A 288358-nucleotide genomic window follows, 5' to 3' on the forward strand; every position below is an offset into this window, starting at 1 on the left:
TTAAGGTGGGATACGTTTGATGAGATTTCACTTGAGAAATTAGTGTGAACGGCATAGGCTGGGGTCCGATGAGTTGCAACGCACATGGAGATGCACGTAGGTGCTGATTGGCAGTGACTTGGGAGTTGGAATGACTTTCCTGGTCTCGAAATGTGGTGGATCAAGTCTAATCTTCTATTCACCTCTAAGAACGATCGGAAACAACAATAAAAGTATTAATGTCCATATAAAAATGGTGACAAAGAATTAAAAAGCAAATTAATCTTGAAACATGGTTTCAACATGAGCAATCGGTTGTAAGTTAATTAATGCCGTTAACACCGGTTACAAGTTTCACCAAGGCTAAATTAGGCACATCTAGGTCTACAATTGGAAGAACGATACAAAAGACAGGTCTCTGCGTGTCAGTGCTTCCCATGCTAGAAATGAGCTAGACAGTTAAGGTGGGATATGTTTGATGAGAATTCACTTGAGAAATTAGTGTGAACGGCATAGGCTGGGGTCCGATGAGTTGCAACGCACATGGACATGCCCGTAGGTGCTGATTGGCGGTGACTTGGGAGTTGGAATGACTTTCCTTGTTTCGAAATGTGGTGGATCAAGTCTAATCTTCTATTCACCTCTAAGAATGATCGGAAACAACAATAAAAGTATTAATGTCCATATAAAAATGGTGACAAAGAATTAAAAAGCAAATTAATCTTGAAACATGGTTTCAACATGAGCAATCAGTTGTAAGTTAATTAATGCCGTTAACACCGGTTACAAGTTTCACCAAGGCTAAATTAGGCACATCTAGGTCTACAATTGGAAGAACGATACAAAAGACAGGTCTCTGCGTGTCAGTGCTTCCCATGCTAGAAATGAGCTAGACGGTTAAGGTGGGATACGTTTGATGAGATTTCACTTGAGAAATTAGTGTGAACGGCATAGGATGGGGTCCGATGAGTTGCAACGCACATGGAGATGCACGTAGGTGCTGATTGGCGGTGACTTGGGAGTTGGAATGACTTTCCTTGTTTCGAAATGTGGTGGATCAAGTCTAATCTTCTATTCACCTCTAAGAATGATCGGAAACAACAATAAAAGTATTAATGTCCATATAAAAATGGTGACAAAGAATTAAAAAGCAAATTAATCTTGAAACATGGTTTCAACATGAGCAATCAGTTGTAAGTTAATTAATGCCGTTAACACTGGTTACAAGTTTCACCAAGGCTAAATTAGGCACATCTAGGTCTACAATTGGAAGAACGATACAAAAGACAGGTCTCTGCGTGTCAGTGCTTCCCATGCTAGAAATGAGCTAGACGGTTAAGGTGGGATACGTTTGATGAGATTTCACTTGAGAAAGTAGTGTGAACGGCATAGGCTGGGGTCCGATGAGTTGCAACGCACATGGAGATGCACGTAGGTGCTGATTGGCGGTGACTTGGGAGTTGGAATGACTTTCCTTGTTTCGAAATGTGGTGGATCAAGTCTAATCTTCTATTCACCTCTAAGAATGATCGGAAACAACAATAAAAGTATTAATGTCCATATAAAAATGGTGACAAAGAATTAAAAAGCAAATTAATCTTGAAACATGGTTTCAACATGAGCAATCGGTTGTAAGTTAATTAATGCCGTTAACACCGGTTATAAGTTTCACCAAGGCTAAATTAGGCACATCTAGGTCTACAATTGGAAGAACGATACAAAAGACAGGTCTCTGCGTGTCAGTGCTTCCCATGCTAGAAATGAGCTAGACGGTTAAGGTGGGATACGTTTGATGAGATTTCACTTGAGAAATTAGTGTGAACGGCATAGGCTGGGGTCCGATGAGTTGCAACGCACATGGAGATGCACGTAGGTGCTGATTGGCAGTGACTTGGGAGTTGGAATGACTTTCCTGGTCTCGAAATGTGGTGGATCAAGTCTAATCTTCTATTCACCTCTAAGAACGATCGGAAACAACAATAAAAGTATTAATGTCCATATGAAAATGGTGACAAAGAATTAAAAAGCAAATTAATCTTGAAACATGGTTTCAACATGAGCAATCAGTTGTAAGTTAATTAATGTCGTTAACACCGGTTATAAGTTTCACCAAGGCTAAATAAGGCACATCTACGTCTACAATTGGAAGAACGATAGAAAAGACAGGTCTCTGCGTGTCAGTGCTTCCCATGCTAGAAATGAGCTAGACGGTTAAGGTGGGATACGTTTGATGAGATTTCACTTGAGAAATTAGTGTGAACGGCATAGGCTGGGGTCCGATGAGTTGCAACGCACATGGAGATGCACGTAGGTGCTGATTGGCAGTGACTTGGGAGTTGGAATGACTTTCCTGGTCTCGAAATGTGGTGGATCAAGTCTAATCTTCTATTCACCTCTAAGAACGATCGGAAACAACAATAAAAGTATTAATGTCCATATAAAAATGGTGACAAAGAATTAAAAAGCAAATTAATCTTGAAACATGGTTTCAACATGAGCAATCGGTTGTAAGTTAATTAATGCCGTTAACACCGGTTACAAGTTTCACCAAGGCTAAATTAGGCACATCTAGGTCTACAATTGGAAGAACGATACAAAAGACAGGTCTCTGCGTGTCAGTGCTTCCCATGCTAGAAATGAGCTAGACAGTTAAGGTGGGATATGTTTGATGAGAATTCACTTGAGAAATTAGTGTGAACGGCATAGGCTGGGGTCCGATGAGTTGCAACGCACATGGACATGCCCGTAGGTGCTGATTGGCGGTGACTTGGGAGTTGGAATGACTTTCCTTGTTTCGAAATGTGGTGGATCAAGTCTAATCTTCTATTCACCTCTAAGAATGATCGGAAACAACAATAAAAGTATTAATGTCCATATAAAAATGGTGACAAAGAATTAAAAAGCAAATTAATCTTGAAACATGGTTTCAACATGAGCAATCAGTTGTAAGTTAATTAATGCCGTTAACACCGGTTACAAGTTTCACCAAGGCTAAATTAGGCACATCTAGGTCTACAATTGGAAGAACGATACAAAAGACAGGTCTCTGCGTGTCAGTGCTTCCCATGCTAGAAATGAGCTAGACGGTTAAGGTGGGATACGTTTGATGAGATTTCACTTGAGAAATTAGTGTGAACGGCATAGGCTGGGGTCCGATGAGTTGCAACGCACATGGAGATGCACGTAGGTGCTGATTGGCAGTGACTTGGGAGTTGGAATGACTTTCCTGGTCTCGAAATGTGGTGGATCAAGTCTAATCTTCTATTCACCTCTAAGAACGATCGGAAACAACAATAAAAGTATTAATGTCCATATAAAAATGGTGACAAAGAATTAAAAAGCAAATTAATCTTGAAACATGGTTTCAACATGAGCAATCGGTTGTAAGTTAATTAATGCCGTTAACACCGGTTACAAGTTTCACCAAGGCTAAATTAGGCACATCTAGGTCTACAATTGGAAGAACGATACAAAAGACAGGTCTCTGCGTGTCAGTGCTTCCCATGCTAGAAATGAGCTAGACAGTTAAGGTGGGATATGTTTGATGAGAATTCACTTGAGAAATTAGTGTGAACGGCATAGGCTGGGGTCCGATGAGTTGCAACGCACATGGACATGCCCGTAGGTGCTGATTGGCGGTGACTTGGGAGTTGGAATGACTTTCCTTGTTTCGAAATGTGGTGGATCAAGTCTAATCTTCTATTCACCTCTAAGAATGATCGGAAACAACAATAAAAGTATTAATGTCCATATAAAAATGGTGACAAAGAATTAAAAAGCAAATTAATCTTGAAACATGGTTTCAACATGAGCAATCAGTTGTAAGTTAATTAATGCCGTTAACACCGGTTACAAGTTTCACCAAGGCTAAATTAGGCACATCTAGGTCTACAATTGGAAGAACGATACAAAAGACAGGTCTCTGCGTGTCAGTGCTTCCCATGCTAGAAATGAGCTAGACGGTTAAGGTGGGATACGTTTGATGAGATTTCACTTGAGAAATTAGTGTGAACGGCATAGGATGGGGTCCGATGAGTTGGAACGCACATGGAGATGCACGTAGGTGCTGATTGGCGGTGACTTGGGAGTTGGAATGACTTTCCTTGTTTCGAAATGTGGTGGATCAAGTCTAATCTTCTATTCACCTCTAAGAATGATCGGAAACAACAATAAAAGTATTAATGTCCATATAAAAATGGTGACAAAGAATTAAAAAGCAAATTAATCTTGAAACATGGTTTCAACATGAGCAATCAGTTGTAAGTTAATTAATGCCGTTAACACTGGTTACAAGTTTCACCAAGGCTAAATTAGGCACATCTAGGTCTACAATTGGAAGAACGATACAAAAGACAGGTCTCTGCGTGTCAGTGCTTCCCATGCTAGAAATGAGCTAGACGGTTAAGGTGGGATACGTTTGATGAGATTTCACTTGAGAAAGTAGTGTGAACGGCATAGGCTGGGGTCCGATGAGTTGCAACGCACATGGAGATGCACGTAGGTGCTGATTGGCGGTGACTTGGGAGTTGGAATGACTTTCCTTGTTTCGAAATGTGGTGGATCAAGTCTAATCTTCTATTCACCTCTAAGAATGATCGGAAACAACAATAAAAGTATTAATGTCCATATAAAAATGGTGACAAAGAATTAAAAAGCCAATTAATCTTGAAACATGGTTTCAACATGAGCAATCAGTTGTAAGTTAATTAATGCCGTTAACACCGGTTACAAGTCTCACCAAGGCGAAATTAGGCACATCTAGGTCTACAATTGGAAGAACGATACAAAAGACAGGTCTCTGCGTGTCAGTGCTTCCCATGCTAGAAATGAGCTAGACGGTTAATGTGGGATACGTTTGATGAGATTTCACTTGAGAAATTAGTGTGAACGGCATAGGCTGGGGTCCGATGAGTTGCAACGCACATGGAGATGCACGTAGGTGCTGATTGGCGGTGACTTGGGAGTTGGAATGACTTTCCGTGTTTGGAAATGTGGTGGATCGAGTCTAATCTTCTATTCACCTCTAAGAATGATCGGAAACAACAATAAAAGTATTAATGTCCATATAAAAATGGTGAGAAAGAATTAAAAAGGAAATTAATTTTGAAACATGGTTTAGAGATGACTAATCACTTGCACGTTGATTAATTGACCTTAACTCCAGTTACAAGCTTAACCAAGGCAAGATAAGGCGGGTACGGCACGTCTTGGGCTTGTGGGAAACGAATGGCATGCCATCTGTGGGTTACAATTGGAAGATTGAAGGAAAAGACGGGTTTGTTTGAGTCAATTCGTCCAATGCTAGACCTGCGTTTCGACGGTTAAGGGGGATGCAGTTGCTGAGATTTTCCTTAAGAAAATGGTGTAAACGGCATAGGGTAGAGTCCGATTAGTTGCAATGCATATGGAGGTGCACCTACGTGGCGATTGGCGGTGACTTGGGAGTTGGAATGACTTTCCTTGTTTCGAAATGTGGTGGATCAAGTCTAATCTTCTATTCACCTCTAAGAATGATCGGAAACAACAATAAAAGTATTAATGTCCATATAAAAATGGTGACAAAGAATTAAAAAGCAAATTATTCTTGAAACAAGGTTTCAACATGAGCAATCAGTTGTAAGTTAATTAATGCCGTTAACACCGGTTACAAGTTTCACTAAGGCTAAATAAGGCACATCTAGGTCTACAATTGGAAGAACGATACAAAAGACAAGTCTCTTCGTGTCAGTGCTTCCCATGCTAGAAATGAGCTAGACGGTTAAGGTGGGATACGTTTGATGAGATTTCACTTGAGAAATTAGGGTGAACGGCATAGGCTGGGGTCCGACGAGTTGCAACGCATATGGAGATGCACGTAGGTGCTGATTGGCGGTGACTTGGGAGTTGGAATGACTTTCCTTGTTTCGAAATGTGGTGGATCAAGTCTAATCTTCTATTCACCTCTAAGAATGATGGGAAACAACAATAAAAGTATTAATGTCCATATAAAAATGGTGACAAAGAATTAAAAAGCAAATTAATCTTGAAACATGGTTTCAACATGAGCAATCAGTTGTAAGTTAATTAATGCCGTTAACACCGGTTATAAGTTTCACCAAGGCTAAATAAGGCACATCTAGGTCTACAATTGGAAGAACGATACAAAAGACAGGTCTCTGCGTGTCAGTGCTTCCCATGCTAGAAATGAGCTAGACGGTTAAGGTGGGATACGTTTGATGAGATTTCACTTGAGAAATTAGTGTGAACGGCATAGGCTGGGGTCCGATGAGTTGCAACGCACATGGAGATGCACGTAGGTGCTGATTGGCAGTGACTTGGGAGTTGGAATGACTTTCCTGGTCTCGAAATGTGGTGGATCAAGTCTAATCTTCTATTCACCTCTAAGAACGATCGGAAACAACAATAAAAGTATTAATGTCCATATGAAAATGGTGACAAAGAATTAAAAAGCAAATTAATCTTGAAACATGGTTTCAACATGAGCAATCAGTTGTAAGTTAATTAATGCCGTTAACACCGGTTATAAGTTTCACCAAGGCTAAATAAGGCACATCTACGTCTACAATTGGAAGAACGATAGAAAAGACAGGTCTCTGCGTGTCAGTGCTTCCCATGCTAGAAATGAGCTAGACGGTTAAGGTGGGATACGTTTGATGAGATTTCACTTGAGAAATTAGTGTGAACGGCATAGGCTGGGGTCCGATGAGTTGCAACGCACATGGAGATGCACGTAGGTGCTGATTGGCAGTGACTTGGGAGTTGGAATGACTTTCCTGGTCTCGAAATGTGGTGGATCAAGTCTAATCTTCTATTCACCTCTAAGAACGATCGGAAACAACAATAAAAGTATTAATGTCCATATAAAAATGGTGACAAAGAATTAAAAAGCAAATTAATCTTGAAACATGGTTTCAACATGAGCAATCGGTTGTAAGTTAATTAATGCCGTTAACACCGGTTACAAGTTTCACCAAGGCTAAATTAGGCACATCTAGGTCTACAATTGGAAGAACGATACAAAAGACAGGTCTCTGCGTGTCAGTGCTTCCCATGCTAGAAATGAGCTAGACAGTTAAGGTGGGATATGTTTGATGAGAATTCACTTGAGAAATTAGTGTGAACGGCATAGGCTGGGGTCCGATGAGTTGCAACGCACATGGACATGCCCGTAGGTGCTGATTGGCGGTGACTTGGGAGTTGGAATGACTTTCCTTGTTTCGAAATGTGGTGGATCAAGTCTAATCTTCTATTCACCTCTAAGAATGATCGGAAACAACAATAAAAGTATTAATGTCCATATAAAAATGGTGACAAAGAATTAAAAAGCAAATTAATCTTGAAACATGGTTTCAACATGAGCAATCAGTTGTAAGTTAATTAATGCCGTTAACACCGGTTACAAGTTTCACCAAGGCTAAATTAGGCACATCTAGGTCTACAATTGGAAGAACGATACAAAAGACAGGTCTCTGCGTGTCAGTGCTTCCCATGCTAGAAATGAGCTAGACGGTTAAGGTGGGATACGTTTGATGAGATTTCACTTGAGAAATTAGTGTGAACGGCATAGGCTGGGGTCCGATGAGTTGCAACGCACATGGAGATGCACGTAGGTTCTGATTGGCAGTGACTTGGGAGTTGGAATGACTTTCCTGGTCTCGAAATGTGGTGGATCAAGTCTAATCTTCTATTCACCTCTAAGAACGATCGGAAACAACAATAAAAGTATTAATGTCCATATAAAAATGGTGACAAAGAATTAAAAAGCAAATTAATCTTGAAACATGGTTTCAACATGAGCAATCGGTTGTAAGTTAATTAATGCCGTTAACACCGGTTACAAGTTTCACCAAGGCTAAATTAGGCACATCTAGGTCTACAATTGGAAGAACGATACAAAAGACAGGTCTCTGCGTGTCAGTGCTTCCCATGCTAGAAATGAGCTAGACAGTTAAGGTGGGATATGTTTGATGAGAATTCACTTGAGAAATTAGTGTGAACGGCATAGGCTGGGGTCCGATGAGTTGCAACGCACATGGACATGCCCGTAGGTGCTGATTGGCGGTGACTTGGGAGTTGGAATGACTTTCCTTGTTTCGAAATGTGGTGGATCAAGTCTAATCTTCTATTCACCTCTAAGAATGATCGGAAACAACAATAAAAGTATTAATGTCCATATAAAAATGGTGACAAAGAATTAAAAAGCAAATTAATCTTGAAACATGGTTTCAACATGAGCAATCAGTTGTAAGTTAATTAATGCCGTTAACACCGGTTACAAGTTTCACCAAGGCTAAATTAGGCACATCTAGGTCTACAATTGGAAGAACGATACAAAAGACAGGTCTCTGCGTGTCAGTGCTTCCCATGCTAGAAATGAGCTAGACGGTTAAGGTGGGATACGTTTGATGAGATTTCACTTGAGAAATTAGTGTGAACGGCATAGGATGGGGTCCGATGAGTTGCAACGCACATGGAGATGCACGTAGGTGCTGATTGGCGGTGACTTGGGAGTTGGAATGACTTTCCTTGTTTCGAAATGTGGTGGATCAAGTCTAATCTTCTATTCACCTCTAAGAATGATCGGAAACAACAATAAAAGTATTAATGTCCATATAAAAATGGTGACAAAGAATTAAAAAGCAAATTAATCTTGAAACATGGTTTCAACATGAGCAATCAGTTGTAAGTTAATTAATGCCGTTAACACTGGTTACAAGTTTCACCAAGGCTAAATTAGGCACATCTAGGTCTACAATTGGAAGAACGATACAAAAGACAGGTCTCTGCGTGTCAGTGCTTCCCATGCTAGAAATGAGCTAGACGGTTAAGGTGGGATACGTTTGATGAGATTTCACTTGAGAAAGTAGTGTGAACGGCATAGGCTGGGGTCCGATGAGTTGCAACGCACATGGAGATGCACGTAGGTGCTGATTGGCGGTGACTTGGGAGTTGGAATGACTTTCCTTGTTTCGAAATGTGGTGGATCAAGTCTAATCTTCTATTCACCTCTAAGAATGATCGGAAACAACAATAAAAGTATTAATGTCCATATAAAAATGGTGACAAAGAATTAAAAAGCCAATTAATCTTGAAACATGGTTTCAACATGAGCAATCAGTTGTAAGTTAATTAATGCCGTTAACACCGGTTACAAGTCTCACCAAGGCGAAATTAGGCACATCTAGGTCTACAATTGGAAGAACGATACAAAAGACAGGTCTCTGCGTGTCAGTGCTTCCCATGCTAGAAATGAGCTAGACGGTTAAGGTGGCATACGTTTGATGAGATTTCACTTGAGAAATTAGTGTGAACGGCATAGGCTGGGGTCCGATGAGTTGCAACGCACATGGAGATGCACGTAGGTGCTGATTGGCGGTGACTTGGGAGTTGGAATGACTTTCCGTGTTTGGAAATGTGGTGGATCGAGTCTAATCTTCTATTCACCTCTAAGAATGATCGGAAACAACAATAAAAGTATTAATGTCCATATAAAAATGGTGAGAAAGAATTAAAAAGGAAATTAATTTTGAAACATGGTTTAGAGATGACTAATCACTTGCACGTTGATTAATTGACCTTAACTCCAGTTACAAGCTTAACCAAGGCAAGATAAGGCGGGTACGGCACGTCTTCGGCTTGTGGGAAACGAATGGCATGCCATCTGTGGGTTACAATTGGAAGATTGAAGGAAAAGACGGGTTTGTTTGAGTCAATTCGTCCAATGCTAGACCTGCGTTTCGACGGTTAAGGGGGATGCAGTTGCTGAGATTTTCCTTAAGAAAATGGTGTAAACGGCATAGGGTAGAGTCCGATTAGTTGCAATGCATATGGAGGTGCACCTACGTGGCGATTGGCGGTGACTTGGGAGTTGGAATGACTTTCCTTGTTTCGAAATGTGGTGGATCAAGTCTAATCTTCTATTCACCTCTAAGAATGATCGGAAACAACAATAAAAGTATTAATGTCCATATAAAAATGGTGACAAAGAATTAAAAAGCAAATTATTCTTGAAACAAGGTTTCAACATGAGCAATCAGTTGTAAGTTAATTAATGCCGTTAACACCGGTTACAAGTTTCACTAAGGCTAAATGAGGCACATCTAGGTCTACAATTGGAAGAACGATACAAAAGACACGTCTCTTCGTGTCAGTGCTTCCCATGCTAGAAATGAGCTAGACGGTTAAGGTGGGATACGTTTGATGAGATTTCACTTGAGAAATTAGGGTGAACGGCATAGGCTGGGGTCCGATGAGTTGCAACGCATATGGAGATGCACGTAGGTGCTGATTGGCGGTGACTTGGGAGTTCGAATGACTTTCCTTGTTTCGAAATGTGGTGGATCAAGTCTAATCTTCTATTCACCTCTAAGAATGAAGGGAAACAACAATAAAAGTATTAATGTCCATATAAAAATGGTGACAAAGAATTAAAAAGCAAATTAATCTTGAAACATGGTTTCAACATGAGCAATCAATTGTAAGTTAATTAATGCCGTTAACACCGGTTACAAGTTTCACCAAGGCTAAATAAGGCACATCTAGGTCTACAATTGGAAGAACGATACAAAAGACAGGTCTCTGCGTGTCAGTGCTTCCCATGCTAGAAATGAGCTAGACGGTTAAGGTGGGATACGTTTGATGAGATTTCACTTGAGAAATTAGTGTGAACGGCATAGGCTGGGGTCCGATGAGTTGCAACGCACATGGAGACGCACGTAGGTGCTGATTGGCGGTGACTTGGGAGTTGGAATGACTTTCCTCGTTTCGAAATGTGGTGGATCAAGTCTAATCTTCTATTCACCTCTAAGAAGGATCGGAAACAACAATAAAAGTATTAATGTCCATATAAAAATGGTGACAAAGAATTAAAAAGCAAATTAATCTTGAAACATGGTTTCAACATGAGCAATCAGTTGTAAGTTAATTAATGCCATTAACACCGGTTACAAGTTTCACCAAGGCTCAATTAGGCACATCTAGGTCTACACTTGGAAGAACGATACAAAAGACATGTCTCTGCGTGTCAGTGCTTCCCATGCTAGAAATGAGCTAGACGGTTAAGGTGGGATACATTTGATGAGATTTCACTTGAGAAATTAGTGTGAACGGCATAGGCTGGGGTCCGATGAGTTGCAACGCACATGGAGATGCACGTAGGTGCTGATTGGCAGTGACTTGGGAGTTGGAATGACTTTCCTGGTTTCGAAATGTGGTGGATCAAGTCTAATCTTCTATTCACCTCTAAGAATAATCGGAAACAACAATAAAAGTATTAATGTCCATATAAAAATGGTGACAAAGAATTAAAAACCAAATTAATCTTGAAACATGGTTTCAACATGAGCAATCAGGTGTAAGTTAATTAATGCCGTTAACACCGGTTACAAGTTTCACCAAGGCTAAATTGGGCACATCTAGGTCTACAATTGGAAGAACGATACAAAAGACAGGTCTCTGCGTGTCAGTGCTTCCCATGCTAGAAATGAGCTAGACGGTTATGGTGGGATACGTTTGATGAGATTTCACTTGAGAAATTAGTGTGAACGGCATAGGCTGGGGTCCGATGAGTTGCAACGCACATGGAGATGCACGTAGGTGCTGATTGGCGGTGACTTGGGAGTTGGAATGACTTTCCTTGTTTCGAAATGTGGTGGATCAAGTCTAATCTTCTATTCACCTCTAAGAATGATCGGAAACAACAATAAAAGTATTAATGTCCATATAAAAATGGTGACAAAGAATTAAAAAGCAAATTAATCTTGAAACATGGTTTCAACATGGGCAATCAGTTGTAAGTTAATTAAGGCCGTTAACACCGGTTACAAGTTTCACCAAGGCTAAATTAGGCACATCTAGGTCTACAATTGGAAGAACGATACAAAAGACAGGTCTCTGCGTGTCAGTGCTTCCCATGCTAGAAATGAGCTAGACGGTTAAGGTGGGATACGTTTGATGAGATTTCACTTGAGAAATTAGTGTGAACGGCATAGGCTGGGGTCCGATGAGTTGCAACGCACATGGAGATGCACGTAGGTGCTGATTGGCGGTGACTTGGGAGTTGGAATGACTTTCCTTGTTTCGAAATGTGGTGGATCAAGTCTAATCTTCTATTCACCTCTAAGAATGATCGGAAACAACAATAAAAGTATTAATGTCCATATAAAAATGGTGACAAAGAATTAAAAAGCAAATTAATCTTGAAAGATGGTTTCAACATGGGCAATCAGTTGTAAGTTAATTAATGCCGTTAACACCGGTTACAAGTTTCACCAAGGCTAAATTACGCACATCTAGGTCTAGAATTGGAAGAACGATAGAAAAGACAGGTCTCTGCGTGTCAGTGTTTCCCATGCTAGAAATGAGCTAGACGGTTAAGGTGGGATACGTTTGATGAGATTTCACTTGAGAAATTAGTGTGAACGGCATAGGCTGGGGTCCGATGAGTTGCAACGCACATGGAGATGCACGTAGGTGCTGATTGGCGGTGACTTGGGAGTTGGAATGACTTTCCTTGTTTCGAAATGTGGTGGATCAAGTCTAATCTTCTATTCACCTCTAAGAATGATGGGAAACAACAATAAAAGTATTAATGTCCATATAAAAATGGTGACAAAGAATTAAAAAGCAAATTAATCTTGAAACATGGTTTCAACATGAGCAATCAGTTGTAAGTTAATTAATGCCGTTAACACCGGTTACAAGTTTCACCCAGGCTAAATAAGGCACAACTAGGTCTACAATTGGAAGAACGATACAAAAGACAGGTCTCTGCGTGTCAGTGCTTCCCATGCTAGAAATGAGCTAGACGGTTAAGGTGGGATACGTTTGATGAGATTTCACTTGAGAAATTAGTGTGAACGGCGTAGGCTGGGGTCCGATGAGTTGCAACGCACATGCAGATGCACGTTCGTGCTGATTGGCGGTGACTTGGGAGTTGGAATGACTTTCCTTGTTTCGAAATGTGGTGGATCAAGTCTAATCTTCTATTCACCTCTAAGAATGATCGGAAACAACAATAAAAGTATTAATGTCCATATAAAAATGGTGACAAAGAATTACAAAGCAAATTAATCTTGAAACATGGTTTCAACATGAGCAATCAGTTGTAAGTTAATTAATGCCGTTAACACCGGTTACAAGTTTCACCAAGGCTAAATAAGGCACATCTAGGTCTACAATTGGAAGAACGATACAAAAGACAGGTCTCTGCGTGTCAGTGCTTCCCATGCTAGAAATGAGCTAGACGGTTAAGGTGGGATACGTTTGATGAGATTTCACTTGAGAAATTAGTGTGAACGGCATAGGCTGGGGTCCGATGAGTTGCAACGCACATGGAGATGCACGTAGGTGCTGATTGGCGGTGACTTGGGAGTTGGAACGACTTTCCTTGTTTCGAAATGTGGTGGATCAAGTCTAATCTTCTATTCACCTCTAAGAATGATGGGAAACAACAATAAAAGTATTAATGTCCATATAAAAATGGTGACAAAGAATTAAAAAGCAAATTAATCTTGAAACATGGTTTCAACATGAGCAATCAGTTGTAAGTTAATTAATGCCATTAACACTGGTTACAAGTTTCACCAAGGCTAAATAAGGCACATCTAGGTCTACAATTGGAAGAACGATACAAAAGACAGGTCTCTGCGTGTCAGTGCTTCCCATGCTAGAAATGAGCTAGACGGTTAAGGTGGGATACGTTTGATGAGATTTCACTTGAGAAATTAGTGTGAACGGCATAGGCTGGGGTCCGGTGAGTTGCAACGCACATGGAGATGCACGTAGGTGCTGATTGGCGGTGACTTGGGAGTTGGAATGACTTTCCTTGTTTCGAAATGTGGTGGATCAAGTCTAATCTTCTATTCACCTCTAAGAATGATCGGAAACAACAATAAAAGTATTAATGTCCATATAAAAATGGTGACAAAGAATTAAAAAGCAAATTAATCTTGAAACATGGTTTCAACATGAGCAATCAGTTGTAAGTTAATTAATGCCGTTAACACTGGTTACAAGTTTCACCAAGGCTAAATTAGGCACATCTAGGTCTACAATTGGAAGAACGATACAAAAGACAGGTCTCTGCGTGTCAGTGCTTCCCATGCTAGAAATGAGCTAGACGGTTAAGGTGGGATACGTTTGATGAGATTTCACTTGAGAAAGTAGTGTGAACGGCATAGGCTGGGGTCCGATGAGTTGCAACGCACATGGAGATGCACGTAGGTGCTGATTGGCGGTGACTTGGGAGTTGGAATGACTTTCCTTGTTTCGAAATGTGGTGGATCAAGTCTAATCTTCTATTCACCTCTAAGAATGATCGGAAACAACAATAAAAGTATTAATGTCCATATAAAAATGGTGACAAAGAATTAAAAAGCCAATTAATCTTGAAACATGGTTTCAACATGAGCAATCAGTTGTAAGTTAATTAATGCCGTTAACACCGGTTACAAGTCTCACCAAGGCGAAATTAGGCACATCTAGGTCTACAATTGGAAGAACGATACAAAAGACAAGTCTCTGCGTGTCAGTGCTTCCCATGCTAGAAATGAGCTAGACGGTTAAGGTGGGATACGTTTGATGAGATTTCACTTGAGAAATTAGTGTGAACGGCGTAGGCTGGGGTCCGATGAGTTGCAACGCACATGCAGATGCACGTTCGTGCTGATTGGCGGTGACTTGGGAGTTGGAATGACTTTCCTTGTTTCGAAATGTGGTGGATCAAGTCTAATCTTCTATTCACCTCTAAGAATGATCGGAAACAACAATAAAAGTATTAATGTCCATATAAAAATGGTGACAAAGAATTACAAAGCAAATTAATCTTGAAACATGGTTTCAACATGAGCAATCAGTTGTAAGTTAATTAATGCCGTTAACACCGGTTACAAGTTTCACCAAGGCTAAATAAGGCACATCTAGGTCTACAATTGGAAGAACGATACAAAAGACAGGTCTCTGCGTGTCAGTGCTTCCCATGCTAGAAATGAGCTAGACGGTTAAGGTGGGATACGTTTGATGAGATTTCACTTGAGAAATTAGTGTGAACGGCATAGGCTGGGGTCCGATGAGTTGCAACGCACATGGAGATGCACGTAGGTGCTGATTGGCGGTGACTTGGGAGTTGGAACGACTTTCCTTGTTTCGAAATGTGGTGGATCAAGTCTAATCTTCTATTCACCTCTAAGAATGATGGGAAACAACAATAAAAGTATTAATGTCCATATAAAAATGGTGACAAAGAATTAAAAAGCAAATTAATCTTGAAACATGGTTTCAACATGAGCAATCAGTTGTAAGTTAATTAATGCCATTAACACTGGTTACAAGTTTCACCAAGGCTAAATAAGGCACATCTAGGTCTACAATTGGAAGAACGATACAAAAGACAGGTCTCTGCGTGTCAGTGCTTCCCATGCTAGAAATGAGCTAGACGGTTAAGGTGGGATACGTTTGATGAGATTTCACTTGAGAAATTAGTGTGAACGGCATAGGCTGGGGTCCGGTGAGTTGCAACGCACATGGAGATGCACGTAGGTGCTGATTGGCGGTGACTTGGGAGTTGGAATGACTTTCCTTGTTTCGAAATGTGGTGGATCAAGTCTAATCTTCTATTCACCTCTAAGAATGATCGGAAACAACAATAAAAGTATTAATGTCCATATAAAAATGGTGACAAAGAATTAAAAAGCAAATTAATCTTGAAACATGGTTTCAACATGAGCAATCAGTTGTAAGTTAATTAATGCCGTTAACACTGGTTACAAGTTTCACCAAGGCTAAATTAGGCACATCTAGGTCTACAATTGGAAGAACGATACAAAAGACAGGTCTCTGCGTGTCAGTGCTTCCCATGCTAGAAATGAGCTAGACGGTTAAGGTGGGATACGTTTGATGAGATTTCACTTGAGAAAGTAGTGTGAACGGCATAGGCTGGGGTCCGATGAGTTGCAACGCACATGGAGATGCACGTAGGTGCTGATTGGCGGTGACTTGGGAGTTGGAATGACTTTCCTTGTTTCGAAATGTGGTGGATCAAGTCTAATCTTCTATTCACCTCTAAGAATGATCGGAAACAACAATAAAAGTATTAATGTCCATATAAAAATGGTGACAAAGAATTAAAAAGCCAATTAATCTTGAAACATGGTTTCAACATGAGCAATCAGTTGTAAGTTAATTAATGCCGTTAACACCGGTTACAAGTCTCACCAAGGCGAAATTAGGCACATCTAGGTCTACAATTGGAAGAACGATACAAAAGACAAGTCTCTGCGTGTCAGTGCTTCCCATGCTAGAAATGAGCTAGACGGTTAAGGTGGGATACGTTTGATGAGATTTCACTTGAGAAATTAGTGTGAACGGCATAGGCTGGGGTCCGATGAGTTGCAACGCACATGGAGATGCACGTAGGTGCTGATTGGCGGTGACTTGGGAGTTGGAATGACTTTCCGTGTTTGGAAATGTGGTGGATCGAGTCTAATCTTCTATTCACCTCTAAGAATGATCGGAAACAACAATAAAAGTATTAATGTCCATATAAAAATGGTGAGAAAGAATTAAAAAGGAAATTAATTTTGAAACATGGTTTAGAGATGACTAATCACTTGCACGTTGATTAATTGACCTTAACTCCAGTTACAAGCTTAACCAAGGCAAGATAAGGCGGGTACGGCACGTCTTGGGCTTGTGGGAAACGAATGGCATGCCATCTGTGGGTTACAATTGGAAGATTGAAGGAAAAGACGGGTTTGTTTGAGTCAATTCGTCCAATGCTAGACCTGCGTTTCGACGGTTAAGGGGGATGCAGTTGCTGAGATTTTCCTTAAGAAAATGGTGTAAACGGCATAGGGTAGAGTCCGATTAGTTGCAATGCATATGGAGGTGCACCTACGTGGCGATTGGCGGTGACTTGGGAGTTGGAATGACTTTCCTTGTTTCGAAATGTGGTGGATCAAGTCTAATCTTCTATTCACCTCTAAGAATGATCGCAAACAACAATAAAAGTATTAATGTCCATATAAAAATGGTGACAAAGAATTAAAAAGCAAATTATTCTTGAAACAAGGTTTCAACATGAGCAATCAGTTGTAAGTTAATTAATGCCGTTAACACCGGTTACAAGTTTCACTAAGGCTAAATGAGGCACATCTAGGTCTACAATTGGAAGAACGATACAAAAGACACGTCTCTTCGTGTGTGCTTCCCATGCTAGAAATGAGCTAGACGGTTAAGGTGGGATACGTTTGATGAGATTTCACTTGAGAAATTAGGGTGAACGGCATAGGCTGGGGTCCGATGAGTTGCAACGCATATGGAGATGCACGTAGGTGCTGATTGGCGGTGACTTGGGAGTTGGAATGACTTTCCTTGTTTCGAAATGTGGTGGATCAAGTCTAATCTTCTATTCACCTCTAAGAATGAAGGGAAACAACAATAAAAGTATTAATGTCCATATAAAAATGGTGACAAAGAATTAAAAAGCAAATTAATCTTGAAACATGGTTTCAACATGAGCAATCAGTTGTAAGTTAATTAATGCCGTTAACACCGGTTACAAGTTTCACCAAGGCTAAATAAGGCACATCTAGGTCTACAATTGGAAGAACGATACAAAAGACAGGTCTCTGCGTGTCAGTGCTTCCCATGCTAGAAATGAGCTAGACGGTTAAGGTGGGATACGTTTGATGAGATTTCACTTGAGAAATTAGTGTGAACGGCATAGGCTGGGGTCCGATGAGTTGCAACGCACATGGAGATGCACGTAGGTGCTGATTGGCGGTGACTTGGGAGTTGGAATGACTTTCCTTGTTTCGAAATGTGGTGGATCAAGTCTAATCTTCTATTCACCTCTAAGAAGGATCGGAAACAACAATAAAAGTATTAATGTCCATATAAAAATGGTGACAAAGAATTAAAAAGCAAATTAATCTTGAAACATGGTTTCAACATGAGCAATCAGTTGTAAGTTAATTAATGTCATTAACACCGGTTACAAGTTTCACCAAGGCTCAATTAGGCACATCTAGGTCTACACTTGGAAGAACGATACAAAAGACAGGTCTCTGCGTGTCAGTGCTTCCCATGCTAGAAATGAGCTAGACGGTTAAGGTGGGATACATTTGATGAGATTTCACTTGAGAAATTAGTGTGAACGGCATAGGCTGGGGTCTGATGAGTTGCAACGCACATGGAGATGCACGTAGGTGCTGATTGGCAGTGACTTGGGAGTTGGAATGACTTTCCTGGTTTCGAAATGTGGTGGATCAAGTCTAATCTTCTATTCACCTCTAAGAATAATCGGAAACAACAATAAAAGTATTAATGTCCATATAAAAATGGTGACAAAGAATTAAAAACCAAATTAATCTTGAAACATGGTTTCAACATGAGCAATCAGGTGTAAGTTAATTAATGCCGTTAACACCGGTTACAAGTTTCACCAAGGCTAAATTGGGCACATCTAGGTCTACAATTGGAAGAACGATACAAAAGACAGGTCTCTGCGTGTCAGTGCTTCCCATGCTAGAAATGAGCTAGACGGTTATGGTGGGATACGTTTGATGAGATTTCACTTGAGAAATTAGTGTGAACGGCATAGGCTGGGGTCCGATGAGTTGCAACGCACATGGAGATGCACGTAGGTGCTGATTGGCGGTGACTTGGGAGTTGGAATGACTTTCCTTGTTTCGAAATGTGGTGGATCAAGTCTAATCTTCTATTCACCTCTAAGAATGATCGGAAACAACAATAAAAGTATTAATGTCCATATAAAAATGGTGACAAAGAATTAAAAAGCAAATTAATCTTGAAACATGGTTTCAACAAGGGCAATCAGTTGTAAGTTAATTAATGCCGTTAACACCGGTTACAAGTTTCACCAAGGCTAAATTACGCACATCTAGGTCTAGAATTGGAAGAACGATACAAAAGACAGGTCTCTGCGTGTCAGTGCTTCCCATGCTAGAAATGAGCTAGACGGTTAAGGTGGGATACGTTTGATGAGATTTCACTTGAGAAATTAGTGTGAACGGCGTAGGCTGGGGTCCGATGAGTTGCAACGCACATGCAGATGCACGTTCGTGCTGATTGGCGGTGACTTGGGAGTTGGAATGACTTTCCTTGTTTCGAAATGTGGTGGATCAAGTCTAATCTTCTATTCACCTCTAAGAATGATCGGAAACAACAATAAAAGTATTAATGTCCATATAAAAATGGTGACAAAGAATTACAAAGCATATTAATCTTGAAACATGGTTTCAACATGAGCAATCAGTTGTAAGTTAATTAATGCCGTTAACACCGGTTACAAGTTTCACCAAGGCTAAATAAGGCACATCTAGGTCTACAATTGGAAGAACGATACAAAAGACAGGTCTCTGCGTGTCAGTGCTTCCCATGCTAGAAATGAGCTAGACGGTTAAGGTGGGATACGTTTGATGAGATTTCACTTGAGAAATTAGTGTGAACGGCATAGGCTGGGGTCCGATGAGTTGCAACGCACATGGAGATGCACGTAGGTGCTGATTGGCGGTGACTTGGGAGTTGGAACGACTTTCCTTGTTTCGAAATGTGGTGGATCAAGTCTAATCTTCTATTCACCTCTAAGAATGATGGGAAACAACAATAAAAGTATTAATGTCCATATAAAAATGGTGACAAAGAATTAAAAAGCAAATTAATCTTGAAACATGGTTTCAACATGAGCAATCAGTTGTAAGTTAATTAATGCCATTAACACTGGTTACAAGTTTCACCAAGGCTAAATAAGGCACATCTAGGTCTACAATTGGAAGAACGATACAAAAGACAGGTCTCTGCGTGTCAGTGCTTCCCATGCTAGAAATGAGCTAGACGGTTAAGGTGGGATACGTTTGATGAGAGTTCACTTGAGAAATTAGTGTGAACGGCATAGGCTGGGGTCCGGTGAGTTGCAACGCACATGGAGATGCACGTAGGTGCTGATTGGCGGTGACTTGGGAGTTGGAATGACTTTCCTTGTTTCGAAATGTGGTGGATCAAGTCTAATCTTCTATTCACCTCTAAGAATGATCGGAAACAACAATAAAAGTATTAATGTCCATATAAAAATGGTGACAAAGAATTAAAAAGCAAATTAATCTTGAAACATGGTTTCAACATGAGCAATCAGTTGTAAGTTAATTAATGCCGTTAACACTGGTTACAAGTTTCACCAAGGCTAAATTAGGCACATCTAGGTCTACAATTGGAAGAACGATACAAAAGACAGGTCTCTGCGTGTCAGTGCTTCCCATGCTAGAAATGAGCTAGACGGTTAAGGTGGGATACGTTTGATGAGATTTCACTTGAGAAAGTAGTGTGAACGGCATAGGCTGGGGTCCGATGAGTTGCAACGCACATGGAGATGCACGTAGGTGCTGATTGGCGGTGACTTGGGAGTTGGAATGACTTTCCTTGTTTCGAAATGTGGTGGATCAAGTCTAATCTTCTATTCACCTCTAAGAATGATCGGAAACAACAATAAAAGTATTAATGTCCATATAAAAATGGTGACAAAGAATTAAAAAGCCAATTAATCTTGAAACATGGTTTCAACATGAGCAATCAGTTGTAAGTTAATTAATGCCGTTAACACCGGTTACAAGTCTCACCAAGGCGAAATTAGGCACATCTAGGTCTACAATTGGAAGAACGATACAAAAGACAGGTCTCTGCGTGTCAGTGCTTCCCATGCTAGAAATGAGCTAGACGGTTAAGGTGGGATACGTTTGATGAGATTTCACTTGAGAAATTAGTGTGAACGGCATAGGCTGGGGTCCGATGAGTTGCAACGCACATGGAGATGCACGTAGGTGCTGATTGGCGGTGACTTGGGAGTTGGAATGACTTTCCGTGTTTGGAAATGTGGTGGATCGAGTCTAATCTTCTATTCACCTCTAAGAATGATCGGAAACAACAATAAAAGTATTAATGTCCATATAAAAATGGTGAGAAAGAATTAAAAAGGAAATTAATTTTGAAACATGGTTTAGAGATGACTAATCACTTGCACGTTGATTAATTGACCTTAACTCCAGTTACAAGCTTAACCAAGGCAAGATAAGGCGGGTACGGCACGTCTTGGGCTTGTGGGAAACGAATGGCATGCCATCTGTGGGTTACAATTGGAAGATTGAAGGAAAAGACGGGTTTGTTTGAGTCAATTCGTCCAATGCTAGACCTGCGTTTCGACGGTTAAGGGGGATGCAGTTGCTGAGATTTTCCTTAAGAAAATGGTGTAAACGGCATAGGGTAGAGTCCGATTAGTTGCAATGCATATGGAGGTGCACCTACGTGGCGATTGGCGGTGACTTGGGAGTTGGAATGACTTTCCTTGTTTCGAAATGTGGTGGATCAAGTCTAATCTTCTATTCACCTCTAAGAATGATCGGAAACAACAATAAAAGTATTAATGTCCATATAAAAATGGTGACAAAGAATTAAAAAGCAAATTATTCTTGAAACAAGGTTTCAACATGAGCAATCAGTTGTAAGTTAATTAATGCCGTTAACACCGGTTACAAGTTTCACTAAGGCTAAATGAGGCACATCTAGGTCTACAATTGGAAGAACGATACAAAAGACACGTCTCTTCGTGTCAGTGCTTCCCATGCTAGAAATGAGCTAGACGGTTAAGGTGGGATACGTTTGATGAGATTTCACTTGAGAAATTAGGGTGAACGGCATAGGCTGGGGTCCGATGAGTTGCAACGCATATGGAGATGCACGTAGGTGCTGATTGGCGGTGACTTGGGAGTTGGAATGACTTTCCTTGTTTCGAAATGTGGTGGATCAAGTCTAATCTTCTATTCACCTCTAAGAATGAAGGGAAACAACAATAAAAGTATTAATGTCCATATAAAAATGGTGACAAAGAATTAAAAAGCAAATTAATCTTGAAACATGGTTTCAACATGAGCAATCAGTTGTAAGTTAATTAATGCCGTTAACACCGGTTACAAGTTTCACCAAGGCTAAATAAGGCACATCTAGGTCTACAATTGGAAGAACGATACAAAAGACAGGTCTCTGCGTGTCAGTGCTTCCCATGCTAGAAATGAGCTAGACGGTTAAGGTGGGATACGTTTGATGAGATTTCACTTGAGAAATTAGTGTGAACGGCATAGGCTGGGGTCCGATGAGTTGCAACGCACATGGAGATGCACGTAGGTGCTGATTGGCAGTGACTTGGGAGTTGGAATGACTTTCCTGGTTTCGAAATGTGGTGGATCAAGTCTAATCTTCTATTCACCTCTAAGAATAATCGGAAACAACAATAAAAGTATTAATGTCCATATAAAAATGGTGACAAAGAATTAAAAACCAAATTAATCTTGAAACATGGTTTCAACATGAGCAATCAGGTGTAAGTTAATTAATGCCGTTAACACCGGTTACAAGTTTCACCAAGGCTAAATTGGGCACATCTAGGTCTACAATTGGAAGAACGATACAAAAGACAGGTCTCTGCGTGTCAGTGCTTCCCATGCTAGAAATGAGCTAGACGGTTATGGTGGGATACGTTTGATGAGATTTCACTTGAGAAATTAGTGTGAACGGCATAGGCTGGGGTCCGATGAGTTGCAACGCACATGGAGATGCACGTAGGTGCTGATTGGCGGTGACTTGGGAGTTGGAATGACTTTCCTTGTTTCGAAATGTGGTGGATCAAGTCTAATCTTCTATTCACCTCTAAGAATGATCGGAAACAACAATAAAAGTATTAATGTCCATATAAAAATGGTGACAAAGAATTAAAAAGCAAATTAATCTTGAAACATGGTTTCAACATGGGCAATCAGTTGTAAGTTAATTAAGGCCGTTAACACCGGTTACAAGTTTCACCAAGGCTAAATTAGGCACATCTAGGTCTACAATTGGAAGAACGATACAAAAGACAGGTCTCTGCGTGTCAGTGCTTCCCATGCTAGAAATGAGCTAGACGGTTAAGGTGGGATACGTTTGATGAGATTTCACTTGAGAAATTAGTGTGAACGGCATAGGCTGGGGTCCGATGAGTTGCAACGCACATGGAGATGCACGTAGGTGCTGATTGGCGGTGACTTGGGAGTTGGAATGACTTTCCTTGTTTCGAAATGTGGTGGATCAAGTCTAATCTTCTATTAACCTCTAAGAAGGATCGGAAACAACAATAAAAGTATTAATGTCCATATAAAAATGGTGACAAAGAATTAAAAAGCAAATTAATCTTGAAACATGGTTTCAACATGAGCAATCAGTTGTAAGTTAATTAATGCCGTTAACACCGGTTACAAGTTTCACCAAGGCTAAATAAGGCACATCTAGGTCTACAATTGGAAGAACGATACAAAAGACAGGTCTCTGCGTGTCAGTGCTTCCCATGCTAGAAATGAGCTAGACGGTTAAGGTGGGATACGTTTGATGAGATTTCACTTGAGAAATTAGTGTGAACGGCATAGGCTGGGGTCCGATGAGTTGCAACGCACATGGAGATGCACGTAGGTGCTGATTGGCAGTGACTTGGGAGTTGGAATGACTTTCCTGGTTTCGAAATGTGGTGGATCAAGTCTAATCTTCTATTCACCTCTAAGAATAATCGGAAACAACAATAAAAGTATTAATGTCCATATAAAAATGGTGACAAAGAATTAAAAACCAAATTAATCTTGAAACATGGTTTCAACATGAGCAATCAGGTGTAAGTTAATTAATGCCGTTAACACCGGTTACAAGTTTCACCAAGGCTAAATTGGGCACATCTAGGTCTACAATTGGAAGAACGATACAAAAGACAGGTCTCTGCGTGTCAGTGCTTCCCATGCTAGAAATGAGCTAGACGGTTATGGTGGGATACGTTTGATGAGATTTCACTTGAGAAATTAGTGTGAACGGCATAGGCTGGGGTCCGATGAGTTGCAACGCACATGGAGATGCACGTAGGTGCTGATTGGCGGTGACTTGGGAGTTGGAATGACTTTCCTTGTTTCGAAATGTGGTGGATCAAGTCTAATCTTCTATTCACCTCTAAGAATGATCGGAAACAACAATAAAAGTATTAATGTCCATATAAAAATGGTGACAAAGAATTAAAAAGCAAATTAATCTTGAAACATGGTTTCAACATGGGCAATCAGTTGTAAGTTAATTAAGGCCGTTAACACCGGTTACAAGTTTCACCAAGGCTAAATTAGGCACATCTAGGTCTACAATTGGAAGAACGATACAAAAGACAGGTCTCTGCGTGTCAGTGCTTCCCATGCTAGAAATGAGCTAGACGGTTAAGGTGGGATACGTTTGATGAGATTTCACTTGAGAAATTAGTGTGAACGGCATAGGCTGGGGTCCGATGAGTTGCAACGCACATGGAGATGCACGTAGGTGCTGATTGGCGGTGACTTGGGAGTTGGAATGACTTTCCTTGTTTCGAAATGTGGTGGATCAAGTCTAATCTTCTATTCACCTCTAAGAATGATCGGAAACAACAATAAAAGTATTAATGTCCATATAAAAATGGTGACAAAGAATTAAAAAGCAAATTAATCTTGAAACATGGTTTCAACATGAGCAATCAGTTGTAAGTTAATTAATGCCGTTAACACCGGTTACAAGTTTCACCAAGGCTAAATAAGGCACATCTAGGTCTACAATTGGAAGAACGATACAAAAGACAGGTCTCTGCGTGTCAATGCTTCCCATGCTAGAAATGAGCTAGACGGTTAAGGTGGGATACGTTTGATGAGATTTCACTTGAGAAATTAGTGTGAACGGCATAGGCTGGGGTCCGATGAGTTGCAACGCACATGGAGATGCACGTAGGTGCTGATTGGCGGTGACTTGGGAGTTGGAACGACTTTCCTTGTTTCAAAATGTGGTGGATCAAGTCTAATCTTCTATTCACCTCTAAGAATGATGGGAAACAACAATAAAAGTATTAATGTCCATATAAAAATGGTGACAAAGAATTAAAAAGCAAATTAATCTTGAAACATGGTTTCAACATGAGCAATCAGTTGTAAGTTAATTAATGCCATTAACACTGGTTACAAGTTTCACCAAGGCTAAATAAGGCACATCTAGGTCTACAATTGGAAGAACGATACAAAAGACAGGTCTCTGCGTGTCAGTGCTTCCCATGCTAGAAATGAGCTAGACGGTTAAGGTGGGATACGTTTGATGAGATTTCACTTGAGAAATTAGTGTGAACGGCATAGGCTGGGGTCCGGTGAGTTGCAACGCACATGGAGATGCACGTAGGTGCTGATTGGCGGTGACTTGGGAGTTGGAATGACTTTCCTTGTTTCGAAATGTGGTGGATCAAGTCTAATCTTCTATTCACCTCTAAGAATGATCGGAAACAACAATAAAAGTATTAATGTCCATATAAAAATGGTGACAAAGAATTAAAAAGCAAATTAATCTTGAAACATGGTTTCAACATGAGCAATCAGTTGTAAGTTAATTAATGCCGTTAACACTGGTTACAAGTTTCACCAAGGCTAAATTAGGCACATCTAGGTCTACAATTGGAAGAACGATACAAAAGACAGGTCTCTGCGTGTCAGTGCTTCCCATGCTAGAAATGAGCTAGACGGTTAAGGTGGGATACGTTTGATGAGATTTCACTTGAGAAAGTAGTGTGAACGGCATAGGCTGGGGTCCGATGAGTTGCAACGCACATGGAGATGCACGTAGGTGCTGATTGGCGGTGACTTGGGAGTTGGAATGACTTTCCTTGTTTCGAAATGTGGTGGATCAAGTCTAATCTTCTATTCACCTCTAAGAATGATCGGAAACAACAATAAAAGAATTAATGTCCATATAAAAATGGTGACAAAGAATTAAAAAGCCAATTAATCTTGAAACATGGTTTCAACATGAGCAATCAGTTGTAAGTTAATTAATGCCGTTAACACCGGTTACAAGTCTCACCAAGGCGAAATTAGGCACATCTAGGTCTACAATTGGAAGAACGATACAAAAGACAGGTCTCTGCGTGTCAGTGCTTCCCATGCTAGAAATGAGCTAGACGGTTAAGGTGGGATACGTTTGATGAGATTTCACTTGAGAAATTAGTGTGAACGGCATAGGCTGGGGTCCGATGAGTTGCAACGCACATGGAGATGCACGTAGGTGCTGATTGGCGGTGACTTGGGAGTTGGAATGACTTTCCGTGTTTGGAAATGTGGTGGATCGAGTCTAATCTTCTATTCACCTCTAAGAATGATCGGAAACAACAATAAAAGTATTAATGTCCATATAAAAATGGTGAGAAAGAATTAAAAAGGAAATTAATTTTGAAACATGGTTTAGAGATGACTAATCACTTGCACGTTGATTAATTGACCTTAACTCCAGTTACAAGCTTAACCAAGGCAAGATAAGGCGGGTACGGCACGTCTTGGGCTTGTGGGAAACGAATGGCATGCCATCTGTGGGTTACAATTGGAAGATTGAAGGAAAAGACGGGTTTGTTTGAGTCAATTCGTCCAATGCTAGACCTGCATTTCGACGGTTAAGGGGGATGCAGTTGCTGAGATTTTCCTTAAGAAAATGGTGTAAACGGCATAGGGTAGAGTCCGATTAGTTGCAATGCATATGGAGGTGCACCTACGTGGCGATTGGCGGTGACTTGGGAGTTGGAATGACTTTCCTTGTTTCGAAATGTGGTGGATCAAGTCTAATCTTCTATTCACCTCTAAGAATGATCGGAAACAACAATAAAAGTATTAATGTCCATATAAAAATGGTGACAAAGAATTAAAAAGCAAATTATTCTTGAAACAAGGTTTCAACATGAGCAATCAGTTGTAAGTTAATTAATGCCGTTAACACCGGTTACAAGTTTCACTAAGGCTAAATAAGGCACATCTAGGTCTACAATTGGAAGAACGATACAAAAGACAAGTCTCTTCGTGTCAGTGCTTCCCATGCTAGAAATGAGCTAGACGGTTAAGGTGGGATACGTTTGATGAGATTTCACTTGAGAAATTAGGGTGAACGGCATAGGCTGGGGTCCGATGAGTTGCAACGCATATGGAGATGCACGTAGGTGCTGATTGGCGGTGACTTGGGAGTTGGAATGACTTTCCTTGTTTCGAAATGTGGTGGATCAAGTCTAATCTTCTATTCACCTCTAAGAATGAAGGGAAACAACAATAAAAGTATTAATGTCCATATAAAAATGGTGACAAAGAATTAAAAAGCAAATTAATCTTGAAACATGGTTTCAACATGAGCAATCAGTTGTAAGTTAATTAATGCCATTAACACCGGTTACAAGTTTCACCAAGGCTCAATTAGGCACATCTAGGTCTACACTTGGAAGAACGATACAAAAGACAGGTCTCTGCGTGTCAGTGCTTCCCATGCTAGAAATGAGCTAGACGGTTAAGGTGGGATACATTTGATGAGATTTCACTTGAGAAATTAGTGTGAACGGCATAGGCTGGGGTCCGATGAGTTGCAACGCACATGGAGATGCACGTAGGTGCTGATTGGCAGTGACTTGGGAGTTGGAATGACTTTCCTGGTTTTGAAATGTGGTGGATCAAGTCTAATCTTCTATTCACCTCTAAGAATAATCGGAAACAACAATAAAAGTATTAATGTCCATATAAAAATGGTGACAAAGAATTAAAAACCAAATTAATCTTGAAACATGGTTTCAACATGAGCAATCAGGTGTAAGTTAATTAATGCCGTTAACACCGGTTACAAGTTTCACCAAGGCTAAATTAGGCACATCTAGGTCTACAATTGGAAGAACGATACAAAAGACAGGTCTCTGCGTGTCAGTGCTTCCCATGCTAGAAATGAGCTAGACGGTTATGGTGGGATACGTTTGATGAGATTTCACTTGAGAAATTAGTGTGAACGGCATAGGCTGGGGTCCGATGAGTTGCAACGCACATGGAGATGCACGTAGGTGCTGATTGGCGGTGACTTGGGAGTTGGAATGACTTTCCTTGTTTCGAAATGTGGTGGATCAAGTCTAATCTTCTATTCACCTCTAAGAATGATCGGAAACAACAATAAAAGTATTATTGTCCATATAAAAATGGTGACAAAGAATTAAAAAGCAAATTAATCTTGAAACATGGTTTCAACATGGGCAATCAGTTGTAAGTTAATTAAGGCTGTTAACACCGGTTACAAGTTTCACCAAAGCTAAATTAGGGACATCTAGGTCTACAATTGGAAGAACGATACAAAAGACAGGTCTCTGCGTGTCAGTGCTTCCCATGCTAGAAATGAGCTAGACGGTTAAGGTGGGATGCGTTTGATGAGATTTCACTTGAGAAATTAGTGTGAACGGCATAGGCTGGGGTCCGATGAGTTGCAACGCACATGGAGATGCACGTAGGTGCTGATTGGCGGTGACTTGGGAGTTGGAATGACTTTCCTTGTTTCGAAATGTGGTGGATCAAGTCTAATCTTCTATTCACCTCTAAGAATGATGGGAAACAACAATAAAAGTATTAATGTCCATATAAAAATGGTGACAAAGAATTAAAAAGCAAATTAATCTTGAAACATGGTTTCAACATGAGCAATCAGTTGTAAGTTAATTAATGCCGTTAACACCGGTTACAAGTTTCACCCAGGCTAAATAAGGCACAACTAGGTCTACAATTGGAAGAACGATACAAAAGACAGGTCTCTGCGTGTCAGTGCTTCCCATGCTAGAAATGAGCTAGACGGTTAAGGTGGGATACGTTTGATGAGATTTCACTTGAGAAATTAGTGTGAACGGCATAGGCTGGGGTCCGATGAGTTGCAACGCACATGGAGATGCACGTAGGTGCTGATTGGCGGTGACTTGGGAGTTGGAATGACTTTCCTTGTTTCGAAATGTGGTGGATCAAGTCTAATCTTCTATTCACCTCTAAGAATGATCGGAAACAACAATAAAAGTATTAATGTCCATATAAAAATGGTGACAAAGAATTAAAAAGCAAATTAATCTTGAAACATGGTTTCAACATGGGCAATCAGTTGTAAGTTAATTAATGCCGTTAACACCGGATACAAGTTTCACCAAGGCTAAATTAGGCACATCTAGGTCTAGAATTGGAAGAACGATAGAAAAGACAGGTCTCTGCGTGTCAGTGCTTCCCATGCTAGAAATGAGCTAGACGGTTAAGGTGGGATACGTTTGATGAGATTTCACTTGAGAAATTAGTGTGAACGGCATAGGCTGGGGTCCGATGAGTTGCAACGCACATGGAGATGCACGTAGGTGCTGATTGGCGGTGACTTGGGAGTTGGAATGACTTTCCTTGTTTCGAAATGTGGTGGATCAAGTCTAATCTTCTATTCACCTCTAAGAATGATGGGAAACAACAATAAAAGTATTAATGTCCATATAAAAATGGTGACAAAGAATTAAAAAGCAAATTAATCTTGAAACATGGTTTCAACATGAGCAATCAGTTGTAAGTTAATTAATGCCGTTAACACCGGTTACAAGTTTCACCCAGGCTAAATAAGGCACAACTAGGTCTACAATTGGAAGAACGATACAAAAGACAGGTCTCTGCGTGTCAGTGCTTCCCATGCTAGAAATGAGCTAGACGGTTAAGGTGGGATACGTTTGATGAGATTTCACTTGAGAAATTAGTGTGAACGGCGTAGGCTGGGGTCCGATGAGTTACAACGCACATGCAGATGCACGTTGGTGCTGATTGGTGGTGACTTGGGAGTTGGAATGACTTTCCTTGTTTCGAAATGTGGTGGATCAAGTCTAATCTTCTATTCACCTCTAAGAATGATCGGAAACAACAATAAAAGTATTAATGTCCATATAAAAATGGTGACAAAGAATTAAAAAGCAAATTAATCTTGAAACATGGTTTCAACGTGAGCAATCAGTTGTAAGTTATTTAATGCCGTTAACACCGGTTACAAGTTTCACCAAGGCTAAATAAGGCACATCTAGGTCTACAATTGGAAGAACGATACAAAAGACAGGTCTCTGCGTGTCAGTGCTTCCCATGCTAGAAATGAGATAGACGGTTAAGGTGGGATACGTTTGATGAGATTTCACTTGAGAAATTAGTGTGAACGGCATAGGCTGGGGTCCGATGAGTTGCAACGCACATGGAGATGCACGTAGGTGCTGATTGGCGGTGACTTGGGAGTTGGAACGACTTTCCTTGTTTCGAAATGTGGTGGATCAAGTCTAATCTTCTATTCACCTCTAAGAATGATGGGAAACAACAATAAAAGTATTAATGTCCATATAAAAATGGTGACAAAGAATTAAAAAGCAAATTAATCTTGAAACATGGTTTCAACATGAGCAATCAGCTGTAAGTTAATTAATGCCGTTAACACCGGTTACAAGTTTCACCAAGGCTAAATAAGGCACATCTAGGTCTACAATTGGAAGAACGATACAAAAGACAGGTCTCTGCGTGTCAGTGCTTCCCATGCTAGAAATGAGCTAGACGGTTAAGGTGGGATACGTTTGATGAGATTTCACTTGAGAAATTAGTGTGAACGGCATAGGCTGGGGTCCGGTGAGTTGCAACGCACATGGAGATGCACGTAGGTGCTGATTGGCGGTGACTTGGGAGTTGGAATGACTTTCCTTGTTTCGAAATGTGGTGGATCAAGTCTAATCTTCTATTCACCTCTAAGAATGATCGGAAACAACAATAAAAGTATTAATGTCCATATAAAAATGGTGACAAGGAATTAAAAAGTAAATTAATCTTGAAACATGGTTTCAACATGAGCAATCAGTTGTAAGTTAATTAATGCCGTTAACACCGGTTACAAGTTTCACCAAGGCTAAATAAGGCACATCTAGGTCTACAATTGGAAGAACGATACAAAAGACAGGTCTCTGCGTGTCAGTGCTTCCCATGCTAGAAATGAGCTAGACGGCTAAGGTGGGATACGTTCGATGAGATTTCACTTGAGAAATTAGTGTGAACGGCATAGGCTGGGGTCCGATGAGTTGCAACGCACATGGAGATGCACGTTGGTGCTGATTGGCGGTGACTTGGGAGTTGGAATGACTTTCCTTGTTTCGAAATGTGGTGGATCAAGTCTAATCTTCTATTCACCTCTAAGAATGATCGGAAACAACAATAAAAGTATTAATGTCCATATAAAAATGGTGACAAAGAATTAAAAAGCAAATTAATCTTGAAACATGGTTTCAACATGAGCAATCAGTTGTAAGTTAATTAATGCCGTTAACACCGGTTACAAGTTTCACCAAGGCTAAATAAGGCACATCTAGGTCTACAATTGGAAGAACGATACAAAAGACAGGTCTCTGCGTGTCAGTGCTTCCCATGCTAGAAATGAGCTAGACGGTTAAGGTGGGATACGTTTGATGAGATTTCACTTGAGAAATTAGTGTGAACGGCATAGGCTGGGGTCCGGTGAGTTGCAACGCACATGGAGATGCACGTTGGTGCTGATTGGCGGTGACTTGGGAGTTGGAATGACTTTCCTTGTTTCGAAATGTGGTGGATCAAGTCTAATCTTCTATTCACCTCTAAGAATGATCGGAAACAACAATAAAAGTATTAATGTCCATATAAAAATGGTGACAAGGAATTAAAAAGTAAATTAATCTTGAAACATGGTTTCAACATGAGCAATCAGTTGTAAGTTAATTAATGCCGTTAACACCGGTTACAAGTTTCACCAAGGCTAAATAAGGCACATCTAGGTCTACAATTGGAAGAACGATACAAAAGACAGGTCTCTGCGTGTCAGTGCTTCCCATGCTAGAAATGAGCTAGACGGTTAAGGTGGGATACGTTTGATGAGATTTCACTTGAGAAATTAGTGTGAACGGCATAGGCTGGGGTCCGGTGAGTTGCAACGCACATGGAGATGCACGTAGGTGCTGATTGGCGGTGACTTGGGAGTTGGAATGACTTTCCTTGTTTCGAAATGTGGTGGATCAAGTCTAATCTTCTATTCACCTCTAAGAATGATGGGAAACAACAATAAAAGTATTAATGTCCATATAAAAATGGTGACAAAGAATTAAAAAGCAAATTAATCTTGAAACATGGTTTCAACATGAGCAATCAGTTGTAAGTTAATTAATGCCGTTAACACCGGTTACAAGTTTCACCCAGGCTAAATAAGGCACAACTAGGTCTACAATTGGAAGAACGATACAAAAGACAGGTCTCTGCGTGTCAGTGCTTCCCATGCTAGAAATGAGCTAGACGGTTAAGGTGGGATACGTTTGATGAGATTTCACTTGAGAAATTAGTGTGAACGGCGTAGGCTGGGGTCCGATGAGTTGCAACGCACATGCAGATGCACGTTGGTGCTGATTGGCGGTGACTTGGGAGTTGGAATGACTTTCCTTGTTTCGAAATGTGGTGGATCAAGTCTAATCTTCTATTCACCTCTAAGAATGATCGGAAACAACAATAAAAGTATTAATGTCCATATAAAAATGGTGACAAAGAATTAAAAAGCAAATTAATCTTGAAACATGGTTTCAACATGAGCAATCAGTTGTAAGTTAATTAATGCCGTTAACACCGGTTACAAGTTTCACCAAGGCTAAATAAGGCACATCTAGGTCTACAATTGGAAGAACGATACAAAAGACAGGTCTCTGCGTGTCAGTGCTTCCCTTGCTAGAAATGAGCTAGACGGTTAAGGTGGGATACGTTCGATGAGATTTCACTTGAGAAATTAGTGTGAACGGCATAGGCTGGGGTCCGATGAGTTGCAACGCACATGGAGATGCACGTAGGTGCTGATTGGCGGTGACTTGGGAGTTGGAATGAGTTTCCTTGTTTCGAAATGTGGTGGATCAAGTCTAATCTTCTATTCACCTCTAAGAATGATCGGAAACAACAATAAAAGTATTAATGTCCATATAAAAATGGTGACAAAGAATTAAAACGCAAATTAATCTTGAAACATGGTTTCAACATGAGCAATCAGTTGTAAGTTAATTAATGCCGTTAACACCGGTTACAAGTTTCACCAAGGCTAAATAAGGCACATCTAGGTCTACAATTGGAAGAACGATACAAAAGACAGGTCTCTGCGTGTCAGTGCTTCCCATGCTAGAAATGAGCTAGACGGTTAAGGTGGGATACGTTTGATGAGATTTCACTTGAGAAATTAGTGTGAACGGCATAGGCTGGGGTCCGGTGAGTTGCAACGCACATGGAGATGCACGTAGTTGCTGATTGGCGGTGACTTGGGAGTTGGAATGACTTTCCTTGTTTCGAAATGTGGTGGATCAAGTCTAATCTTCTATTCACCTCTAAGAATGATCGGAAACAACAATAAAAGTATTAATGTCCATATAAAAATGGTGACAAGGAATTAAAAAGTAAATTAATCTTGAAACATGGTTTCAACATGAGCAATCAGTTGTAAGTTAATTAATGCCGTTAACACCGGTTACAAGTTTCACCAAGGCTAAATAAGGCACATCTAGGTCTACAATTGGAAGAACGATACAAAAGACAGGTCTCTGCGTGTCAGTGCTTCCCATGCTAGAAATAAGCTAGACGGTTAAGGTGGGATACGTTTGATGAGATTTCACTTGAGAAATTAGTGTGAACGGCATAGGCTGGGGTCCGATGAGTTGCAACGCACATGGAGATGCACGTAGGTGCTGATTGGCGGTGACTTGGGAGTTGGAATGAGTTTCCTTGTTTCGAAATGTGGTGGATCAAGTCTAATCTTCTATTCACCTCTAAGAATGATCGGAAACAACAATAAAAGTATTAATGTCCATATAAAAATGGTGACAAAGAATTAAAAAGCAAATTAATCTTGAAACATGGTTTCAACATGAGCAATCAGTTGTAAGTTAATTCATGCCATTAACACCGGTTACAAGTTTCACCAAGGCTAAATAAGGCACATCTAGGTCTACAATTGGAAGAACGATACAAAAGACAGGTCTCTGCGTGTCAGTGCTTCCCATGCTAGAAATCAGCTAGACGGTTAAGGTGGGATACGTTTGATGAGATTTCACTTGAGAAATTAGTGTGAACGGCATAGGCTAGAGTCCGATTAGTTGCAACGCACATGGAGATGCACGTAGGTGCTGATTGACGGTGGCTTGGGAGTTGGAATGACTTTCCTTGTTTCGAAATGTGGTGGATCAAGTCTAATCTTCTATTCACCTCTAAGAATGATCGGAAACAACAATAAAAGTATTAATGTCCATATAAAAATGGTGACAAAGAATTAAAAAGCAAATTAATCTTGAAACATGGTTTCAACATGAGCAATCAGTTGTAAGTTAATTAATGCCGTTAACACCGGTTACAAGTTTCACCAAGGCTAAATAAGGCACATCTAGGTCTACAATTGGAAGAACGATACAAAAGACAGGTCTCTGCGTGTCAGTGCTTCCCATGCTAGAAATGAGCTAGACGGTTAAGGTGGGATACGTTTGATGAGATTTCACTTGAGAAATTAGTGTGAACGGCATAGGCTGGGGTCCGGTGAGTTGCAACGCACATGGAGATGCACGTAGGTGCTGATTGGCGGTGACTTGGGAGTTGGAATGACTTTCCTTGTTTCGAAATGTGGTGGATCAAGTCTAATCTTCTATTCACCTCTAAGAATGATCGGAAACAACAATAAAAGTATTAATGTCCATATAAAAATGGTGACAAGGAATTAAAAAGTAAATTAATCTTGAAACATGGTTTCAACATGAGCAATCAGTTGTAAGTTAATTAATGCCGTTAACACCGGTTACAAGTTTCACCAAGGCTAAATAAGGCACATCTAGGTCTACAATTGGAAGAACGATACAAAAGACAGGTCTCTGCGTGTCAGTGCTTCCCATGCTAGAAATAAGCTAGACGGTTAAGGTGGGATACGTTTGATGAGATTTCACTTGAGAAATTAGTGTGAACGGCATAGGCTGGGGTCCGATGAGTTGCAACGCACATGGAGATGCACGTAGGTGCTGATTGGCGGTGACTTGGGAGTTGGAATGAGTTTCCTTGTTTCGAAATGTGGTGGATCAAGTCTAATCTTCTATTCACCTCTAAGAATGATCGGAAACAACAATAAAAGTATTATTGTCCATATAAAAATGGTGACAAAGAATTAAAAAGCAAATTAATCTTGAAACATGGTTTCAACATGAGCAATCAGTTGTAAGTTAATTAATGCCATTAACACCGGTTACAAGTTTCACCAAGGCTAAATAAGGCACATCTAGGTCTACAATTGGAAGAACGATACAAAAGACAGGTCTCTGCGTGTCAGTGCTTCCCATGCTAGAAATCAGCTAGACGGTTAAGGTGGGATACGTTTGATGAGATTTCACTTGAGAAATTAGTGTGAACGGCATAGGCTAGAGTCCGATTAGTTGCAACGCACATGGAGATGCACGTAGGTGCTGATTGACGGTGACTTGGGAGTTGGAATGACTTTCCTTGTTTCGAAATGTGGTGGATCAAGTCTAATCTTCTATTCACCTCTAAGAATGATCGGAAACAACAATAAAAGTATTAATGTCCATATAAAAATGGTGACAAAGAATTAAAAAGCAAATTAATCTTGAAACATGGTTTCAAGATGAGCAATCAGTTGTAAGTTAATTAATGCCGTTAACACCGGTTACAAGTTTCACCAAGGCTAAATAAGGCACATCTAGGTCTACAATTGGAAGAACGATACAAAAGACAGGTCTCTGCGTGTCAGTGCTTTCCATGCTAGAAATAAGCTAGACGGTTAAGGTGGGATACGTTTGATGAGATTTCACTTGAGAAATTAGTGTGAACGGCATAGGCTGGGGTCCGATGAGTTGCAACGCACATGGAGATGCACGTAGGTGCTGATTGGCGGTGACTTGGGAGTTGGAATGACTTTCCTTGTTTCGAAATGTGGTGGATCAAGTCTAATCTTCTATTCACCTCTAAGAATGATCGGAAACAACAATAAAAGTATTAATGTCCATATAAAAATGGTGACAAAGAATTAAAAAGCAAATTAATCTTGAAACATGGTTTCAACATGAGCAATCAGTTGTAAGTTAATTAATGCCGTTAACACCGGTTACAAGTTTCACCAAGGCTAAATAAGGCACATCTAGGTCTACAATTGGAAGAACGATACAAAAGACAGGTCTCTGCGTGTCAGTGCTTCCCATGCTAGAAATGAGCTAGACGGTTAAGGTGGGATACGTTTGATGAGATTTCACTTGAGAAATTAGTGTGAACGGCATAGGCTGGGGTCCGATGAGTTGCAACGCACATGGAGATGCACGTAGGTGCTGATTGGCGGTGACTTGGGAGTTGGAATGACTTTCCTTGTTTCGAAATGTGGTGGATCAAGTCTAATCTTCTATTCACCTCTAAGAATGATCGAAAACAACAATAAAAGTATTAATGTCCATATAAAAATAGTGACAAGGAATTAAAAAGTAAATTAATCTTGAAACATGGTTTCAACATGAGCAATCAGTTGTAAGTTAATTAATGCCGTTAACACCGGTTACAAGTTTCACCAAGGCTAAATAAGGCACATCTAGGTCTACAATTGGAAGAACGATACAAAAGACAGGTCTCTGCGTGTCAGTGCTTCCCATGCTAGAAATGAGCTAGACGGTTAAGGTGGGATACGTTTGATGAGATTTCACTTGAGAAATTAGTGTGAACGGCATAGGCTGGGGTCCGGTGAGTTGCAACGCACATGGAGATGCACGTAGGTGCTGATTGGCGGTGACTTGGGAGTTGGAACGACTTTCCTTGTTTCGAAATGTGGTGGATCAAGTCTAATCTTCTATTCACCTCTAAGAATGATCGGAAACAACAATAAAAGTATTAATGTCCATATAAAAATGGTGACGAGGAATTAAAAAGTAAATTAATCTTGAAACATGGTTTCAACATGAGCAATCAGTTGTAAGTTAATTAATGCCGTTAACACCGGTTACAAGTTTCACCAAGGCTAAATAAGGCACATCTAGGTCTACAATTGGAAGAACGATACAAAAGACAGGTCTCTGCGTGTCAGTGCTTCCCATGCTAGAAATGAGCTAGACGGTTAAGGTGGGATACGTTCGATGAGATTTCACTTGAGAAATTAGTGTGAACGGCATAGGCTGGGGTCCGATGAGTTGCAACGCACATGGAGATGCACGTAGGTGCTGATTGGCGGTGACTTGGGAGTTGGAATGAGTTTCCTTGTTTCGAAATGTGGTGGATCAAGTCTAATCTTCTATTCACCTCTAAGAATGATCGGAAACAACAATAAAAGTATTAATGTCCATATAAAAATGGTGACAAAGAATTAAAAAGCAAATTAATCTTGAAACATGGTTTCAACATGAGCAATCAGTTGTAAGTTAATTAATGCCGTTAACACCGGTTACAAGTTTCACCAAGGCTAAATAAGGCACATCTAGGTCTACAATTGGAAGAACGATACAAAAGACAGGTCTCTGCGTGTCAGTGCTTCCCATGCTAGAAATGAGCTAGACGGTTAAGGTGGGATACGTTTAATGAGATTTCACTTGAGAAATTAGTGTGAACGGCATAGGCTGGGGTCCGGTGAGTTGCAACGCACATGGAGATGCACGTAGGTGCTGATTGGCGGTGACTTGGGAGTTGGAATGACTTTCCTTGTTTCGAAATGTGGTGGATCAAGTCTAATCTTCTATTCACCTCTAAGAATGATGGGAAACAACAATAAAAGTATTAATGTCCATATAAAAATGGTGACAAAGAATTAAAAAGCAAATTAATCTTGAAACATGGTTTCAACATGAGCAATCAGTTGTAAGTTAATTAATGCCGTTAACACCGGTTACAAGTTTCACCCAGGCTAAATAAGGCACAACTAGGTCTACAATTGGAAGAACGATACAAAAGACAGGTCTCTGCGTGTCAGTGCTTCCCATGCTAGAGATGAGCTAGACGGTTAAGGTGGGATACGTTTGATGAGATTTCACTTGAGAAATTAGTGTGAACGGCGTAGGCTGGGGTCCGATGAGTTGCAACGCACATGTAGATGCACGTTGGTGCTGATTGGCGGTGACTTGGGAGTTGGAATGACTTTCCTTGTTTCGAAATGTGGTGGATCAAGTCTAATCTTCTATTCACCTCTAAGAATGATCGGAAACAACAATAAAAGTATGAATGTCCATATAAAAATGGTGACAAAGAATTAAAAAGCAAATTAATCTTGAAACATGGTTTCAACATGAGCAATCAGTTGTAAGTTAATTAATGCCGTTAACACCGGTTACAAGTTTCACCAAGGCTAAATAAGGCACATCTAGGTCTACAATTGGAAGAACGATACAAAAGACAGGTCTCTGCGTGTCAGTGCTTCCCATGCTAGAAATGAGCTAGACGGTTAAGGTGGGATACGTTTGATGAGATTTCACTTGAGAAATTAGTGTGAACGGCATAGGCTGGGGTCCGATGAGTTGCAACGCACATGGAGATGCACGTAGGTGCTGATTGGCGGTGACTTGGGAGTTGGAACGACTTTCCTTGTTTCGAAATGTGGTGGATCGAGTCTAATCTTCTATTCACCTCTAAGAATGATGGGAAACAACAATAAAAGTATTAATGTCCATATAAAAATGGTGACAAAGAATTAAAAAGCAAATTAATCTTGAAACATGGTTTCAACATGAGCAATCAGCTGTAAGTTAATTAATGCCGTTAACACCGGTTACAAGTTTCACCAAGGCTAAATAAGGCACATCTAGGTCTACAATTGGAAGAACGATACAAAAGACAGGTCTCTGCGTGTCAGTGCTTCCCATGCTAGAAATGAGCTAGACGGTTAAGGTGGGATACGTTTGATGAGATTTCACTTGAGAAATTAGTGTGAACGGCATAGGCTGGGGTCCGGTGAGTTGCAACGCACATGGAGATGCACGTAGGTGCTGATTGGCGATGACTTGGGAGTTGGAATGACTTTCCTTGTTTCGAAATGTGGTGGATCAAGTCTAATCTTCTATTCACCTCTAAGAATGATCGGAAACAACAATAAAAGTATTAATGTCCATATAAAAATGGTGACAAGGAATTAAAAAGTAAATTAATCTTGAAACATGATTTCAACATGAGCAATCAGTTGTAAGTTAATTAATGCCATTAACACCGGTTACAAGTTTCACCAAGGCTAAATAAGGCACATCTAGGTCTACAATTGGAAGAACGATACAAAAGACAGGTCTCTGCGTGTCAGTGCTTCCCATGCTAGAAATGAGCTAGACGGTTAAGGTGGGATACGTTCGATGAGATTTCACTTGAGAAATTAGTGTGAACGGCATAGGCTGGGGTCCGATGAGTTGCAACGCACATGGAGATGCACGTAGGTGCTGATTGGCGGTGACTTGGGAGTTGGAATGAGTTTCCTTGTTTCGAAATGTGGTGGATCAAGTCTAATCTTCTATTCACCTCTAAGAATGATCGGAAACAACAATAAAAGTATTAATGTCCATATAAAAATGGTGACAAAGAATTAAAAAGCCAATTAATCTTGAAACATGGTTTCAACATGAGCAATCAGTTGTAAGTTAATTAATGCCGTTAACACCGGTTACAAGTTTCACCAAGGCTAAATAAGGCACATCTAGGTCTACAATTGGAAGAACGATACAAAAGACAGGTCTCTGCGTGTCAGTGCTTCCCATGCTAGAAATCAGCTAGACGGTAAAGGTGGGATACGTTTGATGAGATTTCACTTGAGAAATTAGTGTGAACGGCATAGGCTAGAGTCCGATTAGTTGCAACGCACATGGAGATGCACGTAGGTGCTGATTGGCGGTGACTTGGGAGTTGGAATGACTTTCCTTGTTTCGAAATGTGGTGGATCAAGTCTAATCTTCTATTCACCTCTAAGAATGATCGGAAACAACAATAAAAGTATTAATGTCCATATAAAAATGGTGACAAAGAATTAAAAAGCAAATTAATCTTGAAACATGGTTTCAAGATGAGCAATCAGTTGTAAGTTAATTAATGCCGTTAACACCGGTTACAAGTTTCACCAAGGCTAAATAAGGCACATCTAGGTCTACAATTGGAAGAACGATACAAAAGACAGGTCTCTGCGTGTCAGTGCTTCCCATGCTAGAAATAAGCTAGACGGTTAAGGTGGGATACGTTTGATGAGATTTCACTTGAGAAATTAGTGTGAACGGCATAGGCTGGGGTCCGATGAGTTGCAACGCACATGGAGATGCACGTAGGTGCTGATTGGCGGTGACTTGGGAGTTGGAATGAGTTTCCTTGTTTCGAAATGTGGTGGATCAAGTCTAATCTTCTATTCACCTCTAAGAATGATCGGAAACAATAATAAAAGTATTAATGTCCATATAAAAATGGTGACAAGGAATTAAAAAGTAAATTAATCTTGAAACATGGTTTCAACATGAGCAATCAGTTGTAAGTTAATTAATGCCGTTAACACCGGTTACAAGTTTCACCAAGGCTAAATAAGGCACATCTAGGTCTACAATTGGAAGAACGATACAAAAGACAGGTCTCTGCGTGTCAGTGCTTCCCATGCTAGAAATGAGCTAGACGGTTAAGGTGGGATACGTTCGATGAGATTTCACTTGAGAAATTAGTGTGAACGGCGTAGGCTGGGGTCCGATGAGTTGCAACGCACATCCAGATGCTGGCGGTGACTTGGGAGTTGGAATGACTTTCCTTGTTTCGAAATGTGGTGGATCAAGTCTAATCTTCTATTCACCTCTAAGAATGATCGGAAACAACAATAAAAGTATGAATGTCCATATAAAAATGGTGACAAAGAATTAAAAAGCAAATTAATCTTGAAACATGGTTTCAACATGAGCAATCAGTTGTAAGTTAATTAATGCCGTTAACACCGGTTACAAGTTTCACCAAGGCTAAATAAGGCACATCTAGGTCTACAATTGGAAGAACGATACAAAAGACAGGTCTCTGCGTGTCAGTGCTTCCCATGCTAGAAATGAGCTAGACGGTTAAGGTGGGATACGTTTGATGAGATTTCACTTGAGAAATTAGTGTGAACGGCATAGGCTGGGGTCCGATGAGTTGCAACGCACATGGAGATGCACGTAGGTGCTGATTGGCGGTGACTTGGGAGTTGGAACGACTTTCCTTGTTTCGAAATGTGGTGGATCAAGTCTAATCTTCTATTCACCTCTAAGAATGATGGGAAACAACAATAAAAGTATTAATGTCCATATAAAAATGGTGACAAAGAATTAAAAAGCAAATTAATCTTGAAACATGGTTTCAACATGAGCAATCAGCTGTAAGTTAATTAATGCCGTTAACACCGGTTACAAGTTTCACCAAGGCTAAATAAGGCACATCTAGGTCTACAATTGGAAGAACGATACAAAAGACAGGTCTCTGCGTGTCAGTGCTTCCCATGCTAGAAATGAGCTAGACGGTTAAGGTGGGATACGTTTGATGAGATTTCACTTGAGAAATTAGTGTGAACGGCATAGGCTGGGGTCCGGTGAGTTGCAACGCACATGGAGATGCACGTAGGTGCTGATTGGCGGTGACTTGGGAGTTGGAATGACTTTCCTTGTTTCGAAATGTGGTGGATCAAGTCTAATCTTCTATTCACCTCTAAGAATGATCGGAAACAACAATAAAAGTATTAATGTCCATATAAAAATGGTGACAAGGAATTAAAAAGTAAATTAATCTTGAAACATGGTTTCAACATGAGCAATCAGTTGTAAGTTAATTAATGCCGTTAACACCGGTTACAAGTTTCACCAAGGCTAAATAAGGCACATCTAGGTCTACAATTGGAAGAACGATACAAAAGACAGGTCTCTGCGTGTCAGTGCTTCCCATGCTAGAAATGAGCTAGACGGTTAAGGTGGGATACGTTCGATGAGATTTCACTTGAGAAATTAGTGTGAACGGCATAGGCTGGGGTCCGATGAGTTGCAACGCACATGGAGATGCACGTAGGTGCTGATTGGCGGTGACTTGGGAGTTGGAATGAGTTTCCTTGTTTCGAAATGTGGTGGATCAAGTCTAATCTTCTATTCACCTCTAAGAATGATCGGAAACAACAATAAAAGTATTAATGTCCATATAAAAATGGTGACAAAGAATTAAAAAGCAAATTAATCCTGAAACATGGTTTCAACATGAGCAATCAGTTGTAAGTTAATTAATGCCGTTAACACCGGTTACAAGTTTCACCAAGTCTAAATAAGGCACATCTAGGTCTACAATTGGAAGAACGATACAAAAGACAGGTCTCTGCGTGTCAGTGCTTCCCATGCTAGAAATGAGCTAGACGGTTAAGGTGGGATACGTTTGATGAGATTTCACTTGAGAAATTAGTGTGAACGGCATAGGCTGGGGTCCGGTTAGTTGCAACGCACATGGAGATGCACGTAGGTGCTGATTGGCGGTGACTTGGGAGTTGGAACGACTTTCCTTGTTTCGAAATGTGGTGGATCAAGTCTAATCTTCTATTCACCTCTAAGAATGATGGGAAACAACAATAAAAGTATTAATGTCCATATAAAAATGGTGACAAAGAATTAAAAAGCAAATTAATCTTGAAACATGGTTTCAACATGAGCAATCAGCTGTAAGTTAATTAATGCCGTTAACACCGGTTACAAGTTTCACCAAGGCTAAATAAGGCACATCTAGGTCTACAATTGGAAGAACGATACAAAAGACAGGTCTCTGCGTGTCAGTGCTTCCCATGCTAGAAATGAGCTAGACGGTTAAGGTGGGATACGTTTGATGAGATTTCACTTGAGAAATTAGTGTGAACGGCATAGGCTGGGGTCCGGTGAGTTGCAACGCACATGGAGATGCACGTAGGTGCTGATTGGCGGTGACTTGGGAGTTGGAATGACTTTCCTTGTTTCGAAATGTGGTGGATCAAGTCTAATCTTCTATTCACCTCTAAGAATGATCGGAAACAACAATAAAAGTATTAATGTCCATATAAAAATGGTGACAAGGAATTAAAAAGTAAATTAATCTTGAAACATGGTTTCAACATGAGCAATCAGTTGTAAGTTAATTAATGCCGTTAACACTGGTTACAAGTTTCACCAAGGCTAAATAAGGCACATCTAGGTCTACAATTGGAAGAACGATACAAAAGACAGGTCTCTGCGTGTCAGTGCTTCCCATGCTAGAAATGAGCTAGACGGTTAAGGTGGGATACGTTCGATGAGATTTCACTTGAGAAATTAGTGTGAACGGCATAGGCTGGGGTCCGATGAGTTGCAACGCACATGGAGATGCACGTAGGTGCTGATTGGCGGTGACTTGGGAGTTGGAATGAGTTTCCTTGTTTCGAAATGTGGTGGATCAAGTCTAATCTTCTATTCACCTCTAAGAATGATCGGAAACAACAATAAAAGTATTAATGTCCATATAAAAATGGTGACAAAGAATTAAAAAGCAAATTAATCCTGAAACATGGTTTCAACATGAGCAATCAGTTGTAAGTTAATTAATGCCGTTAACACCGGTTACAAGTTTCACCAAGTCTAAATAAGGCACATCTAGGTCTACAATTGGAAGAACGATACAAAAGACAGGTCTCTGCGTGTCAGTGCTTCCCATGCTAGAAATGAGCTAGACGGTTAAGGTGGGATACGTTTGATGAGATTTCACTTGAGAAATTAGTGTGAACGGCATAGGCTGGGGTCCGGTTAGTTGCAACGCACATGGAGATGCACGTAGGTGCTGATTGGCGGTGACTTGGGAGTTGGAACGACTTTCCTTGTTTCGAAATGTGGTGGATCAAGTCTAATCTTCTATTCACCTCTAAGAATGATGGGAAACAACAATAAAAGTATTAATGTCCATATAAAAATGGTGACAAAGAATTAAAAAGCAAATTAATCTTGAAACATGGTTTCAACATGAGCAATCAGCTGTAAGTTAATTAATGCCGTTAACACCGGTTACAAGTTTCACCAAGGCTAAATAAGGCACATCTAGGTCTACAATTGGAAGAACGATACAAAAGACAGGTCTCTGCGTGTCAGTGCTTCCCATGCTAGAAATGAGCTAGACGGTTAAGGTGGGATACGTTTGATGAGATTTCACTTGAGAAATTAGTGTGAACGGCATAGGCTGGGGTCCGGTGAGTTGCAACGCACATGGAGATGCACGTAGGTGCTGATTGGCGGTGACTTGGGAGTTGGAATGACTTTCCTTGTTTCGAAATGTGGTGGATCAAGTCTAATCTTCTATTCACCTCTAAGAATGATCGGAAACAACAATAAAAGTATTAATGTCCATATAAAAATGGTGACAAGGAATTAAAAAGTAAATTAATCTTGAAACATGGTTTCAACATGAGCAATCAGTTGTAAGTTAATTAATGCCGTTAACACCGGTTACAAGTTTCACCAAGGCTAAATAAGGCACATCTAGGTCTACAATTGGAAGAACGATACAAAAGACAGGTCTCTGCGTGTCAGTGCTTCCCATGCTAGAAATGAGCTAGACGGTTAAGGTGGGATACGTTCGATGAGATTTCACTTGAGAAATTAGTGTGAACGGCATAGGCTGGGGTCCGATGAGTTGCAACGCACATGGAGATGCACGTAGGTGCTGATTGGCGGTGACTTGGGAGTTGGAATGAGTTTCCTTGTTTCGAAATGTGGTGGATCAAGTCTAATCTTCTATTCACCTCTAAGAATGATCGGAAACAACAATAAAAGTATTAATGTCCATATAAAAATGGTGACAAAGAATTAAAAAGCAAATTAATCCTGAAACATGGTTTCAACATGAGCAATCAGTTGTAAGTTAATTAATGCCGTTAACACCGGTTACAAGTTTCACCAAGTCTAAATAAGGCACATCTAGGTCTACAATTGGAAGAACGATACAAAAGACAGGTCTCTGCGTGTCAGTGCTTCCCATGCTAGAAATGAGCTAGACGGTTAAGGTGGGATACGTTTGATGAGATTTCACTTGAGAAATTAGTGTGAACGGCATAGGCTGGGGTCCGGTTAGTTGCAACGCACATGGAGATGCACGTAGGTGCTGATTGGCGGTGACTTGGGAGTTGGAATGACTTTCCTTGTTTCGAAATGTGGTGGATCAAGTCTAATCTTCTATTCACCTCTAAGAATGATCGGAAACAACAATAAAAGTATTAATGTCCATATAAAAATGGTGACAAGGAATTAAAAAGTAAATTAATCTTGAAACATGGTTTCAACATGAGCAATCAGTTGTAAGTTAATTAATGCCGTTAACACCGGTTACAAGTTTCACCAAGGCTAAATAAGGCACATCTAGGTCTACAATTGGAAGAACGATACAAAAGACAGGTCTCTGCGTGTCAGTGCTTCCCATGCTAGAAATCAGCTAGACGGTAAAGGTGGGATACGTTTGATGAGATTTCACTTGAGAAATTAGTGTGAACGGCATAGGCTAGAGTCCGATTAGTTGCAACGCACATGGAGATGCACGTAGGTGCTGATTGGCGGTGACTTGGGAGTTGGAATGACTTTCCTTGTTTCGAAATGTGGTGGATCAAGTCTAATCTTCTATTCACCTCTAAGAATGATCGGAAACAACAATAAAAGTATTAATGTCCATATAAAAATGGTGACAAAGAATTAAAAAGCAAATTAATCTTGAAACATGGTTTCAAGATGAGCAATCAGTTGTAAGTTAATTAATGCCGTTAACACCGGTTACAAGTTTCACCAAGGCTAAATAAGGCACATCTAGGTCTACAATTGGAAGAACGATACAAAAGACAGGTCTCTGCGTGTCAGTGCTTCCCATGCTAGAAATAAGCTAGACGGTTAAGGTGGGATACGTTTGATGAGATTTCACTTGAGAAATTAGTGTGAACGGCATAGGCTGGGGTCCGATGAGTTGCAACGCACATGGAGATGCACGTAGGTGCTGATTGGCGGTGACTTGGGAGTTGGAATGACTTTCCTTGTTTCGAAATGTGGTGGATCAAGTCTAATCTTCTATTCACCTCTAAGAATGATCGGAAACAATAATAAAAGTATTAATGTCCATATAAAAATGGTGACAAGGAATTAAAAGGAAATTAATCTTGAAACATGGTTTCAACATGAGCAATCAGTTGTAAGTTAATTAATGCCGTTAACACCGGTTACAAGTTTCACCAAGGCTAAATAAGGCACATCTAGGTCTACAATTGGAAGAACGATACAAAAGACAGGTCTCTGCGTGTCAGTGCTTCCCATGCTAGAAATGAGCTAGACGGTTAAGGTGGGATACGTTTGATGAGATTTCACTTGAGAAATTAGTGTGAACGGCATAGGCTGGGGTCCGATGAGTTGCAACGCACATGGAGATGCACGTAGGTGCTGATTGGCGGTGACTTGGGAGTTGGAATGACTTTCCTTGTTTCGAAATGTGGTGGATCAAGTCTAATCTTCTATTCACCTCTAAGAATGATCAGAAACAACAATAAGAGTATTAATGTCCATATAAAAATGGTGACAAGGAATTAAAAAGTAAATTAATCTTGAAACATGGTTTCAACATGAGCAATCAGTTGTAAGTTAATTAATGCCGTTAACACCGGTTACAAGTTTCACCAAGGCTAAATAAGGCACATCTAGGTCTACAATTGGAAGAACGATACAAAAGACAGGTCTCTGCGTGTCAGTGCTTCCCATGCTAGAAATGAGCTAGACGGTTAAGGTGGGATACGTTCGATGAGATTTCACTTGAGAAATTAGTGTGAACGGCATAGGCTGGGGTCCGATGAGTTGCAACGCACATGGAGATGCACGTAGGTGCTGATTGGCGGTGACTTGGGAGTTGGAATGAGTTTCCTTGTTTCGAAATGTGGTGGATCAAGTCTAATCTTCTATTCACCTCTAAGAATGATCGGAAACAACAATAAAAGTATTAATGTCCATATAAAAATGGTGACAAAGAATTAAAAAGCAAATTAATCTTGAAACATGGTTTCAACATGAGCAATCAGTTGTAAGTTAATTAATGCCGTTAACACCGGTTACAAGTTTCACCAAGGCTAAATAAGGCACATCTAGGTCTACAATTGGAAGAACGATACAAAAGACAGGTCTCTGCGTGTCAGTGCTTCCCATGCTAGAAATGAGCTAGACGGTTAAGGTGGGATACGTTTGATGAGATTTCACTTGAGAAATTAGTGTGAACGGCATAGGCTGGGGTCCGGTGAGTTGCAACGCACATGGAGATGCACGTAGGTGCTGATTGGCGGTGACTTGGGAGTTGGAATGACTTTCCTTGTTTCAAAATGTGGTGGATCAAGTCTAATCTTCTATTCACCTCTAAGAATGATCGGAAACAACAATAAAAGTATTAATGTCCATATAAAAATGGTGACAAGGAATTAAAAAGTAAATTAATCTTGAAACATGGTTTCAACATGAGCAATCAGTTGTAAGTTAATTAATGCCGTTAACACCGGTTACAAGTTTCACCAAGGCTAAATAAGGCACATCTAGGTCTACAATTGGAAGAACAATACAAAAGACAGGTCTCTGCGTGTCAGTGCTTCCCATGCTAGAAATGAGCTAGACGGTTAAGGTGGGATACGTTCGATGAGATTTCACTTGAGAAATTAGTGTGAACGGCATAGGCTGGGGTCCGATGAGTTGCAACGCACATGGAGATGCACGTAGGTGCTGATTGGCGGTGACTTGGGAGTTGGAATGAGTTTCCTTGTTTCGAAATGTGGTGGATCAAGTCTAATCTTCTATTCACCTCTAAGAATGATCGGAAACAACAATAAAAGTATTAGTGTCCATATAAAAATGGTGACAAAGAATTAAAAAGCAAATTAATCTTGAAACATGGTTTCAACATGAGCAATCAGTTGTAAGTTAATTAATGCCGTTAACACCGGTTACAAGTTTCACCAAGGCTAAATAAGGCACATCTAGGTCTACAATTGGAAGAACGATACAAAAGACAGGTCTCTGCGTGTCAGTGCTTCCCATGCTAGAAATGAGCTAGACGGTTAAGGTGGGATACGTTTGATGAGATTTCACTTGAGAAATTAGTGTGAACGGCATAGGCTGGGGTCCGGTGAGTTGCAACGCACATGGAGATGCACGTAGGTGCTGATTGGCGGTGACTTGGGAGTTGGAATGACTTTCCTTGTTTCAAAATGTGGTGGATCAAGTCTAATCTTCTATTCACCTCTAAGAATGATCGGAAACAACAATAAAAGTATTAATGTCCATATAAAAATGGTGACAAGGAATTAAAAAGTAAATTAATCTTGAAACATGGTTTCAACATGAGCAATCAGTTGTAAGTTAATTAATGCCGTTAACACCGGTTACAAGTTTCACCAAGGCTAAATAAGGCACATCTAGGTCAACAATTGGAAGAACGATACAAAAGACAGGTCTCTGCGTGTCAGTGCTTCCCATGCTAGAAATCAGCTAGACGGTTAAGGTGGGATACGTTTGATGAGATTTCACTTGAGAAATTAGTGTGAACGGCATAGGCTAGAGTCCGATTAGTTGCAACGCACATGGAGATGCACGTAGGTGCTGATTGACGGTGACTTGGGAGTTGGAATGACTTTCCTTGTTTCGAAATGTGGTGGATCAAGTCTAATCTTCTATTCACCTCTAAGAATGATCGGAAACAACAATAAAAGTATTAATGTCCTTATAAAAATGGTGACAAAGAATTAAAAAGCAAATTAATCTTGAAACATGGTTTCAAAATGAGCAATCAGTTGTAAGTTAATTAATGCCGTTAACACCGGTTACAAGTTTCACCAAGGCTAAATAAGGCACATCTAGGTCTACAATTGGAAGAACGATACAAAAGACAGGTCTCTGCGTGTCAGTGCTTCCCATGCTAGAAATAAGCTAGACGGTTAAGGTGGGATACGTTTGATGAGATTTCACTTGAGAAATTAGTGTGAACGGCATAGGTTGGGGTCCGATGAGTTGCAACGCACATGGAGATGCACGTAGGTGCTGATTGGCGGTGACTTGGGAGTTGGAATGACTTTCCTTGTTTCGAAATGTGGTGGATCAAGTCTAATCTTCTATTCACCTCTAAGAATGATCGGAAACAACAATAAAAGTATTAATGTCCATATAAAAATGGTGACAAAGAATTAAAAAGCAAATTAATCTTGAAACATGGTTTCAACATGAGCAATCAGTTGTAAGTTAATTAATGCCGTTAACACCGGTTACAAGTTTCACCAAGGCTAAATAAGGCACATCTAGGTCTACAATTGGAAGAACGATACAAAAGACAGGTCTCTGTGTGTCAGTGCTTCCCATGCTAGAAATGAGCTAGACGGTTAAGGTGGGATACGTTTGATGAGATTTCACTTGAGAAATTAGTGTGAACGGCATAGGCTGGGGTCCGGTGAGTTGCAACGCACATGGAGATGCACGTAGGTGCTGATTGGCGGTGACTTGGGAGTTGGAATGACTTTCCTTGTTTCGAAATGTGGTGGATCAAGTCTAATCTTCTATTCACCTCTAAGAATGATCGGAAACAACAATAAAAGTATTAATGTCCATATAAAAATGGTGACAAGGAATTAAAAAGTAAATTAATCTTGAAACATGGTTTCAACATGAGCAATCAGTTGTAAGTTAATTAATGCCGTTAACACCGGTTACAAGTTTCACCAAGGCTAAATAAGGCACATCTAGGTCTACAATTGGAAGAACGATACAAAAGACAGGTCTCTGCGTGTCAGTGCTTCCCATGCTAGAAATGAGCTAGACGGTTAAGGTGGGATACGTTCGATGAGATTTCACTTGAGAAATTAGTGTGAACGGCATAGGCTGGGGTCCGATGAGTTGCAACGCACATGGAGATGCACGTAGGTGCTGATTGGCGGTGACTTGGGAGTTGGAATGAGTTTCCTTGTTTCGAAATGTGGTGGATCAAGTCTAATCTTCTATTCACCTCTAAGAATGATCGGAAACAACAATAAAAGTATTAATGTCCATATAAAAATGGTGACAAAGAATTAAAAAGCAAATTAATCTTGAAACATGGTTTCAACATGAGCAATCAGTTGTAAGTTAATTAATGCCGTTAACACCGGTTACAAGTTTCACCAAGGCTAAATAAGGCACATCTAGGTCTACAATTGGAAGAACGATACAAAAGACAGGTCTCTGCGTGTCAGTGCTTCCCATGCTAGAAATGAGCTAGACGGTTAAGGTGGGATACGTTTGATGAGATTTCACTTGAGAAATTAGTGTGAACGGCATAGGCTGGGGTCCGGTGAGTTGCAACGCACATGGAGATGCACGTAGGTGCTGATTGGCGGTGACTTGGGAGTTGGAATGACTTTCCTTGTTTCGAAATGTGGTGGATCAAGTCTAATCTTCTATTCACCTCTAAGAATGATCGGAAACAATAATAAAAGTATTAATGTCCATATAAAAATGGTGACAAGGAATTAAAAAGTAAATTAATCTTGAAACATGGTTTCAACATGAGCAATCAGTTGTAAGTTAATTAATGCCGTTAACACCGGTTACAAGTTTCACCAAGGCTAAATAAGGCACATCTAGGTCTACAATTGGAAGAACGATACAAAAGACAGGTCTCTGCGTGTCAGTGCTTCCCATGCTAGAAATGAGCTAGACGGTTAAGGTGGGATACGTTTGATGAGATTTCACTTGAGAAATTAGTGTGAACGGCATAGGCTGGGGTCCGATGAGTTGCAACGCACATGGAGATGCACGTAGGTGCTGATTGGCGGTGACTTGGGAGTTGGAATGACTTTCCTTGTTTCGAAATGTGGTGGATCAAGTCTAATCTTCTATTCACCTCTAAGAATGATCGGAAACAACAATAAGAGTATTAATGTCCATATAAAAATGGTGACAAGGAATTAAAAAGTAAATTAATCTTGAAACATGGTTTCAACATGAGCAATCAGTTGTAAGTTAATTAATGCCGTTAACACCGGTTACAAGTTTCACCAAGGCTAAATAAGGCACATCTAGGTCTACAATTGGAAGAACGATACAAAAGACAGGTCTCTGCGTGTCAGTGCTTCCCATGCTAGAAATGAGCTAGACGGTTAAGGTGGGATACGTTCGATGAGATTTCACTTGAGAAATTAGTGTGAACGGCATAGGCTGGGGTCCGATGAGTTGCAACGCACATGGAGATGCACGTAGGTGCTGATTGGCGGTGACTTGGGAGTTGGAATGAGTTTCCTTGTTTCGAAATGTGGTGGATCAAGTCTAATCTTCTATTCACCTCTAAGAATGATCGGAAACAACAATAAAAGTATTAATGTCCATATAAAAATGGTGACAAAGAATTAAAAAGCAAATTAATCTTGAAACATGGTTTCAACATGAGCAATCAGTTGTAAGTTAATTAATGCCGTTAACACCGGTTACAAGTTTCACCAAGGCTAAATAAGGCACATCTAGGTCTACAATTGGAAGAACGATACAAAAGACAGGTCTCTGCGTGTCAGTGCTTCCCATGCTAGAAATGAGCTAGACGGTTAAGGTGGGATACGTTTGATGAGATTTCACTTGAGAAATTAGTGTGAACGGCATAGGCTGGGGTCCGGTGAGTTGGAACGCACATGGAGATGCACGTAGGTGCTGATTGGCGGATACTTGGGAGTTGGAATGACTTTCCTTGTTTCAAAATGTGGTGGATCAAGTCTAATCTTCTATTCACCTCTAAGAATGATCGGAAACAACAATAAAAGTATTAATGTCCATATAAAAATGGTGACAAGGAATTAAAAAGTAAATTAATCTTGAAACATGGTTTCAACATGAGCAATCAGTTGTAAGTTAATTAATGCCGTTAACACCGGTTACAAGTTTCACCAAGGCTAAATAAGGCACATCTAGGTCTACAATTGGAAGAACGATACAAAAGACAGGTCTCTGCGTGTCAGTGCTTCCCATGCTAGAAATCAGCTAGACGGTTAAGGTGGGATACGTTTGATGAGATTTCACTTGAGAAATTAGTGTGAACGGCATAGGCTGGGGTCCGATGAGTTGCAACGCACATGGAGATGCACGTAGGTGCTGATTGGCGGTGACTTGGGAGTTGGAATGACTTTCCTTGTTTCGAAATGTGGTGGATCAAGTCTAATCTTCTATTCACCTCTAAGAATGATCGGAAACAACAATAAGAGTATTAATGTCCATATAAAAATGGTGACAAGGAATTAAAAAGTAAATTAATCTTGAAACATGGTTTCAACATGAGCAATCAGTTGTAAGTTAATTAATGCCGTTAACACCGGTTACAAGTTTCACCAAGGCTAAATAAGGCACATCTAGGTCTACAATTGGAAGAACGATACAAAAGACAGGTCTCTGCGTGTCAGTGCTTCCCATGCTAGAAATGAGCTAGACGGTTAAGGTGGGATACGTTTGATGAGATTTCACTTGAGAAATTAGTGTGAACGGCATAGGCTGGGGTCCGATGAGTTGCAACGCACATGGAGATGCACGTAGGTGCTGATTGGCGGTGACTTGGGAGTTGGAATGACTTTCCTTGTTTCGAAATGTGGTGGATCAAGTCTAATCTTCTATTCACCTCTAAGAATGATCGGAAACAATAATAAAAGTATTAATGTCCATATAAAAATGGTGACAAGGAATTAAAAAGTAAATTAATCTTGAAACATGGTTTCAACATGAGCAATCAGTTGTAAGTTAATTAATGCCGTTAACACCGGTTACAAGTTTCACCAAGGCTAAATAAGGCACATCTAGGTCTACAATTGGAAGAACGATACAAAAGACAGGTCTCTGCGTGTCAGTGCTTCCCATGCTAGAAATGAGCTAGACGGTTAAGGTGGGATACGTTTGATGAGATTTCACTTGAGAAATTAGTGTGAACGGCATAGGCTGGGGTCCGATGAGTTGCAACGCACATGGAGATGCACGTAGGTGCTGATTGGCGGTGACTTGGGAGTTGGAATGACTTTCCTTGTTTCGAAATGTGGTGGATCAAGTCTAATCTTCTATTCACCTCTAAGAATGATCGGAAACAACAATAAGAGTATTAATGTCCATATAAAAATGGTGACAAGGAATTAAAAAGTAAATTAATCTTGAAACATGGTTTCAACATGAGCAATCAGTTGTAAGTTAATTAATGCCGTTAACACCGGTTACAAGTTTCACCAAGGCTAAATAAGGCACATCTAGGTCTACAATTGGAAGAACGATACAAAAGACAGGTCTCTGCGTGTCAGTGCTTCCCATGCTAGAAATGAGCTAGACGGTTAAGGTGGGATACGTTCGATGAGATTTCACTTGAGAAATTAGTGTGAACGGCATAGGCTGGGGTCCGATGAGTTGCAACGCACATGGAGATGCACGTAGGTGCTGATTGGCGGTGACTTGGGAGTTGGAATGACTTTCCTTGTTTCGAAATGTGGTGGATCAAGTCTAATCTTCTATTCACCTCTAAGAATGATCGGAAACAACAATAAGAGTATTAATGTCCATATAAAAATGGTGACAAGGAATTAAAAAGTAAATTAATCTTGAAACATGGTTTCAACATGAGCAATCAGTTGTAAGTTAATTAATGCCGTTAACACCGGTTACAAGTTTCACCAAGGCTAAATAAGGCACATCTAGGTCTACAATTGGAAGAACGATACAAAAGACAGGTCTCTGCGTGTCAGTGCTTCCCATGCTAGAAATGAGCTAGACGGTTAAGGTGGGATACGTTCGATGAGATTTCACTTGAGAAATTAGTGTGAACGGCATAGGCTGGGGTCCGATGAGTTGCAACGCACATGGAGATGCACGTAGGTGCTGATTGGCGGTGACTTGGGAGTTGGAATGAGTTTCCTTGTTTCGAAATGTGGTGGATCAAGTCTAATCTTCTATTCACCTCTAAGAATGATCGGAAACAACAATAAAAGTATTAATGTCCATATAAAAATGGTGACAAAGAATTAAAAAGCAAATTAATCTTGAAACATGGTTTCAACATGAGCAATCAGTTGTAAGTTAATTAATGCCGTTAACACCGGTTACAAGTTTCACCAAGGCTAAATAAGGCACATCTAGGTCTACAATTGGAAGAACGATACAAAAGACAGGTCTCTGCGTGTCAGTGCTTCCCATGCTAGAAATGAGCTAGACGGTTAAGGTGGGATACGTTTGATGAGATTTCACTTGAGAAATTAGTGTGAACGGCATAGGCTGGGGTCCGGTGAGTTGCAACGCACATGGAGATGCACGTAGGTGCTGATTGGCGGTGACTTGGGAGTTGGAATGACTTTCCTTGTTTCAAAATGTGGTGGATCAAGTCTAATCTTCTATTCACCTCTAAGAATGATCGGAAACAACAATAAAAGTATTAATGTCCATATAAAAATGGTGACAAGGAATTAAAAAGTAAATTAATCTTGAAACATGGTTTCAACATGAGCAATCAGTTGTAAGTTAATTAATGCCGTTAACACCGGTTACAAGTTTCACCAAGGCTAAATAAGGCACATCTAGGTCTACAATTGGAAGAACGATACAAAAGACAGGTCTCTGCGTGTCAGTGCTTCCCATGCTAGAAATCAGCTAGACGGTTAAGGTGGGATACGTTTGATGAGATTTCACTTGAGAAATTAGTGTGAACGGCATAGGCTAGAGTCCGATTAGTTGCAACGCACATGGAGATGCACGTAGGTGCTGATTGACGGTGACTTGGGAGTTGGAATGACTTTCCTTGTTTCGAAATGTGGTGGATCAAGTCTAATCTTCTATTCACCTCTAAGAATGATCGGAAACAACAATAAGAGTATTAATGTCCATATAAAAATGGTGACAAGGAATTAAAAAGTAAATTAATCTTGAAACATGGTTTCAACATGAGCAATCAGTTGTAAGTTAATTAATGCCGTTAACACCGGTTACAAGTTTCACCAAGGCTAAATAAGGCACATCTAGGTCTACAATTGGAAGAACGATACAAAAGACAGGTCTCTGCGTGTCAGTGCTTCCCATGCTAGAAATGAGCTAGACGGTTAAGGTGGGATACGTTTGATGAGATTTCACTTGAGAAATTAGTGTGAACGGCATAGGCTGGGGTCCGATGAGTTGCAACGCACATGGAGATGCACGTAGGTGCTGATTGGCGGTGACTTGGGAGTTGGAATGACTTTCCTTGTTTCGAAATGTGGTGGATCAAGTCTAATCTTCTATTCACCTCTAAGAATGATCGGAAACAATAATAAAAGTATTAATGTCCATATAAAAATGGTGACAAGGAATTAAAAAGTAAATTAATCTTGAAACATGGTTTCAACATGAGCAATCAGTTGTAAGTTAATTAATGCCGTTAACACCGGTTACAAGTTTCACCAAGGCTAAATAAGGCACATCTAGGTCTACAATTGGAAGAACGATACAAAAGACAGGTCTCTGCATGTCAGTGCTTCCCATGCTAGAAATGAGCTAGACGGTTAAGGTGGGATACGTTTGATGAGATTTCACTTGAGAAATTAGTGTGAACGGCATAGGCTGGGGTCCGGTGAGTTGCAACGCACATGGAGATGCACGTAGGTGCTGATTGGCGGTGACTTGGGAGTTGGAATGACTTTCCTTGTTTCGAAATGTGGTGGATCAAGTCTAATCTTCTATTCACCTCTAAGAATGATCGGAAACAACAATAAAAGTATTAATGTCCATATAAAAATGGTGACAAGGAATTAAAAAGTAAATTAATCTTGAAACATGGTTTCAACATGAGCAATCAGTTGTAAGTTAATTAATGCCGTTAACACCGGTTACAAGTTTCACCAAGGCTAAATAAGGCACATCTAGGTCTACAATTGGAAGAACGATACAAAAGACAGGTCTCTGCGTGTCAGTGCTTCCCATGCTAGAAATGAGCTAGACGGTTAAGGTGGGATACGTTCGATGAGATTTCACTTGAGAAATTAGTGTGAACGGCATAGGCTGGGGTCCGATGAGTTGCAACGCACATGGAGATGCACGTAGGTGCTGATTGGCGGTGACTTGGGAATTGGAATGAGTTTCCTTGTTTCGAAATGTGGTGGATCAAGTCTAATCTTCTATTCACCTCTAAGAATGATCGGAAACAACAATAAAAGTATTAATGTCCATATAAAAATGGTGACAAAGAATTAAAAAGCAAATTAATCTTCAAACATGGTTTCAACATGAGCAATCAGTTGTAAGTTAATTAATGCCGTTAACACCGGTTACAAGTTTCACCAAGGCTAAATAAGGCACATCTAGGTCTACAATTGGAAGAACGATACAAAAGACAGGTCTCTGCGTGTCAGTGCTTCCCATGCTAGAAATGAGCTAGACGGTTAAGGTGGGATACGTTTGATGAGATTTCACTTGAGAAATTAGTGTGAACGGCATAGGCTGGGGTCCGGTGAGTTGCAACGCACATGGAGATGCACGTAGGTGCTGATTGGCGGTGACTTGGGAGTTGGAATGACTTTCCTTGTTTCGAAATGTGGTGGATCAAGTCTAATCTTCTATTCACCTCTAAGAATGATCGGAAACAACAATAAAAGTATTAATGTCCATATAAAAATGGTGACAAGGAATTAAAAAGTAAATTAATCTTGAAACATGGTTTCAACATGAGCAATCAGTTGTAAGTTAATTAATGCCGTTAACACCGGTTACAAGTTTCACCAAGGCTAAATAAGGCACATCTAGGTCTACAATTGGAAGAACGATACAAAAGACAGGTCTCTGCGTGTCAGTGCTTCCCATGCTAGAAATGAGCTAGACGGTTAAGGTGGGATACGTTCGATGAGATTTCACTTGAGAAATTAGTGTGAACGGCATAGGCTGGGGTCCGATGAGTTGCAACGCACATGGAGATGCACGTAGGTGCTGATTGGCGGTGACTTGGGAGTTGGAATGAGTTTCCTTGTTTCGAAATGTGGTGGATCAAGTCTAATCTTCTATTCACCTCTAAGAATGATCGGAAACAACAATAAAAGTATTAATGTCCATATAAAAATGGTGACAAAGAATTAAAAAGCAAATTAATCTTGAAACATGGTTTCAACATGAGCAATCAGTTGTAAGTTAATTAATGCCGTTAACACCGGTTACAAGTTTCACCAAGGCTAAATAAGGGACATCTAGGTCTACAATTGGAAGAACGATACAAAAGACAGGTCTCTGCGTGTCAGTGCTTCCCATGCTAGAAATCAGCTAGACGGTTAAGGTGGGATACGTTTGATGAGATTTCACTTGAGAAATTAGTGTGAACGGCATAGGCTAGAGTCCGATTAGTTGCAACGCACATGGAGATGCACGTAGGTGCTGATTGGCGGTGACTTGGGAGTTGGAATGACTTTCCTTGTTTCAAAATGTGGTGGATCAAGTCTAATCTTCTATTCACCTCTAAGAATGATCGGAAACAACAATAAAAGTATTAATGTCCATATAAAAATGGTGACAAAGAATTAAAAAGCAAATTAATCTTGAAACATGGTTTCAACATGAGCAATCAGTTGTAAGTTAATTAATACCGTTAACACCGGTTACAAGTTTCACCAAGGCTAAATAAGGCACATCTAGGTCTACAATTGGAAGAACGATACAAAAGACAGGTCTTTGCGTGTCAGTGCTTCCCATGCTAGAAATGAGCTAGACGGTTAAGGTGGGATACGTTTGATGAGATTTCACTTGAGAAATTAGTGTGAACGGCATAGGCTGGGGTCCGGTGAGTTGCAACGCACATGGAGATGAACGTAGGTGCTGATTGGCGGTGACTTGGGAGTTGGAAGGACTTTCCTTGTTTCGAAATGTGGTGGATCAAGTCTAATCTTCTATTCACCTCTAAGAATGATCGGAAACAACAATAAAAGTATTAATGTCCATATAAAAATGGTGACAAAGAATTAAAAACCAAATTAATCTTGAAACATGGTTTCAACATGAGCAATCAGGTGTAAGTTAATTAATGCCGTTAACACCGGTTACAAGTTTCACCAAGGCTAAATTAGGCACATCTAGGTCTACAATTGGAAGAACGATACAAAAGACAGGTCTCTGCGTGTCAGTGCTTCCCATGCTAGAAATGAGCTAGACGGTTATGGTGGGATACGTTTGATGAGATTTCACTTGAGAAATTAGTCTGAACGGCATAGGCTGGGGTCCGATGAGTTGCAACGCACATGGAGATGCACGTAGGTGCTGATTGGCGGTGACTTGGGAGTTGGAATGACTTTCCTTGTTTCGAAATGTGGTGGATCAAGTCTAATCTTCTATTCACCTCTAAGAATGATCGGAAACAACAATAAAAGTATTAATGTCCATATAAAAATGGTGACAAAGAATTAAAAAGCAAATTAATCTTGAAACATGGTTTCAACATGGGCAATCAGTTGTAAGTTAATTAAGGCCGTTAACACCGGTTACAAGTTTCACCAAGGCTAAATTAGGCACATCTAGGTCTACAATTGGAAGAACGATACAAAAGACAGGTCTCTGCGTGTCAGTGCTTCCCATGCTAGAAATGAGCTAGACGGTTAAGGTGGGATACGTTTGATGAGATTTCACTTGAGAAATTAGTGTGAACGGCATAGGCTGGGGTCCGATGAGTTGCAACGCACATGGAGATGCACGTAGGTGCTGATTGGCGGTGACTTGGGAGTTGGAATGACTTTCCTTGTTTCGAAATGTGGTGGATCAAGTCTAATCTTCTATTCACCTCTAAGAATGATGGGAAACAACAATAAAAGTATTAATGTCCATATAAAAATGGTGACAAAGAATTAAAAAGCAAATTAATCTTGAAACATGGTTTCAACATGGGCAATCAGTTGTAAGTTAATTAATGCCGTTAACACCGGTTACAAGTTTCACCAAGGCTAAATAAGGCACATCTAGGTCTACAATTGGAAGAACGATACAAAAGACAGGTCTCTGCGTGTCAGTGCTTCCCATGCTAGAAATCAGCTAGACGGTTAAGGTGGGATACGTTTGATGAGATTTCACTTGAGAAATTAGTGTGAACGGCATAGGCTAGGGTCTGATGAGTTGCAACGCACATGGAGATGCACGTAGGTGCTGATTGGCGGTGACTTGGGAGTTGGAATGACTTTCCTTGTTTCGAAATGTGGTGGATCAAGTCTAATCTTCTATTCACCTCTAAGAATGATCGGAAACAACAATAAAAGTATTAATGTCCATATAAAAATGGTGACAAAGAATTAAAAAGCAAATTAATCTTGAAACATGGTTTCAACATGAGCAATCAGTTGTAAGTTAATTAATGCCGTTAACACCGGTTACAAGTTTCACCAAGGCTAAATAAGGCACATCTAGGTCTACAATTGGAAGAACGATACAAAAGACAGGTCTCTGCGTGTCAGTGCTACGCTTGCTAGAAATGAGCTAGACGGTTAAGGTGGGATACGTTTGATGAGATTTCACTTGAGAAATTAGTGTGAACGGCATAGGCTGGGGTCCGATGAGTTGCAACGCACATGGAGATGCACGTAGGTGCTGATTGGCGGTGACTTGGGAGTTGGAATGAGTTTCCTTGTTTCGAAATGTGGTGGATCAAGTCTAATCTTCTATTCACCTCTAAGAATGATGGGAAACAACAATAAAAGTATTAATGTCCATATAAAAATGGTGACAAAGAATTAAAAAGCAAATTAATCTTGAAACATGGTTTCAACATGAGCAATCAGTTGTAAGTTAATTAATGCCGTTAACACCGGTTACAAGTTTCACCAAGGCTAAATAAGGCACATCTAGGTCTACAATTGGAAGAACGATACAAAAGACAGGTCTCTGCGTGTCAGTGCTTCCCATGCTAGAAATGAGCTAGACGGTTAAGGTGGGATACGTTTGATGAGATTTCACTTGAGAAATTAGTGTGAACGGCATAGGCTGGGGTCTGATGAGTTGCAACGCACATGGAGATGCACGTAGGTGCTGATTGGCGGTGACTTGGGAGTTGGAATGACTTTCCTTGTTTCGAAATGTGGTGGATCAAGTCTAATCTTCTATTCACCTCTAAGAATGATGGGAAACAACAATAAAAGTATTAATGTCCATATAAAAATGGTGACAAAGAATTAAAAAGCAAATTAATCTTGAAACATGGTTTCAACATGAGCAATCAGTTGTAAGTTAATTAATGCCGTTAACACCGGTTACAAGTTTCACCAAGGCTAAATAAGGCACATCTAGGTCTACAATTGGAAGAACGATACAAAAGACAGGTCTCTGCGTGTCAGTGCTTCCCATGCTAGAAATGAGCTAGACGGTTAAGGTGGGATACGTTTGATGAGATTTCACTTGAGAAATTAGTGTGAACGGCATAGGCTGGGGTCCGGTGAGTTGCAACGCACATGGAGATGAACGTAGCTGCTGATTGGCGGTGACTTGGGAGTTGGAAGGACTTTCCTTGTTTCGAAATGTGGTGGATCAAGTCTAATCTTCTATTCACCTCTAAGAACGATCGGAAACAACAATAAAAGTATTAATGTCCATATAAAAATGGTGACAAAGAATTAAAAAGCAAATTAATCTTGAAACATGGTTTCAACATGAGCAATCAGTTGTAAGTTAATTAATACCGTTAACACCGGTTACAAGTTTCACCAAGGCTAGATAAGGCACATCTAGGTCTACAATTGGAAGAACGATACAAAAGACAGGTCTCTGCGTGTCAGTGCTTCCCATGCTAGAAATCAGCTAGACGGTTAAGGTGGGATACGTTTGATGAGATTTCACTTGAGAAATTAGTGTGAACGGCATAGGCTAGGGTCTGATGAGTTGCAACGCACATGGAGATGCACGTAGGTGCTGATTGGCGGTGACTTGGGAGTTGGAATGACTTTCCTTGTTTCGAAATGTGGTGGATCAAGTCTAATCTTCTATTCACCTCTAAGAATGATCGGAAACAACAATAAAAGTATTAATGTCCATATAAAAATTGTGACAAAGAATTAAAAAGCAAATTAATCTTGAAACATGGTTTCAACATGAGCAATCAGTTGTAAGTTAATTAATGCCGTTAACACCGGTTACAAGTTTCACCAAGGCTAAATAAGGCACATCTAGGTCTACAATTGGAAGAGCGATACAAAAGACAGGTCTCTGCGTGTCAGTGCTTCGCTTGCTAGAAATGAGCTAGACGGTTAAGGTAGGATACGTTTGATGAGATTTCACTTGAGAAATTAGTGTGAACGGCATAGGCTGGGGTCCGATGAGTTGCAACGCACATGGAGATGCACGTAGGTGCTGATTGGCGGTGACTTGGGAGTTGGAATGACTTTCCTTGTTTCGAAATGTGGTGGATCAAGTCTAATCTTCTATTCACCTCTAAGAATGATCGCAAACAACAATAAAAGTATTAATGTCCATATAAAAATGGTGACAAAGAATTAAAAACCAAATTAATCTTGAAACATGGTTTCAACATGGGCAATCAGTTGTAAGTTAATTAATGCCGTTAACACCGGTTACAAGTTTCACCAAGGCTAAATTAGGCACATCTAGGTCTACAATTGGAAGAACGATAGAAAAGACAGGTCTCTGCGTGTCAGTGCTTCCCATGCTAGAAATGAGCTAGACGGTTAAGGTGGGATACGTTTGATGAGATTTCACTTGAGAAATTAGTGTGAACGGCATAGGCTGGGGTCCGATGAGTTGCAACGCACATGGAGATGCACGTAGGTGCTGATTGGCGGTGACTTGGGAGTTGGAATGACTTTCCTTGTTTCGAAATGTGGTGGATCAAGTCTAATCTTCTATTCACCTCTAAGAATGATGGGAAACAACAATAAAAGTATTAATGTCCATATAAAAATGGTGACAAAGAATTAAAAAGCAAATTAATCTTGAAACATGGTTTCAACATGAGCAATCAGTTGTAAGTTAATTAATGCCGTTAACACCGGTTACAAGTTTCACCAAGGCTAAATAAGGCACATCTAGGTCTACAATTGGAAGAACGATACAAAAGACAGGTCTCTGCGTGTCAGTGCTTCCCATGCTAGAAATGAGCTAGACGGTTAAGGTGGGATACGTTTGATGAGATTTCACTTGAGAAATTAGTGTGAACGGCATAGGCTGGGGTCTGATGAGTTGCAACGCACATGGAGATGCACGTAGGTGCTGATTGGCGGTGACTTGGGAGTTGGAATGACTTTCCTTGTTTCGAAATGTGGTGGATCAAGTCTAATCTTCTATTCACCTCTAAGAATGATGGGAAACAACAATAAAAGTATTAATGTCCATATAAAAATGGTGACAAAGAATTAAAAAGCAAATTAATCTTGGAACATGGTTTCAACATGAGCAATCAGTTGTAAGTTAATTAATGCCGTTAACACCGGTTACAAGTTTCACCAAGGCTAAATAAGGCACATCTAGGTCTACAATTGGAAGAACGATACAAAAGACAGGTCTCTGCGTGTCAGTGCTTCCCATGCTAGAAATGAGCTAGACGGTTAAGGTGGGATACGTTTGATGAGATTTCACTTGAGAAATTAGTGTGAACGGCATAGGCTGGGGTCCGGTGAGTTGCAACGCACATGGAGATGAACGTAGGTGCTGATTGGCGGTGACTTGGGAGTTGGAAGGACTTTCCTTGTTTCGAAATGTGGTGGATCAAGTCTAATCTTCTATTCACCTCTAAGAACGATCGGAAACAACAATAAAAGTATTAATGTCCATATAAAAATGGTGACAAAGAATTAAAAAGCAAATTAATCTTGAAACATGGTTTCAACATGAGCAATCAGTTGTAAGTTAATTAATACCGTTAATACCGTTTACAAGTTTCACCAAGGCTAGATAAGGCACATCTAGGTCTACAATTGGAAGAACGATACAAAAGACAGGTCTCTGCGTGTCAGTGCTTCCCATGCTAGAAATCAGCTAGACGGTTAAGGTGGGATACGTTTGATGAGATTTCACTTGAGAAATTAGTGTGAACGGCATAGGCTAGGGTCTGATGAGTTGCAACGCACATGGAGATGCACGTAGGTGCTGATTGGCGGTGACTTGGGAGTTGGAATGACTTTCCTTGTTTCGAAATGTGGTGGATCAAGTCTAATCTTCTATTCACCTCTAAGAATGATCGGAAACAACAATAAAAGTATTAATGTCCATATAAAAATGGTGACAAAGAATTAAAAAGCAAATTAATCTTGAAACATGGTTTCAACATGAGCAATCAGTTGTAAGTTAATTAATGCCGTTAACACCGGTTACAAGTTTCACCAAGGCTAAATAAGGCACATCTAGGTCTACAATTGGAAGAGCGATACAAAAGACAGGTCTCTGCGTGTCAGTGCTTCGCTTGCTAGAAATGAGCTAGACGGTTAAGGTGGGATACGTTTGATGAGATTTCACTTGAGAAATTAGTGTGAACGGCATAGGCTGGGGTCCGATGAGTTGCAACGCACATGGAGATGCACGTAGGTGCTGATTGGCGGTGACTTGGGAGTTGGAATGACTTTCCTTGTTTCGAAATGTGGTGGATCAAGTCTAATCTTCTATTCACCTCTAAGAATGATCGCAAACAACAATAAAAGTATTAATGTCCATATAAAAATGGTGACAAAGAATTAAAAACCAAATTAATCTTGAAACATGGTTTCAACATGGGCAATCAGTTGTAAGTTAATTAATGCCGTTAACACCGGTTACAAGTTTCACCAAGGCTAAATTAGGCACATCTAGGTCTACAATTGGAAGAACGATAGAAAAGACAGGTCTCTGCTTGTCAGTGCTTCCCATGCTAGAAATGAGCTAGACGGTTAAGGTGGGATACGTTTGATGAGATTTCACTTGAGAAATTAGTGTGAACGGCATAGGCTGGGGTCCGATGAGTTGCAACGCACATGGAGATGCACGTAGGTGCTGATTGGCGGTGACTTGGGAGTTGGAATGACTTTCCTTGTTTCGAAATGTGGTGGATCAAGTCTAATCTTCTATTCACCTCTAAGAATGATGGGAAACAACAATAAAAGTATTAATGTCCATATAAAAATGGTGACAAAGAATTAAAAAGCAAATTAATCTTGAAACATGGTTTCAACATGAGCAATCAGTTGTAAGTTAATTAATGCCGTTAACACCGGTTACAAGTTTCACCAAGGCTAAATAAGGCACATCTAGGTCTACAATTGGAAGAACGATACAAAAGACAGGTCTCTGCGTGTCAGTGCTTCCCATGCAAGAAATGAGCTAGACGGTTAAGGTGGGATACGTTTGATGAGATTTCACTTGAGAAATTAGTGTGAACGGCATAGGCTGGGGTCTGATGAGTTGCAACGCACATGGAGATGCACGTAGGTGCTGATTGGCGGTGACTTGGGAGTTGGAATGACTTTCCTTGTTTCGAAATGTGGTGGATCAAGTCTAATCTTCTATTCACCTCTAAGAATGATGGGAAACAACAATAAAAGTATTAATGTCCATATAAAAATGGTGACAAAGAATTAAAAAGCAAATTAATCTTGGAACATGGTTTCAACATGAGCAATCAGTTGTAAGTTAATTAATGTCGTTAACACCGGTTACAAGTTTCACCAAGGCTAAATAAGGCACATCTAGGTCTACAATTGGAAGAACGATACAAAAGACAGGTCTCTGCGTGTCAGTGCTTCCCATGCTAGAAATGAGCTAGACGGTTAAGGTGGGATACGTTTGATGAGATTTCACTTGAGAAATTAGTGTGAACGGCATAGGCTGGGGTCCGGTGAGTTGCAACGCACATGGAGATGAACGTAGGTGCTGATTGGCGGTGACTTGGGAGTTGGAAGGACTTTCCTTGTTTCGAAATGTGGTGGATCAAGTCTAATCTTCTATTCACCTCTAAGAACGATCGGAAACAACAATAAAAGTATTAATGTCCATATAAAAATGGTGACAAAGAATTAAAAAGCAAATTAATCTTGAAACATGGTTTCAACATGTGCAATCAGTTGTAAGTTAATTAATACCGTTAACACCGTTTACAAGTTTCACCAAGGCTAGATAAGGCACATCTAGGTCTACAATTGGAAGAACGATACAAAAGACAGGTCTCTGCGTGTCAGTGCTTCCCATGCTAGAAATCAGCTAGACGGTTAAGGTGGCATACGTTTGATGAGATTTCACTTGAGAAATTAGTGTGAACGGCATAGGCTAGGGTCTGATGAGTTGCAACGCACATGGAGATGCACGTAGGTGCTGATTGGCGGTGACTTGGGAGTTGGAATGACTTTCCTTGTTTCGAAATGTGGTGGATCAAGTCTAATCTTCTATTCACCTCTAAGAATGATCGGAAACAACAATAAAAGTATTAATGTCCATATAAAAATGGTGACAAAGAATTAAAAAGCAAATTAATCTTGAAACATGGTTTCAACATGAGCAATCAGTTGTAAGTTAATTAATGCCGTTAACACCGGTTACAAGTTTCACCAAGGCTAAATAAGGCACATCTAGGTCTACAATTGGAAGAGCGATACAAAAGACAGGTCTCTGCGTGTCAGTGCTTCGCTTGCTAGAAATGAGCTAGACGGTTAAGGTGGGATACGTTTGATGAGATTTCACTTGAGAAATTAGTGTGAACGGCATAGGCTGGGGTCCGATGAGTTGCAACGCACATGGAGATGCACGTAGGTGCTGATTGGCGGTGACTTGGGAGTTGGAATGACTTTCCTTGTTTCGAAATGTGGTGGATCAAGTCTAATCTTCTATTCACCTCTAAGAATGATCGCAAACAACAATAAAAGTATTAATGTCCATATAAAAATGGTGACAAAGAATTAAAAACCAAATTAATCTTGAAACATGGTTTCAACATGGGCAATCAGTTGTAAGTTAATTAATGCCGTTAACACCGGTTACAAGTTTCACCAAGGCTAAATTAGGCACATCTAGGTCTACAATTGGAAGAACGATAGAAAAGACAGGTCTCTGCGTGTCAGTGCTTCCCATGCTAGAAATGAGCTAGACGGTTAAGGTGGGATACGTTTGATGAGATTTCACTTGAGAAATTAGTGTGAACGGCATAGGCTGGGGTCCGATGAGTTGCAACGCACATGGAGATGCACGTAGGTGCTGATTGGCGGTGACTTGGGAGTTGGAATGACTTTCCTTGTTTCGAAATGTGGTGGATCAAGTCTAATCTTCTATTCACCTCTAAGAATGATGGGAAACAACAATAAAAGTATTAATGTCCATATAAAAATGGTGACAAAGAATTAAAAAGCAAATTAATCTTGAAACATGGTTTCAACATGAGCAATCAGTTGTAAGTTAATTAATGCCGTTAACACCGGTTACAAGTTTCACCAAGGCTAAATAAAGCACATCTAGGTCTACAATTGGAAGAACGATACAAAAGACAGGTCTCTGCGAGTCAGTGCTTCCCATGCAAGAAATGAGCTAGACGGTTAAGGTGGGATACGTTTGATGAGATTTCACTTGAGAAATTAGTGTGAACGGCATAGGCTGGGGTCTGATGAGTTGCAACGCACATGGAGATGCACGTAGGTGCTGATTGGCGGTGACTTGGGAGTTGGAATGACTTTCCTTGTTTCGAAATGTGGTGGATCAAGTCTAATCTTCTATTCACCTCTAAGAATGATGGGAAACAACAATAAAAGTATTAATGTCCATATAAAAATGGTGACAAAGAATTAAAAAGCAAATTAATCTTGGAACATGGTTTCAACATGAGCAATCAGTTGTAAGTTAATTAATGCCGTTAACACCGGTTACAAGTTTCACCAAGGCTAAATAAGGCACATCTAGGTCTACAATTGGAAGAACGATACAAAAGACAGGTCTCTGCGTGTCAGTGCTTCCCATGCTAGAAATGAGCTAGACGGTTAAGGTGGGATACGTTTGATGAGATTTCACTTGAGAAATTAGTGTGAACGGCATAGGCTGGGGTCCGGTGAGTTGCAACGCACATGGAGATGAACGTAGGTGCTGATTGGCGGTGACTTGGGAGTTGGAAGGACTTTCCTTGTTTCGAAATGTGGTGGATCAAGTCTAATCTTCTATTCACCTCTAAGAACGATCGGAAACAACAATAAAAGTATTAATGTCCATATAAAAATGGTGACAAAGAATTAAAAAGCAAATTAATCTTGAAACATGGTTTCAACATGAGCAATCAGTTGTAAGTTAATTAATACCGTTAACACCGTTTACAAGTTTCACCAAGGCTAGATAAGGCACATCTAGGTCTACAATTGGAAGAACGATACAAAAGACAGGTCTCTGCGTGTCAGTGCTTCCCATGCTAGAAATCAGCTAGACGGTTAAGGTGGGATACGTTTGATGAGATTTCACTTGAGAAATTAGTGTGAACGGCATAGGCTAGGGTCTGATGAGTTGCAACGCACATGGAGATGCACGTAGGTGCTGATTGGCGGTGACTTGGGAGTTGGAATGACTTTCCTTGTTTCGAAATGTGGTGGATCAAGTCTAATCTTCTATTCACCTCTAAGAATGATCGGAAACAACAATAAAAGTATTAATGTCCATATAAAAATGGTGACAAAGAATTAAAAAGCAAATTAATCTTGAAACATGGTTTCAACATGAGCAATCAGTTGTAAGTTAATTAATGCCGTTAACACCGGTTACAAGTTTCACCAAGGCTAAATAAGGCACATCTAGGTCTACAATTGGAAGAGCGATACAAAAGACAGGTCTCTGCGTGTCAGTGCTTCGCTTGCTAGAAATGAGCTAGACGGTTAAGGTGGGATACGTTTGATGAGATTTCACTTGAGAAATTAGTGTGAACGGCATAGGCTGGGGTCCGATGAGTTGCAACGCACATGGAGATGCACGTAGGTGCTGATTGGCGGTGACTTGGGAGTTGGAATGACTTTCCTTGTTTCGAAATGTGGTGGATCAAGTCTAATCTTCTATTCACCTCTAAGAATGATCGCAAACAACAATAAAAGTATTAATGTCCATATAAAAATGGTGACAAAGAATTAAAAACCAAATTAATCTTGAAACATGGTTTCAACATGGGCAATCAGTTGTAAGTTAATTAATGCCGTTAACACCGGTTACAAGTTTCACCAAGGCTAAATTAGGCACATCTAGGTCTACAATTGGAAGAACGATAGAAAAGACAGGTCTCTGCGTGTCAGTGCTTCCCATGCTAGAAATGAGCTAGACGGTTAAGGTGGGATACGTTTGATGAGATTTCACTTGAGAAATTAGTGTGAACGGCATAGGCTGGGGTCCGATGAGTTGCAACGCACATGGAGATGCACGTAGGTGCTGATTGGCGGTGACTTGGGAGTTGGAATGACTTTCCTTGTTTCGAAATGTGGTGGATCAAGTCTAATCTTCTATTCACCTCTAAGAATGATGGGAAACAACAATAAAAGTATTAATGTCCATATAAAAATGGTGACAAAGAATTAAAAAGCAAATTAATCTTGAAACATGGTTTCAACATGAGCAATCAGTTGTAAGTTAATTAATGCCGTTAACACCGGTTACAAGTTTCACCAAGGCTAAATAAGGCACATCTAGGTCTACAATTGGAAGAACGATACAAAAGACAGGTCTCTGCGAGTCAGTGCTTCCCATGCAAGAAATGAGCTAGACGGTTAAGGTGGGATACGTTTGATGAGATTTCACTTGAGAAATTAGTGTGAACGGCATAGGCTGGGGTCTGATGAGTTGCAACGCACATGGAGATGCACGTAGGTGCTGATTGGCGGTGACTTGGGAGTTGGAATGACTTTCCTTGTTTCGAAATGTGGTGGATCAAGTCTAATCTTCTATTCACCTCTAAGAATGATGGGAAACAACAATAAAAGTATTAATGTCCATATAAAAATGGTGACAAAGAATTAAAAAGCAAATTAATCTTGGAACATGGTTTCAACATGAGCAATCAGTTGTAAGTTAATTAATGCCGTTAACACCGGTTACAAGTTTCACCAAGGCTAAATAAGGCACATCTAGGTCTACAATTGGAAGAACGATACAAAAGACAGGTCTCTGCGTGTCAGTGCTTCCCATGCTAGAAATGAGCTAGACGGTTAAGGTGGGATACGTTTGATGAGATTTCACTTGAGAAATTAGTGTGAACGGCATAGGCTGGGGTCCGGTGAGTTGCAACGCACATGGAGATGAACGTAGGTGCTGATTGGCGGTGACTTGGGAGTTGGAAGGACTTTCCTTGTTTCGAAATGTGGTGGATCAAGTCTAATCTTCTATTCACCTCTAAGAACGATCGGAAACAACAATAAAAGTATTAATGTCCATATAAAAATGGTGACAAAGAATTAAAAAGCAAATTAATCTTGAAACATGGTTTCAACATGAGCAATCAGTTGTAAGTTAATTAATACCGTTAACACCGTTTACAAGTTTCACCAAGGCTAGATAAGGCACATCTAGGTCTACAATTGGAAGAACGATACAAAAGACAGGTCTCTGCGTGTCAGTGCTTCCCATGCTAGAAATCAGCTAGACGGTTAAGGTGGGATACGTTTGATGAGATTTCACTTGAGAAATTAGTGTGAACGGCATAGGCTAGGGTCTGATGAGTTGCAACGCACATGGAGATGCACGTAGGTGCTGATTGGCGGTGACTTGGGAGTTGGAATGACTTTCCTTGTTTCGAAATGTGGTGGATCAAGTCTAATCTTCTATTCACCTCTAAGAATGATCGGAAACAACAATAAAAGTATTAATGTCCATATAAAAATGGTGACAAAGAATTAAAAAGCAAATTAATCTTGAAACATGGTTTCAACATGAGCAATCAGTTGTAAGTTAATTAATGCCGTTAACACCGGTTACAAGTTTCACCAAGGCTAAATAAGGCACATCTAGGTCTACAATTGGAAGAGCGATACAAAAGACAGGTCTCTGCGTGTCAGTGCTTCGCTTGCTAGAAATGAGCTAGACGGTTAAGGTGGGATACGTTTGATGAGATTTCACTTGAGAAATTAGTGTGAACGGCATAGGCTGGGGTCCGATGAGTTGCAACGCACATGGAGATGCACGTAGGTGCTGATTGGCGGTGACTTGGGAGTTGGAATGACTTTCCTTGTTTCGAAATGTGGTGGATCAAGTCTAATCTTCTATTCACCTCTAAGAATGATCGCAAACAACAATAAAAGTATTAATGTCCATATAAAAATGGTGACAAAGAATTAAAAACCAAATTAATCTTGAAACATGGTTTCAACATGGGCAATCAGTTGTAAGTTAATTAATGCCGTTAACACCGGTTACAAGTTTCACCAAGGCTAAATTAGGCACATCTAGGTCTACAATTGGAAGAACGATAGAAAAGACAGGTCTCTGCGTGTCAGTGCTTCCCATGCTAGAAATGAGCTAGACGGTTAAGGTGGGATACGTTTGATGAGATTTCACTTGAGAAATTAGTGTGAACGGCATAGGCTGGGGTCCGATGAGTTGCAACGCACATGGAGATGCACGTAGGTGCTGATTGGCGGTGACTTGGGAGTTGGAATGACTTTCCTTGTTTCGAAATGTGGTGGATCAAGTCTAATCTTCTATTCACCTCTAAGAATGATCGGAAACAACAATAAAAGTATTAATGTCCATATAAAAATGGTGACAAAGAATTAAAAAGCAAATTAATCTTGAAACATGGTTTCAACATGAGCAATCAGTTGTAAGTTAATTAATGCCGTTAACACCGGTTACAAGTTTCACCAAGGCTAAATAAGGCACATCTAGGTCTACAATTGGAAGAACGATACAAAAGACAGGTCTCTGCGTGTCAGTGCTTCGCTTGGTAGAAATGAGCTAGACGGTTAAGGTGGGATACGTTTGATGAGATTTCACTTGAGAAATTAGTGTGAACGGCATAGGCTGGGGTCCGGTGAGTTGCAACGCACATGGAGATGAACGTAGGTGCTGATTGGCGGTGACTTGGGAGTTGGAAGGACTTTCCTTGTTTCGAAATGTGGTGGATCAAGTCTAATCTTCTATTCACCTCTAAGAACGATCGGAAACAACAATAAAAGTATTAATGTCCATATAAAAATGGTGACAAAGAATTAAAAAGCAAATTAATCTTGAAACATGGTTTCAACATGAGCAATCAGTTGTAAGTTAATTAATGCCGTTAACACCGGTTACAAGTTTCACCAAGGCTAAATAAGGCACATCTAGGTCTACAATTGGAAGAACGATACAAAAGACAGGTCTCTGCGTGTCAGTGCTTCCCATGCTAGAAATGAGCTAGACGGTTAAGGTGGGATACGTTTGATGAGATTTCACTTGAGAAATTAGTGTGAACGGCATAGGCTGGGGTCCGATGAGTTGCAACGCACATGGAGATGAACGTAGGTGCTGATTGGCGGTGACTTGGGAGTTGGAATGACTTTCCTTGTTTCGAAATGTGGTGGATCAAGTCTAATCTTCTATTCACCTCTAAGAATGATGGGAAACAACAATAAAAGTATTAATGTCCATATAAAAATGGTGACAAAGAATTAAAAAGCAAATTAATCTTGAAACATGGTTTCAACATGAGCAATCAGTTGTAAGTTAATTAATGCCGTTAACACCGGTTACAAGTTTCACCAAGGCTAAATTAGGCACATCTAGGTCTACAATTGGAAGAACGATAGAAAAGTCAGGTCTCTGCGTGTCAGTGCTTCCCATGCTAGAAATGAGCTAGACGGTTAAGGTGGGATACGTTTGATGAGATTTCACTTGAGAAATTAGTGTGAACGGCATAGGCTGGGGTCCGATGAGTTGCAACGCACATGGAGATTCACGTAGGTGCTGATTGGCGGTGACTTGGGAGTTGGAATGACTTTCCTTGTTTCAAAATGTGGTGGATCAAGTCTAATCTTCTATTCACCTCTAAGAATGATTGGAAACAACAATAAAAGTATTAATGTCCATATAAAAATGGGGACAAAGAATTAAAAAGAAAATTAATCTTGAAACATGGTTTCAACATGAGCAATCAGTTGTAAGTTAATTAATGCCGTTAACACCGGTTCCAAGTTTCACCCAGGCTAAATAAGGCACACCTAGGTCTACAATTGGAAGAACGATACAAAAGACAGGTCTCTGCGTGTCAGTGCTTCCCATGCTAGAAATGAGCTAGACGGTTAAGGTGGGATACGTTTGATGAGATTTCACTTGAGAAATTAGTGTGAACGGCATAGGCTGGGGTCCGATGAGTTGCAACGCACATGGAGATGCACGTAGGTTCTGATTGGCGGTGACTTGGGAGTTGGAATGACTTTCCTTGTTTCAAAATGTGGTGGATCAAGTCTAATCTTCTATTCACCTCTAAGAATGATGGGAAACAACAATAAAAGTATTAATGTCCATATAAAAATGGTGACAAAGAATTAAAAAGCAAATTAATCTTGAAACATGGTTTCAACATGAGCAATCAGTTGTAAGTTAATTAATGCCGTTAACACCGGTTACAAGTTTCACCAAGGCTAAATAAGGCACATCTAGGTCTACAATTGGAAGAACGATACAAAAGACAGGTCTCTGCGTGTCAGTGCTTCCCATGCTAGAAATGAGCTAGACGGTTAAGGTGGGATACGTTTGATGAGATTTCACTTGAGAAATTAGTGTGAACGGCATAGGCTGGGGTCCGATGAGTTGCAACGCACATGGAGATGCACGTAGGTGCTGATTGGCGGTGACTTGGGAGTTGGAATGACTTTCCTTGTTTCGAAATGTGGTGGATCAAGTCTAATCTTCTATTCACCTCTAAGAATGATCGGAAACAACAATAAACGTATTAATGTCCATATAAAAATGGTGACAAAGAATTAAAAAGCAAATTAATCTTGAAACATGGTTTCAACATGAGCAATCAGTTGTAAGTTAATTAATGCCGTTAACACCAGTTACAAGTTTCACCAAGGCTAAATAAGGCAGATCTAGGTCCACAATTGGAAGAACGATACAAAAGACAGGTCTCTGCGTGTCAGTGCTTCCCATGCTAGAAATGAGCTAGACGGTTAAGGTGGGATACGTTTGATGAGATTTCACTTGAGAAATTAGTGTGAACGGCATAGGCTGGGGTTCGATGAGTTGCAACGCACATGGAGATGCACGTAGGTTCTGATTGGCGGTGACTTGGGAGTTGGAATGACTTTCCTTGTTTCAAAATGTGGTGGATCAAGTCTAATCTTCTATTCACCTCTAAGAATGATGGGAAACAACAATAAAAGTATTAATGTCCATATAAAAATGGTGACAAAGAATTAAAAAGCAAATTAATCTTGAAACATGGTTTCAACATGAGCAATCAGTTGTAAGTTAATTAATGCCGTTAACACCGGTTACAAGTTTCACCAAGGCTAAATAAGGCACATCTAGGTCTACAATTGGAAGAACGATACAAAAGACAGGTCTCTGCGTGTCAGTGCTTCCCATGCTAGAAATGAGCTAGACGGTTAAGGTGGGATACGTTTGATGAGATTTCACTTGAGAAATTAGTGTGAACGGCATAGGCTGGGGTCCGATGAGTTGCAACGCACATGGAGATGCACGTAGGTGCTGATTGGCGGTGACTTGGGAGTTGGAATGACTTTCCTTGTTTCGAAATGTGGTGGATCAAGTCTAATCTTCTATTCACCTCTAAGAATGATCGGAAACAACAATAAAAGTATTAATGTCCATATAAAAATGGTGACAAAGAATTAAAAAGCAAATTAATCTTGAAACATGGTTTCAACATGAGCAATCAGTTGTAAGTTAATTAATGCCGTTAACACCGGTTACAAGTTTCACCAAGGCTAAATTAGGCACATCTAGGTCTACAATTGGAAGAACGATAGAAAAGTCAGGTCTCTGCGTGTCAGTGCTTCCCATGCTAGAAATGAGCTAGACGGTTAAGGTGGGATACGTTTGATGAGATTTCACTTGAGAAATTAGTGTGAACGGCATAGGCTGGGGTCCGATGAGTTGCAACGCACATGGAGATGCACGTAGGTGCTGATTGGCGGTGACTTGGGAGTTGGAATGACTTTCCTTGTTTCGAAATGTGGTGGATCAAGTCTAATCTTCTATTCACCTCTAAGAATGATCGGAAACAACAATAAAAGTGTTAATGTCCATATAAAAATGGTGACAAAGAATTAAAAAGCAAATTAATCTTGAAACATGGTTTCAACATGAGCAATCAGTTGTAAGTTAATTAATGCCGTTAACACCGGTTACAAGTTTCACCAAGGCTAAATAAGGCACATCTAGGTCTACAATTGGAAGAACGATAAAAAAGACAGGTCTCTGCGTGTCAGTGCTTCGCTTGCTAGAAATGAGCTAGACGGTTAAGGTGGGATACGTTTGATGAGATTTCACTTGAGAAATTAGTGTGAACGGCATAGGCTGGGGTCCGGTGAGTTGCAACGCACATGGAGATGAACGTAGGTGCTGATTGGCGGTGACTTGGGAGTTGGAAGGACTTTCCTTGTTTCGAAATGTGGTGGATCAAGTCTAATCTTCTATTCACCTCTAAGAACGATCGGAAACAACAATAAAAGTATTAATGTCCATATAAAAATGGTGACAAAGAATTAAAAAGCAAATTAATCTTGAAACATGGTTTCAACTTGAGCAATCAGTTGTAAGTTAATTAATACCGTTAACACCGGTTACAAGTTTCACCAAGGCTAGATAAGGCACATCTAGGTCTACAATTGGAAGAACGATACAAAAGACAGGTCTCTGCGTGTCAGTGCTTCCCATGCTAGAAATGAGCTAGACGGTTAAGGTGGGATACGTTTGATGAGATTTCACTTGAGAAATTAGTGTGAACGGCATAGGCTGGGGTCCGATGAGTTGCAACGCACATGGAGATGCACGTAGGTGCTGGTTGGCGGTGACTTGGGAGTTGGAATGACTTTCCTTGTTTCGAAATGTGGTGGATCAAGTCTAATCTTCTATTCACCTCTAAGAATGATGGGAAACAACAATAAAAGTATTAATGTCCATATAAAAATGGTGACAAAGAATTAAAAAGCAAATTAATCTTGAAACATGGTGTCAACATGGGCAATCAGTTGTAAGTTAATTAATGCCGTTAACACCGGTTACAAGTTTCACCAAGGCTAAATTAGGCACATCTAGGTCTACAATTGGAAGAACGATAGAAAAGACAGGTCTCTGCGTGTCAGTGCTTCCCATGCTAGAAATGAGCTAGACGGTTAAGGTGGGATACGTTTGATGAGATTTCACTTGAGAAATTAGTGTGAACGGCATAGGCTGGGGTCCGATGAGTTGCAACGCACATGGAGATGCACGTAGGTGCTGGTTGGCGGTGACTTGGGAGTTGGAATGACTTTCCTTGTTTCGAAATGTGGTGGATCAAGTCTAATCCTCTATTCACCTCTAAGAATGATGGGAAACAACAATAAAAGTATTAATGTCCATATAAAAATGGTGACAAAGAATTAAAAAGCAAATTAATCTTGAAACATGGTTTCAACATGAGCAATCGGTTGTAAGTTAATTAATGCCGTTAACACCGGTTACAAGTTTCACCAAGGCTAAATAAGGCACATCTAGGTCTACAATTGGAAGAACGATACAAAAGACAGGTCTCTGCGTGTCAGTGCTTCCCTTGCTAGAAATGAGCTAGACGGTTAAGGTGGGATACGTTGGATGAGATTTCACTTGAGAAATTAGTGTGAACGGCATAGGCTGGGGTCCGATGAGTTGCAACGCACATGGAGATGCACGTAGGTGCTGATTGGCGGTGACTTGGGAGTTGGAATGACTTTCCTTGTTTCGAAATGTGGTGGATCAAGTCTAATCTTCTATTCACCTCTAAGAATGATCGGAAACAACAATAAAAGTATTAATGTCCATATAAAAATGGTGACAAAGAATTAAAAAGCAAATTAATCTTGAAACATGGTTTCAACATGAGCAATCAGTTGTAAGTTAATTAATGCCGTTAACACCGGTTACTAGTTTCACCAAGGCTAAATAAGGCACATCTAGGTCTACAATTGGAAGAACGATACAAAAGACAGGTCTCTGCGTGTCAGTGGTTCCCATGCTAGAAATGAGCTAGACGGTTAAGGTGGGATACGTTTGATGAGATTTCACTTGAGAAATTAGTGTGAACGGCAAAGGCTGGGGTCCGATGAGTTGCAACGCACATGGAGATGCACGTAGGTGCTGATTGGCGGTGACTTGGGAGTTGGAATGACTTTCCTTGTTTCGAAATGTGGTGGATCAAGTCTAATCTTCTATTCACCTCTAAGAATGATGGGAAACAACAATAAAAGTATTAATGTCCATATAAAAATGGTGACAAAGAATTAAAAAGCAAATTAATCTTGAAACATGGTTTCAACATGAGCAATCAGTTGTAAGTTAATTAATGCCGTTAAGACCGGTTACAAGTTTCACCAAGGCTAAATAAGGCACATCTAGGTCTACAATTGGATGAACGATACAAAAGACAGGTCTCTGCGTGTCAGTGCTTCCCATGCTAGAAATGAGCTAGACGGTTAAGGTGGGATACGTTTGATGAGATTTCACTTGAGAAATTAGTGTGAACGGCATAGGCTGGGGTCCGATGAGTTGCAACGCACATGGAGATGCACGTAGGTGCTGATTGGCGGTGACTTGGGAGTTGGAATGACTTTCCTTGTTTCGAAATGTGGTGGATCAAGTCTAATCTTCTATTCACCTCTAAGAATGATCGGAAACAACAATAAAAGTATTAATGTCCATATAAAAATGGTGACAAAGAATTAAAAAGCAAATTAATCTTGAAACATGGTTTCAACATGAGCAATCAGTTGTAAGTTAATTAATGCCGTTAACACCGGTTACAAGTTTCACCAAGGCTAAATAAGGCACATCTAGGTCTACAATTGGAAGAACGATACAAAAGACAGGTCTCTGCGTGTCAGTGCTTCGCTTGCTAGAAATGAGCTAGACGGTTAAGGTGGGATACGTTTGATGAGATTTCACTTGAGAAATTAGTGTGAACGGCATAGGCTGGGGTCCGGTGAGTTGCAACGCATATGGAGATGAACGTAGGTGCTGATTGGCGGTGACTTGGGAGTTGGAAGGACTTTCCTTGTTTCGAAATGTGGTGGATCAAGTCTAATCTTCTATTCACCTCTAAGAACGATCGGAAACAACAATAAAAGTATTAATGTCCATATAAAAATGGTGACAAAGAATTAAAAAGCAAATTAATCTTGAAACATGGTTTCAACATGAGCAATCAGTTCTAAGTTAATTAACACCATTAACACCGGTTACAAGTTTCACCAAGGCTAAATTAGGCACATCTAGGTCTACAATTGGAAGAACGATAGAAAAGACAGGTCTCTGCGTGTCAGTGCTTCCCATGCTAGAAATGAGCTAGACGGTTAAGGTGGGATACGTTTGATGAGATTTCACTTGAGAAATTAGTGTGAACGGCATAGGCTGGGGTCCGATGAGTTGCAACGCACATGGAGATGCACGTAGGTGCTGGTTGGCGGTGACTTGGGAGTTGGAATGACTTTCCTTGTTTCGAAATGTGGTGGATCAAGTCTAATCCTCTATTCACCTCTAAGAATGATGGGAAACAACAATAAAAGTATTAATGTCCATATAAAAATGGTGACAAAGAATTAAAAAGCAAATTAATCTTGAAACATGGTTTCAACATGAGCAATCGGTTGTAAGTTAATTAATGCCGTTAACACCGGTTACAAGTTTCACCAAGGCTAAATAAGGCACATCTAGGTCTACAATTGGAAGAACGATACAAAAGACAGGTCTCTGCGTGTCAGTGCTTCCCTTGCTAGAAATGAGCTAGACGGTTAAGGTGGGATACGTTGGATGAGATTTCACTTGAGAAATTAGTGTGAACGGCATAGGCTGGGGTCCGATGAGTTGCAACGCACATGGAGATGCACGTAGGTGCTGATTGGCGGTGACTTGGGAGTTGGAATGACTTTCCTTGTTTCGAAATGTGGTGGATCAAGTCTAATCTTCTATTCACCTCTAAGAATGATCGGAAACAACAATAAAAGTATTAATGTCCATATAAAAATGGTGACAAAGAATTAAAAAGCAAATTAATCTTGAAACATGGTTTCAACATGAGCAATCAGTTGTAAGTTAATTAATGCCGTTAAGACCGGTTACAAGTTTCACCAAGGCTAAATAAGGCACATCTAGGTCTACAATTGGATGAACGATACAAAAGACAGGTCTCTGCGTGTCAGTGCTTCCCATGCTAGAAATGAGCTAGACGGTTAAGGTGGGATACGTTTGATGAGATTTCACTTGAGAAATTAGTGTGAACGGCATAGGCTGGGGTCCGATGAGTTGCAACGCACATGGAGATGCACGTAGGTTCTGATTGGCGGTGACTTGGGAGTTGGAATGACTTTCCTTGTTTCGAAATGTGGTGGATCAAGTCTAATCTTCTATTCACCTCTAAGAATGATCGGAAACAACAATAAAAGTATTAATGTCCATATAAAAATGGTGACAAAGAATTAAAAAGCAAATTAATCTTGAAACATGGTTTCAACATGAGCAATCAGTTCTAAGTTAATTAACACCATTAACACCGGTTACAAGTTTCACCAAGGCTAAATAAGGCACATCTAGGTCTACAATTGGAAGAACGATACAAAAGACAGGTCTCTGCGTGTCAGTGCTTCCCATGGTAGAAATGAGCTAGACGGTTAAGGTGGGATACGTTTGATGAGATTTCACTTGAGAAATTAGTGTGAACGACATAGGCTGGGGTCCGATGAGTTGCAACGCACATGGAGATGCACGTAGGTGCTGATTGGCGGTGACTTGGGAGTTGGAATGACTTTCCTTGTTTCAAAATGTGGTGGATCAAGTCTAATCTTGTATTCACCTCTAAGAATGATGGGAAACAACAATAAAAGTATTAATGTCCATATAAAAATGGTGACAAAGAATTAAAAAGCAAATTAATCTTGAAACATGGTTTCAAAATGAGCAATCAGTTGTAAGATAATTAATGCCGTTAACACCGGTTACAAGTTTCACCAAGGCTAAATAAGGCACATCTAGGTCTACAATTGGAAGAACGATACAAAAGACAGGTCTCTGCGTGTCAGTGCTTCCCATGCTAGAAATGAGCTAGACGGTTAAGGTGGGATACGTTTGATGAGATTTCACTTGAGAAATTAGTGTGAACGGCATAGGCTGGGGTCCGATGAGTTGCAACGCACATGGAGATGCACGTAGGTGCTGGTTGGCGGTGACTTGGGAGTTGGAATGACTTTCCTTGTTTCGAAATGTGGTGGATCAAGTCTAATCCTCTATTCACCTCTAAGAATGATGGGAAACAACAATAAAAGTATTAATGTCCATATAAAAATGGTGACAAAGAATTAAAAAGCAAATTAATCTTGAAACATGGTTTCAACATGAGCAATCAGCTGTAAGTTAATTAATGCCGTTAACACCGGTTACAAGTTTCACCAAGGCTCAATTAGGCACATCTAGGTCTAAAATTGGAAGAACGATACAAAAGACAGGTCTCTGCGGGTCTGTGCTTGCCATGCTAGAAATGAGCTAGACGGTTAAGGTGGGATACGTTTGATGAGATTTCACTTGAGAAATTAGTGTGAACGGCATAGGCTGGGGTCCGATGAGTTGCAACGCACATGGAGATGCACGTAGGTTCTGATTGGCGGTGACTTGGGAGTTGGAACGACTTTCCTTGTTTCGAAATGTGGTGGATCAAGTCTAATGTTCTATTCACCTCTAAGAATGATCGGAAACAACAATAAAAGTATTAATGTCCATATAAAAATGGTGACAAAGAATTAAAAAGCAAATTAATCTTGAAACATGGTTTCAACATGGGCAATCAGTTGTAAGTTAATTAATGCCGTTAACACCGGTTACAAGTTTCACCAAGGCGAAATTAGGCACATCTAGGTCTACAGTTGGAAGAACGATAGAAAAGACAGGTCTCTGCTTGTCAGTGCTTCCCATGCTAGAAATGAGCTAGACGGTTAAGGTGGGATACGTTTGATGAGATTTCACTTGAGAAATTAGTGTGAACGGCATAGGCTGGGGTCCGATGAGTTGCAACGCACATGGAGATGCACGTAGGTGCTGATTGGCGGTGACCTGGGAGTTGGAATGACTTTCCTTGTTTCGAAATGTGGTGGATCAAGTCTAATCTTCTATTCACCTCTAAGAATGATGGGAAACAACAATAAAAGTATTAATGTCCATATAAAAATGGTGACAAAGAATTAAAAAGAAAATTAATCTTGAAACATGGTTTCAACATGAGCAATCAGTTGTAAGTTAATTAATGCCGTTAACACCGGTTACAAGTTTCACCCAGGCTAAATAAGGCACATCTAGGTCTACAATTGGAAGAACGATACAAAAGACAGGTCTCTGCGTGTCAGTGCTTCCCATGCTAGAAATGAGCTAGACGGTTAAGGTGGGATACGTTTGATGAGATTTCACTTGAGAAATTAGTGTGAACGGCATAGGCTGGGGTCCGATGAGTTGCAACGCACATGGAGATGCACGTAGGTGCTGATTGGCGGTGACTTGGGAGTTGGAATGACTTTCCTTGTTTCGAAATGTGGTGGATCAAGTCTAATCTTCTATTCACCTCTAAGAATGATCGGAAACAACAATAAAAGTATTAATGTCCATATAAAAACGGTGACAAAGAATTAAAAAGCAAATTAATCTTGAAACATGGTTTCAACATGAGCAATCAGTTGTAAGTTAATTAATGCCGTTAACACCGGTTACAAGTTTCACCAAGGCTCAATTAGGCACATCTAGGTCTAAAATTGGAAGAACGATACAAAAGACAGGTCTCTGCGGGTCTGTGCTTGCCATGCTAGAAATGAGCTAGAAGGTTAAGGTGGGATACGTTTGATGAGATTTCACTTGAGAAATTAGTGTGAACGGCATAGGCTGGGGTCCGATGAGTTGCAACGCACATGGAGATGCACGTAGGTTCTGATTGGCGGTGACTTGGGAGTTGGAACGACTTTCCTTGTTTCGAAATGTGGTGGATCAAGTCTAATCTTCTATTCACCTCTAAGAATGATCGGAAACAACAATAAAAGTATTAATGTCCATATAAAAATGGTGACAAAGAATTAAAAAGCAAATTAATCTTGAAACATGGTTTCAACATGGGCAATCAGTTGTAAGTTAATTAATGCCGTTAACACCGGTTACAAGTTTCACCAAGGCGAAATTAGGCACATCTAGGTCTACAATTGGAAGAACGATAGAAAAGACAGGTCTCTGCTTGTCAGTGCTTCCCATGCTAGAAATGAGCTAGACGGTTAAGGTGGGATACGTTTGATGAGATTTCACTTGAGAAATTAGTGTGAACGGCATAGGCTGGGGTCCGATGAGTTGCAACGCACATGGAGATTCACGTAGGTGCTGATTGGCGGTGACCTGGGAGTTGGAATGACTTTCCTTGTTTCGAAATGTGGTGGATCAAGTCTAATCTTCTATTCACCTCTAAGAATGATGGGAAACAACAATAAAAGTATTAATGTCCATATAAAAATGGTGACAAAGAATTAAAAAGAAAATTAATCTTGAAACATGGTTTCAACATGAGCAATCAGTTGTAAGTTAATTAATGCCGTTAACACCGGTTACAAGTTTCACCCAGGCTAAATAAGGCACATCTAGGTCTACAATTGGAAGAACGATACAAAAGACAGGTCTCTGCGTGTCAGTGCTTCCCATGCTAGAAATGAGCTAGACGGTTAAGGTGGGATACGTTTGATGAGATTTCACTTGAGAAATTAGTGTGAACGGCATAGGCTGGGGTCCGATGAGTTGCAACGCACATGGAGATGCACGTAGGTGCTGATTGGCGGTGACTTGGGAGTTGGAATGACTTTCCTTGTTTCGAAATGTGGTGGATCAAGTCTAATCTTCTATTCACCTCTAAGAATGATCGGAAACAACAATAAAAGTATTAATGTCCATATAAAAATGGTGACAAAGAATTAAAAAGCAAATTAATCTTGAAACATGGTTTCAACATGAGCAATCAGTTGTAAGTTAATTAATGCCGTTAACACCGGTTACAAGTTTCACCAAGGCTCAATTAGGCACATCTAGGTCTAAAATTGGAAGAACGATACAAAAGACAGGTCTCTGCGGGTCTGTGCTTGCCATGCTAGAAATGAGCTAGACGGTTAAGGTGGGATACGTTTGATGAGATTTCACTTGAGAAATTAGTGTGAACGGCCTAGGCTGGGGTCCGATGAGTTGCAACGCACATGGAGATGCACGTAGGTTCTGATTGGCGGTGACTTGGGAGTTGGAATGACTTTCCTTGTTTCGAAATGTGGTGGATCAAGTCTAATCTTCTATTCACCTCTAAGAATGATCGGAAACAACAATAAAAGTATTAATGTCCATATAAAAATGGTGACAAAGAATTAAAAAGCAAATTAATCTTGAAACATGGTTTCAACATGAGCAATCAGTTCTAAGTTAATTAACACCATTAACACCGGTTACAAGTTTCACCAAGGCTAAATAAGGCACATCTAGGTCTACAATTGGAAGAACGATACAAAAGACAGGTCTCTGCGTGTCAGTGCTTCCCATGCTAGAAATGAGCTAGACGGTTAAGGTGGGATACGTTTGATGAGATTTCACTTGAGAAATTAGTGTGAACGGCATAGGCTGGGGTCCGATGAGTTGCAACGCACATGGAGATGCACGTAGGTGCTGGTTGGCGGTGACTTGGGAGTTGGAATGACTTTCCTTGTTTCGAAATGTGGTGGATCAAGTCTAATCCTCTATTCACCTCTAAGAATGATGGGAAACAACAATAAAAGTATTAATGTCCATATAAAAATGGTGACAAAGAATTAAAAAGCAAATTAATCTTGAAACATGGTTTCAACATGAGCAATCGGTTGTAAGTTAATTAATGCCGTTAACACCGGTTACAAGTTTCACCAAGGCTAAATAAGGCACATCTAGGTCTACAATTGGAAGAACGATACAAAAGACAGGTCTCTGCGTGTCAGTGCTTCCCTTGCTAGAAATGAGCTAGACGGTTAAGGTGGGATACGTTGGATGAGATTTCACTTGAGAAATTAGTGTGAACGGCATAGGCTGGGGTCCGATGAGTTGCAACGCACATGGAGATGCACGTAGGTGCTGATTGGCGGTGACTTGGGAGTTGGAATGACTTTCCTTGTTTCGAAATGTGGTGGATCAAGTCTAATCTTCTATTCACCTCTAAGAATGATCGGAAACAACAATAAAAGTATTAATGTCCATATAAAAATGGTGACAAAGAATTAAAAAGCAAATTAATCTTGAAACATGGTTTCAACATGAGCAATCAGTTGTAAGTTAATTAATGCCGTTAAGACCGGTTACAAGTTTCACCAAGGCTAAATAAGGCACATCTAGGTCTACAATTGGATGAACGATACAAAAGACAGGTCTCTGCGTGTCAGTGCTTCCCATGGTAGAAATGAGCCAGACGGTTAAGGTGGGATACGTTTGATGAGATTTCACTTGAGAAATTAGTGTGAACGGCATAGGCTGGGGTCCGATGAGTTGCAACGCACATGGAGATGCACGTAGGTTCTGATTGGCGGTGACTTGGGAGTTGGAATGACTTTCCTTGTTTCGAAATGTGGTGGATCAAGTCTAATCTTCTATTCACCTCTAAGAATGATCGGAAACAACAATAAAAGTATTAATGTCCATATAAAAATGGTGACAAAGAATTAAAAAGCAAATTAATCTTGAAACATGGTTTCAACATGAGCAATCAGTTCTAAGTTAATTAACACCATTAACACCGGTTACAAGTTTCACCAAGGCTAAATAAGGCACATCTAGGTCTACAATTGGAAGAACGATACAAAAGACAGGTCTCTGCGTGTCAGTGCTTCCCATGGTAGAAATGAGCTAGACGGTTAAGGTGGGATACGTTTGATGAGATTTCACTTGAGAAATTAGTGTGAACGGCATAGGCTGGGGTCCGATGAGTTGCAACGCACATGGAGATGCACGTAGGTGCTGATTGGCGGTGACTTGGGAGTTGGAATGACTTTCCTTGTTTCAAAATGTGGTGGATCAAGTCTAATCTTGTATTCACCTCTAAGAATGATGGGAAACAACAATAAAAGTATTAATGTCCATATAAAAATGGTGACAAAGAATTAAAAAGCAAATTAATCTTGAAACATGGTTTCAAAATGAGCAATCAGTTGTAAGATAATTAATGCCGTTAACACCGGTTACAAGTTTCACCAAGGCTAAATAAGGCACATCTAGGTCTACAATTGGAAGAACGATACAAAAGACAGGTCTCTGCGTGTCAGTGGTTCCCATGCTAGAAATGAGCTAGACGGTTAAGGTGGGATACGTTTGATGAGATTTCACTTGAGAAATTAGTGTGAACGGCATAGGCTGGGGTCCGATGAGTTCCAACGCACATGGAGATGCACGTTGGTTCTGATTGGCGGTGACTTGGGAGTTGGAATGACTTTCCTTGTTTCGAAATGTGGTGGATCAAGTCTAATCTTCTATTCACCTCTAAGAATGATGGGAAACAACAATAAAAGTATTAATGTCCATATAAAAATGGTGACAAAGAATTAAAAAGCAAATTAATCTTGAAACATGGTTTCAACATGAGCAATCAGCTGTAAGTTAATTAATGCCGTTAACACCGGTTACAAGTTTCACCAAGGCTCAATTAGGCACATCTAGGTCTAAAATTGGAAGAACGATACAAAAGACAGGTCTCTGCGGGTCTGTGCTTGCCATGCTAGAAATGAGCTAGACGGTTAAGGTGGGATACGTTTGATGAGATTTCACTTGAGAAATTAGTGTGAACGGCATAGGCTGGGGTCCGATGAGTTGCAACGCACATGGAGATGCACGTAGGTTCTGATTGGCGGTGACTTGGGAGTTGGAACGACTTTCCTTGTTTCGAAATGTGGTGGATCAAGTCTAATCTTCTATTCACCTCTAAGAATGATCGGAAACAACAATAAAAGTATTAATGTCCATATAAAAATGGTGACAAAGAATTAAAAAGCAAATTAATCTTGAAACATGGTTTCAACATGGGCAATCAGTTGTAAGTTAATTAATGCCGTTAACACCGGTTACAAGTTTCACCAAGGCGAAATTAGGCACATCTAGGTCTACAGTTGGAAGAACGATAGAAAAGACAGGTCTCTGCTTGTCAGTGCTTCCCATGCTAGAAATGAGCTAGACGGTTAAGGTGGGATACGTTTGATGAGATTTCACTTGAGAAATTAGTGTGAACGGCATAGGCTGGGGTCCGATGAGTTGCAACGCACATGGAGATGCACGTAGGTGCTGATTGGCGGTGACCTGGGAGTTGGAATGACTTTCCTTGTTTCGAAATGTGGTGGATCAAGTCTAATCTTCTATTCACCTCTAAGAATGATGGGAAACAACAATAAAAGTATTAATGTCCATATAAAAATGGTGACAAAGAATTAAAAAGAAAATTAATCTTGAAACATGGTTTCAACATGAGCAATCAGTTGTAAGTTAATTAATGCCGTTAACACCGGTTACAAGTTTCACCCAGGCTAAATAAGGCACATCTAGGTCTACAATTGGAAGAACGATACAAAAGACAGGTCTCTGCGTGTCAGTGCTTCCCATGCTAGAAATGAGCTAGACGGTTAAGGTGGGATACGTTTGATGAGATTTCACTTGAGAAATTAGTGTGAACGGCATAGGCTGGGGTCCGATGAGTTGCAACGCACATGGAGATGCACGTAGGTGCTGATTGGCGGTGACTTGGGAGTTGGAATGACTTTCCTTGTTTCGAAATGTGGTGGATCAAGTCTAATCTTCTATTCACCTCTAAGAATGATCGGAAACAACAATAAAAGTATTAATGTCCATATAAAAACGGTGACAAAGAATTAAAAAGCAAATTAATCTTGAAACATGGTTTCAACATGAGCAATCAGTTGTAAGTTAATTAATGCCGTTAACACCGGTTACAAGTTTCACCAAGGCTCAATTAGGCACATCTAGGTCTAAAATTGGAAGAACGATACAAAAGACAGGTCTCTGCGGGTCTGTGCTTGCCATGCTAGAAATGAGCTAGACGGTTAAGGTGGGATACGTTTGATGAGATTTCACTTGAGAAATTAGTGTGAACGGCATAGGCTGGGGTCCGATGAGTTGCAACGCACATGGAGATGCACGTAGGTTCTGATTGGCGGTGACTTGGGAGTTGGAACGACTTTCCTTGTTTCGAAATGAGGTGGATCAAGTCTAATCTTCTATTCACCTCTAAGAATGATCGGAAACAACAATAAAAGTATTAATGTCCATATAAAAATGGTGACAAAGAATTAAAAAGCAAATTAATCTTGAAACATGGTTTCAACATGGGCAATCAGTTGTAAGTTAATTAATGCCGTTAACACCGGTTACAAGTTTCACCAAGGCGAAATTAGGCACATCTAGGTCTACAATTGGAAGAACGATAGAAAAGACAGGTCTCTGCTTGTCAGTGCTTCCCATGCTAGAAATGAGCTAGACGGTTAAGGTGGGATACGTTTGATGAGATTTCACTTGAGAAATTAGTGTGAACGGCATAGGCTGGGGTCCGATGAGTTGCAACGCACATGGAGATGCACGTAGGTGCTGATTGGCGGTGACCTGGGAGTTGGAATGACTTTCCTTGTTTCGAAATGTGGTGGATCAAGTCTAATCTTCTATTCACCTCTAAGAATGATGGGAAACAACAATAAAAGTATTAATGTCCATATAAAAATGGTGACAAAGAATTAAAAAGAAAATTAATCTTGAAACATGGTTTCAACATGAGCAATCAGTTGTAAGTTAATTAATGCCGTTAACACCGGTTACAAGTTTCACCCAGGCTAAATAAGGCACATCTAGGTCTACAATTGGAAGAACGATACAAAAGACAGGTCTCTGCGTGTCAGTGCTTCCCATGCTAGAAATGAGCTAGACGGTTAAGGTGGGATACGTTTGATGAGATTTCACTGGAGAAATTAGTGTGAACGGCATAGGCTGGGGTCCGATGAGTTGCAACGCACATGGAGATGCACGTAGGTGCTGATTGGCGGTGACTTGGGAGTTGGAATGACTTTCCTTGTTTCGAAATGTGGTGGATCAAGTCTAATCTTCTATTCACCTCTAAGAATGATCGGAAACAACAATAAAAGTATTAATGTCCATATAAAAATGGTGACAAAGAATTAAAAAGCAAATTAATCTTGAAACATGGTTTCAACATGAGCAATCAGTTGTAAGTTAATTAATGCCGTTAACACCGGTTACAAGTTTCACCAAGGCTCAATTAGGCACATCTAGGTCTAAAATTGGAAGAACGATACAAAAGACAGGTCTCTGCGGGTCTGTGCTTGCCATGCTAGAAATGAGCTAGACGGTTAAGGTGGGATACGTTTGATGAGATTTCACTTGAGAAATTAGTGTGAACGGCATAGGCTGGGGTCCGATGAGTTGCAACGCACATGGAGATGCACGTAGGTTCTGATTGGCGGTGACTTGGGAGTTGGAATGACTTTCCTTGTTTCGAAATGTGGTGGATCAAGTCTAATCTTCTATTCACCTCTAAGAATGATCGGAAACAACAATAAAAGTATTAATGTCCATATAAAAATGGTGACAAAGAATTAAAAAGCAAATTAATCTTGAAACATGGTTTCAACATGAGCAATCAGTTCTAAGTTAATTAACACCATTAACACCGGTTACAAGTTTCACCAAGGCTAAATAAGGCACATCTAGGTCTACAATTGGAAGAACGATACAAAAGACAGGTCTCTGCGTGTCAGTGCTTCCCATGGTAGAAATGAGCTAGACGGTTAAGGTGGGATACGTTTGATGAGATTTCACTTGAGAAATTAGTGTGAACGGCATAGGCTGGGGTCCGATGAGTTGCAACGCACATGGAGATGCACGTAGGTGCTGATTGGCGGTGACTTGGGAGTTGGAATGACTTTCCTTGTTTCAAAATGTGGTGGATCAAGTCTAATCTTGTATTCACCTCTAAGAATGATGGGAAACAACAATAAAAGTATTAATGTCCATATAAAAATGGTGACAAAGAATTAAAAAGCAAATTAATCTTGAAACATGGTTTCAAAATGAGCAATCAGTTGTAAGATAATTAATGCCGTTAACACCGGTTACAAGTTTCACCAAGGCTAAATAAGGCACATCTAGGTCTACAATTGGAAGAACGATACAAAAGACAGGTCTCTGCGTGTCAGTGCTTCCCATGCTAGAAATGAGCTAGACGGTTAAGGTGGGATACGTTTGATGAGATTTCACTGGAGAAATTAGTGTGAACGGCATAGGCTGGGGTCCGATGAGTTGCAACGCACATGGAGATGCACGTAGGTTCTGATTGGCGGTGACTTGGGAGTTGGAATGACTTTCCTTGTTTCGAAATGTGGTGGATCAAGTCTAATCTTCTATTCACCTCTAAGAATGATCGGAAACAACAATAAAAGTATTAATGTCCATATAAAAATGGTGACAAAGAATTAAAAAGCAAATTAATCTTGAAACATGGTTTCAACATGAGCAATCAGCTGTAAGTTAATTAATGCCGTTAACACCGGTTACAAGTTTCACCAAGGCGAAATTAGGCACATCTAGGTCTACAATTGGAAGAACGATAGAAAAGACAGGTCTCTGCTTGTCAGCGCTTCCCATGCTAGAAATGAGCTAGACGGTTAAGGTGGGATACGTTTGATGAGATTTCACTTGAGAAATTAGTGTGAACGGTATAGGCTGGGGTCCGATGAGTTGCAACGCACATGGAGATGCACGTAGGTGCTGATTGGCGGTGACCTGGGAGTTGGAATGACTTTCCTTGTTTCGAAATGTGGTGGATCAAGTCTAATCTTCTATTCACCTCTAAGAATGATGGGAAACAACAATAAAAGTATTAATGTCCATATAAAAATGGTGACAAAGAATTAAAAAGAAAATTAATCTTGAAACATGGTTTCAACATGAGCAATCAGTTGTAAGTTAATTAATGCCGTTAACACCGGTTACAAGTTTCACCCAGGCTAAATAAGGCACATCTAGGTCTACAATTGGAAGAACGATACAAAAGACAGGTCTCTGCGTGTCAGTGCTTCCCATGCTAGAAATGAGCTAGACGGTTAAGGTGGGATACGTTTGATGAGATTTCACTTGAGAAATTAGTGTGAACGGCATAGGCAGGGGTCCGATGAGTTGCAACGCACATGGAGATGCACGTAGGTGCTGATTGGCGGTGACTTGGGAGTTGGAATAACTTTCCTTGTTTCGAAATGTGGTGGATCAAGTCTAATCTTCTATTCACCTCTAAGAATGATCGGAAACAACAATAAAAGTATTAATGTCCATATAAAAATGGTGACAAAGAATTAAAAAGCAAATTAATCTTGAAACATGGTTTCAACATGAGCAATCAGTTGTAAGTTAATTAATGCCGTTAACACCGGTTACAAGTTTCACCAAGGCTAAATAAGGCACATCTAGGTCTACAATTGGAAGAACGATACAAAAGACAGGTCTCTGCGTGTCAGTGCTTCCCATGCTAGAAATGAGCTAGACGGTTAAGGTGGGATACGTTTGATGAGATTTCACTTGAGAAATTAGTGTGAACGGCATAGGCTGGGGTCCGATGAGTTGCAACGCACATGGAGATGCACGTAGGTGCTGATTGGCGGTGACTTGGGAGTTGGAATGACTTTCCTTGTTTCGAAATGTGGTGGATCAAGTCTAATCTTCTATTCACCTCTAAGAATGATGGGAAACAACAATAAAAGTATTAATGTCCATATAAAAATGGTGACAAAGAATTAAAAAGCAAATTAATCTTGAAACATGGTTTCAACATGAGCAATCAGTTGTAAGTTAATTAATGCCGTTAACACCGGTTACAAGTTTCACCCAGGCTAAATAAGGCACATCTAGGTCTACAATTGGAAGAACGATACAAAAGACAGGTCTCTGCGTGTCAGTGCTTCCCATGCTAGAAATGAGCTAGACGGTTAAGGTGGGATACGTTTGATGAGATTTCACTTGAGAAATTAGTGTGAACGGCATAGGCTGGGGTCCGATGAGTTGCAACGCACATGGAGATGCACGTAGGTGCTGATTGGCGGTGACTTGGGAGTTGGAATGACTTTCCTTGTTTCGAAATGTGGTGGATCAAGTCTAATCTTCTATTCACCTCTAAGAATGATCGGAAACAACAATAAAAGTATTAATGTCCATATAAAAATGGTGACAAAGAATTAAAAAGCAAATTGATCTTGAAACATGGTTTCAACTTGAGCAATCAGGTGTAAGTTAATTAATGCCGTTAACACCAGTTACAAGTTTCACCAAGGGTAAATAAGGCACATCTAGGTCTACAATTGGAAGAACGATACAAAAGACAGGTCTCTGCGTGTCAGTGCTTCCCATGCTAGAAATGAGCTAGACGGTTAAGGTGGGATACGTTTGATGAGATTTCCCTTGAGAAATTAGTGTGAACGGCATAGGCTGGGGTCCGATGAGTTGCAACGCACATGGAGATGCACGTAGGTGCTGATTGGCGGTGACTTGGGAGTTGGAATGACTTTCCTTGTTTCGAAATGTGGTGGATCAAGTCTAATTTTCTATTCACCTCTAAGAATGATGGGAAACAACAATAAAAGTATTAATGTCCATATAAAAATGGTGACAAAGAATTAAAAAGCAAATTAATCTTGAAACATGGTTTCAAAATGAGCAATCAGTTGTAAGTTAATTAATGCCGTTAACACCGGTGACAAGTTTCACCAAGGCTAAATAAGGCACATCTAGGTCTACAATTGGAAGAACGATACAAAAGACAGGTCTCTGCGTGTCAGTGCTTCCCATGCTAGAAATGAGCTAGACGGTTAAGGTGGGATACGTTTGATGAGATTTCACTTGAGAAATTAGTGTGAACGGCATAGGCTGGGGTCCGATGAGTTGCAACGCACATGGAGATGCACGTAGGTGCTGATTGGCGGTGACCTGGGAGTTGGAATGACTTTCCTTGTTTCGAAATGTGGTGGATCAAGTCTAATCTTCTATTCACCTCTAAGAATGATGGGAAACAACAATAAAAGTATTAATGTCCATATAAAAATGGTGACAAAGAATTAAAAAGAAAATTAATCTTGAAACATGGTTTCAACATGAGCAATCAGTTGTAAGTTAATTAATGCCGTTAACACCGGTTACAAGTTTCACCCAGGCTAAATAAGGCACATCTAGGTCTACAATTGGAAGAACGATACAAAAGACAGGTCTCTGCGTGTCAGTGCTTCCCATGCTAGAAATGAGCTAGACGGTTAAGGTGGGATACGTTTGATGAGATTTCACTTGAGAAATTAGTGTGAACGGCATAGGCTGGGGTCCGATGAGTTGCAACGCACATGGAGATGCACGTAGGTGCTGATTGGCGGTGACTTGGGAGTTGGAATGACTTTCCTTGTTTCGAAATGTGGTGGATCAAGTCTAATCTTCTATTCACCTCTAAGAATGATGGGAAACTACAATAAAAGTATTAATGTCCATATAAAAATGGTGACAAAGAATTAAAAAGCAAATTAATCTTGAAACATGGTTTCAACATGAGCAATCAGTTGTAAGTTAATTAATGCCGTTAACACCGGTTACAAGTTTCACCAAGGCTAAATAAGGCACATCTAGGTCTACAATTGGAAGAACGATACAAAAGACAGGTCTCTGCGTGTCAGTGCTTCCCATGCTAGAAATGAGCTAGACGGTTAAGGTGGGATACGTTTGATGAGATTTCACTTGAGAAATTAGTGTGAACGGCATAGGCTGGGGTCCGGTGAGTTGCAACGCACATGGAGATGAACGTAGGTGCTGATTGGCGGTGACTTGGGAGTTGGAATGACTTTCCTTGTTTCGAAATGTGGTGGATCAAGTCTAATCTTCTATTCACCTCTAAGAACAATCGGAAACAACAATAAAAGTATTAATGTCCATACAAAAATGGTGACAAAGAATTAAAAAGCAAATTAATCTTGAAACATGGTTTCAACATGAGCAATCAGTTGTAAGTTAATTAATGCCGTTAACACCGGTTACAAGTTTCCCCAAGGCTAAATAAGGCACATCTAGGTCTACAATTGGAAGAACGATACAAAAGACAGGTCTCTGCGTGTCAGTGCTTCCCATGCTAGAAATGAGCTAGACGGTTAAGGTGGGATACGTTTGATGAGATTTCATTTGAGAAATTAGTGTGAACGGCATAGGCTGGGGTCCGGTGAGTTGCAACGCACATGCAGATGAACGTAGGTGCTGATTGGCGGTGACTTGGGAGTTGGAATGACTTTCCTTGTTTCGAAATGTGGTGGATCAAGTCTAATCTTCTATTCACCTCTAAGAACGATCGGAAACAACAATAAAAGTATTAATGTCCATATAAAAATGGTGACAAAGAATTAAAAAGAAAATTAATCTTGAAACATGGTTTCAACATGAGTAATCAGTTGTAAGTTAATTAATGCCGTTAACACCGGTTACAAGTTTCACCAAGGCTCAATTAGGCACATCTAGGTCTAAAATTGGAAGAACGATACAAAAGACAGGTCTCTGCGGGTCTGTGCTTGCCATGCTAGAAATGAGCTAGACGGTTAAGGTGGGATACGTTTGATGAGATTTCACTTGAGAAATTAGTGTGAACGGCATAGGCTGGGGTCCGATGAGTTGCAACGCACATGGAGATGCACGTAGGTTCTGATTGGCGGTGACTTGGGAGTTGGAATGACTTTCCTTGTTTCGAAATGTGGTGGATCTAGTATAATCTTCTATTCACCTCTAAGAATGATCGGAAACAACAATAAAAGTATTAATGTCCATATAAAAATGGTGACAAAGAATTAAAAAGCAAATTAATCTTGAAACATGGTTTCAACATGAGCAATCAGTTGTAAGTTAATTAATGCCGTTAACACCGGTTACAAGTTTCACCAAGGCTAAATAAGGCACATCTAGGTCTACAATTGGAAGAACGATACAAAAGACAGGTCTCTGCGTGTCAGTGCGTCCCATGCTAGAAATGAGCTAGACGGTTAAGGTGGGATACGTTTGATGAGATTTCACTTGAGAAATTAGTGTGAAAGGCATAGGCTGGGGTCCGGTGAGTTGCAACGCACATGGAGATGCACGTAGGTGCTGATTGGCGGTGACTTGGGAGTTGGAATGACTTTCCTTGTTTCGAAATGTGGTGGATCAAGTCTAATCTTCTATTCACCTCTAAGAATGATGGGAAACTACAATAAAAGTATTAATGTCCATATAAAAATGGTGACAAAGAATTAAAAAGCAAATTAATGTTGAAACATGGTTTCAACATGAGCAATCAGTTGTAAGTTAATTAATGCCGTTAACACCGGTTACAAGTTTCACCAAGGCCAAATAAGGCACATCTAGGTCTACAATTGGAAGAACGATACAAAAGACAGGTCTCTGCGTGTCAGTGCTTCCCATGCTAGAAATGAGATAGACGGTTAAGGTGGGATACGTTTGATGAGATTTCACTTGAGAAATTAGTGTGAACGGCATAGGCTGGGGTCCGGTGAGTTGCAACGCACATGGAGATGAACGTAGGTGCTGATTGGCGGTGACTTGGGAGTTGGAATGACTTTCCTGGTTTCGAAATGTGGTGGATCAAGTCTAATCTTCTATTCACCTCTAAGAACGATCAGAAACAACAATAAAAGTATTAATGTCCATATAAAAATGGTGACAAAGAATTAAAAAGCAAATTAATCTTGAAACATGGTTTCAACATGAGCAATCAGTTGTAAGTTAATTAATGCCGTTAACACCGGTTACAAGTTTCACCAAGGCTAAATAAGGCACATCTAGGTCTACAATTGGAAGAACGATACAAAAGACAGGTCTCTGCGTGTCAGTGCTTCCCATGCTAGAAATGAGCTAGACGGTTAAGGTGGGATACGTTTGATGAGATTTCACTTGAGAAATTAGTGTGAACGGCATAGGCTGGGGTCCGGTGAGTTGCAACGCACATGGAGATGAACGTAGGTGCTGATTGGCGGTGACTTGGGAGTTGGAATGACTTTCCTTGTTTCGAAATGTGGTGGATCAAGTCTAATCTTCTATTCACCTCTAAGAACAATCGGAAACAACAATAAAAGTATTAATGTCCATATAAAAATGGTGACAAAGAATTAAAAAGCAAATTAATCTTGAAACATGGTTTCAACATGAGCAATCAGTTGTAAGTTAATTAATGCCGTTAACACCGGTTACAAGTTTCACCAAGGCTAAATAAGGCACATCTAGGTCTACAATTGGAAGAACGATACAAAAGACAGGTCTCTGCGTGTCAGTGCTTCCCATGCTAGAAATGAGCTAGACGGTTAAGGTGGGATACGTTTGATGAGATTGCATTTGAGAAATTAGTGTGAACGGCATAGGCTGGGGTCCGGTGAGTTGCAACGCACATGGAGATGAACGTAGGTGCTGATTGGCGGTGACTTGGGAGTTGGAATGACTTTCCTTGTTTCGAAATGTGGTGGATCAAGTCTAATCTTCTATTCACCTCTAAGAACGATCGGAAACAACAATAAAAGTATTAATGTCCATATAAAAATGGTGACAAAGAATTAAAAAGCAAATTAATCTTGAAACATGGTTTCAACATGAGCAATCAGTTGTAAGTTAATTAATGCCGTTAACACCGGTTACAAGTTTCAGCAAGGCTCAATTAGGCACATCTAGGTCTAAAATTGGAAGAACGATACAAAAGACAGGTCTCTGCGGGTCTGTGCTTGCCATGCTAGAAATGAGCTAGACGGTTAAGGTGGGATACGTTTGATGAGATTTCACTTGAGAAATTAGTGTGAACGGCATAGGCTGGGGTCCGATGAGTTGCAACGCACATGGAGATGCACGTAGGTTCTGATTGGCGGTGCCTTGGGAGTTGGAATGACTTTCCTTGTTTCGAAATGTGGTGGATCAAGTATAATCTTCTATTCACCTCTAAGAATGATCGGAAACAACAATAAAAGTATTAATGTCCATATAAAAATGGTGACAAAGAATTAAAAAGCAAATTAATCTTGAAACATGGTTTCAACATGAGCAATCAGTTGTAAGTTAATTAATGCCGTTAACACCGGTTACAAGTTTCACCAAGGCTAAATAAGGCACATCTAGGTCTACAATTGGAAGAACGATACAAAAGACAGGTCTCTGCGTGTCAGTGCTTCCCATGCTAGAAATGAGCTAGACGGTTAAGGTGGGATACGTTTGATGAGATTTCACTTGAGAAATTAGTGTGAACGGCATAGGCTGGGGTCCGGTGAGTTGCAACGCACATGGAGATGAACGTAGGTGCTGATTGGCGGTGACTTGGGAGTTGGAATGACTTTCCTTGTTTCGAAATGTGGTGGATCAAGTCTAATCTTCTATTCACCTGTAAGAACAATCGGAAACAACAATAAAAGTATTAATGTCCATATAAAAATGGTGACAAAGAATTAAAAAGCAAATTAATCTTGAAACATGGTTTCAACATGAGCAATCAGTTGTAAGTTAATTAATGCCGTTAACACCGGTTACAAGTGTCACCAAGGCTAAATAAGGCACATCTAGGTCTACAATTGGAAGAACGATACAAAAGACAGGTCTCTGCGTGTCAGTGCTTCCCATGCTAGAAATGAGCTAGACGGTTAAGGTGGGATACGTTTGATGAGATTTCACTTGAGAAATTAGTGTGAACGGCATAGGCTGGGGTCCGGTGAGTTGCAACGCACATGGAGATGAACGTAGGTGCTGATTGGCGGTGACTTGGGAGTTGGAATGACTTTCCTTGTTTCGAAATGTGGTGGATCAAGTCTAATCTTCTATTCACCGCTAAGAACGATCGGAAACAACAATAAAAGTATTAATGTCCATATAAAAATGGTGACAAAGAATTAAAAAGCAAATTAATCTTGAAACATGGTTTCAACATGAGCAATCAGTTGTAAGTTAATTAATGCCGTTAACACCGGTTACAAGTTTCACCAAGGCTAAATAAGGCACATCTAGGTCTACAATTGGAAGAACGATACAAAAGACAGGTCTCTGCGTGTCAGTGCTTCCCATGCTAGAAATGAGCTAGACGGTTAAGGTGGGATACGTTTGATGAGATTTCACTTGAGAAATTAGTGTGAACGGCATAGGCTGGGGTTCGGTGAGTTGCAACGCACATGGAGATGAACGTAGGTGCTGATTGGCGGTGACTTGGGAGTTGGAATGACTTTCCTTGTTTCGAAATGTGGTGGATCAAGTCTAATCTTCTATTCACCTCTAAGAACGATCGGAAACAACAATAAAAGTATTAATGTCCATATAAAAATGGTGACAAAGAATTAAAAAGCAAATTAATCTTGAAACATGGTTTCAACATGAGCAATCAGTTGTAAGTTAATTAATGCCGTTAACACCGGTTACAAGTTTCACCAAGGCTAAATAAGGCACATCTAGGTCTACAATTGGAAGAACGATACAAAAGACAGGTCTCTGCGTGTCAGTGCTTCCCATGCTAGAAATGAGCTAGACGGTTAAGGTGGGATACGTTTGATGAGATTTCACTTGAGAAATTAGTGTGAACGGCATAGGCTGGGGTCCGGTGAGTTGCAACGCACATGGAGATGAACGTAGGTGCTGATTGGCGGTGACTTGGGAGTTGGAATGACTTTCCTTGTTTCGAAATGTGGTGGATCAAGTCTAATCTTCTATTCACCGCTAAGAACGATCGGAAACAACAATAAAAGTATTAATGTCCATATAAAAATGGTGACAAAGAATTAAAAAGCAAATTAATCTTGAAACATGGTTTCAACATGAGCAATCAGTTGTAAGTTAATTAATGCCGTTAACACCGGTTACAAGTTTCACCAAGGCTAAATAAGGCACATCTAGGTCTACAATTGGAAGAACGATACAAAAGACAGGTCTCTGCGTGTCAGTGCTTCCCATGCTAGAAATGAGCTAGACGGTTAAGGTGGGATACGTTTGATGAGATTTCACTTGAGAAATTAGTGTGAACGGCATAGGCTGGGGTCCGGTGAGTTGCAACGCACATGGAGATGAACGTAGGTGCTGATTGGCGGTGACTTGGGAGTTGGAATGACTTTCCTTGTTTCGAAATGTGGTGGATCAAGTCTAATCTTCTATTCACCTCTAAGAACGATCGGAAACAACAATAAAAGTATTAATGTCCATATAAAAATGGTGACAAAGAATTAAAAAGCAAATTAATCTTGAAACATGGTTTCAACATGAGCAATCAGTTGTAAGTTAATTAATGCCGTTAACACCGGTTACAAGTTTCACCAAGGCTAAATAAGGCACATCTAGGTCTACAATTGGAAGAACGATACAAAAGACAGGTCTCTGCGTGTCAGTGCTTCCCATGCTAGAAATGAGCTAGACGGTTAAGGTGGGATACGTTTGATGAGATTTCACTTGAGAAATTAGTGTGAACGGCATAGGCTGGGGTCCGGTGAGTTGCAACGCACATGGAGATGAACGTAGGTGCTGATTGGCGGTGACTTGGGAGTTGGAATGACTTTCCTTGTTTCGAAATGTGGTGGATCAAGTCTAATCTTCTATTCACCTCTAAGAACAATCGGAAACAACAATAAAAGTATTAATGTCCATATAAAAATGGTGACAAAGAATTAAAAAGCAAATTAATCTTGAAACATGGTTTCAACATGAGCAATCAGTTGTAAGTTAATTAATGCCGTTAACACCGGTTACAAGTTTCACCAAGGCTAAATAAGGCACATCTAGGTCTACAATTGGAAGAACGATACAAAAGACAGGTCTCTGCGTGTCAGTGCTTCCCATGCTAGAAATGAGCTAGACGGTTAAGGTGGGATACGTTTCATGAGATTTCACTTGAGAAATTAGTGTGAACGGCATAGGCTGGGGTCCGGTGAGTTGCAACGCACATGGAGATGAACGTAGGTGCTGATTGGCGGTGACTTGGGAGTTGGAATGACTTTCCTTGTTTCGAAATGTGGTGGATCAAGTCTAATCTTCTATTCACCTCTAAGAACGATCGGAAACAACAATAAAAGTATTAATGTCCATATAAAAATGGTGACAAAGAATTAAAAAGCAAATTAATCTTGAAACATGGTTTCAACATGAGCAATCAGTTGTAAGTTAATTAATGCCGTTAACACCGGTTACAAGTTTCACCAAGGCTAAATAAGGCACATCTAGGTCTACAATTGGAAGAACGATACAAAAGACAGGTCTCTGCGTGTCAGTGCTTCCCATGCTAGAAATGAGCTAGACGGTTAAGGTGGGATACGTTTGATGAGATTTCACTTGAGAAATTAGTGTGAACGGCATAGGCTGGGGTTCGGTGAGTTGCAACGCACATGGAGATGAACGTAGGTGCTGATTGGCGGTGACTTGGGAGTTGGAATGACTTTCCTTGTTTCGAAATGTGGTGGATCAAGTCTAATCTTCTATTCACCTCTAAGAACAATCGGAAACAACAATAAAAGTATTAATGTCCATATAAAAATGGTGACAAAGAATTAAAAAGCAAATTAATCTTGAAACATGGTTTCAACATGAGCAATCAGTTGTAAGTTAATTAATGCCGTTAACACCGGTTACAAGTTTCACCCAGGCTAAATAAGGCACATCTAGGTCTACAATTGGAAGAACGATACAAAAGACAGGTCTCTGCGTGTCAGTGCTTCCCATGCTAGAAATGAGCTAGACGGTTAAGGTGGGATACGTTTGATGAGATTTCACTTGAGAAATTAGTGTGAACGGCATAGGCTGGGGTCCGGTGAGTTGCAACGCATATGGAGATGAACGTAGGTGCTGATTGGCGGTGACTTGGGAGTTGGAATGACTTTCCTTGTTTCGAAATGTGGTGGATCAAGTGTAATCTTCTATTCACCTCTAAGAACGATCGGAAACAACAATAAAATTATTAATGTCCATATAAAAATGGTGACAAAGAATTAAAAAGCAAATTAATCTTGAAACATGGTTTCAACATGAGCAATCAGTTGTAAGTTAATTAATGCCGTTAACACCGGTTACAAGTTTCACCAACGCTCAATTAGGCACATCTAGGTCTAAAATTGGAAGAACGATACAAAAGACAGGTCTCTGCGGGTCTGTGCTTGCCATGCTAGAAATGAGCTAGACGGTTAAGGTGGGATACGTTTGATGAGATTTCACTTGAGAAATTAGTGTGAACGGCATAGGCTGGGGTCCGATGAGTTGCAACGCACATGGAGATGCACGTAGGTTCTGATTGGCGGTGACTTGGGAGTTGGAATGACTTTCCTTGTTTCGAAATGTGGTGGATCAAGTATAATCTTCTATTCACCTCTAAGAATGATCGGAAACAACAATAAAAGTATTAATGTCCATATAAAAATGGTGACAAAGAATTAAAAAGCAAATTAATCTTGAAACATGGTTTCAACATGAGCAATCAGTTGTAAGTTAATTAATGCCGTTAACACCGGTTACAAGTTTCACCAAGGCTCAATTAGGCACATCTAGGTCTAAAATTGGAAGAACGATACAAAAGACAGGTCTCTGCGGGTCTGTGCTTGCCATGCTAGAAATGAGCTAGACGGTTAAGGTGGGATACATTTGATGAGATTTCACTTGAGAAATTAGTGTGAACGGCATAGGCTGGGGTCCGATGAGTTGCAACGCACATGGAGATGCACGTAGGTTCTGATTGGCGGTGACTTGGGTGTTGGAATGACTTTCCTTGTTTCGAAATGTGGTGGATCAAGTATAATCTTCTATTCACCTCTAAGAATGATCGGAAACAACAATAAAAGTATTAATGTCCATATAAAAATGGTGACAAAGAATTAAAAAGCAAATTAATCTTGAAACATGGTTTCGACATGAGCAATCAGTTATAAGTTAATTAATGCCGTTAACACCGGTTACAAGTTTCACCAAGGCTAAATAAGGCACATCTAGGTCTACAATTGGAAGAACGATACAAAAGACAGGTCTCTGCGTGTCAGTGCTTCCCATGCTAGAAATGAGCTAGACGGTTAAGGTGGGATACGTTTGATGAGATTTCACTTGAGAAATTAGTGTGAACGGCATAGGCTGGGGTCCGGTGAGTTGCAACGCACATGGAGATGAACGTAGGTGCTGATTGGCGGTGACTTGGGAGTTGGAATGACTTTCCTTGTTTCGAAATGTGGTGGATCAAGTCTAATCTTCTATTCACCTGTAAGAACAATCGGAAACAACAATAAAAGTATTAATGGCCATATAAAAATGGTGACAAAGAATTAAAAAGCAAATTAATCTTGAAACATGGTTTCAACATGAGCAATCAGTTGTAAGTTAATTAATGCCGTTAACACCGGTTACAAGTTTCACCAAGGCTAAATAAGGCACATCTAGGTCTACAATTGGAAGAACGATACAAAAGACAGGTCTCTGCGTGTCAGTGCTTCCCATGCTAGAAATGAGCTAGACGGTTAAGGTGGGATACGTTTGATGAGATTTCACTTGAGAAATTAGTGTGAACGGCATAGGCTGGGGTCCGGTGAGTTGCAACGCACATGGAGATGAACGTAGGTGCTGATTGGCGGTGACTTGGGAGTTGGAATGACTTTCCTTGTTTCGAAATGTGGTGGATCAAGTCTAATCTTCTATTCACCTGTAAGAACAATCGGAAACAACAATAAAAGTATTAATGTCCATATAAAAATGGTGACAAAGAATTAAAAAGCAAATTAATCTTGAAACATGGTTTCAACATGAGCAATCAGTTGTAAGTTAATTAATGCCGTTAACACCGGTTACAAGTTTCACCAAGGCTAAATAAGGCACATCTAGGTCTACAATTGGAAGAACGATACAAAAGACAGGTCTCTGCGTGTCAGTGCTTCCCATGCTAGAAATGAGCTAGACGGTTAAGGTGGGATACGTTTGATGAGATTTCACTTGAGAAATTAGTGTGAACGGCATAGGCTGGGGTCCGGTGAGTTGCAACGCACATGGAGATGAACGTAGGTGCTGATTGGCGGTGACTCGGGAGTTGGAATGACTTTCCTTGTTTCGAAATGTGGTGGATCAAGTCTAATCTTCTATTCACCGCTAAGAACGATCGGAAACAACAATAAAAGTATTAATGTCCATATAAAAATGGTGACAAAGAATTAAAAAGCAAATTAATCTTGAAACATGGTTTCAACATGAGCAATCAGTTGTAAGTTAATTAATGCCGTTAACACCGGTTACAAGTTTCACCAAGTCTAAATAAGGCACATCTAGGTCTACAATTGGAAGAACGATACAAAAGACAGGTCTCTGCGTGTCAGTGCTTCCCATGCTAGAAATGAGCTAGACGGTTAAGGTGGGATACGTTTGATGAGATTTCACTTGAGAAATTAGTGTGAACGGCATAGGCTGGGGTTCGGTGAGTTGCAACGCACATGGAGATGAACGTAGGTGCTGATTGGCGGTGACTTGGGAGTTGGAATGACTTTCCTTGTTTCGAAATGTGGTGGATCAAGTCTAATCTTCTATTCACCTCTAAGAACGATCGGAAACAACAATAAAAGTATTAATGTCCATATAAAAATGGTGACAAAGAATTAAAAAGCAAATTAATCTTGAAACATGGTTTCAACATGAGCAATCAGTTGTAAGTTAATTAATGCCGTTAACACCGGTTACAAGTTTCACCAAGGCTAAATAAGGCACATCTAGGTCTACAATTGGAAGAACGATACAAAAGACAGGTGTCTGCGTGTCAGTGCTTCCCATGCTAGAAATGAGCTAGACGGTTAAGGTGGGATACGTTTGATGAGATTTCACTTGAGAAATTAGTGTGAACGGCATAGGCTGGGGTCCGGTGAGTTGCAACGCACATGGAGATGAACGTAGGTGCTGATTGGCGGTGACTTGGGAGTTGGAATGACTTTCCTTGTTTCGAAATGTGGTGGATCAAGTCTAATCTTCTATTCACCTCTAAGAACAATCGGAAACAACAATAAAAGTATTAATGTCCATATAAAAATGGTGACAAAGAATTAAAAAGCAAATTAATCTTGAAACATGGTTTCAACATGAGCAATCAGTTGTAAGTTAATTAATGCCGTTAACACCGGTTACAAGTTTCACCAAGGCTAAATAAGGCACATCTAGGTCTACAATTGGAAGAACGATACAAAAGACAGGTCTCTGCGTGTCAGTGCTTCCCATGCTAGAAATGAGCTAGACGGTTAAGGTGGGATACGTTTGATGAGATTTCACTTGAGAAATTAGTGTGAACGGCATAGGCTGGGGTCCGGTGAGTTGCAACGCACATGGAGATGAACGTAGGTGCTGATTGGCGGTGACTTGGGAGTTGGAATGACTTTCCTTGTTTCGAAATGTGGTGGATCAAGTCTAATCTTCTATTCACCTCTAAGAACGATCGGAAACAACAATAAAAGTATTAATGTCCATATAAAAATGGTGACAAAGAATTAAAAACCAAATTAATCTTGAAACATGGTTTCAACATGAGCAATCAGTTGTAAGTTAATTAATGCCGTTAACACCGGTTACAAGTTTCACCAAGGCTAAATAAGGCACATCTAGGTCTACAATTGGAAGAACGATACAAAAGACAGGTCTCTGCGTGTCAGTGCTTCCCATGCTAGAAATGAGCTAGACGGTTAAGGTGGGATACGTTTGATGAGATTTCACTTGAGAAATTAGTGTGAACGGCATAGGCTGGGGTTCGGTGAGTTGCAACGCACATGGAGATGAACGTAGGTGCTGATTGGTGGTGACTTGGGAGTTGGAATGACTTTCCTTGTTTCGAAATATGGTGGATCAAGTCTAATCTTCTATTCACCTCTAAGAACAATCGGAAACAACAATAAAAGTATTAATGTCCATATAAAAATGGTGACAAAGAATTAAAAAGCAAATTAATCTTGAAACATGGTTTCAACATGAGCAATCAGTTGTAAGTTAATTAATGCCGTTAACACCGGTTACAAGTTTCACCAAGGCTAAATAAGGCACATCTAGGTCTACAATTGGAAGAACGATACAAAAGACAGGTCTCTGCGTGTCAGTGCTTCCCATGCTAGAAATGAGCTAGACGGTTAAGGTGGGATACGTTTGATGAGATTTCACTTGAGAAATTACTGTGAACGGCATAGGCTGGGGTCCGGTGAGTTGCAACGCACATGGAGATGAACGTAGGTGCTGATTGGCGGTGACTTGGGAGTTGGAATGACTTTCCTTGTTTCGAAATGTGGTGGATCAAGTCTAATCTTCTATTCACCTCTAAGAACGATCGGAAACAACAATAAAATTATTAATGTCCATATAAAAATGGTGACAAAGAATTAAAAAGCAAATTAATCTTGAAACATGGTTTCAACATGAGCAATCAGTTGTAAGTTAATTAATGCCGTTAACACCGGTTACAAGTTTCACCAAGGCTCAATTAGGCACATCTAGGTCTAAAATTGGAAGAACGATACAAAAGACAGGTCTCTGCGGGTCTGTGCTTGCCATGCTAGAAATGAGCTAGACGGTTAAGGTGGGATACGTTTGATGAGATTTCACTTGAGAAATTAGTGTGAACGGCATAGGCTGGGGTCCGATGAGTTGCAACGCACATGGAGATGCACGTAGGTTCTGATTGGCGGTGACTTGGGAGTTGGAATGACTTTCCTTGTTTCGAAATGTGGTGGATCAAGTATAATCTTCTATTCACCTCTAAGAATGATCGGAAACAACAATAATAGTATTAATGTCCATATAAAAATGGTGACAAAGAATTAAAAAGCAAATTAATCTTGAAACATGGTTTCAACATGAGCAATCAGTTGTAAGTTAATTAATGCCGTTAACACCGGTTACAAGTTTCACCAAGGCTCAATTAGGCACATCTAGGTCTAAAATTGGAAGAACGATTCAAAAGACAGGTCTCTGCGGGTCTGTGCTTGCCATGCTAGAAATGAGCTAGACGGTTAAGGTGGGATACGTTTGATGAGATTTCACTTGAGAAATTAGTGTGAACGGCATAGGCTGGGGTCCGATGAGTTGCAACGCACATGGAGATGCACGTAGGTTCTGATTGGCGGTGACTTGGGAGTTGGAATGACTTTCCTTGTTTCGAAATGTGGTGGATCAAGTATAATCTTCTATTCACCTCTAAGAATGATCGGAAACAACAATAAAAGTATTAATGTCCATATAAAAATGGTGACAAAGAATTAAAAAGCAAATTAATCTTGAAACATGGTTTCAACATGAGCAATCAGTTATAAGTTAATTAATGCCGTTAACACCGGTTACAAGTTTCACCAAGGCTAAATAAGGCACATCTAGGTCTACAATTGGAAGAACGATACAAAAGACAGGTCTCTGCGTGTCAGTGCTTCCCATGCTAGAAATGAGCTAGACGGTTAAGGTGGGATACGTTTGATGAGATTTCACTTGAGAAATTAGTGTGAACGGCATAGGCTGGGGTCCGGTGAGTTGCAACGCACATGGAGATGAACGTAGGTGCTGATTGGCGGTGACTTGGGAGTTGGAATGACTTTCCTTGTTTCGAAATGTGGTGGATCAAGTCTAATCTTCTATTCACCTGTAAGAACAATCGGAAACAACAATAAAAGTATTAATGGCCATATAAAAATGGTGACAAAGAATTAAAAAGCAAATTAATCTTGAAACATGGTTTCAACATGAGCAATCAGTTGTAAGTTAATTAATGCCGTTAACACCGGTTACAAGTTTCACCAAGGCTAAATAAGGCACATCTAGGTCTACAATTGGAAGAACGATACAAAAAAAAAGGTCTCTGCGTGTCAGTGCTTCCCATGCTAGAAATGAGCTAGACGGTTAAGGTGGGATACGTTTGATGAGATTTCACTTGAGAAATTAGTGTGAACGGCATAGGCTGGGGTCCGGTGAGTTGCAACGCACATGGAGATGAACGTAGGTGCTGATTGGCGGTGACTTGGGAGTTGGAATGACTTTCCTTGTTTCGAAATGTGGTGGATCAAGTCTAATCTTCTATTCACCGCTAAGAACGATCGGAAACAACAATAAAAGTATTAATGTCCATATAAAAATGGTGACAAAGAATTAAAAAGCAAATTAATCTTGAAACATGGTTTCAACATGAGCAATCAGTTGTAAGTTAATTAATACTGTTAACACCAGTTACAAGTTTCACCAAGGCTAAATAAGGCACATCTAGGTCTACAATTGGAAGAACGATACAAAAGACAGGTCTCTGCGTGTCAGTGCTTCCCATGCTAGAAATGAGCTAGACGGTTAAGGTGGGATACGTTTGATGAGATTTCACTTGAGAAATTAGTGTGAACGGCATAGGCTGGGGTTCGGTGAGTTGCAACGCACATGGAGATGAACGTAGGTGCTGATTGGCGGTGACTTGGGAGTTGGAATGACTTTCCTTGTTTCGAAATGTGGTGGATCAAGTCTAATCTTCTATTCACCTCTAAGAACGATCGGAAACAACAATAAAAGTATTAATGTCCATATAAAAATGGTGACAAAGAATTAAAAAGCAAATTAATCTTGAAACATGGTTTCAACATGAGCAATCAGTTGTAAGTTAATTAATGCCGTTAACACCGGTTACAAGTTTCACCAAGGCTAAATAAGGCACATCTAGGTCTACAATTGGAAGAACGATACAAAAGACAGGTCTCTGCGTGTCAGTGCTTCCCATGCTAGAAATGAGCTAGACGGTTAAGGTGGGATACGTTTGATGAGATTTCACTTGAGAAATTAGTGTGAACGGCATAGGCTGGGGTCCGGTGAGTTGCAACGCACATGGAGATGAACGTAGGTGCTGATTGGCGGTGACTTGGGAGTTGGAATGACTTTCCTTGTTTCGAAATGTGGTGGATCAAGTCTAATCTTCTATTCACCTCTAAGAACGATCGGAAACAACAATAAAAGTATTAATGTCCATATAAAAATGGTGACAAAGAATTAAAAAGCAAATTAATCTTGAAACATGGTTTCAACATGAGCAATCAGTTGTAAGTTAATTAATGCTGTTAACACCGGTTACAAGTTTCACCAAGGCTAAATAAGGCACATCTAGGTCTACAATTGGAAGAACGATACAAAAGACAGGTCTCTGCGTGTCAGTGCTTCCCATGCTAGAAATGAGCTAGACGGTTAAGGTGGGATACGTTTGATGAGATTTCACTTGAGAAATTAGTGTGAACGGCATAGGCTGGGGTTCGGTGAGTTGCAACGCACATGGAGATGAACGTAGGTGCTGATTGGCGGTGACTTGGGAGTTGGAATGACTTTCCTTGTTTCGAAATGTGGTGGATCAAGTCTAATCTTCTATTCACCTCTAAGAACGATCGGAAACAACAATAAAAGTATTAATGTCCATATAAAAATGGTGACAAAGAATTAAAAAGCAAATTAATCTTGAAACATGGTTTCAACATGAGCAATCAGTTGTAAGTTAATTAATGCCGTTAACACCGGTTACAAGTTTCACCAAGGCTAAATAAGGCACATCTAGGTCTACAATTGGAAGAACGATACAAAAGACAGGTCTCTGCGTGTCAGTGCTTCCCATGCTAGAAATGAGCTAGACGGTTAAGGTGGGATACGTTTGATGAGATTTCACTTGTGAAATTAGTGTGAACGGCATAGGCTGGGGTCCGGTGAGTTGCAACGCACATGGAGATGAACGTAGGTGCTGATTGGCGGTGACTTGGGAGTTGGAATGACTTTCCTTGTTTCGAAATGTGGTGGATCAAGTCTAATCTTCTATTCACCTCTAAGAACAATCGGAAACAACAATAAAAGTATTAATGTCCATATAAAAATGGTGACAAAGAATTAAAAAGCAAATTAATCTTGAAACATGGTTTCAACATGAGCAATCAGTTGTAAGTTAATTAATGCCGTTAACACCGGTTACAAGTTTCACCAAGGCTAAATAAGGCACATCTAGGTCTACAATTGGAAGAACGATACAAAAGACAGGTCTCTGCGTGTCAGTGCTTCCCATGCTAGAAATGAGCTAGACGGTTAAGGTGGGATACGTTTGATGAGATTTCACTTGAGAAATTAGTGTGAACGGCATAGGGTGGGGTCCGGTGAGTTGCAACGCACATGGAGATGAACGTAGGTGCTGATTGGCGGTGACTTGGGAGTTGGAATGACTTTCCTTGTTTCGAAATGTGGTGGATCAAGTCTAATCTTCTATTCACCTGTAAGAACAATCGGAAACAACAATAAAAGTATTAATGTCCATATAAAAATGGTGACAAAGAATTAAAAAGCAAATTAATCTTGAAACATGGTTTCAACATGAGCAATCAGTTGTAAGTTAATTAATGCCGTTAACACCGGTTACAAGTTTCACCAAGGCTAAATAAGGCACATCAAGGTCTACAATTGGAAGAACGATACAAAAGACAGGTCTCTGCGTGTCAGTGCTTCCCATGCTAGAAATGAGCTAGACGGTTAAGGTGGGATACGTTTGATGAGATTTCACTTGAGAAATTAGTGTGAACGGCATAGGCTGGGGTCCGGTGAGTTGCAACGCACATGGAGATGAACGTAGGTGCTGATTGGCGGTGACTTGGGAGTTGGAATGACTTTCCTTGTTTCGAAATGTGGTGGATCAAGTCTAATCTTCTATTCACCGCTAAGAACGATCGGAAACAACAATAAAAGTATTAATGTCCATATAAAAATGGTGACAAAGAATTAAAAAGCAAATTAATCTTGAAACATGGTTTCAACATGAGCAATCAGTTGTAAGTTAATTAATGCCGTTAACACCGGTTACAAGTTTCACCAAGGCTAAATAAGGCACATCTAGGTCTACAATTGGAAGAACGATACAAAAGACAGGTCTCTGCGTGTCAGTGCTTCCCATGCTAGAAATGAGCTAGACGGTTAAGGTGGGATACGTTTGATGAGATTTCACTTGAGAAATTAGTGTGAACGGCATAGGCTGGGGTTCGGTGAGTTGCAACGCACATGGAGATGAACGTAGGTGCTGATTGGCGGTGACTTGGGAGTTGGAATGACTTTCCTTGTTTCGAAATGTGGTGGATCAAGTCTAATCTTCTATTCACCTCTAAGAACGATCGGAAACAACAATAAAAGTATTAATGTCCATATAAAAATGGTGACAAAGAATTAAAAAGCAAATTAATCTTGAAACATGGTTTCAACATGAGCAATCAGTTGTAAGTTAATTAATGCCGTTAACACCGGTTACAAGTTTCACCAAGGCTAAATAAGGCACATCTAGGTCTACAATTGGAAGAACGATACAAAAGACAGGTCTCTGCGTGTCAGTGCTTCCCATGCTAGAAATGAGCTAGACGGTTAAGGTGGGATACGTTTGATGAGATTTCACTTGTGAAATTAGTGTGAACGGCATAGGCTGGGGTCCGGTGAGTTGCAACGCACATGGAGATGAACGTAGGTGCTGATTGGCGGTGACTTGGGAGTTGGAATGACTTTCCTTGTTTCGAAATGTGGTGGATCAAGTCTAATCTTCTATTCACCTCTAAGAACAATCGGAAACAACAATAAAAGTATTAATGTCCATATACAAATGGTGACAAAGAATTAAAAAGCAAATTAATCTTGAAACATGGTTTCAACATGAGCAATCAGTTGTAAGTTAATTAATGCCGTTAACACCGGTTACAAGTTTCACCAAGGCTAAATAAGGCACATCTAGGTCTACAATTGGAAGAACGATACAAAAGACAGGTCTCTGCGTGTCAGTGCTTCCCATGCTAGAAATGAGCTAGACGGTTAAGGTGGGATACGTTTGATGAGATTTCACTTGAGAAATTAGTGTGAACGGCATAGGCTGGGGTCCGGTGAGTTGCAACGCACATGGAGATGAACGTAGGTGCTGATTGGCGGTGACTTGGGAGTTGGAATGACTTTCCTTGTTTCGAAATGTGGTGGATCAAGTCTAATCTTCTATTCACCTGTAAGAACAATCGGAAACAACAATAAAAGTATTAATGTCCATATAAAAATGGTGACAAAGAATTAAAAAGCAAATTAATCTTGAAACATGGTTTCAACATGAGCAATCAGTTGTAAGTTAATTAATGCCGTTAACACCGGTTACAAGTTTCACCAAGGCTAAATAAGGCACATCTAGGTCTACAATTGGAAGAACGATACAAAAGACAGGTCTCTGCGTGTCAGTGCTTCCCATGCTAGAAATGAGCTAGACGGTTAAGGTGGGATACGTTTCATGAGATTTCACTTGAGAAATTAGTGTGAACGGCATAGGCTGGGGTCCGGTGAGTTGCAACGCACATGGAGATGAACGTAGGTGCTGATTGGCGGTGACTTGGGAGTTGGAATGACTTTCCTTGTTTCGAAATGTGGTGGATCAAGTCTAATCTTCTATTCACCGCTAAGAACGATCGGAAACAACAATAAAAGTATTAATGTCCATATAAAAATGGTGACAAAGAATTAAAAAGCAAATTAATCTTGAAACATGGTTTCAACATGAGCAATCAGTTGTAAGTTAATTAATGCCGTTAACACCGGTTACAAGTTTCACCAAGGCTAAATAAGGCACATCTAGGTCTACAATTGGAAGAACGATACAAAAGACAGGTCTCTGCGTGTCAGTGCTTCCCATGCTAGAAATGAGCTAGACGGTTAAGGTGGGATACGTTTGATGAGATTTCACTTGAGAAATTAGTGTGAACGGCATAGGCTGGGGTCCGGTGAGTTGCAACGCACATGGAGATGAACGTAGGTGCTGATTGGCGGTGACTTGGGAGTTGGAATGACTTTCCTTGTTTCGAAATGTGGTGGATCAAGTCTAATCTTCTATTCACCTCTAAGAACGATCGGAAACAACAATAAAAGTATTAATGTCCATATAAAAATGGTGACAAAGAATTAAAAACCAAATTAATCTTGAAACATGGTTTCAACATGAGCAATCAGTTGTAAGTTAATTAATGCCGTTAACACCGGTTACAAGTTTCACCAAGGCTAAATAAGGCACATCTAGGTCTACAATTGGAAGAACGATACAAAAGACAGGTCTCTGCGTGTCAGTGCTTCCCATGCTAGAAATGAGCTAGACGGTTAAGGTGGGATACGTTTGATGAGATTTCACTTGAGAAATTAGTGTGAACGGCATAGGCTGGGGTTCGGTGAGTTGCAACGCACATGGAGATGAACGTAGGTGCTGATTGGTGGTGACTTGGGAGTTGGAATGACTTTCCTTGTTTCGAAATATGGTGGATCAAGTCTAATCTTCTATTCACCTCTAAGAACAATCGGAAACAACAATAAAAGTATTAATGTCCATATAAAAATGGTGACAAAGAATTAAAAAGCAAATTAATCTTGAAACATGGTTTCAACATGAGCAATCAGTTGTAAGTTAATTAATGCCGTTAACACCGGTTACAAGTTTCACCAAGGCTAAATAAGGCACATCTAGGTCTCCAATTGGAAGAACGATACAAAAGACAGGTCTCTGCGTGTCAGTGCTTCCCATGCTAGAAATGAGCTAGACGGTTAAGGTGGGATACGTTTGATGAGATTTCACTTGAGAAATTACTGTGAACGGCATAGGCTGGGGTCCGGTGAGTTGCAACGCACATGGAGATGAACGTAGGTGCTGATTGGCGGTGACTTGGGAGTTGGAATGACTTTCCTTGTTTCGAAATGTGGTGGATCAAGTCTAATCTTCTATTCACCTCTAAGAACGATCGGAAACAACAATAAAATTATTAATGTCCATATAAAAATGGTGACAAAGAATTAAAAAGCAAATTAATCTTGAAACATGGTTTCAACATGAGCAATCAGTTGTAAGTTAATTAATGCCGTTAACACCGGTTACAAGTTTCACCAAGGCTCAATTAGGCACATCTAGGTCTAAAATTGGAAGAACGATACAAAAGACAGGTCTCTGCGGGTCTGTGCTTGCCATGCTAGAAATGAGCTAGACGGTTAAGGTGGGATACGTTTGATGAGATTTCACTTGAGAAATTAGTGTGAACGGCATAGGCTGGGGTCCGATGAGTTGCAACGCACATGGAGATGCACGTAGGTTCTGATTGGCGGTGACTTGGGAGTTGGAATGACTTTCCTTGTTTCGAAATGTGGTGGATCAAGTATAATCTTCTATTCACCTCTAAGAATGATCGGAAACAACAATAATAGTATTAATGTCCATATAAAAATGGTGACAAAGAATTAAAAAGCAAATTAATCTTGAAACATGGTTTCAACATGAGCAATCAGTTGTAAGTTAATTAATGCCGTTAACACCGGTTACAAGTTTCACCAAGGCTCAATTAGGCACATCTAGGTCTAAAATTGGAAGAACGATTCAAAAGACAGGTCTCTGCGGGTCTGTGCTTTCCATGCTAGAAATGAGCTAGACGGTTAAGGTGGGATACGTTTGATGAGATTTCACTTGAGAAATTAGTGTGAACGGCATAGGCTGGGGTCCGATGAGTTGCAACGCACATGGAGATGCACGTAGGTTCTGATTGGCGGTGACTTGGGAGTTGGAATGACTTTCCTTGTTTCGAAATGTGGTGGATCAAGTATAATCTTCTATTCACCTCTAAGAATGATCGGAAACAACAATAAAAGTATTAATGTCCATATAAAAATGGTGACAAAGAATTAAAAAGCAAATTAATCTTGAAACATGGTTTCAACATGAGCAATCAGTTATAAGTTAATTAATGCCGTTAACACCGGTTACAAGTTTCACCAAGGCTAAATAAGGCACATCTAGGTCTACAATTGGAAGAACGATACAAAAGACAGGTCTCTGCGTGTCAGTGCTTCCCATGCTAGAAATGAGCTAGACGGTTAAGGTGGGATACGTTTGATGAGATTTCACTTGAGAAATTAGTGTGAACGGCATAGGCTGGGGTCCGGTGAGTTGCAACGCACATGGAGATGAACGTAGGTGCTGATTGGCGGTGACTTGGGAGTTGGAATGACTTTCCTTGTTTCGAAATGTGGTGGATCAAGTCTAATCTTCTATTCACCTGTAAGAACAATCGGAAACAACAATAAAAGTATTAATGGCCATATAAAAATGGTGACAAAGAATTAAAAAGCAAATTAATCTTGAAACATGGTTTCAACATGAGCAATCAGTTGTAAGTTAATTAATGCCGTTAACACCGGTTACAAGTTTCACCAAGGCTAAATAAGGCACATCTAGGTCTACAATTGGAAGAACGATACAAAAAAAAAGGTCTCTGCGTGTCAGTGCTTCCCATGCTAGAAATGAGCTAGACGGTTAAGGTGGGATACGTTTGATGAGATTTCACTTGAGAAATTAGTGTGAACGGCATAGGCTGGGGTCCGGTGAGTTGCAACGCACATGGAGATGAACGTAGGTGCTGATTGGCGGTGACTTGGGAGTTGGAATGACTTTCCTTGTTTCGAAATGTGGTGGATCAAGTCTAATCTTCTATTCACCGCTAAGAACGATCGGAAACAACAATAAAAGTATTAATGTCCATATAAAAATGGTGACAAAGAATTAAAAAGCAAATTAATCTTGAAACATGGTTTCAACATGAGCAATCAGTTGTAAGTTAATTAATACTGTTAACACCAGTTACAAGTTTCACCAAGGCTAAATAAGGCACATCTAGGTCTACAATTGGAAGAACGATACAAAAGACAGGTCTCTGCGTGTCAGTGCTTCCCATGCTAGAAATGAGCTAGACGGTTAAGGTGGGATACGTTTGATGAGATTTCACTTGAGAAATTAGTGTGAACGGCATAGGCTGGGGTTCGGTGAGTTGCAACGCACATGGAGATGAACGTAGGTGCTGATTGGCGGTGACTTGGGAGTTGGAATGACTTTCCTTGTTTCGAAATGTGGTGGATCAAGTCTAATCTTCTATTCACCTCTAAGAACGATCGGAAACAACAATAAAAGTATTAATGTCCATATAAAAATGGTGACAAAGAATTAAAAAGCAAATTAATCTTGAAACATGGTTTCAACATGAGCAATCAGTTGTAAGTTAATTAATGCCGTTAACACCGGTTACAAGTTTCACCAAGGCTAAATAAGGCACATCTAGGTCTACAATTGGAAGAACGATACAAAAGACAGGTCTCTGCGTGTCAGTGCTTCCCATGCTAGAAATGAGCTAGACGGTTAAGGTGGGATACGTTTGATGAGATTTCACTTGAGAAATTAGTGTGAACGGCATAGGCTGGGGTCCGGTGAGTTGCAACGCACATGGAGATGAACGTAGGTGCTGATTGGCGGTGACTTGGGAGTTGGAATGACTTTCCTTGTTTCGAAATGTGGTGGATCAAGTCTAATCTTCTATTCACCTCTAAGAACGATCGGAAACAACAATAAAAGTATTAATGTCCATATAAAAATGGTGACAAAGAATTAAAAAGCAAATTAATCTTGAAACATGGTTTCAACATGAGCAATCAGTTGTAAGTTAATTAATGCTGTTAACACCGGTTACAAGTTTCACCAAGGCTAAATAAGGCACATCTAGGTCTACAATTGGAAGAACGATACAAAAGACAGGTCTCTGCGTGTCAGTGCTTCCCATGCTAGAAATGAGCTAGACGGTTAAGGTGGGATACGTTTGATGAGATTTCACTTGAGAAATTAGTGTGAACGGCATAGGCTGGGGTTCGGTGAGTTGCAACGCACATGGAGATGAACGTAGGTGCTGATTGGCGGTGACTTGGGAGTTGGAATGACTTTCCTTGTTTCGAAATGTGGTGGATCAAGTCTAATCTTCTATTCACCTCTAAGAACGATCGGAAACAACAATAAAAGTATTAATGTCCATATAAAAATGGTGACAAAGAATTAAAAAGCAAATTAATCTTGAAACATGGTTTCAACATGAGCAATCAGTTGTAAGTTAATTAATGCCGTTAACACCGGTTACAAGTTTCACCAAGGCTAAATAAGGCACATCTAGGTCTACAATTGGAAGAACGATACAAAAGACAGGTCTCTGCGTGTCAGTGCTTCCCATGCTAGAAATGAGCTAGACGGTTAAGGTGGGATACGTTTGATGAGATTTCACTTGTGAAATTAGTGTGAACGGCATAGGCTGGGGTCCGGTGAGTTGCAACGCACATGGAGATGAACGTAGGTGCTGATTGGCGGTGACTTGGGAGTTGGAATGACTTTCCTTGTTTCGAAATGTGGTGGATCAAGTCTAATCTTCTATTCACCTCTAAGAACAATCGGAAACAACAATAAAAGTATTAATGTCCATATAAAAATGGTGACAAAGAATTAAAAAGCAAATTAATCTTGAAACATGGTTTCAACATGAGCAATCAGTTGTAAGTTAATTAATGCCGTTAACACCGGTTACAAGTTTCACCAAGGCTAAATAAGGCACATCTAGGTCTACAATTGGAAGAACGATACAAAAGACAGGTCTCTGCGTGTCAGTGCTTCCCATGCTAGAAATGAGCTAGACGGTTAAGGTGGGATACGTTTGATGAGATTTCACTTGAGAAATTAGTGTGAACGGCATAGGCTGGGGTCCGGTGAGTTGCAACGCACATGGAGATGAACGTAGGTGCTGATTGGCGGTGACTTGGGAGTTGGAATGACTTTCCTTGTTTCGAAATGTGGTGGATCAAGTCTAATCTTCTATTCACCTGTAAGAACAATCGGAAACAACAATAAAAGTATTAATGTCCATATAAAAATGGTGACAAAGAATTAAAAAGCAAATTAATCTTGAAACATGGTTTCAACATGAGCAATCAGTTGTAAGTTAATTAATGCCGTTAACACCGGTTACAAGTTTCACCAAGGCTAAATAAGGCACATCAAGGTCTACAATTGGAAGAACGATACAAAAGACAGGTCTCTGCGTGTCAGTGCTTCCCATGCTAGAAATGAGCTAGACGGTTAAGGTGGGATACGTTTGATGAGATTTCACTTGAGAAATTAGTGTGAACGGCATAGGCTGGGGTCCGGTGAGTTGCAACGCACATGGAGATGAACGTAGGTGCTGATTGGCGGTGACTTGGGAGTTGGAATGACTTTCCTTGTTTCGAAATGTGGTGGATCAAGTCTAATCTTCTATTCACCGCTAAGAACGATCGGAAACAACAATAAAAGTATTAATGTCCATATAAAAATGGTGACAAAGAATTAAAAAGCAAATTAATCTTGAAACATGGTTTCAACATGAGCAATCAGTTGTAAGTTAATTAATGCCGTTAACACCGGTTACAAGTTTCACCAAGGCTAAATAAGGCACATCTAGGTCTACAATTGGAAGAACGATACAAAAGACAGGTCTCTGCGTGTCAGTGCTTCCCATGCTAGAAATGAGCTAGACGGTTAAGGTGGGATACGTTTGATGAGATTTCACTTGAGAAATTAGTGTGAACGGCATAGGCTGGGGTTCGGTGAGTTGCAACGCACATGGAGATGAACGTAGGTGCTGATTGGCGGTGACTTGGGAGTTGGAATGACTTTCCTTGTTTCGAAATGTGGTGGATCAAGTCTAATCTTCTATTCACCTCTAAGAACGATCGGAAACAACAATAAAAGTATTAATGTCCATATAAAAATGGTGACAAAGAATTAAAAAGCAAATTAATCTTGAAACATGGTTTCAACATGAGCAATCAGTTGTAAGTTAATTAATGCCGTTAACACCGGTTACAAGTTTCACCAAGGCTAAATAAGGCACATCTAGGTCTACAATTGGAAGAACGATACAAAAGACAGGTCTCTGCGTGTCAGTGCTTCCCATGCTAGAAATGAGCTAGACGGTTAAGGTGGGATACGTTTGATGAGATTTCACTTGTGAAATTAGTGTGAACGGCATAGGCTGGGGTCCGGTGAGTTGCAACGCACATGGAGATGAACGTAGGTGCTGATTGGCGGTGACTTGGGAGTTGGAATGACTTTCCTTGTTTCGAAATGTGGTGGATCAAGTCTAATCTTCTATTCACCTCTAAGAACAATCGGAAACAACAATAAAAGTATTAATGTCCATATACAAATGGTGACAAAGAATTAAAAAGCAAATTAATCTTGAAACATGGTTTCAACATGAGCAATCAGTTGTAAGTTAATTAATGCCGTTAACACCGGTTACAAGTTTCACCAAGGCTAAATAAGGCACATCTAGGTCTACAATTGGAAGAACGATACAAAAGACAGGTCTCTGCGTGTCAGTGCTTCCCATGCTAGAAATGAGCTAGACGGTTAAGGTGGGATACGTTTGATGAGATTTCACTTGAGAACTTAGTGTGAACGGCATAGGCTGGGGTCCGGTGAGTTGCAACGCACATGGAGATGAACGTAGGTGCTGATTGGCGGTGACTTGGGAGTTGGAATGACTTTCCTTGTTTCGAAATGTGGTGGATCAAGTCTAATCTTCTATTCACCTGTAAGAACAATCGGAAACAACAATAAAAGTATTAATGTCCATATAAAAATGGTGACAAAGAATTAAAAAGCAAATTAATCTTGAAACATGGTTTCAACATGAGCAATCAGTTGTAAGTTAATTAATGCCGTTAACACCGGTTACAAGTTTCACCAAGGCTAAATAAGGCACATCTAGGTCTACAATTGGAAGAACGATACAAAAGACAGGTCTCTGCGTGTCAGTGCTTCCCATGCTAGAAATGAGCTAGACGGTTAAGGTGGGATACGTTTCATGAGATTTCACTTGAGAAATTAGTGTGAACGGCATAGGCTGGGGTCCGGTGAGTTGCAACGCACATGGAGATGAACGTAGGTGCTAATTGGCGGTGACTTGGGAGTTGGAATGACTTTCCTTGTTTCGAAATGTGGTGGATCAAGTCTAATCTTCTATCCACCGCTAAGAACGATCGGAAACAACAATAAAAGTATTAATGTCCATATAAAAATGGTGACAAAGAATTAAAAAGCAAATTAATCTTGAAACATGGTTTCAACATGAGCAATCAGTTGTAAGTTAATTAATGCCGTTAACACCGGTTACAAGTTTCACCAAGGCTAAATAAGGCACATCTAGGTCTACAATTGGAAGAACGATACAAAAGACAGGTCTCTGCGTGTCAGTGCTTCCCATGCTAGAAATGAGCTAGACGGTTAAGGTGGGATACGTTTGATGAGATTTCACTTGAGAAATTAGTGTGAACGGCATAGGCTGGGGTCCGGTGAGTTGCAACGCACATGGAGATGAACGTAGGTGCTGATTGGCGGTGACTTGGGAGTTGGAATGACTTTCCTTGTTTCGAAATGTGGTGGATCAAGTCTAATCTTCTATTCACCTCTAAGAACAATCGGAAACAACAATAAAAGTCTTAATGTCCATATAAAAATGGTGACAAAGAATTAAAAAGCAAATTAATCTTGAAACATGGTTTCAACATGAGCAATCAGTTGTAAGTTAATTAATGCCGTTAACACCGGTTACAAGTTTCACCAAGGCTAAATAAGGCACATCTAGGTCTACAATTGGAAGAACGATACAAAAGACAGGTCTCTGCGTGTCAGTGCTTCCCATGCTAGAAATGAGCTAGACGGTTAAGGTGGGATACGTTTGATGAGATTTCACTTGAGAAATTAGTGTGAACGGCATAGGCTGGGGTCCGGTGAGTTGCAACGCACATGGAGATGAACGTAGGTGCTGATTGGCGGTGACTTGGGAGTTGGAATGACTTTCCTTGTTTCGAAATGTGGTGGATCAAGTCTAATCTTCTATTCACCTCTAAGAACGATCGGAAACAACAATAAAAGTATTAATGTCCATATAAAAATGGTGACAAAGAATTAAAAACCAACTTAATCTTGAAACATGGTTTCAACATGAGCAATCAGTTGTAAGTTAATTAATGCCGTTAACACCGGTTACAAGTTTCACCAAGGCTAAATAAGGCACATCTAGGTCTACAATTGGAAGAACGATACAAAAGACAGGTCTCTGCGTGTCAGTGCTTCCCATGCTAGAAATGAGCTAGACGGTTAAGGTGGGATACGTTTGATGAGATTTCACTTGAGAAATTAGTGTGAACGGCATAGGCTGGGGTTCGGTGAGTTGCAACGCACATGGAGATGAACGTAGGTGCTGATTGGCGGTGACTTGGGAGTTGGAATGACTTTCCTTGTTTCGAAATGTGGTGGATCAAGTCTAATCTTCTATTCACCTCTAAGAACAATCGGAAACAACAATAAAAGTATTAATGTCCATATAAAAATGGTGACAAAGAATTAAAAAGCAAATTAATCTTGAAACATGGTTTCAACATGAGCAATCAGTTGTAAGTTAATTAATGCCGTTAACACCGGTTACAAGTTTCACCCAGGCTAAATAAGGCACATCTAGGTCTACAATTGGAAGAACGATACAAAAGACAGGTCTCTGCGTGTCAGTGCTTCCCATGCTAGAAATGAGCTAGACGGTTAAGGTGGGATACGTTTGATGAGATTTCACTTGAGAAATTACTGTGAACGGCATAGGCTGGGGTCCGGTGAGTTGCAACGCACATGGAGATGAACGTAGGTGCTGATTGGCGGTGACTTGGGAGTTGGAATGACTTTCCTTGTTTCGAAATGTGGTGGATCAAGTCTAATCTTCTATTCACCTCTAAGAACGATCGGAAACAACAATAAAATTATTAATGTCCATATAAAAATGGTGACAAAGAATTAAAAAGCAAATTAATCTTGAAACATGGTTTCAACATGAGCAATCAGTTGTAAGTTAATTAATGCCGTTAACACCGGTTACAAGTTTCACCAAGGCTCAATTAGGCACATCTAGGTCTAAAATTGGAAGAACGATACAAAAGACAGGTCTCTGCGGGTCTGTGCTTGCCATGCTAGAAATGAGCTAGACGGTTAAGGTGGGATACGTTTGATGAGATTTCACTTGAGAAATTAGTGTGAACGGCATAGGCTGGGGTCCGATGAGTTGCAACGCACATGGAGATGCACGTAGGTTCTGATTGGCGGTGACTTGGGAGTTGGAATGACTTTCCTTGTTTCGAAATGTGGTGGATCAAGTCTAATCTTCTATTCACCTCTAAGAACAATCGGAAACAACAATAAAAGTATTAATGTCCATATAAAAATGGTGACAAAGAATTAAAAAGCAAATTAATCTTGAAACATGGTTTCAACATGAGCAATCAGTTGTAAGTTAATTAATGCCGTTAACACCGGTTACAAGTTTCACCAAGGCTAAATAAGGCACATCTAGGTCTACAATTGGAAGAACGATACAAAAGACAGGTCTCTGCGTGTCAGTGCTTCCCATGCTAGAAATGAGCTAGACGGTTAAGGTGGGATACGTTTGATGAGATTTCACTTGAGAAATTAGTGTGAACGGCATAGGCTGGGGTCCGGTGAGTTGCAACGCACATGGAGATGAACGTAGGTGCTGATTGGCGGTGACTTGGGAGTTGGAATGACTTTCCTTGTTTCGAAATGTGGTGGATCAAGTCTAATCTTCTATTCACCTCTAAGAACGATCGGAAACAACAATAAAAGTATTAATGTCCATATAAAAATGGTGACAAAGAATTAAAAACCAAATTAATCTTGAAACATGGTTTCAACATGAGCAATCAGTTGTAAGTTAATTAATGCCGTTAACACCGGTTACAAGTTTCACCAAGGCTAAATAAGGCACATCTAGGTCTACAATTGGAAGAACGATACAAAAGACAGGTCTCTGCGTGTCAGTGCTTCCCATGCTAGAAATGAGCTAGACGGTTAAGGTGGGATACGTTTGATGAGATTTCACTTGAGAAATTAGTGTGAACGGCATAGGCTGGGGTTCGGTGAGTTGCAACGCACATGGAGATGAACGTAGGTGCTGATTGGCGGTGACTTGGGAGTTGGAATGACTTTCCTTGTTTCGAAATGTGGTGGATCAAGTCTAATCTTCTATTCACCTCTAAGAACAATCGGAAACAACAATAAAAGTATTAATGTCCATATAAAAATGGTGACAAAGAATTAAAAAGCAAATTAATCTTGAAACATGGTTTCAACATGAGCAATCAGTTGTAAGTTAATTAATGCCGTTAACACCGGTTACAAGTTTCACCAAGGCTAAATAAGGCACATCTAGGTCTACAATTGGAAGAACGATACAAAAGACAGGTCTCTGCGTGTCAGTGCTTCCCATGCTAGAAATGAGCTAGACGGTTAAGGTGGGATACGTTTGATGAGATTTCACTTGAGAAATTAGTGTGAATGGCATAGGCTGGGGTCCGGTGAGTTGCAACGCACATGGAGATGAACGTAGGTGCTGATTGGCGGTGACTTGGGAGTTGGAATGACTTTCCTTGTTTCGAAATGTGGTGGATCAAGTCTAATCTTCTATTCACCTCTAAGAACGATCGGAAACAACAATAAAATTATTAATGTCCATATAAAAATGGTGACAAAGAATTAAAAAGCAAATTAATCTTGAAACATGGTTTCAACATGAGCAATCAGTTGTAAGTTAATTAATGCCGTTAACACCGGTTACAAGTTTCACCAAGGCTCAATTAGGCACATCTAGGTCTAAAATTGGAAGAACGATACAAAAGACAGGTCTCTGCGGGTCTGTGCTTGCCATGCTAGAAATGAGCTAGACGGTTAAGGTGGGATACGTTTGATGAGATTTCACTTGAGAAATTAGTGTGAACGGCATAGGCTGGGGTCCGATGAGTTGCAACGCACATGGAGATGCACGTAGGTTCTGATTGGCGGTGACTTGGGAGTTGGAATGACTTTCCTTGTTTCGAAATGTGGTGGATCAAGTATAATCTTCTATTCACCTCTAAGAATGATCGGAAACAACAATAAAAGTATTAATGTCCATATAAAAATGGTGACAAAGAATTAAAAAGCAAATTAATCTTGAAACATGGTTTCGACATGAGCAATCAGTTGTAAGTTAATTAATGCCGTTAACACCGGTTACAAGTTTCACCCAGGCTAAATAAGGCACATCTAGGTCTACAATTGGAAGAACGATACAAAAGACAGGTCTCTGCGTGTCAGTGCTTCCCATGCTAGAAATGAGCTAGACGGTTAAGGTGGGATACGTTTGATGAGATTTCACTTGAGAAATTACTGTGAACGGCATAGGCTGGGGTCCGGTGAGTTGCAACGCACATGGAGATGAACGTAGGTGCTGATTGGCGGTGACTTGGGAGTTGGAATGACTTTCCTTGTTTCGAAATGTGGTGGATCAAGTCTAATCTTCTATTCACCTCTAAGAACGATCGGAAACAACAATAAAATTATTAATGTCCATATAAAAATGGTGACAAAGAATTAAAAAGCAAATTAATCTTGAAACATGGTTTCAACATGAGCAATCAGTTGTAAGTTAATTAATGCCGTTAACACCGGTTACAAGTTTCACCAAGGCTCAATTAGGCACATCTAGGTCTAAAATTGGAAGAACGATACAAAAGACAGGTCTCTGCGGGTCTGTGCTTGCCATGCTAGAAATGAGCTAGACGGTTAAGGTGGGATACGTTTGATGAGATTTCACTTGAGAAATTAGTGTGAACGGCATAGGCTGGGGTCCGATGAGTTGCAACGCACATGGAGATGCACGTAGGTTCTGATTGGCGGTGACTTGGGAGTTGGAATGACTTTCCTTGTTTCGAAATGTGGTGGATCAAGTCTAATCTTCTATTCACCTCTAAGAACAATCGGAAACAACAATAAAAGTATTAATGTCCATATAAAAATGGTGACAAAGAATTAAAAAGCAAATTAATCTTGAAACATGGTTTCAACATGAGCAATCAGTTGTAAGTTAATTAATGCCGTTAACACCGGTTACAAGTTTCACCAAGGCTAAATAAGGCACATCTAGGTCTACAATTGGAAGAACGATACAAAAGACAGGTCTCTGCGTGTCAGTGCTTCCCATGCTAGAAATGAGCTAGACGGTTAAGGTGGGATACGTTTCATGAGATTTCACTTGAGAAATTAGTGTGAACGGCATAGGCTGGGGTCCGGTGAGTTGCAACGCACATGGAGATGAACGTAGGTGCTAATTGGCGGTGACTTGGGAGTTGGAATGACTTTCCTTGTTTCGAAATGTGGTGGATCAAGTCTAATCTTCTATCCACCGCTAAGAACGATCGGAAACAACAATAAAAGTATTAATGTCCATATAAAAATGGTGACAAAGAATTAAAAAGCAAATTAATCTTGAAACATGGTTTCAACATGAGCAATCAGTTGTAAGTTAATTAATGCCGTTAACACCGGTTACAAGTTTCACCAAGGCTAAATAAGGCACATCTAGGTCTACAATTGGAAGAACGATACAAAAGACAGGTCTCTGCGTGTCAGTGCTTCCCATGCTAGAAATGAGCTAGACGGTTAAGGTGGGATACGTTTGATGAGATTTCACTTGAGAAATTAGTGTGAACGGCATAGGCTGGGGTCCGGTGAGTTGCAACGCACATGGAGATGAACGTAGGTGCTGATTGGCGGTGACTTGGGAGTTGGAATGACTTTCCTTGTTTCGAAATGTGGTGGATCAAGTCTAATCTTCTATTCACCTCTAAGAACAATCGGAAACAACAATAAAAGTCTTAATGTCCATATAAAAATGGTGACAAAGAATTAAAAAGCAAATTAATCTTGAAACATGGTTTCAACATGAGCAATCAGTTGTAAGTTAATTAATGCCGTTAACACCGGTTACAAGTTTCACCAAGGCTAAATAAGGCACATCTAGGTCTACAATTGGAAGAACGATACAAAAGACAGGTCTCTGCGTGTCAGTGCTTCCCATGCTAGAAATGAGCTAGACGGTTAAGGTGGGATACGTTTGATGAGATTTCACTTGAGAAATTACTGTGAACGGCATAGGCTGGGGTCCGGTGAGTTGCAACGCACATGGAGATGAACGTAGGTGCTGATTGGCGGTGACTTGGGAGTTGGAATGACTTTCCTTGTTTCGAAATGTGGTGGATCAAGTCTAATCTTCTATTCACCTGTAAGAACAATCGGAAACAACAATAAAAGTATTAATGTCCATATAAAAATGGTGACAAAGAATTAAAAAGCAAATTAATCTTGAAACATGGTTTCAACATGAGCAATCAGTTGTAAGTTAATTAATGCCGTTAACACCGGTTACAAGTTTCACCAAGGCTAAATAAGGCACATCTAGGTCTACAATTGGAAGAACGATACAAAAGACAGGTCTCTGCGTGTCAGTGCTTCCCATGCTAGAAATGAGCTAGACGGTTAAGGTGGGATACGTTTCATGAGATTTCACTTGAGAAATTAGTGTGAACGGCATAGGCTGGGGTCCGGTGAGTTGCAACGCACATGGAGATGAACGTAGGTGCTAATTGGCGGTGACTTGGGAGTTGGAATGACTTTCCTTGTTTCGAAATGTGGTGGATCAAGTCTAATCTTCTATCCACCGCTAAGAACGATCGGAAACAACAATAAAAGTATTAATGTCCATATAAAAATGGTGACAAAGAATTAAAAAGCAAATTAATCTTGAAACATGGTTTCAACATGAGCAATCAGTTGTAAGTTAATTAATGCCGTTAACACCGGTTACAAGTTTCACCAAGGCTAAATAAGGCACATCTAGGTCTACAATTGGAAGAACGATACAAAAGACAGGTCTCTGCGTGTCAGTGCTTCCCATGCTAGAAATGAGCTAGACGGTTAAGGTGGGATACGTTTGATGAGATTTCACTTGAGAAATTAGTGTGAACGGCATAGGCTGGGGTCCGGTGAGTTGCAACGCACATGGAGATGAACGTAGGTGCTGATTGGCGGTGACTTGGGAGTTGGAATGACTTTCCTTGTTTCGAAATGTGGTGGATCAAGTCTAATCTTCTATTCACCTCTAAGAACAATCGGAAACAACAATAAAAGTCTTAATGTCCATATAAAAATGGTGACAAAGAATTAAAAAGCAAATTAATCTTGAAACATGGTTTCAACATGAGCAATCAGTTGTAAGTTAATTAATGCCGTTAACACCGGTTACAAGTTTCACCAAGGCTAAATAAGGCACATCTAGGTCTACAATTGGAAGAACGATACAAAAGACAGGTCTCTGCGTGTCAGTGCTTCCCATGCTAGAAATGAGCTAGACGGTTAAGGTGGGATACGTTTGATGAGATTTCACTTGAGAAATTAGTGTGAACGGCATAGGCTGGGGTCCGGTGAGTTGCAACGCACATGGAGATGAACGTAGGTGCTGATTGGCGGTGACTTGGGAGTTGGAATGACTTTCCTTGTTTCGAAATGTGGTGGATCAAGTCTAATCTTCTATTCACCTCTAAGAACGATCGGAAACAACAATAAAAGTATTAATGTCCATATAAAAATGGTGACAAAGAATTAAAAACCAACTTAATCTTGAAACATGGTTTCAACATGAGCAATCAGTTGTAAGTTAATTAATGCCGTTAACACCGGTTACAAGTTTCACCAAGGCTAAATAAGGCACATCTAGGTCTACAATTGGAAGAACGATACAAAAGACAGGTCTCTGCGTGTCAGTGCTTCCCATGCTAGAAATGAGCTAGACGGTTAAGGTGGGATACGTTTGATGAGATTTCACTTGAGAAATTAGTGTGAACGGCATAGGCTGGGGTTCGGTGAGTTGCAACGCACATGGAGATGAACGTAGGTGCTGATTGGCGGTGACTTGGGAGTTGGAATGACTTTCCTTGTTTCGAAATGTGGTGGATCAAGTCTAATCTTCTATTCACCTCTAAGAACAATCGGAAACAACAATAAAAGTATTAATGTCCATATAAAAATGGTGACAAAGAATTAAAAAGCAAATTAATCTTGAAACATGGTTTCAACATGAGCAATCAGTTGTAAGTTAATTAATGCCGTTAACACCGGTTACAAGTTTCACCCAGGCTAAATAAGGCACATCTAGGTCTACAATTGGAAGAACGATACAAAAGACAGGTCTCTGCGTGTCAGTGCTTCCCATGCTAGAAATGAGCTAGACGGTTAAGGTGGGATACGTTTGATGAGATTTCACTTGAGAAATTACTGTGAACGGCATAGGCTGGGGTCCGGTGAGTTGCAACGCACATGGAGATGAACGTAGGTGCTGATTGGCGGTGACTTGGGAGTTGGAATGACTTTCCTTGTTTCGAAATGTGGTGGATCAAGTCTAATCTTCTATTCACCTCTAAGAACGATCGGAAACAACAATAAAATTATTAATGTCCATATAAAAATGGTGACAAAGAATTAAAAAGCAAATTAATCTTGAAACATGGTTTCAACATGAGCAATCAGTTGTAAGTTAATTAATGCCGTTAACACCGGTTACAAGTTTCACCAAGGCTCAATTAGGCACATCTAGGTCTAAAATTGGAAGAACGATACAAAAGACAGGTCTCTGCGGGTCTGTGCTTGCCATGCTAGAAATGAGCTAGACGGTTAAGGTGGGATACGTTTGATGAGATTTCACTTGAGAAATTAGTGTGAACGGCATAGGCTGGGGTCCGATGAGTTGCAACGCACATGGAGATGCACGTAGGTTCTGATTGGCGGTGACTTGGGAGTTGGAATGACTTTCCTTGTTTCGAAATGTGGTGGATCAAGTCTAATCTTCTATTCACCTCTAAGAACAATCGGAAACAACAATAAAAGTATTAATGTCCATATAAAAATGGTGACAAAGAATTAAAAAGCAAATTAATCTTGAAACATGGTTTCAACATGAGCAATCAGTTGTAAGTTAATTAATGCCGTTAACACCGGTTACAAGTTTCACCAAGGCTAAATAAGGCACATCTAGGTCTACAATTGGAAGAACGATACAAAAGACAGGTCTCTGCGTGTCAGTGCTTCCCATGCTAGAAATGAGCTAGACGGTTAAGGTGGGATACGTTTGATGAGATTTCACTTGAGAAATTAGTGTGAACGGCATAGGCTGGGGTCCGGTGAGTTGCAACGCACATGGAGATGAACGTAGGTGCTGATTGGCGGTGACTTGGGAGTTGGAATGACTTTCCTTGTTTCGAAATGTGGTGGATCAAGTCTAATCTTCTATTCACCTCTAAGAACGATCGGAAACAACAATAAAAGTATTAATGTCCATATAAAAATGGTGACAAAGAATTAAAAACCAAATTAATCTTGAAACATGGTTTCAACATGAGCAATCAGTTGTAAGTTAATTAATGCCGTTAACACCGGTTACAAGTTTCACCAAGGCTAAATAAGGCACATCTAGGTCTACAATTGGAAGAACGATACAAAAGACAGGTCTCTGCGTGTCAGTGCTTCCCATGCTAGAAATGAGCTAGACGGTTAAGGTGGGATACGTTTGATGAGATTTCACTTGAGAAATTAGTGTGAACGGCATAGGCTGGGGTTCGGTGAGTTGCAACGCACATGGAGATGAACGTAGGTGCTGATTGGCGGTGACTTGGGAGTTGGAATGACTTTCCTTGTTTCGAAATGTGGTGGATCAAGTCTAATCTTCTATTCACCTCTAAGAACAATCGGAAACAACAATAAAAGTATTAATGTCCATATAAAAATGGTGACAAAGAATTAAAAAGCAAATTAATCTTGAAACATGGTTTCAACATGAGCAATCAGTTGTAAGTTAATTAATGCCGTTAACACCGGTTACAAGTTTCACCAAGGCTAAATAAGGCACATCTAGGTCTACAATTGGAAGAACGATACAAAAGACAGGTCTCTGCGTGTCAGTGCTTCCCATGCTAGAAATGAGCTAGACGGTTAAGGTGGGATACGTTTGATGAGATTTCACTTGAGAAATTAGTGTGAATGGCATAGGCTGGGGTCCGGTGAGTTGCAACGCACATGGAGATGAACGTAGGTGCTGATTGGCGGTGACTTGGGAGTTGGAATGACTTTCCTTGTTTCGAAATGTGGTGGATCAAGTCTAATCTTCTATTCACCTCTAAGAACGATCGGAAACAACAATAAAATTATTAATGTCCATATAAAAATGGTGACAAAGAATTAAAAAGCAAATTAATCTTGAAACATGGTTTCAACATGAGCAATCAGTTGTAAGTTAATTAATGCCGTTAACACCGGTTACAAGTTTCACCAAGGCTCAATTAGGCACATCTAGGTCTAAAATTGGAAGAACGATACAAAAGACAGGTCTCTGCGGGTCTGTGCTTGCCATGCTAGAAATGAGCTAGACGGTTAAGGTGGGATACGTTTGATGAGATTTCACTTGAGAAATTAGTGTGAACGGCATAGGCTGGGGTCCGATGAGTTGCAACGCACATGGAGATGCACGTAGGTTCTGATTGGCGGTGACTTGGGAGTTGGAATGACTTTCCTTGTTTCGAAATGTGGTGGATCAAGTATAATCTTCTATTCACCTCTAAGAATGATCGGAAACAACAATAAAAGTATTAATGTCCATATAAAAATGGTGACAAAGAATTAAAAAGCAAATTAATCTTGAAACATGGTTTCGACATGAGCAATCAGTTGTAAGTTAATTAATGCCGTTAACACCGGTTACAAGTTTCACCCAGGCTAAATAAGGCACATCTAGGTCTACAATTGGAAGAACGATACAAAAGACAGGTCTCTGCGTGTCAGTGCTTCCCATGCTAGAAATGAGCTAGACGGTTAAGGTGGGATACGTTTGATGAGATTTCACTTGAGAAATTACTGTGAACGGCATAGGCTGGGGTCCGGTGAGTTGCAACGCACATGGAGATGAACGTAGGTGCTGATTGGCGGTGACTTGGGAGTTGGAATGACTTTCCTTGTTTCGAAATGTGGTGGATCAAGTCTAATCTTCTATTCACCTCTAAGAACGATCGGAAACAACAATAAAATTATTAATGTCCATATAAAAATGGTGACAAAGAATTAAAAAGCAAATTAATCTTGAAACATGGTTTCAACATGAGCAATCAGTTGTAAGTTAATTAATGCCGTTAACACCGGTTACAAGTTTCACCAAGGCTCAATTAGGCACATCTAGGTCTAAAATTGGAAGAACGATACAAAAGACAGGTCTCTGCGGGTCTGTGCTTGCCATGCTAGAAATGAGCTAGACGGTTAAGGTGGGATACGTTTGATGAGATTTCACTTGAGAAATTAGTGTGAACGGCATAGGCTGGGGTCCGATGAGTTGCAACGCACATGGAGATGCACGTAGGTTCTGATTGGCGGTGACTTGGGAGTTGGAATGACTTTCCTTGTTTCGAAATGTGGTGGATCAAGTCTAATCTTCTATTCACCTCTAAGAACAATCGGAAACAACAATAAAAGTATTAATGTCCATATAAAAATGGTGACAAAGAATTAAAAAGCAAATTAATCTTGAAACATGGTTTCAACATGAGCAATCAGTTGTAAGTTAATTAATGCCGTTAACACCGGTTACAAGTTTCACCAAGGCTAAATAAGGCACATCTAGGTCTACAATTGGAAGAACGATACAAAAGACAGGTCTCTGCGTGTCAGTGCTTCCCATGCTAGAAATGAGCTAGACGGTTAAGGTGGGATACGTTTGATGAGATTTCACTTGAGAAATTAGTGTGAACGGCATAGGCTGGGGTCCGGTGAGTTGCAACGCACATGGAGATGAACGTAGGTGCTGATTGGCGGTGACTTGGGAGTTGGAATGACTTTCCTTGTTTCGAAATGTGGTGGATCAAGTCTAATCTTCTATTCACCTCTAAGAACGATCGGAAACAACAATAAAAGTATTAATGTCCATATAAAAATGGTGACAAAGAATTAAAAACCAAATTAATCTTGAAACATGGTTTCAACATGAGCAATCAGTTGTAAGTTAATTAATGCCGTTAACACCGGTTACAAGTTTCACCAAGGCTAAATAAGGCACATCTAGGTCTACAATTGGAAGAACGATACAAAAGACAGGTCTCTGCATGTCAGTGCTTCCCATGCTAGAAATGAGCTAGACGGTTAAGGTGGGATACGTTTGATGAGATTTCACTTGAGAAATTAGTGTGAACGGCATAGGCTGGGGTCCGATGAGTTGCAACGCACATGGAGATGCACGTAGGTTCTGATTGGCGGTGACTTGGGAGTTGGAATGACTTTCCTTGTTTCGAAATGTGGTGGATCAAGTATAATCTTCTATTCACCTCTAAGAATGATCGGAAACAACAATAAAAGTATTAATGTCCATATAAAAATGGTGACAAAGAATTAAAAAGCAAATTAATCTTGAAACATGGTTTCAACATGAGCAATCAGTTGTAAGTTAATTAATGCCGTTAACACCGGTTACAAGTTTCACCAAGGCTCAATTAGGCACATCTAGGTCTAAAATTGGAAGAACGATACAAAAGACAGGTCTCTGCGGGTCTGTGCTTGCCATGCTAGAAATGAGCTAGACGGTTAAGGTGGGATACGTTTGATGAGATTTCACTTGAGAAATTAGTGTGAACGGCATAGGCTGGGGTCCGATGAGTTGCAACGCACATGGAGATGCACGTAGGTTCTGATTGGCGGTGACTTGGGAGTTGGAATGACTTTCCTTGTTTCGAAATGTGGTGGATCAAGTATAATCTTCTATTCACCTCTAAGAATGATCGGAAACAACAATAAAAGTATTAATGTCCATATAAAAATGGTGACAAAGAATTAAAAAGCAAATTAATCTTGAAACATGGTTTCAACATGAGCAATCAGTTATAAGTTAATTAATGCCGTTAACACCGGTTACAAGTTTCACCAAGGCTAAATAAGGCACATCTAGGTCTACAATTGGAAGAACGATACAAAAGACAGGTCTCTGCGTGTCAGTGCTTCCCATGCTAGAAATGAGCTAGACGGTTAAGGTGGGATACGTTTGATGAGATTTCACTTGAGAAATTAGTGTGAACGGCATAGGCTGGGGTCCGGTGAGTTGCAACGCACATGGAGATGAACGTAGGTGCTGATTGGCGGTGACTTGGGAGTTGGAATGACTTTCCTTGTTTCGAAATGTGGTGGATCAAGTCTAATCTTCTATTCACCTGTAAGAACAATCGGAAACAACAATAAAAGTATTAATGGCCATATAAAAATGGTGACAAAGAATTAAAAAGCAAATTAATCTTGAAACATGGTTTCAACATGAGCAATCAGTTGTAAGTTAATTAATGCCGTTAACACCGGTTACAAGTTTCACCAAGGCTAAATAAGGCACATCTAGGTCTACAATTGGAAGAACGATACAAAAGACAGGTCTCTGCGTGTCAGTGCTTCCCATGCTAGAAATGAGCTAGACGGTTAAGGTGGGATACGTTTGATGAGATTTCACTTGAGAAATTAGTGTGAACGGCATAGGCTGGGGTCCGGTGAGTTGCAACGCACATGGAGATGAACGTAGGTGCTGATTGGCGGTGACTTGGGAGTTGGAATGACTTTCCTTGTTTCGAAATGTGGTGGATCAAGTCTAATCTTCTATTCACCGCTAAGAACGATCGGAAACAACAATAAAAGTATTAATGTCCATATAAAAATGGTGACAAAGAATTAAAAAGCAAATTAATCTTGAAACATGGTTTCAACATGAGCAATCAGTTGTAAGTTAATTAATGCCGTTAACACCGGTTACAAGTTTCACCAAGGCTAAATAAGGCACATCTAGGTCTACAATTGGAAGAACGATACAAAAGACAGGTCTCTGCGTGTCAGTGCTTCCCATGCTAGAAATGAGCTAGACGGTTAAGGTGGGATACGTTTGATGAGATTTCACTTGAGAAATTAGTGTGAACGGCATAGGCTGGGGTTCGGTGAGTTGCAACGCACATGGAGATGAACGTAGGTGCTGATTGGCGGTGACTTGGGAGTTGGAATGACTTTCCTTGTTTCGAAATGTGGTGGATCAAGTCTAATCTTCTATTCACCTCTAAGAACGATCGGAAACAACAATAAAAGTATTAATGTCCATATAAAAATGGTGACAAAGAATTAAAAAGCAAATTAATCTTGAAACATGGTTTCAACATGAGCAATCCGTTGTAAGTTAATTAATGCCGTTAACACCGGTTACAAGTTTCACCAAGGCTAAATAAGGCACATCTAGGTCTACAATTGGAAGAACGATACAAAAGACAGGTCTCTGCGTGTCAGTGCTTCCCATGCTAGAAATGAGCTAGACGGTTAAGGTGGGATACGTTTGATGAGATTTCACTTGAGAAATTAGTGTGAACGGCATAGGCTGGGGTCCGGTGAGTTGCAACGCACATGGAGATGAACGTAGGTGCTGATTGGCGGTGACTTGGGAGTTGGAATGACTTTCCTTGTTTCGAAATGTGGTGGATCAAGTCTAATCTTCTATTCACCTGTAAGAACAATCGGAAACAACAATAAAAGTATTAATGGCCATATAAAAATGGTGACAAAGAATTAAAAAGCAAATTAATCTTGAAACATGGTTTCAACATGAGCAATCAGTTGTAAGTTAATTAATGCCGTTAACACCGGTTACAAGTTTCACCAAGGCTAAATAAGGCACATCTAGGTCTACAATTGGAAGAACGATACAAAAGACAGGTCTCTGCGTGTCAGTGCTTCCCATGCTAGAAATGAGCTAGACGGTTAAGGTGGGATACGTTTGATGAGATTTCACTTGAGAAATTAGTGTGAACGGCATAGGCTGGGGTCCGGTGAGTTGCAACGCACATGGAGATGAACGTAGGTGCTGATTGGCGGTGACTTGGGAGTTGGAATGACTTTCCTTGTTTCGAAATGTGGTGGATCAAGTCTAATCTTCTATTCACCGCTAAGAACGATCGGAAACAACAATAAAAGTATTAATGTCCATATAAAAATGGTGACAAAGAATTAAAAAGCAAATTAATCTTGAAACATGGTTTCAACATGAGCAATCAGTTGTAAGTTAATTAATGCCGTTAACACCGGTTACAAGTTTCACCAAGGCTAAATAAGGCACATCTAGGTCTACAATTGGAAGAACGATACAAAAGACAGGTCTCTGCGTGTCAGTGCTTCCCATGCTAGAAATGAGCTAGACGGTTAAGGTGGGATACGTTTGATGAGATTTCACTTGAGAAATTAGTGTGAACGGCATAGGCTGGGGTTCGGTGAGTTGCAACGCACATGGAGATGAACGTAGGTGCTGATTGGCGGTGACTTGGGAGTTGGAATGACTTTCCTTGTTTCGAAATGTGGTGGATCAAGTCTAATCTTCTATTCACCTCTAAGAACGATCGGAAACAACAATAAAAGTATTAATGTCCATATAAAAATGGTGACAAAGAATTAAAAAGCAAATTAATCTTGAAACATGGTTTCAACATGAGCAATCCGTTGTAAGTTAATTAATGCCGTTAACACCGGTTACAAGTTTCACCAAGGCTAAATAAGGCACATCTAGGTCTACAATTGGAAGAACGATACAAAAGACAGGTCTCTGCGTGTCAGTGCTTCCCATGCTAGAAATGAGCTAGACGGTTAAGGTGGGATACGTTTGATGAGATTTCACTTGAGAAATTAGTGTGAACGGCATAGGCTGGGGTCCGGTGAGTTGCAACGCACATGGAGATGAACGTAGGTGCTGATTGGCGGTGACTTGGGAGTTGGAATGACTTTCCTTGTTTCGAAATGTGGTGGATCAAGTCTAATCTTCTATTCACCTCTAAGAACAATCGGAAACAACAATAAAAGTATTAATGTCCATATAAAAATGGTGACAAAGAATTAAAAAGCAAATTAATCTTGAAACATGGTTTCAACATGAGCAATCAGTTGTAAGTTAATTAATGCCGTTAACACCGGTTACAAGTTTCACCAAGGCTCAATTAGGCACATCTAGGTCTAAAATTGGAAGAACGATACAAGAGACAGGTCTCTGCGGGTCTGTGCTTGCCATGCTAGAAATGAGCTAGACGGTTAAGGTGGGATACGTTTGATGAGATTTCACTTGAGAAATTAGTGTGAACGGCATAGGCTGGGGTCCGATGAGTTGCAACGCACATGGAGATGCACGTAGGTTCTGATTGGCGGTGACTTGGGAGTTGGAATGACTTTCCTTGTTTCGAAATGTGGTGGATCAAGTATAATCTTCTATTCACCTCTAAGAATGATCGGAAACAACAATAAAAGTATTAATGTCCATATAAAAATGGTGACAAAGAATTAAAAAGCAAATTAATCTTGAAACATGGTTTCAACATGAGCAATCAGTTGTAAGTTAATTAATGCCGTTAACACAGGTTACAAGTTTCACCAAGGCTAAATAAGGCACATCTAGGTCTACAATTGGAAGAACGATACCAAAGACAGGTCTCTGCGTGTCAGTGCTTCCCATGCTAGAAATGAGCTAGACGGTTAAGGTGGGATACGTTTGATGAGATTTCACTTGAGAAATTAGTGTGAACGGCATAGGCTGGGGTCCGGTGAGTTGCAACGCACATGGAGATGAACGTAGGTGCTGATTGGCGGTGACTTGGGAGTTGGAATGACTTTCCTTGTTTCGAAATGTGGTGGATCAAGTCTAATCTTCTATTCACCTCTAAGAACAATCGGAAACAACAATAAAAGTATTAATGTCCATATAAAAATGGTGACAAAGAATTAAAAAGCAAATTAATCTTGAAACATGGTTTCAACATGAGCAATCAGTTGTAAGTTATTTAATGCCGTTAACACCAGTTACAAGTTTCACCAAGGCTAAATGAGGCACATCTAGGTCTACAATTGGAAGAACGATACAAAAGACAGGTCTCTGCGTGTCAGTGCTTCCCATGCTAGAAATGAGCTAGACGGTTAAGGTGGGATACGTTTGATGAGATTTCACTTGAGAAATTAGTGTGAACGGCATAGGCTGGGGTCCGGTGAGTTGCAACGCACATGGAGATGAACGTAGGTGCTGATTGTCGGTGACTTGGGAGTTGGAATGACTTTCCTTGTTTCAAAATGTGGTGGATCAAGTCTACTCTTCTATTCACCTCTAAGAACGATCGGAAACAACAATAAAAGTATTAATGTCCATATAAAAATGGTGACAAAGAATTAAAAAGCAAATTAATCTTGAAACATGGTTTCAACATGAGCAATCAGTTGTAAGTTAATTAATGCCGTTAACACCGGTTACAAGTTTCACCAAGGCTCAATTAGGCACATCTAGGTCTAAAATTGGAAGAACGATACAAAAGACAGGTCTCTGCGGGTCTGTGCTTGCCATGCTAGAAATGAGCTAGACGGTTAAGGTGGGATACGTTTGATGAGATTTCACTTGAGAAATTAGTGTGAACGGCATAGGCTGGGGTCCGATGAGTTGCAACACACATGGAGATGCACGTAGGTTCTGATTGGCGGTGACTTGGGAGTTGGAATGACTTTCCTTGTTTCGAAATGTGGTGGATCAAGTATAATCTTCTATTCACCTCTAAGAATGATCGGAAACAACAATAAAAGTATTAATGTCCATATAAAAATGGTGACAAAGAATTAAAAAGCAAGTTAATCTTGAAACATGGTTTCAACATGGGCAATCAGTTGTAAGTTAATTAATGCCGTTAACACCGGTTACAAGTTTCACCAAGACTAAATTAGGCACATCTAGGTCTACAATTGGAAGAACGATAGAAAAGACAGGTCTCTGCGTGTCAGTGCTTCCCATGCTAGAAATGAGCTAGACGGTTAAGGTGGGATACGTTTGATGAGATTTCACTTGAGAAATTAGTGTGAACGGCATAGGCTGGGGTCCGATGAGTTGCAACGCACATGGAGATGCACGTAGGTGCTGATTGGCGGTGACCTGGGAGTTGGAATGACTTTCCTTGTTTCGAAATGTGGTGGATCAAGTCTAATCTTCTATTCACCTCTAAGAATGATGGGAAACAACAATAAAACTATTAATGTCCATATAAAAATGGTGACAAAGAATTAAAAAGCAAATTAATCTTGAAACATGGTTTCAAAATGAGCAATCAGTTGTAAGTTAATTAATGCCGTTAACACCGGTTACAAGTTTCACCAAGGCTAAATTAGGCACATCTAGGTCTACAATTGGAAGAACGATAGAAAAGACAGGTCTCTGCGGGTCTGTGCTTGCCATGCTAGAAATGAGCTAGACGGTTAAGGTGGGATACGTTTGATGAGATTTCACTTGAGAAATTAGTGTGAACGGCATAGGCTGGGGTCCGATGAGTTGCAACGCACATGGAGATGCACGTAGGTTCTGATTGGCGGTGACTTGGGAGTTGGAATGACTTTCCTTGTTTCGAAATGTGGTGGATCAAGTATAATCTTCTATTCACCTCTAAGAAGGATCGGAAACAACAATAAAAGTATTAATGTCCATATAAAAATGGTGACAAAGAATTAAAAAGCAAATTAATCTTGAAACATGGTTTCAACATGAGCAATCAGTTGTAAGTTAATTAATGCCGTTAACACCGGTTACAAGTTTCACCCAGGCTAAATAAGGCACATCTAGGTCTACAATTGGAAGAACGATAGACAAGACAGGTCTCTGCATGTCAGTGCTTCCCATGCTAGAAATGAGCTAGACGGTTAAGGTGGGATACGTTTGATGAGATTTCACTTGAGAAATTAGTGTGAACGGCATAGGCTGGGGTCCGATGAGGTGCAACGCACATGGAGATGCACGTAGGTGGTGATTGGCGGTGACTTGGGAGTTGGAATGACTTTCCTTGTTTCGAAATGTGGTGGATCAAGTCTAATCTTCTATTCACCTCTAAGAATGATCGGAAACAACAATAAAAGTATTAATGTCCATATAAAAATGGTGACAAAGAATTAAAAAGCAAATTAATCTTGAAACATGGTTTCAACATGAGCAATCAGTTGTAAGTTAATTAATGCCGTTAACACCGGTTACAAGTTTCACCAAGACTAAATTAGGCACATCTAGGTCTACAATTGGAAGAACGATAGAAAAGACAGGTCTCTGCGTGTCAGTGCTTCCCATGCTAGAAATGAGCTAGACGGTTAAGGTGGGATACGTTTGATGAGATTTCACTTGAGAAATTAGTGTGAACGGCATAGGCTGGGGTCCGGTGAGTTGCAACGCACATGGAGATGAACGTAGGTGCTGATTGGCGGTGACTTGGGAGTTGGAATGACTTTCCTTGTTTCGAAATGTGGTGGATCAAGTCTAATCTTCTATTCACCTCTAAGAACAATCGGAAACAACAATAAAAGTATTAATGTCCATATAAAAATGGTGACAAAGAATTAAAAAGCAAATTAATCTTGAAACATGGTTTCAACATGAGCAATCAGTTGTAAGTTAATTAATGCCGTTAACACCGGTTACAAGTTTCACCAAGGCTCAATTAGGCACATCTAGGTCTAAAATTGGAAGAACGATACAAGAGACAGGTCTCTGCGGGTCTGTGCTTGCCATGCTAGAAATGAGCTAGACGGTTAAGGTGGGATACGTTTGATGAGATTTCACTTGAGAAATTAGTGTGAACGGCATAGGCTGGGGTCCGATGAGTTGCAACGCACATGGAGATGCACGTAGGTTCTGATTGGCGGTGACTTGGGAGTTGGAATGACTTTCCTTGTTTCGAAATGTGGTGGATCAAGTATAATCTTCTATTCACCTCTAAGAATGATCGGAAACAACAATAAAAGTATTAATGTCCATATAAAAATGGTGACAAAGAATTAAAAAGCAAATTAATCTTGAAACATGGTTTCAACATGAGCAATCAGTTGTAAGTTAATTAATGCCGTTAACACAGGTTACAAGTTTCACCAAGGCTAAATAAGGCACATCTAGGTCTACAATTGGAAGAACGATACCAAAGACAGGTCTCTGCGTGTCAGTGCTTCCCATGCTAGAAATGAGCTAGACGGTTAAGGTGGGATACGTTTGATGAGATTTCACTTGAGAAATTAGTGTGAACGGCATAGGCTGGGGTCCGGTGAGTTGCAACGCACATGGAGATGAACGTAGGTGCTGATTGGCGGTGACTTGGGAGTTGGAATGACTTTCCTTGTTTCGAAATGTGGTGGATCAAGTCTAATCTTCTATTCACCTCTAAGAACAATCGGAAACAACAATAAAAGTATTAATGTCCATATAAAAATGGTGACAAAGAATTAAAAAGCAAATTAATCTTGAAACATGGTTTCAACATGAGCAATCAGTTGTAAGTTATTTAATGCCGTTAACACCGGTTACAAGTTTCACCAAGGCTAAATGAGGCACATCTAGGTCTACAATTGGAAGAACGATACAAAAGACAGGTCTCTGCGTGTCAGTGCTTCCCATGCTAGAAATGAGCTAGACGGTTAAGGTGGGATACGTTTGATGAGATTTCACTTGAGAAATTAGTGTGAACGGCATAGGCTGGGGTCCGGTGAGTTGCAACGCACATGGAGATGAACGTAGGTGCTGATTGTCGGTGACTTGGGAGTTGGAATGACTTTCCTTGTTTCAAAATGTGGTGGATCAAGTCTACTCTTCTATTCACCTCTAAGAACGATCGGAAACAACAATAAAAGTATTAATGTCCATATAAAAATGGTGACAAAGAATTAAAAAGCAAATTAATCTTGAAACATGGTTTCAACATGAGCAATCAGTTGTAAGTTAATTAATGCCGTTAACACCGGTTACAAGTTTCACCAAGGCTCAATTAGGCACATCTAGGTCTAAAATTGGAAGAACGATACAAAAGACAGGTCTCTGCGGGTCTGTGCTTGCCATGCTAGAAATGAGCTAGACGGTTAAGGTGGGATACGTTTGATGAGATTTCACTTGAGAAATTAGTGTGAACGGCATAGGCTGGGGTCCGATGAGTTGCAACACACATGGAGATGCACGTAGGTTCTGATTGGCGGTGACTTGGGAGTTGGAATGACTTTCCTTGTTTCGAAATGTGGTGGATCAAGTATAATCTTCTATTCACCTCTAAGAATGATCGGAAACAACAATAAAAGTATTAATGTCCATATAAAAATGGTGACAAAGAATTAAAAAGCAAGTTAATCTTGAAACATGGTTTCAACATGGGCAATCAGTTGTAAGTTAATTAATGCCGTTAACACCGGTTACAAGTTTCACCAAGACTAAATTAGGCACATCTAGGTCTACAATTGGAAGAACGATAGAAAAGACAGGTCTCTGCGTGTCAGTGCTTCCCATGCTAGAAATGAGCTAGACGGTTAAGGTGGGATACGTTTGATGAGATTTCACTTGAGAAATTAGTGTGAACGGCATAGGCTGGGGTCCGATGAGTTGCAACGCACATGGAGATGCACGTAGGTGCTGATTGGCGGTGACCTGGGAGTTGGAATGACTTTCCTTGTTTCGAAATGTGGTGGATCAAGTCTAATCTTCTATTCACCTCTAAGAATGATGGGAAACAACAATAAAACTATTAATGTCCATATAAAAATGGTGACAAAGAATTAAAAAGCAAATTAATCTTGAAACATGGTTTCAAAATGAGCAATCAGTTGTAAGTTAATTAATGCCGTTAACACCGGTTACAAGTTTCACCAAGGCTAAATTAGGCACATCTAGGTCTACAATTGGAAGAACGATAGAAAAGACAGGTCTCTGCGGGTCTGTGCTTGCCATGCTAGAAATGAGCTAGACGGTTAAGGTGGGATACGTTTGATGAGATTTCACTTGAGAAATTAGTGTGAACGGCATAGGCTGGGGTCCGATGAGTTGCAACGCACATGGAGATGCACGTAGGTTCTGATTGGCGGTGACTTGGGAGTTGGAATGACTTTCCTTGTTTCGAAATGTGGTGGATCAAGTATAATCTTCTATTCACCTCTAAGAAGGATCGGAAACAACAATAAAAGTATTAATGTCCATATAAAAATGGTGACAAAGAATTAAAAAGCAAATTAATCTTGAAACATGGTTTCAACATGAGCAATCAGTTGTAAGTTAATTAATGCCGTTAACACCGGTTACAAGTTTCACCCAGGCTAAATAAGGCACATCTAGGTCTACAATTGGAAGAACGATAGACAAGACAGGTCTCTGCATGTCAGTGCTTCCCATGCTAGAAATGAGCTAGACGGTTAAGGTGGGATACGTTTGATGAGATTTCACTTGAGAAATTAGTGTGAACGGCATAGGCTGGGGTCCGATGAGGTGCAACGCACATGGAGATGCACGTAGGTGGTGATTGGCGGTGACTTGGGAGTTGGAATGACTTTCCTTGTTTCGAAATGTGGTGGATCAAGTCTAATCTTCTATTCACCTCTAAGAATGATCGGAAACAACAATAAAAGTATTAATGTCCATATAAAAATGGTGACAAAGAATTAAAAAGCAAATTAATCTTGAAACATGGTTTCAACATGAGCAATCAGTTGTAAGTTAATTAATGCCGTTAACACCGGTTACAAGTTTCACCAAGGCTAAATAAGGCACATCTAGGTCTACAATTGGAAGAACGATACAAAAGACAGGTCTCTGCGTGTCAGTGCTTCCCATGCTAGAAATGAGCTAGACGGTTAAGGTGGGATACGTTTGATGAGATTTCACTTGAGAAATTAGTGTGAACGGCATAGGCTGGGGTCCGATGAGTTGCAACGCACATGGAGATGCACGTAGGTGCTGATTGGCGGTGACTTGGGAGTTGGAATGACTTTCCTTGTTTCGAAATGTGGTGGATCAAGTCTAATCTTCTATTCACCTCTAAGAATGATGGGAAACTACAATAAAAGTATTAATGTCCATATAAAAATGGTGACAAAGAATTAAAAAGCAAATTAATCTTGAAACATGGTTTCAACATGAGCAATCAGTTGTAAGTTAATTAATGCCGTTAACACCGGTTACAAGTTTCACCAAGGCTAAATAAGGCACATCTAGGTCTACAATTGGAAGAACGATACAAAAGACAGGTCTCTGCGTGTCAGTGCTTCCCATGCTAGAAATGAGCTAGACGGTTAAGGTGGGATACGTTTGATGAGATTTCACTTGAGAAATTAGTGAGAACGGCATAGGCTGGGGTCCGGTGAGTTGCAACGCACATGGAGATGAACGTAGGTGCTGATTGGCGGTGACTGTGGAGTTGGAATGACTTTCCTTGTTTCGAAATGTGGTGGATCAAGTCTAATCTTCTATTCACCTCTAAGAACGATCGGAAACAACAATAAAAGTATTAATGTCCATATAAAAATGGTGACAAAGAATTAAAAAGCAAATTAATCTTGAAACATGGTTTCAACATGAGCAATCAGTTGTAAGTTAATTAATGCCGTTAACACCGGTTACAAGTTTCACCAAGGCTAAATAAGGCACATCTAGGTCTACAATTGGAAGAACGATACAAAAGACAGGTCTCTGCGTGTCAGTGCTTCCCATGCTAGAAATGAGCTAGACGGTTAAGGTGGGATACGTTTGATGAGATTTCACTTGAGAAATTAGTGTGAACGGCATAGGCTGGGGTCCGGTGAGTTGCAACGCACATGGAGATGAACGTAGGTGCTGATTGGCGGTGACTTGGGAGTTGGAATGACTTTCCTTGTTTCGAAATGTGGTGGATCAAGTCTAATCTTCTATTCACCTCTAAGAACAATTAGAAACAACAATAAAAGTATTAATGTCCATATAAAAATGGTGACAAAGAATTAAAAAGCAAATTAATCTTGAAACATGGTTTCAACATGAGCAATCAGTTGTAAGTTAATTAATGCCGTTAACACCGGTTACAAGTTTCACCAAGGCTAAATAAGGCACATCTAGGTCTACAATTGGAAGAACGATACAAAAGACAGGTCTCTGCGTGTCAGTGCTTCCCATGCTAGAAATGAGCTAGACGGTTAAGGTGGGATACGTTTGATGAGATTTCACTTGAGAAATTAGTGTGAACGGCATAGGCTGGGGTCCGATGAGTTGCAACGCACATGGAGATGCACGTAGGTGGTGATTGGCGGTGACTTGGGAGTTGGAATGACTTTCCTTGTTTCGAAATGTGGTGGATCAAGTCTAATCTTCTATTCACCTCTAAGAATGATCGGAAACAACAATAAAAGTATTAATGTCCATATAAAAATGGTGACAAAGAATTAAAAAGCAAATTAATCTTGAAACATGGTTTCAACATGAGCAATCAGTTGTAAGTTAATTAATTCCGTTAACACCGGTTACAAGTTTCACCAAGGCTAAATAAGGCACATCTAGGTCTACAATTGGAAGAACGATACAAAAGACAGGTCTCTGCGTGTCAGTGCTTCCCATGCTAGAAATGAGCTAGACGGTTAAGGTGGGATACGTTTGATGAGATTTCACTTGAGAAATTAGTGTGAACGGCATAGGCTGGGGTCCGATGAGTTGCAACGCACATGGAGATGCACGTAGGTGCTGATTGGCGGTGACTTGGGAGTTGGAATGACTTTCCTTGTTTCGAAATGTGGTGGATCAAGTCTAATCTTCTATTCACCTCTAAGAATGATGGGAAACTACAATAAAAGTATTAATGTCCATATAAAAATGGTGACAAAGAATTAAAAAGCAAATTAATCTTGAAACATGGTTTCAACATGAGCAATCAGTTGTAAGTTAATTAATGCCGTTAACACCGGTTACAAGTTTCACCAAGGCTAAATAAGGCACATCTAGGTCTACAATTGGAAGAACGATACAAAAGACAGGTCTCTGCGTGTCAGTGCTTCCCATGCTAGAAATGAGCTAGACGGTTAAGGTGGGATACGTTTGATGAGATTTCACTTGAGAAATTAGTGAGAACGGCATAGGCTGGGGTCCGGTGAGTTGCAACGCACATGGAGATGAACGTAGGTGCTGATTGGCGGTGACTGTGGAGTTGGAATGACTTTCCTTGTTTCGAAATGTGGTGGATCAAGTCTAATCTTCTATTCACCTCTAAGAACGATCGGAAACAACAATAAAAGTATTAATGTCCATATAAAAATGGTGACAAAGAATTAAAAAGCAAATTAATCTTGAAACATGGTTTCAACATGAGCAATCAGTTGTAAGTTAATTAATGCCGTTAACACCGGTTACAAGTTTCACCAAGGCTAAATAAGGCACATCTAGGTCTACAATTGGAAGAACGATACAAAAGACAGGTCTCTGCGTGTCAGTGCTTCCCATGCTAGAAATGAGCTAGACGGTTAAGGTGGGATACGTTTGATGAGATTTCACTTGAGAAATTAGTGTGAACGGCATAGGCTGGGGTCCGGTGAGTTGCAACGCACATGGAGATGAACGTAGGTGCTGATTGGCGGTGACTTGGGAGTTGGAATGACTTTCCTTGTTTCGAAATGTGGTGGATCAAGTCTAATCTTCTATTCACCTCTAAGAACAATTAGAAACAACAATAAAAGTATTAATGTCCATATAAAAATGGTGACAAAGAATTAAAAAGCAAATTAATCTTGAAACATGGTTTCAACATGAGCAATCAGTTGTAAGTTAATTAATGCCGTTAACACCGGTTACAAGTTTCACCAAGGCTAAATAAGGCACATCTAGGTCTACAATTGGAAGAACGATACAAAAGACAGGTCTCTGCGTGTCAGTGCTTCCCATGCTAGAAATGAGCTAGACGGTTAAGGTGGGATACGTTTGATGAGATTTCACTTGAGAAATTAGTGTGAACGGCATAGGCTGGGGTCCGATGAGTTGCAACGCACATGGAGATGCACGTAGGTGGTGATTGGCGGTGACTTGGGAGTTGGAATGACTTTCCTTGTTTCGAAATGTGGTGGATCAAGTCTAATCTTCTATTCACCTCTAAGAATGATCGGAAACAACAATAAAAGTATTAATGTCCATATAAAAATGGTGACAAAGAATTAAAAAGCAAATTAATCTTGAAACATGGTTTCAACATGAGCAATCAGTTGTAAGTTAATTAATGCCGTTAACACCGGTTACAAGTTTCACCAAGGCTAAATAAGGCACATCTAGGTCTACAATTGGAAGAACGATACAAAAGACAGGTCTCTGCGTGTCAGTGCTTCCCATGCTAGAAATGAGCTAGACGGTTAAGGTGGGATACGTTTGATGAGATTTCACTTGAGAAATTAGTGTGAACGGCATAGGCTGGGGTCCGATGAGTTGCAACGCACATGGAGATGCACGTAGGTGCTGATTGGCGGTGACTTGGGAGTTGGAATGACTTTCCTTGTTTCGAAATGTGGTGGATCAAGTCTAATCTTCTATTCACCTCTAAGAATGATGGGAAACTACAATAAAAGTATTAATGTCCATATAAAAATGGTGACAAAGAATTAAAAAGCAAATTAATCTTGAAACATGGTTTCAACATGAGCAATCAGTTGTAAGTTAATTAATGCCGTTAACACCGGTTACAAGTTTCACCAAGGCTAAATAAGGCACATCTAGGTCTACAATTGGAAGAACGATACAAAAGACAGGTCTCTGCGTGTCAGTGCTTCCCATGCTAGAAATGAGCTAGACGGTTAAGGTGGGATACGTTTGATGAGATTTCACTTGAGAAATTAGTGAGAACGGCATAGGCTGGGGTCCGGTGAGTTGCAACGCACATGGAGATGAACGTAGGTGCTGATTGGCGGTGACTGTGGAGTTGGAATGACTTTCCTTGTTTCGAAATGTGGTGGATCAAGTCTAATCTTCTATTCACCTCTAAGAACGATCGGAAACAACAATAAAAGTATTAATGTCCATATAGAAATGGTGACAAAGAATTAAAAAGCAAATTAATCTTGAAACATGGTTTCAACATGAGCAATCAGTTGTAAGTTAATTAATGCCGTTAACACCGGTTACAAGTTTCACCAAGGCTAAATAAGGCACATCTAGGTCTACAATTGGAAGAACGATACAAAAGACAGGTCTCTGCGTGTCAGTGCTTCCCATGCTAGAAATGAGCTAGACGGTTAAGGTGGGATACGTTTGATGAGATTTCACTTGAGAAATTAGTGTGAACGGCATAGGCTGGGGTCCGGTGAGTTGCAACGCACATGGAGATGAACGTAGGTGCTGATTGGCGGTGACTTGGGAGTTGGAATGACTTTCCTTGTTTCGAAATGTGGTGGATCAAGTCTAATCTTCTATTCACCTCTAAGAACAATTAGAAACAACAATAAAAGTATTAATGTCCATATAAAAATGGTGACAAAGAATTAAAAAGCAAATTAATCTTGAAACATGGTTTCAACATGAGCAATCAGTTGTAAGTTAATTAATGCCGTTAACACCGGTTACAAGTTTCACCAAGGCTAAATAAGGCACATCTAGGTCTACAATTGGAAGAACGATACAAAAGACAGGTCTCTGCGTGTCAGTGCTTCCCATGCTAGAAATGAGCTAGACGGTTAAGGTGGGATACGTTTGATGAGATTTCACTTGAGAAATTAGTGTGAACGGCATAGGCTGGGTCCGATGAGTTGCAACGCACATGGAGATGCACGTAGGTGGTGATTGGCGGTGACTTGGGAGTTGGAATGACTTTCCTTGTTTCGAAATGTGGTGGATCAAGTCTAATCTTCTATTCACCTCTAAGAATGATCGGAAACAACAATAAAAGTATTAATGTCCATATAAAAATGGTGACAAAGAATTAAAAAGCAAATTAATCTTGAAACATCGTTTCAACATGAGCAATCAGTTGTAAGTTAATTAATGCCGTTAACACCGGTTACAAGTTTCACCAAGGCTAAATAAGGCACATCTAGGTCTACAATTGGAAGAACGATACAAAAGACAGGTCTCTGCGTGTCAGTGCTTCCCATGCTAGAAATGAGCTAGACGGTTAAGGTGGGATACGTTTGATGAGATTTCACTTGAGAAATTAGTGTAAACGGCATAGGCTGGGGTCCGATGAGTTGCAACGCACATGGAGATGCACGTAGGTGCTGATTGGCGGTGACTTGGGAGTTGGAATGACTTTCCTTGTTTCGAAATGTGGTGGATCAAGTCTAATCTTCTATTCACCTCTAAGAATGATGGGAAACTACAATAAAAGTATTAATGTCCATATAAAAATGGTGACAAAGAATTAAAAAGCAAATTAATCTTGAAACATGGTTTCAACATGAGCAATCAGTTGTAAGTTAATTAATGCCGTTAACACCGGTTACAAGTTTCACCAAGGCTAAATAAGGCACATCTAGGTCTACAATTGGAAGAACGATACAAAAGACAGGTCTCTGCGTGTCAGTGCTTCCCATGCTAGAAATGAGCTAGACGGTTAAGGTGGGATACGTTTGATGAGATTTCACTTGAGAAATTAGTGAGAACGGCATAGGCTGGGGTCCGGTGAGTTGCAACGCACATGGAGATGAACGTAGGTGCTGATTGGCGGTGACTTTGGAGTTGGAATGACTTTCCTTGTTTCGAAATGTGGTGGATCAAGTCTAATCTTCTATTCACCTCTAAGAACGATCGGAAACAACAATAAAAGTATTAATGTCCATATAAAAATGGTGACAAAGAATTAAAAAGCAAATTAATCTTGAAACATGGTTTCAACATGAGCAATCAGTTGTAAGTTAATTAATGCCGTTAACACCGGTTACAAGTTTCACCAAGGCTAAATAAGGCACATCTAGGTCTACAATTGGAAGAACGATACAAAAGACAGGTCTCTGCGTGTCAGTGCTTCCCATGCTAGAAATGAGCTAGACGGTTAAGGTGGGATACGTTTGATGAGATTTCACTTGAGAAATTAGTGTGAACGGCATAGGCTGGGGTCCGATGAGTTGCAACGCACATGGAGATGCACGTAGGTGCTGATTGGCGGTGACTTGGGAGTTGGAATGACTTTCCTTGTTTCGAAATGTGGTGGATCAAGTCTAATCTTCTATTCACCTCTAAGAATGATGGGAAACAACAATAAAAGTATTAATGTCCATATAAAAATGGTGACAAAGAATTAAAAAGCAAATTAATCTTGAAACATGGTTTGAACATGAGCAATCAGTTGTAAGTTAATTAATGCCGTTAACACCGGTTACAAGTTTCACCAAGGCTAAATAAGGCACATCTAGGTCTACAATTGGAAGAACGATACAAAAGACAGGTCTCTGCGTGTCAGTGCTTCCCATGCTAGAAATGAGCTAGACGGTTAAGGTGGGATACGTTTGATGAGATTTCACTTGAGAAATTAGTGTGAATGGCATAGGCTGGGGTCCGGTGAGTTGCAACGCACATGGAGATGAATGTAGGTGCTGATTGGCGGTGACTTGGGAGTTGGAATGACTTTCCTTGTTTCGAAATGTGGTGGATCAAGTCTAATCTTCTATTCACCTCTAAGAATGATCGGAAACAACAATAAAAGTATTAATGTCCATATAAAAATGGTGACAAAGAATTAAAAAGCAAATTAATCTTGAAACATGGTTTCAACATGAGCAATCAGTTGTAAGTTAATTAATGCCGTTAACACCGGTTACAAGTTTCACCAAGGCTAAATAAGGCACATCTAGGTCTACAATTGGAAGAACGATACAAAAGACAGGTCTCTGCGTGTCAGTGCTTCCCATGCTAGAAATAAGCTAGACGGTTAAGGTGGGATACGTTTGATGAGATTTCACTTGAGAAATTAGTGTGAACGGCATAGGCTGGGGTCCGATGAGTTGCAACGCACATGGAGATGCACGTAGGTGCTGATTGGCGGTGACTTGGGAGTTGGAATGACTTTCCTTGTTTCGAAATGTGGTGGATCAAGTCTAATCTTCTATTCACCTCTAAGAATGATGGGAAACTACAATAAAAGTATTAATGTCCATATAAAAATGGTGACAAAGAATTAAAAAGCAAATTAATCTTGAAACATGGTTTCAACATGAGCAATCAGTTGTAAGTTAATTAATGCCGTTAACACCGGTTACAAGTTTCACCAAGGCTAAATAAGGCACATCTAGGTCTACAATTGGAAGAACGATACAAAAGACAGGTCTCTGCGTGTCAGTGCTTCCCATGCTAGAAATGAGCTAGACGGTTAAGGTGGGATACGTTTGATGAGATTTCACTTGAGAAATTAGTGTGAATGGCATAGGCTGGGGTCCGGTGAGTTGCAACGCACATGAAGATGAATGTAGGTGCTGATTGGCGGTAACTTGGGAGTTGGAATGACTTTCCTTGTTTCGAAATGTGGTGGATCAAGTCTAATCTTCTATTCACCTCTAAGAATGATCGGAAACAACAATAAAAGTATTAATGTCCATATAAAAATGGTGACAAAGAATTAAAAAGCAAATTAATCTTGAAACATGGTTTCAACATGAGCAATCAGTTGTAAGTTAATTAATGCCGTTAACACCGGTTACAAGTTTCGCCAAGGCTAAATAAGGCACATCTAGGTCTACAATTGGAAGAACGATACAAAAGACAGGTCTCTGCGTGTCAGTGCTTCCCATGCTAGAAATGAGCTAGACGGTTAAGGTGGGATACGTTTGATGAGATTTCACTTGAGAAATTAGTGTGAACGGCATAGGCTGGGGTCCGGTGAGTTGCAACGCACATGGAGATGAACGTAGGTGCTGATTGGCGGTGACTTGGGAGTTGGAATGACTTTCCTTGTTTCGAAATGTGGTGGATCAAGTCTAATCTTCTATTCACCTCTAAGAATGATCGGAAACAACAATAAAAGTATTAATGTCCATATAAAAATGGTGACAAAGAATTAAAAAGCAAATTAATCTTGAAACATGGTTTCAACATGAGCAATCAGTTGTAAGTTAATTAATGCCGTTAACACCGGTTACAAGTTTCACCAAGGCTAAATAAGGCACATCTAGGTCTACAATTGGAAGAACGATACAAAAGACAGGTCTCTGCGTGTCAGTGCTTCCCATGCTAGAAATAAGCTAGACGGTTAAGGTGGGATACGTTTGATGAGATTTCACTTGAGAAATTAGTGTGAACGGCATAGGCTGGGGTCCGATGAGTTGCAACGCACATGGAGATGCACGTAGGTGCTGATTGGCGGTGACTTGGGAGTTGGAATGACTTTCCTTGTTTCGAAATGTGGTGGATCAAGTCTAATCTTCTATTCACCTCTAAGAATGATGGGAAACTACAATAAAAGTATTAATGTCCATATAAAAATGGTGACAAAGAATTAAAAAGCAAATTAATCTTGAAACATGGTTTGACCATGAGCAATCAGTTGTAAGTTAATTAATGCCGTTAACACCGGTTACAAGTTTCACCAAGGCTAAATAAGGCACATCTAGGTCTACAATTGGAAGAACGATACAAAAGACAGGTCTCTGCGTGTCAGTGCTTCCCATGCTAGAAATGAGCTAGACGGTTAAGGTGGGATACGTTTGATGAGATTTCACTTGAGAAATTAGTGTGAACGGCATAGGCTGGGGTCCGGTGAGTTGCAACGCACATGGAGATGAACGTAGGTGCTGATTGGCGGTGACTTGGGAGTTGGAATGACTTTCCTTGTTTCCAAATGTGGTGGATCAAGTCTAATCTTCTATTCACCTCTAAGAACAATCGGAAACAACAATAAAAGTATTAATGTCCATATAAAAATGGTGACAAAGAATTAAAAAGCAAATTAATCTTGAAACATGGTTTCAACATGAGCAATCAGTTGTAAGTTAATTAATGCCGTTAACACCGGTTACAAGTTTCACCAAGGCTAAATAAGGCACATCTAGGTCTACAATTGGAAGAACGATACAAAAGACAGGTCTCTGCGTGTCAGTGCTTCCCATGCTAGAAATGAGCTAGACGGTTAAGGTGGGATACGTTTGATGAGATTTCACTTGAGAAATTAGTGTGAACGGCATAGGCTAGGGTCCGATGAGTTGCAACGCACATGGAGATGCACGTAGGTGCTGATTGGCGGTGACTTGGGAGTTGGAATGACTTTCCTTGTTTCGAAATGTGGTGGATCAAGTCTAATCTTCTATTCACCTCTAAGAATGATGGGAAACAACAATAAAAGTATTAATGTCCATATAAAAATGGTGACAAAGAATTAAAAAGCAAATTAATCTTGAAACATGGTTTGAACATGAGCAATCAGTTGTAAGTTAATTAATGCCGTTAACACCGGTTACAAGTTTCACCAAGGCTAAATAAGGCACATCTAGGTCTACAATTGGAAGAACGATACAAAAGACAGGTCTCTGCGTGTCAGTGCTTCCCATGCTAGAAATGAGCTAGACGGTTAAGGTGGGATACGTTTGATGAGATTTCACTTGAGAAATTAGTGTGAATGGCATAGGCTGGGGTCCGGTGAGTTGCAACGCACATGGAGATGAATGTAGGTGCTGATTGGCGGTGACTTGGGAGTTGGAATGACTTTCCTTGTTTCGAAATGTGGTGGATCAAGTCTAATCTTCTATTCACCTCTAAGAATGATCGGAAACAACAATAAAAGTATTAATGTCCATATAAAAATGGTGACAAAGAATTAAAAAGCAAATTAATCTTGAAACATGGTTTCAACATGAGCAATCAGTTGTAAGTTAATTAATGCCGTTAACACCGGTTACAAGTTTCGCCAAGGCTAAATAAGGCACATCTAGGTCTACAATTGGAAGAACGATACAAAAGACAGGTCTCTGCGTGTCAGTGCTTCCCTTGCTAGAAATGAGCTAGACGGTTAAGGTGGGATACGTTTGATGAGATTTCACTTGAGAAATTAGTGTGAACGGCATAGGCTGGGGTCCGGTGAGTTGCAACGCACATGGAGATGAACGTAGGTGCTGATTGGCGGTGACTTGGGAGTTGGAATGACTTTCCTTGTTTCAAAATGTGGTGGATCAAGTCTAATCTTCTATTCACCTCTAAGAACAATCGGAAACAACAATAAAAGTATTAATGTCCATATAAAAATGGTGACAAAGAATTAAAAAGCAAATTAATCTTGAAACATGGTTTCAACATGAGCAATCAGTTGTAAGTTAATTAATGCCGTTAACACCGGTTACAAGTTTCACCAAGGCTAAATAAGGCACATCTAGGTCTACAATTGGAAGAACGATACAAAAGACAGGTCTCTGCGTGTCAGTGCTTCCCATGCTAGAAATGAGCTAGACGGTTAAGGTGGGATACGTTTGATGAGATTTCACTTGAGAAATTAGTGTGAACGGCATAGGCTAGGGTCCGATGAGTTGCAACGCACATGGAGATGCACGTAGGTGCTGATTGGCGGTGACTTGGGAGTTGGAATGACTTTCCTTGTTTCGAAATGTGGTGGATCAAGTCTAATCTTCTATTCACCTCTAAGAATGATCGGAAACAACAATAAAAGTATTAATGTCCATATAAAAATGGTGACAAAGAATTAAAAAGCAAATTAATCTTGAAACATGGTTTCAACATGAGCAATCAGTTCTAAGTTAATTAATGCCATTAACACCGGTTACAAGTTTCACCAAGGCTAAATAAGGCACATCTAGGTCTACAATTGGAAGAACGATACAAAAGACAGGTCTCTGCGTGTCAGTGCTTCCCATGCTAGAAATGAGCTAGACGGTTAAGGTGGGATACGTTTGATGAGATTTCACTTGAGAAATTAGTGTGAACGGCATAGGCTGGGGTCCGATGAGTTGCAACGCACATGGAGATGCACGTTGGTGCTGATTGGCGGTGACTTGGGAGTTGGAATGACTTTCCTTGTTTCGAAATGTGGTGGACCAAGTCTAATCTTCTATTCACCTCTAAGAATGATGGGAAACTACAATAAAAGTATTAATGTCCATATAAAAATGGTGACAAAGAATTAAAAAGCAAATTAATCTTGAAACATGGTTTCAACATGAGCAATCAGTTGTAAGTTAATTAATGCCGTTAACACCGGTTACAAGTTTCACCAAGGCTAAATAAGGCACATCTAGGTCTACAATTGGAAGAACGATACAAAAGACAGGTCTCTGCGTGTCAGTGCTTCCCATGCTAGAAATGAGCTAGACGGTTAAGGTGGGATACGTTTGATGAGATTTCACTTGAGAAATTAGTGTGAATGGCATAGGCTGGAGTCCGGTGAGTTGCAACGCACATGGAGATGAACGTAGGTGCTGATTGGCGGTGACTTGGGAGTTGGAATGACTTTCCTTGTTTCGAAATGTGGTGGATCAAGTCTAATCTTCTATTCACCTCTAAGAACGATCGGAAACAACAACAAAAGTATTAATGTCCATATAAAAATGGTGACAAAGAATTAAAAAGCAAATTAATCTTGAAACATGGTTTCAACATGAGCAATCAGTTGTAAGTTAATTAATGCCGTTAACACCGGTTACAAGTTTCACCAAGGCTAAATAAGGCACATCTAGGTCTACAATTGGAAGAACGATACAAAAGACAGGTCTCTGCGTGTCAGTGCTTCCCATGCTAGAAATGAGCTAGACGGTTAAGGTGGGATACGTTTGATGAGATTTCACTTGAGAAATTAGTGTGAACGGCATAGGCTGGGGTCCGGTGAGTTGCAACGCACATGGAGATGAACGTAGGTGCTGATTGGCGGTGACTTGGGAGTTGGAATGACTTTCCTTGTTTCGAAATGTGGTGGATCAAGTCTAATCTTCTATTCACCTCTAAGAACGATCGGAAACAACAATAAAAGTATTAATGTCCATATAAAAATGGTGACAAAGAATTAAAAAGCAAATTAATCTTGAAACATGGTTTCAACATGAGCAATCAGTTGTAAGTTAATTAATGCCGTTAACACCGGTTACAAGTTTCAGCAAGGCTCAATTAGGCACATCTAGGTCTAAAATTGGAAGAACGATACAAAAGACAGGTCTCTGCGGGTCTGTGCTTGCCATGCTAGAAATGAGCTAGACGGTTAAGGTGGGATACGTTTGATGAGATTTCACTTGAGAAATTAGTGTGAACGGCATAGGCTGGGGTCCGATGAGTTGCAACGCACATGGAGATGCACGTAGGTTCTGATTGGCGGTGACTTGGGAGTTGGAATGACTTTCCTTGTTTCGAAATGTGGTGGATCAAGTATAATCTTCTATTCACCTCTAAGAATGATCGGAAACAACAATAAAAGTATTAATGTCCATATAAAAATGGTGACAAAGAATTAAAAAGCAAATTAATCTTGAAACATGGTTTCAACTTGAGCAATCAGTTGTAAGTTAATTAATGCCGTTAACACCGGTTACAAGTTTCACCAAGGCTAAATAAGGCACATCTAGGTCTACAATTGGAAGAACGATACAAAAGACAGGTCTCTGCGTGTCAGTGCTTCCCATGCTAGAAATGAGCTAGACGGTTAAGGTGGGATACGTTTGATGAGATTTCACTTGAGAAATTAGTGTGAACGGCATAGGCTGGGGTCCGGTGAGTTGCAACGCACTGGAGATGAACGTAGGTGCTGATTGGCGGTGACTTGGGAGTTGGAATGACTTTCCTTGTTTCGAAATGTGGTGGATCAAGTCTAATCTTCTATTCACCTGTAAGAACAATCGGAAACAACAATAAAAGTATTAATGTCCATATAAAAATGGTGACAAAGAATTAAAAAGCAAATTAATCTTGAAACATGGTTTCAACATGAGCAATCAGTTGTAAGTTAATTAATGCCGTTAACACCGGTTACAAGTTTCACCAAGGCTAAATAAGGCACATCTAGGTCTACAATTGGAAGAACGATACAAAAGACAGGTCTCTGCGTGTCAGTGCTTCCCATGCTAGAAATGAGCTAGACGGTTAAGGTGGGATACGTTTGATGAGATTTCACTTGAGAAATTAGTGTGAACGGCATAGGCTGGGGTCCGGTGAGTTGCAACGCACATGGAGATGAACGTAGGTGCTGATTGATGGTGACTTGGGAGTTGGAATGACTTTCCTTGTTTCGAAATGTGGTGGATCAAGTCTAATCTTCTATTCACCGCTAAGAACGATCGGAAACAACAATAAAAGTATTAATGTCCATATAAAAATGGTGACAAAGAATTAAAAAGCAAATTAATCTTGAAATATGGTTTCAACATGAGCAATCAGTTGTAAGTTAATTAATGCCGTTAACACCGGTTACAAGTTTCACCAAGGCTAAATAAGGCACATCTAGGTCTACAATTGGAAGAACGATACAAAAGACAGGTCTCTGCGTGTCAGTGCTTCCCATGCTAGAAATGAGCTAGACGGTTAAGGTGGGATACGTTTGATGAGATTTCACTTGAGAAATTAGTGTGAACGGCATAGGCTGGGGTTCGGTGAGTTGCAACGCACATGGAGATGAACGTAGGTGCTGATTGGCGGTGACTTGGGAGTTGGAATGACTTTCCTTGTTTCGAAATGTGGTGGATCAAGTCTAATCTTCTATTCACCTCTAAGAACGATCGGAAACAACAATAAAAGTATTAATGTCCATATAAAAATGGTGACAAAGAATTAAAAAGCAAATTAATCTTGAAACATGGTTTCAACATGAGCAATCAGTTGTAAGTTAATTAATGCCGTTAACACCGGTTACAAGTTTCACCAAGGCTAAATAAGGCACATCTAGGTCTACAATTGGAAGAACGATACAAAAGACAGGTCTCTGCGTGTCAGTGCTTCCCATGCTAGAAATGAGCTAGACGGTTAAGGTGGGATACGTTTGATGAGATTTCACTTGAGAAATTAGTGTGAACGGCATAGGCTGGGGTCCGGTGAGTTGCAACGCACATGGAGATGAACGTAGGTGCTGATTGGCGGTGACTTGGGAGTTGGAATGACTTTCCTTGTTTCGAAATGTGGTGGATCAAGTCTAATCTTCTATTCACCTCTAAGAACGATCGGAAACAACAATAAAAGTATTAATGTCCATATAAAAATGGTGACAAAGAATTAAAAAGCAAATTAATCTTGAAACATGGTTTCAACATGAGCAATCAGTTGTAAGTTAATTAATGCCGTTAACACCGGTTACAAGTTTCAGAAAGGCTCAATTAGGCACATCTAGGTCTAAAATTGGAAGAACGATACAAAAGACAGGTCTCTGCGGGTCTGTGCTTGCCATGCTAGAAATGAGCTAGACGGTTAAGGTGGGATACGTTTGATGAGATTTCACTTGAGAAATTAGTGTGAACGGCATAGGCTGGGGTCCGATGAGTTGCAACACACATGGAGATGCACGTAGGTTCTGATTGGCGGTGACTTGGGAGTTGGAATGACTTTCCTTGTTTCGAAATGTGGTGGATCAAGTATAATCTTCTATTCACCTCTAAGAATGATCGGAAACAACAATAAAAGTATTAATGTCCATATAAAAATGGTGACAAAGAATTAAAAAGCAAATTAATCTTGAAACATGGTTTCAACTTGAGCAATCAGTTGTAAGTTAATTAATGCCGTTAACACCGGTTACAAGTTTCACCAAGGCTAAATAAGGCACATCTAGGTCTACAATTGGAAGAACGATACAAAAGACAGGTCTCTGCGTGTCAGTGCTTCCCATGCTAGAAATGAGCTAGACGGTTAAGGTGGGATACGTTTGATGAGATTTCACTTGAGAAATTAGTGTGAACGGCATAGGCTGGGGTCCGGTGAGTTGCAACGCACTGGAGATGAACGTAGGTGCTGATTGGCGGTGACTTGGGAGTTGGAATGACTTTCCTTGTTTCGAAATGTGGTGGATCAAGTCTAATCTTCTATTCACCTGTAAGAACAATCGGAAACAACAATAAAAGTATTAATGTCCATATAAAAATGGTGACAAAGAATTAAAAAGCAAATTAATCTTGAAACATGGTTTCAACATGAGCAATCAGTTGTAAGTTAATTAATGCCGTTAACACCGGTTACAAGTTTCACCAAGGCTAAATAAGGCACATCTAGGTCTACAATTGGAAGAACGATACAAAAGACAGGTCTCTGCGTGTCAGTGCTTCCCATGCTAGAAATGAGCTAGACGGTTAAGGTGGGATACGTTTGATGAGATTTCACTTGAGAAATTAGTGTGAACGGCATAGGCTGGGGTCCGGTGAGTTGCAACGCACATGGAGATGAACGTAGGTGCTGATTGATGGTGACTTGGGAGTTGGAATGACTTTCCTTGTTTCGAAATGTGGTGGATCAAGTCTAATCTTCTATTCACCGCTAAGAACGATCGGAAACAACAATAAAAGTATTAATGTCCATATAAAAATGGTGACAAAGAATTAAAAAGCAAATTAATCTTGAAATATGGTTTCAACATGAGCAATCAGTTGTAAGTTAATTAATGCCGTTAACACCGGTTACAAGTTTCACCAAGGCTAAATAAGGCACATCTAGGTCTACAATTGGAAGAACGATACAAAAGACAGGTCTCTGCGTGTCAGTGCTTCCCATGCTAGAAATGAGCTAGACGGTTAAGGTGGGATACGTTTGATGAGATTTCACTTGAGAAATTAGTGTGAACGGCATAGGCTGGGGTTCGGTGAGTTGCAACGCACATGGAGATGAACGTAGGTGCTGATTGGCGGTGACTTGGGAGTTGGAATGACTTTCCTTGTTTCGAAATGTGGTGGATCAAGTCTAATCTTCTATTCACCTCTAAGAACGATCGGAAACAACAATAAAAGTATTAATGTCCATATAAAAATGGTGACAAAGAATTAAAAAGCAAATTAATCTTGAAACATGGTTTCAACATGAGCAATCAGTTGTAAGTTAATTAATGCCGTTAACACCGGTTACAAGTTTCACCAAGGCTAAATAAGGCACATCTAGGTCTACAATTGGAAGAACGATACAAAAGACAGGTCTCTGCGTGTCAGTGCTTCCCATGCTAGAAATGAGCTAGACGGTTAAGGTGGGATACGTTTGATGAGATTTCACTTGAGAAATTGGTGTGAACGGCATAGGCTGAGGTCCGGTGAGTTGCAACGCACATGGAGATGAACGTAGGTGCTGATTGGCGGTGACTTGGGAGTTGGAATGACTTTCCTTGTTTCGAAATGTGGTGGATCAAGTCTAATCTTCTATTCACCTCTAAGAACAATCGGAAACAACAATAAAAGTATTAATGTCCATATAAAAATGGTGACAAAGAATTAAAAAGCAAATTAATCTTGAAACATGATTTCAACATGAGCAATCAGTTGTAAGTTAATTAATGCCATTAACACCGGTTACAAGTTTCACCAAGGCTAAATAAGGCACATCTAGGTCTACAATTGGAAGAACGATACAAAAGACAGGTCTCTGCGTGTCAGTGCTTCCCATGCTAGAAATGAGCTAGACGGTTAAGGTGGGATACGTTTGATGAGATTTCACTTGAGAAATTAGTGTGAACGGCATAGGCTGGGGTCCGGTGAGTTGCAACGCACATGGAGATGAACGTAGGTGCTGATTGGCGGTGACTTGGGAGTTGGAATGACTTTCCTTGTTTCGAAATGTGGTGGATCAAGTCTAATCTTCTATTCACCTCTAAGAACGATCGGAAACAACAATAAAAGTATTAATGTCCATCTAAAAATGGTGACAAAGAATTAAAAAGCAAATTAATCTTGAAACATGGTTTCAACATGAGCAATCAGTTGTAAGTTAATTAATGCCGTTAACACCGGTTACAAGTTTCACCAAGGCTAAATAAGGCACATCTAGGTCTACAATTGGAAGAACGATACAAAAGACAGGTCTCTGCGTGTCAGTGCTTCCCATGCTAGAAATGAGCTAGACGGTTAAGGTGGGATACGTTTGATGAGATTTCACTTGAGAAATTAGTGTGAACGGCATAGGCTGGGGTTCGGTGAGTTGCAACGCACATGGAGATGAACGTAGGTGCTGATTGGCGGTGACTTGGGAGTTGGAATGACTTTCCTTGTTTCGAAATGTGGTGGATCAAGTCTAATCTTCTATTCACCTCTAAGAACAATCGGAAACAACAATAAAAGTATTAATGTCCATATAAAAATGGTGACAAAGAATTAAAAAGCAAATTAATCTTGAAACATGGTTTCAACATGAGCAATCAGTTGTAAGTTAATTAATGCCGTTAACACCGGTTACAAGTTTCACCCAGGCTAAATAAGGCACATCTAGGTCTACAATTGGAAGAACGATACAAAAGACAGGTCTCTGCGTGTCAGTGCTTCCCATGCTAGAAATGAGCTAGACGGTTAAGGTGGGATACGTTTGATGAGATTTCACTTGAGAAATTAGTGTGAACGGCATAGGCTGGGGTCCGGTGAGTTGCAACGCACATGGAGATGAACGTAGGTGCTGATTGGCGGTGACTTGGGAGTTGGAATGACTTTCCTTGTTTCGAAATGTGGTGGATCAAGTCTAATCTTCTATTCACCTGTAAGAACAATCGGAAACAACAATAAAAGTATTAATGGCCATATAAAAATGGTGACAAAGAATTAAAAAGCAAATTAATCTTGAAACATGGTTTCAACATGAGCAATCAGTTGTAAGTTAATTAATGCCGTTAACACCGGTTACAAGTTTCACCAAGGCTAAATAAGGCACATCTAGGTCTACAATTGGAAGAACGATACAAAAGACAGGTCTCTGCGTGTCAGTGCTTCCCATGCTAGAAATGAGCTAGACGGTTAAGGTGGGATACGTTTGATGAGATTTCACTTGAGAAATTAGTGTGAACGGCATAGGCTGGGGTCCGGTGAGTTGCAACGCACATGGAGATGAACGTAGGTGCTGATTGGCGGTGACTTGGGAGTTGGAATGACTTTCCTTGTTTCGAAATGTGGTGGATCAAGTCTAATCTTCTATTCACCGCTAAGAACGATCGGAAACAACAATAAAAGTATTAATGTCCATATAAAAATGGTGACAAAGAATTAAAAAGCAAATTAATCTTGAAACATGGTTTCAACATGAGCAATCAGTTGTATGTTAATTAATGCCGTTAACACCGGTTACAAGTTTCACCAAGGCTAAATAAGGCACATCTAGGTCTACAATTGGAAGAACGATACAAAAGACAGGTCTCTGCGTGTCAGTGCTTCCCATGCTAGAAATGAGCTAGACGGTTAAGGTGGGATACGTTTGATGAGATTTCACTTGAGAAATTAGTGTGAACGGCATAGGCTGGGGTTCGGTGAGTTGCAACGCACATGGAGATGAACGTAGGTGCTGATTGGCGGTGACTTGGGAGTTGGAATGACTTTCCTTGTTTCGAAATGTGGTGGATCAAGTCTAATCTTCTATTCACCTCTAAGAACGATCGGAAACAACAATAAAAGTATTAATGTCCATATAAAAATGGTGACAAAGAATTAAAAAGCAAATTAATCTTGAAACATGGTTTCAACATGAGCAATCAGTTGTAAGTTAATTAATGCCGTTAACACCGGTTACAAGTTTCACCAAGGCTAAATAAGGCACATCTAGGTCTACAATTGGAAGAACGATACAAAAGACAGGTCTCTGCGTGTCAGTGCTTCCCATGCTAGAAATGAGCTAGACGGTTAAGGTGGGATACGTTTGATGAGATTTCACTTGAGAAATTAGTGTGAACGGCATAGGCTGGGGTCCGGTGAGTTGCAACGCACATGGAGATGAACGTAGGTGCTGATTGGCGGTGACTTGGGAGTTGGAATGACTTTCCTTGTTTCGAAATGTGGTGGATCAAGTCTAATCTTCTATTCACCTCTAAGAACAATCGGAAACAACAATAAAAGTATTAATGTCCATATAAAAATGGTGACAAAGAATTAAAAAGCAAATTAATCTTGAAACATGGTTTCAACATGAGCAATCAGTTGTAAGTTAATTAATGCCGTTAACACCGGTTACAAGTTTCACCAAGGCTAAATAAGGCACATCTAGGTCTACAATTGGAAGAACGATACAAAAGACAGGTCTCTGCGTGTCAGTGCTTCCCATGCTAGAAATGAGCTAGACGGTTAAGGTGGGATACGTTTGATGAGATTTCACTTGAGAAATTAGTGTGAACGGCATAGGCTGGGGTCCGGTGAGTTGCAACGCACATGGAGATGAACGTAGGTGCTGATTGGCGGTGACTTGGGAGTTGGAATGACTTTCCTTGTTTCGAAATGTGGTGGATCAAGTCTAATCTTCTATTCACCTCTAAGAACGATCGGAAACAACAATAAAATTATTAATGTCCATATAAAAATGGTGACAAAGAATTAAAAAGCAAATTAATCTTGAAACATGGTTTCAACATGAGCAATCAGTTGTAAGTTAATTAATGCCGTTAACACCGGTTACAAGTTTCACCAAGGCTCAATTAGGCACATCTAGGTCTAAAATTGGAAGAACGATACAAAAGACAGGTCTCTGCGGGTCTGTGCTTGCCATGCTAGAAATGAGCTAGACGGTTAAGGTGGGATACGTTTGATGAGATTTCACTTGAGAAATTAGTGTGAACGGCATAGGCTGGGGTCCGATGAGTTGCAACGCACATGGAGATGCACGTAGGTTCTGATTGGCGGTGACTTGGGAGTTGGAATGACTTTCCTTGTTTCGAAATGTGGTGGATCAAGTATAATCTTCTATTCACCTCTAAGAATGATCGGAAACAACAATAAAAGTATTAATGTCCATATAAAAATGGTGACAAAGAATTAAAAAGCAAATTAATCTTGAAACATGGTTTCAACATGAGCAATCAGTTGTAAGTTAATTAATGCCGTTAACACCGGTTACAAGTTTCACCAAGGCTCAATTAGGCACATCTAGGTCTAAAATTGGAAGAACGATACAAAAGACAGGTCTCTGCGGGTCTGTGCTTGCCATGCTAGAAATGAGCTAGACGGTTAAGGTGGGATACGTTTGATGAGATTTCACTTGAGAAATTAGTGTGAATGGCATAGGCTGGGGTCCGATGAGTTGCAACGCACATGGAGATGCACGTAGGTTCTGATTGGCGGTGACTTGGGAGTTGGAATGACTTTCCTTGTTTCGAAATGTGGTGGATCAAGTATAATCTTCTATTCACCTCTAAGAATGATCGGAAACAACAATAAAAGTATTAATGTCCATATAAAAATGGTGACAAAGAATTAAAAAGCAAATTAATCTTGAAACATGGTTTCAACATGAGCAATCAGTTATAAGTTAATTAATGCCGTTAACACCGGTTACAAGTTTCACCAAGGCTAAATAAGGCACATCTAGGTCTACAATTGGAAGAACGATACAAAAGACAGGTCTCTGCGTGTCAGTGCTTCCCATGCTAGAAATGAGCTAGACGGTTAAGGTGGGATACGTTTGATGAGATTTCACTTGAGAAATTAGTGTGAACGGCATAGGCTGGGGTCCGGTGAGTTGCAACGCACATGGAGATGAACGTAGGTGCTGATTGGCGGTGACTTGGGAGTTGGAATGACTTTCCTTGTTTCGAAATGTGGTGGATCAAGTCTAATCTTCTATTCACCTGTAAGAACAATCGGAAACAACAATAAAAGTATTAATGGCCATATAAAAATGGTGACAAAGAATTAAAAAGCAAATTAATCTTGAAACATGGTTTCAACATGAGCAATCAGTTGTAAGTTAATTAATGCCGTTAACACCGGTTACAAGTTTCACCAAGGCTAAATAAGGCACATCTAGGTCTACAATTGGAAGAACGATACAAAAGACAGGTCTCTGCGTGTCAGTGCTTCCCATGCTAGAAATGAGCTAGACGGTTAAGGTGGGATACGTTTGATGAGATTTCACTTGAGAAATTAGTGTGAACGGCATAGGCTGGGGTCCGGTGAGTTGCAATGCACATGGAGATGAACGTAGGTGCTGATTGGCGGTGACTTGGGAGTTGGAATGACTTTCCTTGTTTCGAAATGTGGTGGATCAAGTCTAATCTTCTATTCACCGCTAAGAACGATCGGAAACAACAATAAAAGTATTAATGTCCATATAAAAATGGTGACAAAGAATTAAAAAGCAAATTAATCTTGAAACATGGTTTCAACATGAGCAATCAGTTGTAAGTTAATTAATGCCGTTAACACCGGTTACAAGTTTCACCAAGGCTAAATAAGGCACATCTAGGTCTACAATTGGAAGAACGATACAAAAGACAGGTCTCTGCGTGTCAGTGCTTCCCATGCTAGAAATGAGCTAGACGGTTAAGGTGGGATACGTTTGATGAGATTTCACTTGAGAAATTAGTGTGAACGGCATAGGCTGGGGTTCGGTGAGTTGCAACGCACATGGAGATGAACGTAGGTGCTGATTGGCGGTGACTTGGGAGTTGGAATGACTTTCCTTGTTTCGAAATGTGGTGGATCAAGTCTAATCTTCTATTCACCTCTAAGAACGATCGGAAACAACAATAAAAGTATTAATGTCCATATAAAAATGGTGACAAAGAATTAAAAAGCAAATTAATCTTGAAACATGGTTTCAACATGAGCAATCAGTTGTAAGTTAATTAATGCCGTTAACACCGGTTACAAGTTTCACCAAGGCTAAATAAGGCACATCTAGGTCTACAATTGGAAGAACGATACAAAAGACAGGTCTCTGCGTGTCAGTGCTTCCCATGCTAGAAATGAGCTAGACGGTTAAGGTGGGATACGTTTGATGAGATTTCACTTGAGAAATTAGTGTGAACGGCATAGGCTGGGGTCCGGTGAGTTGCAACGCACATGGAGATGAACGTAGGTGCTGATTGGCGGTGACTTGGGAGTTGGAATGACTTTCCTTGTTTCGAAATGTGGTGGATCAAGTCTAATCTTCTATTCACCTCTAAGAACGATCGGAAACAACAATAAAATTATTAATGTCCATATAAAAATGGTGACAAAGAATTAAAAAGCAAATTAATCTTGAAACATGGTTTCAACATGAGCAATCAGTTGTAAGTTAATTAATGCCGTTAACACCGGTTACAAGTTTCACCAAGGCTCAATTAGGCACATCTAGGTCTAAAATTGGAAGAACGATACAAAAGACAGGTCTCTGCGGGTCTGTGCTTGCCATGCTAGAAATGAGCTAGACGGTTAAGGTGGGATACGTTTGATGAGATTTCACTTGAGAAATTAGTGTGAACGGCATAGGCTGGGGTCCGATGAGTTGCAACGCACATGGAGATGCACGTAGGTTCTGATTGGCGGTGACTTGGGAGTTGGAATGACTTTCCTTGTTTCGAAATGTGGTGGATCAAGTATAATCTTCTATTCACCTCTAAGAATGATCGGAAACAACAATAAAAGTATTAATGTCCATATAAAAATGGTGACAAAGAATTAAAAAGCAAATTAATCTTGAAACATGGTTTCAACATGAGCAATCAGTTGTAAGTTAATTAATGCCGTTAACACCGGTTACAAGTTTCACCAAGGCTCAATTAGGCACATCTAGGTCTAAAATTGGAAGAACGATACAAAAGACAGGTCTCTGCGGGTCTGTGCTTGCCATGCTAGAAATGAGCTAGACGGTTAAGGTGGGATACGTTTGATGAGATTTCACTTGAGAAATTAGTGTGAACGGCATAGGCTGGGGTCCGATGAGTTGCAACGCACATGGAGATGCACGTAGGTTCTGATTGGCGGTGACTTGGGAGTTGGAATGACTTTCCTTGTTTCGAAATGTGGTGGATCAAGTATAATCTTCTATTCACCTCTAAGAATGATCGGAAACAACAATAAAAGTATTAATGTCCATATAAAAATGGTGACAAAGAATTAAAAAGCAAATTAATCTTGAAACATGGTTTCAACATGAGCAATCAGTTGTAAGTTAATTAATGCCGTTAACACCGGTTACAAGTTTCACCAAGGCTCAATTAGGCACATCTAGGTCTAAAATTGGAAGAACGATACAAAAGACAGGTCTCTGCGGGTCTGTGCTTGCCATGCTAGAAATGAGCTAGACGGTTAAGGTGGGATACGTTTGATGAGATTTCACTTGAGAAATTAGTGTGAACGGCATAGGCTGGGGTCCGATGAGTTGCAACGCACATGGAGATGCACGTAGGTTCTGATTGGCGGTGACTTGGGAGTTGGAATGACTTTCCTTGTTTCGAAATGTGGTGGATCAAGTATAATCTTCTATTCACCTCTAAGAATGATCGGAAACAACAATAAAAGTATTAATGTCCATATAAAAATGGTGACAAAGAATTAAAAAGCAAATTAATCTTGAAACATGGTTTCAACATGAGCAATCAGTTATAAGTTAATTAATGCCGTTAACACCGGTTACAAGTTTCACCAAGGCTAAATAAGGCACATCTAGGTCTACAATTGGAAGAACGATACAAAAGACAGGTCTCTGCGTGTCAGTGCTTCCCATGCTAGAAATGAGCTAGACGGTTAAGGTGGGATACGTTTGATGAGATTTCACTTGAGAAATTAGTGTGAACGGCATAGGCTGGGGTCCGGTGAGTTGCAACGCACATGGAGATGAACGTAGGTGCTGATTGGCGGTGACTTGGGAGTTGGAATGACTTTCCTTGTTTCGAAATGTGGTGGATCAAGTCTAATCTTCTATTCACCTGTAAGAACAATCGGAAACAACAATAAAAGTATTAATGGCCATATAAAAATGGTGACAAAGAATTAAAAAGCAAATTAATCTTGAAACATGGTTTCAACATGAGCAATCAGTTGTAAGTTAATTAATGCCGTTAACACCGGTTACAAGTTTCACCAAGGCTAAATAAGGCACATCTAGGTCTACAATTGGAAGAACGATACAAAAGACAGGTCTCTGCGTGTCAGTGCTTCCCATGCTAGAAATGAGCTAGACGGTTAAGGTGGGATACGTTTGATGAGATTTCACTTGAGAAATTAGTGTGAACGGCATAGGCTGGGGTCCGGTGAGTTGCAATGCACATGGAGATGAACGTAGGTGCTGATTGGCGGTGACTTGGGAGTTGGAATGACTTTCCTTGTTTCGAAATGTGGTGGATCAAGTCTAATCTTCTATTCACCGCTAAGAACGATCGGAAACAACAATAAAAGTATTAATGTCCATATAAAAATGGTGACAAAGAATTAAAAAGCAAATTAATCTTGAAACATGGTTTCAACATGAGCAATCAGTTGTAAGTTAATTAATGCCGTTAACACCGGTTACAAGTTTCACCAAGGCTAAATAAGGCACATCTAGGTCTACAATTGGAAGAACGATACAAAAGACAGGTCTCTGCGTGTCAGTGCTTCCCATGCTAGAAATGAGCTAGACGGTTAAGGTGGGATACGTTTGATGAGATTTCACTTGAGAAATTAGTGTGAACGGCATAGGCTGGGGTTCGGTGAGTTGCAACGCACATGGAGATGAACGTAGGTGCTGATTGGCGGTGACTTGGGAGTTGGAATGACTTTCCTTGTTTCGAAATGTGGTGGATCAAGTCTAATCTTCTATTCACCTCTAAGAACGATCGGAAACAACAATAAAAGTATTAATGTCCATATAAAAATGGTGACAAAGAATTAAAAAGCAAATTAATCTTGAAACATGGTTTCAACATGAGCAATCAGTTGTAAGTTAATTAATGCCGTTAACACCGGTTACAAGTTTCACCAAGGCTAAATAAGGCACATCTAGGTCTACAATTGGAAGAACGATACAAAAGACAGGTCTCTGCGTGTCAGTGCTTCCCATGCTAGAAATGAGCTAGACGGTTAAGGTGGGATACGTTTGATGAGATTTCACTTGAGAAATTAGTGTGAACGGCATAGGCTGGGGTCCGGTGAGTTGCAACGCACATGGAGATGAACGTAGGTGCTGATTGGCGGTGACTTGGGAGTTGGAATGACTTTCCTTGTTTCGAAATGTGGTGGATCAAGTCTAATCTTCTATTCACCTCTAAGAACGATCGGAAACAACAATAAAATTATTAATGTCCATATAAAAATGGTGACAAAGAATTAAAAAGCAAATTAATCTTGAAACATGGTTTCAACATGAGCAATCAGTTGTAAGTTAATTAATGCCGTTAACACCGGTTACAAGTTTCACCAAGGCTCAATTAGGCACATCTAGGTCTAAAATTGGAAGAACGATACAAAAGACAGGTCTCTGCGGGTCTGTGCTTGCCATGCTAGAAATGAGCTAGACGGTTAAGGTGGGATACGTTTGATGAGATTTCACTTGAGAAATTAGTGTGAACGGCATAGGCTGGGGTCCGATGAGTTGCAACGCACATGGAGATGCACGTAGGTTCTGATTGGCGGTGACTTGGGAGTTGGAATGACTTTCCTTGTTTCGAAATGTGGTGGATCAAGTATAATCTTCTATTCACCTCTAAGAATGATCGGAAACAACAATAAAAGTATTAATGTCCATATAAAAATGGTGACAAAGAATTAAAAAGCAAATTAATCTTGAAACATGGTTTCAACATGAGCAATCAGTTGTAAGTTAATTAATGCCGTTAACACCGGTTACAAGTTTCACCAAGGCTCAATTAGGCACATCTAGGTCTAAAATTGGAAGAACGATACAAAAGACAGGTCTCTGCGGGTCTGTGCTTGCCATGCTAGAAATGAGCTAGACGGTTAAGGTGGGATACGTTTGATGAGATTTCACTTGAGAAATTAGTGTGAACGGCATAGGCTGGGGTCCGATGAGTTGCAACGCACATGGAGATGCACGTAGGTTCTGATTGGCGGTGACTTGGGAGTTGGAATGACTTTCCTTGTTTCGAAATGTGGTGGATCAAGTATAATCTTCTATTCACCTCTAAGAATGATCGGAAACAACAATAAAATTATTAATGTCCATATAAAAATGGTGACAAAGAATTAAAAAGCAAATTAATCTTGAAACATGGTTTCAACATGAGCAATCAGTTATAAGTTAATTAATGCCGTTAACACCGGTTACAAGTTTCACCAAGGCTAAATAAGGCACATCTAGGTCTACAATTGGAAGAACGATACAAAAGACAGGTCTCTGCGTGTCAGTGCTTCCCATGCTAGAAATGAGCTAGACGGTTAAGGTGGGATACGTTTGATGAGATTTCACTTGAGAAATTAGTGTGAACGGCATAGGCTGGGGTCCGGTGAGTTGCAACGCACATGGAGATGAACGTAGGTGCTGATTGGCGGTGACTTGGGAGTTGGAATGACTTTCCTTGTTTCGAAATGTGGTGGATCAAGTCTAATCTTCTATTCACCTGTAAGAACAATCGGAAACAACAATAAAAGTATTAATGGCCATATAAAAATGGTGACAAAGAATTAAAAAGCAAATTAATCTTGAAACATGGTTTCAACATGAGCAATCAGTTGTAAGTTAATTAATGCCGTTAACACCGGTTACAAGTTTCACCAAGGCTAAATAAGGCACATCTAGGTCTACAATTGGAAGAACGATACAAAAGACAGGTCTCTGCGTGTCAGTGCTTCCCATGCTAGAAATGAGCTAGACGGTTAAGGTGGGATACGTTTGATGAGATTTCACTTGAGAAATTAGTGTGAACGGCATAGGCTGGGGTCCGGTGAGTTGCAACGCACATGGAGATGAACGTAGGTGCTGATTGGCGGTGACTTGGGAGTTGGAATGACTTTCCTTGTTTCGAAATGTGGTGGATCAAGTCTAATCTTCTATTCACCTGTAAGAACAATCGGAAACAACAATAAAAGTATTAATGGCCATATAAAAATGGTGACAAAGAATTAAAAAGCAAATTAATCTTGAAACATGGTTTCAACATGAGCAATCAGTTGTAAGTTAATTAATGCCGTTAACACCGGTTACAAGTTTCACCAAGGCTAAATAAGGCACATCTAGGTCTACAATTGGAAGAACGATACAAAAGACAGGTCTCTGCGTGTCAGTGCTTCCCATGCTAGAAATGAGCTAGACGGTTAAGGTGGGATACGTTTGATGAGATTTCACTTGAGAAATTAGTGTGAACGGCATAGGCTGGGGTCCGGTGAGTTGCAATGCACATGGAGATGAACGTAGGTGCTGATTGGCGGTGACTTGGGAGTTGGAATGACTTTCCTTGTTTCGAAATGTGGTGGATCAAGTCTAATCTTCTATTCACCGCTAAGAACGATCGGAAACAACAATAAAAGTATTAATGTCCATATAAAAATGGTGACAAAGAATTAAAAAGCAAATTAATCTTGAAACATGGTTTCAACATGAGCAATCAGTTGTAAGTTAATTAATGCCGTTAACACCGGTTACAAGTTTCACCAAGGCTAAATAAGGCACATCTAGGTCTACAATTGGAAGAACGATACAAAAGACAGGTCTCTGCGTGTCAGTGCTTCCCATGCTAGAAATGAGCTAGACGGTTAAGGTGGGATACGTTTGATGAGATTTCACTTGAGAAATTAGTGTGAACGGCATAGGCTGGGGTTCGGTGAGTTGCAACGCACATGGAGATGAACGTAGGTGCTGATTGGCGGTGACTTGGGAGTTGGAATGACTTTCCTTGTTTCGAAATGTGGTGGATCAAGTCTAATCTTCTATTCACCTCTAAGAACGATCGGAAACAACAATAAAAGTATTAATGTCCATATAAAAATGGTGACAAAGAATTAAAAAGCAAATTAATCTTGAAACATGGTTTCAACATGAGCAATCAGTTGTAAGTTAATTAATGCCGTTAACACCGGTTACAAGTTTCACCAAGGCTAAATAAGGCACATCTAGGTCTACAATTGGAAGAACGATACAAAAGACAGGTCTCTGCGTGTCAGTGCTTCCCATGCTAGAAATGAGCTAGACGGTTAAGGTGGGATATGTTTGATGAGATTTCACTTGAGAAATTAGTGTGAACGGCATAGGCTGGGGTCCGGTGAGTTGCAACGCACATGGAGATGAACGTAGGTGCTGATTGGCGGTGACTTGGGAGTTGGAATGACTTTCCTTGTTTCGAAATGTGGTGGATCAAGTCTAATCTTCTATTCACCTCTAAGAACGATCGGAAACAACAATAAAATTATTAATGTCCATATAAAAATGGTGACAAAGAATTAAAAAGCAAATTAATCTTGAAACATGGTTTCAACATGAGCAATCAGTTGTAAGTTAATTAATGCCGTTAACACCGGTTACAAGTTTCACCAAGGCTCAATTAGGCACATCTAGGTCTAAAATTGGAAGAACGATACAAAAGACAGGTCTCTGCGGGTCTGTGCTTGCCATGCTAGAAATGAGCTAGACGGTTAAGGTGGGATACGTTTGATGAGATTTCACTTGAGAAATTAGTGTGAACGGCATAGGCTGGGGTCCGATGAGTTGCAACGCACATGGAGATGCACGTAGGTTCTGATTGGCGGTGACTTGGGAGTTGGAATGACTTTCCTTGTTTCGAAATGTGGTGGATCAAGTATAATCTTCTATTCACCTCTAAGAATGATCGGAAACAACAATAAAAGTATTAATGTCCATATAAAAATGGTGACAAAGAATTAAAAAGCAAATTAATCTTGAAACATGGTTTCAACATGAGCAATCAGTTGTAAGTTAATTAATGCCGTTAACACCGGTTACAAGTTTCACCAAGGCTCAATTAGGCACATCTAGGTCTAAAATTGGAAGAACGATACAAAAGACAGGTCTCTGCGGGTCTGTGCTTGCCATGCTAGAAATGAGCTAGACGGTTAAGGTGGGATACGTTTGATGAGATTTCACTTGAGAAATTAGTGTGAACGGCATAGGCTGGGGTCCGATGAGTTGCAACGCACATGGAGATGCACGTAGGTTCTGATTGGCGGTGACTTGGGAGTTGGAATGACTTTCCTTGTTTCGAAATGTGGTGGATCAAGTATAATCTTCTATTCACCTCTAAGAATGATCGGAAACAACAATAAAATTATTAATGTCCATATAAAAATGGTGACAAAGAATTAAAAAGCAAATTAATCTTGAAACATGGTTTCAACATGAGCAATCAGTTATAAGTTAATTAATGCCGTTAACACCGGTTACAAGTTTCACCAAGGCTAAATAAGGCACATCTAGGTCTACAATTGGAAGAACGATACAAAAGACAGGTCTCTGCGTGTCAGTGCTTCCCATGCTAGAAATGAGCTAGACGGTTAAGGTGGGATACGTTTGATGAGATTTCACTTGAGAAATTAGTGTGAACGGCATAGGCTGGGGTCCGGTGAGTTGCAACGCACATGGAGATGAACGTAGGTGCTGATTGGCGGTGACTTGGGAGTTCGAATGACTTTCCTTGTTTCGAAATGTGGTGGATCAAGTCTAATCTTCTATTCACCTGTAAGAACAATCGGAAACAACAATAAAAGTATTAATGGCCATATAAAAATGGTGACAAAGAATTAAAAAGCAAATTAATCTTGAAACATGGTTTCAACATGAGCAATCAGTTGTAAGTTAATTAATGCCGTTAACACCGGTTACAAGTTTCACCAAGGCTAAATAAGGCACATCTAGGTCTACAATTGGAAGAACGATACAAAAGACAGGTCTCTGCGTGTCAGTGCTTCCCATGCTAGAAATGAGCTAGACGGTTAAGGTGGGATACGTTTGATGAGATTTCACTTGAGAAATTAGTGTGAACGGCATAGGCTGGGGTCCGGTGAGTTGCAATGCACATGGAGATGAACGTAGGTGCTGATTGGCGGTGACTTGGGAGTTGGAATGACTTTCCTTGTTTCGAAATGTGGTGGATCAAGTCTAATCTTCTATTCACCGCTAAGAACGATCGGAAACAACAATAAAAGTATTAATGTCCATATAAAAATGGTGACAAAGAATTAAAAAGCAAATTAATCTTGAAACATGGTTTCAACATGAGCAATCAGTTGTAAGTTAATTAATGCCGTTAACACCGGTTACAAGTTTCACCAAGGCTAAATAAGGCACATCTAGGTCTACAATTGGAAGAACGATACAAAAGACAGGTCTCTGCGTGTCAGTGCTTCCCATGCTAGAAATGAGCTAGACGGTTAAGGTGGGATACGTTTGATGAGATTTCACTTGAGAAATTAGTGTGAACGGCATAGGCTGGGGTCCGGTGAGTTGCAATGCACATGGAGATGAACGTAGGTGCTGATTGGCGGTGACTTGGGAGTTGGAATGACTTTCCTTGTTTCGAAATGTGGTGGATCAAGTCTAATCTTCTATTCACCGCTAAGAACGATCGGAAACAACAATAAAAGTATTAATGTCCATATAAAAATGGTGACAAAGAATTAAAAAGCAAATTAATCTTGAAACATGGTTTCAACATGAGCAATCAGTTGTAAGTTAATTAATGCCGTTAACACCGGTTACAAGTTTCACCAAGGCTAAATAAGGCACATCTAGGTCTACAATTGGAAGAACGATACAAAAGACAGGTCTCTGCGTGTCAGTGCTTCCCATGCTAGAAATGAGCTAGACGGTTAAGGTGGGATACGTTTGATGAGATTTCACTTGAGAAATTAGTGTGAACGGCATAGGCTGGGGTTCGGTGAGTTGCAACGCACATGGAGATGAACGTAGGTGCTGATTGGCGGTGACTTGGGAGTTGGAATGACTTTCCTTGTTTCGAAATGTGGTGGATCAAGTCTAATCTTCTATTCACCTCTAAGAACGATCGGAAACAACAATAAAAGTATTAATGTCCATATAAAAATGGTGACAAAGAATTAAAAAGCAAATTAATCTTGAAACATGGTTTCAACATGAGCAATCAGTTGTAAGTTAATTAATGCCGTTAACACCGGTTACAAGTTTCACCAAGGCTAAATAAGGCACATCTAGGTCTACAATTGGAAGAACGATACAAAAGACAGGTCTCTGCGTGTCAGTGCTTCCCATGCTAGAAATGAGCTAGACGGTTAAGGTGGGATATGTTTGATGAGATTTCACTTGAGAAATTAGTGTGAACGGCATAGGCTGGGGTCCGGTGAGTTGCAACGCACATGGAGATGAACGTAGGTGCTGATTGGCGGTGACTTGGGAGTTGGAATGACTTTCCTTGTTTCGAAATGTGGTGGATCAAGTCTAATCTTCTATTCACCTCTAAGAACGATCGGAAACAACAATAAAATTATTAATGTCCATATAAAAATGGTGACAAAGAATTAAAAAGCAAATTAATCTTGAAACATGGTTTCAACATGAGCAATCAGTTGTAAGTTAATTAATGCCGTTAACACCGGTTACAAGTTTCACCAAGGCTCAATTAGGCACATCTAGGTCTAAAATTGGAAGAACGATACAAAAGACAGGTCTCTGCGGGTCTGTGCTTGCCATGCTAGAAATGAGCTAGACGGTTAAGGTGGGATACGTTTGATGAGATTTCACTTGAGAAATTAGTGTGAACGGCATAGGCTGGGGTCCGATGAGTTGCAACGCACATGGAGATGCACGTAGGTTCTGATTGGCGGTGACTTGGGAGTTGGAATGACTTTCCTTGTTTCGAAATGTGGTGGATCAAGTATAATCTTCTATTCACCTCTAAGAATGATCGGAAACAACAATAAAAGTATTAATGTCCATATAAAAATGGTGACAAAGAATTAAAAAGCAAATTAATCTTGAAACATGGTTTCAACATGAGCAATCAGTTGTAAGTTAATTAATGCCGTTAACACCGGTTACAAGTTTCACCAAGGCTCAATTAGGCACATCTAGGTCTAAAATTGGAAGAACGATACAAAAGACAGGTCTCTGCGGGTCTGTGCTTGCCATGCTAGAAATGAGCTAGACGGTTAAGGTGGGATACGTTTGATGAGATTTCACTTGAGAAATTAGTGTGAACGGCATAGGCTGGGGTCCGATGAGTTGCAACGCACATGGAGATGCACGTAGGTTCTGATTGGCGGTGACTTGGGAGTTGGAATGACTTTCCTTGTTTCGAAATGTGGTGGATCAAGTATAATCTTCTATTCACCTCTAAGAATGATCGGAAACAACAATAAAATTATTAATGTCCATATAAAAATGGTGACAAAGAATTAAAAAGCAAATTAATCTTGAAACATGGTTTCAACATGAGCAATCAGTTATAAGTTAATTAATGCCGTTAACACCGGTTACAAGTTTCACCAAGGCTAAATAAGGCACATCTAGGTCTACAATTGGAAGAACGATACAAAAGACAGGTCTCTGCGTGTCAGTGCTTCCCATGCTAGAAATGAGCTAGACGGTTAAGGTGGGATACGTTTGATGAGATTTCACTTGAGAAATTAGTGTGAACGGCATAGGCTGGGGTCCGGTGAGTTGCAACGCACATGGAGATGAACGTAGGTGCTGATTGGCGGTGACTTGGGAGTTGGAATGACTTTCCTTGTTTCGAAATGTGGTGGATCAAGTCTAATCTTCTATTCACCTGTAAGAACAATCGGAAACAACAATAAAAGTATTAATGGCCATATAAAAATGGTGACAAAGAATTAAAAAGCAAATTAATCTTGAAACATGGTTTCAACATGAGCAATCAGTTGTAAGTTAATTAATGCCGTTAACACCGGTTACAAGTTTCACCAAGGCTAAATAAGGCACATCTAGGTCTACAATTGGAAGAACGATACAAAAGACAGGTCTCTGCGTGTCAGTGCTTCCCATGCTAGAAATGAGCTAGACGGTTAAGGTGGGATACGTTTGATGAGATTTCACTTGAGAAATTAGTGTGAACGGCATAGGCTGGGGTCCGGTGAGTTGCAATGCACATGGAGATGAACGTAGGTGCTGATTGGCGGTGACTTGGGAGTTGGAATGACTTTCCTTGTTTCGAAATGTGGTGGATCAAGTCTAATCTTCTATTCACCGCTAAGAACGATCGGAAACAACAATAAAAGTATTAATGTCCATATAAAAATGGTGACAAAGAATTAAAAAGCAAATTAATCTTGAAACATGGTTTCAACATGAGCAATCAGTTGTAAGTTAATTAATGCCGTTAACACCGGTTACAAGTTTCACCAAGGCTCAATTAGGCACATCTAGGTCTAAAATTGGAAGAACGATACAAAAGACAGGTCTCTGCGGGTCTGTGCTTGCCATGCTAGAAATGAGCTAGACGGTTAAGGTGGGATACGTTTGATGAGATTTCACTTGAGAAATTAGTGTGAACGGCATAGGCTGGGGTCCGATGAGTTGCAACGCACATGGAGATGCACGTAGGTGCTGATTGGCGGTGACTTGGGAGTTGGAATGACTTTCCTTGTTTCGAAATGTGGTGGATCAAGTCTAATCTTCTATTCACCTCTAAGAACGATCGGAAACAACAATAAAAGTATTAATGTCCATATAAAAATGGTGACAAAGAATTAAAAAGAAAATTAATCTTGAAACATGGTTTCAACATGAGCAATCAGTTGTAAGTTAATTAATGCCGTTAACACCGGTTACAAGTTTCACCAAGGCTAAATAAGGCACATCTAGGTCTACAATTGGAAGAATGATACAAAAGACAGGTCTCTGCGTGTCAGTGCTTCCCATGCTAGAAATGAGCTAGACGGTTAAGGTGGGATACGTTTGATGAGATTTCACTTGAGAAATTAGTGTGAACGGCATAGGCTGGGGTCCGGTGAGTTGCAACGCACATGGAGATGAACGTAGGTGCTGATTGGCGGTGACTTGGGAGTTGGAATGACTTTCCTTGTTTCGAAATGTGGTGGATCAAGTCTAATCTTCTATTCACCTCTAAGAACAATCGGAAACAACAATAAAAGTATTAATGTCCATATAAAAATGGTGACAAAGAATTAAAAAGCAAATTAATCTTGAAACATGGTTTCAACATGAGCAATCAGTTGTAAGTTAATTAATGCCGTTAACACCGGTTACAAGTTTCACCAAGGCTAAATAAGGCACATCTAGGTCTACAATTGGAAGAACGATACAAAAGACAGGTCTCTGCGTGTCAGTGCTTCCCATGCTAGAAATGAGCTAGACGGTTAAGGTGGGATACGTTTGATGAGATTTCACTTGAGAAATTAGTGTGAACGGCATAGGCTGGGGTCCGGTGAGTTGCAACGCACATGGAGATGAACGTAGGTGCTGATTGGCGGTGACTTGGGAGTTGGAATGACTTTCCTTGTTTCGAAATGTGGTGGATCAAGTCTAATCTTCTATTCACCGCTAAGAACGATCGGAAACAACAATAAAAGTATTAATGTCCATATAAAAATGGTGACAAAGAATTAAAAAGCAAATTAATCTTGAAACATGGTTTCAACATGAGCAATCAGTTGTAAGTTAATTAATGCCGTTAACACCGGTTACAAGTTTCACCAAGGCTAAATAAGGCACATCTAGGTCTACAATTGGAAGAACGATACAAAAGACAGGTCTCTGCGTGTCAGTGCTTCCCATGCTAGAAATGAGCTAGACGGTTAAGGTGGGATACGTTTGATGAGATTTCACTTGAGAAATTAGTGTGAACGGCATAGGCTGGGGTTCGGTGAGTTGCAACGCACATGGAGATGAACGTAGGTGCTGATTGGCGGTGACTTGGGAGTTGGAATGACTTTCCTTGTTTCGAAATGTGGTGGATCAAGTCTAATCTTCTATTCACCTCTAAGAACGATCGGAAACAACAATAAAAGTATTAATGTCCATATAAAAATGGTGACAAAGAATTAAAAAGCAAATTAATCTTGAAACATGGTTTCAACATGAGCAATCAGTTGTAAGTTAATTAATGCCGTTAACACCGGTTACAAGTTTCACCAAGGCTAAATAAGGCACATCTAGGTCTACAATTGGAAGAACGATACAAAAGACAGGTCTCTGCGTGTCAGTGCTTCCCATGCTAGAAATGAGCTAGACGGTTAAGGTGGGATACGTTTGATGAGATTTCACTTGAGAAATTAGTGTGAACGGCATAGGCTGGGGTCCGGTGAGTTGCAACGCACATGGAGATGAACGTAGGTGCTGATTGGCGGTGACTTGGGAGTTGGAATGACTTTCCTTGTTTCGAAATGTGGTGGATCAAGTCTAATCTTCTATTCACCTCTAAGAACAATCGGAAACAACAATAAAAGTATTAATGTCCATATAAAAATGGTGACAAAGAATTAAAAAGCAAATTAATCTTGAAACATGGTTTCAACATGAGCAATCAGTTGTAAGTTAATTAATGCCGTTAACACCGGTTACAAGTTTCACCAAGGCTAAATCAGGCACATCTAGGTCTACAATTGGAAGAACGAAACAAAAGACAGGTCTCTGCGTGTCAGTGCTTCCCATGCTAGAAATGAGCTAGACGGTTAAGGTGGGATACGTTTGATGAGATTTCACTTGAGAAATTAGTGTGAACGGCATAGGCTGGGGTCCGGTGAGTTGCAACGCACATGGAGATGAACGTAGGTGCTGATTGGCGGTGACTTGGGAGTTGGAATGACTTTCCTTGTTTCGAAATGTGGTGGATCAAGTCTAATCTTCTATTCACCTCTAAGAACGATCGGAAACAACAATAAAAGTATTAATGTCCATATAAAAATGGTGACAAAGAATTAAAAAGCAAATTAATCTTGAAACATGGTTTCAACATGAGCAATCAGTTGTAAGTTAATTAATGCCGTTAACACCGGTTACAAGTTTCACCAAGGCTAAATAAGGCACATCTAGGTCTACAATTGGAAGAACGATACAAAAGACAGGTCTCTGCGTGTCAGTGCTTCCCATGCTAGAAATGAGCTAGACGGTTAAGGTGGGATACGTTTGATGAGATTTCACTTGAGAAATTAGTGTGAACGGCATAGGCTGGGGTCCGGTGAGTTGCAACGCACATGGAGATGAACGTAGGTGCTGATTGGCGGTGACTTGGGAGTTGGAATGACTTTCCTTGTTTCGAAATGTGGTGGATCAAGTCTAATCTTCTATTCACCTCTAAGAACAATCGGAAACAACAATAAAAGTATTAATGTCCATATAAAAATGGTGACAAAGAATTAAAAAGCAAATTAATCTTGAAACATGGTTTCAACATGAGCAATCAGTTGTAAGTTAATTAATGCCGTTAACACCGGTTACAAGTTTCACCAAGGCTAAATAAGGCACATCTAGGTCTACAATTGGAAGAACGATACAAAAGACAGGTCTCTGCGTGTCAGTGCTTCCCATGCTAGAAATGAGCTAGACGGTTAAGGTGGGATACGTTTGATGAGATTTCACTTGAGAAATTAGTGTGAACGGCATAGGCTGGGGTCCGGTGAGTTGCAACGCACATGGAGATGAACGTAGGTGCTGATTGGCGGTGACTTGGGAGTTGGAATGACTTTCCTTGTTTCGAAATGTGGTGGATCAAGTCTAATCTTCTATTCACCTCTAAGAACGATCGGAAACAACAATAAAATTATTAATGTCCATATGAAAATGGTGACAAAGAATTAAAAAGCAAATTAATGTTGAAACATGGTTTCAACATGAGCAATCAGTTGTAAGTTAATTAATGCCGTTAACACCGGTTACAAGTTTCACCAAGGCTCAATTAGGCACATCTAGGTCTAAAATTGGAAGAACGATACAAAAGACAGGTCTCTGCGGGTCTGTGCTTGCCATGCTAGAAATGAGCTAGACGGTTAAGGTGGGATACGTTTGATGAGATTTCACTTGAGAAATTAGTGTGAACGGCATAGGCTGGGGTCCGATGAGTTGCAACGCACATGGAGATGCACGTAGGTTCTGATTGGCGGTGACTTGGGAGTTGGAATGACTTTCCTTGTTTCAAAATGTGGTGGATCAAGTATAATCTTCTATTCACCTCTAAGAATGATCGGAAACAACAATAAAAGTATTAATGTCCATATAAAAATGGTGACAAAGAATTAAAAAGCAAATTAATCTTGAAACATGGTTTCAACATGAGCAATCAGTTGTAAGTTAATTAATGCCGTTAACACCGGTTACAAGTTTCACCAAGGCTCAATTAGGCACATCTAGGTCTAAAATTGGAAGAACGATACAAAAGACAGGTCTCTGCGGGTCAGTGCTTGCCATGCTAGAAATGAGCTAGACGGTTAAGGTGGGATACGTTTGATGAGATTTCACTTGAGAAATTAGTGTGAACGGCATAGGCTGGGGTCCGATGAGTTGCAACGCACATGGAGATGCACGTAGGTTCTGATTGGCGGTGACTTGGGAGTTGGAATGACTTTCCTTGTTTCGAAATGTGGTGGATCAAGTATAATCTTCTATTCACCTCTAAGAACGATCGGAAACAACAATAAAAGTATTAATGTCCATATAAAAATGGTGACAAAGAATTAAAAAGCAAATTAATCTTGAAACATGGTTTCAACATGAGCAATCAGTTGTAAGTTAATTAATGCCGTTAACACCGGTTACAAGTTTCACCAAGGCTAAATAAGGCACATCTAGGTCTACAATTGGAAGAACGATACAAAAGACAGGTCTCTGCGTGTCAGTGCTTCCCATGCTAGAAATGAGCTAGACGGTTAAGGTGGGATACGTTTGATGAGATTTCACTTGAGAAATTAGTGTGAACGGCATAGGCTGGGGTTCGGTGAGTTGCAACGCACATGGAGATGAACGTAGGTGCTGATTGGCGGTGACTTGGGAGTTGGAATGACTTTCCTTGTTTCGAAATGTGGTGGATCAAGTCTAATCTTCTATTCACCTCTAAGAACGATCGGAAACAACAATAAAAGTATTAATGTCCATATAAAAATGGTGACAAAGAATTAAAAAGCAAATTAATCTTGAAACATGGTTTCAACATGAGCAATCAGTTGTAAGTTAATTAATGCCGTTAACACCGGTTACAAGTTTCACCAAGGCTAAATAAGGCACATCTAGGTCTACAATTGGAAGAACGATACAAAAGACAGGTCTCTGCGTGTCAGTGCTTCCCATGCTAGAAATGAGCTAGACGGTTAAGGTGGGATACGTTTGATGAGATTTCACTTGAGAAATTAGTGTGAACGGCATAGGCTGGGGTCCGGTGAGTTGCAACGCACATGGAGATGAACGTAGGTGCTGATTGGCGGTGACTTGGGAGTTGGAATGACTTTCCTTGTTTCGAAATGTGGTGGATCAAGTCTAATCTTCTATTCACCGCTAAGAACGATCGGAAACAACAATAAAAGTATTAATGTCCATATAAAAATGGTGACAAAGAATTAAAAAGCAAATTAATCTTGAAACATGGTTTCAACATGAGCAATCAGTTGTAAGTTAATTAATGCCGTTAACACCGGTTACAAGTTTCACCAAGGCTAAATCAGGCACATCTAGGTCTACAATTGCAAGAACGAAACAAAAGACAGGTCTCTGCGTGTCAGTGCTTCCCATGCTAGAAATGAGCTAGACGGTTAAGGTGGGATACGTTTGATGAGATTTCACTTGAGAAATTAGTGTGAACGGCATAGGCTGGGGTCCGGTGAGTTGCAACGCACATGGAGATGAACGTAGGTGCTGATTGGCGGTGACTTGGGAGTTGGAATGACTTTCCTTGTTTCGAAATGTGGTGGATCAAGTCTAATCTTCTATTCACCTCTAAGAACGATCGGAAACAACAATAAAAGTATTAATGTCCATATAAAAATGGTGACAAAGAATTAAAAAGCAAATTAATCTTGAAACATGGTTTCAACATGAGCAATCAGTTGTAAGTTAATTAATGCCGTTAACACCGGTTACAAGTTTCACCAAGGCTAAATAAGGCACATCTAGGTCTACAATTGGAAGAACGATACAAAAGACAGGTCTCTGCGTGTCAGTGCTTCCCATGCTAGAAATGAGCTAGACGGTTAAGGTGGGATACGTTTGATGAGATTTCACTTGAGAAATTAGTGTGAACGGCATAGGCTGGGGTCCGGTGAGTTGCAACGCACATGGAGATGAACGTAGGTGCTGATTGGCGGTGACTTGGGAGTTGGAATGACTTTCCTTGTTTCGAAATGTGGTGGATCAAGTCTAATCTTCTATTCACCTCTAAGAACAATCGGAAACAACAATAAAAGTATTAATGTCCATATAAAAATGGTGACAAAGAATTAAAAAGCAAATTAATCTTGAAACATGGTTTCAACATGAGCAATCAGTTGTAAGTTAATTAATGCCGTTAACACCGGTTACAAGTTTCACCAAGGCTAAATAAGGCACATCTAGGTCTACAATTGGAAGAACGAAACAAAAGACAGGTCTCTGCGTGTCAGTGCTTCCCATGCTAGAAATGAGCTAGACGGTTAAGGTGGGATACGTTTGATGAGATTTCACTTGAGAAATTAGTGTGAACGGCATAGGCTGGGGTCCGGTGAGTTGCAACGCACATGGAGATGAACGTAGGTGCTGATTGGCGGTGACTTGGGAGTTGGAATGACTTTCCTTGTTTCGAAATGTGGTGGATCAAGTCTAATCTTCTATTCACCTCTAAGAACGATCGGAAACAACAATAAAATTATTAATGTCCATATAAAAATGGTGACAAAGAATTAAAAAGCAAATTAATGTTGAAACATGGTTTCAACATGAGCAATCAGTTGTAAGTTAATTAATGCCGTTAACACCGGTTACAAGTTTCACCAAGGCTCAATTAGGCACATCTAGGTCTAAAATTGGAAGAACGATACAAGAGACAGGTCTCTGCGGGTCTGTGCTTGCCATGCTAGAAATGAGCTAGACGGTTAAGGTGGGATACGTTTGATGAGATTTCACTTGAGAAATTAGTGTGAACGGCATAGGCTGGGGTCCGATGAGTTGCAACGCACATGGAGATGCACGTAGGTTCTGATTGGCGGTGACTTGGGAGTTGGAATGACTTTCCTTGTTTCGAAATGTGGTGGATCAAGTATAATCTTCTATTCACCTCTAAGAATGATCGGAAACAACAATAAAAGTATTAATGTCCATATAAAAATGGTGACAAAGAATTAAAAAGCAAATTAATCTTGAAACATGGTTTCAACATGAGCAATCAGTTGTAAGTTAATTAATGCCGTTAACACCGGTTACAAGTTTCACCAAGGCTAAATAAGGCACATCTAGGTCTACAATTGGAAGAACGATACCAAAGACAGGTCTCTGCGTGTCAGTGCTTCCCATGCTAGAAATGAGCTAGACGGTTAAGGTGGGATACGTTTGATGAGATTTCACTTGAGAAATTAGTGTGAACGGCATAGGCTCGGGTCCGGTGAGTTGCAACGCACATGGAGATGAACGTAGGTGCTGATTGGCGGTGACTTGGGAGTTGGAATGACTTTCCTTGTTTCGAAATGTGGTGGATCAAGTCTAATCTTCTATTCACCTCTAAGAACAATCGGAAACAACAATAAAAGTATTAATGTCCATATAAAAATGGTGACAAAGAATTAAAAAGCAAATTAATCTTGAAACATGGTTTCAACATGAGCAATCAGTTGTAAGTTATTTAATGCCGTTAACACCGGTTACAAGTTTCACCAAGGCTAAATGAGGCACATCTAGGTCTACAATTGGAAGAACGATACAAAAGACAGGTCTCTGCGTGTCAGTGCTTCCCATGCTAGAAATGAGCTAGACGGTTAAGGTGGGATACGTTTGATGAGATTTCACTTGAGAAATTAGTGTGAACGGCATAGGCTGGGGTCCGGTGAGTTGCAACGCACATGGAGATGAACGTAGGTGCTGATTGGCGGTGACTTGGGAGTTGGAATGACTTTCCTTGTTTCAAAATGTGGTGGATCAAGTCTACTCTTCTATTCACCTCTAAGAACGATCGGAAACAACAATAAAAGTATTAATGTCCATATAAAAATGGTGACAAAGAATTAAAAAGCAAATTAATCTTGAAACATGGTTTCAACATGAGCAATCAGTTGTAAGTTAATTAATGCCGTTAACACCGGTTACAAGTTTCACCAAGGCTCAATTAGGCACATCTAGGTCTAAAATTGGAAGAACGATACAAAAGACAGGTCTCTGCGGGTCTGTGCTTGCCATGCTAGAAATGAGCTAGACGGTTAAGGTGGGATACGTTTGATGAGATTTCACTTGAGAAATTAGTGTGAACGGCATAGGCTGGGGTCCGATGAGTTGCAACACACATGGAGATGCACGTAGGTTCTGATTGGCGGTGACTTGGGAGTTGGAATGACTTTCCTTGTTTCGAAATGTGGTGGATCAAGTATAATCTTCTATTCACCCCTAAGAACGATCGGAAACAACAATAAAAGTATTAATGTCCATATAAAAATGGTGACAAAGAATTAAAAAGCAAATTAATCTTGAAACATGGTTTCAACATGAGCAATCAGTTGTAAGTTAATTAATGCCGTTAACACCGGTTACAAGTTTCACCCAGGCTAAATAAGGCACATCTAGGTCTACAATTGGAAGAACGATACAAAAGACAGGTCTCTGCGTGTCAGTGCTTCCCATGCTAGAAATGAGCTAGACGGTTAAGGTGGGATACGTTTGATGAGATTTCACTTGAGAAATTAGTGTGAACGGCATAGGCTGGGGTTCGGTGAGTTGCAACGCACATGGAGATGAACGTAGGTGCTGATTGGCGGTGACTTGGGAGTTGGAATGACTTTCCTTGTTTCGAAATGTGGTGGATCAAGTCTAATCTTCTATTCACCTCTAAGAACGATCGGAAACAACAATAAAAGTTTTAATGTCCATATAAAAATGGTGACAAAGAATTAAAAAGCAAATTAATCTTGAAACATAGTTTCAACATGAGCAATCAGTTGTAAGTTAATTAATGCCGTTAACACCGGTTACAAGTTTCACCAAGGCTAAATAAGGCACATCTAGGTCTACAATTGGAAGAACGATACAAAAGACAGGTCTCTGCGTGTCAGTGCTTCCCATGCTAGAAATGAGCTAGACGGTTAAGGTGGGATACGTTTGATGAGATTTCACTTGAGAAATTAGTGTGAACGGCATAGGCTGGGGTCCGGTGAGTTGCAACGCACATGGAGATGAACGTAGGTGCTGATTGGCGGTGACTTGGGAGTTGGAATGACTTTCCTTGTTTCGAAATGTGGTGGATCAAGTCTAATCTTCTATTCACCTCTAAGAACAATCGGAAACAACAATAAAAGTATTAATGTCCATATAAAAATGGTGACAAAGAATTAAAAAGCAAATTAATCTTGAAACATGGTTTCAACATGAGCAATCAGTTGTAAGTTAATTAATGCCGTTAACACCGGTTACAAGTTTCACCAAGGCTAAATCAGGCACATCTAGGTCTACAATTGCAAGAACGATAGAAAAGACAGGTCTCTGCGGGTCTGTGCTTGCCATGCTAGAAATGAGCTAGACGGTTAAGGTGGGATACGTTTGATGAGATTTCACTTGAGAAATTAGTGTGAACGGCATAGGCTGGGGTCCGATGAGTTGCAACGCACATGGAGATGCACGTAGGTGCTGATTGGCGGTGACTTGGGAGTTGGAATGACTTTCCTTGTTTCGAAATGTGGTGGATCAAGTATAATCTTCTATTCACCTCTAAGAACGATCGGAAACAACAATAAAAGTATTAATGTCCATATAAAAATGGTGACAAAGAATTAAAAAGCAAATTAATCTTGAAACATGGTTTCAACATGAGCAATCAGTTGTAAGTTAATTAATGCCGTTAACACCGGTTACAAGTTTCACCCAGGCTAAATAAGGCACATCTAGGTCTACAATTGGAAGAACGATAGACAAGACAGGTCTCTGCATGTCAGTGCTTCCCATGCTAGAAATGAGCTAGACGGTTAAGGTGGGATACGTTTGATGAGATTTCACTTGAGAAATTAGTGTGAACGGCATAGGCTGGGGTCCGATGAGTTGCAACGCACATGGAGATGCACGTAGGTGGTGATTGGCGGTGACTTGGGAGTTGGAATGACTTTCCTTGTTTCGAAATGTGGTGGATCAAGTCTAATCTTCTATTCACCTCTAAGAATGATGGGAAACTACAATAAAAGTATTAATGTCCATATAAAAATGGTGACAAAGAATTAAAAAGCAAATTAATCTTGAAACATGGTTTCAACATGAGCAATCAGTTGTAAGTTAATTAATGCCGTTAACACCGGTTACAAGTTTCACCAAGGCTAAATAAGGCACATCTAGGTCTACAATTGGAAGAACGATACAAAAGACAGGTCTCTGCGTGTCAGTGCTTCCCATGCTAGAAATGAGCTAGACGGTTAAGGTGGGATACGTTTGATGAGATTTCACTTGAGAAATTAGTGAGAACGGCATAGGCTGGGGTCCGGTGAGTTGCAACGCACATGGAGATGAACGTAGGTGCTGATTGGCGGTGACTGTGGAGTTGGAATGACTTTCCTTGTTTCGAAATGTGGTGGATCAAGTCTAATCTTCTATTCACCTCTAAGAACGATCGGAAACAACAATAAAAGTATTAATGTCCATATAAAAATGGTGACAAAGAATTAAAAAGCAAATTAATCTTGAAACATGGTTTCAACATGAGCAATCAGTTGTAAGTTAATTAATGCCGTTAACACCGGTTACAAGTTTCACCAAGGCTAAATAAGGCACATCTAGGTCTACAATTGGAAGAACGATACAAAAGACAGGTCTCTGCGTGTCAGTGCTTCCCATGCTAGAAATGAGCTAGACGGTTATGGTGGGATACGTTTGATGAGATTTCACTTGAGAAATTAGTGTGAACGGCATAGGCTGGGGTCCGGTGAGTTGCAACGCACATGGAGATGAACGTAGGTGCTGATTGGCGGTGACTTGGGAGTTGGAATGACTTTCCTTGTTTCGAAATGTGGTGGATCAAGTCTAATCTTCTATTCACCTCTAAGACCGATCGGAAACAACAATAAAAGTATTAATGTCCATATAAAAATGGTGACAAAGAATTAAAAAGCAAATTAATCTTGAAACATGGTTTCAACATGAGCAATCAGTTGTAAGTTAATTAATGTCGTTAACACCGGTTACAAGTTTCACCAAGGTTAAATAAGGCACATCTAGGTCTACAATTGGAAGAACGATACAAAAGACAGGTCTCTGCGTGTCAGTGCTTGCCATGCTAGAAATGAGCTAGACGGTTAAGGTGGGATACGTTTGATGAGATTTCACTTGAGAAATTAGTGTGAACGGCATAGGCTGGGGTCCGGTGAGTTGCAACGCGCATGGAGATGAACGTAGGTGCTGATTGGCGGTGACTTGGGAGTTGGAATGACTTTCCTTGTTTCGAAATGTGGTGGATCAAGTCTAATCTTCTATTCACCTCTAAGAACAATTAGAAACAACAATAAAAGTATTAATGTCCATATAAAAATGGTGACAAAGAATTAAAAAGCAAATTAATCTTGAAACATGGTTTCAACATGAGCAATCAGTTGTAAGTTAATTAATGCCGTTAACACCGGTTACAAGTTTCACCCAGGCTAAATAAGGCACATCTAGGTCTACAATTGGAAGAACGATACAAAAGACAGGTCTCTGCGTGTCAGTCCTTCCCATGCTAGAAATGAGCTAGACGGTTAAGGTGGGATACGTTTGATGAGATTTCACTTGAGAAATTAGTGTGAACGGCATAGGCTGGGGTCCGATGAGTTGCAACGCACATGGAGATGAACGTAGGTGCTGATTGGCGGTGACTGTGGAGTTGGAATGACTTTCCTTGTTTCGAAATGTGGTGGATCAAGTCTAATCTTCTATTCACCTCTAAGAACGATCGGAAACAACAATAAAAGTATTAATGTCCATATAAAAATGGTGACAAAGAATTAAAAAGCAAATTAATCTTGAAACATGGTTTCAACATGAGCAATCAGTTGTAAGTTAATTAATGCCGTTAACACCGGTTACAAGTTTCACCCAGGCTAAATAAGGCACATCTAGGTCTACAATTGGAAGAACGATACAAAAGACAGGTCTCTGCGTGTCAGTCCTTCCCATGCTAGAAATGAGCTAGACGGTTAAGGTGGGATACGTTTGATGAGATTTCACTTGAGAAATTAGTGTGAACGGCATAGGCAGGGGTCCGATGAGTTGCAACGCACATGGAGATGCACGTAGGTGCTGATTGGCGGTGACTTGGGAGTTGGAATGACTTTCCTTGTTTCGAAATGTGGTGGATCAAGTCTAATCTTCTATTCACCTCTAAGAACGATCGGAAACAACAATAAAAGTATTAATGTCCATATAAAAATGGTGACAAAGAATTAAAAAGCAAATTAATCTTGAAACATGGTTTCAACATGAGCAATCAGTTGTAAGTTAATTAATGCCGTTAACACCGGTTACAAGTTTCACCCAGGCTAAATAAGGCACATCTAGGTCTACAATTGGAAGAACGATACAAAAGACAGGTCTCTGCGTGTCAGTCCTTCCCATGCTAGAAATGAGCTAGACGGTTAAGGTGGGATACGTTTGATGAGATTTCACTTGAGAAATTAGTGTGAACGGCATAGGCTGGGGTCCGATGAGTTGCAACGCACATGGAGATGCACGTAGGTTCTGATTGGCGGTGACTTGGGAGTTGGAATGACTTTCCTTGTTTCGAAATGTGGTGGATCAAGTATAATCTTCTATTCACCTCTAAGAAGGATCGGAAACAACAATAAAAGTATTAATGTCCATATAAAAATGGTGACAAAGAATTAAAAAGCAAATTAATCTTGAAACATGGTTTCAACATGAGCAATCAGTTGTAAGTTAATTAATGCCGTTAACACCGGTTACAAGTTTCACCCAGGCTAAATAAGGCACATCTAGGTCTACAATTGGAAGAACGATAGACAAGACAGGTCTCTGCATGTCAGTGCTTCCCATGCTAGAAATGAGCTAGACGGTTAAGGTGGGATACGTTTGATGAGATTTCACTTGAGAAATTAGTGTGAACGGCATAGGCTGGGGTCCGATGAGTTGCAACGCACATGGAGATGCACGTAGGTGGTGATTGGCGGTGACTTGGGAGTTGGAATGACTTTCCTTGTTTCGAAATGTGGTGGATCAAGTCTAATCTTCTATTCACCTCTAAGAATGATGGGAAACTACAATAAAAGTATTAATGTCCATATAAAAATGGTGACAAAGAATTAAAAAGCAAATTAATCTTGAAACATGGTTTCAACATGAGCAATCAGTTGTAAGTTAATTAATGCCGTTAACACCGGTTACAAGTTTCACCAAGGCTAAATAAGGCACATCTAGGTCTACAATTGGAAGAACGATACAAAAGACAGGTCTCTGCGTGTCAGTGCTTCCCATGCTAGAAATGAGCTAGACGGTTAAGGTGGGATACGTTTGATGAGATTTCACTTGAGAAATTAGTGAGAACGGCATAGGCTGGGGTCCGGTGAGTTGCAACGCACATGGAGATGAACGTAGGTGCTGATTGGCGGTGACTGTGGAGTTGGAATGACTTTCCTTGTTTCGAAATGTGGTGGATCAAGTCTAATCTTCTATTCACCTCTAAGAACGATCGGAAACAACAATAAAAGTATTAATGTCCATATAAAAATGGTGACAAAGAATTAAAAAGCAAATTAATCTTGAAACATGGTTTCAACATGAGCAATCAGTTGTAAGTTAATTAATGCCGTTAACACCGGTTACAAGTTTCACCAAGGCTAAATAAGGCACATCTAGGTCTACAATTGGAAGAACGATACAAAAGACAGGTCTCTGCGTGTCAGTGCTTCCCATGCTAGAAATGAGCTAGACGGTTATGGTGGGATACGTTTGATGAGATTTCACTTGAGAAATTAGTGTGAACGGCATAGGCTGGGGTCCGGTGAGTTGCAACGCACATGGAGATGAACGTAGGTGCTGATTGGCGGTGACTTGGGAGTTGGAATGACTTTCCTTGTTTCGAAATGTGGTGGATCAAGTCTAATCTTCTATTCACCTCTAAGACCGATCGGAAACAACAATAAAAGTATTAATGTCCATATAAAAATGGTGACAAAGAATTAAAAAGCAAATTAATCTTGAAACATGGTTTCAACATGAGCAATCAGTTGTAAGTTAATTAATGTCGTTAACACCGGTTACAAGTTTCACCAAGGTTAAATAAGGCACATCTAGGTCTACAATTGGAAGAACGATACAAAAGACAGGTCTCTGCGTGTCAGTGCTTCCCATGCTAGAAATGAGCTAGACGGTTAAGGTGGGATACGTTTGATGAGATTTCACTTGAGAAATTAGTGTGAACGGCATAGGCTGGGGTCCGGTGAGTTGCAACGCGCATGGAGATGAACGTAGGTGCTGATTGGCGGTGACTTGGGAGTTGGAATGACTTTCCTTGTTTCGAAATGTGGTGGATCAAGTCTAATCTTCTATTCACCTCTAAGAACAATTAGAAACAACAATAAAAGTATTAATGTCCATATAAAAATGGTGACAAAGAATTAAAAAGCAAATTAATCTTGAAACATGGTTTCAACATGAGCAATCAGTTGTAAGTTAATTAATGCCGTTAACACCGGTTACAAGTTTCACCCAGGCTAAATAAGGCACATCTAGGTCTACAATTGGAAGAACGATACAAAAGACAGGTCTCTGCGTGTCAGTCCTTCCCATGCTAGAAATGAGCTAGACGGTTAAGGTGGGATACGTTTGATGAGATTTCACTTGAGAAATTAGTGTGAACGGCATAGGCTGGGGTCCGATGAGTTGCAACGCACATGGAGATGAACGTAGGTGCTGATTGGCGGTGACTGTGGAGTTGGAATGACTTTCCTTGTTTCGAAATGTGGTGGATCAAGTCTAATCTTCTATTCACCTCTAAGAACGATCGGAAACAACAATAAAAGTATTAATGTCCATATAAAAATGGTGACAAAGAATTAAAAAGCAAATTAATCTTGAAACATGGTTTCAACATGAGCAATCAGTTGTAAGTTAATTAATGCCGTTAACACCGGTTACAAGTTTCACCCAGGCTAAATAAGGCACATCTAGGTCTACAATTGGAAGAACGATACAAAAGACAGGTCTCTGCGTGTCAGTCCTTCCCATGCTAGAAATGAGCTAGACGGTTAAGGTGGGATACGTTTGATGAGATTTCACTTGAGAAATTAGTGTGAACGGCATAGGCTGGGGTCCGATGAGTTGCAACGCACATGGAGATGCACGTAGGTGCTGATTGGCGGTGACTTGGGAGTTGGAATGACTTTCCTTGTTTCGAAATGTGGTGGATCAAGTCTAATCTTCTATTCACCTCTAAGAACGATCGGAAACAACAATAAAAGTATTAATGTCCATATAAAAATGGTGACAAAGAATTAAAAAGCAAATTAATCTTGAAACATGGTTTCAACATGAGCAATCAGTTGTAAGTTAATTAATGCCGTTAACACCGGTTACAAGTTTCACCCAGGCTAAATAAGGCACATCTAGGTCTACAATTGGAAGAACGATACAAAAGACAGGTCTCTGCGTGTCAGTCCTTCCCATGCTAGAAATGAGCTAGACGGTTAAGGTGGGATACGTTTGATGAGATTTCACTTGAGAAATTAGTGTGAACGGCATAGGCTGGGGTCCGATGAGTTGCAACGCACATGGAGATGCACGTAGGTGCTGATTGGCGGTGACTTGGGAGTTGGAATGACTTTCCTTGTTTCGAAATGTGGTGGATCAAGTCTAATCTTCTATTCACCTCTAAGAACGATCGGAAACAACAATAAAAGTATTAATGTCCATATAAAAATGGTGACAAAGAATTAAAAAGCAAATTAATCTTGAAACATGGTTTCAACATGAGCAATCAGTTGTAAGTTAATTAATGCCGTTAACACCGGTTACAAGTTTCACCAAGGCTAAATAAGGCACATCTAGGTCTACAATTGGAAGAACGATACAAAAGACAGGTCTCTGCGTGTCAGTGCTTCCCATGCTAGAAATGAGCTAGACGGTTAAGGTGGGATACGTTTGATGAGATTTCACATGAGAAATTAGTGTGAACGGCATAGGCTGGGGTCCGGTGAGTTGCAACGCACATGGAGATGAACGTAGGTGCTGATTGGCGGTGACTTGGGAGTTGGAATGACTTTCCTTGTTTCGAAATGTGGTGGATCAAGTCTAATCTTCTATTCACCTCTAAGAACAATCGGAAACAACAATAAAAGTATTAATGTCCATATAAAAATGGTGACAAAGAATTAAAAAGCAAATTAATCTTGAAACATGGTTTCAACATGAGCAATCAGTTGTAAGTTAATTAATGCCGTTAACACCGGTTACAAGTTTCACCAAGGCTAAATCAGGCACATCTAGGTCTACAATTGCAAGAACGAAACAAAAGACAGGTCTCTGCGTGTCAGTGCTTCCCATGCTAGAAATGAGCTAGACGGTTAAGGTGGGATACGTTTGATGAGATTTCACTTGAGAAATTAGTGTGAACGGCATAGGCTGGGGTCCGGTGAGTTGCAACGCACATGGAGATGAACGTAGGTGCTGATTGGCGGTGACTTGGGAGTTGGAATGACTTTCCTTGTTTCGAAATGTGGTGGATCAAGTCTAATCTTCTATTCACCTCTAAGAACGATCGGAAACAACAATAAAATTATTAATGTCCATATAAAAATGGTGACAAAGAATTAAAAAGCAAATTAATCTTGAAACATGGTTTCAACATGAGCAATCAGTTGTAAGTTAATTAATGCCGTTAACACCGGTTACAAGTTTCACCAAGGCTCAATTAGGCACATCTAGGTCTAAAATTGGAAGAACGATACAAGAGACAGGTCTCTGCGGGTCTGTGCTTGCCATGCTAGAAATGAGCTAGACGGTTAAGGTGGGATACGTTTGATGAGATTTCACTTGAGAAATTAGTGTGAACGGCATAGGCTGGGGTCCGATGAGTTGCAACGCACATGGAGATGCACGTAGGTTCTGATTGGCGGTGACTTGGGAGTTGGAATGACTTTCCTTGTTTCGAAATGTGGTGGATCAAGTATAATCTTCTATTCACCTCTAAGAATGATCGGAAACAACAATAAAAGTATTAATGTCCATATAAAAATGGTGACAAAGAATTAAAAAGCAAATTAATCTTGAAACATGGTTTCAACATGAGCAATCAGTTGTAAGTTAATTAATGCCGTTAACACCGGTTACAAGTTTCACCAAGGCTAAATAAGGCACATCTAGGTCTACAATTGGAAGAACGATACCAAAGACAGATCTCTGCGTGTCAGTGCTTCCCATGCTAGAAATGAGCTAGACGGTTAAGGTGGGATACGTTTGATGAGATTTCACTTGAGAAATTAGTGTGAACGGCATAGGCTCGGGTCCGGTGAGTTGCAACGCACATGGAGATGAACGTAGGTGCTGATTGGCGGTGACTTGGGAGTTGGAATGACTTTCCTTGTTTCGAAATGTGGTGGATCAAGTCTAATCTTCTATTCACCTCTAAGAACAATCGGAAACAACAATAAAAGTATTAATGTCCATATAAAAATGGTGACAAAGAATTAAAAAGCAAATTAATCTTGAAACATGGTTTCAACATGAGCAATCAGTTGTAAGTTATTTAATGCCGTTAACACCGGTTACAAGTTTCACCAAGGCTAAATGAGGCACATCTAGGTCTACAATTGGAAGAACGATACAAAAGACAGGTCTCTGCGTGTCAGTGCTTCCCATGCTAGAAATGAGCTAGACGGTTAAGGTGGGATACGTTTGATGAGATTTCACTTGAGAAATTAGTGTGAACGGCATAGGCTGGGGTCCGGTGAGTTGCAACGCACATGGAGATGAACGTAGGTGCTGATTGGCGGTGACTTGGGAGTTGGAATGACTTTCCTTGTTTCGAAATGTGGTGGATCAAGTCTAATCTTCTATTCACCTCTAAGAATGATGGGAAACAACAATAAAAGTATTAATGTCCATATAAAAATGGTGACAAAGAATTAAAAAGCAAATTAATCTTGAAACATGGTTTCAACATGAGCAATCAGTTGTAAGTTAATTAATGCCGTTAACACCGGTTACAAGTTTCACCCAGGCTAAATAAGGCACATCTAGGTCTACAATTGGAAGAACGATACAAAAGACAGGTCTCTGCGTGTCAGTGCTTCCCATGCTAGAAATGAGCTAGACGGTTAAGGTGGGATACGTTTAATGAGATTTCACTTGAGAAATTATTGTGAACGGCATAGGCTGGGGTCCGATGAGTTGCAACGCACATGGAGATGCACGTAGGTGCTGATTGGCGGTGACCTGGGAGTTGGAATGACTTTCCTTGTTTCGAAATGTGGTGGATCAAGTCTAATCTTCTATTCACCTCTAAGAATGATGGGAAACAACAATAAAAGTTTTAATGTCCATATAAAAATGGTGACAAAGAATTAAAAAGCAAATTAATCTTGAAACATAGTTTCAACATGAGCAATCAGTTGTAAGTTAATTAATGCCGTTAACACCGGTTACAAGTTTCACCCAGGCTAAATAAGGCACATCTAGGTCTACAATTGAAGAACGATACAAAAGACAGGTCTCTGCGTGTCAGTGCTTCCCATGCTAGAAATGAGCTAGACGGTTAAGGTGGGATACGTTTGATGAGATTTCACTTGAGAAATTAGTGTGAACGGCATAGGCTGGGGTCCGGTGAGTTGCAACGCACATGGAGATGAACGTAGGTGCTGATTGGCGGTGACTTGGGAGTTGGAATGACTTTCCTTGTTTCGAAATGTGGTGGATCAAGTCTACTCTTCTATTCACCTCTAAGAACGATCGGAAACAACAATAAAAGTATTAATGTCCATATAAAAATGGTGACAAAGAATTAAAAAGCAAATTAATCTTGAAACATGGTTTCAACATGAGCAATCAGTTGTAAGTTAATTAATGCCGTTAACACCGGTTACAAGTTTCACCAAGGCTCAATTAGGCACATCTAGGTCTAAAATTGGAAGAACGATACAAAAGACAGGTCTCTGCGGGTCTGTGCTTGCCATGCTAGAAATGAGCTAGACGGTTAAGGTGGGATACGTTTGATGAGATTTCACTTGAGAAATTAGTGTGAACGGCATAGGCTGGGGTCCGATGAGTTGCAACACACATGGAGATGCACGTAGGTTCTGATTGGCGGTGACTTGGGAGTTGGAATGACTTTCCTTGTTTCGAAATGTGGTGGATCAAGTATAATCTTCTATTCACCTCTAAGAATGATCGGAAACAACAATAAAAGTATTAATGTCCATATAAAAATGGTGACAAAGAATTAAAAAGCAAGTTAATCTTGAAACATGGTTTCAACATGGGCAATCAGTTGTAAGTTAATTAATGCCGTTAACACCGGTTACAAGTTTCACCAAGGCTAAATTAGGCACATCTAGGACTACAATTGGAAGAACGATAGAAAAGACAGGTCTCTGCGTGTCAGTGCTTCCCATGCTAGAAATGAGCTAGACGGTTAAGGTGGGATACGTTTGATGAGATTTCACTTGAGAAATTAGTGTGAACGGCATAGGCTGGGGTCCGATGAGTTGCAACGCACATGGAGATGCACGTAGGTGCTGATTGGCGGTGACCTGGGAGTTGGAATGACTTTCCTTGTTTCGAAATGTGGTGGATCAAGTCTAATCTTCTATTCACCTCTAAGAATGATGGGAAACAACAATAAAAGTATTAATGTCCATATAAAAATGGTGACAAAGAATTAAAAAGCAAATTAATCTTGAAACATGGTTTCAACATGAGCAATCAGTTGTAAGTTAATTAATGCCGTTAACACCGGTTACAAGTTTCACCCAGGCTAAATAAGGCACATCTAGGTCTACAATTGAAGAACGATACAAAAGACAGGTCTCTGCGTGTCAGTGCTTCCCATGCTAGAAATGAGCTAGACGGTTAAGGTGGGATACGTTTAATGAGATTTCACTTGAGAAATTATTGTGAACGGCATAGGCTGGGGTCCGATGAGTTGCAACGCACATGGAGATGCACGTAGGTGCTGATTGGCGGTGACCTGGGAGTTGGAATGACTTTCCTTGTTTCGAAATGTGGTGGATCAAGTCTAATCTTCTATTCACCTCTAAGAATGATGGGAAACAACAATAAAAGTTTTAATGTCCATATAAAAATGGTGACAAAGAATTAAAAAGCAAATTAATCTTGAAACATAGTTTCAACATGAGCAATCAGTTGTAAGTTAATTAATGCCGTTAACACCGGTTACAAGTTTCACCCAGGCTAAATAAGGCACATCTAGGTCTACAATTGAAGAACGATACAAAAGACAGGTCTCTGCGTGTCAGTGCTTCCCATGCTAGAAATGAGCTAGACGGTTAAGGTGGGATACGTTTGATGAGATTTCACTTGAGAAATTAGTGTGAACGGCATAGGCTGGGGTCCGGTGAGTTGCAACGCACATGGAGATGAACGTAGGTGCTGATTGGCGGTGACTTGGGAGTTGGAATGACTTTCCTTGTTTCGAAATGTGGTGGATCAAGTCTAATCTTCTATTCACCTCTAAGAATGATGGGAAACAACAATAAAACTATTAATGTCCATATAAAAATGGTGACAAAGAATTAAAAAGCAAATTAATCTTGAAACATGGTTTCAAAATGAGCAATCAGTTGTAAGTTAATTAATGTCGTTAACACCGGTTACAAGTTTCACCAAGGCTAAATTAGGCACATCTAGGTCTACAATTGGAAGAACGATAGAAAAGACAGGTCTCTGCGGGTCTGTGCTTGCCATGCTAGAAATGAGCTAGACGGTTAAGGTGGGATACGTTTGATGAGATTTCACTTGAGAAATTAGTGTGAACGGCATAGGCTGGGGTCCGATGAGTTGCAACGCACATGGAGATGCACGTAGGTTCTGATTGGCGGTGACTTGGGAGTTGGAATGACTTTCCTTGTTTCGAAATGTGGTGGATCAAGTATAATCTTCTATTCACCTCTAAGAAGGATCGGAAACAACAATAAAAGTATTAATGTCCATATAAAAATGGTGACAAAGAATTAAAAAGCAAATTAATCTTGAAACATGGTTTCAACATGAGCAATCAGTTGTAAGTTAATTAATGCCGTTAACACCGGTTACAAGTTTCACCCAGGCTAAATAAGGCACATCTAGGTCTACAATTGGAAGAACGATACAAAAGACAGGTCTCTGCGTGTCAGTGCTTCCCATGCTAGAAATGAGCTAGACGGTTAAGGTGGGATACGTTTAATGAGATTTCACTTGAGAAATTATTGTGAACGGCATAGGCTGGGGTCCGATGAGTTGCAACGCACATGGAGATGCACGTAGGTGCTGATTGGCGGTGACCTGGGAGTTGGAATGACTTTCCTTGTTTCGAAATGTGGTGGATCAAGTCTAATCTTCTATTCACCTCTAAGAATGATGGGAAACAACAATAAAAGTTTTAATGTCCATATAAAAATGGTGACAAAGAATTAAAAAGCAAATTAATCTTGAAACATAGTTTCAACATGAGCAATCAGTTGTAAGTTAATTAATGCCGTTAACACCGGTTACAAGTTTCACCCAGGCTAAATAAGGCACATCTAGGTCTACAATTGAAGAACGATACAAAAGACAGGTCTCTGCGTGTCAGTGCTTCCCATGCTAGAAATGAGCTAGACGGTTAAGGTGGGATACGTTTGATGAGATTTCACTTGAGAAATTAGTGTGAACGGCATAGGCTGGGGTCCGGTGAGTTGCAACGCACATGGAGATGAACGTAGGTGCTGATTGGCGGTGACTTGGGAGTTGGAATGACTTTCCTTGTTTCGAAATGTGGTGGATCAAGTCTAATCTTCTATTCACCTCTAAGAATGATGGGAAACAACAATAAAACTATTAATGTCCATATAAAAATGGTGACAAAGAATTAAAAAGCAAATTAATCTTGAAACATGGTTTCAAAATGAGCAATCAGTTGTAAGTTAATTAATGTCGTTAACACCGGTTACAAGTTTCACCAAGGCTAAATTAGGCACATCTAGGTCTACAATTGGAAGAACGATAGAAAAGACAGGTCTCTGCGGGTCTGTGCTTGCCATGCTAGAAATGAGCTAGACGGTTAAGGTGGGATACGTTTGATGAGATTTCACTTGAGAAATTAGTGTGAACAGCATAGGCTGGGGTCCGATGAGTTGCAACGCACATGGAGATGCACGTAGGTTCTGATTGGCGGTGACTTGGGAGTTGGAATGACTTTCCTTGTTTCGAAATGTGGTGGATCAAGTATAATCTTCTATTCACCTCTAAGAAGGATCGGAAACAACAATAAAAGTATTAATGTCCATATAAAAATGGTGACAAAGAATTAAAAAGCAAATTAATCTTGAAACATGGTTTCAACATGAGCAATCAGTTGTAAGTTAATTAATGCCGTTAACACCGGTTACAAGTTTCACCCAGGCTAAATAAGGCACATCTAGGTCTACAATTGGAAGAACGATAGACAAGACAGGTCTCTGCATGTCAGTGCTTCCCATGCTAGAAATGAGCTAGACGGTTAAGGTGGGATACGTTTGATGAGATTTCACTTGAGAAATTAGTGTGAACGGCATAGGCTGGGGTCCGATGAGTTGCAACGCACATGGAGATGCACGTAGGTGGTGATTGGCGGTGACTTGGGAGTTGGAATGACTTTCCTTGTTTCGAAATGTGGTGGATCAAGTCTAATCTTCTATTCACCTCTAAGAATGATCGGAAACAACAATAAAAGTATTAATGTCCATATAAAAATGGTGACAAAGAATTAAAAAGCAAATTAATCTTGAAACATGGTTTCAACATGAGCAATCAGTTGTAAGTTAATTAATGCCGTTAACACCGGTTACAAGTTTCACCAAGGCTAAATAAGGCACATCTAGGTCTACAATTGGAAGAACGATACAAAAGACAGGTCTCTGCGTGTCAGTGCTTCCCATGCTAGAAATGAGCTAGACGGTTAAGGTGGGATACGTTTGATGAGATTTCACTTGAGAAATTAGTGTGAACGGCATAGGCTGGGGTCCGATGAGTTGCAACGCACATGGAGATGCACGTAGGTGCTGATTGGCGGTGACTTGGGAGTTGGAATGACTTTCCTTGTTTCGAAATGTGGTGGATCAAGTCTAATCTTCTATTCACCTCTAAGAATGATGGGAAACTACAATAAAAGTATTAATGTCCATATAAAAATGGTGACAAAGAATTAAAAAGCAAATTAATCTTGAAACATGGTTTCAACATGAGCAATCAGTTGTAAGTTAATTAATGCCGTTAACACCGGTTACAAGTTTCACCAAGGCTAAATAAGGCACATCTAGGTCTACAATTGGAAGAACGATACAAAAGACAGGTCTCTGCGTGTCAGTGCTTCCCATGCTAGAAATGAGCTAGACGGTTAAGGTGGGATACGTTTGATGAGATTTCACTTGAGAAATTAGTGTGAACGGCATAGGCTGGGGTCCGGTGAGTTGCAACGCACATGGAGATGAACGTAGGTGCTGATTGGCGGTGACTTGGGAGTTGGAATGACTTTCCTTGTTTCGAAATGTGGTGGATCAAGTCTAATCTTCTATTCACCTCTAAGACCGATCGGAAACAACAATAAAAGTATTAATGTCCATATAAAAATGGTGACAAAGAATTAAAAAGCAAATTAATCTTGAAACATGGTTTCAACATGAGCAATCAGTTGTAAGTTAATTAATGTCGTTAACACCGGTTACAAGTTTCACCAAGGTTAAATAAGGCACATCTAGGTCTACAATTGGAAGAACGATACAAAAGACAGGTCTCTGCGTGTCAGTGCTTCCCATGCTAGAAATGAGCTAGACGGTTAAGGTGGGATACGTTTGATGAGATTTCACTTGAGAAATTAGTGTGAACGGCATAGGCTGGGGTCCGGTGAGTTGCAACGCACATGGAGATGAACGTAGGTGCTGATTGGCGGTGACTTGGGAGTTGGAATGACTTTCCTTGTTTCGAAATGTGGTGGATCAAGTCTAATCTTCTATTCACCTCTAAGAACAATTAGAAACAACAATAAAAGTATTAATGTCCATATAAAAATGGTGACAAAGAATTAAAAAGCAAATTAATCTTGAAACATGGTTTCAACATGAGCAATCAGTTGTAAGTTAATTAATGCCGTTAACACCGGTTACAAGTTTCACCAAGGCTAAATAAGGCACATCTAGGTCTACAATTGGAAGAACGATACAAAAGACAGGTCTCTGCGTGTCAGTGCTTCCCATGCTAGAAATGAGCTAGACGGTTAAGGTGGGATACGTTTGATGAGATTTCACTTGAGAAATTAGTGTGAACGGCATAGGCTGGGGTCCGATGAGTTGCAACGCACATGGAGATGCACGTAGGTGCTGATTGGCGGTGACTTGGGAGTTGGAATGACTTTCCTTGTTTCGAAATGTGGTGGATCAAGTCTAATCTTCTATTCACCTCTAAGAACGATCGGAAACAACAATAAAAGTATTAATGTCCATATAAAAATGGTGACAAAGAATTAAAAAGCAAATTAATCTTGAAACATGGTTTCAACATGAGCAATCAGTTGTAAGTTAATTAATGCCGTTAACACCGGTTACAAGTTTCACCCAGGCTAAATAAGGCACATCTAGGTCTACAATTGGAAGAACGATACAAAAGACAGGTCTCTGCGTGTCAGTCCTTCCCATGCTAGAAATGAGCTAGACGGTTAAGGTGGGATACGTTTGATGAGATTTCACTTGAGAAATTAGTGTGAACGGCATAGGCTGGGGTCCGATGAGTTGCAACGCACATGGAGATGCACGTAGGTGCTGATTGGCGGTGACTTGGGAGTTGGAATGACTTTCCTTGTTTCGAAATGTGGTGGATCAAGTCTAATCTTCTATTCACCTCTAAGAATGATGGGAAACTACAATAAAAGTATTAATGTCCATATAAAAATGGTGACAAAGAATTAAAAAGCAAATTAATCTTGAAACATGGTTTCAACATGAGCAATCAGTTGTAAGTTAATTAATGCCGTTAACACCGGTTACAAGTTTCACCAAGGCTAAATAAGGCACATCTAGGTCTACAATTGGAAGAACGATACAAAAGACAGGTCTCTGCGTGTCAGTGCTTCCCATGCTAGAAATGAGCTAGACGGTTAAGGTGGGATACGTTTGATGAGATTTCACTTGAGAAATTAGTGAGAACGGCATAGGCTGGGGTCCGGTGAGTTGCAACGCACGTGGAGATGAACGTAGGTGCTGATTGGCGGTGACTTTGGAGTTGGAATGACTTTCCTTGTTTCGAAATGTGGTGGATCAAGTCTAATCTTCTATTCACCTCTAAGAACGATCGGAAACAACAATAAAAGTATTAATGTCCATATAAAAATGGTGACAAAGAATTAAAAAGCAAATTAATCTTGAAACATGGTTTCAACATGAGCAATCAGTTGTAAGTTAATTAATGTCGTTAACACCGGTTACAAGTTTCACCAAGGCTAAATAAGGCACATCTAGGTCTACAATTGGAAGAACGATACAAAAGACAGGTCTCTGCGTGTCAGTGCTTCCCATGCTAGAAATGAGCTAGACGGTTAAGGTGGGATACGTTTGATGAGATTTCACTTGAGAAATTAGTGTGAACGGCATAGGCTGGGGTCCGGTGAGTTGCAACGCACATGGAGATGAACGTAGGTGCTGATTGGCGGTGACTTGGGAGTTGGAATGACTTTCCTTGTTTCGAAATGTGGTGGATCAAGTCTAATCTTCTATTCACCTCTAAGAACAATTAGAAACAACAATAAAAGTATTAATGTCCATATAAAAATGGTGACAAAGAATTAAAAAGCAAATTAATCTTGAAACATGGTTTCAACATGAGCAATCAGTTGTAAGTTAATTAATGCCGTTAACACCGGTTACAAGTTTCACCAAGGCTAAATAAGGCACATCTAGGTCTACAATTGGAAGAACGATACAAAAGACAGGTCTCTGCGTGTCAGTGCTTCCCATGCTAGAAATGAGCTAGACGGTTAAGGTGGGATACGTTTGATGAGATTTCACTTGAGAAATTAGTGTGAACGGCATAGGCTGGGGTCCGATGAGTTGCAACGCACATGGAGATGCACGTAGGTGCTGATTGGCGGTGACTTGGGAGTTGGAATGACTTTCCTTGTTTCGAAATGTGGTGGATCAAGTCTAATCTTCTATTCACCTCTAAGAATGATGGGAAAGAACAATAAAAGTATTAATGTCCATATAAAAATGGTGACAAAGAATTAAAAAGCAAATTAATCTTGAAACATGGTTTGAACATGAGCAATCAGTTGTAAGTTAATTAATGCCGTTAACACCGGTTACAAGTTTCACCAAGGCTAAATAAGGCACATCTAGGTCTACAATTGGAAGAACGATACAAAAGACAGGTCTCTGCGTGTCAGTGCTTCCCATGCTAGAAATGAGCTAGACGGTTAAGGTGGGATACGTTTGATGAGATTTCACTTGAGAAATTAGTGTGAATGGCATAGGCTGGGGTCCGGTGAGTTGCAACGCACATGGAGATGAACGTAGGTGCTGATTGGCGGTGACTTGGGAGTTGGAATGACTTTCCTTGTTTCGAAATGTGGTGGATCAAGTCTAATCTTCTATTCACCTCTAAGAATGATCGGAAACAACAATAAAAGTATTAATGTCCATATAAAAATGGTGACAAAGAATTAAAAAGCAAATTAATCTTGAAACATGGTTTCAACATGAGCAATCAGTTGTAAGTTAATTAATGCCGTTAACACCGGTTACAAGTTTCACCCAGGCTAAATAAGGCACATCTAGGTCTACAATTGGAAGAACGATACAAAAGACAGGTCTCTGCATGTCAGTCCTTCCCATGCTAGAAATGAGCTAGACGGTTAAGGTGGGATACGTTTGATGAGATTTCACTTGAGAAATTAGTGTGAACGGCATAGGCTGGGGTCCGATGAGTTGCAACGCACATGGAGATGCACGTAGGTGCTGATTGGCGGTGACTTGGGAGTTGGAATGACTTTCCTTGTTTCGAAATGTGGTGGATCAAGTCTAATCTTCTATTCACCTCTAAGAATGATGGGAAACAACAATAAAAGTATTAATGTCCATATAAAAATGGTGACAAAGAATTAAAAAGCAAATTAATCTTGAAACATGGTTTGAACATGAGCAATCAGTTGTAAGTTAATTAATGCCGTTAACACCGGTTACAAGTTTCACCAAGGCTAAATAAGGCACATCTAGGTCTACAATTGGAAGAACGATACAAAAGACAGGTCTCTGCGTGTCAGTGCTTCCCATGCTAGAAATGAGCTAGACGGTTAAGGTGGGATACGTTTGATGAGATTTCACTTGAGAAATTAGTGTGAATGGCATAGGCTGGGGTCCGGTGAGTTGCAACGCACATGGAGATGAACGTAGGTGCTGATTGGCGGTGACTTGGGAGTTGGAATGACTTTCCTTGTTTCGAAATGTGGTGGATCAAGTCTAATCTTCTATTCACCTCTAAGAATGATCGGAAACAACAATAAAAGTATTAATGTCCATATAAAAATGGTGACAAAGAATTAAAAAGCAAATTAATCTTGAAACATGGTTTCAACATGAGCAATCAGTTGTAAGTTAATTAATGCCGTTAACACCGGTTACAAGTTTCGCCAAGGCTAAATAAGGCACATCTAGGTCTACAATTGGAAGAACGATACAAAAGACAGGTCTCTGCGTGTCAGTGCTTCCCATGCTAGAAATGAGCTAGACGGTTAAGGTGGGATACGTTTGATGAGATTTCACTTGAGAAATTAGTGTGAACGGCATAGGCTAGGGTCCGATGAGTTGCAACGCACATGGAGATGCACGTAGGTGCTGATTGGCGGTGACTTGGGAGTTGGAATGACTTTCCTTGTTTCGAAATGTGGTGGATCAAGTCTAATCTTCTATTCACCTCTAAGAATGATCGGAAACAACAATAAAAGTATTAATGTCCATATAAAAATGGTGACAAAGAATTAAAAAGCAAATTAATCTTGAAACATGGTTTCAACATGAGCAATCAGTTGTAAGTTAATTAATGCCATTAACACCGGTTACAAGTTTCACCAAGGCTAAATAAGGCACATCTAGGTCTACAATTGGAAGAACGATACAAAAGACAGGTCTCTGCGTGTCAGTGCTTCCCATGCTAGAAATGAGCTAGACGGTTAAGGTGGGATACGTTTGATGAGATTTCACTTGAGAAATTAGTGTGAACGGCATAGGCTAGGGTCCGATGAGTTGCAACGCACATGGAGATGCACGTAGGTGCTGATTGGTGGTGACTTGGGAGTTGGAATGACTTTCCTTGTATCGAAATGTGGTGGATCAAGTCTAATCTTCTATTCACCTCTAAGAATGATCGGAAACAACAATAAAAGTATGAATGTCCATATAAAAATGGTGACAAAGAATTAAAAAGCAAATTAATCTTGAAACATGGTTTCAACATGAGCAATCAGTTCTAAGTTAATTAATGCCATTAACACCGGTTACAAGTTTCACCAAGGCTAAATAAGGCACATCTAGGTCTACAATTGGAAGAACGATACAAAAGACAGGTCTCTGCGTGTCAGTGCTTCCCATGCTAGAAATGAGCTAGACGGTTAAGGTGGGATACATTTGATGAGATTTCACTTGAGAAATTAGTGTGAACGGCATAGGCTAGGGTCCGATGAGTTGCAACGCACATGGAGATGCACGTAGGTGCTGATTGGCGGTGACTTGGGAGTTGGAATGACTTTCCTTGTTTCGAAATGTGGTGGATCAAGTCTAATCTTCTATTCACCTCTAAGAATGATCGGAAACAACAATAAAAGTATTAATGTCCATATAAAAATGGTGACAAAGAATTAAAAAGCAAATTAATCTTGAAACATGGTTTCAACATGAGCAATCAGTTGTAAGTTAATTAATGCCATTAACACCGGTTACAAGTTTCACCAAGGCTAAATAAGGCACATCTAGGTCTACAATTGGAAGAACGATACAAAAGACAGGTCTCTGCGTGTCAGTGCTTCCCATGCTAGAAATGAGCTAGACGGTTAAGGTGGGATACGTTTGATGAGATTTCACTTGAGAAATTAGTGTGAACGGCATAGGCTAGGGTCCGATGAGTTGCAACGCACATGGAGATGCACGTAGGTGCTGATTGGTGGTGACTTGGGAGTTGGAATGACTTTCCTTGTATCGAAATGTGGTGGATCAAGTCTAATCTTCTATTCACCTCTAAGAATGATCGGAAACAACAATAAAAGTATGAATGTCCATATAAAAATGGTGACAAAGAATTAAAAAGCAAATTAATCTTGAAACATGGTTTCAACATGAGCAATCAGTTCTAAGTTAATTAATGCCATTAACACCGGTTACAAGTTTCACCAAGGCTAAATAAGGCACATCTAGGTCTACAATTGGAAGAACGATACAAAAGACAGGTCTCTGCGTGTCAGTGCTTCCCATGCTAGAAATGAGCTAGACGGTTAAGGTGGGATACGTTTGATGAGATTTCACTTGAGAAATTAGTGTGAACGGCATAGGCTAGGGTCCGATGAGTTGCAACGCACATGGAGATGCACGTAGGTGGTGATTGGCGGTGACTTGGGAGTTGGAATGACTTTCCTTGTTTCGAAATGTGGTGGATCAAGTCTAATCTTCTATTCACCTCTAAGAATGATCGGAAACAACAATAAAAGTATTAATGTCCATATAAAAATGGTGACAAAGAATTAAAAAGCAAATTAATCTTGAAACATGGTTTCAACATGAGCAATCAGTTCTAAGTTAATTAATGCCATTAACACCGGTTACAAGTTTCACCAAGGCTAAATAAGGCACATCTAGGTCTACAATTGGAAGAACGATACAAAAGACAGGTCTCTGCGTGTCAGTGCTTCCCATGCTAGAAATGAGCTAGACGGTTAAGGTGGGATACGTTTGATGAGATTTCACTTGAGAAATTAGTGTGAACGGCATAGGCTGGGGTCCGATGAGTTGCAACGCACATGGAGATGCACGTTGGTGCTGATTGGCGGTGACTTGGGAGTTGGAATGACATTCCTTGTTTCGAAATGTGGTGGACGAAGTCTAATCTTCTATTCACCTCTAAGAATGATGGGAAACTACAATAAAAGTATTAATGTCCATATAAAAATGGTGACAAAGAATTAAAAAGCAAATTAATCTTGAAACATGGTTTCAACATGAGCAATCAGTTGTAAGTTAATTAATGCCGTTAACACCGGTTACAAGTTTCACCAAGGCTAAATAAGCCACATCTAGGTCTACAATTGGAAGAACGATACAAAAGACAGGTCTCTGCGTGTCAGTGCTTCCCATGCTAGAAATGAGCTAGACGGTTAAGGTGGGATACGTTTGATGAGATTTCACTTGAGAAATTAGTGTGAATGGCATAGGCTGGGGTCCGGTGAGTTGCAACGCACATGGAGATGAACGTAGGTGCTGATTGGCGGTGACTTGGGAGTTGGAATGACTTTCCTTGTTTCAAAATGTGGTGGATCAAGTCTAATCTTCTATTCACCTCTAAGAACGATCGGAAACAACAACAAAAGTATTAATGTCCATATAAAAATGGTGACAAAGAATTAAAAAGCAAATTAATCTTGAAACATGGTTTCAACATGAGCAATCAGTTGTAAGTTAATTAATGCCGTTAACACCGGTTACAAGTTTCACCAAGGCTAAATAAGGCACATCTAGGTCTACAATTGGAAGAACGATACAAAAGACAGGTCTCTGCGTGTCAGTGCTTCCCATGCTAGAAATGAGCTAGACGGTTAAGGTGGGATACGTTTGATGAGATTTCACTTGAGAAATTAGTGTGAACGGCATAGGCTGGGGTCCGGTGAGTTCCAACGCACATGGAGATGAACGTAGGTGCTGATTGGCGGTGACTTGGGAGTTGGAATGACTTTCCTTGTTTCGAAATGTGGTGGATCAAGTCTAATCTTCTATTCACCTCTAAGAACAATCGGAAACAACAATAAAAGTATTAATGTCCATATAAAAATGGTGACAAAGAATTAAAAAGCAAATTAATCTTGAAACATGGTTTCAACATGAGCAATCAGTTGTAAGTTAATTAATGCCGTTAACACCGGTTACAAGTTTCACCAAGGCTAAATAAGGCACATCTAGGTCTACAATTGGAAGAACGATACAAAAGACAGGTCTCTGCGTGTCAGTGCTTCCCATGCTAGAAATGAGCTAGACGGTTAAGGTGGCATACGTTTGATGAGATTTCACTTGAGAAATTAGTGTGAACGGTATAGGCTAGGGTCCGATGAGTTGCAACCCACAAGGAGATGCACGTAGGTGCTGATTGGCGGTGACTTGGGAGTTGGAATGACTTTCCTTGTTTCGAAATGTGGTGGAGCAAGTCTAATCTTCTATTCACCTCTAAGAATGATCGGAAACAACAATAAAAGTATTAATGTCCATATAAAAATGGTGACAAAGAATTAAAAAGCAAATTAATCTTGAAACATGGTTTCAACATGAGCAATCAGTTCTAAGTTAATTAATGCCATTAACACCGGTTACAAGTTTCACCAAGGCTAAGTAAGGCACATCTAGGTCTACAATTGGAAGAACGATACAAAAGACAGGTCTCTGCGTGTCAGTGCTTCCCATGCTAGAAATGAGCTAGACGGTTAAGGTGGGATACGTTTGATGAGATTTCACTTGAGAAATTAGTGTGAACGGCATAGGCTAGGGTCCGATGAGTTGCAACGCACATGGAGATGCACGTAGGTGCTGATTGGCGGTGACTTGGGAGTTGGAATGACTTTCCTTGTTTCGAAATGTGGTGGATCAAGTCTAATCTTCTATTCACCTCTAAGAATGATCGGAAACAACAATAAAAGTATTAATGTCCATATAAAAATGGTGACAAAGAATTAAAAAGCAAATTAATCTTGAAACATGGTTTCAACATGAGCAATCAGTTCTAAGTTAATTAATGCCATTAACACCGGTTACAAGTTTCACCAAGGCTAAATAAGGCACATCTAGGTTTACAATTGGAAGAACCATACAAAAGACAGGTCTCTGCGTGTCAGTGCTTCCCATGCTAGAAATGAGCTAGACGGTTAAGGTGGGATACGTTTGATGAGATTTCACTTGAGAAATTAGTGTGAATGGCATAGGCTGGAGTCCGGTGAGTTGCAACGCACATGGAGATGAACGTAGGTGCTGATTGGCGGTGACTTGGGAGTTGGAATGACTTTCCTTGTTTCGAAATGTGGTGGATCAAGTCTAATCTTCTATTCACCTCTAAGAACGATCGGAAACAACAACAAAAGTATTAATGTCCATATAAAAATGGTGACAAAGAATTAAAAAGCAAAGTAATCTTGAAACATGGTTTCAACATGAGCAATCAGTTGTAAGTTAATTAATGCCGTTAACACCGGTTACAAGTTTCACCAAGGCTAAATAAGGCACATCTAGGTCTACAATTGGAAGAACGATACAAAAGACAGGTCTCTGCGTGTCAGTGCTTCCCATGCTAGAAATGAGCTAGACGGTTAAGGTGGGATACGTTTGATGAGATTTCACTTGAGAAATTAGTGTGAACGGCATAGGCTGGGGTCCGGTGAGTTGCAACGCACATGGAGATGAACGTAGGTGCTGATTGGCGGTGACTTGGGAGTTGGAATGACTTTCCTTGTTTCGAAATGTGGTGGATCAAGTCTAATCTTCTATTCACCTCTAAGAACAATCGGAAACAACAATAAAAGTATTAATGTCCATATAAAAATGGTGACAAAGAATTAAAAAGCAAATTAATCTTGAAACATGGTTTCAACATGAGCAATCAGTTGTAAGTTAATTAATGCCGTTAACACCGGTTACAAGTTTCACCAAGGCTAAATAAGGCACATCTAGGTCTACAATTGGAAGAACGATACAAAAGACAGGTCTCTGCGTGTCAGTGCTTCCCATGCTAGAAATGAGCTAGACGGTTAAGGTGGCATAGGTTTGATGAGATTTCACTTGAGAAATTAGTGTGAACGGCATAGGCTAGGGTCCGATGAGTTGCAACCCACAAGGAGATGCACGTAGGTGCTGATTGGCGGTGACTTGGGAGTTGGAATGACTTTCCTTGTTTCGAAATGTGGTGGAGCAAGTCTAATCTTCTATTCACCTCTAAGAATGATCGGAAACAACAATAAAAGTATTAATGTCCATATAAAAATGGTGACAAAGAATTAAAAAGCAAATTAATCTTGAAACATGGTTTCAACATGAGCAATCAGTTCTAAGTTAATTAATGCCATTAACACCGGTTACAAGTTTCACCAAGGCTAAGTAAGGCACATCTAGGTCTACAATTGGAAGAACGATACAAAAGACAGGTCTCTGCGTGTCAGTGCTTCCCATGCTAGAAATGAGCTAGACGGTTAAGGTGGGATACGTTTGATGAGATTTCACTTGAGAAATTAGTGTGAACGGCATAGGCTAGGGTCCGATGAGTTGCAACGCACATGGAGATGCACGTAGGTGCTGATTGGCGGTGACTTGGGAGTTGGAATGACTTTCCTTGTTTCGAAATGTGGTGGATCAAGTCTAATCTTCTATTCACCTCTAAGAATGATCGGAAACAACAATAAAAGTATTAATGTCCATATAAAAATGGTGACAAAGAATTAAAAAGCAAATTAATCTTGAAACATGGTTTCAACATGAGCAATCAGTTCTAAGTTAATTAATGCCATTAACACCGGTTACAAGTTTCACCAAGGCTAAATAAGGCACATCTAGGTCTACAATTGGAAGAACGATACAAAAGACAGGTCTCTGCGTGTCAGTGCTTCCCATGCTAGAAATGAGCTAGACGGTTAAGGTGGGATACGTTTGATGAGATTTCACTTGAGAAATTAGTGTGAATGGCATAGGCTGGAGTCCGATGAGTTGCAACGCACATGGAGATGAACGTAGGTGCTGATTGGCGGTGACTTGGGAGTTGGAATGACTTTCCTTGTTTCGAAATGTGGTGGATCAAGTCTAATCTTCTATTCACCTCTAAGAACGATCGGAAACAACAACAAAAGTATTAATGTCCATATAAAAATGGTGACAAATAATTAAAAAGCAAATTAATCTTGAAACATGGTTTCAACATGAGCAATCAGTTGTAAGTTAATTAATGCCGTTAACACCGGTTACAAGTTTCACCAAGGCTAAATAAGGCACATCTAGGTCTACAATTGGAAGAACGATACAAAAGACAGGTCTCTGCGTGTCAGTGCTTCCCATGCTAGAAATGAGCTAGACGGTTAAGGTGGGATACGTTTGATGAGATTTCACTTGAGAAATTAGTGTGAACGGCATAGGCTGGGGTCCGGTGAGTTGCAACGCACATGGAGATGAACGTAGGTGCTGATTGGCGGTGACTTGGGAGTTGGAATGACTTTCCTTGTTTCGAAATGTGGTGGATCAAGTCTAATCTTCTATTCACCTCTAAGAACAATCGGAAACAACAATAAAAGTATTAATGTCCATATAAAAATGGTGACAAAGAATTAAAAAGCAAATTAATCTTGAAACATGGTTTCAACATGAGCAATCAGTTGTAAGTTAATTAATGCCGCTAACACCGGTTACAAGTTTCACCAAGGCTAAATAAGGCACATCTAGGTCTACAATTGGAAGAACGATACAAAAGACAGGTCTCTGCGTGTCAGTGCTTCCCATGCTAGAAATGAGCTAGACGGTTAAGGTGGCATACGTTTGATGAGATTTCACTTGAGAAATTAGTGTGAACGGCATAGGCTAGGGTCCGATGAGTTGCAACCCACAAGGAGATGCACGTAGGTGCTGATTGGCGGTGACTTGGGAGTTGGAATGACTTTCCTTGTTTCGAAATGTGGTGGAGCAAGTCTAATCTTCTATTCACCTCTAAGAATGATCGGAAACAACAATAAAAGTATTAATGTCCATATAAAAATGGTGACAAAGAATTAAAAAGCAAATTAATCTTGAAACATGGTTTCAACATGAGCAATCAGTTCTAAGTTAATTAATGCCATTAACACCGGTTACAAGTTTCACCAAGGCTAAGTAAGGCACATCTAGGTCTACAATTGGAAGAACGATACAAAAGACAGGTCTCTGCGTGTCAGTGCTTCCCATGCTAGAAATGAGCTAGACGGTTAAGGTGGGATACGTTTGATGAGATTTCACTTGAGAAATTAGTGTGAACGGCATAGGCTAGGGTCCGATGAGTTGCAACGCACATGGAGATGCACGTAGGTGCTGATTGGCGGTGACTTGGGAGTTGGAATGACTTTCCTTGTTTCGAAATGTGGTGGATCAAGTCTAATCTTCTATTCACCTCTAAGAATGATCGGAAACAACAATAAAAGTATTAATGTCCATATAAAAATGGTGACAAAGAATTAAAAAGCAAATTAATCTTGAAACATGGTTTCAACATGAGCAATCAGTTCTAAGTTAATTAATGCCATTAACACCGGTTACAAGTTTCACCAAGGCTAAATAAGGCACATCTAGGTCTACAATTGGAAGAACGATACAAAAGACAGGTCTCTGCGTGTCAGTGCTTCCCATGCTAGAAATGAGCTAGACGGTTAAGGTGGGATACGTTTGATGAGATTTCACTTGAGAAATTAGTGTGAATGGCATAGGCTGGAGTCCGATGAGTTGCAACGCACATGGAGATGAACGTAGGTGCTGATTGGCGGTGACTTGGGAGTTGGAATGACTTTCCTTGTTTCGAAATGTGGTGGATCAAGTCTAATCTTCTATTCACCTCTAAGAACGATCGGAAACAACAACAAAAGTATTAATGTCCATATAAAAATGGTGACAAATAATTAAAAAGCAAATTAATCTTGAAACATGGTTTCAACATGAGCAATCAGTTGTAAGTTAATTAATGCCGTTAACACCGGTTACAAGTTTCACCAAGGCTAAATAAGGCACATCTAGGTCTACAATTGGAAGAACGATACAAAAGACAGGTCTCTGCGTGTCAGTGCTTCCCATGCTAGAAATGAGCTAGACGGTTAAGGTGGGATACGTTTGATGAGATTTCACTTGAGAAATTAGTGTGAACGGCATAGGCTGGGGTCCGGTGAGTTGCAACGCACATGGAGATGAACGTAGGTGCTGATTGGCGGTGACTTGGGAGTTGGAATGACTTTCCTTGTTTCGAAATGTGGTGGATCAAGTCTAATCTTCTATTCACCTCTAAGAACAATCGGAAACAACAATAAAAGTATTAATGTCCATATAAAAATGGTGACAAAGAATTAAAAAGCAAATTAATCTTGAAACATGGTTTCAACATGAGCAATCAGTTGTAAGTTAATTAATGCCGCTAACACCGGTTACAAGTTTCACCAAGGCTAAATAAGGCACATCTAGGTCTACAATTGGAAGAACGATACAAAAGACAGGTCTCTGCGTGTCAGTGCTTCCCATGCTAGAAATGAGCTAGACGGTTAAGGTGGCATACGTTTGATGAGATTTCACTTGAGAAATTAGTGTGAACGGCATAGGCTAGGGTCCGATGAGTTGCAACCCACAAGGAGATGCACGTAGGTGCTGATTGGCGGTGACTTGGGAGTTGGAATGACTTTCCTTGTTTCGAAATGTGGTGGAGCAAGTCTAATCTTCTATTCACCTCTAAGAATGATCGGAAACAACAATAAAAGTATTAATGTCCATATAAAAATGGTGACAAAGAATTAAAAAGCAAATTAATCTTGAAACATGGTTTCAACATGAGCAATCAGTTCTAAGTTAATTAATGCCATTAACACCGGTTACAAGTTTCACCAAGGCTAAGTAAGGCACATCTAGGTCTACAATTGGAAGAACGATACAAAAGACAGGTCTCTGCGTGTCAGTGCTTCCCATGCTAGAAATGAGCTAGACGGTTAAGGTGGGATACGTTTGATGAGATTTCACTTGAGAAATTAGTGTGAACGGCGTAGGCTAGGGTCCGATGAGTTGCAACGCACATGGAGATGCACGTAGGTGCTGATTGGCGGTGACTTGGGAGTTGGAATGACTTTCCTTGTTTCGAAATGTGGTGGATCAAGTCTAATCTTCTATTCACCTCTAAGAATGATCGGAAACAACAATAAAAGTATTAATGTCCATATAAAAATGGTGACAAAGAATTAAAAAGCAAATTAATCTTGAAACATGGTTTCAACATGAGCAATCAGTTCTAAGTTAATTAATGCCATTAACACCGGTTACAAGTTTCACCAAGGCTAAATAAGGCACATCTAGGTCTACAATTGGAAGAACGATACAAAAGACAGGTCTCTGCGTGTCAGTGCTTCCCATGCTAGAAATGAGCTAGACGGTTAAGGTGGGATACGTTTGATGAGATTTCACTTGAGAAATTAGTGTGAACGGCATAGGCTGGGGTCCGATGAGTTGCAACGCACATGGAGATGCACGTAGGTGCTGATTGGCGGTGACTTGGGAGTTGGAATGACTTTCCTTGTTTCGAAATGTGGTGGACCAAGTCTAATCTTCTATTCACCTCTAAGAATGATCGGAAACAACAATAAAAGTATTAATGTCCATATAAAAATGGTGACAAAGAATTAAAAAGCAAATTAATCTTGAAACATGGTTTCAACATGGGCAATCAGTTGTAAGTTAATTAATGCCGTTAACACCGGTTACAAGTTTCACCAAGGCTAAATTAGGCACATCTAGGTCTACAATTGGAAGAACGATAGAAAAGACAGGTCTCTGCGTGTCAGTGCTTCCCATGCTAGAAATGAGCTAGACGGTTAAGGTGAGATACATTTGATGAGATTTCACTTGAGAAATTAGTGTGAACGGCATAGGCTGGGGTCCGATGAGTTGCAACGCACATGGAGATGCACGTAGGTGCTGATTGGCGGTGACTTCGGAGTTGGAATGACTTTCCTTGTTTCGAAATGTGGTGGATCAAGTCTAATCTTCTATTCACCTCTAAGAATGATCGGAAACAACAATAAAAGTATTAATGTCCATATAAAAATGGTGACAAAGAATTAAAAAGCAAATTAATCTTGAAACATGGTTTCAACATGAGCAATCAGTTGTAAGTTAATTAATGCCGTTAACACCGGTTACAAGTTTCACCAAGGCTAAATAAGGCACATCTAGGTCTACAATTGGAAGAACGATACAAAAGACAGGTCTCTGCGTGTCAGTGCTTCCCATGCTAGAAATGAGCTAGACGGTTAAGGTGGGATACGTTTGATGAGATTTCACTTGAGAAATTAGTGTGAACGGCATAGGCTAGGGTCCGATGAGTTGCAACGCACATGGAGATGCACGTAGGTGCTGATTGGCGGTGACTTGGGAGTTGGAATGACTTTCCTTGTTTCGAAATGTGGTGGATCAAGTCTAATCTTCTATTCACCTCTAAGAACAATCGGAAACAACAATAAAAGTATTAATGTCCATATAAAAATGGTGACAAAGAATTAAAAAGCAAATTAATCTTGAAACATGGTTTCAACATGAGCAATCAGTTGTAAGTTAATTAATGCCGTTAACACCGGTTACAAGTTTCACCAAGGCTAAATAAGGCACATCTAGGTCTACAATTGGAAGAACGATACAAAAGACAGGTCTCTGCGTGTCAGTGCTTCCCATGCTAGAAATGAGCTAGACGGTTAAGGTGGGATACGTTTGATGAGATTTCACTTGAGAAATTAGTGTGAACGGCATAGGCTAGGGTCCGATGAGTTGCAACGCACATGGAGATGCACGTAGGTGCTGATTGGCGGTGACTTGGGAGTTGGAATGACTTTCCTTGTTTCGAAATGTGGTGGATCAAGTCTAATCTTCTATTCACCTCTAAGAATGATCAGAAACAACAATAAAAGTATTAATGTCCATATAAAAATGGTGACAAAGAATTAAAAAGCAAATTAATCTTGAAACATGGTTTCAACATGAGCAATCAGTTGTAAGTTAATTAATGTCGTTAACACCAGTTACAGGTTTCACCAAGGCTAAATAAGGCACATCTAGGTCTACAATTGGAAGAACGATACAAAAGACAGGTCTCTGCGTGTCAGTGCTTCCCATGCTAGAAATGAGCTAGACGGTTAAGGTGGGATACGTTTGATGAGATTTCACTTGAGAAATTAGTGTGAACGGCATAGGCTGGGGTCCGATGAGTTGCAACGCACATGGAGATGCACGTAGGTGCTGATCGGCGGTGACTTGGGAGTTGGAATGACTTTCCTTGTTTCGAAATGTGGTGGACCAAGTCTAATCTTCTATTCACCTCTAAGAATAATGGGAAACTACAATAAAAGTATTAATGTCCATATAAAAATGGTGACAAAGAATTAAAAAGCAAATTAATCTTGAAACATGGTTTCAACATGAGCAATCAGTTGTAAGTTAATTAATGCCGTTAACACCGGTTACAAGTTTCACCAAGGCTAAATAAGGCACATCTAGGTCTACAATTGGAAGAACGATAGAAAAGACAGGTCTCTGCGTGTCAGTGCTTCCCATGCTAGAAATGAGCTAGACGGTTAAGGTGGGATACGTTTGATGAGATTTCACTGGAGAAATTAGTGTAAACGGCATAGGCTGGGGTCCGATGAGTTGCAACGCACATGGAGATGCACGTAGGTACTGATTGGCGATGACTTGGGAGTTGGAATGACTTTCCTTGTTTCGAAATGTGCTGGATCAAGTCTAATCTTCTATTCACCTCTAAGAATGATCGGAAACAACAATAAAAGTATTAATGTCCATATAAAAATGGTGACAAAGAATTAAAAAGCAAATTAATCTTGAAACATGGTTTCAACATGAGCAATCAGTTCTAAGTTAATTAATGCCATTAACACCGGTTACAAGTTTCACCAAGGCTAAATAAGGCACATCTAGGTCTACAATTGGAAGAACGATACAAACACAGGTCTCTGCGTGTCAGTGCTTCCCATGCTAGAAATGAGCTAGACGGTTAAGGTGGGATACGTTTGATGAGATTTCACTTGAGAAATTAGTGTGAACGGCATAGGCTCGGGTCCGATGAGTTGCAACGCACATGGAGATGCACGTAGGTGCTGATTGGCGGTGACTTGGGAGTTGGAATGACTTTCCTTGTTTCGAAATGTGGTGGACCAAGTCTAATCTTCTATTCACCTCTAAGAATGATCGGAAACAACAATAAAAGTATTAATGTCCATATAAAAATGGTGACAAAGAATTAAAAAGCAAATTAATCTTGAAACATAGTTTCAACATGAGCAATCAGTTCTCAGTTAATTAATGCCATTAACACCGGTTACAAGTTTCACCAAGGCTAAATAAGGCACATCTAGGTCTACAATTGGAAGAACGATACAAAAGACAGGTCTCTGCGTGTCAGTGCTTCCCATGCTAGAAATGAGCTAGACGGTTAAGGTGGGATACGTTTGATGAGATTTCACTTGAGAAATTAGTGTGAACGGCATAGGCTGGGGTCCGATGAGTTGCAACGCACATGGAGATGCACGTAGGTGCTGATTGGCGGTGACTTGGGAGTTGGAATGACTTTCCTTGTTTCGAAATGTGGTGGACCAAGTCTAATCTTCTATTCACCTCTAAGAATGATGGGAAACTACAATAAAAGTATTAATGTCCATATAAAAATGGTGACAAAGAATTAAAAAGCAAATTAATCTTGAAACATGGTTTCAACATGAGCAATCAGTTGTAAGTTAATTAATGCCGTTAACACCGGTTACAAGTTTCACCAAGGCTAAATAAGGCACATCTAGGTCTACAATTGGAAGAACAATACAAAAGACATGTCTCTGCGTGTCAGTGCTTCCCATGCTAGAAATGAGCTAGACGGTTAAGGTGGGATACGTTTGATGAGATTTCACTTGAGAAATTAGTGTGAAAGGCATAGGCTGGGGTCCGGTGAGTTGCAACGCACATGGAGATGAACGTAGGTGCTGATTGGCGGTGACTTGGGAGTTGGAATGACTTTCCTTGTTTCGAAATGTGGTGGATCAAGTCTAATCTTCTATTCACCTCTAAGAACGATCGGAAACAACAATAAAAGTATTAATGTCCATATAAAAATGGTGACAAAGAATTAAAAAGCAAATTAATCTTGAAACATGGTTTCAACATGAGCAATCAGTTGTAAGTTAATTAATGCCGTTAACACCGGTTACAAGTTTCACCAAGGCTAAATAAGGCACATCTAGGTCTACAATTGGAAGAACGATACAAAAGACAGGTCTCTGCGTGTCAGTGCTTCCCATGCTAGAAATGAGCTAGACGGTTAAGGTGGGATACGTTTGATGAGATTTCACTTGAGAAATTAGTGTGAATGGCATAGGCTGGGGTCCGGTGAGTTGCAACGCACATGGAGATGCACGTAGGTGCTGATTGGCGGTGACTTGGGAGTTGGAATGACTTTCCTTGTTTCGAAATGTGGTGGACCAAGTCTAATCTTCTATTCACCTCTAAGAATGATGGGAAACTACAATAAAAGTATTAATGTCCATATAAAAATGATGACAAAGAATTAAAAAGCAAATTAATCTTGAAACATGGTTTCAACATGAGCAATCAGTTGTAAGTTAATTAATGCCGTTAACACCGGTTACAAGTTTCACCAAGGCTAAATAAGGCACATCTAGGTCTACAATTGGAAGAACGATACAAAAGACAGGTCTCTGCGTGTCAGTGCTTCCCATGCTAGAAATGAGCTAGACGGTTAAGGTGGGATACGTTTGATGAGATTTCACTTGAGAAATTAGTGTGAATGGCATAGGCTGGGGTCCGGTGAGTTGCAACGCACATGGAGATGAACGTAGGTGCTGATTGGCGGTGACTTGGGAGTTGGAATGACTTTCCTTGTTTCGAAATGTGGTGGATCAAGTCTAATCTTCTATTCACCTCTAAGAACGATCGGAAACAACAATAAAAGTATTAATGTCCATATAAAAATGGTGACAAAGAATTAAAAAGCAAATTAATCTTGAAACATGGTTTCAACATGAGCAATCAGTTGTAAGTTAATTAATGCCGTTAACACCGGTTACAAGTTTCACCAAGGCTAAATAGGGCACATCTAGGTCTACAATTGGAAGAACGATACAAAAGACAGGTCTCTGCGTGTCAGTGCTTCCCATGCTAGAAATGAGCTAGACGGTTAAGGTGGGATACGTTTGATGAGATTTCACTTGAGAAATTAGTGTGAACGGCATAGGCTAGGGTCCGATGAGTTGCAACGCACATGGAGATGCACGTAGGTGCTGATTGGCGGTGACTTGGGAGTTGGAATGACTTTCCTTGTTTCGAAATGTGGTGGATCAAGTCTAATCTTCTATTCACCTCTAAGAATGATCGGAAACAACAATAAAAGTATTAATGTCCATATAAAAATGGTGACAAAGAATTAAAAAGCAAATTAATCTTGAAACATGGTTTCAACATGAGCAATCAGTTCTAAGTTAATTAATGCCATTAACACCGGTTACAAGTTTCACCAAGGCTAAATAAGGCACATCTAGGTCTACAATTGGAAGAACGATACAAAAGACAGGTCTCTGCGTGCCAGTGCTTCCCATGCTAGAAATGAGCTAGACGGTTAAGGTGGGATACGTTTGATGAGATTTCACTTGAGAAATTAGTGTGAACGGCATAGGCTGGGGTCCGATGAGTTGCAACGCACATGGAGATGCACGTAGGTGCTGATTGGCGGTGACTTGGGAGTTGGAATGACTTTCCTTGTTTCGAAATGTGGTGGACCAAGTCTAATCTTCTATTCACCTCTAAGAATGATGGGAAACTACAATAAAAGTATTAATGTCCATATAAAAATGGTGACAAAGAATTAAAAAGCAAATTAATCTTGAAACATGGTTTCAACATGAGCAATCAGTTGTAAGTTAATTAATGCCGTTAACACCGGTTACAAGTTTCACCAAGGCTAAATAAGGCACATCTAGGTCTACAATTGGAAGAACGATACAAAAGACATGTCTCTGCGTGTCAGTGCTTCCCATGCTAGAAATAAGCTAGACGGTTAAGGTGGGATACGTTTGATGAGATTTCACTTGAGAAATTAGTGTGAATGGCATAGGCTGGGGTCCGGTGAGTTGCAACGCACATGGAGATGAACGTAGGTGCTGATTGGCGGTGACTTGGGAGTTGGAATGACTTTCCTTGTTTCGAAATGTGGTGGATCAAGTCTAATCTTCTATTCACCTCTAAGAACGATCGGAAACAACAATAAAAGTATTAATGTCCATATAAAAATGGTGACAAAGAATTAAAAAGCAAATTAATCTTGAAACATGGTTTCAACATGGGCAATCAGTTGTAAGTTAATTAATGCCGTTAACACCGGTTACAAGTTTCACCAAGGCTAAATTAGGCACATCTAGGTCTACAATTGGAAGAACGATAGAAAAGACAGGTCTCTGCGTGTCAGTGCTTCCCATGCTAGAAATGAGCTAGACGGTTAAGGTGGGATACGTTTGATGAGATTTCACTTGAGAAATTAGTGTAAACGGCATAGGCTGGGGTCCGATGAGTTGCAACGCACATGGAGATGCACGTAGGTGCTGATTGGCGATGACTTGGGAGTTGGAATGACTTTCCTTGTTTCGAAATGTGGTGGATCAAGTCTAATCTTCTATTCACCTCTAAGAATGATCGGAAACAACAATAAAAGTATTAATGTCCATATAAAAATGGTGACAAAGAATTAAAAAGCAAATTAATCTTGAAACATGGTTTCAACATGAGCAATCAGTTCTAAGTTAATTAATGCCATTAACACCGGTTACAAGTTTCACCAAGGCTAAATAAGGCACATCTAGGTCTACAATTGGAAGAACGATACAAACACAGGTCTCTGCGTGTCAGTGCTTCCCATGCTAGAAATGAGCTAGACGGTTAAGTTGGGATACGTTTGATGAGATTTCACTTGAGAAATTAGTGTGAACGGCATAGGCTGGGGTCCGATGAGTTGCAACGCACATGGAGATGCACGTAGGTGCTGATTGGCGGTGACTTGGGAGTTGGAATGACTTTCCTTGTTTCGAAATGTGGTGGACCAAGTCTAATCTTCTATTCACCTCTAAGAATGATCGGAAACAACAATAAAAGTATTAATGTCCATATAAAAATGGTGACAAAGAATTAAAAAGCAAATTAATCTTGAAACATGGTTTCAACATGGGCAATCAGTTGTAAGTTAATTAATGCCGTTAACACCGGTTACAAGTTTCACCAAGGCTAAATTAGGCACATCTAGGTCTACAATTGGAAGAACGATAGAAAAGACAGGTCTCTGCATGTCAGTGCTTCCCATGCTAGAAATGAGCTAGACGGTTAAGGTGGGATACGTTTGATGAGATTTCACTTGAGAAATTAGTGTGAACGGCATAGGCTGGGGTCCGATGAGTTGCAACGCACATGGAGATGCACGTAGGTGCTGATTGGCGGTGACTTGGGAGTTGGAATGACTTTCCTTGTTTCGAAATGTGGTGGATCAAGTCTAATCTTCTATTCACCTCTAAGAATGATGGGAAACAACAATAAAAGTATTAATGTCCATATAAAAATGGTGACAGAGAATTAAAAAGCAAATTAATCTTGAAACATGGTTTCAACATGAGCAATCAGTTGTAAGTTAATTAATGCCGTTAACACCGGTTACAAGTTTCACCAAGGCTAAATAAGGCACATCTAGGTCTACAATTGGAAGAACGATACAAAAGACAGTTCTCTGCGTGTCAGTGCTTCCCATGCTAGAAATGAGCTAGACGGTTAAGGTGGGATACGTTTGATGAGATTTCACTTGAGAAATTAGTGTGAACGGCATAGGCTGGGGTCCGATGAGTTGCAACGCACATGGAGATGCACGTAGGTGCTGATTGGCGGTGACTTGGGAGTTGGAATGACTTTCCTTGTTTCGAAATGTGGTGGACCAAGTCTAATCTTCTATTCACCTCTAAGAATGATGGGAAACTACAATAAAAGTATTAATGTCCATATAAAAATGGTGACAAAGAATTAAAAAGCAAATTAATCTTGAAACATGGTTTCAACATGAGCAATCAGTTGTAAGTTAATTAATGCCGTTAACACCGGTTACAAGTTTCACCAAGGCTAAATAAGGCACATCTAGGTCTACAATTGGAAAAACGATACAAAAGACAGGTCTCTGCGTGTCAGTGCTTCCCATGCTAGAAATGAGCTAGACGGTTAAGGTGGGATACGTTTGATGAGATTTCACTTGAGAAATTAGTGTGAACGGCATAGGCTAGGGTCCGATGAGTTGCAACGCACATGGAGATGCACGTAGGTGCTGATTGGCGGTGACTTGGGAGTTGGAATTACTTTCCTTGTTTCGAAATGTGGTGGATCAAGTCTAATCTTCTATTCACCTCTAAGAATGATCGGAAACAACAATAAAAGTATTAATGTCCATATAAAAATGGTGACAAAGAATTAAAAAGCAAATTAATCTTGAAACATGGTTTCAACATGAGCAATCAGTTCTAAGTTAATTAATGCCATTAACACCGGTTACAAGTTTCACCAAGGCTAAATAAGGCACATCTAGGTCTACAATTGGAAGAACGATACAAAAGACAGGTCTCTGCGTGTCAGTGCTTCCCATGCTAGAAATGAGCTAGACGGTTAAGGTGGGATACGTTTGATGAGATTTCACTTGAGAAATTAGTGTGAACGGCATAGGCTGGGGTCCGATGAGTTGCAACGCACATGGAGATGCACGTAGGTGCTGATTGGCGGTGACTTGGGAGTTGGAATGACTTTCCTTGTTTCGAAATGTGGTGGACCAAGTCTAATCTTCTATTCACCTCTAAGAATGATGGGAAACTACAATAAAAGTATTAATGTCCATATAAAAATGGTGACAAAGAATTAAAAAGCAAATTAATCTTGAAACATGGTTTCAACATGAGCAATCAGTTGTAAGTTAATTAATGCCGTTAACACCGGTTACAAGTTTCACCAAGGCTAAATAAGGCACATCTAGGTCTACAATTGGAAGAACGATACAAAGGACAGGTCTCTGCGTGTCAGTGCTTCCCATGCTAGAAATGAGCTAGACGGTTAAGGTGGGATACGTTTGATGAGATTTCACTTGAGAAATTAGTGTGAACGGCATAGGCTGGGGTCCGGTGAGTTCCAACGCACATGGAGATGAACGTAGGTGCTGATTGGCGGTGACTTGGGAGTTGGAATGACTTTCCTTGTTTCGAAATGTGGTGGATCAAGTCTAATCTTCTATTCACCTCTAAGAACAATCGGAAACAACAATAAAAGTATTAATGTCCATATAAAAATGGTGAGAAAGAATTAAAAAGCAAATTAATCTTGAAACATGGTTTCAACATGAGCAATCAGTTGTAAGTTAATTAATGCCGTTAACACCGGTTACAAGTTTCACCAAGGCTAAATAAGGCACATCTAGGTCTACAATTGGAAGAACGATACAAAAGACATGTCTCTGCGTGTCAGTGCTTCCCATGCTAGAAATGAGCTAGACGGTTAAGGTGGGATACGTTTGATGAGATTTCACTTGAGAAATTAGTGTGAATGGCATAGGCTGGGGTCCGGTGAGTTGCAACGCACATGGAGATGAACGTAGGTGCTGATTGGCGGTGACTTGGGAGTTGGAATGACTTTCCTTGTTTCGAAATGTGGTGGATCAAGTCTAATCTTCTATTCACCTCTAAGAACGATCGGAAACAACAATAAAAGTATTAATGTCCATATAAAAATGGTGACAAAGAATTAAAAAGCAAATTAATCTTGAATCATGGTTTCAACATGGGCAATCAGTTGTAAGTTAATTAATGCCGTTAACACCGGTTACAAGTTTCACCAAGGCTAAATTAGGCACATCTAGGTCTACAATTGGAAGAACGATAGAAAAGACAGGTCTCTGCGTGTCAGTGCTTCCCATGCTAGAAATGAGCTAGACGGTTAAGGTGGGATACGTTTGATGAGATTTCACTTGAGAAATTAGTGTAAACGGCATAGGCTGGGGTCCGATGAGTTGCAACGCACATGGAGATGCACGTAGGTGCTGATTGGCGATGACTTGGGAGTTGGAATGACTTTCCTTGTTTCGAAATGTGGTGGATCAAGTCTAATCTTCTATTCACCTCTAAGAATGATCGGAAACAACAATAAAAGTATTAATGTCCATATAAAAATGGTGACAAAGAATTAAAAAGCAAATTAATCTTGAAACATGGTTTCAACATGAGCAATCAGTTCTAAGTTAATTAATGCCATTAACACCGGTTACAAGTTTCACCAAGGCTAAATAAGGCACATCTAGGTCTACAATTGGAAGAACGATACAAACACAGGTCTCTGCGTGTCAGTGCTTCCCATGCTAGAAATGAGCTAGACGGTTAAGGTGGGATACGTTTGATGAGATTTCACTTGAGAAATTAGTGTGAACGGCATAGGCTGGGGTCCGATGAGTTGCAACGCACATGGAGATGCACGTAGGTGCTGATTGGCGGTGACTTGGGAGTTGGAATGACTTTCCTTGTTTCGAAATGTGGTGGACCAAGTCTAATCTTCTATTCACCTCTAAGAATGATCGGAAACAACAATAAAAGTATTAATGTCCATATAAAAATGGTGACAAAGAATTAAAAAGCAAATTAATCTTGAAACATGGTTTCAACATGGGCAATCAGTTGTAAGTTAATTAATGCCGTTAACACCGGTTACAAGTTTCACCAAGGCTAAATTAGGCACATCTAGGTCTACAATTGGAAGAACGATAGAAAAGACAGGTCTCTGCATGTCAGTGCTTCCCATGCTAGAAATGAGCTAGACGGTTAAGGTGGGATACGTTTGATGAGATTTCACTTGAGAAATTAGTGTGAACGGCATAGGCTGGGGTCCGATGAGTTGCAACGCACATGGAGATGCACGTAGGTGCTGATTGGCGGTGACTTGGGAGTTGGAATGACTTTCCTTGTTTCGAAATGTGGTGGATCAAGTCTAATCTTCTATTCACCTCTAAGAATGATGGGAAACAACAATAAAAGAATTAATGTCCATATAAAAATGGTGACAGAGAATTAAAAAGCAAATTAATCTTGAAACATGGTTTCAACATGAGCAATCAGTTGTAAGTTAATTAATGCCGTTAACACCGGTTACAAGTTTCACCAAGGCTAAATAAGGCACATCTAGGTCTACAATTGGAAGAACGATACAAAAGACAGTTCTCTGCGTGTCAGTGCTTCCCATGCTAGAAATGAGCTAGACGGTTAAGGTGGGATACGTTTGATGAGATTTCACTTGAGAAATTAGTGTGAACGGCATAGGCTGGGGTCCGATGAGTTGCAACGCACATGGAGATGCACGTAGGTGCTGATTGGCGGTGACTTGGGAGTTGGAATGACTTTCCTTGTTTCGAAATGTGGTGGACCAAGTCTAATCTTCTATTCACCTCTAAGAATGATGGGAAACTACAATAAAAGTATTAATGTCCATATAAAAATGGTGACAAAGAATTAAAAAGCAAATTAATCTTGAAACATGGTTTCAACATGAGCAATCAGTTGTAAGTTAATTAATGCCGTTAACACCGGTTACAAGTTTCACCAAGGCTAAATAAGGCACATCTAGGTCTACAATTGGAAGAACGATACAAAAGACAGGTCTCTGCGTGTCAGTGCTTCCCATGCTAGAAATGAGCTAGACGGTTAAGGTGGGATACGTTTGATGAGATTTCACTTGAGAAATTAGTGTGAACGGCATAGGCTAGGGTCCGATGAGTTGCAACGCACATGGAGATGCACGTAGGTGCTGATTGGCGGTGACTTGGGAGTTGGAATGACTTTCCTTGTTTCGAAATGTGGTGGATCAAGTCTAATCTTCTATTCACCTCTAAGAATGATCGGAAACAACAATAAAAGTATTAATGTCCATATAAAAATGGTGACAAAGAATTAAAAAGCAAATTAATCTTGAAACATGGTTTCAACATGAGCAATCAGTTCTAAGTTAATTAATGCCATTAACACCGGTTACAAGTTTCACCAAGGCTAAATAAGGCACATCTAGGTCTACAATTGGAAGAACGATACAAAAGACAGGTCTCTGCGTGTCAGTGCTTCCCATGCTAGAAATGAGCTAGACGGTTAAGGTGGGATACGTTTGATGAGATTTCACTTGAGAAATTAGTGTGAACGGCATAGGCTGGGGTCCGATGAGTTGCAACGCACATGGAGATGCACGTAGGTGCTGATTGGCGGTGACTTGGGAGTTGGAATGACTTTCCTTGTTTCGAAATGTGGTGGACCAAGTCTAATCTTCTATTCACCTCTAAGAATAATGGGAAACTACAATAAAAGTATTAATGTCCATATAAAAATGGTGACAAAGAATTAAAAAGCAAATTAATCTTGAAACATGGTTTCAACATGAGCAATCAGTTGTAAGTTAATTAATGCCGTTAACACCGGTTACAAGTTTCACCAAGGCTAAATAAGGCACATCTAGGTCTACAATTGGAAGAACGATACAAAGGACAGGTCTCTGCGTGTCAGTGCTTCCCATGCTAGAAATGAGCTAGACGGTTAAGGTGGGATACGTTTGATGAGATTTCACTTGAGAAATTAGTGTGAACGGCATAGGCTGGGGTCCGGTGAGTTCCAACGCACATGGAGATGAACGTAGGTGCTGATTGGCGGTGACTTGGGAGTTGGAATGACTTTCCTTGTTTCGAAATGTGGTGGATCAAGTCTAATCTTCTATTCACCTCTAAGAACAATCGGAAACAACAATAAAAGTATTAATGTCCATATAAAAATGGTGACAAAGAATTAAAAAGCAAATTAATCTTGAAACATGGTTTCAACATGAGCAATCAGTTGTAAGTTAATTAATGCCGTTAACACCGGTTACAAGTTTCACCAAGGCTAAATAAGGCACATCTAGGTCTACAATTGGAAGAACGATACAAAAGACAGGTCTCTGCGTGTCAGTGTTTCCCATGCTAGAAATGAGCTAGACGGTTAAGGTGGGATACGTTTGATGAGATTTCACTTGAGAAATTAGTGTGAACGGCATAGGCTAGGGTCCGATGAGTTGCAACGCACAAGGAGATGCACGTAGGTGCTGATTGGCGGTGACTTGGGAGTTGGAATGACTTTCCTTGTTTCGAAATGTGGTGGATCAAGTCTAATCTTCTATTCACCTCTAAGAATGATCGGAAACAACAATAAAAGTATTAATGTCCATATAAAAATGGTGACAAAGAATTAAAAAGCAAATTAATCTTGAAACATAGTTTCAACATGAGCAATCAGTTCTAAGTTAATTAATGCCATTAACACCGGTTACAAGTTTCACCAAGGCTAAATAAGGCACATCTAGGTCTACAATTGGAAGAACGATACAAAAGACAGGTCTCTGCGTGTCAGTGCTTCCCATGCTAGAAATGAGCTAGACGGTTAAGGTGGGATACGTTTGATGAGATTTCACTTGAGAAATTAGTGTGAACAGCATAGGCTGGGGTCCGATGAGTTGCAACGCACATGGAGATGCACGTAGGTGCTGATTGGCGGTGACTTGGGAGTTGGAATGACTTTCCTTGTTTCGAAATGTGGTGGACCAAGTCTAATCTTCTATTCACCTCTAAGAATGATCGGAAACAACAATAAAAGTATTAATGTCCATATAAAAATGGTGACAAAGAATTAAAAAGCAAATTAATCTTGAAACATGGTTTCAACATGGGCAATCAGTTGTAAGTTAATTAATGCCGTTAACACCGGTTACAAGTTTCACCAAGGCTAAATTAGGCACATCTAGGTCTACAATTGGAAGAACGATAGAAAAGACAGGTCTCTGCGTGTCAGTGCTTCCCATGCTAGAAATGAGCTAGACGGTTAAGGTGGGATACGTTTGATGAGATTTCACTTGAGAAATTAGTGTGAACAGCATAGGCTGGGGTCCGATGAGTTGCAACGCACATGGAGATGCACGTAGGTGCTGATTGGCGATGACTTGGGAGTTGGAATGACTTTCCTTGTTTCGAAATGTGGTGGATCAAGTCTAATCTTCTATTCACCTCTAAGAATGATCGGAAACAACAATAAAAGTATTAATGTCCATATAAAAATGGTGACAAAGAATTAAAAAGCAAATTAATCTTGAAACATGGTTTCAACATGAGCAATCAGTTCTAAGTTAATTAATGCCATTAACACCGGTTACAAGTTTCACCAAGGCTAAATAAGGCACATCTAGGTCTACAATTGGAAGAACGATACAAAAGACAGGTCTCTGCGTGTCAGTGCTTCCCATGCTAGAAATGAGCTAGACGGTTAAGGTGGGATACGTTTGATGAGATTTCACTTGAGAAATTAGTGTGAACGGCATAGGCTGGGGTCCGATGAGTTGCAACGCACATGGAGATGCACGTAGGTGCTGATTGGCGGTGACTTGGGAGTTGGAATGACTTTCCTTGTTTCGAAATGTGGTGGACCAAGTCTAATCTTCTATTCACCTCTAAGAATGATCGGAAACAACAATAAAAGTATTAATGTCCATATAAAAATGGTGACAAAGAATTAAAAAGCAAATTAATCATGAAACATGGTTTCAACATGGGCAATCAGTTGTAAGTTAATTAATGCCGTTAACACCGGTTACAAGTTTCACCAAGGCTAAATTAGGCACATCTAGGTCTACAATTGGAAGAACGATAGAAAAGAAAGGTCTCTGCGTGTCAGTGCTTCCCATGCTAGAAATGAGCTAGACGGTTAAGGTGGGATACGTTTGATGAGATTTCACTTGAGAAATTAGTGTGAACGGCATAGGCTGGGGTCCGATGAGTTGCAACGCACATGGAGATGCACGTAGGTGCTGATTGGCGGTGACTTGGGAGTTGGAATGACTTTCCTTGTTTCGAAATGTGGTGGATCAAGTCTAATCTTCTATTCACCTCTAAGAATGATGGGAAACAACAATAAAAGTATTAATGTCCATATAAAAATGGTGACAAAGAATTAAAAAGCAAATTAATCTTGAAACATGGTTTCAACATGAGCAATCAGTTGTAAGTTAATTAATGTCGTTAACACCGGTTACAAGTTTCACCAAGGCTAAATAAGGCACATCTAGGTCTACAATTGGAAGAACGATACAAAAGACAGTTCTCTGCGTGTCCGTGCTTCCCATGCTAGAAATGAGCTAGACGGTTAAGGTGGGATACGTTTGATGAGATTTCACTTGAGAAATTAGTGTGAACGGCATAGGCTGGGGTCCGATGAGTTGCAACGCACATGGAGATGCACGTAGGTGCTGATTGGCGGTGACTTGGGAGTTGGAATGACTTTCCTTGTTTCGAAATGTGGTGGATCAAGTCTAATCTTCTATTCACCTCTAAGAATGATCGGAAACAACAATAAAAGTATTAATGTCCATATAAAAATGGTGACAAAGAATTAAAAAGCAAATTAATCTTGAAACATGGTTTCAACATGAGCAATCAGTTGTAAGTTAATTAATGCCGTTAACACCGGTTACAAGTTTCACCAAGGCTAAATAAGGCACATCTAGGTCTACAATTGGAAGAACGATACAAAAGACAGGTCTCTGCGTGTCAGTGCTTCCCATGCTAGAAATGAGCTAGACGGTTAAGGTGGGATACGTTTGATGAGATTTCACTTGAGAAATTAGTGTGAATGGCATAGGCTGGGGTCCGGTGAGTTGCAACGCACATGGAGATGAACGTAGGTGCTGATTGGCGGTGACTTGGGAGTTGGAATGACTTTCCTTGTTTCGAAATGTGGTGGATCAAGTCTAATCTTCTATTCACCTCTAAGAACGATCGGAAACAACAATAAAAGTATTAATGTCCATATAAAAATGGTGACAAAGAATTAAAAAGCAAATTAATCTTGAAACATGGTTTCAACATGAGCAATCAGTTGTAAGTTAATTAATGCCGTTAACACCGGTTACAAGTTTCACCAAGGCTAAATAAGGCACATCTAGGTCTACAATTGGAAGAACGATACAAAAGACAGGTCTCTGCGTGTCAGTGCTTCCCATGCTAGAAATGAGCTAGACGGTTAAGGTGGGATACGTTTGATGAGATTTCACTTGAGAAATTAGTGTGAACGGCATAGGCTGGGGTCCGGTGAGTTGCAACGCACATGGAGATGAACGTAGGTGCTGATTGGCGGTGACTTGGGAGTTGGAATGACTTTCCTTGTTTCGAAATGTGGTGGATCAAGTCTAATCTTCTATTCACCTCTAAGAACAATCGGAAACAACAATAAAAGTATTAATGTCCATATAAAAATGGTGACAAAGAATTAAAAAGCAAATTAATCTTGAAACATGGTTTCAACATGAGCAATCAGTTGTAAGTTAATTAATGCCGTTAACACCGGTTACAAGTTTCACCAAGGCGAAACAAGGCACATCTAGGTCTACAATTGGAAGAACGATACAAAAGACAGGTCTCTGCGTGTCAGTGCTTCCCATGCTAGAAATGAGCTAGACGGTTAAGGTGGGATACGTTTGATGAGATTTCACTTGAGAAATTAGTGTGAACGGCATAGGCTAGGGTCCGATGAGTTGCAACCCACAAGGAGATGCACGTAGGTGCTGATTGGCGGTGACTTGGGAGTTGGAATGACTTTCCTTGTTTCGAAATGTGGTGGATCAAGTCTAATCTTCTATTCACCTCTAAGAATGATCGGAAACAACAATAAAAGTATTAATGTCCATATAAAAATGGTGACAAAGAATTAAAAAGCAAATTAATCTTGAAACATGGTTTCAACATGAGCAATCAGTTCTAAGTTAATTAATGCCATTAACACCGGTTACAAGTTTCACCAAGGCTAAATAAGGCACATCTAGGTCTACAATTGGAAGAACGATACAAAAGACAGGTCTCTGCGTGTCAGTGCTTCCCATGCTAGAAATGAGCTAGACGGTTAAGGTGGGATACGTTTGATGAGATTTCACTTGAGAAATTAGTGTGAACGGCATAGGCTGGGGTCCGATGAGTTGCAACGCACATGGAGATGCACGTAGGTGCTGATTGGCGGTGACTTGGGAGTTGGAATGACTTTCCTTGTTTCGAAATGTGGTGGACCAAGTCTAATCTTCTATTCACCTCTAAGAATGATCGGAAACAACAATAAAAGTATTAATGTCCATATAAAAATGGTGACAAAGAATTAAAAAGCAAATTAATCTTGAAACATGGTTTCAACATGGGCAATCAGTTGTAAGTTAATTAATGCCGTTAACACCGGTTACAAGTTTCACCAAGGCTAAATTAGGCACATCTAGGTCTACAATTGGAAGAACGATAGAAAAGACAGGTCTCTGCGTGTCAGTGCTTCCCATGCTAGAAATGAGCTAGACGGTTAAGGTGGGATACGTTTGATGAGATTTCACTTGAGAAATTAGTGTGAACGGCATAGGCTGGGGTCCGATGAGTTGCAACGCACATGGAGATGCACGTAGGTGCTGATTGGCGGTGACTTCGGAGTTGGAATGACTTTCCTTGTTTCGAAATGTGGTGGATCAAGTCTAATCTTCTATTCACCTCTAAGAATGATCGGAAACAACAATAAAAGTATTAATGTCCATATAAAAATGGTGACAAAGAATTAAAAAGCAAATTAATCTTGAAACATGGTTTCAACATGAGCAATCAGTTCTAAGTTAATTAATGCCATTAACACCGGTTACAAGTTTCACCAAGGCTAAATAAGGCACATCTAGGTCTACAATTGGAAGAACGATACAAAAGACAGGTCTCTGCGTGTCAGTGCTTCCCATGCTAGAAATGAGCTAGACGGTTAAGGTGGGATACGTTTGATGAGATTTCACTTGAGAAATTAGTGTGAACGGCATAGGCTGGGGTCCGATGAGTTGCAACGCACATGGAGATGCACGTAGGTGCTGATTGGCGGTGACTTGGGAGTTGGAATGACTTTCGTTGTTTCGAAATGTGGTGGACCAAGTCTAATCTTCTATTCACCTCTAAGAATGATCGGAAACAACAATAAAAGTATTAATGCCCATATAAAAATGGTGACAAAGAATTAAAAAGCAAATTAATCTTGAAACATGGTTTCAACATGAGCAATCAGTTGTAAGTTAATTAATGCCGTTAACACCGGTTACAAGTTTCACCAAGGCTAAATAAGGCACATCTAGGTCTACAATTGGAAGAACGATACAAAAGACAGGTCTCTGCGTGTCAGTGCTTCCCATGCTAGAAATGAGCTAGACGGTTAAGGTGGGATACGTTTGATGAGATTTCACTTGAGAAATTAGTGTGAACGGCATAGGCTAGGGTCCGATGAGTTGCAACGCACATGGAGATGCACGTAGGTGCTGATTGGCGGTGACTTGGGAGTTGCAATGACTTTCCTTGTTTCGAAATGTGGTGGATCAAGTCTAATCTTCTATTCACCTCTAAGAATGATGGGAAACAACAATAAAAGTATTAATGTCCATATAAAAATGGTGACAAAGAATTAAAAAGCAAATTAATCTTGAAACATGGTTTCAACATGAGCAATCAGTTGTAAGTTAATTAATGTCGTTAACACCGGTTACAAGTTTCACCAAGGCTAAATAAGGCACATCTAGGTCTACAATTGGAAGAACGATACAAAAGACAGTTCTCTGCGTGTCAGTGCTTCCCATGCTAGAAATGAGCTAGACGGTTAAGGTGGGATACGTTTGATGAGATTTTACTTGAGAAATTAGTGTGAACGGCATAGGCTGGGGTCCGATGAGTTGCAACGCACATGGAGATGCACGTAGGTGCTGATTGGCGGTGACTTGGGAGTTGGAATGACTTTCCTTGTTTCGAAATGTGGTGGATCAAGTCTAATCTTCTATTCACCTGTAAGAATGATCGGAAACAACAATAAAAGTATTAATGTCCATATAAAAATGGTGACAAAGAATTAAAAAGCAAATTAATCTTGAAACATGGTTTCAACATGAGCAATCAGTTGTAAGTTAATTAATGCCGTTAACACCGGTTACAAGTTTCACCAAGGCTAAATAAGGCACATCTAGGTCTACAATTGGAAGAACGATACAAAAGACAGGTCTCTGCGTGTCAGTGCTTCCCATGCTAGAAATGAGCTAGACGGTTAAGGTGGGATACGTTTGATGAGATTTCACTTGAGAAATTAGTGTGAACGGCATAGGCTGGGGTCCGATGAGTTGCAACGCACATGGAGATGCACGTAGGTGCTGATTGGCGGTGACTTGGGAGTTGGAATGACTTTCCTTGTTTCGAAATGTGGTGGATCAAGTCTAATCTTCTATTCACCTGTAAGAATGATCGGAAACAACAATAAAAGTATTAATGTCCATATAAAAATGGTGACAAAGAATTAAAAAGCAAATTAATCTTGAAACATGGTTTCAACATGAGCAATCAGTTGTAAGTTAATTAATGCCGTTAACACCGGTTACAAGTTTCACCAAGGCTAAATACGGCACATCTAGGTCTACAATTGGAAGAACGATACAAAAGACAGGTCTCTGCGTGTCAGTGCTTCCCATGCTAGAAATGAGCTAGACGGTTAAGGTGGGATACGTTTGATGAGATTTCACTTGAGAAATTAGTGTGAACGGCATAGGCTGGGGTCCGATGAGTTGCAACGCACATGGAGACGCACGTAGGTGCTGATTGGCGGTGACTTGGGAGTTGGAATGACTTTCCTTGTTTCGAAATGTGGTGGACCAAGTCTAATCTTCTATTCACCTCTAAGAATGATCGGAAACAACAATAAAAGTATTAATGTCCATATAAAAATGGTGACAAAGAATTAAAAAGCAAATTAATCTTGAAACATGGTTTCAACATGAGCAATCAGTTGTAAGTTAATTAATGCCGTTAACACCGGTTACAAGTTTCACCAAGGCTAAATAAGGCACATCTAGGTCTACAATTGGAAGAACGATACAAAAGACAGGTCTCTGCGTGTCAGTGCTTCCCATGCTAGAAATGAGCTAGACGGTTAAGGTGGGATACGTTTGATGAGATTTCACTTGAGAAATTAGTGTGAACGGCATAGGCTAGGGTCCGATGAGTTGCAACGCACATGGAGATGCACGTAGGTGCTGATTGGCGGTGACTTGGGAGTTGCAATGACTTTCCTTGTTTCGAAATGTGGTGGATCAAGTCTAATCTTCTATTCACCTCTAAGAATGATCGGAAACAACAATAAAAGTATTAATGTCCATATAAAAATGGTGACAAAGAATTAAAAAGCAAATTAATCTTGAAACATGGTTTCAACATGAGCAATCAGTTCTAAGTTAATTAATGCCATTAACACCGGTTACAAGTTTCACCAAGGCTAAATAAGGCACATCTAGGTCTACAATTGGAAGAACGATACAAAAGACAGGTCTCTGCGTGTCAGTGCTTCCCATGCTAGAAATGAGCTAGACGGTTACGGTGGGATACGTTTGATGAGATTTCACTTGAGAAATTAGTGTGAACGGCATAGGCTGGGGTCCGATGAGTTGCAACGCACATGGAGATGCACGTAGGTGCTGATTGGCGGTGACTTGGGAGTTGGAATGACTTTCCTTGTTTCGAAATGTGGTGGACCAAGTCTAATCTTCTATTCACCTCTAAGAATGATGGGAAACTACAATAAAATTATTAATGTCCATATAAAAATGGTGACAAAGAATTAAAAAGCAAATTAATCTTGAAACATGGTTTCAACATGAGCAATCAGTTGTAAGTTAATTAATGCCGTTAACACCGGTTACAAGTTTCACCAAGGCTAAATAAGGCACATCTCGGTCTACAATTGGAAGAACGATACAAAAGACAGGTCTCTGCGTGTCAGTGCTTCCCATGCTAGAAATGAGCTAGACGGTTAAGGTGGGATACGTTTGATGAGATTTCACTTGAGAAATTAGTGTGAATGGCATAGGCTGGGGTCCGGTGAGTTGCAACGCACATGGAGATGAACGTAGGTGCTGATTGGCGGTGACTTGGGAGTTGGAATGACTTTCCTTGTTTCGAAATGCGGTGGATCAAGTCTAATCTTCTATTCACCTCTAAGAACGATCGGAAACAACAATAAAAGTATTAATGTCCATATAAAAATGGTGACAAAGAATTAAAAAGCAAATTAATCTTGAAACATGGTTTCAACATGAGCAATCAGTTGTAAGTTAATTAATGCCGTTAACACCGGTTACAAGTTTCACCAAGGCTAAATAAGGCACATCTAGGTCTACAATTGGAAGAACGATACAAAAGACAGGTCTCTGCGTGTCAGTGCTTCCCATGCTAGAAATGAGCTAGACGGTTAAGGTGGGATACGTTTGATGAGATTTCACTTGAGAAATTAGTGTGAACGGCATAGGCTAGGGTCCGATGAGTTGCAACGCACATGGAGATGCACGTAGGTGCTGATTGGCGGTGACTTGGGAGTTGGAATGACTTTCCTTGTTTCGAAATGTGGTGGATCAAGTCTAATCTTCTATTCACCTCTAAGAATGATCGGAAACAACAATAAAAGTATTAATGTCCATATAAAAATGGTGACAAAGAATTAAAAAGCAAATTAATCTTGAAACATGGTTTCAACATGAGCAATCAGTTGTAAGTTAATTAATGCCGTTAACACCGGTTACAAGTTTCACCAAGGCTAAATAAGGCACATCTAGGTCTACAATTGGAAGAACGATACAAAAGACAGGTCTCTGCGTGTCAGTGCTTCCCATGCTAGAAATGAGCTAGACGGTTAAGGTGGGATACGTTTGATGAGATTTCACTTGAGAAATTAGTGTGAACGGCATAGGCTGGGGTCCGGTGAGTTGCAACGCACATGGAGATGAACGTAGGTGCTGATTGGCGGTGACTTGGGAGTTGGAATGACTTTCCTTGTTTCGAAATGTGGTGGATCAAGTCTAATCTTCTATTCACCTCTAAGAACAATCGGAAACAACAATAAAAGTATTAATGTCCATATAAAAATGGTGACAAAGAATTAAAAAGCAAATTAATCTTGAAACATGGTTTCAACATGAGCAATCAGTTGTAAGTTAATTAATGCCGTTAACACCGGTTACAAGTTTCACCAAGGCGAAACAAGGCACATCTAGGTCTACAATTGGAAGAACGATACAAAAGACAGGTCTCTGCGTGTCAGTGCTTCCCATGCTAGAAATGAGCTAGACGGTTAAGGTGGGATACGTTTGATGAGATTTCACTTGAGAAATTAGTGTGAACGGCATAGGCTAGGGTCCGATGAGTTGCAACCCACAAGGAGATGCACGTAGGTGCTGATTGGCGGTGACTTGGGAGTTGGAATGACTTTCCTTGTTTCGAAATGTGGTGGATCAAGTCTAATCTTCTATTCACCTCTAAGAATGATCGGAAACAACAATAAAAGTATTAATGTCCATATAAAAATGGTGACAAAGAATTAAAAAGCAAATTAATCTTGAAACATGGTTTCAACATGAGCAATCAGTTCTAAGTTAATTAATGCCATTAACACCGGTTACAAGTTTCACCAAGGCTAAATAAGGCACATCTAGGTCTACAATTGGAAGAACGATACAAAAGACAGGTCTCTGCGTGTCAGTGCTTCCCATGCTAGAAATGAGCTAGACGGTTAAGGTGGGATACGTTTGATGAGATTTCACTTGAGAAATTAGTGTGAACGGCATAGGCTGGGGTCCGATGAGTTGCAACGCACATGGAGATGCACGTAGGTGCTGATTGGCGGTGACTTGGGAGTTGGAATGACTTTCCTTGTTTCGAAATGTGGTGGACCAAGTCTAATCTTCTATTCACCTCTAAGAATGATCGGAAACAACAATAAAAGTATTAATGTCCATATAAAAATGGTGACAAAGAATTAAAAAGCAAATTAATCTTGAAACATGGTTTCAACATGGGCAATCAGTTGTAAGTTAATTAATGCCGTTAACACCGGTTACAAGTTTCACCAAGGCTAAATTAGGCACATCTAGGTCTACAATTGGAAGAACGATAGAAAAGACAGGTCTCTGCGTGTCAGTGCTTCCCATGCTAGAAATGAGCTAGACGGTTAAGGTGGGATACGTTTGATGAGATTTCACTTGAGAAATTAGTGTGAACGGCATAGGCTGGGGTCCGATGAGTTGCAACGCACATGGAGATGCACGTAGGTGCTGATTGGCGGTGACTTCGGAGTTGGAATGACTTTCCTTGTTTCGAAATGTGGTGGATCAAGTCTAATCTTCTATTCACCTCTAAGAATGATCGGAAACAACAATAAAAGTATTAATGTCCATATAAAAATGGTGACAAAGAATTAAAAAGCAAATTAATCTTGAAACATGGTTTCAACATGAGCAATCAGTTCTAAGTTAATTAATGCCATTAACACCGGTTACAAGTTTCACCAAGGCTAAATAAGGCACATCTAGGTCTACAATTGGAAGAACGATACAAAAGACAGGTCTCTGCGTGTCAGTGCTTCCCATGCTAGAAATGAGCTAGACGGTTAAGGTGGGATACGTTTGATGAGATTTCACTTGAGAAATTAGTGTGAACGGCATAGGCTGGGGTCCGATGAGTTGCAACGCACATGGAGATGCACGTAGGTGCTGATTGGCGGTGACTTGGGAGTTGGAATGACTTTCGTTGTTTCGAAATGTGGTGGACCAAGTCTAATCTTCTATTCACCTCTAAGAATGATCGGAAACAACAATAAAAGTATTAATGCCCATATAAAAATGGTGACAAAGAATTAAAAAGCAAATTAATCTTGAAACATGGTTTCAACATGAGCAATCAGTTGTAAGTTAATTAATGCCGTTAACACCGGTTACAAGTTTCACCAAGGCTAAATAAGGCACATCTAGGTCTACAATTGGAAGAACGATACAAAAGACAGGTCTCTGCGTGTCAGTGCTTCCCATGCTAGAAATGAGCTAGACGGTTAAGGTGGGATACGTTTGATGAGATTTCACTTGAGAAATTAGTGTGAACGGCATAGGCTAGGGTCCGATGAGTTGCAACGCACATGGAGATGCACGTAGGTGCTGATTGGCGGTGACTTGGGAGTTGCAATGACTTTCCTTGTTTCGAAATGTGGTGGATCAAGTCTAATCTTCTATTCACCTCTAAGAATGATGGGAAACAACAATAAAAGTATTAATGTCCATATAAAAATGGTGACAAAGAATTAAAAAGCAAATTAATCTTGAAACATGGTTTCAACATGAGCAATCAGTTGTAAGTTAATTAATGTCGTTAACACCGGTTACAAGTTTCACCAAGGCTAAATAAGGCACATCTAGGTCTACAATTGGAAGAACGATACAAAAGACAGTTCTCTGCGTGTCAGTGCTTCCCATGCTAGAAATGAGCTAGACGGTTAAGGTGGGATACGTTTGATGAGATTTTACTTGAGAAATTAGTGTGAACGGCATAGGCTGGGGTCCGATGAGTTGCAACGCACATGGAGATGCACGTAGGTGCTGATTGGCGGTGACTTGGGAGTTGGAATGACTTTCCTTGTTTCGAAATGTGGTGGATCAAGTCTAATCTTCTATTCACCTGTAAGAATGATCGGAAACAACAATAAAAGTATTAATGTCCATATAAAAATGGTGACAAAGAATTAAAAAGCAAATTAATCTTGAAACATGGTTTCAACATGAGCAATCAGTTGTAAGTTAATTAATGCCGTTAACACCGGTTACAAGTTTCACCAAGGCTAAATAAGGCACATCTAGGTCTACAATTGGAAGAACGATACAAAAGACAGGTCTCTGCGTGTCAGTGCTTCCCATGCTAGAAATGAGCTAGACGGTTAAGGTGGGATACGTTTGATGAGATTTCACTTGAGAAATTAGTGTGAACGGCATAGGCTGGGGTCCGATGAGTTGCAACGCACATGGAGATGCACGTAGGTGCTGATTGGCGGTGACTTGGGAGTTGGAATGACTTTCCTTGTTTCGAAATGTGGTGGACCAAGTCTAATCTTCTATTCACCTCTAAGAATGATCGGAAACAACAATAAAAGTATTAATGTCCATATAAAAATGGTGACAAAGAATTAAAAAGCAAATTAATCTTGAAACATGGTTTCAACATGGGCAATCAGTTGTAAGTTAATTAATGCCGTTAACACCGGTTACAAGTTTCACCAAGGCTAAATTAGGCACATCTAGGTCTACAATTGGAAGAACGATAGAAAAGACAGGTCTCTGCGTGTCAGTGCTTCCCATGCTAGAAATGAGCTAGACGGTTAAGGTGGGATACGTTTGATGAGATTTCACTTGAGAAATTAGTGTGAACGGCATAGGCTGGGGTCCGATGAGTTGCAACGCACATGGAGATGCACGTAGGTGCTGATTGGCGGTGACTTCGGAGTTGGAATGACTTTCCTTGTTTCGAAATGTGGTGGATCAAGTCTAATCTTCTATTCACCTCTAAGAATGATCGGAAACAACAATAAAAGTATTAATGTCCATATAAAAATGGTGACAAAGAATTAAAAAGCAAATTAATCTTGAAACATGGTTTCAACATGAGCAATCAGTTCTAAGTTAATTAATGCCATTAACACCGGTTACAAGTTTCACCAAGGCTAAATAAGGCACATCTAGGTCTACAATTGGAAGAACGATACAAAAGACAGGTCTCTGCGTGTCAGTGCTTCCCATGCTAGAAATGAGCTAGACGGTTAAGGTGGGATACGTTTGATGAGATTTCACTTGAGAAATTAGTGTGAACGGCATAGGCTGGGGTCCGATGAGTTGCAACGCACATGGAGATGCACGTAGGTGCTGATTGGCGGTGACTTGGGAGTTGGAATGACTTTCGTTGTTTCGAAATGTGGTGGACCAAGTCTAATCTTCTATTCACCTCTAAGAATGATCGGAAACAACAATAAAAGTATTAATGCCCATATAAAAATGGTGACAAAGAATTAAAAAGCAAATTAATCTTGAAACATGGTTTCAACATGAGCAATCAGTTGTAAGTTAATTAATGCCGTTAACACCGGTTACAAGTTTCACCAAGGCTAAATAAGGCACATCTAGGTCTACAATTGGAAGAACGATACAAAAGACAGGTCTCTGCGTGTCAGTGCTTCCCATGCTAGAAATGAGCTAGACGGTTAAGGTGGGATACGTTTGATGAGATTTCACTTGAGAAATTAGTGTGAACGGCATAGGCTAGGGTCCGATGAGTTGCAACGCACATGGAGATGCACGTAGGTGCTGATTGGCGGTGACTTGGGAGTTGCAATGACTTTCCTTGTTTCGAAATGTGGTGGATCAAGTCTAATCTTCTATTCACCTCTAAGAATGATGGGAAACAACAATAAAAGTATTAATGTCCATATAAAAATGGTGACAAAGAATTAAAAAGCAAATTAATCTTGAAACATGGTTTCAACATGAGCAATCAGTTGTAAGTTAATTAATGTCGTTAACACCGGTTACAAGTTTCACCAAGGCTAAATAAGGCACATCTAGGTCTACAATTGGAAGAACGATACAAAAGACAGTTCTCTGCGTGTCAGTGCTTCCCATGCTAGAAATGAGCTAGACGGTTAAGGTGGGATACGTTTGATGAGATTTTACTTGAGAAATTAGTGTGAACGGCATAGGCTGGGGTCCGATGAGTTGCAACGCACATGGAGATGCACGTAGGTGCTGATTGGCGGTGACTTGGGAGTTGGAATGACTTTCCTTGTTTCGAAATGTGGTGGATCAAGTCTAATCTTCTATTCACCTGTAAGAATGATCGGAAACAACAATAAAAGTATTAATGTCCATATAAAAATGGTGACAAAGAATTAAAAAGCAAATTAATCTTGAAACATGGTTTCAACATGAGCAATCAGTTGTAAGTTAATTAATGCCGTTAACACCGGTTACAAGTTTCACCAAGGCTAAATAAGGCACATCTAGGTCTACAATTGGAAGAACGATACAAAAGACAGGTCTCTGCGTGTCAGTGCTTCCCATGCTAGAAATGAGCTAGACGGTTAAGGTGGGATACGTTTGATGAGATTTCACTTGAGAAATTAGTGTGAACGGCATAGGCTGGGGTCCGATGAGTTGCAACGCACATGGAGATGCACGTAGGTGCTGATTGGCGGTGACTTGGGAGTTGGAATGACTTTCCTTGTTTCGAAATGTGGTGGATCAAGTCTAATCTTCTATTCACCTGTAAGAATGATCGGAAACAACAATAAAAGTATTAATGTCCATATAAAAATGGTGACAAAGAATTAAAAAGCAAATTAATCTTGAAACATGGTTTCAACATGAGCAATCAGTTGTAAGTTAATTAATGCCGTTAACACCGGTTACAAGTTTCACCAAGGCTAAATACGGCACATCTAGGTCTACAATTGGAAGAACGATACAAAAGACAGGTCTCTGCGTGTCAGTGCTTCCCATGCTAGAAATGAGCTAGACGGTTAAGGTGGGATACGTTTGATGAGATTTCACTTGAGAAATTAGTGTGAACGGCATAGGCTGGGGTCCGATGAGTTGCAACGCACATGGAGACGCACGTAGGTGCTGATTGGCGGTGACTTGGGAGTTGGAATGACTTTCCTTGTTTCGAAATGTGGTGGACCAAGTCTAATCTTCTATTCACCTCTAAGAATGATCGGAAACAACAATAAAAGTATTAATGTCCATATAAAAATGGTGACAAAGAATTAAAAAGCAAATTAATCTTGAAACATGGTTTCAACATGAGCAATCAGTTGTAAGTTAATTAATGCCGTTAACACCGGTTACAAGTTTCACCAAGGCTAAATAAGGCACATCTAGGTCTACAATTGGAAGAACGATACAAAAGACAGGTCTCTGCGTGTCAGTGCTTCCCATGCTAGAAATGAGCTAGACGGTTAAGGTGGGATACGTTTGATGAGATTTCACTTGAGAAATTAGTGTGAACGGCATAGGCTAGGGTCCGATGAGTTGCAACGCACATGGAGATGCACGTAGGTGCTGATTGGCGGTGACTTGGGAGTTGCAATGACTTTCCTTGTTTCGAAATGTGGTGGATCAAGTCTAATCTTCTATTCACCTCTAAGAATGATCGGAAACAACAATAAAAGTATTAATGTCCATATAAAAATGGTGACAAAGAATTAAAAAGCAAATTAATCTTGAAACATGGTTTCAACATGAGCAATCAGTTCTAAGTTAATTAATGCCATTAACACCGGTTACAAGTTTCACCAAGGCTAAATAAGGCACATCTAGGTCTACAATTGGAAGAACGATACAAAAGACAGGTCTCTGCGTGTCAGTGCTTCCCATGCTAGAAATGAGCTAGACGGTTACGGTGGGATACGTTTGATGAGATTTCACTTGAGAAATTAGTGTGAACGGCATAGGCTGGGGTCCGATGAGTTGCAACGCACATGGAGATGCACGTAGGTGCTGATTGGCGGTGACTTGGGAGTTGGAATGACTTTCCTTGTTTCGAAATGTGGTGGACCAAGTCTAATCTTCTATTCACCTCTAAGAATGATGGGAAACTACAATAAAATTATTAATGTCCATATAAAAATGGTGACAAAGAATTAAAAAGCAAATTAATCTTGAAACATGGTTTCAACATGAGCAATCAGTTGTAAGTTAATTAATGCCGTTAACACCGGTTACAAGTTTCACCAAGGCTAAATAAGGCACATCTCGGTCTACAATTGGAAGAACGATACAAAAGACAGGTCTCTGCGTGTCAGTGCTTCCCATGCTAGAAATGAGCTAGACGGTTAAGGTGGGATACGTTTGATGAGATTTCACTTGAGAAATTAGTGTGAATGGCATAGGCTGGGGTCCGGTGAGTTGCAACGCACATGGAGATGAACGTAGGTGCTGATTGGCGGTGACTTGGGAGTTGGAATGACTTTCCTTGTTTCGAAATGCGGTGGATCAAGTCTAATCTTCTATTCACCTCTAAGAACGATCGGAAACAACAATAAAAGTATTAATGTCCATATAAAAATGGTGACAAAGAATTAAAAAGCAAATTAATCTTGAAACATGGTTTCAACATGAGCAATCAGTTGTAAGTTAATTAATGCCGTTAACACCGGTTACAAGTTTCACCAAGGCTAAATAAGGCACATCTAGGTCTACAATTGGAAGAACGATACAAAAGACAGGTCTCTGCGTGTCAGTGCTTCCCATGCTAGAAATGAGCTAGACGGTTAAGGTGGGATACGTTTGATGAGATTTCACTTGAGAAATTAGTGTGAACGGCATAGGCTAGGGTCCGATGAGTTGCAACGCACATGGAGATGCACGTAGGTGCTGATTGGCGGTGACTTGGGAGTTGGAATGACTTTCCTTGTTTCGAAATGTGGTGGATCAAGTCTAATCTTCTATTCACCTCTAAGAATGATCGGAAACAACAATAAAAGTATTAATGTCCATATAAAAATGGTGACAAAGAATTAAAAAGCAAATTAATCTTGAAACATGGTTTCAACATGAGCAATCAGTTGTAAGTTAATTAATGCCGTTAACACCGGTTACAAGTTTCACCAAGGCTAAATAAGGCACATCTAGGTCTACAATTGGAAGAACGATACAAAAGACAGGTCTCTGCGTGTCAGTGCTTCCCATGCTAGAAATGAGCTAGACGGTTAAGGTGGGATACGTTTGATGAGATTTCACTTGAGAAATTAGTGTGAACGGCATAGGCTAGGGTCCGATGAGTTGCAACGCACATGGAGATGCACGTAGGTGCTGATTGGCGGTGACTTGGGAGTTGGAATGACTTTCCTTGTTTCGAAATGTGGTGGATCAAGTCTAATCTTCTATTCACCTCTAAGAATGATCGGAAACAACAATAAAAGTATTATTGTCCATATAAAAATGGTGACAAAGAATTAAAAAGCAAATTAATCTTGAAACATGGTTTCAACATGAGCAATCAATTCTAAGTTAATTAATGCCATTAACACCGGTTACAAGTTTCACCAAGGCTAAATAAGGCACATCTAGGTCTACAATTGGAAGAACGATACAAAAGACAGGTCTCTGCGTGTCAGTGCTTCCCATGCTAGAAATGAGCTAGACGGTTAAGGTGGGATACGTTTGATGAGATTTCACTTGAGAAATTAGTGTGAACGGCATAGGCTGGGGTCCGATGAGTTGCAACGCACATGGAGATGCACGTAGGTGCTGATTGGCAGTGACTTGGGAGTTGGAATGACTTTCCTTGTTTCGAAATGTGGTGGACCAAGTCTAATCTTCTATTCACCTCTAAGAATGATGGGAAACTACAATAAAAGTATTAATGTCCATATAAAAGTGGTGACAAAGAATTAAAAAGCAAATTAATCTTGAAACATGGTTTCAACATGAGCAATCAGTTGTAAGTTAATTAATGCCGTTAACACCGGTTACAAGTTTCACCAAGGCTAAATAAGGCACATCTAGGTCTACAATTGGAAGAACGATACAAAAGACAGGTCTCTGCGTGTCAGTGCTTCCCATGCTAGAAATGAGCTAGACGGTTAAGGTGGGATACGTTTGATGAGATTTCACTTGAGAAATTAGTGTGAATGGCATAGGCTGGGGTCCGGTGAGTTGCAACGCACATGGAGATGAACGTAGGTGCTGATTGGCGGTGACTTGGGAGTTGGAATGACTTTCCTTGTTTCGAAATGTGGTGGATCAAGTCTAATCTTCTATTCACCTCTAAGAATGATGGGAAACTACAATAAAAGTATTAATGTCCATATAAAAGTGGTGACAAAGAATTAAAAAGCAAATTAATCTTGAAACATGGTTTCAACATGAGCAATCAGTTGTAAGTTAATTAATGCCGTTAACACCGGTTACAAGTTTCACCAAGGCTAAATAAGGCACGTCTAGGTCTACAATTGGAAGAACGATACAAAAGACAGGTCTCTGCGTGTCAGTGCTTCCCATGCTAGAAATGAGCTAGACGGTTAAGGTGGGATACGTTTGATGAGATTTCACTTGAGAAATTAGTGTGAATGGCATAGGCTGGGGTCCGGTGAGTTGCAACGCACATGGAGATGAACGTAGGTGCTGATTGGCGGTGACTTGGGAGTTGGAATGACTTTCCTTGTTTCGAAATGTGGTGGATCAAGTCTAATCTTCTATTCACCTCTAAGAACGATCGGAAACAACAATAAAAGTATTAATGTCCATATAAAAATGGTGACAAAGAATTAAAAAGCAAATTAATCTTGAAACATGGTTTCAACATGAGCAATCAGTTGTAAGTTAATTAATGCCGTTAACACCGGTTACAAGTTTCACCAAGGCTAAATAAGGCACATCTAGGTCTACAATTGGAAGAACGATACAAAAGACAGGTCTCTGCGTGTCAGTGCTTCCCATGCTAGAAATGAGCTAGACGGTTAAGGTGGGATACGTTTGATGAGATTTCACTTGAGAAATTAGTGTGAATGGCATAGGCTGGGGTCCGGTGAGTTGCAACGCACATGGAGATGAACGTAGGTGCTGATTGGCGGTGACTTGGGAGTTGGAATGACTTTCCTTGTTTCGAAATGTGGTGGATCAAGTCTAATCTTCTATTCACCTCTAAGAACGATCGGAAACAACAATAAAAGTATTAATGTCCATATAAAAATGGTGACAAAGAATTAAAAAGCAAATTAATCTTGAAACATGGTTTCAACATGAGCAATCAGTTGTAAGTTAATTAATGCCGTTAACACCGGTTACAAGTTTCACCAAGGCTAAATAAGGCACATCTAGGTCTACAATTGGAAGAACGATACAAAAGACAGGTCTCTGCGTGTCAGTGCTTCCCATGCTAGAAATGAGCTAGACGGTTAAGGTGGGATACGTTTGATGAGATTTCACTTGAGAAATTAGTGTGAATGGCATAGGCTGGGGTCCGGTGAGTTGCAACGCACATGGAGATGAACGTAGGTGCTGATTGGCGGTGACTTGGGAGTTGGAATGACTTTCCTTGTTTCGAAATGTGGTGGATCAAGTCTAATCTTCTATTCACCTCTAAGAACGATCGGAAACAACAATAAAAGTATTAATGTCCATATAAAAATGGTGACAAAGAATTAAAAAGCAAATTAATCTTGAAACATGGTTTCAACATGAGCAATCAGTTGTAAGTTAATTAATGCCGTTAACACCGGTTACAAGTTTCACCAAGGCTAAATAAGGCACATCTAGGTCTACAATTGGAAGAACGATACAAAAGACAGGTCTCTGCGTGTCAGTGCTTCCCATGCTAGAAATGAGCTAGACGGTTAAGGTGGGATACGTTTGATGAGATTTCACTTGAGAAATTAGTGTGAACGGCATAGGCTGGGGTCCGATGAGTTGCAACGCACATGGAGATGCACGTAGGTGCTGATTGGCAGTGACTTGGGAGTTGGAATGACTTTCCTTGTTTCGAAATGTGGTGGACCAAGTCTAATCTTCTATTCACCTCTAAGAATGATCGGAAACAACAATAAAAGTATTAATGTCCATATAAAAATGGTGACAAAGAATTAAAAAGCAAATTAATCTTGAAACATGGTTTCAACATGAGCAATCAGTTGTAAGTTAATCAATGCCGTTAACACCAGTTACAAGTTTCACCAAGGCTAAATAAGGGACATCTAGGTCTACAATTGGAAGAACGATACAAAAGACAGGTCTCTGCGTGTCAGTGCTTCCCATGCTAGAAATGAGCTAGACGGTTAAGGTGGGATACGTTTGATGAGATTTCACTTGAGAAATTAGTGTGAACGGCATAGGCTGGGGTCCGATGAGTTGCAACGCACATGGAGATGCACGTAGGTGCTGATTGGCGGTGACTTGGGAGTTGGAATGACTTTCCTTGTTTCGAAATGTGGTGGATCAAGTCTAATCTTCTATTCACCTCTAAGAATGATCGGAAACAACAATAAAAGTATTAATGTCCATATAAAAATGGTGACAAAGAATTAAAAAGCAAATTAATCTTGAAACATGGTTTCAACATGAGCAATCAGTTGTAAGTTAATTAATGCCGTTAACACCGGTTACAAGTTTCACCAAGGCTAAATAAGGCACATCTAGGTCTACAATTGGAAGAACGATACAAAAGACAGGTCTCTGCGTGTCAGTGCTTCCCATGCTAGAAATGAGCTAGACGGTTAAGGTGGGATACGTTTGATGAGATTTCACTTGAGAAATTAGTGTGAATGGCATAGGCTAGGGTCCGATGAGTTGCAACGCACATGGAGATGCACGTAGGTGCTGATTGGCGGTGACTTGGGAGTTGGAATGACTTTCCTTGTTTCGAAATGTGGTGGATCAAGTCTAATCTTCTATTCACCTCTAAGAATGATCGGAAACAACAATAAAAGTATTAATGTCCATATAAAAATGGTGACAAAGAATTAAAAAGCAAATTAATCTTGAAACATGGTTTCAACATGAGCAATCAGTTCTAAGTTAATTAATGCCATTAACACCGGTTACAAGTTTCACCAAGGCTAAATAAGGCACATCTAGGTCTACAATTGGAAGAACGATACAAAAGACAGGTCTCTGCGTGTCAGTGCTTCCCATGCTAGAAATGAGCTAGACGGTTAAGGTGGGATACGTTTGATGAGATTTCACTTGAGAAATTAGTGTGAACGGCATAGGCTGGGGTCCGATGAGTTGCAACGCACATGGAGATGCACGTAGGTGCTGATTGGCAGTGACTTGGGAGTTGGAATGACTTTCCTTGTTTCGAAATGTGGTGGACCAAGTCTAATCTTCTATTCACCTCTAAGAATGATGGGAAACTACAATAAAAGTATTAATGTCCATATAAAAATGGTGACAAAGAATTAAAAAGCAAATTAATCTTGAAACATGGTTTCAACATGAGCAATCAGTTGTAAGTTAATTAATGCCGTTAACACCGGTTACAAGTTTCACCAAGGCTAAATAAGGCACATCTAGGTCTACAATTGGAAGAACGATACAAAAGACAGGTCTCTGCGTGTCAGTGCTTCCCATGCTAGAAATGAGCTAGACGGTTAAGGTGGGATACGTTTGATGAGATTTCACTTGAGAAATTAGTGTGAATGGCATAGGCTGGGGTCCGGTGAGTTGCAACGCACATGGAGATGAACGTAGGTGCTGATTGGCGGTAACTTGGGAGTTGGAATGACTTTCCTTGTTTCGAAATGTGGTGGATCAAGTCTAATCTTCTATTCACCTCTAAGAACGATCGGAAACAACAATAAAAGTATTAATGTCCATATAAAAATGGTGACAAAGAATTAAAAAGCAAATTAATCTTGAAACATGGTTTCAACATGGGCAATCAGTTGTAAGTTAATTAATGCCGTTAACACCGGTTACAAGTTTCACCAAGGCTAAATAAGGCACATCTAGGTCTACAATTGGAAGAACGATACAAAAGACAGGTCTCTGCGTGTCAGTGCTTCCCATGCTAGAAATGAGCTAGACGGTTAAGGTGGGATACGTTTGATGAGATTTCACTTGAGAAATTAGTGTGAACGGCATAGGCTAGGGTCCGATGAGTTGCAACGCACATGGAGATGCACGTAGGTGCTGATTGGCGGTGACTTGGGAGTTGGAATGACTTTCCTTGTTTCGAAATGTGGTGGATCAAGTCTAATCTTCTATTCACCTCTAAGAATGATGGGAAACTACAATAAAAGTATTAATGTCCATATAAAAGTGGTGACAAAGAATTAAAAAGCAAATTAATCTTGAAACATGGTTTCAACATGAGCAATCAGTTGTAAGTTAATTAATGCCGTTAACACCGGTTACAAGTTTCACCAAGGCTAAATAAGGCACATCTAGGTCTACAATTGGAAGAACGATACAAAAGACAGGTCTCTGCGTGTCAGTGCTTCCCATGCTAGAAATGAGCTAGACGGTTAAGGTGGGATACGTTTGATGAGATTTCACTTGAGAAATTAGTGTGAATGGCATAGGCTGGGGTCCGGTGAGTTGCAACGCACATGGAGATGAACGTAGGTGCTGATTGGCGGTGACTTGGGAGTTGGAATGACTTTCCTTGTTTCGAAATGTGGTGGATCAAGTCTAATCTTCTATTCACCTCTAAGAATGATGGGAAACTACAATAAAAGTATTAATGTCCATATAAAAGTGGTGACAAAGAATTAAAAAGCAAATTAATCTTGAAACATGGTTTCAACATGAGCAATCAGTTGTAAGTTAATTAATGCCGTTAACACCGGTTACAAGTTTCACCAAGGCTAAATAAGGCACATCTAGGTCTACAATTGGAAGAACGATACAAAAGACAGGTCTCTGCGTGTCAGTGCTTCCCATGCTAGAAATGAGCTAGACGGTTAAGGTGGGATACGTTTGATGAGATTTCACTTGAGAAATTAGTGTGAATGGCATAGGCTGGGGTCCGGTGAGTTGCAACGCACATGGAGATGAACGTAGGTGCTGATTGGCGGTGACTTGGGAGTTGGAATGACTTTCCTTGTTTCGAAATGTGGTGGATCAAGTCTAATCTTCTATTCACCTCTAAGAACGATCGGAAACAACAATAAAAGTATTAATGTCCATATAAAAATGGTGACAAAGAATTAAAAAGCAAATTAATCTTGAAACATGGTTTCAACATGAGCAATCAGTTGTAAGTTAATTAATGCCGTTAACACCGGTTACAAGTTTCACCAAGGCTAAATAAGGCACATCTAGGTCTACAATTGGAAGAACGATACAAAAGACAGGTCTCTGCGTGTCAGTGCTTCCCATGCTAGAAATGAGCTAGACGGTTAAGGTGGGATACGTTTGATGAGATTTCACTTGAGAAATTAGTGTGAATGGCATAGGCTGGGGTCCGGTGAGTTGCAACGCACATGGAGATGAACGTAGGTGCTGATTGGCGGTGACTTGGGAGTTGGAATGACTTTCCTTGTTTCGAAATGTGGTGGATCAAGTCTAATCTTCTATTCACCTCTAAGAATGATGGGAAACTACAATAAAAGTATTAATGTCCATATAAAAGTGGTGACAAAGAATTAAAAAGCAAATTAATCTTGAAACATGGTTTCAACATGAGCAATCAGTTGTAAGTTAATTAATGCCGTTAACATCGGTTACAAGTTTCACCAAGGCTAAATAAGGCACATCTAGGTCTACAATTGGAAGAACGATACAAAAGACAGGTCTCTGCGTGTCAGTGCTTCCCATGCTAGAAATGAGCTAGACGGTTAAGGTGGGATACGTTTGATGAGATTTCACTTGAGAAATTAGTGTGAATGGCATAGGCTGGGGTCCGGTGAGTTGCAACGCACATGGAGATGAACGTAGGTGCTGATTGGCGGTGACTTGGGAGTTGGAATGACTTTCCTTGTTTCGAAATGTGGTGGATCAAGTCTAATCTTCTATTCACCTCTAAGAATGATGGGAAACTACAATAAAAGTATTAATGTCCATATAAAAGTGGTGACAAAGAATTAAAAAGCAAATTAATCTTGAAACATGGTTTCAACATGAGCAATCAGTTGTAAGTTAATTAATGCCGTTAACACCGGTTACAAGTTTCACCAAGGCTAAATAAGGCACATCTAGGTCTACAATTGGAAGAACGATACAAAAGACAGGTCTCTGCGTGTCAGTGCTTCCCATGCTAGAAATGAGCTAGACGGTTAAGGTGGGATACGTTTGATGAGATTTCACTTGAGAAATTAGTGTGAATGGCATAGGCTGGGGTCCGGTGAGTTGCAACGCACATGGAGATGAACGTAGGTGCTGATTGGCGGTGACTTGGGAGTTGGAATGACTTTCCTTGTTTCGAAATGTGGTGGATCAAGTCTAATCTTCTATTCACCTCTAAGAACGATCGGAAACAACAATAAAAGTATTAATGTCCATATAAAAATGGTGACAAAGAATTAAAAAGCAAATTAATCTTGAAACATGGTTTCAACATGAGCAATCAGTTGTAAGTTAATTAATGCCGTTAACACCGGTTACAAGTTTCACCAAGGCTAAATAAGGCACATCTAGGTCTACAATTGGAAGAACGATACAAAAGACAGGTCTCTGCGTGTCAGTGCTTCCCATGCTAGAAATGAGCTAGACGGTTAAGGTGGGATACGTTTGATGAGATTTCACTTGAGAAATTAGTGTGAATGGCATAGGCTGGGGTCCGGTGAGTTGCAACGCACATGGAGATGAACGTAGGTGCTGATTGGCGGTGACTTGGGAGTTGGAATGACTTTCCTTGTTTCGAAATGTGGTGGATCAAGTCTAATCTTCTATTCACCTCTAAGAACGATCGGAAACAACAATAAAAGTATTAATGTCCATATAAAAATGGTGACAAAGAATTAAAAAGCAAATTAATCTTGAAACATGGTTTCAACATGACCAATCAGTTGTAAGTTAATTAATGCCGTTAACACCGGTTACAAGTTTCACCAAGGCTAAATAAGGCACATCTAGGTCTACAATTGGAAGAACGATACAAAAGACAGGTCTCTGCGTGTCAGTGCTTCCCATGCTAGAAATGAGCTAGACGGTTAAGGTGGGATACGTTTGATGAGATTTCACTTGAGAAATTAGTGTGAACGGCATAGGCTGGGGTCCGATGAGTTGCAACGCACATGGAGATGCACGTAGGTGCTGATTGGCAGTGACTTGGGAGTTGGAATGACTTTCCTTGTTTCGAAATGTGGTGGACCAAGTCTAATCTTCTATTCACCTCTAAGAATGATCGGAAACAACAATAAAAGTATTAATGTCCATATAAAAATGGTGACAAAGAATTAAAAAGCAAATTAATCTTGAAACATGGTTTCAACATGAGCAATCAGTTGTAAGTTAATCAATGCCGTTAACACCAGTTACAAGTTTCACCAAGGCTAAATAAGGGACATCTAGGTCTACAATTGGAAGAACGATACAAAAGACAGGTCTCTGCGTGTCAGTGCTTCCCATGCTAGAAATGAGCTAGACGGTTAAGGTGGGATACGTTTGATGAGATTTCACTTGAGAAATTAGTGTGAACGGCATAGGCTGGGGTCCGATGAGTTGCAACGCACATGGAGATGCACGTAGGTGCTGATTGGCGGTGACTTGGGAGTTGGAATGACTTTCCTTGTTTCGAAATGTGGTGGATCAAGTCTAATCTTCTATTCACCTCTAAGAATGATCGGAAACAACAATAAAAGTATTAATGTCCATATAAAAATGGTGACAAAGAATTAAAAAGCAAATTAATCTTGAAACATGGTTTCAACATGAGCAATCAGTTGTAAGTTAATTAATGCCGTTAACACCGGTTACAAGTTTCACCAAGGCTAAATAAGGCACATCTAGGTCTACAATTGGAAGAACGATACAAAAGACAGGTCTCTGCGTGTCAGTGCTTCCCATGCTAGAAATGAGCTAGACGGTTAAGGTGGGATACGTTTGATGAGATTTCACTTGAGAAATTAGTGTGAACGGCATAGGCTAGGGTCCGATGAGTTGCAACGCACATGGAGATGCACGTAGGTGCTGATTGGCGGTGACTTGGGAGTTGGAATGACTTTCCTTGTTTCGAAATGTGGTGGATCAAGTCTAATCTTCTATTCACCTCTAAGAATGATCGGAAACAACAATAAAAGTATTAATGTCCATATAAAAATGGTGACAAAGAATTAAAAAGCAAATTAATCTTGAAACATGGTTTCAACATGAGCAATCAGTTCTAAGTTAATTAATGCCATTAACACCGGTTACAAGTTTCACCAAGGCTAAATAAGGCACATCTAGGTCTACAATTGGAAGAACGATACAAAAGACAGGTCTCTGCGTGTCAGTGCTTCCCATGCTAGAAATGAGCTAGACGGTTAAGGTGGGATACGTTTGATGAGATTTCACTTGAGAAATTAGTGTGAACGGCATAGGCTGGGGTCCGATGAGTTGCAACGCACATGGAGATGCACGTAGGTGCTGATTGGCAGTGACTTGGGAGTTGGAATGACTTTCCTTGTTTCGAAATGTGGTGGACCAAGTCTAATCTTCTATTCACCTCTAAGAATGATGGGAAACTACAATAAAAGTATTAATGTCCATATAAAAATGGTGACAAAGAATTAAAAAGCAAATTAATCTTGAAACATGGTTTCAACATGAGCAATCAGTTGTAAGTTAATTAATGCCGTTAACACCGGTTACAAGTTTCACCAAGGCTAAATAAGGCACATCTAGGTCTACAATTGGAAGAACGATACAAAAGACAGGTCTCTGCGTGTCAGTGCTTCCCATGCTAGAAATGAGCTAGACGGTTAAGGTGGGATACGTTTGATGAGATTTCACTTGAGAAATTAGTGTGAATGGCATAGGCTGGGGTCCGGTGAGTTGCAACGCACATGGAGATGAACGTAGGTGCTGATTGGCGGTAACTTGGGAGTTGGAATGACTTTCCTTGTTTCGAAATGTGGTGGATCAAGTCTAATCTTCTATTCACCTCTAAGAACGATCGGAAACAACAATAAAAGTATTAATGTCCATATAAAAATGGTGACAAAGAATTAAAAAGCAAATTAATCTTGAAACATGGTTTCAACATGGGCAATCAGTTGTAAGTTAATTAATGCCGTTAACACCGGTTACAAGTTTCACCAAGGCTAAATAAGGCACATCTAGGTCTACAATTGGAAGAACGATACAAAAGACAGGTCTCTGCGTGTCAGTGCTTCCCATGCTAGAAATGAGCTAGACGGTTAAGGTGGGATACGTTTGATGAGATTTCACTTGAGAAATTAGTGTGAACGGCATAGGCTAGGGTCCGATGAGTTGCAACGCACATGGAGATGCACGTAGGTGCTGATTGGCGGTGACTTGGGAGTTGGAATGACTTTCCTTGTTTCGAAATGTGGTGGATCAAGTCTAATCTTCTATTCACCTCTAAGAATGATCAGAAACAACAATAAAAGTATTAATGTCCATATAAAAATGGTGACAAAGAATTAAAAAGCAAATTAATCTTGAAACATGGTTTCAACATGAGCAATCAGTTGTAAGTTAATTAATGCCGTTAACACCAGTTACAAGTTTCACCAAGGCTAAATAAGGGACATCTAGGTCTACAATTGGAAGAACGATACAAAAGACAGGTCTCTGCGTGTCAGTGCTTCCCATGCTAGAAATGAGCTAGACGGTTAAGGTGGGATACGTTTGATGAGATTTCACTTGAGAAATTAGTGTGAACGGCATAGGCTGGGGTCCGATGAGTTGCAACGCACATGGAGATGCACGTAGGTGCTGATTGGCGGTGACTTGGGAGTTGGAATGACTTTCCTTGTTTCGAAATGTGGTGGACCAAGTCTAATCTTCTATTCACCTCTAAGAATGATGGGAAACTACAATAAAAGTATTAATGTCCATATAAAAATGGTGACAAAGAATTAAAAAGCAAATTAATCTTGAAACATGGTTTCAACATGAGCAATCAGTTGTAAGTTAATTAATGCCGTTAACACCGGTTACAAGTTTCACCAAGGCTAAATAAGGCACATCTAGGTCTACAATTGGAAGAACGATACAAAAGACAGGTCTCTGCGTGTCAGTGCTTCCCATGCTAGAAATGAGCTAGACGGTTAAGGTGGGATACGTTTGATGAGATTTCACTTGAGAAATTAGTGTGAACGGCATAGGCTAGGGTCCGATGAGTTGCAACGCACATGGAGATGCACGTAGGTGCTGATTGGCGGTGACTTGGGAGTTGGAATGACTTTCCTTGTTTCGAAATGTGGTGGATCAAGTCTAATCTTCTATTCACCTCTAAGAATGATCAGAAACAACAATAAAAGTATTAATGTCCATATAAAAATGGTGACAAAGAATTAAAAAGCAAATTAATCTTGAAACATGGTTTCAACATGAGCAATCAGTTGTAAGTTAATTAATGCCGTTAACACCAGTTACAAGTTTCACCAAGGCTAAATAAGGGACATCTAGGTCTACAATTGGAAGAACGATACAAAAGACAGGTCTCTGCGTGTCAGTGCTTCCCATGCTAGAAATGAGCTAGACGGTTAAGGTGGGATACGTTTGATGAGATTTCACTTGAGAAATTAGTGTGAACGGCATAGGCTGGGGTCCGATGAGTTGCAACGCACATGGAGATGCACGTAGGTGCTGATTGGCGGTGACTTGGGAGTTGGAATGACTTTCCTTGTTTCGAAATGTGGTGGACCAAGTCTAATCTTCTATTCACCTCTAAGAATGATGGGAAACTACAATAAAAGTATTAATGTCCATATAAAAATGGTGACAAAGAATTAAAAAGCAAATTAATCTTGAAACATGGTTTCAACATGAGCAATCAGTTGTAAGTTAATTAATGCCGTTAACACCGGTTACAAGTTTCACCAAGGCTAAATAAGGCACATCTAGGTCTACAATTGGAAGAACGATACAAAAGACAGGTCTCTGCGTGTCAGTGCTTCCCATGCTAGAAATGAGCTAGACGGTTAAGGTGGGATACGTTTGATGAGATTTCACTTGAGAAATTAGTGTGAACGGCATAGGCTAGGGTCCGATGAGTTGCAACGCACATGGAGATGCACGTAGGTGCTGATTGGCGGTGACTTGGGAGTTGGAATGACTTTCCTTGTTTCGAAATGTGGTGGATCAAGTCTAATCTTCTATTCACCTCTAAGAATGATCAGAAACAACAATAAAAGTATTAATGTCCATATAAAAATGGTGACAAAGAATTAAAAAGCAAATTAATCTTGAAACATGGTTTCAACATGAGCAATCAGTTGTAAGTTAATTAATGCCGTTAACACCAGTTACAAGTTTCACCAAGGCTAAATAAGGGACATCTAGGTCTACAATTGGAAGAACGATACAAAAGACAGGTCTCTGCGTGTCAGTGCTTCCCATGCTAGAAATGAGCTAGACGGTTAAGGTGGGATACGTTTGATGAGATTTCACTTGAGAAATTAGTGTGAACGGCATAGGCTGGGGTCCGATGAGTTGCAACGCACATGGAGATGCACGTAGGTGCTGATTGGCGGTGACTTGGGAGTTGGAATGACTTTCCTTGTTTCGAAATGTGGTGGACCAAGTCTAATCTTCTATTCACCTCTAAGAATGATGGGAAACTACAATAAAAGTATTAATGTCCATATAAAAATGGTGACAAAGAATTAAAAAGCAAATTAATCTTGAAACATGGTTTCAACATGAGCAATCAGTTGTAAGTTAATTAATGCCGTTAACACCGGTTACAAGTTTCACCAAGGCTAAATAAGGCACATCTAGGTCTACAATTGGAAGAACGATACAAAAGACAGGTCTCTGCGTGTCAGTGCTTCCCATGCTAGAAATGAGCTAGACGGTTAAGGTGGGATACGTTTGATGAGATTTCACTTGAGAAATTAGTGTGAACGGCATAGGCTGGGGTCCGATGAGTTGCAACGCACATGGAGATGCACGTAGGTGCTGATTGGCGGTGACTTGGGAGTTGGAATGACTTTCCTTGTTTCGAAATGTGGTGGACCAAGTCTATTCTTCTATTCACCTCTAAGAATGATCGGAAACAACAATAAAAGTATTAATGTCCATATAAAAATGGTGACAAAGAATTAAAAAGCAAATTAATCTTGAAACATGGTTTCAACATGGGCAATCAGTTGTAAGTTAATTAATGCCGTTAACACCGGTTACAAGTTTCACCAAGGCTAAATTAGGCACATCTAGGTCTACAATTGGAAGAACGATAGAAAAGACAGGTCTCTGCGTGTCAGTGCTTCCCATGCTAGAAATGAGCTAGACGGTTAAGGTGGGATACGTTTGATGAGATTTCACTTGAGAAATTAGTGTAAACGGCATAGGCTGGGGTCCGATGAGTTGCAACGCACATGGAGATGCACGTAGGTGCTGATTGGCGATGACTTGGGAGTTGGAATGACTTTCCTTGTTTCGAAATGTGGTGGATCAAGTCTAATCTTCTATTCACCTCTAAGAATGATCGGAAACAACAATAAAAGTATTAATGTCCATATAAAAATGGTGACAAAGAATTAAAAAGCAAATTAATCTTGAAACATGGTTTCAACATGAGCAATCAGTTCTAAGTTAATTAATGCCATTAACACCGGTTACAAGTTTCACCAAGGCTAAATAAGGCACATCTAGGTCTACAATTGGAAGAACGATACAAACACAGGTCTCTGCGTGTCAGTGCTTCCCATGCTAGAAATGAGCTAGACGGTTAAGGTGGGATACGTTTGATGAGATTTCACTTGAGAAATTAGTGTGAACGGCATAGGCTGGGGTCCGATGAGTTGCAACGCACATGGAGATGCACGTAGGTGCTGATTGGCGGTGACTTGGGAGTTGGAATGACTTTCCTTGTTTCGAAATGTGGTGGACCAAGTCTAATCTTCTATTCACCTCTAAGAATGATCGGAAACAACAATAAAAGTATTAATGTCCATATAAAAATGGTGACAAACAATTAAAAAGCAAATTAATCTTGAAACATGGTTTCAACATGGGCAATCAGTTGTAAGTTAATTAATGCCGTTAACACCGGTTACAAGTTTCACCCAGGCTAAATAAGGCACATCTAGGTCTACAATTGGAAGAACGATAGAAAAGACAGGTCTCTGCATGTCAGTGCTTCCCATGCTAGAAATGAGCTAGACGGTTAAGGTGGGATACGTTTGATGAGATTTCACTTGAGAAATTAGTGTGAACGGCATAGGCTGGGGTCCGATTAGTTGCAACGCACATGGAGATGCACGTAGGTGCTGATTGGCGGTGACTTGGGAGTTGGAATGACTTTCCTTGTTTCGAAATGTGGTGGATCAAGTCTAATCTTCTATTCACCTCTAAGAATGATGGGAAACAACAATAAAAGTATTAATGTCCATATAAAAATGGTGACAGAGAATTAAAAAGCAAATTAATCTTGAAACATGGTTTCAACATGAGCAATCAGTTGTAAGTTAATTAATGCCGTTAACACCGGTTACAAGTTTCACCAAGGCTAAATAAGGCACATCTAGGTCTACAATTGGAAGAACGATACAAAAGACAGTTCTCTGCGTGTCAGTGCTTCCCATGCTAGAAATGAGCTAGACGGTTAAGGTGGGATACGTTTGATGAGATTTCACTTGAGAAATTAGTGTGAACGGCATAGGCTGGGGTCCGATGAGTTGCAACGCACATGGAGATGCACGTAGGTGCTGATTGGCGGTGACTTGGGAGTTGGAATGACTTTCCTTGTTTCAAAATGTGGTGGACCAAGTCTAATCTTCTATTCACCTCTAAGAATGATGGGAAACTACAATAAAAGTATTAATGTCCATATAAAAATGGTGACAAAGAATTAAAAAGCAAATTAATCTTGAAACATGGTTTCAACATGAGCAATCAGTTGTAAGTTAATTAATGCCGTTAACACCGGTTACAAGTTTCACCAAGGCTAAATAAGGCACATCTAGGTCTACAATTGGAAGAACGATACAAAAGACAGGTCTCTGCGTGTCAGTGCTTCCCATGCTAGAAATGAGCTAGACGGTTAAGGTGGGATACGTTTGATGAGATTTCACTTGAGAAATTAGTGTGAATGGCATAGGCTGGGGTCCGGTGAGTTGCAACGCACATGGAGATGAACGGAGGTGCTGATTGGCGGTGACTTGGGAGTTGGAATGACTTTCCTTGTTTCGAAATGTGGTGGATCAAGTCTAATCTTCTATTCACCTCTAAGAACGATCGGAAACAACAATAAAAGTATTAATGTCCATATAAAAATGGTGACAAAGAATAAAAAAGCAAATTAATCTTGAAACATGGTTTCAACATGAGCAATTAGTTGTAAGTTAATTAATGCCGTTAACACCGGTTACAAGTTTCACCAAGGCTAAATAAGGGACATCTAGGTCTACAATTGGAAGAACGATACAAAAGACAAGTCTCTGCGTGTCAGTGCTTCCCATGCTAGAAATGAGCTAGACGGTTAAGGTGGGATACGTTTGATGAGATTTCACTTGAGAAATTAGTGTGAACGGCATAGGCTAGGGTCCGATGAGTTGCAACGCACAAGGAGATGCACGTAGGTGCTGATTGGCGGTGACTTGGGAGTTGGAATGACTTTCCTTGTTTCGAAATGTGGTGGATCAAGTCTAATCTTCTATTCACCTCTAAGAATCATCGGAAACAACAATAAAAGTATTAATGTCCATATAAAAATGGTGACAAAGAATTAAAAAGCAAATTAATCTTGAAACATGGTTTCAACATGAGCAATCAGTTGTAAGTTAATTAATGCCATTAACACCGGTTACAAGTTTCACCAAGGCTAAATAAGGCACATCTAGGTCTACAATTGGAAGAACGATACAAAAGACAGGTCTCTGCGTGTCAGTGCTTCCCATGCTAGAAATGAGCTAGACGGTTAAGGTGGGATACGTTTGATGAGATTTCACTTGAGAAATTAGTGTGAACGGCATAGGCTGGGGTCCGATGAGTTGCAACGCACATGGAGATGCACGTAGGTGCTGATTGGCGGTGACTTGGGAGTTGGAATGACTTTCCTTGTTTCGAAATGTGGTGGACCAAGTCTAATCTTCTATTCACCTCTAAGAATGATCGGAAACAACAATAAAAGTATTAATGTCCATATAAAAATGGTGACAAAGAATTAAAAAGCAAATTAATCATGAAACATGGTTTCAACATGGGCAATCAGTTGTAAGTTAATTAATGCCGTTAACACCGGTTACAAGTTTCACCAAGGCTAAATTAGGCACATCTAGGTCTACAATTGGAAGAACGATAGAAAAGACAGGTCTCTGCGTGTCAGTGCTTCCCATGCTAGAAATGAGCTAGACGGTTAAGGTGGGATACGTTTGATGAGATTTCACTTGAGAAATTAGTGTGAACGGCATAGGCTGGGGTCCGATGAGTTGCAACGCACATGGAGATGCACGTAGGTGCTGATTGGCGGGGACTTGGGAGTTGGAATGACTTTCCTTGTTTCGAAATGTGGTGGATCAAGTCTAATCTTCTATTCACCTCTAAGAATGATGGGAAACAACAATAAAAGTATTAATGTCCATATAAAAATGGTGACAAAGAATTAAAAAGCAAATTAATCTTGAAACATGGTTTCAACATGAGCAATCAGTTGTAAGTTAATTAATGCCGTTAACACCGGTTACAAGTTTCACCAAGGCTAAATAAGGCACATCTAGGTCTACAATTGGAAGAACGATACAAAAGACAGTTCTCTGCGTGTCAGTGCTTCCCATGCTAGAAATGAGCTAGACGGTTAAGGTGGGATACGTTTGATGAGATTTCACTTGAGAAATTAGTGTGAACGGCATAGGCTAGGGTCCGATGAGTTGCAACGCACAAGGAGATGCACGTAGGTGCTGATTGGCGGTGACTTGGGAGTTGGAATGACTTTCCTTGTTTCGAAATGTGGTGGATCAAGTCTAATCTTCTATTCACCTCTAAGAATGATCGGAAACAACAATAAAAGTATTAATGTCCATATAAAAATGGTGACAAAGAATTAAAAAGCAAATTAATCTTGAAACATGGTTTCAACATGAGCAATCAGTTCTAAGTTAATTAATGCCATTAACACCGGTTACAAGTTTCACCAAGGCTAAATAAGGCACATCTAGGTCTACAATTGGAAGAACGATACAAAAGACAGGTCTCTGCGTGTCAGTGCTTCCCATGCTAGAAATGAGCTAGACGGTTAAGGTGGGATACGTTTGATGAGATTTCACCTGAGAAATTAGTGTGAACGGCATAGGCTGGGGTCCGATGAGTTGCAACGCACATGGAGATGCACGTAGGTGCTGATTGGCGGTGACTTGGGAGTTGGAATGACTTTCCTTGTTTCGAAATGTGGTGGACCAAGTCTAATCTTCTATTCACCTCTAAGAATGATCGGAAACAACAATAAAAGTATTAATGTCCATATAAAAATGGTGACAAAGAATTAAAAAGCAAATTAATCTTGAAACATGGTTTCAACATGGGCAATCAGTTGTTAGTTAATTAATGCCGTTAACACCGGTTACAAGTTTCACCAAGGCTAAATTAGGCACATCTAGGTCTACAATTGGAAGAACGATAGAAAAGACAGGTCTCTGCGTGTCAGTGCTTCCCATGCTAGAAATGAGCTAGACGGTTAAGGTGGGATACGTTTGATGAGATTTCACTTGAGAAATTAGTGTGAACGGCATAGGCTGGGGTCCGATGAGTTGCAACGCACATGGAGATGCACGTAGGTGCTGATTGGCGGCGACTTGGGAGTTGGAATGACTTTCCTTGTTTCGAAATGTGGTGGATCAAGTCTAATCTTCTTTTCACCTCTAAGAATGATGGGAAACAACAATAAAAGTATTAATGTCCATATAAAAATGGTGACAAAGAATTAAAAAGCAAATTAATCTTGAAACATGGTTTCAACATGAGCAATCAGTTGTAAGTTAATTAATGCCGTTAACACTGGTTACAAGTTTCACCAAGGCTAAATAAGGCACATCTAGGTCTACAATTGGAAGAACGATACAAAAGACAGTTCTCTGCGTGTCAGTGCTTCCCATGCTAGAAATGAGCTAGACGGTTAAGGTGGGATACGTTTGATGAGATTTCACTTGAGAAATTAGTGTGAACGGCATAGGCTGGGGTCCGATGAGTTGCAACGCACATGGAGATGCACGTAGGTGCTGATTGGCGGTGACTTGGGAGTTGGAATGACTTTCCTTGTTTCGAAATGTGGTGGATCAAGTCTAATCTTCTATTCACCTCTAAGAATGATCGGAAACAACAATAAAAGTATTAATGTCCATATAAAAATGGTGACAAAGAATTAAAAAGCAAATTAATCTTGAAACATGGTTTCAACATGCGCAATTAGTTGTAAGTTAATTAATGCCGTTACCACCGGTTACATGTTTCACCAAGGCTAAATAAGGCACATCTAGGTCTACAATTGGAAGAACGATACAAAAGACAGGTCTCTGCGTGTCAGTGCTTCCCATGCTAGAAATGAGCTAGACGGTTAAGGTGGGATACGTTTGATGAGATTTCACTTGAGAAATTAGTGTGAACGGCATAGGCTAGGGTCCGATGAGTTGCAACGCACAAGGAGATGCACGTAGGTGCTGATTGGCGGTGACTTGGGAGTTGGAATGACTTTCCTTGTTTCGAAATGTGGTGGATCAAGTCTAATCTTCTATTCACCTCTAAGAATGATCGGAAACAACAATAAAAGTATTAATGTCCATATAAAAATGGTGACAAAGAATTAAAAAGCAAATTAATCTTGAAACATGGTTTCAACATGAGCAATCAGTTCTGAGTTAATTAATGCCATTAACACCGGTTACAAGTTTCACCAAGGCTAAATAAGGCACATCTAGGTCTACAATTGGAAGAACGATACAAAAGACAGGTCTCTGCGTGTCAGTGCTTCCCATGCTAGAAATGAGCTAGACGGTTAAGGTGGGATACGTTTGATGAGATTTCACTTGAGAAATTAGTGTGAACGGCATAGGCTGGGGTCCGATGAGTTGCAACGCACATGGAGATGCACGTAGGTGCTGATTGGCGGTGACTTGGGAGTTGGAATGACTTTCCTTGTTTCGAAATGTGGTGGACCAAGTCTAATCTTCTATTCACCTCTAAGAATGATCGGAAACAACAATAAAAGTATTAATGTCCATATAAAAATGGTGACAAAGAATTAAAAAGCAAATTAATCTTGAAACATGGTTTCAACATGGGCAATCAGTTGTAAGTTAATTAATGCCGTTAACACCGGTTACAAGTTTCACCAAGGCTAAATTAGGCACATCTAGGTCTACAATTGGAAGAACGATAGAAAAGACAGGTCTCTGCGTGTCAGTGCTTCCCATGCTAGAAATGAGCTAGACGGTTAAGGTGGGATACGTTTGATGAGATTTCACTTGAGAAATTAGTGTGAACGGCATAGGCTGGGGTCCGATGAGTTGCAACGCACATGGAGATGCACGTAGGTGCTGATTGGCGGCGACTTGGGAGTTGGAATGACTTTCCTTGTTTCGAAATGTGGTGGATCAAGTCTAATCTTCTATTCACCTCTAAGAATGATGGGAAACAACAATAAAAGTATTAATGTCCATATAAAAATGGTGACAAAGAATTAAAAAGCAAATTAATCTTGAAACATGGTTTCAACATGAGCAATCAGTTGTAAGTGAATTAATGCCGTTAACACCGGTTACAAGTTTCACCAAGGCTAAATAAGGCACATCTAGGTCTACAATTGGAAGAACGATACAAAAGACAGTTCTCTGCGTGTCAGTGCTTCCCATGCTAGAAATGAGCTAGACGGTTAAGGTGGGATACGTTTGATGAGATTTCACTTGAGAAATTAGTGTGAACGGCATAGGCTGGGGTCCGATGAGTTGCAACGCACATGGAGATGCACGTAGGTGCTGATTGGCGGTGACTTGGGTGTTGGAACGACTTTCCTTGTTTCGAAATGTGGTGGATCAAGTCTAATCTTCTATTCACCTCTAACAATGATCGGAAACAACAATAAAAGTATTAATGTCCATATAAAAATGGTGACAAAGAATTAAAAAGCAAATTAATCTTGAAACATGGTTTCAACATGAGCAATCAGTTGTAAGTTAATTAATGCCCTTAACACCGGTTACAAGTTTCACCAAGGCTAAATAAGGCACATCTAGGTCTACAATTGGAAGAACGATACAAAAGATAGGTCTCTGCGTGTCAGTGCTTCCCATGCTAGAAATGAGCTAGACGGTTAAGGTGGGATACGTTTGATGAGATTTCACTTGAGAAATTAGTGTGAACGGCATAGGCTGGGGTCCGATGAGTTGCAACGCACATGGAGATGCACGTAGGTGCTGATTGGCGGTGACTTGGGAGTTGGAATGACTTTCCTTGTTTCGAAATGTGGTGGATCAAGTCTAATCTTCTATTCACCTCTAAGAATGATCGGAAACAACAATAAAAGTATTAATGTCCATATAAAAATGGTGACAAAGAATTAAAAAGCAAATTAATCTTGAAACATGGTTTCAACATGAGCAATCAGTTGTAAGTTAATTAATGTCGTTAACACCGGTTACAAGTTTCACCAAGGCTAAATAAGGCACATCTAGGTCTACAATTGGAAGAACGATAGAAAAGACAGGTATCTGCGTGTCAGTGCTTCCCATGCTAGAAATGAGCTAGACGGTTAAGGTGGGATACGTTTGATGAGATTTCACTTGAGAAATTAGTGTGAACGGCATAGGCTGGGGTCCGATGAGTTGCAACGCACATGGAGATGCACGTAGGTGCTGATTGGCGGTGACTTGGGGGTTGGAATGACTTTCCTTGTTTCGAAATGTGGTGGATCAAGTCTAATCTTCTATTCACCTCTAAGAATGATCGGAAACAACAATAAAAGTGTTAATGTCCATATAAAAATGGGGACAAAGAATTAAAAAGCAAATTAATCTTGAAACATGGTTTCAACATGAGCAATCAGTTGTAAGTTAATTAATGCCGTTAACACCGGTTACAAGTTTCACCAAGGCTCAATTAGGCACATCTAGGTCTACAATTGGAAGAACGATACAAAAGACAGGTCTCTACGTGTCAGTGCTTCCCATGCTGGAAATGAGCTAGACGGTTAAGGTGGGATACGTTTGATGAGATTTCACTTGAGAAATTAGTGTGAACGGCATAGGCTGGGGTCCGATGAGTTGCAACGCACATGGAGATGCACGTAGGTGCTGATTGGCGGTGACTTGGGAGTTGGAATGACTTTCCTTGTTTCGAAATGTGGTGGATCAAGTCTAATCTTCTATTCACCTCTAAGAATGATCGGAAACAACAATAAAAGTATTAATGTCCATATAAAAATGGTGACAAAGAATTAAAAAGCAAATTAATCTTGAAACATGGTTTCAACATGAGCAATCAGTTGTAAGTTAATTAATGTCGTTAACACCGGTTACAAGTTTCACCAAGGCTAAATAAGGCACATCTAGGTCTACAATTGGAAGAACGATAGAAAAGACAGGTATCTGCGTGTCAGTGCTTCCCATGCTAGAAATGAGCTAGACGGTTAAGGTGGGATACGTTTGATGAGATTTCACTTGAGAAATTAGTGTGAACGGCATAGGCTGGGGTCCGATGAGTTGCAACGCACATGGAGATGCACGTAGGTGCTGATTGGCGGTGACTTGGGGGTTGGAATGACTTTCCTTGTTTCGAAATGTGGTGGATCAAGTCTAATCTTCTATTCACCTCTAAGAATGATCGGAAACAACAATAAAAGTGTTAATGTCCATATAAAAATGGGGACAAAGAATTAAAAAGCAAATTAATCTTGAAACATGGTTTCAACATGAGCAATCAGTTGTAAGTTAATTAATGCCGTTAACACCGGTTACAAGTTTCACCAAGGCTCAATTAGGCACATCTAGGTCTACAATTGGAAGAACGATACAAAAGACAGGTCTCTACGTGTCAGTGCTTCCCATGCTGGAAATGAGCTAGACGGTTAAGGTGGGATACGTTTGATGAGATTTCACTTGAGAAATTAGTGTGAACGGCATAGGTTGGGGTCCGATGAGTTGCAACGCACATGGAGATGCACGTAGGTGCTAATTGGCGGTGACTTGGGAGTTGGAATGACTTTCCTTGTTTCGAAATGTGGTGGATGAGGTCCAATCTTCTATTCTACACTAAGAATGATGGGAAACAACAATAAAAGTATTAATGTCCATATAAAAATGGTGACAAAGAATTAAAAAGCAAATTAATCTTGAAACATGGTTTCAACATGAGCAATCAGTTGTAAGTTAATTAATGTCGTTCATACCGGTTACAAGTTTCACCAAGGCTAAATAGGGCACATCTAGGTCTACAATTGGAAGAACGATACAAAAGACAGGTCTCTGCGTGTCAGTGCTTCCCATGCTAGAAATGAGCTAGACGGTTAAGGTGGGATACGATTGATGAGATTTCACTTGAGAAATTAGTGTGAACGGCATAGGCTGGGGTCCGATGAGTTGCAACGCACATGGAGATGCACATAGGCGCTGATTGGCGGTGACTTGGTAGTTGGAATGACTTTCCTTGTTTCGAAATGTGGTGGATCAAGTCTAATCTTCTATTCACCTCTAAGAATGATGGGAAACAACAATAAAAGTATTAATGTCCATATAAAAATGGTGACAAAGAATTAAAAAGCAAATTAATCTTTAAACATGGTTTCAACATGAGCAATCAGTTGTAAGTTAATAAATGCCGTTAACACCGGTTACAAGTTTCACCAAGGCTAAATAAGGCACATCTAGGTCTACAATTGGAAGAACGATACAAAAGACAAGTCTCTGCGTGTCAGTGCTTCCCATGCTAGAAATGAGCTAGACGGTTAAGGTGGGATACGTTTGATGAGATTTCACTTGAGAAATTAGTGTGAACGGCATAGGCTAGGGTCCGATGAGTTGCAACGCACAAGGAGATGCACGTAGGTGCTGATTGGCGGTGACTTGGGAGTTGGAATGACTTTCCTTGTTTTGAAATGTGGTGGATCAAGTCTAATCTTCTATTCACCTCTAAGAATGATCGGAAACAACAATAAAAGTATTAATGTCCATATAAAAATGGTGACAAAGAATTAAAAAGCAAATTAATCTTGAAACATGGTTTCAACATGAGCAATCAGTTGTAAGTTAATTAATGCCGTTAACACCGGTTACAAGTTTCACCAAGGCTAAATAAGGCACATCTAGGTCTACAATTGGAAGAACGATACAAAAGACAGTTCTCTGCGTGTCAGTGCTTCCCATGCTAGAAATGAGCTAGACGGTTAAGGTGGGATACGTTTGATGAGATTTCACTTGAGAAATTAGTGTGAACGGCATAGGCTGGGGTCCGATGAGTTGCAACGCACATGGAGATGCACGTAGGTGCTGATTGGCGGTGACGTGGGAGTTGGAATGACTTTCCTTGTTTCGAAATGTGGTGGATCAAGTCTAATCTTCTATTCACCTCTAAGAATGATCGGAAACAACAATAAAAGTATTAATGTCCATATAAAAATGGTGACAAAGAATAAAAAAGCAAATTAATCTTGAAACATGGTTTCAACATGAGCAATTAGTTTTAAGTTAATTAATGCCGTTAACACCGGTTACATGTTTCACCAAGGCTAAATAAGGCACATCTAGGTCTACAATTGGAAGAACGATACAAAAGACAGGTCTCTGCGTGTCAGTGCTTCCCATGCTAGAAATGAGCTAGACGGTTAAGGTGGGATACGTTTGATGAGATTTCACTTGAGAAATTAGTGTGAACGGCATAGGCTAGGGTCCGATGAGTTGCAACGCACATGGAGATGCACGTAGGTGCTGATTGGCGGTGACTTGGGAGTTGGAATGACTTTCCTTGTTTCGAAATGTGGTGGATCAAGTCTAATCTTCTATTCACCTCTAAGAATGATCGGAAACAACAATAAAAGTATTAATGTCCATATAAAAATGGTGACAAAGAATTAAAAAGCAAATTAATCTTGAAACATGGTTTCAACATGGGCAATCAGTTGTAAGTTAATTAATGCCGTTAACACCGGTTACAAGTTTCACCAAGGCTAAATTAGGCACATCTAGGTCTACAATTGGAAGAACGATAGAAAAGACAGGTCTCTGCGTGTCAGTGCTTCCCATGCTAGAAATGAGCTAGACGGTTAAGGTGGGATACGTTTGATGAGATTTCACTTGAGAAATTAGTGTGAACGGCATAGGCTGGGGTCCGATGAGTTGCAACGCACATGGAGATGCACGTAGGTGCTGATTGGCGGCGACTTGGGAGTTGGAATGACTTTCCTTGTTTCGAAATGTGGTGGATCAAGTCTAATCTTCTATTCACCTCTAAGAATGATGGGAAACAACAATAAAAGTATTAATGTCCATATAAAAATGGTGACAAAGAATTAAAAAGCAAATTAATCTTGAAACATGGTTTCAACATGAGCAATCAGTTGTAAGTTAATTAATAACGTTAACACCGGTTACAAGTTTCACCAAGGCTAAATAAGGCACATCTAGGTCTACAATTGGAAGAACGATACAAAAGACAGTTCTCTGCGTGTCAGTGCTTCCCATGCTAGAAATGAGCTAGACGGTTAAGGTGGGATACGTTTGATGAGATTTCACTTGAGAAATTAGTGTGAACGGCATAGGCTGGGGTCCGATGAGTTGCAACGCACATGGAGATGCACGTAGGTGCTGATTGGCGGTGACTTGGGAGTTGGAATGACTTTCCTTGTTTCGAAATGTGGTGGATCAAGTCTAATCTTCTATTCACCTCTAAGAATGATCGGAAACAACAATAAAAGTATTAATGTCCATATAAAAAAGGTGACAAAGAATTAAAAAGCAAATTAATCTTGAAACATGGTTTCAACATGCGCAATTAGTTGTAAGTTAATTAATGCCGTTAACACCGGTTACATGTTTCACCAAGGCTAAATAAGGCACATCTAGGTCTACAATTGGAAGAACGATACAAAAGACAGGTCTCTGCGTGTCAGTGCTTCCCATGCTAGAAATGAGCTAGACGGTTAAGGTGGGATACGTTTGATGAGATTTCACTTGAGAAATTAGTGTGAACGGCATAGGCTAGGGTCCGATGAGTTGCAACGCACAAGGAGATGCACGTAGGTGCTGATTGGCGGTGACTTGGGAGTTGGAATGACTTTCCTTGTTTCGAAATGTGGTGGATCAAGTCTAATCTTCTATTCACCTCTAAGAATGATCGGAAACAACAATAAAAGTATTAATGTCCATATAAAAATGGTGACAAAGAATTAAAAAGCAAATTAATCTTGAAACATGGTTTCAACATGGGCAATCAGTTGTAAGTTAATTAATGCCGTTAACACCGGTTACAAGTTTCACCAAGGCTAAATTAGGCACATCTAGGTCTACAATTGGAAGAACGATAGAAAAGACAGGTCTCTGCGTGTCAGTGCTTCCCATGCTAGAAATGAGCTAGGCGGTTAAGGTGGGATACGTTTGATGAGATTTCACTTGAGAAATTAGTGTGAACGGCATAGGCTGGGGTCCGATGAGTTGCAACGCACATGGAGATGCACGTAGGTGCTGATTGGCGGCGACTTGGGAGTTGGAATGACTTTCCTTGTTTCGAAATGTGGTGGATCAAGTCTAATCTTCTATTCACCTCTAAGAATGATGGGAAACAACAATAAAAGTATTAATGTCCATATAAAAATGGTGACAAAGAATTAAAAAGCAAATTAATCTTGAAACATGGTTTCAACATGAGCAATTAGTTGTAAGTTAATTAATGCCGTTAACACCGGTTACAAGTTTCACCAAGGCTAAATAAGGCACATCTAGGTCTACAATTGGAAGAACGATACAAAAGATAGGTCTCTGCGTGTCAGTGCTTCCCATGCTAGAAATGAGCTAGACGGTTAAGGTGGGATACGTTTGATGAGATTTCACTTGAGAAATTAGTGTGAACGGCATAGGCTGGGGTCCGATGAGTTGCAACGCACATGGAGATGCACGTAGGTGCTGATTGGCGGTGACTTGGGAGTTGGAATGACTTTCCTTGTTTCGAAATGTGGTGGACCAAGTCTAATCTTCTATTCACCTCTAAGAATGATCGGAAACAACAATAAAAGTATTAATGTCCATATAAAAATGGTGACAAAGAATTAAAAAGCAAATTAATCTTGAAACATGGTTTCAACATGGGCAATCAGTTGTAAGTTAATTAATGCCGTTAACACCGGTTACAAGTTTCACCAAGGCTAAATTAGGCACATCTAGGTCTACAATTGGAAGAACGATAGAAAAGACAGGTCTCTGCGTGTCAGTGCTTCCCATGCTAGAAATGAGCTAGACGGTTAAGGTGGGATACGTTTGATGAGATTTCACTTGAGAAATTAGTGTGAACGGCATAGGCTGGGGTCCGATGAGTTGCAACGCACATGGAGATGCACGTAGGTGCTGATTGGCGGCGACTTGGGAGTTGGAATGACTTTCCTTGTTTCGAAATGTGGTGGATCAAGTCTAATCTTCTATTCACCTCTAAGAATGATGGGAAACAACAATAAAAGTATTAATGTCCATATAAAAACGGTGACAAAGAATTAAAAAGCAAATTAATCTTGAAACATGGTTTCAACATGAGCAATCAGTTGTAAGTGAATTAATGCCGTTAACACCGGTTACAAGTTTCACCAAGGCTAAATAAGGCACATCTAGGTCTACAATTGGAAGAACGATACAAAAGACAGTTCTCTGCGTGTCAGTGCTTCCCATGCTAGAAATGAGCTAGACGGTTAAGGTGGGATACGTTTGATGAGATTTCACTTGAGAAATTAGTGTGAACGGCATAGGCTGGGGTCCGATGAGTTGCAACGCACATGGAGATGCACGTAGGTGCTGATTGGCGGTGACTTGGGTGTTGGAACGACTTTCCTTGTTTCGAAATGTGGTGGATCAAGTCTAATCTTCTATTCACCTCTAACAATGATCGGAAACAACAATAAAAGTATTAATGTCCATATAAAAATGGTGACAAAGAATTAAAAAGCAAATTAATCTTGAAACATGGTTTCAACATGAGCAATCAGTTGTAAGTTAATTAATGCCCTTAACACCGGTTACAAGTTTCACCAAGGCTAAATAAGGCACATCTAGGTCTACAATTGGAAGAACGATACAAAAGATAGGTCTCTGCGTGTCAGTGCTTCCCATGCTAGAAATGAGCTAGACGGTTAAGGTGGGATACGTTTGATGAGATTTCACTTGAGAAATTAGTGTGAACGGCATAGGCTGGGGTCCGATGAGTTGCAACGCACATGGAGATGCACGTAGGTGCTGATTGGCGGTGACTTGGGAGTTGGAATGACTTTCCTTGTTTCGAAATGTGGTGGATCAAGTCTAATCTTCTATTCACCTCTAAGAATGATCGGAAACAACAATAAAAGTATTAATGTCCATATAAAAATGGTGACAAAGAATTAAAAAGCAAATTAATCTTGAAACATGGTTTCAACATGAGCAATCAGTTGTAAGTTAATTAATGTCGTTAACACCGGTTACAAGTTTCACCAAGGCTAAATAAGGCACATCTAGGTCTACAATTGGAAGAACGATAGAAAAGACAGGTATCTGCGTGTCAGTGCTTCCCATGCTAGAAATGAGCTAGACGGTTAAGGTGGGATACGTTTGATGAGATTTCACTTGAGAAATTAGTGTGAACGGCATAGGCTGGGGTCCGATGAGTTGCAACGCACATGGAGATGCACGTAGGTGCTGATTGGCGGTGACTTGGGGGTTGGAATGACTTTCCTTGTTTCGAAATGTGGTGGATCAAGTCTAATCTTCTATTCACCTCTAAGAATGATCGGAAACAACAATAAAAGTGTTAATGTCCATATAAAAATGGGGACAAAGAATTAAAAAGCAAATTAATCTTGAAACATGGTTTTAACATGAGCAATCAGTTGTAAGTTAATTAATGCCGTTAACACCGGTTACAAGTTTCACCAAGGCTCAATTAGGCACATCTAGGTCTACAATTGGAAGAACGATACAAAAGACAGGTCTCTACGTGTCAGTGCTTCCCATGCTGGAAATGAGCTAGACGGTTAAGGTGGGATACGTTTGATGAGATTTCACTTGAGAAATTAGTGTGAACGGCATAGGCTGGGGTCCGATGAGTTGCAACGCACATGGAGATGCACGTAGGTGCTGATTGGCGGTGACTTGGGAGTTGGAATGACTTTCCTTGTTTCGAAATGTGGTGGATCAAGTCTAATCTTCTATTCACCTCTAAGAATGATCGGAAACAACAATAAAAGTATTAATGTCCATATAAAAATGGTGACAAAGAATTAAAAAGCAAATTAATCTTGAAACATGGTTTCAACATGAGCAATCAGTTGTAAGTTAATTAATGTCGTTAACACCGGTTACAAGTTTCACCAAGGCTAAATAAGGCACATCTAGGTCTACAATTGGAAGAACGATAGAAAAGACAGGTATCTGCGTGTCAGTGCTTCCCATGCTAGAAATGAGCTAGACGGTTAAGGTGGGATACGTTTGATGAGATTTCACTTGAGAAATTAGTGTGAACGGCATAGGCTGGGGTCCGATGAGTTGCAACGCACATGGAGATGCACGTAGGTGCTGATTGGCGGTGACTTGGGGGTTGGAATGACTTTCCTTGTTTCGAAATGTGGTGGATCAAGTCTAATCTTCTATTCACCTCTAAGAATGATCGGAAACAACAATAAAAGTGTTAATGTCCATATAAAAATGGGGACAAAGAATTAAAAAGCAAATTAATCTTGAAACATGGTTTCAACATGAGCAATCAGTTGTAAGTTAATTAATGCCGTTAACACCGGTTACAAGTTTCACCAAGGCTCAATTAGGCACATCTAGGTCTACAATTGGAAGAACGATACAAAAGACAGGTCTCTACGTGTCAGTGCTTCCCATGCTGGAAATGAGCTAGACGGTTAAGGTGGGATACGTTTGATGAGATTTCACTTGAGAAATTAGTGTGAACGGCATAGGTTGGGGTCCGATGAGTTGCAACGCACACGGAGATGCACGTAGGTGCTAATTGGCGGTGACTTGGGAGTTGGAATGACTTTCCTTGTTTCGAAATGTGGTGGATGAGGTCCAATCTTCTATTCTACACTAAGAATGATGGGAAACAACAATAAAAGTATTAATGTCCATATAAAAATGGTGACAAAGAATTAAAAAGCAAATTAATCTTGAAACATGGTTTCAACATGAGCAATCAGTTGTAAGTTAATTAATGTCGTTCATACCGGTTACAAGTTTCACCAAGGCTAAATAGGGCACATCTAGGTCTACAATTGGAAGAACGATACAAAAGACAGGTCTCTGCGTGTCAGTGCTTCCCATGCTAGAAATGAGCTAGACGGTTAAGGTGGGATACGATTGATGAGATTTCACTTGAGAAATTAGTGTGAACGGCATAGGCTGGGGTCCGATGAGTTGCAACGCACATGGAGATGCACATAGGCGCTGATTGGCGGTGACTTGGTAGTTGGAATGACTTTCCTTGTTTCGAAATGTGGTGGATCAAGTCTAATCTTCTATTCACCTCTAAGAATGATGGGAAACAACAATAAAAGTATTAATGTCCATATAAAAATGGTGACAAAGAATTAAAAAGCAAATTAATCTTTAAACATGGTTTCAACATGAGCAATCAGTTGTAAGTTAATAAATGCCGTTAACACCGGTTACAAGTTTCACCAAGGCTAAATAAGGCACATCTAGGTCTACAATTGGAAGAACGATACAAAAGACAAGTCTCTGCGTGTCAGTGCTTCCCATGCTAGAAATGAGCTAGACGGTTAAGGTGGGATACGTTTGATGAGATTTCACTTGAGAAATTAGTGTGAACGGCATAGGCTAGGGTCCGATGAGTTGCAACGCACAAGGAGATGCACGTAGGTGCTGATTGGCGGTGACTTGGGAGTTGGAATGACTTTCCTTGTTTTGAAATGTGGTGGATCAAGTCTAATCTTCTATTCACCTCTAAGAATGATCGGAAACAACAATAAAAGTATTAATGTCCATATAAAAATGGTGACAAAGAATTAAAAAGCAAATTAATCTTGAAACATGGTTTCAACATGAGCAATCAGTTGTAAGTTAATTAATGCCGTTAACACCGGTTACAAGTTTCACCAAGGCTAAATAAGGCACATCTAGGTCTACAATTGGAAGAACGATACAAAAGACAGTTCTCTGCGTGTCAGTGCTTCCCATGCTAGAAATGAGCTAGACGGTTAAGGTGGGATACGTTTGATGAGATTTCACTTGAGAAATTAGTGTGAACGGCATAGGCTGGGGTCCGATGAGTTGCAACGCACATGGAGATGCACGTAGGTGCTGATTGGCGGTGACGTGGGAGTTGGAATGACTTTCCTTGTTTCGAAATGTGGTGGATCAAGTCTAATCTTCTATTCACCTCTAAGAATGATCGGAAACAACAATAAAAGTATTAATGTCCATATAAAAATGGTGACAAAGAATAAAAAAGCAAATTAATCTTGAAACATGGTTTCAACATGAGCAATTAGTTTTAAGTTAATTAATGCCGTTAACACCGGTTACATGTTTCACCAAGGCTAAATAAGGCACATCTAGGTCTACAATTGGAAGAACGATACAAAAGACAGGTCTCTGCGTGTCAGTGCTTCCCATGCTAGAAATGAGCTAGACGGTTAAGGTGGGATACGTTTGATGAGATTTCACTTGAGAAATTAGTGTGAACGGCATAGGCTAGGGTCCGATGAGTTGCAACGCACATGGAGATGCACGTAGGTGCTGATTGGCGGTGACTTGGGAGTTGGAATGACTTTCCTTGTTTCGAAATGTGGTGGATCAAGTCTAATCTTCTATTCACCTCTAAGAATGATCGGAAACAACAATAAAAGTATTAATGTCCATATAAAAATGGTGACAAAGAATTAAAAAGGAAATTAATCTTGAAACATGGTTTCAACATGGGCAATCAGTTGTAAGTTAATTAATGCCGTTAACACCGGTTACAAGTTTCACCAAGGCTAAATTAGGCACATCTAGGTCTACAATTGGAAGAACGATAGAAAAGACAGGTCTCTGCGTGTCAGTGCTTCCCATGCTAGAAATGAGCTAGACGGTTAAGGTGGGATACGTTTGATGAGATTTCACTTGAGAAATTAGTGTGAACGGCATAGGCTGGGGTCCGATGAGTTGCAACGCACATGGAGATGCACGTAGGTGCTGATTGGCGGCGACTTGGGAGTTGGAATGACTTTCCTTGTTTCGAAATGTGGTGGATCAAGTCTAATCTTCTATTCACCTCTAAGAATGATGGGAAACAACAATAAAAGTATTAATGTCCATATAAAAATGGTGACAAAGAATTAAAAAGCAAATTAATCTTGAAACATGGTTTCAACATGAGCAATCAGTTGTAAGTTAATTAATAACGTTAACACCGGTTACAAGTTTCACCAAGGCTAAATAAGGCACATCTAGGTCTACAATTGGAAGAACGATACAAAAGACAGTTCTCTGCGTGTCAGTGCTTCCCATGCTAGAAATGAGCTAGACGGTTAAGGTGGGATACGTTTGATGAGATTTCACTTGAGAAATTAGTGTGAACGGCATAGGCTGGGGTCCGATGAGTTGCAACGCACATGGAGATGCACGTAGGTGCTGATTGGCGGTGACTTGGGAGTTGGAATGACTTTCCTTGTTTCGAAATGTGGTGGATCAAGTCTAATCTTCTATTCACCTCTAAGAATGATCGGAAACAACAATAAAAGTATTAATGTCCATATAAAAAAGGTGACAAAGAATTAAAAAGCAAATTAATCTTGAAACATGGTTTCAACATGCGCAATTAGTTGTAAGTTAATTAATGCCGTTAACACCGGTTACATGTTTCACCAAGGCTAAATAAGGCACATCTAGGTCTACAATTGGAAGAACGATACAAAAGACAGGTCTCTGCGTGTCAGTGCTTCCCATGCTAGAAATGAGCTAGACGGTTAAGGTGGGATACGTTTGATGAGATTTCACTTGAGAAATTAGTGTGAACGGCATAGGCTAGGGTCCGATGAGTTGCAACGCACAAGGAGATGCACGTAGGTGCTGATTGGCGGTGACTTGGGAGTTGGAATGACTTTCCTTGTTTCGAAATGTGGTGGATCAAGTCTAATCTTCTATTCACCTCTAAGAATGATCGGAAACAACAATAAAAGTATTAATGTCCATATAAAAATGGTGACAAAGAATTAAAAAGCAAATTAATCTTGAAACATGGTTTCAACATGGGCAATCAGTTGTAAGTTAATTAATGCCGTTAACACCGGTTACAAGTTTCACCAAGGCTAAATTAGGCACATCTAGGTCTACAATTGGAAGAACGATAGAAAAGACAGGTCTCTGCGTGTCAGTGCTTCCCATGCTAGAAATGAGCTAGGCGGTTAAGGTGGGATACGTTTGATGAGATTTCACTTGAGAAATTAGTGTGAACGGCATAGGCTGGGGTCCGATGAGTTGCAACGCACATGGAGATGCACGTAGGTGCTGATTGGCGGCGACTTGGGAGTTGGAATGACTTTCCTTGTTTCGAAATGTGGTGGATCAAGTCTAATCTTCTATTCACCTCTAAGAATGATGGGAAACAACAATAAAAGTATTAATGTCCATATAAAAATGGTGACAAAGAATTAAAAAGCAAATTAATCTTGAAACATGGTTTCAACATGAGCAATTAGTTGTAAGTTAATTAATGCCGTTAACACCGGTTACATGTTTCACCAAGGCTAAATAAGGCACATCTAGGTCTACAATTGGAAGAACGATACAAAAGACAGCTCTCTGCGTGTCAGTGCTTCCCATGCTAGAAATGAGCTAGACGGTTAAGGTGGGATACGTTTGATGAGATTTCACTTGAGAAATTAGTGTGAACGGCATAGGCTAGGGTCCGATGAGTTGCAACGCACAAGGAGATGCACGTAGGTGCTGATTGGCGGTGACTTGGGAGTTGGAATGACTTTCCTTGTTTTGAAATGTGGTGGATCAAGTCTAATCTTCTATTCACCTCTAAGAATGATCGGAAACAACAATAAAAGTATTAATGTCCATATAAAAATGGTGACAAAGAATTAAAAAGCAAATTAATCTTGAAACATGGTTTCAACATGAGCAATCAGTTGTAAGTTAATTAATGCCGTTAACACCGGTTACAAGTTTCACCAAGGCTAAATAAGGCACATCTAGGTCTACAATTGGAAGAACGATACAAAAGACAGTTCTCTGCGTGTCAGTGCTTCCCATGCTAGAAATGAGCTAGACGGTTAAGGTGGGATACGTTTGATGAGATTTCACTTGAGAAATTAGTGTGAACGGCATAGGCTGGGGTCCGATGAGTTGCAACGCACATGGAGATGCACGTAGGTGCTGATTGGCGGTGACTTGGGAGTTGGAATGACTTTCCTTGTTTCGAAATGTGGTGGATCAAGTCTAATCTTCTATTCACCTCTAAGAATGATCGGAAACAACAATAAAAGTATTAATGTCCATATAAAAATGGTGACAAAGAGTTAAAAAGCAAATTAATCTTGAAACATGGTTTCAACATGAGCAATTAGTTGTAAGTTAATTAATGCCGTTAACACCGGTTACATGTTTCACCAAGGCTAAATAAGGCACATCTAGGTCTACAATTGGAAGAACGATACAAAAGACAGGTCTCTGCGTGTCAGTGCTTCCCATGCTAGAAATGAGCTAGACGGTTAAGGTGGGATACGTTTGATGAGATTTCACTTGAGAAATTAGTGTGAACGGCATAGGCTAGGGTCCGATGAGTTGCAACGCACAAGGAGATGCACGTAGGTGCTGATTGGCGGTGACTTGGGAGTTGGAATGACTTTCCTTGTTTTGAAATGTGGTGGATCAAGTCTAATCTTCTATTCACCTCTAAGAATGATCGGAAACAACAATAAAAGTATTAATGTCCATATAAAAATGGTGACAAAGAATTAAAAAGCAAATTAATCTTGAAACATGGTTTCAACATGAGCAATCAGTTCTAAGTTAATTAATGCCATTAACACCGGTTACAAGTTTCACCAAGGCTAAATAAGGCACATCTAGGTCTACAATTGGAAGAACGATACAAAAGACAGTTCTCTGCGTGTCAGTGCTTCCCATGCTAGAAATGAGCTAGACGGTTAAGGTGGGATACGTTTGATGAGATTTCACTTGAGAAATTAGTGTGAACGGCATAGGCTGGGGTCCGATGAGTTGCAACGCACATGGAGATGCACGTAGGTGCTGATTGGCGGTGACTTGGGAGTTAGAATGACTTTCCTTGTTTCGAAATGTGGTGGATCAAGTCTAATCTTCTATTCACCTCTAAGAATGATCGGAAACAACAATAAAAGTATTAATGTCCATATAAAAATGGTGACAAAGAATTAAAAAGCAAATTAATCTTGAAACATGGTTTCAACATGCGCAATTAGTTGTAAGTTAATTAATGCCGTTAACACCGGTTACATGTTTCACCAAGGCTAAATAAGGCACATCTAGGTCTACAATTGGAAGAACGATACAAAAGACAGGTCTCTGCGTGTCAGTGCTTCCCATGCTAGAAATGAGCTAGACGGTTAAGGTGGGATACGTTTGATGAGATTTCACTTGAGAAATTATTGTGAACGGCATAGGCTAGGGTCCGATGAGTTGCAACGCACAAGGAGATGCACGTAGGTGCTGATTGGCGGTGACTTGGGAGTTGGAATGACTTTCCTTGTTTCGAAATGTGGTGGATCAAGTCTAATCTTCTATTCACCTCTAAGAATGATCGGAAACAACAATAAAAGTATTAATGTCCATATAAAAATGGTGACAAAGAATTAAAAAGCAAATTAATCTTGAAACATGGTTTCAACATGAGCAATCAGTTCTAAGTTAATTAATGCCATTAACACCGGTTACAAGTTTCACCAAGGCTAAATAAGGCACATCTAGGTCTACAATTGGAAGAACGATACAAAAGACAGGTCTCTGCGTGTCAGTGCTTCCCATGCTAGAAATGAGCTAGACGGTTAAGGTGGGATACGTTTGATGAGATTTCACTTGAGAAATTAGTGTGAACGGCATAGGCTGGGGTCCGATGAGTTGCAACGCACATGGAGATGCACGTAGGTGCTGATTGGCGGTGACTTGGGAGTTGGAATGACTTTCCTTGTTTCGAAATGTGGTGGACCAAGTCTAATCTTCTATTCACCTCTAAGAATGATCGGAAACAACAATAAAAGTATTAATGTCCATATAAAAATGGTGACAAAGAATTAAAAAGCAAACTAATCTTGAAACATGGTTTCAACATGGGCAATCAGTTGTAAGTTAATTAATGCCGTTAACACCGGTTACAAGTTTCACCAAGGCTAAATTAGGCACATCTAGGTCTACAATTGGAAGAACGATAGAAAAGACAGGTCTCTGCGTGTCAGTGCTTCCCATGCTAGAAATGAGCTAGACGGTTAAGGTGGGATACGTTTGATGAGATTTCACTTGAGAAATTAGTGTGAACGGCATAGGCTGGGGTCCGATGAGTTGCAACGCACATGGAGATGCACGTAGGTGCTGATTGGCGGCGACTTGGGAGTTGGAATGACTTTCCTTGTTTCGAAATGTGGTGGATCAAGTCTAATCTTCTATTCACCTCTAAGAATGATGGGAAACAACAATAAAAGTATTAATGTCCATATAAAAATGGTGACAAAGAATTAAAAAGCAAATTAATCTTGAAACATGGTTTCAACATGAGCAATTAGTTGTAAGTTAATTAATGCCGTTAACACCGGTTACATGTTTCACCAAGGCTAAATAAGGCACATCTAGGTCTACAATTGGAAGAACGATACAAAAGACAGGTCTCTGCGTGTCAGTGCTTCCCATGCTAGAAATGAGCTAGACGGTTAAGGTGGGATACGTTTGATGAGATTTCACTTGAGAAATTAGTGTGAACGGCATAGGCTAGGGTCCGATGAGTTGCAACGCACAAGGAGATGCACGTAGGTGCTGATTGGCGGTGACTTGGGAGTTGGAATGACTTTCCTTGTTTTGAAATGTGGTGGATCAAGTCTAATCTTCTATTCACCTCTAAGAATGATCGGAAACAACAATAAAAGTATTAATGTCCATATAAAAATGGTGACAAAGAATTAAAAAGCAAATTAATCTTGAAACATGGTTTCAACATGAGCAATCAGTTGTAAGTTAATTAATGCTGTTAACACCGGTTACAAGTTTCACCAAGGCTAAATAAGGCACATCTAGGTCTACAATTGGAAGAACGATACAAAAGACAGTTCTCTGCGTGTCAGTGCTTCCCATGCTAGAAATGAGCTAGACGGTTAAGGTGGGATACGTTTGATGAGATTTCACTTGAGAAATTAGTGTGAACGGCATAGGCTAGGGTCCGATGAGTTGCAACGCACAAGGAGATGCACGTAGGTGCTGATTGGCGGTGACTTGGGAGTTGGAATGACTTTCCTTGTTTTGAAATGTGGTGGATCAAGTCTAATCTTCTATTCACCTCTAAGAATGATCGGAAACAACAATAAAAGTATGAATGTCCATATAAAAATGGTGACAAAGAATTAAAAAGCAAATTAATCTTGAAACATGGTTTCAACATGAGCAATCAGTTCTAAGTTAATTAATGCCATTAACACCGGTTACAAGTTTCACCAAGGCTAAATAAGGCACATCTAGGTCTACAATTGGAAGAACGATACAAAAGACAGTTCTCTGCGTGTCAGTGCTTCCCATGCTAGAAATGAGCTAGACGGTTAAGGTGGGATACGTTTGATGAGATTTCACTTGAGAAATTAGTGTGAACGGCATAGGCTGGGGTCCGATGAGTTGCAACGCACATGGAGATGCACGTAGGTGCTGATTGGCGGTGACTTGGGAGTTGGAATGACTTTCCTTGTTTCGAAATGTGGTGGATCAAGTCTAATCTTCTATTCACCTCTAAGAATGATCGGAAACAACAATAAAAGTATTAATGTCCATATAAAAATGGTGACAAAGAGTTAAAAAGCAAATTAATCTTGAAACATGGTTTCAACTTGAGCAATTAGTTGTAAGTTAATTAATGCCGTTAACACCGGTTACATGTTTCACCAAGGCTAAATAAGGCACATCTAGGTCTACAATTGGAAGAACGATACAAAAGACAGGTCTCTGCGTGTCAGTGCTTCCCATGCTAGAAATGAGCTAGACGGTTAAGGTGGGATACGTTTGATGAGATTTCACTTGAGAAATTAGTGTGAACGGCATAGGCTAGGGTCCGATGAGTTGCAACGCACAAGGAGATGCACGTAGGTGCTGATTGGCGGTGACTTGGGAGTTGGAATGACTTTCCTTGTTTTGAAATGTGGTGGATCAAGTCTAATCTTCTATTCACCTCTAAGAATGATCGGAAACAACAATAAAAGTATGAATGTCCATATAAAAATGGTGACAAAGAATTAAAAAGCAAATTAATCTTGAAACATGGTTTCAACATGAGCAATCAGTTGTAAGTTAATTAATGTCGTTAACACCGGTTACAAGTTTCACCAAGGCTAAATAAGGCACATCTAGGTCTACAATTGGAAGAACGATACAAAAGACAGGTATCTGCGTGTCAGTGCTTCCCATGCTAGAAATGAGCTAGACGGTTAAGGTGGGATACGTTTGATGAGATTTCACTTGAGAAATTAGTGTGAACGGCATAGGCTGGGGTCCGATGAGTTGCAACGCACATGGAGATGCACGTAGGTGCTAATTGGCGGTGACTTGGGTGTTGGAACGACTTTCCTTGTTTCGAAATGTGGTGGATCAAGTCTAATCTTCTATTCACCTCTAAGAATGATCGGAAACAACAATAAAAGTGTTAATGTCCATATAAAAATGGGGACAAAGAATTAAAAAGCAAATTAATCTTGAAACATGGTTTCAACATGAGCAATCAGTTGTAAGTTAATTAATGCCGTTAACACCGGTTACAAGTTTCACCAAGGCTCAATTAGGCACATCTAGGTCTACAATTGGAAGAACGATACAAAAGACAGGTCTCTACGTGTCAGTGCTTCCCATGCTAGAAATGAGCTAGACGGTTAAGGTGGGATACGTTTGATGAGATTTCACTTGAGAAATTAGTGTGAACGGCATAGGTTGGGGTCCGATGAGTTGCAACGCACATGGAGATGCACGTAGGTGCTAATTGGCGGTGACTTGGGAGTTGGAATGACTTTCCTTGTTTCGAAATGTGGTGGATGAGTTCCAATCTTCTATTCTCCACTAAGAATGATGGGAAACAACAATAAAAGTATTAATGTCCATATAAAAATGGTGACAAAGAATTAAAAAGCAAATTAATCTTGAAACATGGTTTCAACATGAGCAATCAGTTGTAAGTTAATTAATGCCGTTAACACCGGTTACAAGTTTCACCAAGGCTAAAAAAGGCACATCTAGGTCTACAATTGGAAGAACGATACAAAAGACAGGTCTCTGCGGGTCTGTGCTTCCCATGCTAGAAATGAGCTAGACGGTTAAGGTGGGATACGTTTGATGAGATTTCACTTGAGAAATTAGTGTGAACGGCATAGGCTGGGGTCCGATGAGTTGCAACGCACATGGAGATGCACGTAGGTGCTGATTGGCAGTGACTTGGGAGTTGGAATGACTTTCCTGGTTTCAAAATGTGGTGGATCAAGTCTAAGCTTCTATTCACCTCTAAGAATGATCGAAACCAACAATAAAAGTATTAATGTCCATATAAAAATGGTGACAAAGAATTAAAAAGCAAATTAATCTTGAAACATGGTTTCAACATGAGCAATCAGTTGTAAGTTAATTAATGCCGTTAACACCGGTTACAAGTTTCACCAAGGCTAAATAAGGCACATCTAGGTCTACAATTGGATGAATGATACAAAAGACAGGTCTCTGCGTGTCAGTGCTTCCCATGCTAGAAATGAGCTAGACGGTTAAGGTGGGATACGTTTGATGAGATTTCACTTGAGAAATTAGTGTGAACGGCATAGGCTGGGGTCCGATGAGTTGCAACGCACATGGAGATGCACGTAGGTGCTGATTGGCGGTGACTTGGGTGTTGGAACGACTTTCCTTGTTTCGAAATGTGGTGGATCAAGTCTAATCTTCTATTCACCTCTAAGAATGATCGGAAACAACAATAAAAGTATTAATGTCCATATAAAAATGGTGACAAAGAATTAAAAAGCAAATTAATCTTGAAACATGGTTTCAACATGAGCAATCAGTTGTAAGTTAATTAATGCCGTTAACACCGGTTACAAGTTTCACCAAGGCTAAATAAGGCACATCTAGGTCTACAATTGGAAGAACGATACAAAAGACAGGTCTCTGCGTGTCAGTGCTTCCCATGCTAGAAATGAGCTAGACGGTTAAGGTGGGATACGTTTGATGAGATTTCACTTGAGAAATTAGTGTGAACGGCATAGGCTGGGGTCCGATGAGTTGCAACGCACATGGAGATGCACGTAGGTGCTGATTGGCGGTGACTTGGGAGTTGGAATGACTTTCCTTGTTTCGAAATGTGGTGGATCAAGTCTAATCTTCTATTCACCTCTAAGAATGATGGGAAACAACAATAAAAGTATTAATGTCCATATAAAAATGGTGACAAAGAATTAAAAAGCAAATTAATCTTGAAACATGGTTTCAACATGAGCAATCAGTTGTAAGTTAAATAATGCCGTTAACACCGGTTACAAGTTTCACCAAGGCTCAATTAGGCACATCTAGGTCTACAATTGGAAGAACGATACAAAAGACAGGTCTCTGCGTGTCAGTGCTTCCCATGCTAGAAATGAGCTAGACGGTTAAGGTGGGATACGTTTGATGAGATTTCACTTGAGAAATTAGTGTGAACGGCATAGGCTGGGGTCCGATGAGTTGCAACGCACATGGAGATGCACGTAGGTGCTGATTGGCGGTGACTTGGGAGTTGGAATGACTTTCCTTGTTTCGAAATGTGGTGGATGAGGTCTAATCTTCTATTCTCCTCTAAGAATGATGTGAAACAACAATAAAAGTATTAATGTCCATATAAAAATGGTGACAAAGAATTAAAAAGCAAATTAATCTTGAAACATGGTTTCAACATGAGCAATCAGTTGTAAGTTAATTAATGCCGTTAACACCGGTTACAAGTTTCACCAAGGCTCAATTAGGCACATCTAGGTCTAAAATTGGAAGAACGATACAAAAGACAGGTCTCTGCGGGTCTGTGCTTCCCATGCTAGAAATGAGCTAGACGGTTAAGGTGGGATACGTTTGATGAGATTTCACCTGAGAAATTAGTGTGAACGGCATAGGCTGGGGTCCGATGAGTTGCAACGCACATGGAGATGCACGTAGGTGCTGATTGGCAGTGACTTGGGAGTTGGAATGACTTTCCTGGTTTCAAAATGTGGTAGATCAAGTCTAATCTTCTATTCACCTCTAAGAATGATCGAAACCAACAATAAAAGTATTAATGTCCATATAAAAATGGTGACAAAGAATTAAAAAGCAAATTAATCTTGAAACATGGTTTCAACATGAGCAATCAGTTGTAAGTTAATTAATGCCGTTAACACCGGTTACAAGTTTCACCAAGGCTAAATAAGGCACATCTAGGTCTACAATTGGATGAATGATACAAAAGACAGGTCTCTGCGTGTCAGTGCTTCCCATGCTAGAAATGAGGTAGACGGTTAAGGTGGGATACGTTTGATGAGATTTCACTTGAGAAATTAGTGTGAACGGCATAGGCTGGGGTCCGATGAGTTGCAACGCACATGGAGATGCACGTAGGTGCTGATTGGCGGTGACTTGGGTGTTGGAACGAGTTTCCTTGTTTCGAAATGTGGTGGATCAAGTCTAATCTTCTATTCACCTCTAAGAATGATCGGAAAGAACAATAAAAGTATTAATGTCCATATAAAAATGGTGACAAAGAATTAAAAAGCAAATTAATCTTGAAACATGGTTTCAACATGAGCAATCAGTTGTAAGTTAATTAATGCCGTTAACACCGGTTACAAGTTTCACCAAGGCTCAATTAGGCACATCTAGGTCTACAATTGGAAGAACGATACAAAAGACAGGTCTCTTCGTGTCAGTGCTTGCCATGCTAGAAATGAGGTAGACGGTTAAGGTGGGATACGTTTGATGAGATTTCACTTGAGAAATTAGTGTGAACGGCGTAGGCTGGGGTCCGATGAGTTGCAACGCACATGGAGATGCACGTAGGTGCTGATTGGTGGTGACTTGGGAGTTGGAATGACTTTCCTTGTTTCGAAATGTGGTGGATCAAGTCTAATCTTCTATTCACCTCAAAGAATGATCGGAAACAACAATAAAAGTATTAATGTCCATATAAAAATGGTGACAAAGAATGAAAAAGCAAATTAATCTTGAAACATGGTTTCAACATGAGCAATCAGTTGTAAGTTAAATAATGCCGTTAACACCGGTTACAAGTTTCACCAAGGCTCAATTAGGCAAATCTAGGTCTACAATTGGAAGAACGATACAAAAGACAGGTCTCTGCGTGTCAGTGCTTCCCATGCTAGAAATGAGCTAGACGGTTAAGGTGGGATACGTTTGATGAGATTTCACTTGAGAAATTAGTGTGAACGGCATAGGCTGGGGTCCGATGAGTTGCAACGCACATGGAGATGCACGTAGGTGCTGATTGGCGGTGACTTGGGAGTTGGAATGACTTTCCTTGTTTCGAAATGTGGTGGATGAGGTCTAATCTTCTATTCTCCTCTAAGAATGATGTGAAACAACAATAAAAGTATTAATGTCCATATAAAAATGGTGACAAAGAATTAAAAAGCAAATTAATCTTGAAACATGGTTTCAACATGAGCAATCAGTTGTAAGTTAATTAATGCCGTTAACACCGGTTACAAGTTTCACCAAGGCTCAATTAGGCACATCTAGGTCTAAAATTGGAAGAACGATACAAAAGACAGGTCTCTGCGGGTCTGTGCTTCCCATGCTAGAAATGAGCTAGACGGTTAAGGTGGGATACGTTTGATGAGATTTCACCTGAGAAATTAGTGTGAACGGCATAGGCTGGGGTCCGATGAGTTGCAACGCACATGGAGATGCACGTAGGTGCTGATTGGCAGTGACTTGGGAGTTGGAATGACTTTCCTGGTTTCAAAATGTGGTGGATCAAGTCTAATCTTCTATTCACCTCTAAGAATGATCGAAACCAACAATAAAAGTATTAATGTCCATATAAAAATGGTGACAAAGAATTAAAAAGCAAATTAATCTTGAAACATGGTTTCAACATGAGCAATCAGTTGTAAGTTAATTAATGCCGTTAACACCGGTTACAAGTTTCACCAAGGCTAAATAAGGCACATCTAGGTCTACAATTGGATGAATGATACAAAAGACAGGTCTCTGCGTGTCAGTGCTTCCCATGCTAGAAATGAGGTAGACGGTTAAGGTGGGATACGTTTGATGAGATTTCACTTGAGAAATTAGTGTGAACGGCATAGGCTGGGGTCCGATGAGTTGCAACGCACATGGAGATGCACGTAGGTGCTGATTGGCGGTGACTTGGGTGTTGGAACGAGTTTCCTTGTTTCGAAATGTGGTGGATCAAGTCTAATCTTCTATTCACCTCTAAGAATGATCGGAAACAACAATAAAAGTATTAATGTCCATATAAAAATGGTGACAAAGAATTAAAAAGCAAATTAATCTTGAAACATGGTTTCAACATGAGCAATCAGTTGTAAGTTAATTAATGCCGTTAACACCGGTTACAAGTTTCACCAAGGCTCAATTAGGCACATCTAGGTCTACAATTGGAAGAACGATACAAAAGACAGGTCTCTGCGTGTCAGTGCTTCCCATGCTAGAAATGAGCTAGACGGTTAAGGTGGGATACGTTTGATGAGATTTCACTTGAGAAATTAGTGTGAACGGCATAGGCTGGGGTCCGATGAGTTGCAACGCACATGGAGATGCACGTAGGTGCTGATTGGCGGTGACTTGGGAGTTGGAATGACTTTCCTTGTTTCGAAATGTGGTGGATGAGGTCTAATCTTCTATTCTCCTCTAAGAATGATGGGAAACAACAATAAAAGTATTAATGTCCATATAAAAATGGTGACAAAGAATTAAAAAGCAAATTAATCTCGAAACATGGTTTCAACATGAGCAATCAGTTGTAAGTTAATTAATGCCGTTAACACCGGTTACAAGTTTCACCAAGGCTAAATAAGGCACATCTAGGTCTACAATTGGAAGAACGATACAATAGACAGGTCTCTGCGTGTCAGTGCTTCCCATGCTAGAAATGAGCTAGACGGTTAAGGTGGGATACGTTTGATGAGATTTCACTTGAGAAATTAGTGTGAACGGCATAGGCTGGGGTCCGATGAGTTGCAACGCACATGGAGATGCACGTAGGTTCTGATTGGCGGTGACTTGGGAGTTGGAATGACTTTCCTTGTTTCGAAATGTGGTGGATCAAGTCTAATCTTCTATTCACCTCTAAGAATGATCGGAAACAACAATAAAAGTATTAATGTCCATATAAAAATGGTGACAAAGAATTAAAAAGCAAATTAATCTTGAAACATGGTTTCAACATGAGCAATCAGTTGTAAGTTAATTAATGCCGTTAACACCGGTTACAAGTTTCACCAAGGCTCAATTAGGCACATCTAGGTCTACAATTGGAAGAACGATACAAAAGACAGGTCTCTGCGTGTCAGTGCTTCCCATGCTAGAAATGAGCTAGACGGTTAAGGTGGGATACGTTTGATGAGATTTCACTTGAGAAATTAGTGTGAACGGCATAGGCTGGGGTCCGATGAGTTGCAACGCACATGGAGATGCACGTAGGTGCTGATTGGCGGTGACTTGGGAGTTGGAATGACTTTCCTTGTTTCGAAATGTGGTGGATGAGGTCTAATCTTCTATTCTCCTCTAAGAATGATGGGAAACAACAATAAAAGTATTAATGTCCATATAAAAATGGTGACAAAGAATTAAAAAGCAAATTAATCTTGAAACATGGTTTCAACATGAGCAATCAGTTGTAAGTTAATTAATGCCGTTAACACCGGTTACAAGTTTCACCAAGGCTCAATTAGGCACATCTAGGTCTACAATTGGAAGAACGATACAAAAGACAGGTCTCTGCGTGTCAGTGCTTCCCATGCTAGAAATGAGCTAGACGGTTAAGGTGGGATACGTTTGATGAGATTTCACTTGAGAAATTAGTGTGAACGGCATAGGCTGGGGTCCGATGAGTTGCAACGCACATGGAGATGCACGTAGGTGCTGATTGGCGGTGACTTGGGAGTTGGAATGACTTTCCTTGTTTCGAAATGTGGTGGATGAGGTCTAATCTTCTATTCTCCTCTAAGAATGATGGGAAACAACAATAAAAGTATTAATGTCCATATAAAAATGGTGACAAAGAATTAAAAAGCAAATTAATCTCGAAACATGGTTTCAACATGAGCAATCAGTTGTAAGTTAATTAATGCCGTTAACACCGGTTACAAGTTTCACCAAGGCTAAATAAGGCACATCTAGGTCTACAATTGGAAGAACGATACAATAGACAGGTCTCTGCGTGTCAGTGCTTCCCATGCTAGAAATGAGCTAGACGGTTAAGGTGGGATACGTTTGATGAGATTTCACTTGAGAAATTAGTGTGAACGGCATAGGCTGGGGTCCGATGAGTTGCAACGCACATGGAGATGCACGTAGGTGCTGATTGGCGGTGACTTGGGAGTTGGAATGACTTTCCTTGTTTCGAAATGTGGTGGATCAAGTCTAATCCTCTATTCACCTCTAAGAATGATCGGAACCAACAATAAAAGTATTAATGTCCATATAAAAATGGTGACAAAGAATTAAAAAGCAAATTAATCTTGAAACATGGTTTCAACATGAGCAATCAGTTGTAAGTTAATTAATGCCGTTAACACCGGTTACAAGTTTCACCAAGGCTAAATAAGGCACATCTAGGTCTACAATTGGATGAATGATACGAAAGACAGGTCTCTGCGTGTCAGTGCTTCCCATGCTAGAAATGAGCTAGACGGTTAAGGTGGGATACGTTTGATGAGATTTCACTTGAGAAATTAGTGTGAACGGCATAGGCTGGGGTCCGATGAGTTGCAACGCACATGGAGATGCACGTAGGTTCTGATTGGCGGTGACTTGGGAGTTGGAATGACTTTCCTTGTTTCGAAATGTGGTGGATCAAGTCTAATCTTCTATTCACCTCTAAGAATGATCGGAAACAACAATAAAAGTATTAATGTCCATATAAAAATGGTGACAAAGAATTAAAAAGCAAATTAATCTTGAGACATGGATTCAACATGAGCAATCAGTTGTAAGTTAATTAATGCCGTTAACACCGGTTACAAGTTTCACCAAGGCTCAATTAGGCACATCTAGGTCTAAAATTGGAAGAACGATACAAAAGACAGGTCTCTGCGGGTCTGTGCTTCCTATGCTAGAAATGAGCTAGACGGTTAAGGTGGGATACGTTTGATGAGATTTCACTTGAGAAATTAGTGTGAACGGCATAGGCTGGGGTCCGATGAGTTGCAACGCACATGGAGATGCACGTAGGTGCTGATTGGCAGTGACTTGGGAGTTGGAATGACTTTCCTGGTTTCAAAATGTGGTGGATCAAGTCTAATCTTCTATTCACCTCTAAGAATGATCGAAACCAACAATAAAAGTATTAATGTCCATATAAAAATGGTGACAAAGAATTAAAAAGCAAATTAATCTTGAAACATGGTTTCAACATGAGCAATCAGTTGTAAGTTAATTAATGCCGTTAACACCGGTTACAAGTTTCACCAAGGCTAAATAAGGCACATCTAGGTCTACAATTGGATGAATGATACGAAAGACAGGTCTCTGCGTGTCAGTGCTTCCCATGCTAGAAATGAGCTAGACGGTTAAGGTGGGATACGTTTGATGAGATTTCACTTGAGAAATTAGTGTGAACGGCATAGGCTGGGGTCCGATGAGTTGCAACGCACATGGAGATGCACGTAGGTGCTGATTGGCGGTGACTTGGGTGTTGGAACGAGTTTCCTTGTTTCGAAATGTGGTGGATCAAGTCTAATCTTCTATTCACCTCTAAGAATGATCGGAAACAACAATAAAAGTATTAATGTCCATATAAAAATGGTGACAAAGAATTAAAAAGCAAATTAATCTTGAAACATGGTTTCAACATGAGCAATCAGTTGTAAGTTAATTAATGCCGTTAACACCGGTTACAAGTTTCACCAAGGCTAAATAAGGCACATCTAGGTCTACAATTGGAAGAACGATACAAAAGACAGGTCTCTGCGTGTCAGTGCTTCCCATGCTAGAAATGAGCTAGACGGTTAAGGTGGGATACGTTTGATGAGATTTCACTTGAGAAATTAGTGTGAACGGCATTGGCTGGGGTCCGATGAGTTGCAACGCACATGGAGATGCACGTAGGTGCTGATTGGCGGTGACTTGGGAGTTGGAATGACTTTCCTTGTTTCGAAATGTGGTGGATGAGGTCTAATCTTCTATTCTCCTCTAAGAATGATGGGAAACAACAATAAAAGTATTAATGTCCATATAAAAATGGTGACAAAGAATTAAAAAGCAAATTAATCTCGAAACATGGTTTCAACATGAGCAATCAGTTGTAAGTTAATTAATGCCGTTAACACCGGTTACAAGTTTCACCAAGGCTAAATAAGGCACATCTAGGTCTACAATTGGAAGAACGATACAAAAGACAGGTCTCTGCGTGTCAGTGCTTCCCATGCTAGAAATGAGCTAGACGGTTAAGGTGGGATACGTTTGATGAGATTTCACTTGAGAAATTAGTGTGAACGGCATAGGCTGGGGTCCGATGAGTTGCAACGCACATGGAGATGCACGTAGGTTCTGATTGGCGGTGACTTGGGAGTTGGAATGACTTTCCTTGTTTCGAAATGTGGTGGATCAAGTCTAATCTTCTATTCACCACTAAGAATGATCGGAAACAACAATAAAAGTATTAATGTCCATATAAAAATGGTGACAAAGAATTAAAAAGCAAATTAATCTTGAAACATGGTTTCAACATGAGCAATCAGTTGTAAGTTAATTAATGCCGTTAACACCGGTTACAAGTTTCACCAAGGCTCAATTAGGCACATCTAGGTCTACAATTGGAAGAACGATACAAAAGACAGGTCTCTGCGTGTCAGTGCTTCCCATGCTAGAAATGAGCTAGACGGTTAAGATGGGATACGTTTGATGAGATTTCACTAGAGAAATTAGTGTGAACGGCATAGGCTGGGGTCCGATGAGTTGCAACGCACATGGAGATGCACGTAGGTGCTGATTGGCGGTGACTTGGGAGTTGGAATGACTTTCCTTGTTTCGAAATGTGGTGGATCAAGTCTAATCTTCTATTCACCTTTAAGAATGATCGGAACCAACAATAAAAGTATTAATGTCCATATAAAAATGGTGACAAAGAATTAAAAAGCAAATTAATCTTGAAACATGGTTTCAACATGAGCAATCAGTTGTAAGTTAATTAATGCCATTAACACCGGTTACAAGTTTCACCAAGGCTAAATAAGGCACATCTAGGTCTACAATTGGATGAATGATACGAAAGACAGGTCTCTGCGTGTCAGTGCTTCCCATGCTAGAAATGAGCTAGACGGTTAAGGTGGGATACGTTTGATGAGATTTCACTTGAGAAATTAGTGTGAACGGCATAGGCTGGGGTCCGATGAGTTGCAACGCACATGGAGATGCACGTAGGTTCTGATTGGCGGTGACTTGGGAGTTGGAATGACTTTCCTTGTTTCGAAATGTGGTGGATCAAGTCTAATCTTCTCTTCACCTCTAAGAATGATCGGAAACAACAATAAAAGTATTAATGTCCATATAAAAATGGTGACAAAGAATTAAAAAGCAAATTAATCTTGAGACATGGATTCAACATGAGCAATCAGTTGTAAGTTAATTAATGCCGTTAACACCGGTTACAAGTTTCACCAAGGCTCAATTAGGCACATCTAGGTCTAAAATTGGAAGAACGATACAAAAGACAGGTCTCTGCGGGTCTGTGCTTCCTATGCTAGAATTGAGCTAGACGGTTAAGGTGGGATACGTTTGATGAGATTTCACTTGAGAAATTAGTGTGAACGGCATAGGCTGGGGTCCGATGAGTTGCAACGCACATGGAGATGCACGTAGGTGCTGATTGGCAGTGACTTGGGAGTTGGAATGACTTTCCTGGTTTCAAAATGTGGTGGATCAAGTCTAATCTTCTATTCACCTCTAAGAATGATCGAAACCAACAATAAAAGTATTAATGTCCATATAAAAATGGTGACAAAGAATTAAAAAGCAAATTAATCTCGAAACATGGTTTCAACATGAGCAATCAGTTGTAAGTTAATTAATGCCGTTAACACCGGTTACAAGTTTCACCAAGGCTAAATAAGGCACATCTAGGTCTACAATTGGATGAATGATACGAAAGACAGGTCTCTGCGTGTCAGTGCTTCCCATGCTAGAAATGAGCTAGACGGTTAAGGTGGGATACGTTTGATGAGATTTCACTTGAGAAATTAGTGTGAACGGCATAGGCTGGGGTCCGATGAGTTGCAACGCACATGGAGATGCACGTAGGTTCTGATTGGCGGTGACTTGGGAGTTGGAATGACTTTCCTTGTTTCGAAATGTGGTGGATCAAGTCTAATCTTCTATTCACCTCTAAGAATGATCGGAAACAACAATAAAAGTATTAATGTCCATATAAAAATGGTGACAAAGAATTAAAAAGCAAATTAATCTTGAAACATGGTTTCAACATGAGCAATCAGTTGTAAGTTAATTAATGCCGTTAACACCGGTTACAAGTTTCACCAAGGCTCAATTAGGCACATCTAGGTCTACAATTGGAAGAACGATACAAAAGACAGGTCTCTGCGT

This window comes from Carya illinoinensis, chromosome 6, assembly GCF_018687715.1.
Source record: "Carya illinoinensis cultivar Pawnee chromosome 6, C.illinoinensisPawnee_v1, whole genome shotgun sequence".
Taxonomy (NCBI): Eukaryota; Viridiplantae; Streptophyta; class Magnoliopsida; order Fagales; family Juglandaceae; genus Carya; species Carya illinoinensis.